Here is a 288,358-nt window from a genome sequence, read left to right as displayed (position 1 = left end):
CTCATAGGAAGGTTCCTCAAAGAAAGACCAATAAAGCAGATTAAGTTTTGGGTTATCATTAAGTCTTTCCATTTGACATGGCTATATTTACCCTTTGGCGCAATTCTGCCATCCTTGAATGTCAACGGCTGCCCTACTTTACGCATGATGACTGGAACAGGAGGATGTAAACGGAGACTTTCTTTGATACAAAGAGTCAGGAAAGGTAGTCTAGTCAGGTCATCCCTGTAATGAACAAGTTTTTAGAAAGAATAAGAATTTCGTGCTTGGGCCGTGCGGCATGTGTACACTTTGCGTCAATTTCACCGCACTTTATGTGCCCTATTACCTTGTTTTACATGTTTTAAGCGTAGTATGTTTACAGCGTTGCATATCCAAAACCAGAATGGTACAGGTGGTACGACCATACAGGGAAAATGAGAGAAGAAAACATAATAAGCCCGAGATTTCAAGTTCAAATTTACATTATTTTGGGGGTGTTTTATCCTTTATTACAATGAAGCGCTTAGAAAAACTGTGGTACAAGAGAACTATTTGAAAAACAAAATATAAGACAGACAAAAAAAAAAAAAAATGCTTTTTGTCATTCGAATCATATTATGCTGAACGTTGTATTTGTTGTTGTTTATTAACGCTCTTAAACAATAATACATATTTACCAATTTATCACTTCATCTTCTTTGCTTCTGAATAACCCATCTATTTCTTCACGACACTTTTGTTGGTACTCAGGGTGTCTGGCCATATTGTAGAGCATGAATGATACGGCGCTGGATGTCGTGTCGTAGCCCTCGAACATAAATGTGTCGACCTCGTCTTGAATTTCAGAATCAGAAAGACCCTTACCGTCTTCGTCCTATAAGGCCAGTGAAAGAAATGAAAAGACAGACCATCACGATTTGTTAATCAAGGTTAGGGTTACTAACCCCAACCCTAACCTTAAACTAATTAACAAAACCGAAGCCCCCGATCCTAATTAACATATCGTGATTGTCTGTCGTAAATGAGACATAGTTAGTTCGGTTTATATAAAGCGGAAATTATTCGGCTTTTGTTACTACGCGCGTCAATAAAGTAAATTCACATCAGTTTGCGCTAGTCACGCATTACGCAACGCAGACCTAGCGTAAGCATTGCGCCCAACAGCGTGCACGCCATTCTATATCAATACACAGTGTTATGAGTCTTACTTTTTTCCGCCTTTTATAAGCCGAACAAACTTTACCTAATTTAGTTCCCATAACCCTACATGCACTAGTTCCCAAGACCATACTTTTGGAACGCAGGGTCTTGGCGCAACTTCAACGCAGCTCCTGACCGCATTTAGGTTGTAATTGTAAATCTGGATAGGGTAAACTGAGCCTTGTCCAAGTGCACAACATGATTGCGCTGCAGGGGTTCGAACCTATGATCTTGAGCTACCTCGCGATTATGAATGGACACCGTATGTTACTGCCGCCGCCACCATTGCCTTCTATGAGTACATAGGTGTAAACTAAATAAAACCTGACCTTCGCACTAAGTAGAATATCCACAAAATCCATGTATTTTCTCTCTTTTTCTTTCTTTTGGTATTCTCCAGTGCTGAGCGCTTGTCTCCTTTGTTTGATAACACTGGTAGAATAGTTATGCACCACACGACAATTGCGTCTCCATCTCCATCCGCTGGGTGTTAGGTGATATATAAGATCTATGTGATAGGGCAAAGTGGTCACTCTCTCAAATACAAGGCTGGTTAGGTTTTGTACGCCTTTGATATACGGGTGTTCAGACCTAAAATGATATTTAAACATGTATTATTAGCCATGTATAAGCATTAGTTTAACGATATTATAATTTTTAATACAATTAGCATTAGGCAATAGAAACAAATATTGCCATTACAAGAAAATTTGATTTGTTGTCAGGTAAAACCCAGGTTTTGTTTCCAATACACTAACTGAAAATGCAATACACTAATTAGCGGCGATTGCTGTTTGCTGTGGATATATTTTACTGCATTTTATCCATAACGATTTTTAAATCGTTCATCAAAATTGTGATTTTTTTTTTTGAGAATTACACTTATATAAAGGAACACGTGTAGGTGCTGTATATGACTATAATGCAATTTACACTATGCCACTTTCTTTATCTGCGTCAATAATAGAATATTGATTTCAATCGAATTGAATACGTCTCTCCATTTTGAGTTTGTACTTTACCACTGAGCGATCTAGCGATCGATTTCTAGCCAATCAGATAGGACTCCTTTTCTTGCGTTCGGTGAAATACCAATCGCCCGTCGCTCACCAACGGAGTATTAAGTTTATATTTATAATACAGGGTGTCGACACTGTGAAACGTTCACGTTTGACGGCAAGCCAATGATATTCAATCCAAAACGTAAGGCCCGCCACTTTGCTGCTGATCAAAGTACAATGAAGACACAACTATACGACCTTTTGTCCACGATGTTGTTGATATCAAACTTTGTACTCACGTTTTTGTTTGGCACTCGCTGTCAATACTGAATATACATTTCAAGAGGCTGTCAAGAGTAAATAACGAGACTTGTTGACAAACTTCAATTGATGTTTCTTCACCACCACAAAGTTCTTGCCATTTTTTCTGTTTTTTAGAAAGATAAATGGAGAATGTTTGCAAAACAAGTATTCAATGCAAAGTTTTTGCAAGATCTAGTAGACATAAAATTATCTGTTCATAACCCTTTGCATAATGCATATTAATTATTATATGTTTATGTGTGTCATCATGCAATATGTCACGTTGTACATGATTCCTAAGCTTTTATAGCTTTCCGTTGACAACAATAATTTGTTTGTAAAACATCTGCATCAAAAGTTATATTCGGTTTGTTTTTACAACCCGTGTACTTTGAGATTGTGTTTATAGTTTGGTATTACCCAGAATCTACTTGTAGCTACAATGGTCCTCCCATATTACGGGCGGAACCACGAGACAAAGTGTCCGTTTATTTTAGCTGATGTAAATTACATTAACAGGCTTAAATAAACTTAACCATGGCTATGGTAATGTAAAACTATTTTTGCTTGTATCCCATAATAACCCCATGAGCACTACCTGCCGATCTAACATTGCCACTGATTGGTCAATTACATTATATCTTCACTTTAATCCCCTTTAATCACCAATCAGAATGGAGCTTTGCAAATAATTCACCCCAATTTTTTTTTGTGGTGAAATTATTCTAACAATGTTGCTGATTGGTCCAATTGATAATGAAAACTTCTTTTTGGCCAATCGGCAGGTAGTTCTCATGGAGTTAAAAGAAGCCACAAAAACGTACCACTAAAATGAGAGAAGAGTTGTTAAAAACATGGTTATACGGTCTGAGTGTCTCAAAGTGAAATGCTGGTGTAAGAAGCCTTCTGTTTCGAGACCACTTCTTTCCTGCACTCAGTAGTAAACCATCACCAATCCACGGACGTATGATGTTGTAACTGTAGTCATCCTTTGGCTCTGTCGGGTAATAGCAGCGTTACAAAACATTTAATAATATTGGTTCGTTTTAATCTTACGAGCATAGAGCAGACGACGTCCAGAAAACGTCCTTTTTTGTCCCTCATTGTCTGCAAGCCACTTATGAGCAGTCCGAGCAAATTAAGGTTTGAATGTCAAAAAATCTGGTGACACATTACCTAATCAGGACAGAGGTACTTGTGCATATATTGAATTTGGCAGACTTTTTTCTTTGATGGACGCTTTATTTTATTTTTGAAAATTTATCATGTTTTGGATATTTGTTTATCGTGTAATATCACGCGAATCTGCAGTGAGTTTTTATCACTTGCTGTGAGGTTTGTATGAATTGATTAGGTTTCTTTTTTCAAATTTAATAAATAAATATCATGATTCATTGTTTTTACTGCGAAGTTACTTAGATAATTTCTGAAAAAAAAACTAACTGAACATTACTATATATTCAACCGTTAATTGTATGCCAAATTTGGAATATGCAGTCGAAGCAGAATTTATTGCCTATTTCTGGGCATTATGACACCTCATTTGTTGCAATGGTCCCACTATTGAAGTCACAGCGTACATTTAAATGAAAGTCTCTCAAGATTTGAAAGTTGCAGCAAAGTCCTATTGCCTTGAATTCAGTGTCCATGGAAGGAAATGTTTTCCGCGCTCATTGGATTAATTTTCTTGTTTCGGGAATTTGGAGGGGTCAAAACATGTAATGATGTAATAATCAATAGGAAAATGTCATTATTCATATCAATGGTTATTGTTTACTTATACCATATTAAAACATTACAAGTTCAATCTTTTTTGTGACCAAGAAGGTCACAAGAAGTGGAAGACCGAGGGTTACATCTGATGTGAACACCTCCCAATCAGTATAATTATTTTGAATTTAACTTTACCACCGAAAGGACAACTTGCAATTGTAGGCCATTAAGGACCTTGTCAGTTCACTGATGTGAATAATGACAATTGTTATCAATTGTCACATGTTTTGATCTCCTCCAAATGCATGAAACAAAAAGAATAATCCATTGATAGCTGATAAGATTTCCTTCAATGGATACTGAATAAACATGATAAAAGGCAACAGGATTTTGCTGCAACTTTAAAATCTTACGCTGCGGCATCAATATTGGGATCATTGGAACAAATGAGGTTTCATAAATGCGCAGAAATAAATTCTGCTTCGACTGCATATTCCAAATTTGGCATACAATTAACGGCATATAATTAATGTTTAGATCGATACCCAGCAAACTAATCAGAAAACGTTTAAAAGTCGCGTTTTATAAAGGGTATAAACCGTTTATATAAAGGGCATAAACCGTTTTAATAACATTTAGAAAGCATTTTTGAAAACGTTATGCAAAACATTCTGTTTTTCTGTACACAACGTTATTAGGTGTCGACTGTCGACGCAATATTTTGCCAAAATGTTTGCCAAAAAACATTTTGTAATAAAGTTCTGGCAACATTTAATTTAAGATGTTGTATTGTTTTTTCATATAAATCTTTAAAAAAATGTTTTCATGACCTTTATATAACCTGACATTTAAATGTGAGTAAAACGTCTTTACCAAAACCAAAACATGCTTATAAGCCCTTTAGCTCAGAGTGTTAAATTAAACATACCAGCCGTTGACATGATTATTCTAGCCGTTTCAGCATTTCCAACACCAAGGTAACACAAGAATGGTCCCATCCAAAATTGCCCAGCATCGTTGATCTCGGTGATGTACTTCTGAATATTTTCAATTAGTATCACAGGATCACTAGCCTTAAATAAAACAAGTTCAAAACAAAAGTAAACAGTTACAGTTCCGTAGGCTGTGGTTTTGAATCGACATAAGGAATAGCCTAAGCAATAGGACAATATACAGGCTGTATCAAAATGATTGGTACCTATCAGTGGCGTAACTCCGGGGGGAGGGGGCAAGGGCAACGTGCCCCGGGCGCCACCCCTAGGGGCGCCAAATTGACCAATTCAGCATCGATCCTTCGCCCCTCCAAGCGATGAAAGTCATATTTCAGCACGAAATCAATTGAAAGAACATTTTAAGACCGATATTAAACTTCTGGTAACCAAAATTACTTAGTGGTAGGCCCTATTTGTCCAAAATTCCGCGCGCAATTGTTTGCAAGAATTGGGGGAGGGAATTATGTATGCGCCACTGCCCGCGTCTAAGATATTCTCGGGTGGGGGTGGAGGTAGGGCGCCAATTTTGTTTCTTACCCCGGGCGCTACCAACCCTAGTTACGCCACTGGTACCCATAAATGTTTATTAAAAGCCTGCCTCTTCCAAATTGAAATGTTCAGAATGTATAATTTATGACCTGTTATACAATTAATCTACAAATTATTTGGATCTTGTGTTTCAGACTCATCCATTATCAATGAAAACTTGATGGGTACTGTCATTCTGATACAGCTTGTATAGTGGGCTGAGGCTTGTGGGTTTATCATCGTTTATGCCTGTAGGTAGGGCACTATAGACCACTTGACATGTGACGTCATTGCCTGGCAGTATGCGCGCAAATTATGGTAATTTCCATTGTTCTTTCTTTGCCCTGCGTACGCATTGTAGTTTGCTCTGGGCACGTGTATTTTGAATCGCCCACCACATTTCATATAGTACAAGAAAGCCATTGAACAGTGCACCGGTTTGTTCAAGCATATCGACAGACCATTCCCTCGCCTTTGTTGACTAAACAATGATGTCAAGTGGTCTTTTTTACAATTTTTAGTGACTTGGTAATATTAAGCAGGCACTGATGTGATCCAATATGGTCCCATCTACAATGGTTAAGTTTTATAATCTCTATTCTTATAACTCAATTGTAGCATATCGTGAGTGCACTAGGAAAGAACTGCGTCCTGATAGACAGTGTTTACAATATCAAGTTTATATACCTGGATGACTGAGAATATACACAAATATAGTGTTTACAATCATATACTGCGCCCAAAAAAGTATCCGAACACTTGGAATAAAATCCTAATTTTAAAACTATACCATATTTGGGTAAATTTGTTTTTTAGTAGATGCACTATCTAATCCTACACATTATGACACCCCATTAAATCCAACGTGCAAGAAGTAAAGTTACAAGCATTTGATTAGACGAATTTTAAAAATGACAGAAAATAAAATAATTCCAAACAAATACAACAATAATATTTTGGAAAATATTATATGGTTCTGCCAAATGAAATACAGCTAAATTTTATTAAAAGACTATTAAACTGATATAATCGTCATTTGACCTCAGCTGCCAATATTTTCAAATGGATATGTTTTCCGGTTTATTTTATAAGTAACCATGGTAACTATTGACCAGATCTCCAAATCAATATTTGACCTGAATGTATTCATTAGATAATATTATTGACTAGATCTCCGCTTCATATTATTTGATTAGAATGTCCTTGTCATTTCAAACTAGTCAAAATATTCGACTCATTTTAAAGAAAAATATGTCATGTCCCGCTCTGTTTTCCTAGTCAAATTTTACCAAGTTTCTATTCAAAATAGACTAGATAATTTTAAGAGTGCCTACCCTTAAATAATAGAAAGGGCCTCATCGTGTTCCTTGAAGATGCTGAAAACTGCTAGCAATGTTAGTTTTTATGCGGAAACTGCTGTCAATTTTGCAAAAACAAACAAAAACACCTCCTTTCTTTTTATACTCACTTTTCCAAACACGTGGGGACGTGAAACGAATTTTTAAATTTTATGTGGCCTTATACTTTATAATATACTTGCCAAATACAAATGTCCTAGAAGCCAGTGCCGTTTCTCTGCTAGTACGAATGGAGCCAGGTCGCGCTGATATTTCCATCTCATACTGAATAGTTTTCCTGTTACTATAAATAATGCCATGGATATTATTCCAATGCACATGACAATAATATTGACGCCATTAAAAACAGACGACGCCGGAAGAGAAGGAATATGCGCCATTTTATATCAAACAAAATTGCTATAGTATACAGCAGCTTTGGTAAACGACGCGACGGATTGTAAAGACTTCTATTCCAATATATGTCACCACTATAGCTCACTATAATAAACATATAATAACACGAACTTGCAACAGATTGATGAACCCAGAAAGTTCGAAAACCTTTCTATATTGAACTAAACGCATATAATTGTGTACAGTACGTGAACTATTCCATATCAAATAATAACGTGTCAATATTTTGACTGAATATAAAATTTCAGGTCAGCGCACTTAAAAATGGTAAAAAATTATGGTCGAGTCGACGTCGACTTAGGGTTGCAGCTAATATGTGACCATTAAGCGCATTTGCCTATTAAATTTGCAAAAAATAAATGAAAGAGCTAGGCAACTTAATATTTCTTATTCTGAATTGGCCACTCTTCATGATGAATAAAACGGGCATTATTGAATTTATTCTATGTTTGTTGGGTATTTATAATGCAAAACTGACGTCATCACAAATTACCTACAGATGAAGGTAATGGGACCATGTACTTTTATACGAAAAAAGCTCAAATTGGTGGGGGAAAATATATTTTTATTTTCCTAATTTACACTTTGTGGAATTAAGCCATAAAACGTGAATAAAAATACATTTACATTATCAATACACATAAATAATTTGACTTGTCCCATTTAACTTCTGCGAGTTCCATTCAGTGAACAATAACATATCGTCACTTATCTGTTAAAGCCATAATGTACGATCTTATAATATGAAATTGGTTAATTTTTTTCAAACCTGATTTCTGCATATTTGTAATGTTTACACATGTCCCAACTTGCACCTAAATGGAATTGGCCACATTTGTTGTTTTTATAGGTCAACAGAGCAAAATTCGACATAAATGATAAAGTCATAATTCTTTTATTATGACTTTATGTCCTCCCATAGAACTGCATGTTAAATGGCCAAAATAACCAGTTGGATTTCTTTTACTTTACCTTGTTATTTCAGCTTAAAACGGACTGTAACCCTTCCCGACAGTTATTGTTAATATTATTTCAACATTTTGCATAAAGAATAACAAAATTAAAATTTGACGGAAATTGTACATTATGGTTTTAAGGGGTCAGTGACCCACATTTGAATAGTATTTTTGTGGGACCTGAGAGCACATCATATCACATCATAAAACAATTTCTGGCATGAAAAAAAAACCATTTTCAAGCCTCCTCCACCAAGTGAATCGCATTACAGTTTTATTTTATGAGCCTTTTTACTACGACACCCACTTTCATTTTTTGTCCACGATGCACCTGCATTCTGAATGAGAGAACACAATGCGCAACAAACACCTCAGATCACGAAGTGACTACGTAACGTAATTCAAACTTGATTTTAGTGCCTTCTTTCACACCATGCTTATATTCAATAAAGTCTCTCACCATTCTTAAGGTTGCAACTATTTTATACTGTTGCGATTTGGTAGTTCAAAGCATCTTGCGAATGGTAGTGAGATGTGGCAAAATTGGATTGATCATTTCATTGCGAGTGTGTAAAAGAATTAAACTATCAGAAATATACTTTTGTAGGTCCTGTGGTTCTTGAATTATGTTGTAAAGAGGGCTGTTGTAAACCGTACAAAACTCATTAACATCAATAAATCAATCAAGTTTTTAAAGTATAATTATGATATGTAGAATGAACTTTTGCAAAACATCAAAGTGTTAAAAATAATATATTGATTTAGATAATGAAAGTCGATTGTTTTTTGGCTGCTTGGACCAACAATACCTAGTCTACCCTTATGTCGTAAATTGTCGTTAATATTCCTCAGCAGTCCAACTTCAGGTTCTCTATGCCCAAGCCAACTTACTAAATATTTCTTAATGAACATGATGAACTCCACTTGAATTTGCACGCATTTAGTTTTGACATTATTTTGAAGACCACGTCCACCAGCCTCTATGCATTTCTATATCCTGTTGTTGAAAGTTAATAAACAATAAACAAAGGGAAGTGTGAACATGAAAATAAAAATTTATTTTAAACAATGTTTATTTCAAGACAAGGGTCATTAAGTATCAGTGTCAATCAATTAAAGGGCAGGTCTGTTGCAAAAACAAGTTTATCTCTATTCGAAGATAATAATTATTACATTACAAGTTGACACTCGTTTTTTATGCGTATTTCTCCTGAAAAAAGAGTAAAAGTGGGTAAAGTTCAGGCTCGTACGTGTTCTTCCACCGTTTGAAGCGAAATTGATTTTCAAGGCAGCGGGCTGATGACGTAAGTAAGTGAAACGGACACTATATCATGCTCTCATTTACTTGTGTGATACAATCACAATCACTTTGACAAGTTTGACATTAGCAACAATGAGTTGTACTATTATTTACCATAACAATGCTGCATAACAATATGCAGACCATTGTTCTCATTTGTGAAACAAAGCCTCACACAGTATTGTTACTATGCGTTTGCTTTGTAATATTTCATCCAACTGAAACTATAATATCGCACAGGGAAACCAGATACATGAGTTTGTGGACTTATCATGGTTTATATGCTAGTCTCAAATTGATCACGCTGAAATTCTAAGCTCAAATTATTTTGTTATTTTTTAGTCCAAATATTTCTCATGATATTGATATACTTATGAATTGTAATATCACAATTTACTAAAAAGAAGTGGCTGATTTGATCCATATGTTTAAAAACCATTAAATTTGTAATACTTAATTCAGAGTTTTTTTCTGTGAACAACAGCAGTATATGTTCTGTGCATTGAGAATGTTTATAGTCCCTTCTCGCAAAGCAGGCACATCTCATTTCATGACGTCAACTTTTTTCTAGGTCGAATCTGTCTCGTTCGAAGGAACTCATCGCTTAAGCTGGTTTTTGCGGAATGTCAATTTTAAACGTGTTATTTTCTCCAAAAAAAAGAGTCATTTTCATTGTCCTCATAATTAGCTTGCCAATGATATGATGTTGTCCGAGCAATATATATGCCCTTTAAAGAAAACGGATTTTTTCCAACTACATTAGGTAGAGTATTTTTCATTAAAAACACGGTGAATCGTGGTGCCCTGTTAGTTTGGCTTGGGCCCCCCGGGGCTTGGGCATAGAAAAGTTGTAATTTTATGGGTATAGAGGATGTTAGAAATATGAGAAGCTTTATTTGAACAACAAAAAGGATGCGAAAAAATGAAAATTTTCAAGTTTGAATTAGGTTAAGGCCCTTCACAATTAATTCTTAGTTTCCTGTTTCATGGTTGAAAACCAGGGATGAGGCGACTTTTAATTATTAATTATTAATTATCTTTTATTTTCTTTATTTTAAAATAAGTGGTCGCAACCTACATCAAGCCATTTGACAAGGAGCATGCATTTAATTATTTTACTACTATGTTTGATTTTATACATAAGTAATGGTACAATTAGGTTCTATGTTTATTCATCATTACAGATGATATGATCAAAGTCAGAAAGTAGCAAATGGTACTCATTAAAAGTTATTTTTAAAGAGAAAATCCAAAATATAAATAAAATAATTAAATATTTTGCAATTCTCTACTTTGGACGCGGGCGGGAAACAGGAAACTAAGAATCAATTGTAATTGGCCTAAAGGCAGTATTCTAGTATTGGTGCGCACTGCGCACTGTGTGTTCCAATTCAGAATACAAGCACCTTGTGTACAAAAATTGAAAGTTGGTGTTGCAGTAAAAAATACTCAAAAATAAAACGGTACAATGGATTTACTTTATTTTTTCACACCAGCTACCATTGAGTATAGAATTATATAGAAACTGAAAAATTCAACTTGAATTTGTTATTCTTTGCCGTATTGAACGTTTTGACTGTATTTTTTCTGCGTGGTGGGTGGGAGTGTGTTTGGTTCATACGCCACTTAAACTCATTACATTACTGACTGTGTGTTGACATTATTGGTTTCAGGTTCAGTGCTGAGACACCCAACGTTCTTTATGATGACGATGCACATTGTTAAATTGGTTAAAACTACGCTGTGCACTGTGCACCCGGCTGTAGATCGCTGAGCAGAAATTGTCTCGACTGTAAAAAACAAATCTCGTGAAAATGGCTAGAGTAATCGTTGTATTCGGTGCTACGGGAATGCAGGGCGGTGGAGTTGTGACAGCTCCAGGGGCGGATTTAGGGGGGGGCGCAGCCGGCGCGCGCCCCCTCTATTTTTTGACTAGCAAAGGGCGCCGTACTTAAAAATACAAAAATTGTAAGAAATTTAAAAAAAAGGAACAAATTCGGCCATGAACAGCAAACAATGGGCCAAAACCGTTGAGTTTTCGAGGGGGTAACCCCCTTTAACACATTTTTTCGTCGTCGACCAAAAGGCGCCCCCTTTATCAAAAATTCCTGGATCCGACCCTGAGCTCTATTGAAGAATAGCAAGCATTTTAAGGTTCGAGCTGTTACGAGAAATGCAAAGAGTGATAAGGCAAAGGCGCTTGTCAATCAGGGTAAGTGAATGTCGGGACATGATGACTACATCAGCACGTAACTACCCTTTCCCAGCGTCCCGTGTACTAACACTATCACTTAACATAATGGACTCGTTCAGCATGTCTATTTTGTATGCGAATACGATGACTTTTTACGGTGTCTTCCTTTCTTTAGACTATGCCACAGTCGATTAATAAATAAAAATATGTTAGGCCTATTAATCATGATGAACGCATTCAGTTGAACGAAATTATACTGATGTTTATCACAATTAATGTAGACCTATTCAATAAATGGCCATAAAAATATATAAAAAATAGGTTATATGATTACTGACAGTATTAAGATAAGCAAAAGTATGATATTAATGCAACATATCTTGGCATAATTACAATGGCTCACTTACAGCTACTTACTGAACAATTCTGATTTTTGGATTTACCAGTTGATCGAGAAACTTCCTTACTTACTTATCGCCTTTCACCCCTTCCGGGGTATAGGCCGCCAACAAGTGTCCTCCAGATCTGTCTGTCTTGGGCTTTGACTTCAATCTCACTCCAGCTGTATCTCATCCCTTCGCCAGCTGTTTCTTGGTCGGCATATACTCCACTTTCCCAGGTTGTTGTGTTACTTCTTGGTTTCCTAAGCGTATGTCCTATCCAACTCCATCTCCTTCTGCCTATATCTTTCAATGGGTCTTGATGGTATTTGTTCCACAAGGCAGAATTGCTGATCTTGTCTGGCCAATGTATCTTGAGAATTCGTCTGAAGCAGCTATTTATAAATGTCTGTACTTTGTGTATATTGCTCTTCGTCATTCTCCATGTCTCAGCACCAGACAACAGTACTGTCTTTGACTATTGCATGGAAAAGCCTGAGGTTTGTGCGTTGTGACAGTAGTTTTGAGTTCCAGATATTTTTAAGCTACATGAATGATGTTCTGGTCTTTCCAATCGTAGCCTTAACATCGGCATCTGAGCCTCCTTTCTTATCAATGATGGTGCCAAGGTAAATGACTCTACCCTTCCAGAGCAGCACCCTCCAATGTAACTGGTTCAGTACTACTTGCATTTACTTTCATTACTTTTGTTTTTCCTTTTGTATATTGAGTCCTGTTGAAAGTGAGATGGCTGCAAGTGTGGTGGTCTTATCTTGCATCATTCTAATGTCTAGTATGCGACAGTAATGCCAGGTCGTCAGCGAAATCTAGGTCATCTAATTGTTCCCACAATGTTCACTGAACTCAATTTCTTGTCTGTCTTATAGTTGTCTTCATTATCCAGTCGATTAAACAGGAAAGGAGAGAGCAGACATCCTTGCCTGACACAAGTTTTCACTTCAAATTGTCTGGTGAACTGCCCTTCGTGTAAGACCCTGCAGCGAATACCATCATAGCTATTTTAACTAGATTGACTAGTTTGGTGGGTATGCCATAGTGTCGTAGAAGTTGCCAAAGAGTCCCCTCTGTTCACACTGTCAAATGCTTTCTCGTAATCAACAAAGTTTACATAATTACGGTATACTGATGAATTCCATTCTTAGGATTGCTCTATTATGATACGAAGAGTTGCAATCTGGTCTACACAAGATCGGTTCTTGCGAAACCCTGTTTGTTGATCTCTAAGTTGTGGATCTACTGCATCTTTAATTCTTTCGAGGATGACTCTGTTGAAAACTTTTCCAGGCACTGACAGGAGGGTAATCCCTCTGTAGTTGGCACAATTACTGAGATCTCCTTTCTTTGGGAGTTTGATGAGGTAGCCTGCCTTCCAGTATAATTGAACTTTGTTTTCATCCCAGATTTTTCCAAACATTGTGTGCATTAGCTCAGTTGTGGTGTCAATATCTGCCTTGAGTGCTTCAGCAGGGATGTCATCAGGTCCTGTTGCTTTACCATTTTTCAGATGAAGGATTGCCTTTCTGATTTCAAATTTACTTGGTCTTTCACAGTTGATGTTGAGATCTGAATCTGCTGGTTCAGTGTCTGGTGGGTTGGGTGGTGTTGGAGAGAAAGCCTGAGTAAAAATATCACTTGGGATGGCGAACCCCGGGTAACAAACCAGGGATGTGAGAGTAGGACTCTCACATCTCTGAACAAACTGAGGGAGTACGGCGACTGTAAAAATCAAATGTGGAAATCTATCACTTGTACACAAATTAGCCAGGGTATGCCCAATGCGCAAGTAGACTACGGAGGGAGAAGTGTATTGTTTCCTTAATATTGTTTGTCTGGGGTTCTTTCTTTCTTTCCCGACGTTTTCTACACATTTTAGGGCGTACTTTTGAATGAAACGGTGTCCAAACTATCTGCCCCCTCCTTTTTAGCCTGCCCTTATAATGCACCACCCTGGTGTACACCAGTCCTTTTTGTTTGAGCCGCCACTGTAGGTCACAAGGATTCAGAATGTATATATATAGTTTGACTTACCTACAATTAATCAGCCTGGAGTCGGTTATCATGGTTATTCGCGAAAAGGTTAAAGGTTGGAATTTGGCCACAGGGGTTAAACACAGGAAAATTATCCAAAAATGCCGTAACATTTTCATGGAGGAATTTGAAATTAAGGCCTTGTCTTTTACCCCAACCCTCACGGTTCTGGGATCGTTATGTTGATGATGACAAGTACTGGTCGTCATCAAGAAGAGTGCTATAGAGAGTTTCACTCATCACTTAAACACCTGCCATCCATTCATAAAGTTCACCATGGAACGCGAATCCAATGAACAACTTCCCGTGCTTGACGTCATGGTCAAACGCGAAGAGAACAGCTCATAATGGCAGGTCCGTTCTGAGTGATTCGACCACTCGCCTAGCACCACCATGCTAGACGAGTGAGTGACCACTCGTCTTTAAAATCTAGCCGCAAAGGCCAGGTACGTATTAAAGTACGAGTCAATTCTATCTATTTCTCAGGTGCTGAAGTAGTTGAAGGCAACTTGGGTGATTCCAAGTCTTTGTCTAATATACTATCTGGTTGTCATGGTGTATTTGGAGTGACAAACTACTGGGAACTATTTGACGCAAACAAAGAAATCCAGCAGGTAAGATTTAAAGGGTTAGGATTAGGGTTATAGTTAGCATTAGGGTATAGGGCCAGTAACCCCTGTACCTAATTAACATATTGTGATGGTCTGTTTTAAATGAGATATCAATTTTGTGATGCATGGTGGGCTTCTTTCGTGTGAACATTTGGCAATTTGACAATAAATCGTACTCATCATCATTATTATTATTATATCATCATCATCATTATTATTAGGAAGCAATTTTAGACTTCTACGCTACTCAATTTTAGTACACTCACCGGAGCGCTTTCACCGGGTCAACCGGCGTCTTCAGCGGATGTTATTGCTCTGAAGATTTGTTGTTGCTAGTTATGTTGTTGGAACACCTCCGATGACGTCATAGATGTAGATGACGTCAAGCTTGAAGATGTGGTGGCGCCCCCTTGGTTCCGGGGGTCAGGAGGTTGTCCCAAACAGGGTCGATGTCTAACCCTTTGTCACGGTTCAGTCTGGGTCTTTTGGTTCTGATATGGATGGCTTCCAAGACCCTACGAGGGAAGTCCAACAACATAACTAGCAACAACAAATCTTCAGAGCAATAACATCCGCTGAAGACGCCGGTTGACCCGGTGAAAGCGCTCCGGTGAGTGTACTAAAATTGAGTAGCGTAGAAGTCTAAAATTGCTTCCTATTTACGTTTACCGCTACGTATGAATATACATCATTATATCATTATTATTATTATTATTATTTAAGGGGAGAAACTTGGTTGATTCGTGCAAAGGCGCCGGAGTAAACCACCTGATTTTCAGCGGCTTAGATGACGTGAAAGGATCAATCGGGAAAGGTTGCCCTCATTTTGACACTAAGGCTGAGATTGAGAAGTACATGTTTGCATCAGGAGTACCTAGTACAAGCGTACGATATTCTGCCTATATAGAAAACATGTTGGCCGATTTCAAGGGCATGGTGAAAAAGGATGACGAAGGCACATTTATAGTTGGTAAGAATTTGGTCAAAATTTGATGTTATGGCTTTGTAAAGGTTCTGATCACGAGTGTTGTTTGTGGTACCCGGGTCCACACAGTGGCGTAACTAGGGTTGGTAGGCAAATGGTAGCGCCCGGGACAAGAAACAAAATTGGCACCCCTACGCCTACTCCCCCTCCGAGAATATCTTAGACGCGGGTAATTCTTGAAACAATTGTGCGCGGAGGGCACGAAATTTTGGACAAATAAGGCATACCACTAATTAATTTTGGTTACTAGAAACTGAATATCGGTCTTAAAATGTTCTTTTAATTGATGTTGTGCTGAAATGCGCGCAAAGCGCGCGAAAATTTTGACTTTCATCGCTTGGAGGGCGCAGAATCGAGTACTGAATTGAGCAACAACCTGGTCCCTCTAATATTCAGTCTTTATCGCACTGAACCCACATCGATATTCAGTCTGTATCGCACTATTTATACGGCATAAAAAGCGCCCTCTGTTAATACGTTCCCGCACCAAACCTGAACTATGGGGTTCAGATGTTGGTCAATTATTAAGGTTACTCTTACTTTCTTGCCCTGCGGGGCCTTTATAATGGAGTCCCACTTGGAGTGTGTCGTATGGGCCGTTGGCGGCCACGGGCCTGCCGACCTGCGGCCTTGATGTTATTTTTAGCTATGATGCGTGAACCACTTTATGTATCAACAGAGGGTGCTATTCAGGCTGTATATTCAGTGCAATATAGACTGAATATCGGCTGTGGGTTTAGTGCGATATAGACTGAATATAAAAGATACCAGGTTGATTCAAAACCAAGTAATCAAAACCAGTGCTGAATGGAGAAAGAAGGGGCCTTTAGGTGATGGGGTTTATCAAAATATTTTTGAGTCTTTGAGTAACATCGATGTTGAAATAGGGGTCGATAATATGTCACTTTTCTAATGTTTATGTCACTTTTCTATATAATGTTTATAGGGCTACCTATGGAAGGCAAACCTATGGATTTTCTCTCTGCGGCTGGAGCTGGCAACGCAGTGGCTTCCATTTTTGCCTCGCCAGAGGCATACATTGGTAAAACGATCGGATTTTCTGGCGATAAGAAAACTATTCAAGAATATGCTGATATTCTCAGCAAACATTTAGCTCCAAAAACTTTCAAAGCCGGTGAGGTAAGTTTTTTCGCAGATATGTAATTGATCATTTTGGTAATCCTTAAAGTCTTTGGGATAGAAAACCGAGATTATGTCACAGGAGGCACTGCTGGGCAAGGGTCAATGTTTTTAATTTTTTACATATTATTAAAACAGAAATAATTCCTTTTTCAACACTTCTTTTTTCTCGGATATATTCCTATAATCTAAGTTATAAAATCCAAAGTCGAAAGGTCTAAAACTTCAAAATTGAGATCTTCATAATTATATACCGGTAGTTCAATATGGGAAAAGGGATCAAAGTTTACATTAAAGTATAAAAAAATGCAAATTGCAGAGGGAATTTCAGTCTGAAACTTTCACGCAACATTTTTGAGGTTATTTGCATAAAAATCACACCTGGCTGGATTATTGGCAGTTTCTCCGTTCAGTGTGGTACCAGAAGTGCCTCCATTTGACATACCGCATTACATTTATAAAACGTCACATTTATATAACGTCAGATTGTACAGACTGATTTGATATGACTTTGTTTTTTACAGGTAACCGCAGAGCAATTTTCCAAATTCGGATTTCCAGGAGCAGAAGATTTGGGCGCCATGTTCGAGTTCTATCAACGCGGCAACCCGGAACGTGATTTAGCGCTTACTAAACAACTTGATCCATCAACTCAGAGCTTTGAAGACTGGGTAAAGGTTAACCGAGATGCCCTCAACGCCACGTATCAATAGGTTTATAAGATCATAGCATGAGAGACTACGACATTTGTTTTGAAGTTTAGGTTCTTGTGGGATGAATAAATGACCAAACATTAACATCAAAGTAATTATTTTAATTTGACACCACACCTACCTCAAATGTCTTTTTCAGGTGTGTGTGAGTTGAAGAATTGAATGGTTGCTGGTGACGAAAACTCGCCCCCATGCAAGACATATCATCCTGGGTGTGTTGTAATAACTTAGTGTGGTGAAAAAGCCCATTGAAGAAGTGAAGTTGAATATAAGATCGTCACGTCACCAGTCCTGAAATTTCTTATATGGACTGATATTTAAATGGCAATACATGGTGTATCAAAATGATTGGTACCCATCAGCTTTGTTGTCTAATGAAACACATGCTTTTTTCCACATCAGATCTTCTTGAAATGACTACAAAGTACAGTTTTATGACCTTTATCATATCATATATCATATATCTACAAATGAATTGGATATGGAAGGGTACCAATCATTTGGATGCACCCTTTCCTTGTAAATAATTAGTTGTCACACATAGTTAAACACAAGGAATATAAAATAAAATAAATACACACCATTAAAAGGGTAAAAATGCCACAATATTAGCAAATATTACCAGATTTAAAAAGTCAAAATATGCAAAACAGTTCAGGACACTCAGTTATTCAATAAGTTAATAAAGTATGGAATTATACTGTTTTTAAAACGATCGGTTCTTGCATAAACTTGAGAGATTTGATTTGCATTGCGAAGGACCCTTCCACGACTCTCCAGTCTGGTAGGAGGGATGATATCTTTTGTTCGAATAGAAGCAGAGAGCCCTTCGGCAAACTTACGAGAATGGTCCTCCCTCCTATCAGCTAGAGAGTCAAGCTGGCAAAGATTAAGAGCGTCGTCATAACTATCATACAATTTGCCCAGAACTATTTTGCAAGCTCTTTTTTGCAGCTGCTCCAAAGTGTGATCTTGAGTTGTGGTGAGGGAGGAATGCTAAACTACATCCGCGTACTCTAGTAATGGACGAACATATCCGTTCGTAAACTGAACCATACAACCGACGATTGGTTTTGGACACAATTTCAGCAATGTTTCTATCCCATGTACGTGAGGTTGTTCTGTATCCAAATACCTAGGAGACATTGTTGCCTAGGAGACAAAGTTGAGAGGAATATCATTGCGTTTGATAACATCGTTGGGTGGATTTCTCTTAAAGCAGTTCTGTAGGGCTTGACATTTTAAAGCATTAAGTTTGAGATTGTTATTGGCAGACCATTCACCGAATTCATCCAACACATCTTGAATTTGGCTAGACTTGGGATGGATAGTTCTCAACAATTGTCAAATCATCGACATATTTCCAACATTTTGTGTTGGGCCCACTACATTTGAACTTGATACAGCATCATTAATTATAATCTGATTTTGTACCTTGTGGGAAACCACCATTTATAGTTTTGTAATCAGAAATAACCTGTTTATAACAGACACACTGTTGTCTACTGCTGAAAAGGTCAGACAACCATGGCACAATAGACTCACGGAATTCCATATGGATAAATTTCTCCATGGTCGATCGAGTCAAATGCTTTTAAAAAATCCGTGAGTACCACCATGCCAACGTTGCTGGCCTTGTCAGCGCCTTGATGTAGAAAGTGAAGCAGTTAAATAATATGAGATGGACGCACCTTTAACATTACAAAATTGTTTGTGGTCGATTTTATATCTTCCAAAACCCATTTAGATATAAAAATCCTTCGAGATTTTTGCAATGCCATCAGTAAGCGACACAGGACATAACCTCTCAGTGCTTGGTGGGTTTGTTTTTGGCATTGGCACTACAATGGCTTTCCTCCACTGAAAAGGGACTATTCCCTCAATGAGGAGGTGCTTTTACACGTCTGTTAAGAGAACACTCAGCTCGTAGGCAAATTCTTTATCCAACCTTGCGGGAATGCCATCAGGCCCACATGCTTTACCCTAACCCTTTCTGATCTCACCATTCACATCCCAAGGATATAAGTGAGTGATTTGGGAGAAGGTAAATAAGATGGAAGCTTTGTGTTATCCAGAGGATTGATGTTGGAAGACACATTCACAAACAAATCGTTGATGCTGTTAGCAATACTGACATGTCAGATCAGAATTCTGAATACCAGGGACATGTATGTTGTGCTCAGATTTTGTGTCATTAGTCAAGACCTTAATTTGTTGGTGCCATTTACGTGGGTCCCAATGTTGTAAATGCCGGGCAGATCGAGCTAGCATGATATTTAGCTTGAGTTATATTACCTTGAACTTTATTTCGAATTTGACGCTTCGGAGTTTTTCTTCACTGAGCCACAAAGGCTGCTTGGTGTTCCCATATCAATCTTTTAATGGGGGGGGTCCACATTTTATCATATGGTTCTTTACTGTGACCTGTGGGAAGCAAGACTCCATTGCACTGTTAAGATGTTCATAAAAAGCATCCACACCTTTTCCTGAGTATTGCTGGCGTCAAACTCATTGATTCAAACCGGTGTTGACGAAGACGATGTTGATTAGGGGAGTCGGTGGTGATGTACACCCATAGCAAAATATAGCAGGTAAGCCGGAGACCTCCAGAAAGGTCTCCGGGAGGTCTCCAACATGTTTCACAGGCAAATTAGGTATCCCAAAACCATATGTTCTGGGATACGTAGTAAGCATTTCTGGGAGGTCTCCTGGAGATCTCCCAGAAGCCGCTTTCTGGGATACTTCTTGGCACTAGCTCCCAAAAGTCTCCCATAACCGCCTAGGTTCTGGGAACTCTGGGAGACTTCTCGGCACTAGCTCCGAAAGTCTCACAGAGTTCTGGGATACCTATGGAAGTTCTGTATTCGCGACTGAATGGAAATATTAGACCAAGTTTATTCCCGATCTCTTCAATATTAGCTAATATTAGCGCACCAATTAGATAATAACACACAAGGATGAGCAATTCATGTGGAATGAACCACAGGAGCCTGCAATGCCTTCTATAGGATCAAGGAGCTAGTGGTGAGGGGGTGAACTCTCCAGTTCTATGCTATTGTGATCCAACCGTGCCTTTGGAAGCCCAAGGTGATGCTTCGGGAAAGGGCCTTGGCTTCGTACCTCGGCAGGCCAGTTTCTTTCACAAGCCGCTGTATTTGCTGAAACACGATACAGCCAAATAGTTGGTCAATTGGTTAATCATCTCAACAATCAACACAAGTGCTTCATCACCATGGAGATTGAGAAGGCGGGTCGCATACCTTTCCTTGATGTCAAAGTACAAAGATCTGACACTAGCTTGAGTTTTTCCGCCTACCGAAAACCCACTCACTCACATACCTTCACTTCACCAGTCTACTCACCATATGTCTGCCAAGAATAGTGTTGTCGACGTGTTATGAAGAACATCGAAAAGATGAACTCAAACACATAATATATAGATATGCATATTAATTTCCTTTTACACACAGCTTATACTTGACTTCAAATATTCTTTCTTTTAACTCTTCTTCAGGACAAAGTACATGAGACAATGAGACATGTAACACTTCATGGAACACTTTAAAACCAAAGCACCGTTTGGATACGTATCATAATTTTGAAACCCGTTGCTTGGTTCACATTTGTTGATGACACCTTCGTCGTCTGGCGAGATGGCAAATTCCTCAATCATTGGTCAAATTGGTCAATTCCTTAATCATCTCAACAATCAACACAAGTGCTTCATCACCATGGAGATTGAGAAGGCGGGTCGCATACCTTTCCTTGATGTCAAAGTACAAAGATCTGACACTAGCTTGAGTTTTTCCGCCTACCGAAAACCCACTCACTCACATACCTTCACTTCACCAGTCTACTCACCATATGTCTGCCAAGAATAGTGTTGTCGACGTGTTATATAGAACATCGAAAAGATGAACTCAAACACAGGAAAAGCGTTGAACAACGAAGGCGGTCAAGTAACAGACAGGAGAACAATCAGTAGATGTGGTGGACGTCTGGACGATGAACACAAAGGCGTTACCTTCATGCCATATAAAAGGTGTATCAGACAAGATCTGCCGGTTTCTAAATCGTTCAGGGGTTAAAACATACTCGGCCAAATTAAAAGACATCCTAAAGCCACCCAAAAGATTATCTGCCCAATGATCGTGCACCATGTGTGTACTCGATAGCTCTCTACCTAAGTTACAGTGTCGAGCAAGGTCAAACTAACGACCATTAAATGTCAGAATATCTGAACACCCAAGAGCTACAAAACAAAAGCAGGAAGAGGGCTCGGCATTGGCTGAACATGCTTGGAAAGAAAGTCATGAGCCTCTGTAGGATGAAACCACCAAACTATAGCACAAGTCCCTCACTTTGGGGATGAGTTTGACCTGTGAAGCGTAAGAAATCAAGAGTTAATGAAACGTCTATAGAAATGACGGCAAAGACATCAGTCGTGTGTGGCGTTCTCTATTTTCAAACAACCAATCACACAGCCGCTAATCTCTTACCACGTTCGCAATGAAGTAATATACGCTCATCGCGCATCCACTCGTTCTCAAATGATCATCTGACGTCAGTCGATGATCACCGACCTCATAGGCAAGGGATCCCTATTTATTTAATAATCACACAAAGAGGTACGGACCAATCTACTTTGTTGCATCAGCAGATAGGTGAGGTCTGCTTGTTTTCTGTTGACAAGGGGTAGTCTTCAGTGAACGGCTCTTTTCAGAAGTTTAAATTAGCAGATAGGCGAGGTCTGCTTGTTCCCTGCTGACAAAGGCCAGTCTTCAGTGAACGGCTCTTTTCAGAGCCACCAAACCTTTTACATCAGCAGATAGGCGAGATCTGCTTGTTCTCTGTTGCACAAGAGAGAGACCGTCTTCAATGAACAGCTCTTTTCAGAGCTATCAGTAGGCAAGGGGTGGCATATGTCTCATTTTAGGTACTTTGTCCTGTAGAAGTCAGTGCTACTCCTGACGAACCCGCAACATACTGCAGTTACTGTCCGTTTTCCTGCGTATGTTAGAAGTATGGGGATTTGCCTAGTTAACGTCGCTGTGTGAAAAATAACCGGCCAATATTAAAAGTACTCTTCTAAAATATAGTTTTGTAACATGTCCTAAATTTTTTAGCTAATTTAGATGTTTGGAAATATTCGCACTTTGGTGTTTTAGGAAGGATATGTAAACGACAGATAACACCAAAAAATATGAAGAAATTATTTCCAAACCGTGTTACGGCCCACAGCCATTATGTTTCTCATTTTCAAGAATGTGGTTAACAATATGCACAGTATTGTCTCATTTCGTGAACAAAGGCCACACAGTAATTGTTACCTTGCGTTTGCTTTATAATCGTTCACCCAACTGAAACTATAATACCAGCTCATTGCTCATTACAGACACATGTGTGTGTGGATTTAACCAGAGAAGATCTGATGTAACATAGTTGAGCTGTTTTCAATGAGTGTTATCTTGGTTTAATAGCTTTTAATGGGGTTTAAGTCCTGCAAAGGTCGTGGTGAATTCTACTGTAGACATGACTGCATCATGAAAAACTTACCAATAATTATTGATAAAATATTCAGGTTTACAATCAAAACTTTGCTATTATTGTCTTTATGTACCATGACCTAAATGGCCATCTATATTTGCTTGCCTCTCAAGTGTTTCCCTGTTGGCCTTCCATACAATTTGTCACACCTATTGTTCAGGCATATTGTTAACCTGATGTGTTATTCAGATTTCTTTAAAAAAAAAAAATTAAAATTTTTAATAATTAAAATTATTGTTCTTCTAAGCTCTTCTAGCGACTACACTATATAGCTGGTTCCCGTGGCTGGTTCCTTGATATAAAATGTTGTATAAAATTTTAATAATCAAAATTATTGTTCTTCTAGCGGCTACACTATACATAGAGCTGGTTCCTTGATGATGTTGTATCACACTCCGGGATCACACTGTTGGTCTACTGTTTTAAGGGCTGGGGTATGAACGTTTGGACAGTATTTATTTTGGGACATCAGAGCACATCAGACGTATCGAATTGCATTCTGAATACGAAGAATGTCTTTCTGATATCAAATAATTTTCTTTTTTGAAATTCGCAATTTAATACACATTTTATGGCAAATCATTAAAATTGATATTTTTGATATTTAACAGTACTTGAAGTAAACTTTATAAATCTGATGATTTATACTTAAAGTGTATGTAGGTGGGATGAAAAGCCGACGATCAATTAAAAATTTTGACCTTTCGTATTGAAGATATGGATTTTTTTTCCCAAAAAACCAAAAAAAATAGGTCTTTTTGGGAAAAAAATCCATATCTTCAATATGAAAGGTCAAAATTTTCAATTGACTGTCGGCTTTTCCTCCCTGCTACATACACTTTAAGAATATATCATTAGATTTATATAATTTACTTCGAGGACTGTTATATATCAAAAATTTGAAAAATATCAAATTTTTATAATTTGTCATAAAATTTGTATTATATTGTGATTTTCAAAAATGAAAATTATTTGATATCAGAAATACATGCTTCGTATTCAGAATGCAATTCGATAGGTCTGAGGCGCTCTCGTGTCCTACAAAAAATACTGTCGAAACGCAATAAACGCTCATTTTAGAAACAATTTAATTTCAATCGCACTTTATTTAGTGGTGCGCGCCCATACGGTTTGTATGAGTATTCGCAGCTGGCAATAACAGCTGGCTGGTGACAGGCTTCAACAAAGAACTACTTCCGGATCGAAAAAAAATGCATTCATCACGAAAAGCCCATCGTTTTGGCTGATTTAAAGGTAATATTATAATTTTTACCAGGATTAAATTGACTAATTGTACACATAACGAAGAGGGTGTTATAAATCCGTACAGAAATAAGATCAGTTTCGCAGCTCAAACCGTTCTTCTCTTTTTTTCCTGGTCTGGTGTGTTACCGTAAAACGGGGTGAATCGGGACAGTTTGGGCATGGCTTTAATTGTATTTTTTTCTTTGTAAAATTGTAGCTTCAATTGCCACAGTCATTGGTGCATTTTATGTCCACACATGAGATCTATATACTGGTAATGTTAGATTGAGTGGATTTCAAGTGCTTTACCTCTTTTTTTTTTAGTGACTGTCCCGGTTCACCCGAGTTTGGGGTGAATCGGGACAGCAGAGTAAATAGTATTTGATGAAGGTTTGAATTAGTTTTTGCCCGGGGGGGGCACTCACATTTGCCAGCTATACGGGTATGTGCCGCGGCGACGACCCCCTTTTTCAGAGCCCTGGCCGTTCCCTAGACCCCTGAATTCATTGATTGCCGCTCTGATGACTCAATTTTTTTTTTTAGCCGTTCGCTAGACTCACAGAATTCATTATCTCCTCTCTTATTGACAATAGATTGGCATGTTTTTCGCGCTTCGTTTACAAGCCCAAAATCTCGCCCAAAGCTACTTTTGCAAGCCCAAAAACTTCCTTCAATGGGGATTTTCCATCATTTTCTTCCCCATTTAACACATTGTAAGGAATAAGGTGAATTTTGGGCTCCTTTTTAGGCAACACTGGGCCAGTTTTGTGATTGTTTTCAAAATGTAAACATCCATCACTCGAAACTTGAGTGTGCGAGCTGTGCTGTGTGTGTGGCCATGACATTGAAAATCATCGGACTTTTCGGCTGATGGTGACATGAACATTTTGATGAATTGAGACCATCATTGGGAATAAAACTGGAAGTAAATATTATGACTATAGTACCTCAAATATGTACACTTCATTGGCTGGCCCGAATAGTGAATTTAGAAGTGATTTTCGATCTATCAGCCTGGTGGAAAGACTGCCGAATTCTGCACACTTGACATTTATGGCTCGATCCATTCACTATTAATTATAATGTTTTTCTTTGCGGCAATCTCAGGTTTGCTTGTAGTACTGCTGCTATAATTATTCAGTAGGTGAGAAAGTAGGCCAGTACAGGGAATTTAGGCTATTTGTCATTTTCTTATGATCTGGAATGATGTTATAGTAGTTAGTACAAGTTAGTCCGAATAATCAGACCCAGAACAAAATATTAATTTCTGACATGATCGTGTTCTGGTAAGTACAAGTCATACCTAGAATATTTTCTCAATTTGAATTTTATCCTTTCTAGATGATTCACCCAAAAATAAAAATCATCGTATAGAATAGATCCCTGTAGGCTCCCTACTAAGGGAGCGATCGTTATTTATGGCAGGGGGGTAATGGGAAAATTTATAGGGGAACACAATTTTATTTTAGTCTTGAGAGGGGGAACCTGGAATTTTTAGTTGAACCAGGAGGGGGATTGTGAAGTTTTAAATGGAGAAATTGGGAAAACAAGGAGGAATGCGGAAATTTTGAGCGGACGCGAGGGGGGAACGCGAAAATTTTTGTTGATATTTTTTTCCAAAACGCCCATCCCCCACCTTGCGGTAAATAACGATCGGTCAAGTGTGATGCAGACATTCTGCTTGGAATGATCCAGGTCCAGATGTTGAGATACATTTAATTTATTTTTCATCCCGATATACTTAATTCGATGCACAATTTTTGACAAGAATCGAAATCGATTTTTTCGAAAATCTGTGGCAAAAATGCAACAAAAAAAATTGAAAATTACCCTGGATCAGTTCTTGAGACCCCCATTGGCGGCTGATCAGTTCCCAAGACCCCCCTTTTTGACCGGCCAATCAGTTCCCTAGACCCTCCCTATTTGACGTGCGATCAGTTCCCTAGACCTCGAGTTCGAAACTGGCGGTGGCACACCCCTACCCAAAAAAAATGTGAGTGCCCCCCCCGGGAGTTTTTGTACCCTTTATCCCCACAAATGAGGTGAATTGGGACATTAAACAAGTATTTAAATACTTCTCTAATAATTTAGAACAATTTAATAACAATTGATGTCATGTTTACTGCCATAACTTGAATGTTCTTTGGTACCCCCTCAACTGGACTGTACTTGGTACGGTAAAAAAGTAATAAAACTTTTGACCTTCACATTTCATGTTAAAACTTAAGTTTTCATTGTTCTTTTCTTATCACTACTTACATAAGGTAATACTACAGTGTTTCTTACCAAATAAATACTGCATTTCTCCCTAAACATTAAAAAAAAAAAATACCGATATAAATCATGTGTCATTTTTAAAGGAAAAAAATAACGAGCGAGCTGTGACTTTCAGACAAAATGGACAACTCGCACATACTGCAGACAACTGTTAAATGTTCTTGCTACTTGCATGTGATTTTCCATCAATAACAATTATCATGTACATACAGCCTAAAGCAAAACAACCTTTGGCCAAACACATTATGGGCAATTTAGCAATACCATACTGGTACCAACTTGCAACCAGTGCCATTAAAAACAACTCACGAATGATTTCTATCAGTCCAACAAATTGAACATTGGCAAACATTTTCCAACTCTAACAGCAATATTCAAAGCATAATTAACTCAATAATTACTGGAACTTCAGGATAAGACTAACAACATTATAGTTCAAATGGTTGTCCTCCAAAACTTTTTTGGGTTAAGGGTGGGTGGCTTTCAAATTTGTTTTTCTAATTTTCTAATTCTAAGTCAAATTATAGAGCTACCCAATGACCTGTGCCCAATGAAGGTGCAAATAGGTCTGTTTTACCAATACATATCTTAATACAAGTTATACCATTAAAGATACAAACAAATTAATAACAATATTTTAAAAACAAAGTATGTATTTATTTAAAACCTGAAAATCCTTTCAAAAAATTATTTCTGGAATTCTGAAAATTAGGTGTGGTAAAATTTTGTACCGGGACAGTAAAAACTCACTTCCTGTTTTTAAAATTAGTGGTGGGTGGTACCGGGTAGAGGACAACTAACTATTACAGGCTTAAGGTGATGCCACATAGAGAATAATCCAAACTTAATACCATTAAAGCTACAGTACATGTACATTGTGTCCCAATTCACCCCATTCTCAAAAGTTCAAATCTGAAAAGTACAAAAATCAACAAAATTAAAAATTTCTTTGGACTAACCAAATTTTCACTTTTACAGCACATGTATGACACTTTTTGTGAGGTCCCTGTGCATTTCCAGCTCATTTCCTCCAATGGTTCCACTGGGAGGGATAAAGTTCTGACCACATCATTTTTTGGAGCAATTGGAGGAAATTTTCATTTTAGTGTCCTGGGCTCCATATTTCCTGTATCACATGTGCAAAGCCACCATTCTGATACTGACAGTCCATTTTTTTAACATGGGAAGAGAAACACACAAAACAATCAATTAGGTTTGAAAAATTTGGTGTCAAAAAACTTTTTGTGTTTTGTCCCGATTCACCCCGGTGTCCCGATTCACCTCGTTTTACGGTACTGTGACTGTTAATGCAATCATAATAATTCATATGATCATGATTGACAATCACTGATTGAATCAGCAATCGACCATGCAATACAATACATACGTACATCGAATGTATGGAGCTGGTATTAGTCAGAATAATCAGTCCCCGATCATAATATTCATGATTGAACTGTTCATTCTGGACCTGAACTGTTTCTATTTGAAATCTTGATGGCAAACTGGAAGACGCACATACTGACGTACGTACATGTACATGTATGGTCGAATCCAACGAAAAGTGTACACGGCATGTTCAGGGCCATAACTTAAAAGTATTAATCAATTGGCCTTCGTTTTTGTATTGTGTTTCTTCGCCGTGCTCATACGCTTCGCGCCATACATGATACGACCCCCTTCTGTGAAAAACTTAGACACAGAGACCCCAAAACATGCTATTTTTACCCATTTTTTCAAAATATTTCTTAAAGTATTTTTAAAAACATCTAAATCAGTTATGAAAAGAAGTCATTGGATTGAATCTAAATTGATTTCCTGAAAGGTGTGTATTCAAAGATTGCCTGTTCAATTTTTCACATTTTTGTACATAATTATGAATTTTTTGTGATAATTTTTTGAGTGGTATTTTTTTACATTACCTACGAATACAATTTTTCATAGCACTAGATATATCTTTAAAAAATGGAAATCACTAATAAATGCGCAATTGATACAAGCTTTGATATGTCCAATACTGAAATGCATTGCATTCGGACATCTTTATTATTGTGTTTAGCTACCAGAAATTCTAAATGGCACAAAGGTAGGTTTGGTAAAAAATATGCATTACCTCCAATACATGTTAAAAGCTGTGTCATTTCCACAAACTGAAGGAATAGTAAACAATAGTTAAGCAATAGGTGCAGGGTAATACACTCTTTATTTCTACCAAGTTTCATTAGCCTGCGTTTAAATATTTCTGAGATGTCAACAATAAAAGCAAGTATTCGTAGGTAAATTTCGGTAACCGAATGTTACCTACGAATACAATTTGACATCATGACAGTATTGTGAAACTCCGCCATTCATGCCAATGCCCATATTGGTACATAACAAGGTCTGTATGTTTGCTATCAAATCATATGTCAATGAAAGTTGCGAATTCACATACATGCCCACCATGCAAAACTGAACACGGCTTAATTGTTGAAAAATATGTACTGAAATAGACGACGGTCTGCTCATTTGAAAGAAAAATCAGATTCAAGAAGATTAGAAGGGATAAATACTTGGATTTGTCAGCTGTCATGTGTGTTTCATTTTAAACGTTTACCGACCTTCTGGTTTCTGAGTAATTTGTGTCCAAATTGTTTTATTCGAAGGTAACTTGTGACGCTAAGTTTACCTACGAATACCATGGACAAAAACGACTTTTCTCATTGTCTCATGATCTAGACAACACAGTGGTGGACCCTAGTATAAAGCTAATTATAGTTGCCCTCAAACGAAAGGCCACAAGACGTAACTGACTCCAAGATGGACTTCACAAGTCTGCAATAACGGTTTTAAGCGATTTGTGTGCAATTAAGCAAATTAAAGTCACTTTAGTGCCTTTGTTTCTTACTTCAATCCTCTTTCAACCACTGTGAACCGACATTAAATACATGATAGGGTCTCAGGTATCAATAAACGCATTACATAAAAAAATGATACATTCAAAGTGCTTTATAAAATGAAGATTTGATTATATATCCACCAAAAGTCTAATTCTTACCTACAAATACTGAAATGTTACTTACGAATACAGCATAATACATGACATGTGTAATGAAGTGAGGCTACCAATGGAAATTAATTGTCAAAACTTTAAGCGGTACCCCGGACAATATTATTACCCATACGGATTCATTCAACAATTATTTATTATGTAAATTTGCTGTTTAACTACTTGTATATCAAAATGAAGTGTTCAAAATCTTGCTAAAAGCATCAAAAAAATGTTGATCTTAGGTAAAAGCACTTATTCATTTGGACGTACCATCTGAAAGAGATCTAAAACTACCATTTTATTCATTCATTATCATAATAGCAAAATTTGAACCTCTAAACTCAATATAGAAATTGTTAAATCGCTCATGTTACCTACTTAATACCGGGTTTCTTCACCTATCATTTTATAAAGCATTAGGTGTATGCGTATAATTCCTAATATTCCTGAAAACAGATATCCCACTCGTTCTTATACAATATGTAAATTTATTCATACTCATTTGATAAATAAAATACAGAAACTGACCTAAACTTCATTTTCAAAAATAAACTAGCATAAATTGACTAAGATCATATTGATCGCGTTATAAAAATAAAAAAACAAATATTTTCTGGTTGAGCTAGCATTTTCCTGACACCCGTGGTCTACATTACACGAAAAAAGTGTTAATGGGAATATTCCATTTGTTTTAGGGTGATTAGTATTGCGATAGTGAAAGCATCCTAGTGGTATTCGTAGGTAACATTGGGTTTTGATGTCACATTTACTATCACACGTCCTGGATTTATTTTTCAAGATTAGTGATGGCACTTTTGGTTCCTATAAGGCCAACATGGCATCAATCAATGGGCAAAAGGAAAAAATTGTGGAGACATTTTTATTTTGGACTTTTATTTTTGGCCCGTGGACACTTTTGGTTGGATTCAACCGTATGTAGGTCGTAGCTTTTATTCATGCTGCTTGAATCGTATAAATTTACTGTATTATTAAAATACTCGCCAAGTAAAATAAATAACATGTATACATGTATGTACTACTTACTAGTACATGTAACACGAGGGGATGAAATGTCCAGGGGATGAAGTGTCCAGGGGATGAAGTGTCCAGGGGATGAAGTGTCCAGGGGATGAAGTGTCCAGGGGATGAAGTGTCCAGGGGATGAAGTGTCCAGGGGATGAAGTGTCCAGTATTCGGGGTATGGCTTTGAGGAAAAGATGTTGACAAAGCCTTTGCAAAATTTGCAATCTTACACAGAAATGATTTGTCAATTTATAACAAAATAACAAATCATACATTTTTTGTAAAAGGGCCTCCCTCACCAAATTTTGAGAAAGTTCACAACTTCGGACGATATATTAAAGGGGCATTTTGTGATACACAGCCTGAATCAGCCTCATCCCCCCACTTTTCCCAAAAAAAGTTGAGATTTTTACACCACTGGATACCTCTGGCAACATAATGTTTATGTACCAAATATTTCTTGCAGATTAATTCGTTTAGCAAAAATATCGCCAAATTTGAATTTCGTTCTGGTGCACCAGAACGAAATTACAACTGAAATTTTGGAAATAAGCTTTTTTCGTGGATATCTACTGAAAAATGTCATAAAAAGAGGATGCTAGGATCACGAAATCCTCCTTTAATATATATACATTACCCCTACCTAACCCCTGTCCTGAAGAAAGTGTTTGCAATGTGTTTATAAATGATAACCAAGAACTTCTGTACATGTTTTTGTTCCACAACATCTACTGAAACAAAGTAAGGCCAGGGAGCAAATAAAAACATTTTTTTGTCTTGTGGGGAAAAATGAATGTCTTCAATACCAGTACGAAAGGTAACAATTTTCAAATGATGGGCGGTTTTTCCTCCCAGCAAACACTTAAAAGTACATTTCATTTATTAAAATAAATTTATATAGTTTACTTTGAGGACTGTTAAGGGGCTGTGCAATAATTATGAGCCATGGTGGGAGGGTAAAATTGGGGCGGGCAAGAAATTTTTGGCAACCTGAGAGGGATGATTCCTGCATTTTATTCAAAATCGTGAATTTTGTCAAAACTGCAGCACCTACATGTATGTAAAATCTTGATTTTTGCAGGGCATGTTTAATGAAGTATATTACAATCGTGTAAAAAAACAGAATTTTGAAAAATATTTTGGGCGTCCTCAGCAAATGTTATAATATGGCTTTAAAGTTTGCAAATTGGGATCCAAAAAATTTGGTATGTGCAAAGGGGGGGTCAAAGATTTTTTGGCAGGCCGAGAAGTGGGGGGCAACCAATTTTGGCGAGCCGCATGGAAATTTTACCTCACAGGGGCCTCATTAGACTATGCCATAGTCGATTTTTGATAAATAAAAATGTTATTAATCATGATGAACGCATTCAGTTAAACTCGAAATTATACTGACATTTATTACATCAAAATACTAGTATAAAATGGTTATGAAAAAGTTTATATAATTATATTTGTGACAGTAAAAGTAAAGTATAGGCCCTACGAGGCTTATATTATTGAATGCAACATATCATAATGGCATAATTATAATGACACTTCAATACTGAACAATTCTAATTTTAGAATCTGCCAGTTTATTATCCGAAAAACCGACTATGGACTTTCACTTTTAAGCAGAACTTTACCCCCTGTTTACCCCGGGACTTCGTTCTCTAAAACACACTGTCAATCATACTTGTTTATCAATAAAATCTAATCACAAGACTAAGCATGGTGGTACAATGCGTACGTTCATCCGCCAGCACAAAAGCGCCGCATTCCCTAGATAGTTGTGTACCATGTATAGTTAATGGTACCAGTACGTGTCGGAGGATTTAAACAATAATGTGATCTGGGCGACCAATCACAAGCCAGATTCATTTAAAGATGCATTACATCATGACCAATTTTAGTTAGGCCAGAAATTGGCCTAACTCTCCATAGAGTCCCATGTTAAAAATGTTAACTGCAATCCAAAGTCAGTAGTCCACTTGGGAAGCTAACAAACAGAGGGCGTCGGTGACTGAAAAGATCAGTTGTGAAAATCTATCAATTGTGCACACATTAATTAAATCAGAGTTTTAAGCTTAAATGTAATAGCCAGAGTATGCACAATTGGCAAGTGGACTACGGAGAAGTCTAGGGCCTCATAATTATTGCACAGCCCCTAAACATCATAAATATTGTATTATATAAATTTTTTAATTTTTTAATAATTTGCCATAAAATTTGTATCATATCGTGAATTTCAATAAATCAAAATTATTTGGTGTCCAAAGGGCATTCCTCGTATTCAGAATGCAATTTAATATGTCTGATGTGCTCTTATGTCCCACAGAAAATACTGTGCAAACATTGCTATCCCTTACATTGCACTTCAGCTCAATTTTAGACTTGCAAAATAGGCAACCTTAGCTCTAAAAGATACAGGTCATCAAATTAACTATCAAAGTATCATCCAAACTAGGCAACCTTTGCTCTAAAAAGGATTCTGTTGTGTTTTAAAGTAATAAATTCTGTCAGTTGCTACCGTAACCACTCGGGTATAAGCCCCCCCCCCCCAGATGGCAGATTTCACTTAAAAAATGGGGGTGGGCTTATAACCGGGGAAGGGCTAGTGCTTGAATTTAAAAATAAGAACAATCACCCCCCCCCCCATTTGTGTATGCCCAATGTACCAGTAATTTCTATCATCTATGTCAATTTCTTAAAATTATAAGTGTGGAATGTTATATCAACAGATATTTTTTTTTTTTGTTCTTAAATATGAGAGCAAAGCATTGATTTGATTTAAGAACTTGGCCAAAATTTAGTACTGGGCTTATACCTGAGTGCACCCTTGTTCCCAGAATGTTTTGAAAAATAGGGGGTGGGCTTATAGCCGAAGGTGGGCTTATACCCGGGTGGTTACGGTATATATGATATGTTTTCAGCATTATTGATTTACGAGGGGGTATCAAAAAGTTTTAGAAATCGCCTAGAAGTGAAAGAGCTATATCAATGAAATTTTGTCAGTGCAATCATTGGTCCTTATATACAATATGGTGCAAAAATAGTCCCATAAGTATGTTTACTTTTTTTTACAGGAGCTAGATATCACTACCTGCCTATGTAACCGCATAACCAGCAAAATGGAGAAAATTGAGGCATGCAGCATGATTAAGTTCCATTTTAAGGGTTACAGTGCCCAGAAAATCTGTGATGAAATAAAAATTCCTTTTCCAAAAAGCGACAGTGACATATCACAATCACCACCGAAGATAACTTTCATTGCATCATCAATTTTCTAGGCACTGCAACCCTTCAAAAGCAGGATCTTAATAATGCTGCTTGCCTCAATTTTCTCAATCTTGCAGTTTATGCGCAGTAACTGGGGCAGCGGGTTATTGGCATCTAGTGCCACCTGTAAAAAAGTAAACATACCTATGAGACCATTTTTGGACCATAATGTATAAGGACCAGCGATTGCACTGACAAAATTTCATTGATATAGCTCTTTCACTTCTGGGCGATTTCTAAAACTTTTTGATACCCCCTCGTATTTATTTTTATATTTTATCACAGGAATTGGACATTCTTTTGGCAGAAAGCTTCCAGACTGTAAACAACAACATTGGACACCACAAGAAACAATTGGCAAATTCCTTTTTAAAGTAAAAGATACAATACCACATTAATATGAAATTAGTGATTGTATCTCACCACCAGAGAACAACGAATGATGATGTTAGCAAACTTTGAGGACTTCTCCATACACGCTGTGTATTCAGAACATGCGGTGTATTCATGACAGCCAGTGTGCTTGTTAACATGTTGCCATGGAAACTGTGACTCTGATGTCATGACACCATTTAGATCCAAGACAAGATAACGGATCTTAATTTATTATTAGATTGCGACTTTGAAACCGTCAATGATATCAAAATGTCTGTATCACGAATCGATAAATTTCACATTTTTATCCTAATCCTATTTTTATCAGCTATCTTTCTCATCAACAATCTGATGAATTCTGAGATGTATCAGTGTATTGGGCTCACCCCAAGTCAAGCTCAAATATCATCCGGTACATCCATGGACAAACCAGCCGATGCACACAATTCAAGATCAACACACGACTCTTCAGGACCAATGTGTTGAATCGTGATATCAAATTTAACATCAGCTCTAACGACGTTATTGTGTTTCTTCATATTCAGAAGACAGGGGGTACAATATTTGGTCGCCATTTAGTGCAACACCTTGAACATCAATGTAACTGTAGCAACACAAGTGCCAAACGCTGCGACTGTTTCCGTCCGAGTGATGACCGGGGCATTTGGTTGTTCAGCAAGTTTTCCACTGGGTGGACATGTGGTGTGCATGCTGATTGGACAGCTCTTAATAGCTGTGTCCAGCAGGTGTTGAATAGGAGAGAGAAAGCAGCCAAGAAGCGAAGGTGGGTTTTATAGACTTCAAAAATCTAAAATACAAGGTTTGTTGGGCGGGTACTAGGTACAAATGACCATACGGGGACGCGCCGCAAACATGGGTAGCACTTTCGACCTTTTCGTACATCAATGATCCTTTTTCTAGGTCAATTTGGGTATACATTTTGTACGGATGGGTCCTTTTGTCCAAATTTTCTCCTTTTTTTTTTTTTGAAAATAGCCCAATTTTGCTTCAATTTAAGTTAATTTTTTTGAAATTTCCCCAAAATTTTGTGAAAAATTTGTGAAATCTATTAAGTCAATTTGGGTTCATTTTGGCAGAAAATTTTGACTTTTGGTATATCGATGGGTCCAAATTAAAATTTAATGGAAATCATACATTATGGCTTTAAATGCATTTGGCTGCCTCTTTTTTGTGATTTATACAAAATATATAAAATCAGTTTTGATAATTGCCAGAGATTTACAAATTTCTCTCACAGTATATGGTACATCATTCTTGAATAACAGCTGTTTAAATTGGACATAGACCACTAACTATCCCGGGCACCCTTGTCAATGAGAAGTGCCCCCCCCAGTGCAAACTGTTTGACCTACATTGTACTAATACACCCATAAATCTTAACATAGAATATTAACAGCTTTGCTTTTATATTCTCCTACTGCACTCTAATAGGTACTTGTACATCACTCAGTTACGAGACCCCACCACAAGATATCTAAGTGAATGGAGACACGTCAAGAGAGGAGCCACATGGCCATCAAAACACATGTGCGATGGCCGCCTACCAACATCACAGGAAGTTCCTCTTTGTTATAAAGGTGAGAATTGGATTGGTGTCGTGCTGGACCAATTTCTAGATTGCAAATGGAATATGGCTAACAACAGACAGACAAGAATGCTAGCGGATTTAACTTTAGTGGGCTGCTATAATCTTACTAAGATGCCAATCGAGGATAGGAACTGGCTGATGCTAGAAAGTGCCAGACGAAATCTCAGACGACTCGCTTATTTTGGTCTTACCGAATACCAAGCGGAGAGCCAGTATCTATTCGAGCAGACATTTGGTATGAAATTTACAACTACTTTTGAACAGCTGGAAGAGACTCATGCAAGTCGGTCGGCAGTGACGCCTGAGCAGGTAGACCGGATTACAAAGCTTAATTTTCTTGATGTGGAATTATATGAATATGCAAAGACGTTATTCTTACAACGGTTAGAATTTATGCGTCATAAGTCATCCACTAACAATGTGAACCAAACAGTGTAGGTGTACATTGTATGGGAATTTGTGTGTTTACAGTATGAAATCCATTCCAGTTGAAATCCACAAACCCTCTATAGAAGACATGAACTTAATCTCCCACACAGGGAGTGTGAATTTCAAATGGGGTTACCTGAATGAGTGACTCCATTTGAAATCTTTACTCACCTGTGTGGGAGATTAAAGGTCATGTTTTCTATAGGGGGTGTATGATTTCAACTGGAATGCCCATTATGATGGTACTGTCACAGTTTAAGGCACACCATTCAGTTTGGTCTTATAGCACTATGGGTGCCCCAGAGCACAAATACATGCGCAGTGTAGACAACCAATGGATTTAAGGCACCATTAGTGCTATAGGACCATAATAAACATTGTTTCTTATCAGTACCATACGTAATTGACTCTTCCATATTCTTGTTCAGGGTAGCAGGGTTACCATCAAATTTCAACCTAAAGTCGAATCTTCAAAATGTTCTTTTATGTGGTCACCTTGGGATAAGAAGTGATCAAATTTGGCAAAAAATCATCTGTAATTAGATAAGATAATAAATACTACATAAGTTGCTGCTTTATTTGGTAATCGTTGTTTTGTAGAGCTCGCAAAAATTTGCAATATTATTGCTTAAATGTGTCACAATTCTTGTGGTTCACAATACGATGCGCTGTCAGCGGTTGCTCTTGCCAGTCCCAATTTTTTACTTCCAAGATTGCCATCTTTGTTCTAGCCACCATTGGATTGTCATGCGAGTGTAATAATAATAAATGTTGATAACAGTTTCTTGAAACATTCCATGTGATCTACTGTAATTGTAAATGGTTGTTTTTCTGTGCAATCTTGTGTAATTAACATTATTTACATTTTAAACACACAATTAAATTTTTTCCTGTGTTGTATAAATTCATTAAAAGCAGCCTTTGGATATTGACTGTTTCCCATGATGTGCTGCATATATTTGCTTCTCCTACCGCTGGAGGCGCATCGTATTGTGAATCGTCTGAATTCTGTTGTTTTGTTTACATTATAATGTCATTCCAGATTTAGTAATGCCTAAGTAAGTGTTTTTCTAGCAAATTGAACAGTGACTTATGTTACACACTGGTTATATGTATATGTTATTATTTTGTGCAAAAAGTGTTACAACTCAGTCTGCCCTCCCATGTAAAAATACAATATCTGAAAATATATGTAACATTTCCATGAAATATAGATGTTTATTTTTTGCCACATAATGTTAGTTTTTGCTGTCAGATATCCCCCCTTCTGAGCCAGAAACAGCACCAATATCGCCAATACTTTTATCACTATCAGTCCATCGGTAGTGAATGAGGTTGATCCTGTTGATGTGTTATGAACATCCCACATGCCATGTCATGTAGAGTGTTATGAACATTGTGTATGCAAGTTCTACTAATATTTTGATTGTATGAATTAAATTACACATATTTTGTCATTTTGTTAAAAATCTCAAATTTTGTAACAAATACAGCATATAAACTAAAGTATTGATTTTGGTAGGGTTATGTTAGCTCATGAAAGTATATTTACAAATTTACAATCATGTAAAATCAGAATTTTGATGAAAGAAATTGTGGGTGTCCTCAAATATTACAATATTTATACTTTAAGACACAAAGACACCAATGTTTTTGAATCAACCTGCTGCCAAAATTAATGCAATATGTACAGGTAAATTTGTGTGGATTTGGAGGCAGACATACTAATTTTTTCAATCAGCCTGCTCCCAAGGTGAAATGCTCTTCCACATTTGATAGGCTACAATATACACTACCAAATTCCTATTGCTGCTAACCCCAGAGGTAACCTGCTGCCCAGCTATAGTGGCTACTAGAGTACCCGTTCAATTCCAATCCAGTACCAGTGTGTGTACTGAATAGTTTAGGTGATTCTGATGTGTGTACTCTTAAGTACCCACACAGGTACTCTGCCAATTAATAAGCTGGGCAGCAGTGTATCTCGGGGGTGGGCAGCAGCAATAACAATCTGGTAATGATATGCTAAGAAATGATAAATAATCCCATAAAAAAACAGGAATTACAGTTCCAGATATTTTGAGATTATGTAAGCAATATGATAGAATTTGACCCTTTATTTTACATCAATCTATTGCATTACATGTTGTTGATTTGTCTGAAGTCAATATAAAGTGTCAACAAATGTGGACCAGTGTAACATTCAGATTTTACCATTTGAATTTTGGCCACTGAAAATTGACATGGGGTCATGGATATCAAACCTAAGGGCTGGAATGGCCATTGAAAGATACTGGCTTATTTTGAACGTTGGAAATACTCCAGTATGGTGCTTTATCGAGAATGAAAAGAGACATGCATGAAGTTTGGACAGTTTATCACCAGCGTACGAAATAGGGCCGGCCATTGCCCTGTAATTTTTTGGCCTGGCCGGTAACTTTTCTGACTGGCATCTAGTTGCCGCCCCGGCTGGCCGGTAAAAGGTCAAGCTTGGCTGGCCTGTAACTTTTTGAGGCATATTTCGAACACTGTTTATCACCTTCCTACTAAGAAGTAGAATAACTAGAATTATATCAAGTTACTTGAATCATGGAGGCAGAAATCTATAATTCTATGCGTATTTTTTTTTCTATTAAAAATAAAGTTTCCTCATCCTTGAATTTTCATCTCAAAAGATAATTGCTCAATTTGCACATAATAAGCAATTGAGGCTCACTGAAATATGATATAATGTGCCATTTATGATGTTTTATTGTGAGACTAGTATACTAATCTCAGATTTTATTTGAATCACTTAGGGACGCACCATTAGATTCTCAGGGTGGGGGTAGGAAGTTTATCAACAAAAAAAACTTCACCAACTACATGAGCAAAAAAAAAAAACTTTCCCCACCAACACTAAAAAAAAATTTAAAAAACTTCCCCACCTAACTGTGCATAAATGCATGAAATAAAAAAAAAAACCATGCCGCCTTTGGCGGCCAAAAAAATGACTTTCCCTGACCCCAACTTCCTACCCCCCCTGAGTATCAAATGGTGCGTCCCTTATTGGGGTGGACCGTAGGTCAGGTTACAGTACCTGGTCTATTCTTTGGCTACAATGTAGAAATGTGCAGTATGAATTTGATAAGCAGTTGAGTTGCATGTAATTGTAATAAGAGAGTTCACAGTAAACTGCAAACCATTATGTTATTTTCATTTTTGTGTGTAAAACACACTGTACATGTACGATGTTGTTATCCTTTAGTTGATAAGATTTCTGCTAACTCATTGGTCAAATACCACTTGGATAAAAATCAGTATTACCTGCGTACTCCTCATCAAAATACAGGCAGGTAATATTTCCCGTATTACCTGCGTAGTCCTAACATGCGCACGTCTGCGTAACATGACTCGCGCGATATCCTAAGACTTCACACCTAAATACTTCACACGCGGCATGGCTGCACTGTTAAAAAACAAGGAAGAACTGGCCTACTTTTTAGAAAGATTATCAAACTAAATTCCTTAAGCAAAGTTTACAAACCAGTAGGAAGGTAATAAAATTCATGTTCACTAAAGGATAAAATCGTTAGCCCCTGCTTGTTCTCACTAAATACCGGAAAATATCTACAGTCTGGTGCCATACCAGACCGTAGATATTTTCCTGTATTTCGTAAACAAACAAGGGGTAACTACATGTAATAATACCTGTATGACCAAATGTTATAAATATACCCTATTCGACCTAATAAGTGCCCTCCCCTAATAAGCGATACCTGTTGACTTTTCTTACTTGCTGCTATTTAAGCTTTTTAATGTACTTTTTTACAAAGTATACCAGTTGTTTTGTATGTAATGTCCAGTTTACCTTTTTTGTGTGAATTATTAAGCACCCTTCAGATGATTTATGTGGGTATTACTGGCGGAATTATCCGCCTCTAAGGACTCTTTTGATTGGTTACAAATTAAGAGGGCTATAATCATGTATTGAACCAATCAGAGATATAGTAAGAATAGTCAGTTGTGTTGATGGAGATTAAAAGGGCATTAAATGATTTTTTCATGAAATTTTCATGATCCACAGTATCATCCCCACTTTTCTAAAAAAAAAAAAAAAAAAATTGAGATTTTTATATCACTGGAAACCTCTGACTACATAATGTTTATGTACGAAATATTACTTGCAGATTAATTCATTTAGTAGAAATATTGTGAAATTTGAATTACATTCTGGTACAGAACAAAATTACAACACATTGTCTACGGAGCAGTGTAATATGCTTAAATCATGCATAAATCGCAAATGCAAAATTGGAATCAGCTAAAATTTTGGGAATAAGTTTTTTTCATTATCTACTGAAAAATGTTATAAAAAGAGAAAGCTTGGATCACGAAATACTCCTTTAAGCTTAAAATTGCTTAGAGATCTTATTACTCAAATAGCTTCAAATGATTGTATCATGTAATGAACCAATCAGAAGCACTGTTAAAAAGGCAGTATCGCGATGGTGTTAAGCGCCTGGGTGCTAGTTAGGTTGAATATGGTACATGTAAATTAAGAATCTGGCTGTGAAACAGCCTATATACCTCTTGACTGTAATTGGTTATACCTGAACATGTAATGTCACAAATATATAACTTTTTTATATTGCTAAATGTCATAGCTTAGATGTAATTGTCAGTTGCCGCCCGCAGACACTGAATCTGTCTGTGTTTTTAGACTTCGGTCTTAAAAATAATGATGTAAATATTAGTACACCTTTATATATTTTCCATTTCACAACTCTGCTGCAATATTTTATAAATTAAGCTGTAAGTTTTATGGTAATATTCTAGTACTACTTGTAGAATGCAAACTCCTGTACATGAAATACCATTTTGACACCATGAAACTTATTAGTATATATATAATATTTACTTTTATTGATTGATAACAAAAAAGAAAAACAGTTTTGCCCAATTTGGACAATTTTTTGCATACTTCATATAAATAGGTGCCCCTTTGCGTCTTGGCGTTGAGGGCAGTATAATGAAGTGTACAATAAGGCTTACACAATAATGTGTGTGTCACAGTGTTTAGTAATAATTGCTCAATGTCTTATATGTTGCGTCTAAATTTGTTGATGTTGCTACTTTATACAGTACATTTGTATTAGTTGATTTTGATTCCATCGTATCATAAAAAGTATTATTTTTTGATTCCACCGTATCATAAGAAAGTATTATTTTTGTTATATATTCTTATTTAATTATTTAATTTACCCAACTATACTTTGTTCAGCTAATAATTGGAAAAAATTATTTGGTTTTGGTTACTGCACGCTCAATAGACTTACAATTTATGCTTGTGTAAATTCACATAAGCGCACACCAGTCACACATTACGCAAAGGTGCAACTAGGGCATTTGCTGCACCCAACTGCGTACACGCCACTCTAATGATTGCATATCAATCCACAATGTTATGAGTCTTCACCAAGTATAACCCGAACAAAATGAAAGAGTATCCAAAAACATAAATTCCGTCCCAAGTTTCAACCTATTTTATGCGGAGGCACTTTTGCACCCTCCCTATGATCACGAAATGGATCATGAACTGTAATTATAATATTTATGAACTATAAGATTACTGCGAAAAGCAGAACTGGGGGTGCCTTGAGCCCCAATAATTTTGGTGTGGGTGGGTGAAGTTCCCCTTGAAATATGGCTTCTCAATAATTCTGCCTGCCTCATGTGGATGGGTAACACTAATATTTAAAATCTTCTGGAACCTATGCCCTGTTAATCAAGTTGGGAACCTAACAATAATAAGAGTTGCAAATATGTTACAAAAACTACAATTGTTACAGTCCAGCCTCAAAAGCACATAATATGTTTACAGGCCCACCAGGACTTTCTCATTATTGTTTTAATAAGTTGATATTTTAAGGGCATTTGGCCTGCACCCCACCTTATTGCAAAACCTGCAAATAGGACAGATTTATACCGAGCCAGTGTATTTATTTATAAATGGTATTTATTTATGTACTTAATGCCACAAGTGGTTGAAATAGCCACTTGATTGCAGTACTTTCCCCATTTTTTATTCTTGAAAAAGCATATTATATATTTTGATAACATAATGCTTTAATTTGATTTAGCATTTTAAAGTCTGCATTGTTTTCATTTATAGTGTATTATTCATAGACTTATCCTGACCTTGTAACATGTCTTTTGAATAAATAAAAAAAAGTATAGATAACTTCCACATTTTGTAATCAAGTGTGTTCTTTATAGGCTATAAAGCCAGTCTGGCTTGTTCATTTTGCATAAAGACTTTTAAAAAAAATATATAACACAGCCATTACAAACACTTTTATAGCTTTAGAACCATATATCATATTTTTTTAAACTTAATTTTCATTTGTCATTTTCGAGTGTTCAAAAGTATTAACAACATAAAATTGTAGTTGATTTATACAAATATCAATTGTTATACCTAAACAATGCTAGTATTGAATCAAGTAATCAAGAAATGAATTTGCCGTTTCCAGCAAAAAACTAAGCAAAAAGGAAAATAAGAAATGAATTTGCCGTTTCTGCTGACATGGATGCGTTAAGAAAAACAAATGCGCCCGGCTGCTTTGACACATAACAAAAAAATTTTGAGTCTTATTAATCGCGAAAGCCCAAGTAAAAAATCTTGGGAAGCTAAGGGGCTGTGCAATAATTATGAGCCCTTGGGGAGGGTAAAATTGGGGGATGGGGCAAGAAATTTTTGGCAAGCCAAAAGGGGGGGGGGGGGAAGCAATTTTGGGCAAGCCGAGAGGGGGCAAGCAATTTTGGGCACACATTCATGGGGCGCCTTTTAAATAAAATGATCTAAAAAAGCTTAGGAAAATAGTACAGAAACGCTTAAATATGCTAATTTTCTGCCTCGCTGCGCTCGCAACATGTATATAGACCATTAATTAAGGTTTGTAAATTGGGATCCCAAAAATTTGGCATGCGCAAGGGGGGGCAAAAGAATTTTGGTGGCCCAAGAGGTGGGGGCAAGCGATTTTTGGCAAGCTGTTTGGAAATTTTACTCCCCCGAGGGGCTCATAATTATTAGCTATTATTGCACAGCCCCATAGGGGGCTGGCATTTTCTTTGGAAGGGGGGTCCCAAAATACTGGGGGGTCATAGAATTTTCAGACCAAAAATAGGGGGTTATAATTTTTAACACCCAAAATAGAGGGTTATAGAATTATTAAGGGCTGGTGACTCAAAATTCTTCCATTTTGGCCCCGGTCCCCGCACTCGTGCATCCATGGGTATTCATGCTTGTCGGTGAACTTTATAAAACACCGAAAAAAAAATGCCAGCCCCCTTACAAACAGAGGGAATATCGCTAATTCTACAAAATCGGGTGCCAATCCACTGTAAAAATTGAAAAAATAAAAGTTGTTCAAAAAGACCTGCTTTTTGTGTTTTTTAAGAGTAAATGTATCACTACTTTCATATGTAAAAGATTGCCAACACCACTTCCATAATTTTCTTTCAGGAGGTCATGATGTTTTTTAACACTGCAACTCAATGTAATGTGAGCTACGTTACCGGCTACAAACATTACGTGCAGGTACTAGATAAATTGCACACTTAATACTTAGAAAACAAACGAGAAGTATCCCTGTGCTACACAGGGTAACTTTCTCAGAGGTGAATACAATGGGTTGTCAATAGCTGGAGGCTTCTATTGTGGATGTGCGTTTAACTGTTTAATGTTAGTTTTGTTGAGATAACTCTATTCAGCCCTTATAAGTACATTATTTGCCACTCAAGCATTAAAATACAATAGTGATACAAATTACATGATGAGGTTGAATAGGTTTACTCTTTTATATTTATAGCTGGTTGTTAATATCATAATAGCTTGCTATGCAATTTAGTTCTTCCCAGACCATTGCAGATTCTGGTTTCTAAATGTTGGTTTATTTGAGCAGAGAAGATGATTTGAGATTCCCTTCTGATCATGAGCTGCATAAACATGTTTGTAAAATATGACTTTTTTTATCCTTTTGTGTGGTGGAGAGAATGGATAGATTGATTGAGTGTTTTTTGCTGGAAGGAAATTGCCATATATTACAAACATACATCAGTAGCTCGATAAATATTTATTGAACTGTTGAATAGCAAGTATTATCATGATCAACTAGAATGTTCTGTTTTAGATAAGTAGATAAGTTAAGTTTCACATTCCTGTTATTAATAAAAGATCCACTCAGTAGTCAAGCAATAAGCCCAGGGTGGGGGTGTACCAATTAGAAATGGGCGATGGGATTGTGCGACCACATTTACCAGAGAAGATGCATTTACCCTAATTTTCACTCTCCTTTTTGTGTTTCGGTCACCCAATGCCGGGACCCAATGGCCCGATTGGAAATAGGTTTCAACAGATTTTAGATAAGCTCTTGCCATATAAACCCCTTTTTCTATATAAATAGAATTTTGCCCTGTCAGTCTCTTTTTCAAAAATTATACTCAATTTAGGCCCAGACTCAGTTTTTTTTTGTATTTAGCTCCACAGGTCTCACTGTAAGTAGGAGTGAATTGGGAGTATTAAGCACCCAAAATTAGATGTATTTATCTTAGATGTATTATTGTCCTTAAGTTTAAGCAGTCATGCATAGTGAAGCACCGGTAAAACAGAATAGTGTTGCCACTTAATACACACAAGGAGCATTGTTCCACCCAGAAAGTATTAAGAGTAGCCCAAGGTCTTTCTATTGTAAGTGATTCAGAAGTTAGAAATCTCCTTTTGTGACACGATAATTGTATCAAAACATTGGCTGGCTATTTTGAAAAGAGGTTTTTCTAGTCAAATAAGAGATTTGCATTTTATCCTACCATGACTAGTATATGCATTCTAATACACAGATACATTTTGTGCTCTATAATATTAGGTTATTTTAAGGAAGTGAAGATAAATTTATAACCAAAGAAATATTATTTAAAAAAAATTAATGCACATGAAGAAACAAAATGTAAACCCGTCCTTCCTAATTTAAAGATTCATAATTAATGTATACAAACGGCCTAATTATTCTTAAACATTACATTTAGTTATTAGATTTGTTTAACAGGAAAGTAAGCCAAGTGAATAATTATGATAACGAAATATTAACAAAAGAAAGTTATCTATTAATTAAAACATTGACTTAATTGGCAACAAATCATGATTAGTATGTTTAAGCTAAAGTCAGATGCTAATGCTGTATATATTGATTGCTGTATACCTATATATATTATTATTAACACATATTACTAACAATACTTAGTAAACAGATACAATATATACTAAGTAATTGGCCGCTGAGACACAATGAGAGAGTTATCATGGGAATTTAAGTTGAGATTGCCCGAGTACCGACTGTGAACTCAGGTAGTACAGTGGTAAAGCTCTGGACCGGTAATCCAGGTTCAATCCCGGCTGAGTCCTGATTTTTTCTCTCTCAATATTTTTATATGCCAGTTTGCTCGAGCCCCAATCACGCCATTTAAATAGATACTTGTTAGTTTTAGATAAGTTAATAAATCACTCTACTGAATGGCATCACTGATTACATTTCGTCCTTGCATTACAGATTCATCTTTTGCATGCCACCCCAACATTTTAAACCTGGTATACATACAGGGTGACTGATTAACCATTGAGAATGTTGATCATAACAACAAACAGATGAATGTAAAATGCAATGCCAGAAATCACATTTATATACAGTGTATAGATCTGTAGATTTTATGAAATACCTTACCCACAAAAACTACAGTTATATTATGGCTTTCAGCATGTTCAGTGGTATGATTACCTAAAACAGACCTATGTATGAGGAGTGATAACATGATGATATCCATCTGTGGATGGATGTTTAACCTGAAAAGCTCTGAAACTTCACTGCAAAAGACTTCTATTAGGCCTATGCAAAAATAAACAATTGCTTGCATCATGCAAGTTCATAATAAATAAATAGTGTATACTAATTTTCAGTCTATATATATAGTGCATAAAAATTTCAATCATGGCTTGTAGTAGACCAGTCACTCATGATCATGCCTATTTTATTATAATCATCTTTTAGGCCTTGTACTGCAAAGTCACAACTACAAAGTTGTACATGGAGAGTAAAACATGTATTATACCAGTGAGAGTTGGTGTGTGGCATGCCCGGGGTGGCATGGAACATAATAGTTTTATAGCATGTAGAAGTAACTATTTCAATTTGTCCTTGTAAAAGTTAAATAATGAGCATTGGTTTGGGAACCCTTTATTTACTTAGTCATTGCCCAAAATTACTACAATACACCAGGAAAAACATAATTTCTTTAATCTGACAAGCTATTATTGCATGGGTGATTGGTCAACAAAAGATCCCATCTTTCCCATATGTCCTGTGTTAAAGGATTTTTGTTAGCTGTCCGGTGACTAAGTATTAAGTGTGCAATTTAACTAGTACCTGCACGTAATGAATGGGCTGGTTTTACTCAATCCAAGGTCATAAAAAGCAAACTAAAGATCACTTGAGTGAAATGTAAACCCGAATTCACCATTTCATACAAGTTTTAAAGATGCGTAAATGAGTGTGTAACGTAGCTCACAGTAACGTAGTTCACGGGTTTTAATGTTTTTGATGTGATTTAGCGTTAGAACGTTATGTCGGTTAATTCTAATATAAATGGGGTTCGACCACTGGTAGCTTTCACATATTATTAGGAAGTACATGTAATACAAATGCATACTATCGAATCCTGGTAACGTCGGTCCAAATTTCAATGTTGACAACATTTCTATGCCAAAAATGCTACAGCATCACGATTTTTACTGTGATTTTTAAAAACCTATGAGTGTTTCCTTTCAAAAACCGCAAATTACATTGATACCTCTGTTTTACTTCTTTCCAATAATGTGTGTTAAAAAGGGGTAACGTAGCTCACAGCGTTTTGGTGGAAAGTGCAATTTATTTTAGAATTACACAAAGACGTTTTAATCACTAAAAAATAATGTTGATAAACAATATAATGGTGCGTTATCTAATTAAAAAACAACAAATATGTAAAGAAATTGCATTTATTCAAAGAAAATATTCAGGGTTAGATGTGACACTTGAGCAGTGGAAATGCATTTTTAACGATTTTTGAGCCTTTGCAAGGGTTAATCAGGCTGAAGAAAGCATTTAAAGTATGGAAAACTATATATGTCCGTGTAGATCTCGTTGAGTTCTACCAGAAAAACAACATATTTGATGCCTTAAATGCTTGACAAAGTGTTTGTGGACCAAAGAACGGAAAAAAGGCTATTCATTACAACAAGTTTACACGGGCATGATGACAAACTAAAATTAGCCAATATACCAATGCTTAATTTACATACAGCCAAAAGGGTCCAATCAAAACGCGCTGCTGTTTCAGAAGTAATGAATAAACAACAGTTGGACTTTGAGCTATCACGCATTGACCTGATGTGACCCCATGAAAGCAATCAATTTCGTATGTAAATGAGATAGAGAGGATCGCACAGCGCATGCTCATCTATCGGAGTGGACAAACAAATGAGTTACGACCGAGGAGAAACTGCAATCATTATTCGGGGAGGGGTGACGTGATTCGTGATGCCTCGTCCAGGCCCGGACGAAGGCATCTTATAAGTTGCAAAAATGCAAATAAATGGAATATTTTTCTTCTTTAATATCTGTTCGTAAATTGTAAAGGCCTACGGAAAAGAAAACCAATAAACAGAATTTCCAAAATACAAAAACTAGGGCTACCCATCAAGCCCGGCTATGAACATTGCATCGTGTATTAGAGTATTAAAATGAATATTTTATTTAGTTTATATTCACAGATTTTATTTCAACGTAATATCTCCCAAATTCTAAAACTTAATTTTGGAATACTGATAATAATTCATTATTAAGTCACGATGCACGGAAAAAGGTAATAAAAACCAGGAACAAATTGCTTTAAACTATCAATGAATATTATAGTACCATAAAAATTACACGAAAACCGATATAAACCCCCTAATTGAAAATGCGTGCTCCCAGATCGTCATTACCGTTATGTGTGTATAATGACGTCATGCCATTCATAAAATGAGATGATCACGCGCTGCGGGGTGGGTCATTAGCATGTTATTTGATGGAATGTTTGAGATCGAAAGATGCCTATGAATATTGGACAGGTACCTATGGTAAAAATATGTCGAATGCCTTGATATTTGGCTCGAATGTGCTTTAGGGTCGACAGAAACTAATGGGCGTGTTACTATTGCTATGGAGTGGATGAGTGACACATTAATCGACTCCGGCCGTAGAGGTTTTGCTTCATCGGTGGGTAATTCCCAGAGCATGTGTTTTCAATGGAACTTGACCGGAACAGAGGGTGGCGAGTTGTAAAACTTATAGGTTTCGAAGCAATGGGTACATGCATATTTTTTTCACAAAAGAATACATGTTTGGTATTGATGGTTAGAGGAAATATTGAATTTACATAGGAAACAGTTACTTTATCAAAAATTTGTTTCTGTTGGGAACAGGAGATTCTCAAAAATGGGGTACATGCATTTAGCCCATACCAAGCTATGCATGAAAATACGGCGTGTTATTGGCCATGTGTCATGCATTGAAGGATGTCCATTTACTTGTTGTAATGTGGCACCGGATTTTGTAGTATGAGCGATATAATGACTGAAAAGATCCATTTAAAGTGAAAATCTATCAATTGTACACAAATTGATACAAATCAGAATCTTATTTCAGAGTTTTATGATGTAATAGCCAGAGTATACCCATTAGGAGATGCAGATGCCCGGAGCTGATGGGCAAGTGGACAATGGAGAAGTCTAGTGCAAAGATAAAGATTTAGTGGTGTGCGCCCACAAGTTTCATCAACGGCACGGTTTTCCATGATTATTGATACTTCCGGTCTGAGATTTTTCTTCCTGGAAAAAATAGACACGTAACGAAATGTGACGAGTGTTTTGATGTTTTTGTGACAAGTGATAACAAATCACGTGAACATTTGATGCGTACTCCATTCTGAATGGTAAGAAGTATCATATTATTGAGTTCAAATGCACTGAACGTATGTAAATCGGGACGTAAATGAGCCCGTTTTATGATCAATTCAATTGCCAATCATTCATGCCAGTGCAGTGCAAATAGGTAAGCTTAAACATGAAATTCCTGCTCGTATTCAACTCTACCAGTACGCCTTCTTCCCTAGAACAATCACCTGGTGGAATGCCCTCCCCGCTTCAATCCTGACTTCTCCGTCAGTAGTCAGTATAGGCCTTGCGGGGAGCTGTCTCAAGTGCCATGTAAAGGCATGTTCACTTCACAATCAAACTTTCACCCATTGGCATTGTTCGAAAATTCTAACTTTTAATACTAGTATGATGAACAACCGATAGCTTGTGATAGTTAGAATAGAAGGTGCAAGTACCAAGTATTTGTTCTCATGTCACGTACCTTGTTTAGCACATGTACACAGTTGCCATGCAGGGCACAATTTCATGTATATGAATAAAAACTTCTTCCTCAAGTTAATAATTATATCAAAAATATGAGGATATTGTTCTTGACATATTTAGTGACACATGCGCTATAGGCCCATTCCATGTCAACTCCAGGGATGTGCACCGCAGCACCTCTTCAATTTTTTTCTTTTTCTGTGTGGTGGTAGATATTGACAGGGTTCGTAGCGGTCATTAAATTCCTTAAAAGTCAGTGAATTTGAAGCAAGGTCATTAAAGTCATTAAAAGTCATTAAATTTTGTAGAAAAGTAAAAAAAGTCATTAAAAGTCCTTGAAATATATTTGTATGAAGGAAAAAATAAAAATACGATGTATTTTAATAATTATTTAATTTAATTTATGATTACATACCTGCCAACCGTTCCGCTTTTGGCGGAACTGTTACACTTTTTAAACCTCAAAGTCGGTAAAAAGCGGAACGCGTTGGCTTTTCCGAGAAAAAAAGAAATATTAATGATGATTCTTTCTGGACACATATATTTCCAATTTTAAAATGAAAATTCCTTAGAACCCTGACTGGATGACTAGGCTAGATAATGGTACTCATTTAACATGCATGTGGTCACCTTTTCATGCCCAAAAGACTCCCAAAATTGATGCATTTTGGTCGATTATCGGACCTGCATGTTATCAGGTTTTATGTTCAAAAACTCATCTCTTTTTCCTCAATGAATATTACCTTAGTAAGAAGTATGTAATGTGTATTAATGAACGATGACGTTTGAGATGATGCTGGACTGATGTCGTGTAGGCCTATATGTATAGGCCTACTCTAATATCAAGTCATGTTTAAGTCTAAATTAAATTGAAGCAAACTTGGGTCAAAGGTTTGATATGAACCTTTTAGCTGTATCCTTTGGCTTTGTGTGGCCGTCAGTCGGGGTGGACTTGGGGTGGGGGTGGGGTAGGTTGGGTGGGGGTGGGTAAGTGTGTGTATGTATTTCCCTTGGGATAGGCCTACTATTTTAGTCCCAATTTGTAGTGACATCACTGTATGTTTAACATACTGAATTTTACAAATTACTTTTATCATACAATGTATTCTTCATGCACATTAGTACCCCCACCATGTGGGCCCCTCCCACATACCCGAAGGTGTGTGGGGGCGAGGTCAAAATTTGATGAATCATTGTTTTTATATTATGCATTATTTATATCAATTTCAGTCATGTAGGCCATGTTATTAGGCAAAAAAAAAACTTTGAAGAATGTTTCTCATGTACAAAAGTATAGAAAACTTTAAAGCATGTTTTCTGGAAGAAGGAAGCACTTTTTATTAAAAGTGTAAAACAAGCCAGGAGCTTTGAAATACACATTAGTACCCCCTCCCCATGTGGGCCCCCTCCCACATACCTGAAGGAGGGGGTGGGGCAAAATTTAATGAATCATCGTTTTTATATTATGCATTATATATATCAATTTCGGTCATGTAGGCCATGTTATACAGGCAAAAAAAAACTTTGAAGAATGTCTCTCATGTACAATAGTATAGGAAACTGAAAATTTAAAACCCCTTTTTTAGGATGAAGGAAGCATTTTTTCAAAAAAGTCTAAAACAGGTCAAAAATGGTGTAAAAACCCTCTGGCTTCGGGGGGCTTCATCCACTCGACCCCCACCGGGGCTTTGCCCCTGAACCCCCGCTGTTATATGCTCGGTCGCACAAGTGCTCCCGCGCAATATGTGTTCCACTTTTGGGGTTTCTGGGGTTGGCAGGTATGTGATTATTATGTATTACTTTATACTTACCCGTTAGATAAATTAGAACAGTAGATTTAGTTGAGTAACCCTTCCGAATTCAGCAGCTGAACCTGCAGGCTGTAGTATCAATGTATATTTGTATAGGGTAAAACTAACTGGTACTTATATTAAGAGGTACAAACATAACTGGTACTTATATTAAGATGTACAAACAATCCTGTTCAACACATCCGAGGTATGAGATTTAATAAAAAGTCATTGAAAAGTGTATTTGAAAGTCATTAAAAGTCATTGATTTCACTGTGGTCTTGACACTATGAACCCTGATTGATGAGAAAGTAAAATTCCGAAAATTTGAGCTTCGTACTCCATTTTGTTTTCCGTGGCATCAATTTGAAATTTAGAGGGTCAGCGTAAAAATGTGTCGCAAGCGAAAAGACGATGTTTGGAGGTCCATGAATGTATAAAGGAACCATTTACAACTTTGAAAAGTATGTATCCTGGGATACTTATTTGTGTAGAATTCAAATCTGGCATCAGAAAACTTGTAACTCCTTTACTTTAAAAGATATAGGGCCCTCAAAATGCAACTTTGTCCATCCGGGACCAACTTTGGGGGTCAAAACTCCAAAAGTAAAAATAATTTTATTGTCCATTTTTTTGCTAGTCAGAGCCCTTTGGTAGGACATTACTCTTAAACATGAAATTCCTGCTCGTATTCAACTCTACCAGTACGCCTTCTTCCCTAGAACAATCACCTGGTGGAATGCCCTCCCGCTTCAATCCTGACTTCTCCGTCAGTAGTCAGTATAGGCCTTATGGGAGCTGTCTCAAGTGCCATGTAAAGGCATGTTCACTTCACAATCAAACTTTCACCCATTGGCATTGTTCAAAATTCTAACTTTTAATACTAGTATGATGAACAACCGATAGCTTGTGATAGTTAGAATAGAAGGTGCAAGTACCAAGTATTTGTTCTCATGTCACGTACCTTGTTTAGCACATGTACACAGTTGCCATGCAGGGCACAATTTCATGTATATGAATAAAACTTCTTCCTCAAGTTAATAATTGTATCAAAAATATGAGGATATTGTTCTTGACATATTTAGTGACACATGCGCTATAGGCCCATTCCATGTCAACTCCAGGGATGTGCACCGCAGCACCTCTTCAATTTTTTCTTTTTCTGTGTGGTGGTAGATATTGATGAGAAAGTAAAATCCCGAAAATTTGAGCTTCATACTCCATTTCGTTTTCCCGTGGCATCAATTTGAAATTTAGAGGGGTCAGCGTAAAAATGTGTCATAGCAAAAAAACGATGTTTGGAGGTCCATGAATGTATAAAGGGAACCATTTACAACTTTGAAAAGTATGTATCCTGGGGTACTTATTTGTGTAGAATTCAAATCTGGCATCAGAAAACTTGTAACTCCTTTACTTTAAAAGATATAGGGCCCTCAAAATGCAACTTTGTCCATCCGGGACCAACTTTGGGGGTCAAAACTCCAAAAGTAAAAATAATTTTATTGTCCATTTTTTTGCTAGTCAGAGCCCTTTGGTAGGACATTACTCTTAACCCATATTGAGCCTATTAGAATATTTTTAGCTGAGATATTACCCATGCAAAACCCCAATTGTACATTTTTTGTACATTTTAACCCCCCTGAAAACCAATGTCAGGCATTTTGATCCACCATCAACTTCAGGTATGTTGAAAATATGTCCTTGGACAACATTTCTGAGAGATATTGGCTTTGGGACTCGATGGCTTCAACACATCAGTAAGGTTTGCATTCTCCATAGAGTTGTACATAAGTCATTATACATGCGAAATCAAAATGTGTACAACTCTATGGAGAATGCAAACCTTACTGATGTGTTGAAGCCATCGAGATTTCGAATGGAAACAGTTCAGGCTAATGAAAGTTGATTCCTAGTTTCCCGTTACCCTACTCCACTCAAAACAATTTGTTGGCCAAATATTTCATTATTTTGAATAAAATGTTGATTTCTAACAAACATTAACATTAAATAATTTTGTAGTTATAAATATATATATCATAAATCTCTTTCTGTTGATTTTGACTAGGGATTTTCTTTGCAGTAGGAGCATGGTATATGGTTAATAATGAATTTATAATGAATACCTACTCAATTTTCTGTCCCGCACTTTTTGATTTGCTCTTACCTCGTCCCGTAAAAAATGTTGTGAAACTTTTGATACTAGTTGTACAATCACCTTCATGTGGTTGTAAACTACATCTGTAAACTACAAACTGTGATTGATCACATGTATACATGGGTAGTTATTGGTTTACACCTGTAACAGATGCAATAATGAAATGGTATAAAATAATGAATAATGAAATGGTCACCTACACAGTCATGAAAAATTATGTAACGGGAAAAACTAGGAATTGACTTTCATTTATAGGTGATCAACACGTGAAAATTCAATAGCAGCTAGAACAGCGATGTTGACTCTGGAGTCGAAAATTTGACTGCCAAAAGTAACCGCTGGCGCATCGTGTTAATGAAACGCGAGAATTGAAAATTGATGTCATTTTAATATTTTATTTTGTAGAAATATCACCATAGCCAATATGGCCAACAAATACCAGTTTGTCCAGCCTCAAGTCATTGAAAGAGGTAAGTAACAAGCAGGGGGAGCAGACTACCCTAGTTATATAATTATGACCTTATTTGCATATTCTTTGCACATGTATTTAGACGCCTTTGTTGTGAGGGCTGCCTTAAATTACGAATCATGTAATTCTAGTTTTAGCATACATTGTGAGGCAGCTTTTTTGTAATTTACAGATAATTGTTGGCTTTCTTCATTGTTTAGATCCTTTTTTATGCCTCCACCGCGAGGCATACTGTTTTTGCAATGTCCGTCCTTCCGTCCATCCGTCCTTCCGTGCTTCCGTCCTTCCGTCCGGATGCCATATCTCTGGCATGGATGGGCAGATTGACTTCAGATTTTCAGGATAGGTGGGTCATGGTCAAAAACTCTGGCTACTTTTTTTTTTGGGTGAGGTTCAAGGTCATATACTGAGGTAAAAGGTCATTTGAGGTCAAGGGCTCATTTTCCTTATTTACCTCTTTTCTCAGAGACTAGGGGTTGCATGTTCCTCAAACTTGGTGGGTGGGTGCATCTTGACCCCAGGCAGAACAAGTTTGTATTGGTTAGTGGGTCAAGGTCACCTGAGGTCATGCAGGGGTCATTTGAGGTCAAATGAGCAAAAACTGTCATATGGCCATGAAACTTGGTACATTGTAGGTATAGTCCACATTTAGAGCCGAATTTTCGGAAGGTCATTTTGGGGTCATTTGGGGTCACCCAGGGGTCATCTGAGGTCAGGTTAGTAAAAACTGTTGTATGGGAATGAAACTTGGTGGGTACAGTCAACATTTAGAGCCAAATTTTTGGACGGTCATTTTGGGGTCACCAGGGGTCATCTGAGGTCAAATTAGTAAAAACTATCTAATGGGCATGAAACTTGGTGGGTACAGTCAACATTTAGAGCCAAATTTTTGGGAGGTCATTTTGGGGTCACCAGAGGTCATTTGAGGTCAAATTAAATAAAACTGTCATATGGGCATGAAACTTAGTGAGTACAGTCAACATTTAGAGCCAAATTTTTGGGACATCATTTTGGGGTCACCCAGGGGTCATCTGAGGTCAAATTAGTAAAAACTATTGGATGGGCATAAAACGTATTGGGTACAGTCAACATTTAGAGCCACATTTTTGGAAGGTCATTTTGGGGTCACCAGGGGTCATCTGAGGTCAAATTAGTTTGAACTATCATATGGGCATGAAACTTGGTGAGTACAGTCACATTTAGAGACAAATTCTTGGGAGATCATTTTGGGGTCACCCAGGGGTCATCTGAGGTCAAATTAGTAAAAACTGTCATATATGGGCATGAAACTTGGTGAGTACAGTCACATTTAGAGCCAAATATTTGGAAGGTCATTTTGGGGTCATCCGGGGTCACCCAGCTTTGTATCAACTTGTGAGTCGTGCCACATCACTCCCTTTGGTGGAGGCATCACGGTCGACGCTTAAGCGTCGAGAACATGACATCCGAGAACCGCGGTCCATCTAGTTTTCAAATCTTTTTCCAAATTTTTTTCTCTTTATCATCTTGGTTTTTTTTTTTTTTTGGGTGGGGATTTTATTACCGTATTCGTCCGAGTATAGTCCCACGTTCGAGTATAGTCCCACCCCCCCATTTTTTTTTTTTTTTCAGAAATTGTAAAAAAAAAAAAAAAATTCAAGATGTTTTGTATTTTTAATATGAAAATTGATATTTTGTATTCATGTCATACTCTAAAGGATATCAAAATTCATTCAAATTCAATGCATTTTGATATCATTAATAGAGTATGACATGAATACAAATTATTATTATTTTTTTTTTTTGAAATTGAGTATAATCCCACCCCCAACTGTGAAAAATTTCCACCTAAAAAGCGGGTGGGACTATACTCGGACCAATCTGGTATTTGTGAGTGAATTTGTAGGGAATGATGGATACTAAAATGATATCCAAATATTGTGTGCTCCTCACGGCCCTGCACTTCTTAGATTGCCTTGATAAGAGTTCGAAGCCTTGTTGTCAACAGAGGGCAGTAAACTCGAGGTAAAGAATATCCCATATCGCGAATGAGCTGGGCAGTAACTGTAGAAAAAGCTTGTTTTCGTTCGAAAATTGACAAGTAACTTGCACAAATTTCTAGATACAGTTACTATAAGGTCGATGCGATGTATTCAAACCATTTGTTAACCATTTCTTTTTTAGGAGCAATAATTATTTATCATGAATATTACTGTCATGTTGATGACATCATAGTTACTCACATTTTGTTCATTTTTAAATTTTGAAACATTTATCGCTTAAAAGTCAAAATCAATCACATATATGTTTCTTTATTTCACCAGAGTGTCCTTGCCAAGATTCTAGCATCAGACCATGCGCTTTCTCAAGATACAGCCTTCATAAGTGTTAGGTCACTTCTGTACAATTCTTATAATTTGTTTCATGTATACAAATAGCGATGCACGTTTTTGTTGTGTTTTTGATAGGTTTTCATGTCCGATTTTTACAATAAAACATTATTCCCTATAGAAAAACAATATGGCATTAAAACAGGGTTCGAATTCAGTAAATTTTTTTGCATAGCTGTTTGTGCGATGCAAAACACATGTTTGTATAGCAGTTTCCAAATTTTGCATAGCAGTTATTTTGCTATGCAAAAAAGAAAAATCGTAGCATTTTGCGATGCAATATTTATATTTATGCGAATCTACAACTTCTGTCATTGTTATCAAATCTAAGCTATAAAGCCCCAGGCGATCACATGTCACGCTCGGGGCAGAGTTTGAGGGCAATTAGTAAATATAATTATATGCACGAAGCAGGATCATAGTATTTGAAAAAAAGGGTAGGCCTATACTTTTACCGCGAGGAATGAGCATTGAAAAATAATGTTGCAATTTTGCAAACCTGGTAAAGTCGCTCCACGACCATAAAGAACAGCAAAAATACCACAGATGAAAAAAACCCTTCAAAAACGATAAAACCAGATTATGTCTTCAGTAAACTTTTCACCTAATTTTTGTTCAACATTATCTCGACATTATCTCATCCCCGTAAAAATATTGCAAGCTTCCGAAGGTCGCTGATCTTATGGTTTTGGTAACTCCCTTCACCAGGAACACATGTTGTGATTTTGTGTATAGTATTGTGCGTGCAATGGCGACATTCTCTCCCATAATTGGGGGAGAGTAACGCTAGTAAACATAAGCATGACATAAGCAATCAACCACGACAGATTCCGCAATATGGTACCCAACATGAGTGTCTTATTTTTGCAACGGAATACAGCATATCTGAGATGTAACGAGAATGAGCAAATACCGACTGTGTGATGTTTTTTGATTTCGGGAATTCCAGATCATCCAGATGTGTTTTGAGGTAAATGCGACGTGTCGCGGAATTTGGTTCGCAAATAGCGATGCATTGGGGCACACCGTCATCATCCCTATATCTTCGTGTTAAAAATTGCCGTGATAGTACGATGAATCCTCACGTTTTTCAACAACTACGCATGGTGATTTTATTCGAGATAGGCCGTGCAACTCAGGCTAAGCATACAATTTGAGATTTTGGGCGCCTGTCACACTGTTTCTATTCTATGTTTTACGATATTCGCATGATCAATATATGGCTGGCCGTAACCGCCACAACGTGGAGCTGCTACGCGTAGCTTACTTTTCGCTTCGCGGAGCTAAATTGACCAATCATGTTAGATCTTTTCATTACGCGGAGCCAGTGGATGCATCCTCGTTCCAGAGAGAGAAAACTCTTGCCAAAATTAATGTTTACTATGGGGATTTTAAATGAATCGATTGTAAATAAACCACGACCAGTTGTACAGGATCAATACCATTGTTTGATTAGTGTATAGTCAATGTTACCTTGCATGCATGTGTCATGTGTGTGGCGTGTTTGTTTCTTTGTTTGTCTACTGTGTCAGGCCAGGATCACTGACACCCACGGTACTGATACTCTCATACTATCACGGTGATCATATTGTTGAATGTTGTTGACTTTAAAATAATCATGATGCAGTCATGTCTACAGTAGAACTCACCATGACCTTTGAAGGACTTAAACCCTATTAAAAGCTATTAAACCAAGATAACACTCAATGAAAACGGCTCAACTATGTTACATCAGATCTTCTCTGGTTAAATACACACTGCACTTGTGTCTGTTTTACCTGTGCAATGAGCAATGAGCTGGTATTATAGTTTCAGTTGGGTGAACGATTATAAAGCTTAACGCAAGGTAACAATACTGTGGGCTTTTGTTTACTTAAATGAGACAATAGTCTGCTTATTGTTAACCAGCGTTCTTGAAAATGAGAAGCTTAATGACTTAACACGGTTTAGAAATAATTTCTTCATATTTTTTGGTACAAAAGTACCAATATTTCCAAACACCTAAATTAGCTAAAAATTTAGGACATGTTACAGAGAATACTTTAAATATTGGCCGGTTATTTTTTACACAGTAGTGACGTCAACTAGGCAATGGCCTATACTTCTAACATACACTATTTGTAGAGGTCACGCATCAATGGTGAGCGCACTGAGTATTGTGTATAGGAAAACGGACAGTAACTACAGTATGTATGGCCTACTACTCGTATATAAAGTAAATCCGAACTGGTTTGCAGTTTGCTGAAGGTCGAATTCCGCAGGGACACCGTGCAAGTTATACAAATTAGCTCCCGGCGATACACTGCAGATCGCAGAACTGTGTGCATAGTTTACCACCACTCTGCCTAGCTATATAGTTATGTACAATACTGTATGAGTTTCTTATGAGTGCATGTCCATCTTAATAATAAGTCAGTTCGTACTTTTCATAAACTACTTTTTGAATCATAACTTTCGTGACCGAGGATATCTTGCAACTATGTGACGCTCGTCTGGCAAATTCTTAATGAATAAATTCGCTTCACGTAATGAGTAAGTCGTGCTTAATTAGTCAGTTTTACCTCCGAGTAATGAAAAACTCTAACATGATCATGATTGGTCAATTTGGCTCCACGGAGCAAAAAGTCAGCTACGCGTAGCAGCTCCACGTTGTGGCGGTTGCGGCCTACCATATCAGTATCCCATATGATATTTCTATTGCAAGAAAATTTTATTTGTTGTCAGGTTTTATCTTAAATACACTAACTGGAAATTAAATACACTAATTAGTGAGGACCGGTATTTTGCTGTGGATATGTTTAACTGCAATTTGCGGGTAAAAAATTTGAAATCCTGAGTAAAAATTTTGATCATATTCCACTCTTTGAGAAAAAATTTATATAAAAGAATGCATGCCCCCTCCCACATACCTGAAGGAGGGGGTGGGGGCAAAAATTTAATGAATCATCGTTTTTATATTGCGCATTATATATATCAATTTCGGTCATGTAGGCCATGTTATACAGGCAAAAAAAAACTTTGAAGAATGTCTCTCATGTACAATAGTATAGGAAACTGAAAATTTAAAACCCCTTTTTAGGATGAAGGAAGCATTTTTTCAAAAAAGTCTAAAACAGGTCAAAAATGGTGTAAAAACCCTCTGGCTTCGGGGGGCTTCATCCACTCGACCCCCACCGGGGCTTTGCCCCTGAACCCCCGCTGTTATATGCTCGGTCGCACAAGTGCTCCCGCGCAATATGTGTTCCACTTTTGGGGTTTCTGGGGTTGGCAGGTATGTGATTATTATGTATTACTTTATACTTACCCGTTAGATAAATTAGAACAGTAGATTTAGTTGAGTAACCCTTCCGAATTCAGCAGCTGAACCTGCAGGCTGTAGTATCAATGTATATTTGTATCTAGGTAAAACTAACTGGTACTTATATTAAGAGGTACAAACATAACTGGTACTTATATTAAGATGTACAAACAATACTGTTCAACACATCCGAGGTATGAGATTTAATAAAAAGTCATTGAAAAGTGTATTTGAAAGTCATTAAAAGTCATTGATTTCACTGTGGTCTTGACACTATGAACCCTGATTGATGAGAAAGTAAAATTCCGAAAATTTGAGCTTCGTACTCCATTTTGTTTTCCCGTGGCATCAATTTGAAATTTAGAGGGGTCAGCGTAAAAAATGTGTCGCAACGCGAAAGACGATGTTTGGAGGTCCATGAATGTATAAAGGGAACCATTTACAACTTTGAAAAGTATGTATCCTGGGGTACTTATTTGTGTAGAATTCAAATCTGGCATCAGAAAACTTGTAACTCCTTTACTTTAAAAGATATAGGGCCCTCAAAATGCAACTTTGTCCATCCGGGACCAACTTTGGGGGTCAAAACTCCAAAAGTAAAAATAATTTTATTGTCCATTTTTTTGCTAGTCAGAGCCCTTTGGTAGGACATTACTCTTAAACATGAAATTCCTGCTCGTATTCAACTCTACCAGTACGCCTTCTTCCCTAGAACAATCACCTGGTGGAATGCCCTCCCCGCTTCAATCCTGACTTCTCCGTCAGTAGTCAGTATAGGCCTTGCGGGGAGCTGTCTCAAGTGCCATGTAAAGGCATGTTCACTTCACAATCAAACTTTCACCCATTGGCATTGTTCGAAAATTCTAACTTTTAATACTAGTATGATGAACAACCGATAGCTTGTGATAGTTAGAATAGAAGGTGCAAGTACCAAGTATTTGTTCTCATGTCACGTACCTTGTTTAGCACATGTACACAGTTGCCATGCAGGGCACAATTTCATGTATATGAATAAAAACTTCTTCCTCAAGTTAATAATTGTATCAAAAATATGAGGATATTGTTCTTGACATATTTAGTGACACATGCGCTATAGGCCCATTCCATGTCAACTCCAGGGATGTGCACCGCAGCACCTCTTCAATTTTTTTCTTTTTCTGTGTGGTGGTAGATATTGATGAGAAAGTAAAATCCCGAAAATTTGAGCTTCATACTCCATTTCGTTTTCCCGTGGCATCAATTTGAAATTTAGAGGGTCAGCTAGCGTAAAAATGTGTCGCAACGCTAAAAAACGATGTTTGGAGGTCCATGAATGTATAAAGGAACCATTTACAACTTTGAAAAGTATGTATCCTGGGGTACTTATTTGTGTAGAATTCAAATCTGGCATCAGAAAACTTGTAACTCCTTTACTTTAAAAGATATAGGGCCCTCAAAATGCAACTTTGTCCATCCGGGACCAACTTTGGGGGTCAAAACTCCAAAAGTAAAAATAATTTTATTGTCCATTTTTTGCTAGTCAGAGCCCTTTGGTAGGACATTACTCTTAACCCATATTGAGCCTATTAGAATATTTTTAGCTGAGATATTACCCATGCAAAACCCCAATTGTACATTTTTTGTACATTTTGACCCCCCTGAAAACCAATGTCAGGCATTTTGATCCACCATCAACTTCAGGTATGTTGAAAATATGTCCTTGGACAACATTTCTGAGAGATATTGGCTTTGGGACTCGATGGCTTCAACACATCAGTAAGGTTTGCATTCTCCATAGAGTTGTACATAAGTCATTATACATGCGAAATCAAAATGTGTACAACTCTATGGAGAATGCAAACCTTACTGATGTGTTGAAGCTCGAGATTTCGAATGGAAACAGTTCAGGCTAATGAAAGTTGATTCCTAGTTTCCCGTTACCCTACTCCACTCAAAACAATTTGTTGGCCAAATATTTCATTATTTTGAATAAAATGTTGATTTCTAACAAACATTAACATTAAATAATTTTGTAGTTATAAATATATATATCATAAATCTCTTTCTGTTGATTTTGACTAGGATTTTCTTTGCAGTAGGAGCATGGTATATGGTTAATAGTGAATTTATAATGAATACCTACTCAATTTTCTGTCCCGCACTTTTTGATTTGCTCTTACCTCGTCCCGTAAAAAATGTTGTGAAACTTTTGATACTAGTTGTACAATCACCTTCATGTGGTTGTAAACTACATCTGTAAACTACAAACTGTGATTGATCACATGTATACATGGGTAGTTATTGGTTTACACCTGTAACAGATGCAATAATGAAATGGTATAAAATAATGAATAATGAAATGGTCACCTACACAGTCATGAAAAATTATGTAACGGGAAAACTAGGAATTGACTTTCATTTATAGGTGATCAACACGTGAAAATTCAATAGCAGCTAGAACAGCGATGTTGACTCTGGAGTCGAAAATTTGACTGCCAAAAGTAACCGCTGGCGGCGCATCGTATTGTGAAACGCGAGAATTGAAAATTGATGTCATTTTAATATTTTATTTTGTAGAAATATCACCATAGCCAATATGGCCAACAAATACCAGTTTGTCCAGCCTCAAGTCATTGAAAGAGGTAACCCTTACCGAAATGAAAGCCTTCATTAGGCAGTTATTAGGCAGTCTGTTAAGCAGTTAATACAGGCAGTCACTTGAAGCTGTTGATATATGAAGCTCTATATAGACCTGAAAGCACATAGGCAGTACCTAGACCTGTAAAATGGGCAAAATGAAGCACTATAGGCAGTTCTTAGACCTTCACCTTCAGCTCTAATTTAGGCAGTTCACCTCAAATGAAGCTCTAATTTAGGCAGTCGTCGACCTCAAAAGAAGCACTAATTTAGGCAGTTGACTGCCTAAAATGAAGCTCTAATTTAGGCAGTCAACAGTCTCTAATGAAGTTCTAATTGAGGCAGTCAAATGAAGCTCTAAATTAGTCAGTTGACTGCCTCAGATGAAGCTCTAATCCAAGCAGTTGCAGGGACATGCCTTTTGAGGAGAGTGAGAGCAATCACTCTAGCTGCTCTCCTTAAATCCGATATAGGAGAGTGATTTTTAGCTCTCCTTAGTTGACCATTTTCTCCTTACATTCTATTGCAAATGCACTATAAAACAGCTCTCCTTGAAGGCTCCATCGGACCTAAAACGTTCTCCTGCAATTCCAAAAGACACTCCTTGCAGTCGTCAACAGCCTCAAATAAAACGGAAGCTTGTGATTTTACAGGAAGATCGCTGGATCTCCCGATTTGCTGTGGAAACTTGTTTTCATGAATCGAAGTACTTTCCATTTTGGTTATTAATTATTGGGGAATGTTTGATTGTAGCATGCGCTCAGCTGACAATCAATCGACATACCACAATTTCTTTCAATGAAGCCTCAAATCTCAGCAGGCAGCCAACAATTAAAGCAATTTGCAGTCTTTTTCTGGTCAACATGACATCTTCACCATATTTTTGTTCATTTTGACCCATTATTTGAGCCATGGTGTTCGAGAATCTGAAAAGCGGGGTGGGTTAGGGGTAGGAGCAACAAATCATTTTGATGATGCGTGAGATTTTACTCATTTTCCAGCGTTTTTGCGTGAGATTTACTACCTAGGAGTGAGATTATACTACCCTGGCGTGAGACCGTGAGAAAGTGACCCAATGCGTGAGACTCACGGCCAATGCGTGTGTGCACCGCGTGCGAAACCAGGAGTTGAGTGTTTACAAACACAGGAATTTGAGGAGGTTAGACCCAAAAAGCAGTAATTTGAGGAGCTTCTCAAAGTGGAGAACTCCAGGGTTAGGGCGTCTTTTCCGGCATTTCCTTCATTTCGAGGAGATCCATAATTGTATTTGTGCTAAGTTATCCTCACACACCTCCTCACATTCCTGTGAAAACTCCTCGTTTTGTATGTAAAGTGTGCACAGTTTAATACACTTCACACACTATGCTTTTCTGTCTCCTCGTTTAGACTGCGCTACGAGTATAGGTGTGAGAGTTGACAGCCTGATAAAAACACTAAATGATTTTGAGTTCATAAATTGTACACCATATAATGACATGATAACACAAAGTAAAATGCAAAACTAAAATCCAAGGCCCGGACAATTTTTAACAATTAAGTTTCAGTATAGGTGCCAACCCGGGCCCATCAGTACACCACATGCTATACTTTGCGGCATATTGTACCCCGGGATTGTACCACTATACCTCCGATCCCCAACCTTTAAGACGTATCAGTTATTGCCAATGATATGAATCCAATTTGCAGTTGCTAGAAAGCAAGCTAGTTATCACAGAAAACTAATTTTGGATACATGCAAGTGCATACTGCAAAATTCAGCAGCCTGTGCACACATTATCTGTACATGCAGTTGATAAGCTTACAACATTTATACTGCTTGCAATGCAACCCTGCAAACCTTTAATTTACCTGTGCATCAACAGGTGTATAATCATCTGTAGTATAAAATTCCCCATAAAGAATGAATGATTTGTGTGAAGAGACCATTAAAACACCACCATCTAAAGAACAGCTTGTTGAATCCAACAGCAAATTTGAAATGGCAGTTGGTGATCATGTGACCGGGTCATGACTTATGCAAATTAGCTTCTGACTGTCTATTAGGTCTGACTGCCTATTAGAGCTTCATTTAGAGCTTCATTTTGATGATGAAAAAATCATAAGTATTAGAGCTTCATTTTGATTATATTAGATAAAAAATCTAAGTATTAGAGCTTCATATAGTGACTGCCTATTATAGACCTTCATATCTGTCAAGCTCTTTTGACTGCCTAAGTCACAGGCCTTCAACTGCCTAATTTTCCAGCAACTTCTTGTTGATAGTTTGATTAGGCAGTCATTTGTCTTCAACTGCCTATGAACTGCCTATTAACTGTCTATTAGGCAGTTGTGTTTGGTAAGGGAAGTAACAAGCAGGGGGAGCAGACTACCCTAGTTATATAATTATGACCGTATTTGCATATTCTTTGCACATGTATTTAGACGCCTTTGTTGTGAGGGCTGCCTTAAATTACGAATCATGTAATTCTAGTTTTAGCATACATTGTGAGGCAGCTTTTTTGTAATTTACAGATAATTGTTGGCTTTCTTCATTGTTTAGATCCTTTTTTATGCCTCCACCGCGAGGCATACTGTTTTTGCAATGTCCGTCCTTCCGTCCATCCGTCCTTCCGTGCTTCCGTCCTTCCGTCCGGATGCCATATCTCTGGCATGGATGGGCAGATTGACTTCAGATTTTCAGGATAGGTGGGTCATGGTCAAAAACTCTGGCTACTTTTTTTTGGGTGAGGTTCAAGGTCATATACTGAGGTAAAAGGTCATTTGAGGTCAAGGGGGCTCATTTTCCTTATTTACCTCTTTTCTCAGAGACTAGGGGTTGCATGTTCCTCAAACTTGGTGGGTGGGTGCATCTTGACCCCAGGCAGAACAAGTTTGTATTGGTTAGTGGGTCAAGGTCACCTGAGGTCATGCAGGGGTCATTTGAGGTCAAATGAGCAAAAACTGTCATATGGCCATGAAACTTGGTACATTGTAGGTATAGTCCACATTTAGAGCCGAATTTTCGGAAGGTCATTTTGGGGTCATTTGGGGTCACCCAGGGGTCATCTGAGGTCAGGTTAGTAAAAACTGTTGTATGGGAATGAAACTTGGTGGGTACAGTCAACATTTAGAGCCAAATTTTTGGACGGTCATTTTGGGGTCACCAGGGGTCATCTGAGGTCAAATTAGTAAAAACTATCTAATGGGCATGAAACTTGGTGGGTACAGTCAACATTTAGAGCCAAATTTTTGGGAGGTCATTTTGGGGTCACCAGAGGTCATTTGAGGTCAAATTAAATAAAACTGTCATATGGGCATGAAACTTAGTGAGTACAGTCAACATTTAGAGCCAAATTTTTGGGACATCATTTTGGGGTCACCCAGGGGTCATCTGAGGTCAAATTAGTAAAAACTATTGGATGGGCATAAAACGTATTGGGTACAGTCAACATTTAGAGCCACATTTTTGGAAGGTCATTTTGGGGTCACCAGGGGTCATCTGAGGTCAAATTAGTTTGAACTATCATATGGGCATGAAACTTGGTGAGTACAGTCACATTTAGAGACAAATTTTTGGGAGATCATTTTGGGGTCACCCAGGGTCATCTGAGGTCAAATTAGTAAAACTGTCATATATGGGCATGAAACTTGGTGAGTACAGTCACATTTAGAGCCAAATATTTGGAAGGTCATTTTGGGGTCATCCGGGGTCACCCAGCTTTGTATCAACTTGTGAGTACGTGCCACATCACTCCCTTTGGTGGAGGCATCACGGTCGACGCTTTGCGTCGAGAACCGCGACATCCGAGAACCGCGGTCCATCTAGTTTTCAAATCTTTTTCCAAATTTTTTCTCTTTATCATCTTGGTTTTTTTTTTTTTTGGGTGGGGGATTTTATTACCGTATTCGTCCGAGTATAGTCCCACGTTCGAGTATAGTCCCACCCCCCATTTTTCGAAAAATTCCAGAAATTGTAAAAAAAAAAAATTCAAGATGTTTTGTATTTTTAATATGAAAATTGATATTTTGTATTCATGTCATACTCTAAAGGATATCAAAATGCATTCAAATTCAATGCATTTTGATATCATTAATAGAGTATGACATGAATACAAATTATTATTATTTTTTTTTTGAAATTCGAGTATAATCCCACCCCCCAACTGTGAAAAATTTCCACCTAAAAAACGGGTGGGACTATACTCGGACCAATACGGTATTTGTGAGTGAATTTGTAGGGGAATGATGGATACTAAAATGATATCCAAATATTGTGTGCTCCTCACGGCCCTGCACTTCTTAGATTGCCTTGATAAGAGTTCGAAGCCTTGTTGTCAACAGAGGGCAGTAAACTCGAGGTAAAGAATATCCCATATCGCGAATGAGCTGGGCAGTAACTGTAGAAAAAGCTTGTTTTCGTTCGAAAATTGACAAGTAACTTGCACAAATTTCTAGATACAGTTACTATAAGGTCGTGCGATGTATTCAAACCATTTGTTAACCATTTCTTTTTTAGGGAGCAATAATTATTTATCATGAATATTACTGTCATGTTGATGACATCATAGTTACTCACATTTTGTTCATTTTTAAATTTTGAAACATTTATCGCTTAAAAGTCAAAATCAATCACATATATGTTTCTTTATTTCACCAGAGTGTCCTTGCCAAGATTCTAGCATCAGACCATGCGCTTTCTCAAGATACAGCCTTCATAAGTGTTAGGTCACTTCTGTACAATTCTTATAATTTGTTTCATGTATACAAATAGCGATGCACGTTTTTGTTGTGTTTTTGATAGGTTTTCATGTCCGATTTTTACAATAAAACATTATTCCCTATAGAAAAATATGGCATTAAAACAGGGTTCGAATTCAGTAAATTTTTTTGCATAGCTGTTTGTGCGATGCAAAACACATGTTTGTATAGCAGTTTCCAAATTTTGCATAGCAGTTATTTTGCTATGCAAAAAAAGAAAAATGCGTAGCATTTTGCGATGCAATATTTATATTTGCGTAGCGAATCTACAACTTCTGTCATTGTTATCAAATCTCGGCTATAAAGCCCCCAGACGATCACATGTCACGCTCGGGGCAGAGTTTGAGGGCAATTAGTAAATATAATTATATGCACGAAGCAGGATCATAGTATTTGAAAAAAAGGGTAGGCCTATACTTTTACCGCGAGGAATGAGCATTGAAAAATAATGTTGCAATTTTGCAAACCTGGTAAAGTCGCTCCACGACCATAAAGAACAGCAAAAATACCACAGATGAAAAAACCCTTCAAAAACGATAAAACCAGATTATGTCTTCAGTAAACTTTTCACCTAATTTTTGTTCAACATTATCTCGACATTATCTCATCCCCGTAAAAATATTGCAAGCTTCCGAAGGTCGCTGATCTTATGGTTTTGGTAACTCCCTTCACCAGGAACACATGTTGTGATTTTGTGTATAGTATTGTGCGTGCAATGGCGACATTCTCTCCCATAATTGGGGGAGAGTAACGCTAGTAAACATAAGCATGACATAAGCAATCAACCACGACAGATTCCGCAATATGGTACCCAACATGAGTGTCTTATTTTTGCAACGGAATACAGCATATCTGAGATGTAACGAGAATGAGCAAATACCGACTGTGATGTTTTTGATTTCCGGGGAATTCCAGATCATCCAGATGTGTTTTGAGGTAAATGCGACGTGTCGCGGAATTTGGTTCGCAAATAGCGATGCATTGGGGCACACCGTCATCATCCCTATATCTTCGTGTTAAAATTGCCGTGATAGTACGATGAATCCTCACGTTTTTCAACAACTACGCATGGTGATTTTATTCGAGATAGGCCGTGCAACTCAGGCTAAGCATACAATTTGAGATTTTGGGCGCCTGTCACACTGTTTCTATTCTATGTTTTACGATATTCGCATGATCAATATATGGCTGGCCGTAACCGCCACAACGTGGAGCTGCTACGCGTAGCTTACTTTTCGCTTCGCGGAGCTAAATTGACCAATCATGTTAGATCTTTTCATTACGCGGAGCCAGTGGATGCATCCTCGTTCCAGAGAGAAAAACTCTTGCCAAAATTAATGTTTACTATGGGGATTTTAAATGAATCGATTGTAAATAAACCACGACCAGTTGTACAGGATCAATACCATTGTTTGATTAGTGTATAGTCAATGTTACCTTGCATGCATGTGTCATGTGTGTGGCGTGTTTGTTTCTTTGTTTGTCTACTGTGTCAGGCCAGGATCACTGACACCCACGGTACTGATACTCTCATACTATCACGGTGATCATATTGTTGAATGTTGTTGACTTAAAAATAATCATGATGCAGTCATGTCTACAGTAGAACTCACCATGACCTTTGAAGGACTTAAACCCTATTAAAAGCTATTAAACCAAGATAACACTCAATGAAAACGGCTCAACTATGTTACATCAGATCTTCTCTGGTTAAATACACACTGCACTTGTGTCTGTTTTACCTGTGCAATGAGCAATGAGCTGGTATTATAGTTTCAGTTGGGTGAACGATTATAAAGCGAACGCAAGGTAACAATACTGTGGGCTTTTGTTTACGAAATGAGACAATAGTCTGCTTATTGTTAACCAGCGTTCTTGAAAATGAGAAGCTTAATGACTTAACACGGTTTAGAAATAATTTCTTCATATTTTTGGTACAAAAGTACCAATATTTCCAAACACCTAAATTAGCTAAAAATTTAGGACATGTTACAGAGAATACTTTAAATATTGGCCGGTTATTTTTTACACAGTAGTGACGTCAACTAGGCAATGGCCTATACTTCTAACATACACTATTTGTAGAGGTCACGCATCAATGGTGAGCGCACTGAGTATTGTGTATAGGAAAACGGACAGTAACTACAGTATGTATGGCCTACTACTCGTATATAAAGTAAATCCGAACTGGTTTGCAGTTTGCTGAAGGTCGAATTCCGCAGGGACACCGTGCAAGTTATACAAATTAGCTCCCGGCGATACACTGCAGATCGCAGAACTGTGTGCATAGTTTACCACCACTCTGCCTAGCTATATAGTTATGTACAATACTGTATGAGTTTCTTATGAGTGCATGTCCATCTTAATAATAAGTCAGTTCGTACTTTTCATAAACTACTTTTTGAATCATAACTTTCGTGACCGAGGATATCTTGCAACTATGTGGCGCTTTCGTCTGGCAAATTCTTAATGAATAAATTCGCTTCACGTAATGAGTAAGTCGTACTTAATTAGTCAGTTTTACCTCCGAGTAATGAAAAACTCTAACATGATCATGATTGGTCAATTTGGCTCCACGGAGCAAAAAGTCAGCTACGCGTAGCAGCTCCACATTGTGGCGGTTGCGGCCTACCATATCAGTATCCCATATGATATTTCTATTGCAAGAAAATTTTATTTGTTGTCAGGTTTTATCTTAAATACACTAACTGGAAATTAAATACACTAATTAGTGAGGACCGGTATTTTGCTGTGGATATGTTTAACTGCAATTTGCGGGTAAAAATTTGAAATCCTGAGTAAAAATTTTGATCATATTCCACTCTTTGAGAAAAAATTTATATAAAAGAATGCATGTAAAATCCAGCTGCAATACAATGTACATTATTGACACACTATCACTCTCTTTATCTACGGCAATATAATAGAATATCGATTTCAATCGAATTGAATACGATGCTCAGTTTTGAGTTTGTAGTTGACTACTAAGCGACCTAAGCGATCGATTGTTAGCCAATCAGATAGAACTCCTTTTCTTGCGTTCGGTGAAATACCAGTCGCCCGTCGCTCACCAACAGAGTATTAAATTTATATTTATCGAATAGGAAGTCGACACTGTGTGGGGGGACTTTTGAGGCAAATGCGACGTGAAATTGAGCTCAAATTTATGTATAGCAATTTTAGCGATGGATTTTGGAAAAGTGCATAGCAGTTGATGGAAATTGCATCGCAAAATGCGATGCGATACCATCAAATTCGACCGCTGTGGCAAAACATACAACAGTTTATAACATTCTCCACGAACTTAACCATCTATGTTTGGATTGTAATGTAATTAACGTGTGTAGTGAGATTTTCTCTTTCTGAATCTGACTTGTAGAATATTATTTTTCATCACAATTTTTCATCAAATTCATACATTTCTGGGTCAAAAGTCAGGTAAAACACTTTGTGGTTTTGAAATTTGGTTTAGAAATAACGCTAATAAAATCATTTTGGTTGATCAAGCAGTTGCTTATTATGATTTTCAAGGCAATATGCATAAATGATGAATCTGCATGTACATAATTTTTCACTTCAGTAAGCTCGTCTTTTGACCAACGTTCATTATTGATCATGGGTTATTGTATGCGATTGACATCAAAGAACCACATGTGTATGAGCTTGTGCATTGAATTGAATTACACAATGGTTATTCAGGTTATTGATCGCTAGATGGAAGCGAACATGATACATATTACGTGGATTCCATGCCTGTGCGGGATTTGAACCCTAGCGACCAGAACTATAGCTAACTATGAACACTTTGAAGTGTTAGCACCTTGCAGGGCCGTGTCCTAGAGTCTGGAAACACTTGTGTATTCTTATATCTACATTTTCTGTAGATCCCTGTCCATTGAACACCCTCCTTCCCCCACCTAGCCAGGATTTTTTTGGGGGGGTGAGGGAGGGTCAAGATTTGACAAAAATGGGCAAAACATGCCTTAAATATGTAAACCCAATGGCAGCCAGGATCCAGGGGCAAACTACCAACTTGCCCTCCCCCCTATATGTGACTGAGCTTGATAATGATTTGTCAGATCTTTGGACATGTTCAATAGTTTACATCATTACAGCTTAGAAACAAAACTAAAGAAATGGAGATTATTCAGCCAATTCTCGCTAATCGCAATAAGGGCACCGCCAGCGGTTTCGATGTAATAAATGATGTATCATGGGAAAATCGTGATGTATCATGGGAAAAGGTCGACATCAAGTCCGCGCTATCTGAATATTACCATGCTATTACATAGGAACATGTGACAATATTTTTTAGTTTGTCAATATAACGGTATTACACGCAAATAGAAAGAGAAAAAATTAATTGTGCACATTTCAAATCACATTATTAAGTATTATTGAGTATCGATTCGCGTGTAACACCTTTATTTTGACAAACTAAAAAATATTGTCACATGTTCCTATGTAATAGCATGGTAATATTCAGATTATGCGCGGACTTGGATGTCGACCTTTTCCATGATACATCACGATTACATCGCAAATCCGCTGGCGGCGCCCTTATTGCGAATAGCGAGAATTACAAAGTATCCCTTTACAGTTTTTCCATCTGGCTTGGCTAACATAAATATGATTATTGATTTGCAATAATATTGGACCTTGATATGTGATGATAATCAATGAATCACAAATATTTTGTTAGTCATTTACAACACCTGTTTCAGGATGCATAAAATGGATTTTAATCTTAGGGCTTTTAAATTGACACCAGAAAATGTTCAGCGTACATAAAATAGATTTTGAAGATTACATGTAATTAATCTATTAAAAAGGGCTATGCATTTTTAGGTCAATATTTAGATTAGTTTTTAAATCACCTTGTTTCGTAGAACATTAATTTAGCATTGTTGAAACATTGTCCCAAAATTGGAATGCCAAAGGGTTGGTAATTTTTAGGATCTGAACATGTTTATTTTATTACTCGTATGCATGTATTATCTTTATGGAAAATTTGTTCACACTGTTCGAAAAAAACTGCAGGAAACCATTTTTTTGCAAACTTAAATCAGGATCACTTCAAAATGTGAAATCATTAGAAAATGAATGATTTGTGATTCTGAAGAATTTGTAAAATGCACAAAATGGTTCCTCGTATTATCTGTATCTTGTGACTGATAAAATACCCTAATTACATATAGCTTGCATACATTTGTGACGCGATCAAGCAAAATCAGTCGGAACTTGGAAATATTTATTTTGAGATATAGCCAAACAAAGGAAATATTTCATTTTGTTTCCTTTTGTTTTGGAAACTCTTTAATTGCTCATATCTTTGGAACTGGTTGTTCAATTTCAATGGGGTTTCTGCAAAATGCAGCTTTGTAAATGTTTTTACTATCCTATAAGAAACTGAAAATTTAATATTTGGTCGCATGTCATAAGTTGGGTATGCTAAAAGGGTGGAGGGATTACACTTTTCTGAAAATTGCGATACAAATTTGATTGGCTTTCCGTAACCCCATATCCTACAGCAGTGGTTGATACCTCATTTTAAGCCTAATATTATACTCTTTCAGTCTACTGAAGCATATAATTATAAATTATTCAGTAAAAAAATCACATCAGTTGAAATAAAAAATGCCAGGGGTGGAGGAGCAGGCGGATGTGGAGCAGGCGGATGTGGGAGTGTGCAATAGGGCATATGTGAAAATTCACATGTCAGCATGTCAAAACTACTGGTTACTTTTTCAAATCTAGGGAGGGTATGATGTATTGACATCTTTGAATGTTGAATTTGTACAACTAAAACAATTACTGACTATATACTTAAGGTGGCACCACACCCTCTGATAAATTTTGTGACAAATTTTGCATTTTTCTCAAAAAGTAACTACACACTGGTAACAAAAGTTATATGTATATTATAGGGGCAAGGAATCCAATTACTTCACTGAAATTTCAGTGATTCAAGACAAGGGATTCATTATATATGTTAAGAAGTGAGGTACATTCTAGCGGTACCTCTTTTCTTATCATAAATAACATACAGCTTGGATTGAGTCACTGAAATTCCAGTGTAGTAACTGATTCCTTACCCCTATAATATACATGACTTTTGTTACCAGTGTGATATTATTTTTTGAGAAAAATGCAAAAATAGTCACAAATTTATCAAGGTGTGTAGTACCACCTTAAAGGGTTATATGTTCCATTTTTTCATTTTTAATGAAATCCTAGTTGAATTTCAGTATTTTTAGCAATATGATAATGTACAATTCTCTTCTTGATATTCATTTCCTCAATAATAGAATAACCATCTCGCTAATTACTCATAAAAAGGTCATTGACCTTTACAATGTAATTAACATACATACAATTATTTTAAATAGTTCATTTGAAGCATTAATGTTTTGAGAACATATCCTCCAAATCTGATGACATTCTTGCATAAAATATAAATTTTACAGTCATTTTTGTAATTGAGGTCCGATTTGAGAAAAATTTGAAAATTGAGATTTACATAGACGCCTGTGTATTAATTAATTAGTAATTAAGCATTATCTCAAAAATTAAGCAGGTGTTAAGGTTAAAAATGGTGTTAATTATTAGAGATTGTCAATATATACAACATACCATCAAAGAATACATTTTTTGTCATTTTTTACCATGTAATGGAAATTGTGCCCAATTGCAACTTATGACATGCGACCATTTACGAGTTCTGACTGACTTTGCTTGATCGCGTCACATAATTATACTTAACTGGAATTTGAGTATTAAAAATGAGACCTATTCCAATGCAAGTTGTACCTTGTTCTGAGACAAGTTTCCTTCTCAACAAACAATACTTTATAATTATTTTTGGATGAATTTTCATGCAAAATGAACGTTTGACTGATTACAAAATAAAAATAAGTGTGTTTTCTAATCATTTTGCATTATAATTCACCAAAAAATGACCTCACAGCAGTGACAGCACCTCTGGAAGATGCTCATTTTACAGATTGCACAGTGATCTCCATCCCCAATGTTAAACAGGAATCTAAATTAAGTCACTGTACATTACCTTAGCATATTATCAATTGTTAGGAAAGGACAGAAACACTGCTGTTTAAGATCAGCTGTTGCCTCACACATTTTTAACACCTGAGTTTCCCAGTCTACTCTGATTGAACATAACGCCATGCCGATCATCAGTATCTGTCAACCAGAAATATTGTAGCAGTTAATCAATATTAGACCTTCACCAAAGTTGTATTGAATAGTACCAGTTCATCAATACCAGAACTTTACCAATATTATTAAAAACCTATGCAAAATAATTTGACAGAAAACTATCCACAGTGGTATAATCTGAACATCATAGATTTGAGGGTACATAGTTACCTAATTTTTGTTTTTATCATGTATTTGAAACAATGATAGTTGAGAACAAGATAAAAGAAAATGGGGAATCAAATTAGAAGGTCTTGGTTTAAGCCTAGTATTTCACCTTACCTGGTGTACCTGTTATCACAGACATGTTGCAATAAATTGAAGCAGAGAAGTTTGCAAATTGTTATGTGATTTGCCTTGTGAATATATTCATATAATGAAAGTTGTGTGAAGGCTGAGTCATACAATAATGGGTATGTTAAATGTTACTTCACTATTAACAACTTGATGTTATCAAGAGGTGGGTCATGTCCCTATACATTGATGTTATCAATTCCAAGGCACTTGTAGTGGGAACTGTGAGTTTCTCTCACCATGTGGTTTACAAAAAGAACCAGATAGACCTCTGATGCCAGCAACTCTTGTGGGAGTTCATGTACATTTGATCAGATCACCCAATTTTGCTGCGAAAATCTCACGATATGCCAAGTCATAATCTTGTATGACATACTTGTGCTTTGAGACCATGCATTTACTTATTTATTTTCTGTTTATTCAGGTAATGTATCACCAGTTTTAGTGCCAAGACTAGCAGGAGATGGAGAAGAAACTAACACCACATCCTCCACACCGGTGGAAACATCCCAATCATCTCACCTATCAAACCATAGAGTTTCTCGACCGGTATTTATGGACGGTCAGAATCGCAACTCCACTGACATTGCTCTCCGAGAGCGACAAAGACAGAAAGATGTGACATTGTCTGCCGGAAGCAAACTCCTTCCAAACGGAGAAATTGTTATGTCAGGGTACACCCCAGCCAATGCTCTGTTTGTACCAGAATTAAGCAAGTTGCAAGAATGGAAGGATACAGTTGCTAGGCAAGAGAAGGAATTGGAGAAGTTACAGAAGATGATGGGTCAGATTGAGAAAGAGAGATCCAGATTACAAGATGATAAGTTGCAACTACAGTCCGAATTAGGATTGCAAACAACTGTAAGATTATATTCTTTATATTACAGAAGATTCAAACCATTAGAGAGCATACCCATACATGTCTGGAAGTAATAGCCTTTCTGAGGACTATATTGGTGTAAATAATGTATGTGTGTATGTTATACATGTATGCTCCTTCAAGAGCAGAGTGCATAAGCATCTTATTTCATGTGCCTGATGCTTTAATGTACCCCTTCACTCTTGTTGTTCCTAAGCTGCTGTGAAATACTGATTGGCCTTTGTGGTTTCTTTAATAGTACCTAGGTGCCTATATATTTGACTTGTATCACTCCTCATGGGCTATTGTTCATGCTAGTATTTTATATAAAAAGTGTATATTACACAGTGCTGTACATGTGCCATATTCATTCCAATGCCCATGGCCCAATAAGCGCCCACCCAGGGTATTTTCAATTTGATAAAGGGTACCATCAATGTTGGAAGTGACGGATAGACGTTGATACAGTGAAATAGCTGGAGGACTAGAAGTCCTGTGTAAACTTCCAATACATTTTCTACATCAGAACGTCTCAGGAGCCAGGCATTTATAACATACATAAATTTGTCTCTAATAAACGCCCCTAACAAAACAATTAGGTAAACCAGGTAAAAAATAAGCGCCCTGGGCGCTTATTAGAATGAATACGGTAGATGCATGAATTGGGTACATTCTAATACATTGTGTCTTATTTTATCTACAGGTGAATAAAGATCTTAAGAAATTATTAGTTGCCTCTATGGGAGCAGACTTACATGAGCAGCTAGAATCAGCATCAAGTGAGCGTGCTCAGTTAGCACAAGATCTTGAAAACACCGTAGCAACATTAGTACAGGAGAGAGAAACATTGGAAAGAGTGAAAATCCAGTGTGATGTTTGGAGGAGTAAATTTCTTGGCAGCAGGTTGGTACAATTATCACTATTTTTCTGAATATAAAAAGTTTACATGATTGTATCTTTACCTCACTTGAAAGGAAGAAACTATGTAATTACTTTTCGGTTCTAGTTCTAGTTCTACTGGATTTCTTGGTAGACAACTTGTACATGTATGTTGTATCGCTCCTCATGATTGTCCTTGGGAATGAACCTACATGTAGAGGGTGGAGTACAGGTATCAGAACCGTTAATGGTCCCCCTTCTCTTTTTGAATAGCTCTGACACTTTTAAAGTGCACAGGGGTGACTCTTCCTGTACATGGGACCAACGGCATAACCTGTCTTCCGAACCACGAGATGTCGCACATACACTGCCTATACCTGCACATACTAAACAGTGTATGGGGGTGAAAAGAAATTCTACAATTACATTCTGTGGTGCAACTGAATTGTTGCAGGGCTAGTTTGTGACATTTTGGTTAAAGCTTTGGAAAAATGGACACTTTCAAATAGTTTCAAGTCCTATTATGATATAAAATTGGATAGATTGAGCCCATATTTATTGGTCGAGCTATGAGTTTTAAAATATTGGTCGAGACGTAGTCGAGTCCAATATTTTAAAACTCAGAGCGAGACCAATAAATATTGGGCGTAAAGCATCCAATTTTATAATTATTATATTTTGGATCCAATATGTTCACACACTTGGATTCATCAAAATATATAATGATCTAAATCGGGTGATGTCTATGTAGGCTAATGCTAGAAAACTTAGGACTTGGAATGCCTCATTTGGATCCACTTTATATCAATTTTGTTTAAAATCTTGTTACTGTCTACTTAACAGGTTACAAGTAGATGAGGTAGTAAGTTCAAGGACACGTCTTGATATGCTGGTGCAAGAAACCTTCTATGCTATGCAAAAATTACTGGAGGAAAGATCTGAAATGAGGAATCACATGATGAAAACTTACAGGTGAGCTATCTTTAACACGGCACCAGTATCCAGGCTTTGCCATTTGCAATTTGCCGGAGAGCATTTCTACTGTACTGTATTTAATGTGGTTATTATATAGTTTGTTACACCAAAGGTAGGTGAGCAATAAAAAGCTCTCCTCAGCTTTATTTGAGGGGAGTGATGGGGAGGAATCACTCTACATGTAGCTCTCCTCAAATGGCAAAATCTGAGTATCAATCACAGGTGTCAATCACAATCTTTTATGGAAAATTTAATTCTAAAGTACAATCTTCAATGATGCAGGCTTCAAAAGACACAGTTTTCATTTTTTTCAGTATGTAAAATGGATGAAAGCGATGGGTCCATTATCCATGGTGCATGATGATATTTTTTTTTGTTTTTTCCTGAGACAAAATAATCCTTATTTTTTAGCCAAATTGAAAGAATGCATACTTGCTTCAAATGAATTTAATAATGGTACTTGCAGAACAATCAAAATTTCATATTTCAGTTGAAGAAAGATTACTGAAAAGAAAATTGTTTGAATTGAAGCCAGCATAAAGAAACAAATCTGAAAATTCATTATGAATTACATGTAGGTACCAATATAATAAGTCTACCCTCATTTTGTGGTGGAAAACTACGATATATTATCAAGAAGTTGTCAGTCACAGAAGGCCAATTCCATGCCAAAAGTGCCTTTTGCAACGTCCATAACAAAATTTTGGAACATTATTGCTCAAAACAGGAGCATTTATTTCAAACTTGCTAATCATGCCTCCATAGATTGATGTCAGACCTATTTCAAGATAGTAAAGAAAAAAAATCTGAGGAAGCACCTTGACAGTTTTTTTTCATTATGTAAAACGTTACGGACGTTAACACTAAATCAACAGTGTAGGATGATACAGGAGTATTAATTTCAAACTTGCTTTTCATGTTTACATAGAATGGAGTCAGGGCTTGCTCAATATAGTTAACAGAAAAAAATAAAACAGAGAACTGAATGGAGGCAGACACTTTCGCATAATGTCCGTAATGCTCATTTCTAATTTCTGTAGCTAATTAACTAATAACTAAGAAAGCCAAAACAAAATTGCTTCATTATATTGAACATTAGAGTGTGTACTAGCAGCATACTAAGAAATAAAGTGTTATCCTAACAGCAAACAGGTATGCTATTCACTTAAAAGTTGCAAGTTGCATGTATCTGTAACGTCCGTAACAGTGGAATTGGCCAGAACTGAATGTTTTTGTAACCACCCTTACATACAGTGTGATATCTCTATAATTTCAGCAAATTACATTATCTGTCCAATGCTCTTCAGCGATCACATAGTTTGAATGAAGACAACAAGCCACCCAGCAACGTCATCACTCTAGGCTTGCTTAATGAGCAGCTGTCATCTACCATATCACATCAACTATTGGGTAATGTAGACAAGGATGTAAGCAAACCTATGAGTGTGTTTGAATTTATAGATTGGACGCAAGGGGAAATGCTGGCTAAAGATGTAAGTAGGCTCAAACTTGTTTGCTTAGGTACCACATCCAATTTGGTCCTATAGAACTATCGGTCCCGGATTAGGTACCGATAACTCTTAACATCATGCTCAATAGTGTTATTGTTTTTCATTTAAATAAAAAACAAATTGACCATGCAAATGCTCAGGGTACGATAAAAAGTGTCATCGGTACCGCGCTATAGGACCAAAAAGATGTTGTGCCTTAGGTCGACTCTTGCAATCGGACTCCCATAATGGCTCTCCAAACTGCTATATCCAGCATACAATTTTTGATGTACGGTCCTGTTAGTCCTGTACCTGTATCCTCTGACAACATCTTGATGTACATGTATTTTCAGATTTTATAAACTAAAATTTATTGTACATAATACATGTAATAGTGCAAAAATGGTCCAACAAATGGCTTCAAGTGGGCCTTCAGTTTGCAAAAGTTTCTCAGGGGTACACCCCCTGTGTATGCATAAACAAGTCACCATTTTCAATTCTGCTTTGGACACCCGATACTTAATGTTCAAAGCAATAATTTGTACAATTAATAAGAGTGAGAACTTATCCATGAGTGGCTTTAATTCAGCCTTCATTTCACCAGTCTTTGGCTTTTAAACTAAAATTGTACACAATAACAGTACCAAAATAGTTTAATAATTTTTATTTCTTAATCAAAATAACACTACAATTTCAATTATATGTAGAACAAAAATGTACTGATTTGGATTGTTACTGTGTGTTAATTTTCTTTTCACAGCTTCTTCTGAACAAGCAACCATCATATAAAGTTGAGCAGTTACACAAACCACAGGCAGCTCCCACAGTACAGCAGGAACATGTAGTACATCGTTACCATCCTACAACGAAATATGAGAATTTGACTATTAACTGTTGTAACTACTGTACAGGTGATCTATTGGTGGTATGATCCTTGCTTATGCCGTGGTAGTACAGTGTACACAGAACTGCAGGAACACATAGTACATGTACATCATTACCATATATCTAAATATGAGAATTTGACTGATGTTTCTTCTGTACAGGTGATCTGTTGGTCGTATGATCCTTGCCCGTACAGCACAGCAGGAACATGTAGTACATCGTTAGCATCTTACAACGAAATATGTGAATTTTCATTAGGTATCACTACCTGAAGAGAATTGATCAAAAATTGAATTCCCTCCTGAGGTTGGTATCTGTCAATGAGTTGATCAGATCACTAGGCTGTCATTATAGCTAGAGGCCGTATATGGCACAAATGGGTCAATGATACAAAAAATGACCTTGTGTGGTATCTGTCGATTTGGTTGAAAAGGAAGGTGAGACATGATCAATTCTGTTCAGGCAGTGAAATCTAATGTACTATTAACTGTTGTAACTACTACAAAGGTGATACATATATGCCGGTGGTACGATTGGAGGGCATACCTTCACTTATCCCATCTTGACCACCACTGTACAACTAAGAATGAAAACTGCTATGTATGAGAGAACCGTCAGTTTAACAGCATTCTATTGTTTTGAACAATAGACACCAGGCAAAGTCGCCGGTTCTGCCAGGCTGGTGGTGGTTCGGTTTTGAAGCCATCTATGCAAAAGGTGTACATGAATCACATTGTACAGCAGTTGCAGGTTGTGTTTGCATCTTTTTGCAGCATTCATATCATATAGCAGTGTAAAGTTTTATTCAGATTTCCTTTGACAGCTTAACCATCGCGTATACGTGCGTATATTTGCGACGTCAAGCGTGTGCATTGGACCTTGTGCAAATAATACGCGCTGGACGGCTAGCAGTACGCTTAATTTGTAAAAGGAAATCTGAATAAAACTTTACTATATCTAACCTTCTAAACTTAAGTCTCTGATTGGTGCAATGAAAACATGCCACTGCTTGTTGGATGTTTAAGTCTCTAAGCTCACTCCAGCTGCTGCTGCTTTGGAGCAATTGAAAAAATAATTGGCCAAAATGTTCCTTAAAAAGTTTGGTTCTTTTTGTACCCTAGTTGGCAATAAAATGCAGTCCACAAAAGAATCAAAAGTGAAATCAATTTGGTCCCGCCCGAGTAATTCAAAAACGTTTTTTTCTCAAATTAAGTCAATTTGTGATTGTCTACATGTATGTAGCTAAGGGTCCTTTCTTTTCCACTGACCTGTCTACATGTAAATATCACATGTAACTAAATGGACCAAAGAGATTACATTTTAAGAGTATCGACCAAAGAGTATCGATGCAGAATTGCAGCAAACGGAACACTGTGGTAAATTAGAGAATAAACGATTGGTGCGCCAGCATTCACTACTCAAAATATTAGACCTGTCTATCATCTTTCACAAGGTAAAGGGTAGTAAAAACAAAAATTCATATTGTTTACTTGATTTCTTAGTCAGGTAAATATTATTTTAATAGCCATGAAGTATTTTATTGAGCAAAAATTAAGTTACCGTCATAAGCATTCAATTTAAATTAAAGTTTGCTGATGGTGAAATAATCCACTATTTTGCTCACAATGAGCGACACACAAACATGGCTGAGTTGGGATTCTTTGGGCCTAATCTCTATGATCTTGACTGGTAATTTCTAAGATAAGTCTGTGCTGGAGTCTAGTTGGAATTTTTTGCTGAATTTCATAAACTGCACACAGAATAAAATGCAGGCGATACATTTGTGATGCGATCAAGCAAAATCAGTCGGAACTCGGGACTATTGATTTTGAGATATAACCAAACAAAGGTAATATTTGCTTTTGTTTCCTGTTGTTTTGCTCATATCTTTGGTACTGGTTGTTCAATTTCAATGGGGTTTTCTGCAAAATGTAGCTTTGTAAAAAAATGGTACTATCTTATAAGAAACTCAAAATTTAATATTTTTGAGTTCCGACTGATTTTGCTTGATCGCGTCACATTTGTGAAGAGTACATTTAAATTAATTTGTATGCAACAGCAACACTTTACATTACCTGTTTGAAATATGGGTGCTACAATACTCAAGTATGAGTCAAGTATGTTTAATGTTTTGTTTTTATATAATTTGTACACAATATCAGTTTGACTCAATGTTAGAGTGTGTAGTATAGTGTGTTTTGTGCCAAGTATCACATTAAATGTGTTCAGGATACTCAGTATAAATTTGTTTTTATCATTTCTGGCAATATTTGTCAGAAACATGTATTGAATTTTAAGTGTGGAAGACCAATTTCAAGATTTATCAGAATGGTGCATTTCACTTCCATTTGCGACACCCGGAAATCCTTTTAAAGCCTATCATAAAATATATAAATCCTATGGAAGAGTTTGAAGGGATTTAGCATGTAATATAAAATGTATTGTTTGTCATCTACTGAGTCTGTATTTAATATTATAATCTATGAACTGTTACATACTCCATAGGTTGTTGAACTTGGGTCTATGATTCTAGAATAAGATGACTTTCTCAGATATAGCAAACTATACCTTTTTGTATTAATATATAAGGACAAATAATTTATTTTGTGACCCATGTACATTGTTATTGATACACTTTGACATATTTTGATCTATACCTCATTAATTTGGCATCATAAGCTATTTATTCCTTGAGAACATAGGAACTTGTGATATTTTATAACTTGATTTTAACATTTAAAAACTGTAATCCATTGTGAAGTTTAAATTGCTCAAAAGGTGCCCCCATGGATCTGAAACTTATTATAATCTCCTCTACTTCTTGAAGCAAAAAAATGCATTAGTACCCAAGTTCCCGGTCGTTCAATGATCTATATCTTTGACTACATGATCATATCATAAGCTGTTCCCTCAAGCATACAGATAGACCAGTTGCTAATTAACCTTTATTTATATTAACATTGGGCTATTCCATTTAAAAACACTACCTCTGTGGAACATTTTGGAAGTCTCTTCTGTAGGGAGAGTATGAATTTCAAATGGAATGTACATACACTGTATTAACAGCTCCTTTTGAAAACCCCTCTCTCAATGGAAGGTTCAGGTTGAATCTTTCTCAGAGGGTGTATGCAATTCAAATGGAGCTACCTAATGTGTTCTATTTGAAATTCATACTCCCCCTGTGGAAGATATTTCCAAAATCTTCCACAGGGGGTAGTGTGGATTTTAAATGGAATAGCCCATTGCTGTCACATATTAATGTAATGGCAGACTCATTCCCAATTTGCCCCATCAATCAATCCTTAATCCTGGCAACAACTCCCACAAAATTTCATATACACATACACACAGAAATAATCCGATTTTGACACATTTTGCTCTCAACAAAAAAGATTTATACAACATGATAAAATACAGAAGTTACAGACATAATCCACACAATAAAGAAGTGGCATTGGGCTGGCCATCTTGCAAAATCAACAAAATAATTGATGGATAATAAAGAATGTCACAGAATGGAGTCCTTTGGCTGGGCTCAAGACACCAAGGCAGACAGAAAGTCATATGGAGTTAAGGATGAGTTACCAAGTTTCATAGGGATCAGGTGGATGGCAAACAAATGACAGGAATCTTTGGTACCAACTTGGTGAGGCTTTCGCCCTGCAGTGGGCTGAATACAGATGATGATGATAAAAAACATCCTGTTAATAAAATTAAATGATCTGGTGTTGGAAATAGCAGATACATGTAAACTGTTCTTATTTAACCTGTGAAGTGTCATAAAGACATAGTTTTGCACTGCCCAAAATCCAATAACAACATCCTATGTTTAGTTTAATACAACCACAGATAGTACTACTCCCCATTCCAGAAAAATACAGAACTAATTAGGATTTAGCTATATTTCATTTGGAAATACAGGATAAGTTTTTTTAATCCAAAACAATTAGTTCTGTATTTTTCTGGAATGGGGAGTAAGAAATAAATCCCACACAAACAGACAAAGTTTAGCATCATGAGGGCCAATCGTTCCATGAAGTGAGAGACACAATTTTTATGCCTATACATATATATTTCAAACTGCATCTTGATATCTTTCGCATAAACGCAAAGGCATCCAATGTCTTGCATGCTTTGTTAGACACAGGCATTGGATCAAGCAGCCGTCATCAATATGCCACACCTCTTTCCATGCAGTGAGATATATTTATATATAATCATGGTGGTGTATCTGGAGCTCATCACTGAAAAAAAAATCTGTGAATTGCACCACTTCAATAGAGGGATGAGAATGAAATTGTCTTGGTAAATCTGAAAATTGCCAGAAACCTAAACTACTTTGAAAGTTATGGCTTAATTTTAAACCTGAAAATTCTTATGCCCGTTAATAGAAGAGGTTCCACCATGCACACACGATTTCCTCCAGGTCTGAGGCTCAATTGCATCCTTGTTCCACAACATAATGCATTAATACAAATCTGTTTTACATGTATGTCATCTCGTGATAGATGAAAATGGCTGACAACATGGATAACTTTAATGGGCTATTCCATTTAAAATCCACACTACCCCTGTGGAAGATTTTGGAAATATCTTCCACAGGGAGAGTATGAATTTCAAATGGAATTAGCACACTAGTTAGTTAGCTCCATTTAAATTTCATACACCCTCTGATAAAGATTCAACCTGAATCTTCCACCCAGAGGGAGGGCCAGGGGCGAAGCAAGCAGGTGGACCCTGAGCAAATGTGAAAATGAAATAAGGGGGGAAAGATCTGATAAAGAAGATGTTTTAAGTGCCCCACACTGTTCCTTGTCCATGGGCCCCTGAGGCTCTTGCTACGCCCCTGGGGAGGGCGAGTTAAATCAGTTTCAATGGAGCTGCCTAATGTGTTCATTCCATTTAAAATTCATACTCCTCCTGCAGAACAGGATTGTGTGGATTTTAAATAGAATAGTCCAATGGAACAAACAAAAAGAGAAAGGAAAACACCAATTATCACCATTTTTGCAATTTGCATACTGACTGGACAATATGCTTCTGAATGAAAGGGTATACCAGATGTGCACGCTGCATAAACAGTTCTCTCTTGTCTCACTCAACCATTATTTTATTTTAAAGAAGTGCAAAAATTGTGCATGAATTTTCCCAAACATTAGATACATACCCAGGCTTAAAGCCAGAACTGGTTATATCCATTATTATCCAGATTATTTGTGTTCATCATCTGGATATAGTTTCTGTGACAGCTACAGGGGGAGTATGAATTTTCAACAGAATGACACTTGAGCAGCTCCATTCGAAACTCACCCTCCAAAATTTTGACAAAAGTTTTATTAATATGAAAATGCTGCATGATGACTCAAATTATCTGCATAATAAATACTCATCTAATTTTTAAGACCTCTCTGAAGTCACAGTACAGGGTGCACTTTTGAGACAAATGCAGGCTATGACTTCTCAGGGAATAAAACCAACAGACTGATGATATCCTATAAATGTAACTAGTTTCATTTCATAGCTGTGCCTGTTCCTCCCCCCCCCCACCTGTAACGAAACAGAAGAGGGTCAAATCAGCATTTTGTATCCCCTCTCTTCATAACGAAACAAAATTTGTATTCATAGTACCTCATCTATCTTTTGGTTTGTTTCCTTACGCAAGCTAATAAAAGCTCTCCTTATCTTTCTCAGGAGAGCACTCAGTGAGCACTCTGGGCAAAACAAATTGGCGTCAACAATTAAAAATTTCTGTTTGAGGCGCCGCTATTTTGTATCTTTTGCTCTGGGCGCCACAACCTCTACCTACACCACTGAGAGCACTGTGTAGCTCATCTGTATTTATTAAGACTCTGTGATGTTCAATTTAACTCACTCCAATGACAGTTCTCCTTCATATACTCAGGACAGCAACATGTACCCTGAAACAGTGGGACTTACACTAGCCAGGGACAATTGCAGATTACTGCCCATGGATCTTTAGAAGCCTTAAAATTCATGACATTTTAATAGGGGGAATAAAGTTTCATGACACACAATGACACAACTTTAAAGCATACCCATATGCTCTTATTATCCAAGATATCTTTGTCACAGTGTCCAAACTCCTCCTCATATTTAATAAGGTCCACTGATGCAAATTTGATCAAGTTAGTAAATAGTAGGAGTAGCATTCCCTTGCAAATTCATACATGTTGCAGTATATAGTCATTGCATTGCATTAGTGCCTGATCTCAGAGTCTGCTTATATCTACATATAAAATGCACCAAACTTGTTTTTCTAAATCTTTTCACGATGAAAAGAATTCGGTCTGCAGTACAATTGTCCACACAAAATAGTCCACACATTGATGCCAATCAGTGTATATACTTGTCCATGAACTTTTTATGGAATTCTGATCTAAGTGTGTCATTGATAAATCTCTTCTCCTTTTTGTCATCCTCCCCACGGGCACAGTTCTTAAAGACAACATCATCATCCCATCTAGAAAGTAAAACATGAGTGAGAAATGATTGTTAGATATATTGCAAGTTTCTACTAAAGTCAACTTAAATTCAGAGCATCAACTGAATTCTAAAACTGTTTTAAACCAAGGATATGAGCAAAAACAATGAGAAAGAGCATTAGAGGAAATGACCTTACAGCTTGTGGGGGTACAAATGTACCAAAGTTTTATAACGAAGCGTAAAAAATGGAGGCTTCAACAACATGAATTCGTTTTTAGACAGATTTCGTAACATTAATTAATTACCGTATTGTTTGTAACAAACGCCCCGAAAAGGGGGGCATTTATTGAAGGTAAAAAAATTTAAAATCTGGTTAAATTTCCCTGTAGAAAGGAGGGATTTACGGCTGTCTGACGAAAATATCATTTTCATGGTAATTACATCAAAATTACACCCGTGGGCCGTAAGTGCATCATCAAGCAAGAATCTGGTGAAATTCTAAAATAATTAGGCAATGGAATGGATGGAAGTGTGATAATAGGTTTTGTCCATGCAATTTAGCGATTGTCACTGACAAGATTGACACGACTGATGCAAGTTTTTATCCAAATAAATTTGGGAACTGGCATCTGTGTTATAAACTCACCTCCTTTTGACTTTGAATTCATTCTTCTGTGATGCAATTAATGGATTTCCACTTAAAATGTTTTCTGTTCGTATCCTTTCCTCTTCAATCTTCTTCTCTTGTTCCTGGGGGGAAAATAATCATTATAAGAGCATCTGAATAATGATTGAGGTTATGCTTCAAGCCTGCCTTCTTGCAACTTCATTTCTTTCTCAATTTGAAGATTTTTCTAGAAACTGACTACAAATCCATCTCAAGAAACTGACTGAACAGTAAGTAGTTATCTAACATATTTGATTAGCATTTAGGTTTTTTAAGGTTTCTGACTGCAAGGTTGTTTCCTCCCAATCCCCAGAACTACAAATGCAGATAGGGGCACGGTGGCACAAGTTCTGCCTTGCAATCGGTGGGTTGCGAGTTCGAGCCCCAGTGCTGCCATCGTGTTGTACTCTTGGGCAAGGCGCTTTACCTTACATGCCTCCCTCTACCCAGGGTGAAATGAGGAGCTGTTATGAATATTGTCCATTGAGCGCCGCCCAAGGTGTGAGCATGCCTTGGGCATTGTATAGCAGCTGACATATTCTTACGACAGCGGAATAGATGTAAAGCGCTTTGATACCAAGAAAGGCGCTGTATAAATACCAACATTTTTTTTAAATGTTTTAATTAGCATTTGAGTTGGTACATGTACTAGGATTTATGTCAGGGTAAGAACCACTATTCTAGACTGCCTCCAAATGGTCAAAAGTCGCTTAATCAAAGAAACTTTGATTAATAGTTATGGAGCACAAAAAGAAAGTTTTTTACAGAATTTGAAGTTACTTTTTACATAACAATTATTAATTTCATGACATGTTCAGAGCTGACACTACTTACCTTTCTTGCTTCTTCCTGTGCCCTCTCTTTCTTGATTTTATTCAGTTCTGCTAAAAGATCTGCTGTATCATCATCATCACTCTCGTCAGAATCATCCTTAGAATAGAAAACAAACAAAAAAGCAAGAAATTTAAACAATTTCTTAATCATCCTTAAACGCAATTGTTGAAACTGGATCACAGATAACATATGGGCTGACTTTGCCATTGTAGATAGATTTGACTGTTCAATCTGGGTGCAATTATTGATGGTGCAGTACACTCGCACATGGTGGACATTTGTTGCCAAAAGCACGCATTCAGCACAGCTAAGTATACTGCGCCAATAAAGTATCCTTACAGTTGGAAAAATAATCACAATTTCAAAACTGAACAATATTTGGGTAAATTTGTTTTTTTAATAGATGCACTATTTAATCCTGCACATTATGACACCACATTGAATCCAATGTGACTTCAAGAAGCAAAGTTACAAGCATTTGATTAGACGAAGGTCCAGTTTTAAAAGTGACAAACTGGCCTATTCAAAACTCCACAGACTAGACATCTGGTTTGAGAGTGGTGAATGGCTAATTTATGCGTTTGGCTTTAATTTAAAAACAAATGGAATAAAAGAAAACTGAAACAAAAGAACTGACAAATAAAATGAAAGTTATGAAAAATATAGAGAAGTAAAAACTGAAATAAAAACTGTTTTAAATAACGCTTCATTGAAGAAACTGTGTTGTCTCTTTGTTTCGCTTGTTGGGAATCTTTTATGCCTTTGTATAGGCCAGTTTGTCACTTTTAAAACTGGACCTTCGTCTATTCAATTGCTTGTAACTTTACTTCTTGAGGTCACATTGGATTCAATGTGGTGTCATAATGTGCAGGATTAGATAGTGCATCTATTAAAAAAACAAATTTACCCTAAAATTGTTCAGTTTTGAAATTGTGATTATTTTTCCAAGTGTAAGGATACTTTATTGGCGCAGTATATGTTATACTTCTGCATAATCTTTGTACAATAGATAGTTGAAAATGCACATTCAGCTTACACTCGCCCATTTTTCAATTAGGAGACTATGATGTAGAAATGGTGATGAGATGTTTTCCAAATACTCATTACAATAGGGGAGCAGGGAAGGATATTGGTCAATTTTACGCTTTAGTGTGGTAACATTTTATCAGTTTATGCCAGGATTGTAGATACCCAACAACCATTCAACCAGACTTGGCAAAGCTTGGTACTGTACTAAGTAGTTTATGGAGGAGGCTAAACTTGATCCACGACCCAGAATTAGAATTAGGGGCGAATGGTTTCACTGCTGCATACAAACATCATAACTTGGAAGTCATAAACTCATCGTAAGTCCCAAAATCACACTTCATATGATTTCTATTTTACTTTTTAGCACCCCATATTGTATTGTAAGCCAAGCAGCAAGTGCAGATACATAATCTTCGATAAACTTACATCATCATCATCATCATCGTCAATTGGATCATCAGCATCCAGGTTAGCAGCTGGGATTTGCTCTATACGGGGTCTCTTACTTGAACTTGATGAACTGGATTCTTTGGAGAAAAAGCAAAATTTAAACATAAGTATGAGGGCTGGTCAATAAGTTCCCGCAACTATGGTGTATCTCCGCTCATGCATGACTTGGATGGCTGTTACTTATGATAAATTCAAGTTTGTACTTTTGTCTTTCAAAACAAATATGTATTAGCGATCCTGAATGCTTGATTACGTAATGACATTAGCATAAACACAATAGCGTATGGGCACTGCCTGATTTATGGTGAAAAGTAGTCAAGAAAATCTCGCGCCAAATTGAGGTATTGTTACATAATTCCAACTATCTCGAGAATAAAAGTATAGAATCTGGCACAGTTTTTGCAGCTTTATAGACCGATAACATAGGCATGATGCTGGACTCTTTTTAGACATAAACCATTTTTATTAAAGAAAAGAATTTGTGTTGAATATCTCCAATTTTGAGTAGGCTTTATCACCCATTGTTCTTTACATAATAAGAGATAGAAAGATTAATCGATGGCAAAATTTAACCAATGGTACCTGGTTTGATTGGGTATCTACTGATTATAAAAAAGGGAGGTCCCAGTGGTGAAACCATAAACATTTCTTTCTTAATGAACCCTTAATTTCAAAAGGTCTTGTTTTTTTAATTAAAGTAGCACACCATAGAGAGGCTCTGGATTGAATAAGAAATTTGAATTTCGAAAGGTGTGTCTAATTTTAGCATAAGACTTGGTATAGCAATTCACTCACACAGCTCCTGTTCCACAAACCTGGTATTAGTCATATTTTTAGCGCGCTTTTGATGAATTTTTACTTTTTTCTTACATTTTTGGTACTTTCAATCATGCATACCATCAACGCATGCGCATATTTCTATTTTTGTTGCAACAAATTCTATTGGCCTGACTATGATCTCTAATACCATACCAATAACCATATTTGGTTTTGTTTTATTTTGGAGATAATTTGGATTCTTTCTTCTGCCGTGTGGGCTCTTTTTCGCGATTTTCACACCATTTTTGCTTGTTGTTATAGGCCTATTTTTGGTGAAGTTCAAAGACGGTCCCTTTCCTCATCTGTTGACGGATACATTTCTTCTTTCACAATTATCAATTGAATATACTCAGATTACCTCATACCAAAAATAAGGCTTGTAAACTGCTTTGGTCTTTACTTTGCTTCTTTTTATTACACGTTCCTCAAAGCCAATTCAAATTTCTCGCCAATGTTGACAATTGTCAGTGTACATATAGCAATGACTTTATGCAAATGAGATTACGTAATTAAAGGTACTCTGATACTAATTGTTGTGCGTTTTGAAAGACAAAGGTACAAACTTTATTGATCGTAAGTAACAGTCATCTAAGTCATGCATGAGCGGAGATAAATAATGGTTGCGGGATATTATTGACCAACCCTCGTACTTAAAATATGTACCCAAAATTTCAAATTGACAATTTCTTGAAATTGTTTCAATATTATAAACAATTGTATCAATGTTATAAACAATTGTTTCAAACTGGTGAGTTTCAAAAGGACCCTTTATGGAATTCTAAAACCCCAAAAACATGTTAGTGTAAAAGCTACTATTTTCAAGTGCAAAATTGTTTGCAATTTTTTTTGAGGAAGCTGCAGAATTTTGCTTCATATTCAAAATTTTGAGTGCACATACAGAATTTGACATGAGAACTTGGACTCCTCTAAGTTTAGGTGTTGCCCATGGAGGGAGAGAGGAAAACATATAATTTTGTACCTCATTAGACTATTTTTTATAGCAGTCAAGTTAGCTCAATCGATAAGGCATTCGACTATGGTGCAAAAATTTGTGGGTTCGAACCCTGTACACTCTTGTGGAATAATTGAGTTAGCTTGAAATTCCCCTGGACAAGGAACTAACTGCTAATTTGTCTCCTTGTAACCCATACAAAACTCGGGGAGCTGATCCTGGTTGCGAAGGTTATGTGTGGAATGTCTAGGGTGTGCGCTCTTGTTGAAGCAGCAAAGTCCCTGAATTGTTGCTTAGTGGTTTATGGAATGATGTGGGGCTGTAGTGGTCAGTGACATCCTGTAAAGTGTGCTTAGGGTTGTGGATTAACGTCTAGGCGTTGTGCCTGTGCGTAGCGCACTATAAATCACTGTGCTTTTCTTTGTTTTTCTTTTTTTTGTAGCAAGTAATTTATGGAGTTGGAGTAATTTTCAGTCAAATACTATGAATGTATACCCTGATGATCACTTTATCTAATAAGAAATGGGCCAAAACCAATAATTGCTCACTAATTGATAATCACCCCTCCTGGTCAGATTCAAAGCTTGAGTAATCTCTGGTACATTTTTATGATAAATCAAAATGTTCTGCACAGTTAACTAGTGCCTTGTATGTCAACTGTTGATTGGTATTAGTGCCTGGTTGGGGATTTGTGGTTGGGCATTCACAACAGGATTCTTACCTCTAGGCTCTATTGATACATGTAAGGCAAAGATAAAAGTCTGTTTAGCTAGCCTGATCATACTGTAACTCAAGATATTTTATCAAATAATTTTGTGCATCTTTAGTTTTTTGCTTTTGGAAAGTCTAATTAGGAGAATTATAAAGACATTTAAGTTTGAAGTTACATGAAAAAGTACCTTTATTGCCTCTGTCTCCCCTCTTTTCCCTGGCAACAGCTCTTTCACGCTCTTCAAGTTCTTTACGCAGATCACGACGGCTGACTTCATCAATAGTATCCTGGCCTGTTTGTCTGCATTATGAAAGTGATAATAAACCTTTCAGTTATATATTGTTTAAAATATAAATCAATTGAGGTTCATTAAATCTTCACACAATGCACACACATACATTATGTGTGTGCATTGTCATCAATCCAAAATTTATTTATAATTTATTATTATATCACAATTTCAAAATGTAATTTACCCGAAGCTGGAAGTATATGTGACATGATCAAGGGAAATGAGTCGGATGTCGCTAATATTGATTTTGAGATATTGGCAAAGAAAGTGTTAAAATTCTTTTTGTTTTGTATTGTTTTCAGTAATTGATAAACTTCACAAAGAAAAGTTATATCAACATGGGGTTTTCAGTTTCTGAAAGCTCTAAATGTCTTCTTTAGAAACATATGTAATTGTAAAACTCGCTCCCCTTGATCATGTCACATATGATCTTTAGGTTTCCCATTTGACTAGCTGTGATTCTTGGTATTACCACTCAAGAGTTATTTTAGCCTTGGGTTTCCGATTCCTAATCATGATTACAATTACAATCACACATTGATGATCATCATGTAACCCTCATTATAAAATCAAATTTTTCCTGTTATTTACCTGTATTTAAGTTTGGTGTGTGCTGGTAAATCTCTGCTAGAATACTGCTTAGATAGTGCACTCAAGTCTCCTTCACCCTTACCACGACCACCTCGAGCTGGATCCCATGTAGGCCGTGCTGCTGTTGTCATCTTGACTGCTACCTACACCTGCACTTTGGTATCCAAGATTTCAATCAACTTCTTGGCGTATTAGAACTTAAAAAGATAAAATAATATATAAATTATAAATAAAAATAATAATATTTTAAGCAGACTTAAAAGCTCTTCAATAGATATCTATACAAGGAATTCTGCAGTTTGAGATTAAATTTGGAGGAAATTGTGAAAGAAATCTCACTGATATTCAAAAGTATCTCATTTTGAAAAATGGATCTCATATTTGTAATCAGTGTTATAGTCGAGTCCTCGTCATTCGAGTCCGAGTCCTTGGTGTCCGAGTCCAAGTCCGAGTCCGAGTCCCTGCCAATTTCTGATGTCCGAGTCCGAGTCCTCAATGTTCGAGTCCGAGTCCTTATGTATCAAATTCAAGCCCAGGGGTTTTCACCAATACCTAATCAACGTAGGTCTATACTTAACCAGAATTTTAGTTCTATATTAATTTCTTGTAAATACATAATTTGCTAGTCCCACTGAGCATGCCTAGTATGGTTTTGGGGCTGTGCAATAATTATCTGGAGCCCGGTGAAATTGCAAAAATGCTTATCCCTCTCGGCCTGCCAAAATCGCTCCACCCCTGCCGGCCTGCCAAAAATCTTTGCACCCCCTTTGCACATGCCATTTTTTGAGGATCCCAATTGACAAACTTTAAATGGTTTAGATATATGTTGCGGCGCAGCTGAGCAGGAAATTTGCATTATGTAAGCGTTTCCGTACTGTTTTCTAAGCCTTTTAGAGCGTTTTATTTGAAAACTGCCCCATATGTGCCAAAAATTGCTTGTTCCCCCTCTCGGCTTGCCAAAAAATTGCTTCCACCCAAAAAATTACCCCAATTTTACCTTCCCCCCAATGCTCATAATTTTTGCTCAGCCCCTTAGGTACCCGGGGGTGCCAGTTGAACCGTCAATGAAGTCATCACCGACCAAAATTTCGCGGTAAAAGGGTATCTTTTTAAGCATAGGCTACGCCAGCGGGACGCGAAAAAGGGTCTCAATTTTGGTGTTTTCTGGAAAAAAGGTACCTTTTTACAATAGATATGTCGGCGTTTTGGGTTCATGAAAAATCAAAGTCCAGCATTTGACGTCAGCCGCTGTTTTCGTTCCTGATTGTAAAAAACTTCTTACTTCCGGGTCTGTAAGTGTAATATATTAGTCTTGTGCCCGGTCTTGTACCATGATTAAAACTTCGGTGATGTTTGTGCATGCTGCCGAAGCGGGCTGCGTGAGAGACGGCGAGAGACTACGAATTTTGTACAAGGTACAGATACTGTGTAATCGGAATGGATTACGACATACGTTTGACTGCTGAACCAGATATGACAGGAACCATGCCTTTTAGAAATCGTGAAGTGACATTTGCCATCGCTGTTTGTCACCCGCGCAAACTTTTCCACTACAAATAACCTGTTGGTGTATGATCTTCCCAGGATGTACTTGTACTAATTGGATACCAATGAAATGATTGCAGCTTGTTTGTTGTGTATGACCACAATTTTGTGTTAAGGATGATATTCCAGGCTATTTCATATTATAACAGAAATTGTATGTAAAGGGATTGGAAATACACTAGGTAAATATTGCTTTCTACCTTCGTCAGTGAAAAGGGTCATTGGGACATGTAAGGTCAGTGATATGGGTACCTTTGTTTGCACCATGGCTGTGGTCAGTGATTTGGGTATCCTTTTTTTTAGCAGGTCAGTGGTAAGGGTTACCTTTCAGCCCTTGGGCATGTCAGTGTTTTGGGTGAAAAATAAAAGTGTCTGGTCAGTGATGACAACATGCAATGGTATATGAGTGGCACCCCCGGGCTTAGGTAGCATACCTTGGAAACAGAGTATAATCACAGACTCACAGTAACTTATTAGGCTTGTGTTTTAGAGAGGCAAAAGATGCAATATTACAATCAAAATATGACGTCACTACCAAAAAACCCCAGGTGACAAACGAAGAGGTGTTGGATCTGGCTGTAGGCCTATGCAGTATTATTCCGGAGGTGGGGGTAGCTGGGGTCACTCACATGTAAAGGTGGTACGGGTATGTGCAGCGGTCAAGGGTCCCTTTTTCAGGCTCTCCGGCAGTTCCTTAACACATAATTTGCATCATGCTCCAGTTCATTGAGCCTAACACTCTGAAAATTGTAGCTGGAGTGTTTAGCTCAAATTTGGAAACATTTTGAATTTGTTAGCTCCAAAGCCTATAATTTGGCCCAATTTTAGTTCACAGACCTCCACAAAAATGTTAAAATTTCAGTTCATCAAGCCCCTATTTTGCCACCAAATCAGTTCTTATATTTCCCAAAGTTCGGCGCCACACACCCTTACCAAAATTTAACTTGAGTGCCCAGAGTATTATAATTATTCATGTATATTCTACACAAAGCAGTCATGTCAATGATTAAAATCGATTTAACCAAGTAAATATATAACTGAAAGGAATCTTGCTTTTTGGTTGTACTTTTATTTACAAACTGAATTTATTTGCAATCAAAATTACTTAAATTAATCATGTGATGTGATCATTGATCAAGCATAAGAAGTTAACAATGAACGAAAATAAAATTAAAAGACCGAAAAAAGTCCTATTATGCGGACTCGAGGAGGACTCGAAGCCGAGTCCCCGAGTCCTTGGGGAGTCCAAGTCCAAGTCCTTAGCTTCCGAGTCCAAGTCCGAGTCCGAGTCCTTGAAAAAAGGACTCGAGTCCGAGTCCGAGTCCCGAGTCCTCCAACACTGTTTGTAATTGTCTCAAATTGAATAGATTTGAGAAGCAATTTGAGATCCAATTTGAGTGACAAATTGAGATATAATCCACCCAATTAGGTTTTATTGGGTGCTAAGTTGCTAACTATTATAGTTGATGAAGTATATGGTACTGTATGGAACCAGTGTCTAGACTTCTCATGGTCAAGTATGGGTTTAATTGCTGTTCATGGTCTTTTGAGTATACACAAGGTGGATAAGGTAAATTGATCTTAAAATGTTTTTCTTGTTCCTTTCCAAAGCAAAAAAAATCAAGAGAATGTTTTTCAAATTATTTAAAACATCAGAATATCTCACAAACTTAAAATCTGAATACTCATAAAATCGCTCGGAAAATCGCAAACTCAATCATAAACAAAGGACTTATAAATTCCAGGAGGATAGTACATACAGGCTGAGTCAAAAAGAAGTAAACTCATGTTTGAGAGGCTGTAACTCGAGATCTACAAGGAATCTACTAAAAATGAAAATACCACTGGAAAGAGCGAATTTTACACGTCTAAATAAATAAAAGAATTGTTGCAATTGCTCACAGCAAACTAAAGTTATACTCATTTGAATACAACCACCCATTTTTGTAGCTGCACACGGCTGATTGATTTTCATCCATTTCAATTTCGACGAATCAGCAAAGTGTTAACAGGATTTATTGTTTAAAAGACAACTCTTGCTTTTAATTAATATTCAACAAAGTCCATGACGGTAATATAGTTTGTAGGGGTACCAATTCAAGTATTTACGAACGATCCGGCAGAAGCTTGATTGGGGAATGTTGGGTAAAGGATTGAGCTGATCTTTGGTCTTGCTGTAACGCATGTCTAACTCTAGCAATGTTCACTTGTGATCTAGCAGTTCGTGGTCTGTCTGAAGCTTCCGGCAGTCTGTTCCTTAGTGTCTCATACACATTGAGCTTGTTCACATTCGTATATAACTGCTCATTTACATGAAACCCGGTTAGCTATAGGAAATTGGACACGAAAAAGACGCTGAACTTCAGTGGGACTCTTAGTTTCATGATACTTCGTCGACAGAAACGCGTGCGCTCCCGTGCGGTAAATTGTGGTGCCATGTTGTCATTTGGCCCGTTTTATTATAAGGTAGTGCAATGAGGTAAAATTCATATTGAAAAGAGCCCTTTAATATGTAGGAATTATTGATCGAAACCACACCTGCCACAGAACTTTATTTGCATTTGAATATCGCCCCTTACCAATACATAGGCCTATAATAGGTAAGCCCCTACTTGGGAAGTGAAACCGTGTGCAGCTACAAAAATGGGTGGTTGTATTCAAATGAGTATAACTTGAGTTTGCTGTGAGCAATTGCAACAATTCTTTTTTGTATTTAGGCGTGTAGCATTTGCTCGTTCCAGTGGTATTTTCATTTCTAGCAGATTCCTTACAGATCTCGAGTTACAGCCCCTCAAACATGAGTTTACTTCTTTTTGACTCAGCCTGTACATCGAATGTATGGAGCCGGTATATAAACCATAAGGATTGTGAAAAGCCGTAACTCACACATACGATGGGTGTAGGAGGATAGTTGGTTTCAGGTTGTTTGCTACAAAAAATGAAAAGAACAACAGCATTGCATAAGTAATTTGGAAATAATTCATGCAGTGAATACTGAAGCAAAACCCTGATATTTAAAGTGGGATACATAAATTTGAAGTATGTATCAAAAGATGTTTCATAGTATAATTGACCTTGTCTTCTTGGCAGAGAAACCTGATCTGCAAGCCCAAAATTCCCAATATTCAGTACTTCAACTACTAAATTGGAGTAATTAGAGGCCTTGCTCTGTCAAAAATACAATTTTGGTGATCCCCAAATTCTTTGACCATGAAATGACAAACATTTGGTAGCACCGATGTATTAAGCACCAATTAGGTGATTTATAGGATCTCATATTGGTACTCAAATTCATTCTCAAATTGGGTCTCAATTCTATCCAATTTGAGATGATTTTAAAAATGAGATCCATTTTCCAAAATGAGATAGTTCTGCACAACAGTGTCTTATTTTGAAATGCGCAACGTCGTCTGAAATCATTCACTTCATCGGCTTTGGGAGGATTTCTTAAGTAACCATCTGAAAATAAGTCCAGTCAATATTGGGTGCACCTTGCCATGTCCATCCCTAGCATGAACGTTCTATGTATGATAATGATATCATTGATATGGACTAAAAGTACATGTTTGCTTTGCATCTTCGCATTCTGCAAAGTGTTTTATTGTGAACTTCATGATTGAACATTGTTTATATGGACCCTTCAACATATCTTCTTTCAGCGAGTGGGAAAGATAAAAAAAAATCTTCTTTCAGCGAAGGGGTGTGCCTGAAATAAGAGGTGGGAAATCCTACCTACAACTACTAGTATAGCTCATCTTTCGGACGCACAAGGGGCTGTGCAATAATTATGTGTACCCCCGGAGTGGTGAATTTGGAATTTGGCTTGCCCCCCCTTTGGCCATGCCAAAAATCTTTACCCCCCTTTGACGTGCCAAAAACCTTTGCCCCCCCTTTGACATGCCAAAATTCTTTTGCCCCCCACCCACCCTTTACGTAAGATTTTGGGGAACCCAAATTTAAAACCTTAAATAGTCTTATACAATGCGAGCGCTGCGAGCAGGAAATTTTGCATATTTGAATGTGTTTCGAACGTTTTCCTACACCTTGTTAGGGCGTAATATAGAAATCGTGCCCAAAATATCTGTGCCAAAAATAGCTTCCCCCACCTTTCGACCTGCCAAAAAATGCTTGCCCCCCCCCCCTTTTGGCCTGCCAAAACGTTTTGCCCCCACCATAATTCACCAGACCGGGGGTACACATAATTGCACCACCCCTAAAAAACAGCACCAATTTGAATGAATGAACATTGTAAGATCATGAATTCTGAAAGAAATTGCCCAACAAGATCATTGAAGATGCACATGCTGCAAATGAATTTAGAATGTGAAGCATAAAGCGGTCAGCCCTTATTAATAACAAATAATGAGGGCCTCCCTCAACCAATTTTGAGAAAGTTCGGACGATAAAATCATACCAACTTAATGAACTTTGCCTGCCTCTTGGTCTTGCTTTTCTTGCCCTGAGATCAAAATGGTTAGTGCCGTACTATTACGCTGACTTTCGTATTCGGCGAGGAGGACGATTTCGACCTCCTCGTTTGTTTACAAACAGAGAGGTAGACAAAGGAGACTGTCAAACCTGTTCCGCTTGTCCAAATACTCAAGTATCAAAAGGATGGTCCACAATATAGACTAAATCAGTGATTCACGCAACATGAATAGGGGATTAAAAAGCTGTGAAGTAGCACCATGTGCTTCTATTGTCCAATTTGCCATCAAGATTTGAATGAAAACAGTTCAGACCCAGTACACGATAATGTCAGAAATTAATCATTTGTTCTGGGTCTGATTATTCGGACTACAAAATGGTATGGGTTCTTCAAATTCTGTGTATTCACAGATGCGGTATCTGCCCGGGGGTATCTAGTCCAGGCCCTAGCTAGGACCCGGCCTACACCGGATAGGGCAGAGATTTTGACACTTGATTTGGGTTATTGGACCTTTGAGGTTAACGAATCACAGAGGTGCTTTTATGCGGCGGCTGCTTTCGAGAAATCCAAGATGGCCGCCGGTGGCCATTTTGAAAATTTTAAATTTTAGTTTTCACTCAATATTCATGTGTAATACATCATTCTATAGGTTTTTGCATACAAGGAATCAATTTCTGACATTATTTTTATGATTGAAGGTCAGTATAACATGTTTACATTCAAGATGGCCGCCAAATGGTTGCCAAAAGATGGGGTTTTCATTAAAATGTATTTAGAATTCAATATTTTAACTTATTTGATGTTAAAATAACCATGGGTTGCTGATATTATGGTCAGTTGTCTATGTCATTTCTATCATCTCCTGGATATGTTTAAAAATTAAAATGGCTGCCAAAATGGCCGCCAAAATCGTCTTTTTTCTTTAAAATGTGTTACAGGAGTATTATGAAGTACCAGATTTACAATGAAATGGTGCCAAACATTGTGTTCTTTTGTATTCAAAGTATCTCTCTGGTAAAGGGGTAACAATATGACATCAGCATCAATTAATATGATCTCATGGGCATGTAAACATTCAAAATGGCCGCCAAAATGGCTGCAAAAACATGATTTTTTCATTAAAATGATATTTAAAACAGCATTTTAATAGATGTTGTGTTAAATATTTTCATTGAACGCTGATATAATGTTAAAGGAGTATTTCTATCCAAATTTCTTCCTGCTCATGTGTTTTTACATTCATGAAAGAAACCTAAACCCAAATTTTCATGCAAATCGGACATTCAGTTGGCGAATTATGGGCTATAACATATATTTCAATGGTCCATAGGATTGTGTGTGATACTTTCATTTTCGACAGAATGAAATTCAAAATCGAACATTTCGGCCCGTTTCTCTAGATATAAATTATAAATTTATAAGATAAATTTGCAAGATTCCTTTTGCACATGATCATTATGCACCTAGTAAGGGAGACCGCGGCAGGTTGGCCCCCTTTTCCCCACTTATCTGGAGAGCTCAGTTTGTGGGTTAGGAGGCTCTCAATTTGATACTTGAGAGCTGTTTACTCTAGGTAAATGCTAACAAATTTATATGGCTCTGTGACTTATAAAGTTAAAAAGTTATAGTAGTTGCAGGAGAGAGCGAAAAGAAAATTAACCAGGCCGGGGCAGGTTGGCCCACCAAACGGGGCAGGTTGGCCCTCTATGCACAACCGTGTGTTATTGCCATATTTCTTTCCAATAAAACATTCTAAAGTTACAACTGCGGTAAGATATCACCTATCATAGTTCCAAGATAATCAAAAATAAAATTCATTTTAGCCATCATGGGTCATTCTTGAGGAAATAGCTAAAATCAAGGAAATAACGTTAACCAATCATCTTATAAAACCCATAACGAAAAACTGAAAGGCTGTGGATAACAATTGTAATTGACTTTTTTGTTCATTATTAACTATTCTGAGTGATGAATTACTTTTTATGTACAAATTCCCAATTATAAAGAAATATGATATTGAAATATTGCTATTTCCAGTCAAAAAGTGCTCAAATAGGACAACAATATAGATTTTTTTGTACTATACTCCGCCTTTGAACAATTTTATCCATGGAACTGACTAGTGTTGGTGTGTAAATTGTATTTTGCTTCATTTGACACAAAATGGGTGAAAATGGAGAAAGTATGCATAACTCTTGCCCATAAACACAATGGGAGCAACCTGCCCCAGCACAAGTGGGCCAACCTGCCCCATAGTCTATTTTTTGTTTTCCATCAAATTCCGCAAAACAGAAACAGGATGGAAAGCTTTCAACTATATGGCATTTTAAGCAAGACCCATACCTTCCAGCAACTTACAATTTACATAATGTATTATGTGCAACAATAGTGCTTTCTTTCCTTTCCTTTTTTCTCCAAAATGACCATGCAAGTAGTTTTTAAATTGATAATATTATGTCTCAACAACATGTAATTTATCTGATTTTTTAAGGAAATGGTGCCACATGAGTGCTTAAATCAAGAAAAAAAAATATCTTTGTGGCAGAAGGGTAACGTAAAATATGTCATTCAAAATTATCCCATGGGTAAGTTCAAAGAAATAAAAGTGACTCCCAAAATGGCCACCAAAATATTATTTTTTCATCAAAATCTGTTACAGCGACACTAGGTATCTGGTTTTCAAGGGATGGTGCCATAAAAGGAGAGTATTTTCCCACATAATCATTATAGCATAGCAGTAATAGGAAAACAGCATGGACTTATGGGTAATTGGGCATGTTTAAAATTCAACTTGGCCACCAAAATAATATTTTGGATGTTGAGTGTAACAGTCATTTAAAAGAGTATATTATATTCTTTTAAATGACTGTTACACCAACTTTCAAGATACCAGTTTTTACAGGAGATGTCATTTTTCAGCTTCATGGCATATGGTTAACATTCTGTCGTAAAATGATTCTGCCGGCATGCTCATACCAACGGGACCCCTTATATACTAGGTGCATAATGATCATGTGCAAGAGGAATCTTGCAAATATATTCCCTTTCCAGAGAAACCGCCAACATGTTCGATTTTGAATTTTATTCTGTCGCCAACGAAAGTATAACACACAATCCTATGGACCATTGAAATATACGGTATGTTATAGTCCATAATTCGACAACGGAATGTCCGATTTGCATGAAATTTAGGATTTAAGATTCTTTTATGAATGTAAAAACACATGAGCAGGAAGAAATTGGGATAGAAATATCCCTTTAACATTATATCAGCGTTCCATGGAAATATTTAACACAACATCTATTAAAATGCTGTTTTAAATACCATTTTAATGAAAAAATCATGTTTTGCAGCCATTTTGAATGTTTACATGCCCATATGAGATAATATTAATTGATGCCGATGTCATATTGTTACCCCTTTACCAGAGGTAGTCAGGCTCATATCACACATTATAGGTGGCGCTATTCGTCCATAGGGAAGTGGAATGTGCCTGTACGGTCCAAAAATGGCTTTACTGTGGGGCTCAATGGAAAAAATTACTAAAAATTAATTTTGACCACCAAAACCTAAGTGATGTTGACTTATGTTGGTACTGGCATAATAATGGATTCATAAGCTATCACATAGTGCAATCTATACATCCACCAAGTGGACACTCGTTAAAGCGCAAAAGCAATTTGTGTGTAAATCAAGACCATCCAAAACAGCTTTCTTACAGTAAAGAATAGGAGGTCATCTGGGGTCACATACAGTAGTGTACATTGTACATGTGCCTGCTGTCACAATTTCACACACAAAATTTTGGACAATTTGGTGACACTATTTTTGTCTGTAACTTCAAAAGTATATGCACTAGAAACATGATTGACCCCTTATTGTTTAGGTAATTTGATTCTCTTTCAAATGAAAGAACTTTCAGCTAAAAATATTGAACTTCAAAATTTTATGAACATACCTACCAGAGGGATACTTTGAATACAAAAGAACACAATGTTTGGCACCATTTCATTGTAAATCTGGTACTTTATAATACTCCTGTAACACATTTTAATGAAAAAAGACTATTTTGGCGGCCATTTTGGCAGCCATTTTGATTTTTAAACATATCCAGGATATGATAGAAATGACATAGACGACTTATGCTTTGTTGTCACCATAATATCAGCATCCCATGGTTATTTTTAACATCAAATAAGTTAAAATATTGAATTCTAAATGCATTTTAATGAAAACCCCATCTTTTGTCACCCATTCCGCGGCCATTTTGCATGTAAAAACGTTATACTGACCTTCAATCATAAAAATAATGTCAGAAATTGATTCCTTGTATGCAAAAACCTATAGAATGATGTATTACACATGAATATTGAGTGAAAACTAAAATTTAAAATTTTCAAAATGGCCGGCGGCTCATCTTGATTTCTCGAATTCATGGCAGCTTTTTCGCAAAAAGCACCTCCGTGATTCATCAACCTCAGAGGTCCAATAACCCAAATCAAGTGTCAAAATCTCTGCCCTATCCGGTGTAGGCCGGGTCCTAGCTAGGGCCAGGACTAATCTGTGAATTCACAGATATCTGTGTATTCACACATCTGTGAATTCACCAATCGGTCCGTACTGTACACATGTACATGTTTTTAAACAAAACATGAATGAAAAATGAAAAAAAAGAAAAAAAAAAGACAGTATTAAAAATAGCACAAGTCAAATGAACAGATATTGTGTATTTCATTTTCCATCACTCAAGCGTAATAAATTATACATTTTATCCTTTACCTTTTGTGTACGTAATTACGACAATCCCGTAACAAATGAGTCAATTTTGAAGGAAATTACTGTTTTAAAAAAACGTCTCCGATATCTAAAATGTCTTTACTGTTGCGTGAATATACCTCTACAGGCTGACATCCTTACTAACTTACGCTTGCATAGCATGATGTTAAATGTCAGCCCTGTAAGCTTTATTAGTGATTTTACGCCGTATAGTTGCAGGTATTTACATTAAATAAAACTCCGTCAAATAACTACCAAATTGTAATTATTTTACAATTATTGTACTTATTTGTGAATATTCTAAATAAAAAATTATAAAAACATATTATGTTTGATCAAAATGGTTTTTATAAAGTAAATTTGTAAATAATATGACAATTATTATCTTCCTTAAATAAGATTATATTCTGCAACTGTACTCTCTTTTTTGTAGTTAAAAGTAAACAGTGATCGACAGTCGGGTGCAAGCGGTGGATTTGATTTGGGTAAGGTTTGTCATTTTTATTTTAAATAAAAGAATGATAGGAGTCAGTTCTCAGTCATAATATACATGTTGCAGAGGCGTACCTGTGCTGTTGTCATGTTGAGCTGGGGGTGCAAAATGTCCAAATCGTCCTACTGACCCACTACAAATTATAAAGCTGAATTATAGTAGGTCATGTGTCTTATGGTGGGGCACATTTGCGTTACAAGCACTGATTTTGATCATTTGTCCTCCTTTTCACTAAAATTGATACATGACTAAAACTATACATCTCACACCAGCAAAACTATACATTTTGGAAAGCTTATGTTCCAAGGAATCCAAATATGCAAATTTGAAGTTGGTATACAGGGTGCGTAAGAAAATATATCTGGGTGATATGGTCGCATGTCACAAATAGGTCACCCAAAAATGGAGCAGCCGTAACATGAAAACGCTTTCTTCACACTTCAAGTTAGGTTTATTCTAAAAGTATAATACCTATTGTAGAAAGTTTGGTGTCATTTTGTAGATAATTATGTTATTTTTCAAATACAAAAAACCCCAAGTCAATTGGACAAGTACTTTGAGATTTATTCCTCAATATGTAAGATGTGTCAATGGAGCAGCCGGTTTGGGAGAGCCGGTTCGGGAGAGCCCCATAGGGTTATACACAAAATTGTGAAAATATGGCAAACTTCAAACCTCTGTATCTTGAAAAGTACAACTAGCATGGACCTCAAATTGCACATATATCATCCTGGATTGTAGATCTACCTGATAGTATATCAACTGTAACAAAAGATGTAACCAATTAATTGCCTAATTAAATGCTAATTAAGACAGTTTTCCCTATATGTTACTGTACAAAGTGTGCATACTATGCTCCGACATTTCTAAATGGACTATCTCTTGCCCGAGTCACCCAGCTTATTCAAAAGAACACATATTTTTAAGGAAATTTGCTGAGGAATTCAATTATGCTATTAGTTTTAGTGCCAGAAATGGAGGAAAAAAGTTTTGATTGAAAAATGTCATAAAAATTATGAAATTATTTTACAATTTTTGACCACCCTGTATGTTTAACGCAAGGGATACTATAGCCAAAATATTAAATTCTCGATCATGAGAGCCAACTTGGGTACGCACAGTTATTTGCGCCGAGCGTACATTACGCAAATACCGGCGCTTACGGCGCAAACACAGCTTTTGAGAATTGACCAATCACACGATCGTTGCTAGGCAAGGTCAAGATTCGGTCATGCAGGTCGCGCGATCGTGTTATTCTATGAAAAGTACGCTGACACAGAAGGTACATCCTCTCATGATCGAGAAATTGTTATTTTGGCTATAAACTCTTTTTTCCTAATTTGTTTGAAGGACCCATGCAATGTCTTTCTGAATTCATATTTATTTTGAACTACATAGCTTTCAGAAAAGGAAAAAATATGGGGTTCACCATGACAAGAAAGATGCTAATTTTGTTGTTGTTCCACCCTGTATATTTCTCACCCACCCTGTATTATGATGTTATGCTTTGTTGATTTGGCATCCTTGTAATATAAGCTTTCCAGAAATATATACTTATAATGGTCTAAAATGTATTCATTAAAAGTTGTGTTGAATTGAATCAAAATTGGTGATATTTTTCTCATTTTACATCATGTTACACAAAAGATGACCAATTCATGACATGCGACCATATCATGAAAAAATTTAATTTTAGTAGTAAATTGATTATTTACTGCATTTGCTACTGATATGGAATACCTCAAATGAAATCTAATTTTGTGACAGGCCACACTATGAGCTTTAATAAAATGTATACTTTTGCTATGTTATGATTGACCAAAGTGGTGATACAGGGTGCGAAAATATACGTAACTTCATGCACAAAATGTTGATTACATTTTTGAAAATATTTTCTTTAGAGTGTATCCTACATTTATTTTAACTGCATATTTAGATTCCTGGGATAAAAAGCTTTCCAAAAATGTATAATTTTCCTATCTTAGGGTGTATAATTCTCAAGATACAACAATTGAAAGCCAAAACGCATGTTGTGACTGAAAATTTTGGCATTTGTGTGTAAGTGAATAGTAAAAATTGTGGTTCTTGTGACTTGCAGTTCTCAGTGAATACTTGTAAACACGATTAGATGAAATTAATAGCTGAATATGAATAATGAATAAACAAGCTTTCATTTGAGGTATGATTTGCATGTATAGCACACAATTTGACAATGATATAATTAAAATTCAAAAAGATATCATGTCTTCAAAGCATTTGCCATAGAGATTGTACATGCTCCTCTACCACTTATCCTCTACCACTTATCCACCAGGTTTATCTTCGTTAACATTTTAATATTTTTCACTGATTAAACAAATTCAAATTCCAAATTGTGAAACATATTTGAAAATTAGAATAATCAAGCTGTATAATGAGCCCAAACTTGATGCAATTGGACCAAGAATAACTTTGTGACAACAAGTTGAATCAGAAAGGGGAGAGAAAAATGTAACACCACCAGGTATTTTGTGGTCCCACCATAAGACACATGACCAGTAGCGAGGACAACACTTTTTAGGTTTATTCTAGGAACATCTACAAATTTGGTATCACTGTAAAGAGCATTAAGAAACTTAGACAATGGTACCAAAAACAGCTCTATAGCTCAAAGTATGGGGGAGTTATACCTATTTGAAGTTGTGAAGGGTAGCGGAATTTGTCTGTCATTTTTTGTTTATGGTACCCTGGATTTATTTGTCTAGCACTTGAATATTTTTACAAGTAACACTTACAAATCTGGTATCAATCCCGGGGGAGGCACTCCCTATCTGAAATGGCAGGGATGTGCCTCGGCCATGTTAAAAGTAGGGGGCATTCAGGTCAAATGTACAATTACAAAACATTACAAACTGCGACTTATAACTTCTTTCCAACACTGCTTATAGGGATCACAAGGTCAAACGCAATCTCTGTGTGTAGTTCAATGCAGTCTCAGATTACCATCTTTAACCTTTGTGAAACCTCAACATACGAACCGGCTCACTGCACGGACTGTGTACAGAATGCGGCAAAGACCAGTATACCTAGTTCAAGCAGAGGTGATTTGGGGTTTTTGCTCGTACCAATTTTTTTCAGATTTTTCGCTGTACGCGATCCGGCGAGTGAGATACTTGACAAATCAGATTCTTTCTTAGATGATAAGCTTGGAAACATCCCAAGCTTCAATTGGATACCTCGACCAGGTATACAATGCTTCCATGTCATTATAACACTTTGAGATCAATGGTCAAAATACGTAGAAAATCATAGAAAAGTTGAAAAACATGGATTTCAGGCAGAAAACGAAACATTTTTAATACAAAGGTGGAGGTGAATACAAATTATTGGCGAGTAAACAATATCATCTACATTATTTTCGATGCGATCATAAATTGCAGGACATTCTCATGTTTGTTTTGGTATATCGACTGTGATATATGACTAATAATTTCAAAGTTGTGATTTTAGTAATACAAATGTTTTGAGAAAATGTTTGATTTTGTTGATGTCAGTGGACGACGCAGCGGTTGTTAATGGAATGAAATAAGAAAATGAGTAATGATGCTTAGGGTACCCTAACGTTTTGATATGATATGGGGTCATTCAGTACACAACCTGAATAAAAATGGGGTCATTCGGTATGAAACTTTGAAAAAAGGGTGGTCATTGGGGTAACAAAAAGTAAAATGGGAGTCATTGAGTACAGGATTGCCAAAAGAGTATCATTAAGTACACATAAATAAGTGCCAAACTGCGTAAAAACAACTTGGCCACCTTGGAAATGTGAAAAATCTCATTATTTCTGGAGGAGAACACAAATACCACCTAAATTTGGGAATTAAAAGGGGGTCATTGGGTTTAGCAGGAAATAGAAAAAGGGGTGTCATTAAGTACATGAATTTTTCTAAATGGGGGTCATTGGGTAATAGGTAGGACCATAACACAAAAAAGGGGGTCATTGGGTACAAGCTGGTTTGAAAAAGGGGGTCTATCCCGAGGCACATGATGCATATCTGTCATGGAAGTGCCCCCCCCCCCCCCGGGTATCAATGTACATGTAAAGGGCATTAAAAAAGAAAAAAAAAGAACGACAATGGTGCCAGAATCAGCTCTATAACTTAAAATATATGGGGAGGTTATGCCTATTTTAAGTCATGTGAAGTTTACTGGGTTTTTTGTGAGTCAATTTTTTGCGTACAATAAATACAGCATTGGGCAATTCCATGTTAAAATGACATTTTTTCAAAAATATGAACTTTGCAATTGGCAATGATTGATGATATATTTTGATTATACACCCTTTAAAGTTAACAAAAAAGAAATTTTCAAATGAATATCAGCTGCAATATTTTTTTTCATTGATTTGAAGGATTTAATGTATTTTCCTACATTTTGTTAATAGCAGATAGTCAAAAGTAATTAATTTTTTTCTCATTAATATATGGAACAAAAACAATTCTTTTTGTGATAGTGTTGTTTGATACATAATTTGTCAAAATAAAAAATGAAAAATTAGGAAGCCGTGTTGGTAATGGTCAGGATGGCACAGCAAGTTGTATAATGTTAAGCATGTAACGCGAGTCACAAAAAGAACAACTTTTTAATGCAGTAAAAAATCTAAAGGGTTATAAATGTTCCCTTTCATTTTCCTCCTGGTTTGGGTCATAACTCATAATTATTTCCTAAGGTTTTTGGTTTGCTACAATTGTACCACCAGAGACAGACTATTCAAAATGGTAACGCGAGTCACAATGTAACGCGAGTCACTATATTGTAACGCTGAGTCACACATATTATACAGCTCTCTATACAGTAGGGCTAGAAAATAATCCATAAATAATCACTAAAACTTCTCCCTCCCACTTTTACCCTCCCCAGGACTCATAATTATTGTACATTTGTACATCACTTAACAAATTGCAGGACTGGAAATCGTTTTTGTCCCCATCTGTGAATTCAAATTTACAATTTGACTTTCCATTATAAACACCCATTATAAACACCCACTGCCACCATTCCACCCCAGTTTCTCCACCTAACCCCAGAACAGAAGGTCATGTTTAAAGTTGAATTCCACAATATTAATTAAATAGAGCATGTTTAGAGCTTTCAAATTGAGCTGTGTTATCAAATAGTGAGTGTAACAGTCACGTAACGTAACGCGAGTCACGCACTAAGTTGGCCATTTTAAAAATACCAAACTTAAATGTACTTAATGTTTGCTTCTGTAGTATAGCTGTAGTAAAAGGTAATTACCTAGTGGTATCAACTTTTTAGTAACAAAAGTCACAACCACATTTTTGCCAATAAATGTTACATCGTTACATAGAGTTATTCACAAATTACAAGTTTACGTGATTTGATACATGTAAAGAGAAGATGAATAAATCAAGTCTGAGGAATGTGTTCCACATTGATCAGCGACAGCCTTTTATATTTTGCTACTAGGGGCTCTAACAATACAGACCTCCCCTCTCAGCCTGCCATAAATTGCTTGATCCTCTTCTCAGCCTGCCAAAAAATCCATACCCCTCTTTGCACATATGCAAAATTTTTAGGAACCCATTTTGCAAACCTTAAATGGTCTATATCAGTTTTGCATATACACCAGGCACAAAAAGAAACTTGTCCGTTATAGTCACCCTTGCTGTTCAACAACTTGATAATTTTGCATTATTCTGAAATATGCATTTTGTTAGTTGGATTTTGCTTTCTCGTTTGACATCCTGTTCATGAAAATCGAGCAAGAATTGACCAAGATATGTACCTCCAAACCCCAAAATAGAAAGTTGCAATTTTAACGATTCAATTGTGCCTGTTACACTGTGTGCTTTATTGATCGGCCCGTGGTGCTTGTGTACAACACAACGATGCATCCCATTGAAAATCGTTGAAATTGCGCAACTTTTAATTTGGGGTTTGGAGGCGCATGTCGTAGTCAATTCTTGTTCAATTTTTACGCACATGGTGTCAAGTGACAAAGCAAAGTCCAATTAACAAAATGTATATTTCAGAATAATCCAAAATGATCAGGTTGTTGAACAGCAAGGAAGACTATAACTGACAAGTATCTTTTTGTGCCTGGTGTATATGAATGTTTCCATACAGTTTTTCAATGCATTTTATGTAATAGATGTATATGAAAATTGTATTCTTATTCAAATTGCCAGTTTTTTTAATTTCCATCATTAGCCCCCATTACCACCACCCCACCACCCCACCCCAGAGGAGAGGGTCCTTTTTTAATGTTGAATTACAGTATTTTTATAGTGCTAAAGTAAAACTGACCACAATGGAAATGAAATTGAGCGTGTTTAAAGCTTTCAAAGTGGGACCATGTAATCAAAATAGTGAGCGTAACGCCGAGTCACGTAACGCTGAGTCACGCACCAATTTAACGAAAGTTGGCCATTTTAAAATACCAATCTCAAATATACTTGGTGTTTGTTTCTGTAATACAGCTGAGATATAAGGTAATTACTTAGTGGTATAAACTTTTGTCTGCAGCTGTTTGTTTGAGGAGAAATATTGAACAAGTAAAAGCCTAATTTTGAAGGTGTAATTTTTCGTAACGCGAGTCACAATCACATTTTTTGCTATAAATGTTTCATCTAGTTATTTACCAAATTAAATTTTATGTGATTTGAAACATTGGGTCAGTAAGTACATGTGGAGAGAAGATGAATAAACCAACTCCTTGTTCAATTGTATTTATATGACATTGAATGTGCTGATTTTATCAAAAATGTAACGCGAGTAACATGGAATTGAATTATTTTAGCGATGATGATATTGCCTCCAAGAAATAAATAAATAAATATTGTAAGTAAATAAACAAGTAAATTTAGGAATGAATGAATAAAGGAATAAATTTAAAAAAATAAACAAATGAATATGTAATCATAATCTAATATGACCCATGCAACACATGAACATGTTCTGCCAGTGCCATTAGTTTACTTGTCAACCTCATCTGACACTGCACTACTCAACTTTAGTATTGAAAAAAAAATACAAAGGAAGTGAAAAAAATTGAAAAAAATTATACAAATTCTTAAAGTATCATAGAGTTGATTAAAAGTAGTAACAAAAATAATATCACTTGAATTAAGTGTGCATTTTGCATTTTACCACATACGACATGACCCGATATGCGCTACATCTCCCACCCCAGCGTCAGCCCGATCAGGAACAACACGTGCACCGCCACCTCACCACTTCCCCCGTATTGTCGTATTTTCACGGCCAATTGCAAATACGGGTCTTCCCAGTAATTCCTTTTGCCCATCTATGCGCGATGGATTTCTGCAGAAGAATGACCACAAACATCTTTAAAATACTCTAAAATTTCATATTATATGGGTGTAATATAGGTGTAATGACCTCCTTCTGCTCCATTTCAACAACTTTTTACGCCAAAAACCATGAAAATCTTACCTAAAAAATAGACCTCAAAAAACTGAAAAATTAGGGGCTTTCCCCAAAACAAACCCTGTCGTGTTTGGTATGAGTGCAAAGGTCACAAAATTCCCTATAAAATGATGACATCATCGAGGTAAGTCTCGTGGAGTCTCGTGGATAAATCCAAATCGAGATTTGGTGAATTTCAAGCAGACGAAAAAATGGAGTCCCGTCGATCGAGTCGCTACGGTCGTAACTCCTGAACTTCAACAAGTTCATGACATTAAAAAACATGCTTAATGTTCTTTTTTTGTGGAAAACTTTACATAATCGGAAAATTCCATCTTTAAACTCTGTAAAAATAATTTCCTATTGTATTTGGAGTTTTGAAAGGATGAGAAATGCCGGGGAGAAATGGCGAGTTGTTTTCACTAAGTTTCACACACAAACAGATACAAATGCGTAAATCATCGTATGCGCTGATCTCGCTAATTATAGTCAGGACTAAGTTGTAGTAACTACAAATTTCGAACGTTTGACATGTTTGAGGACTCTGTTCTCTAGCTGTAGCAGGTTTCACACGGTACTGTGAAATTTTAATTTTAGTCATTATTTTATGTCGCCAAATATTGATATTGACAATAATTATTGGAACTTTTTGACTTATCCCTATTCATACATTGCTTACCTATGTTTTTATATCATATTTTGTGGTGAACAATCATTACAAATGTGTAATTTTTGATCATTTGTATGCACAAATTTCTCCGTCCGCAGCTAAGTACAGATAGCGGTGATCGATGAAATGAATTGTGGGATTGTTTTGGTTCCACTGGTTTCCGGCTGTTTAAAAAAAAACTAACAAAAAAAAAGTTTCTAAAATGTACCGGTAGTCTTAAAAGAGGATGCTAGGGTCACAAAATCCTCCTTTAAGATTAAGAAAAAACCAAAACAAACATTTTTTGAAAGAGTTTTGTTTTGTTTAAATGATACCAAAGAATCACTTTTTGGTGATTCTTTCTATTGTTGCTTTTACACCAAATCTGTATTTGATATAAAAGATTCCTCAAGTTGATGTCTTGCCTTTAAAAAAATTGTTGTATACTTTTATGTCTTGTGTCTGAGAGTGCACACAGCTTCCTTAAAGGAGTATTTTGTGATCCTAGCATCATCTTTTTATGACATTTTTCAGTAGATACACAAAAAAAGCTTATTCCCCAAATTTCAGTTGATTTTGCATTAGCGAGTTATCCCTGATTATGTGTATTACACTGCTCCATACGCCACTGTTGTAATTTCGTTCTGGTGTACCAGAATGTAATTCAAATTTGGCAATATTTTTGTTAAACAAATTAATCTGAAAGATATTTTTGTACATTAGCATAATTATGTACCGTACCCAGTGGTATAAAAATCTCACCTTTTTTTGAGAAAAGTGGATCACGAAATGCCCTTTTAATTACTTCGTTTTCAGCTTTGGGACTTGGCGTAATAGGAGAGAACAATATTTAAAATATATGTGACATGATCAAGGGGAATGAGTCGGATGTCGCTAATATTGTTTTTGAGATATTGGTAAAAACAATGTTCAAATTCTTTTGTTTTCTATTGTTTTCAGCCATTGATAAGTTGCTCATAACTCAGTAACCAGATGTCCGATTTTGATGAGGTTTGCATCAAAACGTAGCATTTGTAAACTGCCAGAAAATGATGTAAAACACTTCTAATTGAAAATTGCCGACATGTGACTCATCCCCCTTGATCGTGTCACATATCTATACCAAAAATTGCAAACATGACCAAAATCATGACACATCACTTTGTGATTAACACAACAAAATTATGTTTGATACCTATTTCAGAATCCAGAAAGCATTGCAGTGTACATTTATTCTCCGATGATAGGTCCATTGAGTATTTTAGGATTCAATGATGTCTTACCAAACCATGGCCTTGTTTTCTAATGATGCCACTGAAGTCAGGTAAGGATTCAGGGTTTATAGATTTTATTGCAGGCATATCCTAATTGGTCCCTTTTCCTAATGAGTTCACGAACACAAACATTTCTCAGTATGAACATACTTGTGCTGTACCTCAATGTGTACTTGTGGAGAATTAACATACAGACTTAGGATTGATGGTAGATATCAGAACCAGGGGTAGTCCCCTTCTTTTGTATGTACATCCCTGTGTCACAATTGTCATTTTCAAACCATGTCTTGCCTGAAAAATAATGCACATTATAAAAGCATCTATCAAAAGCCGTTCCTGTCCCGGTACATCCCTTTTTAAAGGGTGTTTTATTTGGAATACATGTAGCTTGGATACTTTAAGGTTAGCAACTATTTTAAACTGTTGTGATTTGGTAGTTCACAGCATCTTGCAAATGGTAAGTGAGCTTTGGCAAATATTATTTCATAGCGATTGTGTGGAAGAATACTTTTGTAGGTCCTGTGGTTCTTGAGTAAAGTGATAAAGAGGGCTGAAACAAGAACACTTTTGTAAAATGTACATAACTCAAAAACAACAATAAATCAAGCAAATTTTCAAAGTATATGATTTGTAGAATGAACTTTTGCAAAACTTCAAAGTGTTATTTTTCAATAATTTATTGATTTAGATAATAAAAATCGATTACTTGGCTGCTTGGACCAACAATACCTCGTCTACCCTTAACATGCACAGGGTTCAAATTTTCCTGTAGATCAACAGCTTCATATGACTTCCGAACCATGAAACACTGCACATACACTACCTATACCTGCACTTGCTAAGCAGTGTATGGTGGTGAGAGGAAATTTTAAAAATATACTCTTGCAAGTAACTGAACATAATTGCAGGATTCTAAATTACCCTTTCAATACAAAATGTACAAGTTTTTCCTAGGGTGGGGGGCACTCAACTTTGGAAGTGATGGGAATATGCGGACAGCAGTTCAAAACTAGGGGTCTAGCCACTGAAAAGGGGGTCTTTCAGTGATAGGCCCGAAAAAGGGGGTCTTTACGTGAGACTGGGGGAAAATCTTACCAAAAAAGGGATATTTCCTTGAGACTGGGAACAATTTTGGGTCAAATATAAAAGTTGATACAAAATTTTCAAAAAGTCATCAAAATTTGAAGGAAAGTAATGGAAAACAGGGTCATTTTAATATGAGAGGTTGTTAATGGTGGTTAATGTGGCCGCACATCCCTATCACCAAGAGGCTACAAAATAGTCAGTGTTCATATCAAGACATTATAAATACAAGACAAAATATTTACAATTTTGATTACAATATATGAAGCAAAATATAGCACTAGGTGATTTAGAATGTTCACCTTGGTAAAATTATGACACTACTTTTAAATCAGTTTAAAACAAACATAGAGTCAAGTCCCCCCCCCTATTAAAAACCAAGATACATTGTATTTTTCATACAAAGCATTTTGCATTTGATCTGACTTGCCAATCCTAAAATACTTAGCAATGCTAATAACAATACAATTGATGACATTACATTATAACCTTAATGCTCTGCATGCTCTCCATCTAGCTATTTATAGGCTTCAACATAATTCCAAGTTTTAAGATATTTTCTCAAAATATCAAGAGCTATCTAAAGAACCACTGAACCAATACTAGGCTTGTTTGTACTCATTTTCATGCAATTTGCATACTGATTCCAAATATGGTCTTGAAAATTTACATCTCTGAAATTTTAATTTTATAAAAACAATTGAAACTTGTCGTCTGTAGTTGACACCAGTGTGAAAAAAGTTAATTGCAATCATTCATTTTACACCTGTAGGTATACTGATGGGAGTAGGCTACAGTTGTCTCCATGTGGAGCCAGTTTCACATTCTGGAATTCACCATCAAGCAACCATAATAACCAAGCACCTAGGTTGCTAAGCAACAAGAGTATACAACAGAGGACTAGATATGCTGTTTCGGACTATAAGATGAGGGTTTTGCAAGCACTAGAATTCAGAAACCAGTTTGCTGTTCATCCATATCTCTGCACTGACATAATTGATAAGCAGTGCTTAGTGGTAAGTTGATTCTCCAAAATTATTGTCTCAACATTATAAGGAGGTAAAACGAGAGCATGGTGGCTGAGCATAACAGGCTGTGACTCATAATTGGAAGGTTGTGGGTTTGAGCCCTGGCAACGCCATCGTGCTGTGACCGTGAAATGCAATTTATCTTGATTATTCCTCTCCACCGGAGTGTATAAATGGTACCGGCATTCTTAAGTTAACAAACTCGCTGTGGAGGAGGTGTATTTTCCCACCCACAGCAACATTTCACAGTGGAGTCTGGCCTAATCGTTAACAAAAGTTTTAGTTTATTCTTTCTTTATTGAGGGTAACAACTTCAGTGACCAGCACTGCTTTCCAAGCAGGCCCTCAGTCAATACAAAACATAATATAATAATAGTACACAAAAGTGATACAATATAAGATATATAAAAAAATGCAATCACAATTATGAATTCATAGAATATACACATTTTAACATGAAATGAGAACATTTGTTTTGAATTGTCTCAAAGACATATTTTCCATATCAGTTCGAATCATTGGTGATATACTGTTCCAAATATGAGCAGCTCTGACGTGAAATGTACGTAATCCAGAATTAGTGTTGTATTTTGGAACAATCAATGTATTAGACGAATGATTTCTGGTTACATGAGAATGAGTATTATGAACAAATTCAAACTGAGATGATAAATATGAAGGACTAAGATTTCTTAAACATTTAAATGTAAGAATAAGCATATGATTTTTCCATCTGTCACTTAGTTTGATCCACCCTAGTGAGTTTAACATGTCTATTACTGGTGTCCTAATATCAGCAAATAGAATCGTTCTAGCTAAACTATTTTGTAAAACCTGAAGCCTTCTTTGATATTCAAGAGAAAAGTTACACCACAAAAGAGAGATGGGTAATCCGTCCTGTAAAAAATATAGTTTCGATTCCTTTACTGGGCACATAAAATTTAAGAATAAAAGGTAAAATAATGTTAGTTTTGATTTCATAAAGAGCAGAACATCTATGGAAGTAGACACTAGCTCATATTTGGAAGAACAGTTGGGGACTTGCACTGAAGAGCCCGACACAAGTGCCTGTTGGGGGGGATAATGGTTTCATTTTGGTGCCACAAGCAGACATGCCAACTAGTACGGTTTCACCATATTTTGTACGGTAAAACATGAAAAATACGGTAGTATGGTCACAAAAAAATATGGAATTCCAGAATTTTGACCAAAATAATAAAATGTTGTCTTAAAAAGATAAACAGCTGCAAGATTAGACTACCGACTGAATTACTGGTATCATTTGACCACTTTCTTGGTCTGTTAAAGTGGTTGCCTATATCGTTTTTCTCTCGACTTTCGATGATGCACACTGAAAACAAAAGCTTGTTTTTCGTTGTGTTCTACTAATTTAAATTAGTAAAATAAACTGCTTGAGCGCATTCTACCAATTTTTACGATGTCTTACGATATATGTAACTAAGCGGACGTATGCAAGACTCGTAAATGAAGGAATAATAGTTGTTGAGTGGGTCCTACCAATTGGATTTGGAAGTTCTACGACAATGCAACATTTAGTACAGCATCGATAATTCGTAAACCCTGTCATCGCAGCATTTACGAACTCGTTGTACCATTTGGTTTTACAAAGCTCTGGTGGTTTTACGATGTTTTAAACATTCCCGCTGTTTCGATCATGTGTTCTGCACTCGACCACGCTTGCAGACGACTGACCGAGTAGCGGTTGTGCAGCGACAAACTTGAAGGTGAAAAACTATGCTAACAGGTAATATTTCAAGGTATTTCTTTCAAAATGAGCACTAGATATTGTATTGATGGTGTAAGCTTCTTTTCTGTATGATCAGAAATGCTGTGCCACATGTACATTGTGGTCGTAAAGACTAAAAGTCACGATGCTGTGTCACATCGCATGTAAGCTTAAAGCTACATGTATAAGCTTACATGCGATGTGACGCAGTTATGACTTTTAGTCTCTACGACCACAATGTACATGTGCACAGCATTTCTGATCATACAGAAAAGAAGCTTACACCATCAATACAATATCTAGTGCTCATTTTGAGAGAAATAACTTGAAATATTACCTGTATGCATACTTTTCCACCTTCACAACCATCGTACATCACATTTGTACAACTGATTCGTTCCGCCAGTCAAACGAGTTCTAATCTTTGTTGAGCCTGTCCAACTAACCAATATTAGTTAGTTGAGCCTGTCCAACTAACCAATATTAGTAGGATGAGACATCGCTTTTTACGATCCTATAGGTTAGTAATGCGGCAGGTTTGAAATTCAGTAAAACCCATGCCGTACTAATCATTTCGTTGGTAAGGCACGTTAGTTAAGCATGCCTAACCAATATATAGCATCGCTTGTCATGCCGTACAAATCATTGATTAGTAGAACGAGACATCGTTTTTACTAACTTTTACTTAGTAGAACTTACGACATTATGTTTTCAGTGCATGCACATTAAAAAATTATTACTTAATAGGCCTACAAGATGCTTTCCGAAATAATTTTCTTCTGTCTTGCAGATTTTTCATGCACATTAATATTTTTTTATTAACCACCTATATGATATGTCTTTTGAAGGTATTTAGTTAACTATTTAACTCTTTTGGTGCAAAAGAATAAGCATACAAGAAGGTTTCCGACCTCCTTTTACTTCCGACTTTCGCACCATGCATGCACATTAAAGAAATATTTAATCGGCCTACAAGATGGTTTCCAAAATAATTTTCTTCTGATTTGCAGATTTTTCATGCACATTAATATTTTTTATTAACCACCTAATGATATGTCTTTTGAAGGTATTTAGTTAACTATTTAGCTCTTTTGGTGCAAAAGAATAAGCATACAAGAAGGTTTCCGACCTCCTTTTACTTCCGACTTTCGCACCATGCATGCACATTAAAGAAATATTTAATCGGCCTACAAGATGGTTCGAAATAATTTTCTTCTGATTTGCAGATTTTTCATGCACATTAATATTTTTTATAAAGCATCTTCATCTAACTGCTACACATGCTATGTCTTCTGGAGGTATTTATTTAACTATTTAGGTCTGCAAAAGAATAAGCCTGCAAGATGCTTTCCGACTTTGTTTTCTCAATGGTGTACCAGTGGCACATTAATATTTTTAATATTTTTCTTTAACCATGCATAGACAACTGCTATACCCAGTACAGTCTTCTAATTGACATTGGCATTAAACTGTTTAATTTTTTTTTGAAAACATGAACAAAATCCGATGTTAGGCCTACCGACTGATACTATGATGATGATGATGATGATGATGATGATGATGATGATGATGATGATGATGATGATGATGATGATGATGATGATGATGATGATGATGATGATGATGATGATGATGATGATGATGATGATGATGATGATGGCATCTTTCTGTATTGATAGTATTACTTTGATGGAATGGTTCTTTGGTATTGCCAAATTTGATTGCAAATTGTAAGGTGGGCCCCTGGACCCGGCAGTTCGTGCTTCGGTCTCTCAAGTGCTCCCTCGCAATTATGTGTTCTACTTTTGGGGTTTCTGGGGTTGACAGGTATGCAAAAAGGTACATATTTAAAAAATACGGTTTTAGGGTGCAAAATACGGATTTTTGTTCTTGTGAGTACGGAAATCTGGATTTCAAAGTTGGCATGTCTGCACAAGTCCATTAGCAAGATTTACTGAATTGATTTTTTTTAAAATTTTAGCAAAAAGGATATATGCTTGCAATTCTTTTTATTTGTGTCTAAATGCCAACAGTACAATGTTAATGTTAAAGACAGAATATATATCATTGATAACAATCTTGTATCTCTTTTCTCTTTGCACCCAGCATATATACAGTGATATTCAAGAAGTCAGTTGGCCTGCTTCACACACGAATGCTGATATTAAGAAGCTGCCAGATGGCAATATCCAGATTTCATCAATAGATCAGTGTGCATCACTCAAACTGTCTAACACAAGGCAGCAATTCAGTGTTGAATTCTTATGCAAGGTACCCAGGGAAGGTAATAAAAAGACCCACAATATCAAGGGAGAAACACATGATAAAGATGTGCAACAAAAATGTCAATCCCAGAATGCATTGCCACAGACGACACAATGTGAGAAGAAATATGAAGCAAATCACTCTGCATCCCATGGGAAAGTATCTGATCATGCTGAAGCTGATTTGAGGAAAAGTGCAATGGAGTCTGGGATGTCATTGCAAAACAAACCTGTAGATAATGGAAATGCAAAGAGTGAACAGACATTGAAAGACCTATCCCACAACACCCCTGCAGGAGGATGTGTATATGTGTGGGTTGTACAACATTACTCAGTTGATGGTTGTCCTCTATATTGGAGACATCCATTACAGCTAGCAATGAGAATTCCTCAAATGTCTCAGGAAACACAACTTGAAGAAGATTCATCTGCACCTCAGCAGAGAAATGAAGTACATGGAAAGAGTTGGGTTAGTCATTTTAAAACTCACCTTTGCAAAATGCTTATGCCATATCGTAAAAACTCGATAGTGCTTATACAATGTATGTGCTTACTATCGCACACTTTTGAAGACATGAAATTGTACCAAAGTACGGTGCTTTACCAACTGACCTAATGGAGTTGAGACACACATTTGCAGGTTTACTTGTTCGTATATAATTATGTGTATCGATGATTTGCTCAAAACCCTTTACACTTTTGTGGATGGGGCTCTTCATGTTTGCATGTTTTAAAAGCACTCGATAGTAAGCACATATTATATGCTAACTATCTAGTTTTTATGGTATTAATACAAGACATACATTCTGACAGAACTACTTTAAAATAACTGATCTCAAATTTAATGCTATGCCAACCCTGCTGCAACATTTCCCTCTAGTATACCAACATTTCCCATGAATTCTTGTGTATTCTTTCCATTGGGAAGCAAACTTTCCCTCTAAATCCCAAAATGTCTTCCAAATCCTGCAATGTCTGTGGAATGAGCTTCATGGCTTTTCCATCTGTTCTTGCCTGTGCTGTGCTTTCCATTTATATCCGCTCTCATTGGGCTATTCCATTTAAAATCCACACTCTCCCTGTGGAAGATTTTGGAAATATCTTCTACAGGGGGAGTATGAATATCAAATGGAATTAACACATTAGGCAGCTCTATTTAAATATCGTACACTGAGAAATATGCAATATGAATCTTCCACAGAGGGAGGGTAAGTTTCAAATTGAGCTGCCTATTAAATGCGTTCATTCCATTTGAAATTCATACTCCCTCTGCTAAAGATATTTTCAAAATCTTCCACAGGGGGAGTGTGGATTCTATATGGAATAGGCTAATAGCCCATTGTGATGAAAATTCTTGTTTGTTGAAAACATTAAAATGGCTGAATCTTTGTCTTGCTTTCCATCACACCAGGTGCAACCTGCCAACATAAAGAGGAAGGATGTCAATCTAGTGCACACACAGCTACCATCAGCCTTACCTATCAATTGTCCATCAAGTCACATGCATTCATGGAAGGACACCAAGATCTCCCTGCAGGATGCTTTACAGGATACCTATGCATTGGAAATGGAATATGCCAGCAATGGAGGCATTCAAGTACTTATGGTCAATGGGGTTATATACAGGTAAGAACTGGCATTTAAGAGGATGGAATGATGGACAAGTGGTTACTGAGATATTATTGTATTTCTTTGATCTGTTTCAGATTACTGTCTGGGGATAGCCCTTGTATAGCGATATATCCATCAAAATGTCTGTTCCAGATAAATACTCCCCATTGTATTTCTTTGAACTGTTCCATCAAAATCAAGGTTACTATATCTGGATATCAAAAATGTCTGTTTGAGATAAACACTCTCTATTTTATTTCTTTGAACTGTTTCAGATTACTGTCTGGAGGTAGGCCTTGTATAGAGATATGTCCATCAAATTGTCTGTTCCAGATAAGCACTCTCTATAGTATTTCTTTGAAATGTTTCAGATTACTGATTGGAGATTATCCTTGTATTAAGGTTTATCCATCAAAATAGTCAGGTAACTGTCTGGAGATATATCCATCAAAATGTCTGTTCCAGATAAGCACTCCCTATCATATTTCTTTGAACTGTTTCAGATTACTCTTTAGAGGTAGTTCTTGTATTGAGATATTTCCATACCTTTAAAATGTATGTTCTGGATAAACACTCTCCATATTGTATTTCTTTGAACTGTTTCAGTTTACTGTCTAGAGATACATAGTTTCCTTGTATTCAGATAATAATTATATCCATGCCATTAAAATGTCTGCTCAAGACAAACACTCACCATTGTATTTTTATTACATGTTCAGGTTACTATCTGGGGGTAGTCCTCGTATAGAGATATATCCTGGAGATAATTCTGTCATCAAGTCTTCTCATCTACCAGGTGGTATCACCCATGGCACCTTCTTCATTCACCATATAGCAACTCCTGATGGTAGTATGGAAGAGAAGATGTACAGCACAAGTAACTTGCCACCTGATAGGCCTGCATGTAGCTACTCATTGGCTAGTGTATTAGCTAGAGCATCAAGGTTAGCCAGATTATTAATAGTTTCTCCATGTTTATTTACAAAAATGAAATAAGAAATCTATGGATGGTCAAGTCACTATATTCTGTACAGCCAAAGGCATATTATTGCATAATTGCATAATTTATATCATGGTCATCTTTTCAAGTCTTTATGCGCATTGAGTTTCCTTGTGGTAAAAAATGTGTTTCTTTAAATAAGACGTAATATTATTATTAGCCGATATGACTACCATTGATTAAGGCACCAGAACCTAATTTGTTTGATCTTGGGATGGACCGTTGATGCTGCTCCGATGCTTGTTATTAATGGACTTTCAAGTAATTAATCAGAATTGAGGTTATCCTTACATGCACAATTACCACAATTAACAATAGACTATCTAATTGATTTCATAAAGGATCGACCAAGCATCGATGGTCACACTAATTTGGTTCTATTGCCTAACAGCTCCCCATTATACACCTTGGTGGAGTACATGTAGAACAATCCAGATAAACTGTCTTGCCCAAGGACACAATATGTTGTCCCTGACGGGGTACAACCCCCATCCACAGCCTTGCGATCATATGAGTCAAACTCCCTAACCAGTAGGCCACTTATTAAAACAGCTTATAATTCCAGTAAACCTTCATATTTTCCTCCAGGCTGTTACAGATGCACCTTTGTCATTCAGATGTAGCCTCTTCACTGCCATGTTGGAAGGTATGTTGAAATAACAAGCATAGCCACATGAATGCCACTAGCTAGGGTATGCAGCTGGAAATCTTTTTGTATGTTTACAACCTTACACTCGGCTTCAGAGAAGAACGGCAGTCCCTTGCTCAGATTGACGCGAGCGCCCTGTTAATGAGAGACATACGCGGAACTTTGTTTGCGCCGACCAACATTATGGTGTGTAATCGGCCAATCAGATTACCGTGGCTGTTGTTATGATTGTCAGACAATTGAATCAGCCAATCATAACCCCACTTCTGTGTTTACACTGTGCACTCTCTCAAAATGTAAACAAGTGCTGTTCTTCTTTGACAGAAACTGTAGGCACTTCTTATGTAGTGAGTTTAATTTTGCTGCATGTTCTTCATTGCATATTGATACAATGAAATAACTAGGGTATATTTGAGTATTTTAGGACACCAAGTGAAACCCCCCTAAAAGGTATACCAATCCCTCATAGTAAGATGAGGGTGAAAGCAGACTCAAATAGTTCTGACTGTGCACAATAAAAGGTTATTCAAAATTAAGTTAATGAGCTGTGCTTCTGTCCCTAGCAAGACCTACATGTATTGCCTTTGATAAAGATCCTGTTGTGCAATTTTCCTTACAGATTAGTCATCAGCAAGGCACCAATCTACCACAGAGTCAAATCCCATCAGTGTTACTAGAGGAGAAACACATCCTTGATGTTGGCAGATTTTCTGCCTACTCAGATGGCTACATCAGGATCGCATTCCCTGATAGAACTGTGTTGGACTGGAGATGTGATTTGAGTCCATGCATTGATAGATATTGGCTTAGAAACAAAGGAGGGACTCAAAAGGTATGTATAGATCTCCTGTGTGGTGTTGGGGTTGAGGGGTGAGTGGGCAGATTTTCTGCCTACTCAGATGGCTACATCAGGATCGCATTCCCTGATAGAACTGTGTTGGACTGGAGATGTGATTTGAGTCCATGCATTGATAGATATAGGGGTCAGGAACAAAGAAGGGACTCAAAAGGTATGTATAGATTCCCTGTGTGGTGCCAAGTTGTGCCAGCTTGATGTAGACTGGGGATTGGGAAATTGCGAGATGTATGACTCTCTCCTATATGGCTGGTTGTTGAGTGCCTACAGGAAGACCATTTGAAACAAACAACAAATGGGTTATATAGTGCAGGGTCTGACCTGTTTTCTACTGCCCTCCAGGCCAGTGAGGTTGAAAATCCACTGACCCAGCAATGAATATACTGGTCCAGCTTTCTCGATATTTTCTACTGCACTCACTGACTACCACATAAGTTCCATTTCCCATTTCATGTTGTTCTTCACTGTTCTTCTTATTTTTAGCCAATAGGATTGAGGGCCTGCATAATTAACAATTGCAAATCCTGTCTTTTCCAGTCGGCACTCTATATGGGGAATATACATGGGTGTCCAGATTACACATAAAAGAACTGGAAGTACAAATTGCTGTATACAATTCACAACTTGCGCCGCAAGAATAAGAAAAGATCGACAAGAAAAAAACTGATATAAAAAAATATGTATAAATTACACAGAACTGTCACACTTATTTTAACTGTAGTCTTGTTTCATATCATCTCAAAAATCTACTGGCCTGCCAGGCCAGCATTGTTGAATACTGGCCGTTGCACAATCTACCGGCACAAGCCACAGCTTAAATTTGACCCTGATTGGTGTGGCTTGGGACATGTGGTTATTGCTTTATTTTCAATGGTAATGATCTTAATTTCGCTATATGAATCTTTTTTTTAAAACTATTTTTGCACTACCACTGTAGAGTACCAGTTGTTCAATATACAAATATTGATAGTTTATGAGTTCAATGGTACATGTAAGTATATTTCCATGAGGTGAAATATGGACTTCCATTCAATGAGGCTTTACCGAGTTGAATGGAACAGTTCAAATTTCACCGAATAGAACAAATAAAAACATTCAATATTTGTTTTATATAACTCATAAATAAGTTCCCTTTCGTCCAATTAATTTATAAATCAACAAGGAAACAAACTAAATCTAAACTATCTAAATGTGTATTTATTTTAGAAGCAACACCAGCACCTATAATTGGCGAGTCCAGGTGGAAACCTCGCCCTATACGCTCACACGCCTGTCAGCATTGCTATGGTAACTCTGAGTCAGTGCAATGGAAAATTACTATTGCACGGGCGCGGAGTGCAATAGTTCTAAAAATAGCAGAAATATAATCAATCGTAATTGGCCAATCAGATGACAAAAATCTTTGTATGAGTTTATAATATATAATATGCAAATATAGGATTGAATTGTGTGTAAAGTAAGCAAAACACAAATCAACTGTTGTCCTGCAACTACTGGTTTGTAAGTAGAAGCAACATACTGCCCTCTGGGGCAAGTTAGAACAGACATGCTGTGCTTCATGCAGAATGTTCACTACTTAATAAGGTGCATTACAAAGATTCTTTCTACATGTAGATAGCTAAATAGCATAGCACAGGGTTGTTCAAAACTGCAGTGGTGGGCCCAGTAGTTTAGATTTGGAAGCTTTGGCCTCCCCACTTCCATAGTTATCGGGTAAATTATGCAAAATCATCATATTTAGGGTATATTAAAGCCAGTAAACCTATAACCATTGATAACCCAGGGACTGAACAAGGAGCCTTGCCATTTGAATGCGAAAAAAGTCTTAAATGCATAGTAATCAAAGCATTTACAATTGCAGTCAAGTCTTTATATTTGATACTATTGTAGGCTGGTCCCAGAGGGGTACTCAAGTTTGGTTTGGGTAGATGTGTGCAGCTGCTTGAATTTGAAATTGGACCCATCAATGTACAAATTTGTCCAGAAATTCATTTTTTAAGAACCTATCAATATAATGATCAAAAGTCAACAATATAATTAAGCCAAATTTAACACAAACAGTCTTAGTTTTTACTGCTTTTCCCCAAATTTTGGGGAAATTTCACAAATTTTGGCTAAAGTGTGGTAAAATTGGGATATTTTCTGAAACAGTAAATGAGAAAATTTAAAAAAAAATGACCCACCCAATCCATATACCAAAATAAGCCTAGAAAAAGGGGTAATTGATATTCCAAAAGGCAGAAAATGCTACCCATGTTTGCAGCATGTCCCCGTATCGTACTGAGAATGGAGCTAAAAACAGGTGAAAGCCTGAACCTTGTTTGTTAATGTTCTGCAATCCCTCCATACAATCTTTGACATTTTGCCCCTTGTTTATATAAACGATGAGCATATCCCTTGTGTTTCCTTAATATTTGCTTGGTATTGGTTTAGGAACGGTGAAAATGGATTGCATTCCATGACAAAAGAAGTGTATCACATAATCATTTTCTGTATTGATGCAAGTGCCCACACTATTGCAATCTATTATTGTGTATTTGTAACATTTGAAGATATGTTATTCTGCATATCTCCTGCAACAACAGATGAGTGTTTGTTGAGTTCTATTCTTGTTTTCTGTTGATCTAGTACATTTATTACTCCAATATACTGAAAATCTCATTCAGACTTGCCGTTCTCATCCATGTTACATGCTATGTGTAAAGAGTTTTCTTCAAGCGTATAAATGCATGTTTTTACATACCGGGGTACTGAGATGCAGACTGTACCCTTTAAAGTCGGTAGTTAAGTGTCAACGCCTATAACATAGTGAAAAATGAATGCGCATGGAGGCTCAGGGCCCACTTCCTTCTGAAATATAGTTTCTCTAACAATGCAAAATTAATATGGAAATCAGCAAAAACTTGTGTAAGTCGAGTTAAACTGGGGGGAAGAAAAATATGGGGGAATGCCCTTTGCCCCTTGTAGTGCCACTACTGGAGTCATGTGACATAAATAACATCATCTTCATATTTAAAGAGAAAGCATGCATTTCCCCAAAAATTACAACAATTTCCACTTTTTGCAGCAATTTTGTGCAAAATTTGTTGATTCTACAACCCCCCCTATCAGCCTATCAGTGATGTCATTGTGTCATTTGGGTGCAAAATTAAATGAGTTTTTTGAAGAATACTTCCAGAATATTTATTAGATTTAAAAAGTCATTGGTTGAATTGAAAGTTTTAAATCTTTTTAGGAATTGTAAATTTAACAAAAATGAGCTGTTGGAAAAGAATTCACAAGAATAATCAGTGCGGTAAAATTTTAAAGTTAATTTGTGGCTTGAGCAATATAGAAAAATGTGATGTTATTATCCGCTATATCTGATTTATATAACTTTTGAAATATTTCTTACAATATCAAATCCTTCAATTGTAGACTTCGTAACTTTTCCCACCTGCCGATATTGACTCAACCTCAATGACAAGAATATTGAAGATATAATATGTAGATCATGCTGGTCTCTTTGCCCACATTATAACCTTAAGAAACTGACTCCTTCTTACATAGGTTTATGATATGGAATAGTTCAATATTATATTGAGAGCTCCTTTTAAGGAGACTTTTTAAAAAGATCTTGCATCCTTCAATAGATTGTTATGATTATTGTGACATGAATGTTATCTCATTTTAAAACTCTATACTTTATCTTACTGCCTTTTGTTCCTTTGCTCTTTTAAATTTCACATCTTTTTTGTCATTTGATATTATTTTCTGTTGTTTGATCTGTTTTTGGTTTCATGATGTGTATGATTTTTTTTTTTTTTTTTTAGACAACACAAAGGCTGATTTTCTGTGTTAAAGTAAAATGAAATTAAATCTTCTCTACATTTTATTGTTGATCATGACTTGCTGAATGCAGCATGCATAACCCTAATCTTAACCCTTACCATAGCCCATACCTGCCAACATTAAGACAGAGCTCTCTGACATTAGGCACAATTTGGTTAAGAGTCAGTAGTGATTCACTGGGAGCAGTCTTGTAAAAACTTTAGAATGAGCATTTTCATGCCACCAAAAGTATGTTTAATGTTATTAGATTAAAATAACACAACTTTAAGAAATATCAAGTAAGCTGGCTAGAGCATTGAGAAATTGTTTGTGGTATGATAAAAAGAAATGTTAGAAACTTTGTTTGAACTTAAAAAGGGAAGTAAAATAAGGACAAAATGAAGCTTTTAAGTTAAGTTTCATCTGTAGTCTCTATTGCACACACTGTGTGCAGTCTGTGCACTTATTCAAAATATTGGTGCATCATGGACAAAAATTGAAATTGGGCATCACATTTAAAAGCCTCATAAAAGTAAAACAGATGTGATTCACTTCATTTTTTCCCACAAGGTGACTATTGAGTTTAGCAATAACAGAAAGTTTCAACAACTGAAAATTTTACAAATCAAGTTAGCACCTTTTTTACTTAGCCTGTCTATAAAAAATACTTTGCATACGCTTGGAATTAACACTAATTAGCATGTGTAGTTAAATAGCTTAATAATCAGCTGTAAGCAAGGGCAGTGATAAAGGCGAATAAAATATCAAAAACACATGTCCATTGTTTAAAAAAAAAAAAAAAAATATATTGCACTAAAATATAAATGAATTATTAAAAACTATTGATAGAAAATAACATAAGGAAGCTAACAGCATATATCACATTTTGGATCTGAATCGTTATAACTGTTGAAGGAAGCAACAGAGCAGTCACCTTCACCTTATAAGTTACATAAAAACTTATCAGAATAAAACTTGCCCACAGCAGAAGTTTTCTATACTTCACCTCCACTTCAAAAGCAACATTAGTGCTTTTACGTTACAATCGCAAGCATGCCAACACACCGCCATATACTCTGCTGGATTAGGTTTGCATGTATGATTCACTACTGCAACCAGCAAAATATGCACCTGCATCACTACCGAACTTGAGGTGATATTAAGTATACTACTCAGTAGCTATTAGCAAGTCAATACTATTTTAGAGCTATTTACCTACCAGAGGGGATTTCCCATCTAGATGGATTTTCCCCCTAGATCTCAAAATTGATTCTAAGTATAGCTCTTTATATTCCTGTAGGGTGTATGAGTAAGAAGTTCTTGACCTTGAATATGGGCAAGTTATATCTACAAATTTGAGTTAGGTTTTGTTAAACAGATATTGGGCTATTCCAGTTGAATTCCACACACCCCGCGTATGGAAAGTACTACAGGGTGTATCAAAATAATTCGCACTCCATCAATTTTGATGTTTATTGTCAATGCCTGTCTCTTCCAAATACAACATTGGATAGTCTTGAAATGTCCAGAATGTATTGTTTATGACTTGTGTAATATAATTAATCTACAAATTATTTGGATTTATGTTGAATTTTGATGTGTCAGGCTCATCCATTATCAATGAAATCTGATGGTAGCCCAATTGGGCAACTTTTGAAGATTTTTTCCCGCGACTTTTGACAATTTACTGTCACATAGAAACCATGGTTAAGAAAAAAATTGGGCGACTTTTCAACATTGGCTCCCGCGACTTCCGATAGTTTCATGTCCCATAGAAACCAATGGTAAGAGAAAAATTGGGTGACTTTTTTGATTATTTGACCCATGATTTGGGCTGAAATCTTTTGGCAACCCTGCCCAATCATTTTGATACAGCTAAAGTATGGTAGACATGACCTCAATCTTCCACACAAGGTTGTAGATTTCAAAGGGAGTCACACATTCAAGAAACCCCATTTGAAATGCACACCTTTGTGGGAGATTTAGTCATGTCTTCCATAGAGGGTACATGTATTGATTTCAACTGGAATATTCCATTTGGAGTATAATTTTGATACTTTGGCTTGATATTCTCAATACGTTTTCCTATATGCATGTGATCTGCTTAGCTGAAGAAGGCCATTTTATGATCTTTTTAAATAATTAGAAACTGAGTTCATAATGTGATACTTAGTTCTGTTTTATTGAACATTTGAATGCTCCTTATAATTACATGTGCATGTGATCACTTAAGTGGGATAGGGCTATTTTATGAAAGATTCATGCATTTGCCAGTAGATTAGGTCACATTGTTGATTAACCAAATTGGTATCATTATATTATTAAGTTTATTAGTTGACTAGGGGATATTGATATCTTTAGTATTGGCTAGACAAGTTTTCTACTGAAGAAAGAAAAGGAAAGAAAGAAAAAAAACCAATGCTGTATTTTTTCTGAAATAAGTAGCATAAGTCACTACAGGTCATAGGTTTTTAGAACTTAACAGTATCAGTGGTCGATCACAAGCTGTCAAAATGTATAAAGAGCAAGCAAACTGGCCAAACTAGATTGTCAGATACTGCCAGAACTATCACATGGCTAAAATAAAATATGTTGTTTCTTTTGTTCATTTGTTGTCATTCCTGGATTGTCATTATTCAAACAAGACAAAAAACATGCATAGGTCTCAGAAATGGATGCACTCAACTCATTTTGAATGATTGCATCACATATATGGCAGTGACATTTGACATTAAAAGGTTGATCACTGTCTTGAGTGCACCTGTATAGATTAATAATCTATAATCTATGATGAGCTGAAATCAACTCAACAGCCTTCACTCAAAGAACTTTTACTGTGATGTTATCTGTCTGACTGTGATGGCTAAATCCAAAACAGGTGGTACTACAGTGCTTGTGTAAAAGTAAGACTGTTTTCAACTATATTTCTATGCTATTTGACATTCTAAAATTTTGCTTTATTTGGTGTGAAGTTTGAACCTTTAACTACTACAACCCTTCTTCGCTAATCTATGTTGGGTGTCTTCAGGAGGGTTGCAACATTCAGAACAGGGGAAATGTGGGCAGATTTGAAGTACCAATGTCAAAGTGTTCCAACAATATTTTCCGGGATTGTAGTGTTCTATTTTGGTACATAACTCTGTTTTGAGGCACCCAGATGACAATTTATGACTAATACCCAGGAGCACTTTGGGTGCAGGTGGGGTATGAGTTACATAGAAAGACTCTGCACAGTCCAATTTAAATGGGTAGTGTTCTGTATTTGGAACAGATTTTATGAATATTGCTCACAGAGTCATGGTCAGATGGATGTCATCAGGAATGGACAAAATAAAACTAAGTATTTAGACCCATTATCATTTTATGAGTGGTTGATGACCCAGGCGGACAATGACTTACCATATATAGGGTGACTTTGCACAGTCTAGTTTGAAAGGTTAAGGGGGGGGGTCAATAGTATACAAATATTAACTGTCTATGAGTGTGATGGTCGAAATATAATCATGAGGTGAAAGATGGATTGTTCCATTCTATGGCGAGTGGAATGGAACAATACATCTTTCACCAAGTGATTATATTTCGACCATTACACAAATTTAAGACAGTTAATATTTGTTTTATATCACTCATACATAAATTCTATTACTAAAATACTATTTAAGGTAGGAAATACATTTTTTCATCAACATAACACCATGTTTTGCCGTGATATACTTCACATTTTGGGGTCCACCCCATAACTAAATCGGCGAGTCTAATAGTCAGCCCACAGTTTGGGCGAGGCGCACTGCAGAGAGGCTGATGGTAAAAATGATAAATGGTAATCAACCAATGAACTGTCTAGAATTTATGTATGAGTGATATAATAACTAATATTCAATTATCGATATTATATAAGACCAACATCCGAGGTCAGCTATTTAATACAGCACATTTATTTTTGTATACATGACTATTGTCATTTGCCGATAATCATATGATTTTGCCGACAACTGTCACTTTATGCCGACAATATTATGAATGGAGGGTGTACTCCCAACCCCCTCCCCCCCCTAGCCACAGCCCTGTTGATGGTGTCCAGAATTGGAACAAATGAAAGTTGAAGTAACTGCAGGTCATGAAGTATAAAGAACTTGACCCAGTATATAGCTGTTGTCAATATGGGAGTGACATTTTACTGATGGCTGATGACAATCTTGAGTACAACTTAATAGATTCTAATCTATGATAAGGTGATATTTGCCATCAGCTTTCACTCAAAGAACTCTTTGTGATATTATCTGTCTGTGATAGTAAACCCAGCGGAAGTTTACTTATTTTCCATTTTGAGTTCTCAATATTTAAACTAAATCAAGCATGAGGACAATGCTAGTGAATTTCAAATAAACGACCCATCACTTCAAAACAGATGACCATCGTCTCCAAAACTGATCTTCCAGATTTCTTAATCAAGTTGTAGACCTAGTCCATACTAGTATTTTTTGTCATAATTTCCTGATACTCATAGCGACACAATTATCGAGTTCACACGATCAGCACCTCGTCCTCGTGTCGTATTCACTTCTGGTTTATACACACGCCACAGCTTTTATGAATTAAGTCCATGAAGTAAACATGATACGACGACAAAATGCATTCACACTGTTAATTTTCATCGGCAATTACAACATGATCATGCTACAAATCCAATGACAGGATTGTATATAGTATGTCAACAACACATGTTTTGTAACTAGATTATGACAAGATCGCGATTAACAGGCAAAAACACACTTGTGTGGACGGGGTCTTAGAGTTGCTTTTATGCTTCAAAGTCACCCTCACTTGTTGTTGTTGGATGGAAAATGGTGGTCATAATTCTTATATGACTAATATTTTATAATTTTCTCTACTTTTGTTTTTGGGTGGGGGGCAAGTATCTGCAAGGCTTCTGATAACCATTGCATTTTAATGTGATAGATCACAAATTGTTACATAATTGAGCTATTCCATCTAAAATCCACACTGCCCCTGTGGAAGATTTTGGAAATATCTGCCACAGGGCGAGTATTATTTTCAAATGGAATGAACACATTAGGCAGCTCTATTTGAATCATCTAAAGACCTAAAGAGAGAGGGTGAGTTTCAAATAGAGCTGCCTGGTGTGCTCATTCCATTTGAAATTCCACAGAGGTAGTGTGAATTTCAAATGGAATAGCCCAGTTTGTGATAACTTTTTAGCAGCTGCCATTTGAATACATGTACAATGTAGTATAAGGCAGTATATTTGTGATAATCCAGTCTCCTATTTTGGGCAACAGATAATATCAATACTACGCTAACCTTTCCAACAAAGTTTATATATGCTCAATTGCACAATTTTATAAAAACGCAGTGCCATTTTCACTGACAGTACAACTCTTAACTTGTTCCTTTCTTATTTCAGGTCACAATCCTATTTTTGTTTTTTATCTGAGTTTATATCGCTTTCCTTTTTAATCTTATCGCAAGCTATCATTCATGGACAATTTGTCCACTGCATGGGACACTATCTCTTTTCACCCTCACAGTTAACTCCTTAGAGATTGTTTACGGACAAATTTAAATGCATTTGTCCTTGGTGTGAAATCAGCCGGGGGAGTACAAATGACCATACGGCGATGTGCCACAAAAATGGGTAGCATTTTTGGCCTTTTGGTATATTAATGACCCCTTTTTCCAATTTTGGTATACGGATGTGTCCTTTTTTCAAAATTTTCTCAAATATTTTTGTAAAATATCCCAATTTTTTCTCATTTCAGCCAAATTTTGTGAAATTTCCACAAAATATGGGGGGAAAGTTGTCAAAACTGAGAAAAGTTGTGTTAAATTTGGACAAACATTTTGACTTTTGCCAAGCTTTGGTATATCGATGGGTCCAAATTTCTTGAAAAATGGTATATTGATGGGTCCATGCAGTTTCAAATTCTCAGAGGCACACCTGTACCCAAAGCAAATTTGAGTACCCCCTGACTTTGGTCAGATTTAATTAGATCATGTCATACATGCCCTTGACATGCTTGATACAAAATCAGTCAATTTGGCATTCTTGGAAGTTGTTTTGTTGTCTTTTGTTTTTATCTAAGCTGACATCTACACAACAAGATATTTGATGCCCAGAACACCAGAACAATGATGATGTAAGACTTTCCTTGAATGATATAGAAATGTAAACAAAGTGATAGAAAAACTTTCTGAAAATGCTCCAGATCTCATATGTAGATAGACCCCAGTGTTTGGATAAACACATAAACAAGATACTTGGTGGTCAGATTGTACACTCCTACATGTATTTCCTTTAATTTCTGGATATGTACAACGGTATATCTATTCGCCGCTGTAGTGAATACATCATACCTTGGTTATTGGTGCATGCATGATTTGCACACCTATTAGCAACCCATTGTCTTTCTGTTGTGATCATTTTGATTGTGGTTCCAAACACAGAATGTGTGAACCGGTTGACCTGGCAACAATCAATTTTGACGTCAGGCGAACAACACTGCCTTAAATAGTATTTCTAAACTTTCCATGGTATGTGTAAACAGGTTAAGGGCACTACTCATCATTAAGTCAAGTAACTTATAGGCTTTAATACTTCCCAGGGCTTACTTAGAAACCTGAAGGCCTCACTTACAGAGATAGTGGACACATGCATGCATCTTTACAACTCTTGATACCTTCAGGTAATCTTACACATACTAAATGTCACTTCGTCTATGCTGGGATGGCCTGCAATAGAAAAGTAGGCTTAGCAAATAAGCAAACCTGCAACTGAAAGCCTGGGCTATTCCAGTTGAAAGCCACACAACCCCTGTGGAAGATTTTGGAAATATCTTCCACAGGGGAGTATGTTTTCAAATGTAAGTGGTCAAAGTTTTATCATTTTGAAACCTGTACTCTCCCTGTATTATGGCTTTACCTCTATCTTCCACAACTGGAGTGAGTATTTCAAATGGAAGTTACCCAAATGTCTATTTTATTTGAAACTCCTACACCCTCTGTGGAAGATTTTAGCTAAATCATCCACAGGGATAGTATGGATTTTAAATGGAATAGCCCATTGGATGCTTTAGTAGAGTTCTAATGTAAGTTTATGGCCATTTTCTGCCCCATTATTAGTAGTTAAAAAGATAATAATTTTGGTGTCTTTTCAAGTTGTCACCATTAAAGTTGGACATTACTTGTAATTGACATGTGTATATAGGCAAAGTTGAGACAAACATGTGACAATTTGGTGATTTAGGCTGTATTCTTTTCAGTCAACATTAATAGGTAAATTTTCACGGGAAAATTTTCTGGACACGTGACCAATGCGTATCAATGTGAGTGTAACCTCGAGCCTGATCTCTGACCCCGGGCGGTAACCTCGCTATTCAAGTCTTAGTAATTTTGAATTGGAATAATATTTTTGACCGCAATTTTGATAGAAATTTGTGCATTGCAAATTTATTGAATATTATGTTATTTTAATTTTTTCACAATATCATCAAAACGTAATTTCAAAAATATCTATCTACGGAAAAATATATTTATCTACGGAAACTCTTACCATAACATTATTAACTTGCGACAAGTAACTTATTTTGCCTCAAAGGAAGAATTCTTCCTATTCAAATACATTGGAAGAACACCCGCTGTGCTCGGGGTCACATTCCATAATGCTAATATGTCTGCGCCCATGGGTGTCACGTGTCCAGAAAATTTTCCCGTGACAATTTACCTATTAATTCTGACTGCTTTTGGAAACCCTGCTTTGACGTCATTACAACTACTTCTGACACCATACATTGTACATCTGCCAAATGCCCGAAGTGTGCAAACTTAGTAAGGCTATTCATAGGAGTAAGTTTGACGTTAAAAGCAAATAATTAACATAGGTGTGCTATCATCTACAGCTGGGGGAATGACAGAAATTCCCTTCACTGGTCCGTGTAAACCGCACTGACCCAATAAAAACAAATTGGTCTCATTGGGGTGAAAATTGCAACATCTATTATTTAATTACACTGATATTTTAAAGGTGTTGCTAAATATGCTAAATGGTGACTCGGTTTTTAAAAATTTTGAGGATTAGTTTCGTTTTCTCAAAACGCTCATTAGCAGCATGAAAAGTAATACATGTTCACATTGAAGAATGCAGACGATCTTAGAAATTGAACAAATTATCTTTTTAAAAACTTTTGGGATATGTTTCTTTAGATATATTTTTCATATATTTCACATAGAGATTAAGGCACATGAAGAAGTCAAAACAAAATGAAGGTATGGCCAAAAAAAAAAAAGATGTTTGCTTACCCTCAACCGACCGACCCTAATTTTGGAAATCAGAAAAAGGTGTTTTTTTTCTATTTACTGTAGAAAAGAATACCGACCCTATTTTTGGAAATTCCTGAAAAAGTTTTTTTTTTTTCAAATTTTTGCATTCTGAAGATGTTAAAAAGATGTATTTTAGAGCTTGTGTTCAACATTTTATTTGTTCTGTAATGTTAGTTGATTCATTTTGATACCAATGTTGTCTGATTCTTCATATTTTGAGCCTTATTTAATACAAACGATAACGTTTGCTAGTAATTTAAAAAAAAAAGAAATCCCGACTGACCGACCGACCCAATTGAATTCATTTGAGGGCAAGCAAACAATTTTTTTTTCTTGGCCTATTCTTGACACAGGGTCATATGTCCGCCTATGCCGGGGTGTGTTTATGTTCGATAGGTACAAGTTTTATTTTTGTGAGGCAATCCTGAGACAGGAAAGTTAACATTGCTGTTACACTTGCTTTACACACATATCAAATGGGCTGTGACATATGATCCAGGAAGCTGTTACATGTCAGTGCATTTTGCTGTTGTATCAGTTGGGCAACTGTTTGGTTACTGACATGTGTTTAGAGTATTGAAGTAATCCTGTGTATAATTTTGGATCATTTTGATTCACAGGCTACTGGTTTTAATATATGAGCTTGTGAAAAATTAAGTTTCTTTTTGAGTCCAGTTTTAATACATCTACTTTTCTCTTGAAACACTCTAATTATGAGCGCGGCGAGTGAGTTGATCTGTCATGCTATAATGAGCCTAATTAGTTGGTAGGAATCACCTGAAGGAGGAAATAGCCCAAATTTGTCACTTTCAAAATGCCCTCTTTTTCCATTCAAATCGGTATAACTCAGGGATATAAAGTTTCATTGTGCCAAATGAGGTATCAAAATATGCATAACAAAATTATCTATTTAATGATTACTTTATATGGTACTTTAGATAAAGTATCTTTAAAGTAATGCTTCTGTTTTAAGTGTTTGGATACTTTTTGTGTGCCGTATATAACAAAAACAATGAAGGTAATGCATTGAGGCGGGCATTTGTCTTTCGTGTTGGTGTTGTGTTTTTACACGCACATGTGCATGCCAGCACTTTGAGCGAATAGTCGCGATTTAAAACTATACGTCTGGTGAAATTCACACTGACCTCACAGACTGCACTTTGCTAAAAGCAGTATAGTATTATGTTATGTTTTGGTATTATTATAGATGATATAGTACAATATCATTTATGCTATATAGTACAAACTGCTCAGGCTGTAGTATTATGTGTCATGGCCCAGTCTGGCACATTATACATAGATATCGGTATGTTTTATGGAGTATGTATTGTATGAATAATCAATGTGTGTCTGCTGTGATTTTTGTTATTAAATATCACATACATATTTCACAGGTAACATGAACTTTGCTATATGCACACAGTTCAACTGCTCAGTGCCAGAAGTGGGTAAGTGCAGTAGCTGCCATGTGTAGCTGCCATATCCATATGTAGATATGTACAATGTGTAAATTGTCAAATCAGCTGAAATGTTCACATGGCAGCTATTGCACTTACCCACTTCTGGCACTGAGCAGTCAAGTTATGTACATGCATACCACCTGACTTTAAATCATATGTGAGGATTATAAAAAAAAATTGAAGTGAAGTAGTTTCCAGACATGATAAATTTGTGCTTGGCAAGTTGTAATATGAGTTTTGCGTTCAACTTACTCAGTCATCAACAGTATGTCAAGCATTGCCAAAAAACTTAATGCTATTCTCAGTATTGTGCAACTTCTTTTATTAATAAAGGTGTATGGAGCAAACAATTTTGAACAGACTCATGAATGTTTCTTGTCAAATGCAACAAAAAAAAGAAGCAAATTGCTTCATAACACAGACATTTGACGTGCTCTAGCATTTACACATAATAGTGAAAAAATACTTTTTAATGATCAATTCTATCATGGAAGTAAGAGAGACACCTTCCAATTGACCCTGATAAATGTAATATAGAATACTGGTTTTGTATCTAATAATGAGGTTAAGAGTTATGTAGAAATCAATTAAGTTCTCCTTAACATGTGTCAGTGAAGAAAATTTGATTAAACTAGTGGTCCCTCTAGGCTTTCTAAATAGTACCAATTGTTTCCATTGTTGATTCTAATGACATGAAAAGGTGCCATGTAATAAAAATTGTACAATTTGTTTGGGGACAAAATTTGAGAATAATTGATGCAACAAATTCATCATATAGTGTTACCACATTGTGCTTCAATCATGTTAACAGCACAATTTGGGCTGGTTTAAAAAATCATGACATGATGCAGACACACTGACTGCACTATATGCCAAAATTATACCCCTTTCGTTGAATTGATCTGAGTCTGACATTCAACACATTTGCAGGCATTTTTCCATTGCAACACTGGGGTTTGAGGTCTCTGCTGTGGTTTTTGTTTCTTTGCTGCAATTTGTCTCAAATGATACGCTTTTTGATAATCGCTAGTGAGAAACGTCCCACCATCACATCCTTTATCATATTCTGTCGGTCCGTGCCACGTCACTTCCGGTTGATGATGCGACTCACGGTCGAAGTCCCTCATTCGATTTTTGTTGATGATTTCTGTCATTGGTGTTATGTAAATTTCTTCAAAAGTCTTCAGAGTGGAAGAAACTTACTTGATTTACCATTTATATACTGACAAACTTAAAATTAAATTCCATGGTCGAGTGTCGTTTTTTCCGAAATTGAATGTCACTCCAGCAACATCGCTATGTAGCCTCCTTCACAGCCGGTTTCTGTTGTTCATAACAAACCGTGAGCCACATGCAGTTTGGGCCCGAGAATAGAGATAGCCGGATGTTGGACCGACAGAATGGGTATCAATCGTGTACGATGGGAACTATTGTGTACACTTTACAATTAGCAAGTGCCAGCCACACAAATCCAATGGACCGCCCGAACGAAATACACAAGCAGTGCACCGTATCAGGTTGGCTGACACAAGTTGACAAAACTAAGTTGGATGTGGACAACTAATAATTTATCGCTGTGGCAGAATTGATGCTACATAGAAGATTTGTATTCACTGAAGTATTTGCTTATAATGATTTAATGAGTCTTAGATTCAGTAGAAGCACCCAAATATTATGATTTTGTGTAACCTCGGAAATTGTGGTATTGGAATGCCACCCTTAATGCAGTACATGCTTGCCGCATCTTTGGGGTAAAATCTGGCAACCCTGTCAGTTCTCATTGTTATTAGTATTGTCTTCATGATGTGTTGTATGCCATAGGGCAAGGCAATACAATGATTATATACATAACCTTATTTTCTACAAGCACCTTGTGTGAACCAATCATAATTCAATTAAGGTTCATTAATAGTATTCAGGTATGAGCATTGTTTACATACTTATTGAACTGCTGTCTCCTCAAATACATACAATTTCCGCATATATTCTTGACATTTCAAACCACGTTCCCAGATGACATTTTTAGTATGTCAATCAATTTCACTCCCAGCAAACTTAGGTTACGGCGGGCCTACAATATGTTGACACAGGAGCATGGTTCCCGTTTTTGTGCGTCATTGTATCCAGACGCATATTTTACAAATTTGGATGCGCCCCAATCTTACTGCAGTGCATGTGTATCTTGCATCCGTGTGGACGCAACAACGTTTCACACTCAGAAGTGGTTGACTTGACTTGGAATAGCGCGAATGAGCGTGCTTCCAATTTGATGGTCGGCTCACTTGTCGCCATGGGGTTGATTGATCAACCGGGGATCAGCAACAAGGCATGCCTTAGCCTGCCTAATCTTACACGAACGCACAAATTTCCGATTTAAATGCATGTTTTAGCCATCCTGTGAACGCAAGTTTTTCACATCGTAACGGGAACCCTTACAAGGAGCAACTACCCCAACCATAATCCCAATGCTGACCCTGATCTCATATTCCTATTCAGTTGGTGTGTCTTGTCAATCAGGAATCCACATAATTTGATTGGTTTTCAGCTATACAGTATATAAAACAGTGTGCTCTCCCACTCCCACACAACAGTGACACTCTTGTTGATCCTCAATGATCGCGCGATAATGCATTCACATAAATACATAATGTGCAAACTAAGAACTCCGGTTAGATGTTCGTGACAGTTTGGTTCATTGAAAACAACGGGCGTTGTTGTCACATGCACTGACATCCACTACTCAAAATTTAACCCTAATCCTAAAACTTCACCTGAATCTCTTGGTGTGCTGACAGTAAGTCTTACTATTAAAAAACCTTATCAGAATTGGATGTACACCATTGCCAACAATGGAAAATTCATAATGGTCCTGAAAATAATATAATGCAAAGGAAACTTGACACTTTGATATATTGCATCAAAATAAATCTTACCAAGATATCCACATTAATGGGTATATTTTCATGGGAAAATTGTCTGGACACATGACCAATGGGTATCAATGTAAGTGTGACCCTGAGCCTGATCTCTGACCCGCGGCGGTGACCTCGCTATTCAAGTCTTAGTAATTTTGAATTGGAATAGTATTCTTGGCTGCAATTTCGATAGAAATTTGTGTCTAGCAAATTTATTAGATATCACGCAACTTTAATTTCTTCACAATATCATCGAAACGTAATTTCAAAAATATCTACCTACGGAAAAAAATATTTATCTACGGAAACTCTTACCATAATATTATTAACTTGCGACAAGTTACTTATTTTGCATCAAAGGAGGAATTCTTCCTATTCAAATACATTGGTAGACCACTAAGGACCGTCGATGTTAGGATTTTTAAAATCGATATATTGGTCACTCATTATCGATAATAATCGATAAATCGATTTTCCTCCCAATTTTAGTGACCTGAAAATTCAAGTCACTAAGCTTCAAATATTTTGTGAAAAGATGTTTAAGTATGGGCTTAAAATCATCAACATCACTCGGTCTCATTGATTCTAGAAGTTTTTACATTTCAAAATATGTCTGTATTGACATAATTGTGTCGGTTAACACTCTGCTTACGCCCAATTTTTGGATTTTTTTTTCATTATCGGCAACTCCGATATATCAATTTTCTTCCGAAAGTGATATCGGCGATATTGATATTATTGGATAGCCGATTTTTTGATTATTATCGATTCATCGACGATCCTTATAGACCACCCGCTGTGCTCGGGGTCACATTCCACAATGCTAATATGTCTGCGCCCATGGATGTCACGTGTCCAGAATATTTTCCCGTGAAAATTTACCTATTAATTCTGACTGATTGTAAAAGTTGCATAATTTATATTACAATTATATAGCTTTACATTTTTGCTCCCTCTGTTATAAGCTTTTGTACTGTACAGAGCTTGCACAATGTAAACATGGAAGTGGGGATCTGATTGGCTGATTCTATCATCTGACAATCATATTCAACAAACCGATAATCTGATTGGCCGATTACACGTCAAAGCGGCGCTCTTTAAGGGAATAAAGCTATGCGTATGTCGCTCATTAAAAGGGCGCTCTCATCAATCAGAGCAAAAAACTGTTGTACTTCTCTGGAAGCTAGGTAAAATAGAATTTTTTTATTGTTTCGAAGATACATTTGTATTGTGACAGTGGCATTTTAGGAAGTGACATACATTTTAAGATGCAGCTGTGTATATTGGATCAAAATTGCTCACATCTAGATTTTCTGATGTAGGTCTTGGTTTAATATAAGCAAGTTATTTGTACATGCTTGTACTGTTTGGTAACAACACACCAAATAAATAATGCATTTTTGAGGGAAGGAATTCTATTTCTGTAAGGTTGCATGACTTCTGGTTTTTCAGTACTCGGTACTAAACTAAAACGACACCAGATAGAAAGATTCGAGCCAGGTATACCAACTTGGTGTGGGGAACAAAGACAAAGACAAGATAAAAACTAATGCAGTATGTAAACCAGAATGGTGTACATGCACTGTTACGCCTGCATTAGAAAAATCCAAAACCACAGGGATGGTAGACAAAGTTAACAAAAAATACAACTGACGTTTAGAGCAGATAAACTGCTCTTCTTCAGGGACAGACAACAAAATATAAAAGCAAACAACAAAAACTACATACTGTAACTGTAGTTAAAAAACAATTTTGTAAAAATAAAATACGAGTCAAAAACTGAAGGCAAGTTCAAATAGAACTCAGTAGCAAACAAAGCTCAGAGCAAAATAAGCACGTCTTACCTCTGTGAAAGACGGTTCAATACCTATGGTAGGACGGACTGAGTTCTGAGCTTTCAGGAGACCACAATTTTGCTCTGAGCTTTGTTTGCTACTGAGTTCTATAGACTCCCAGACTGCTCTATGTGCAGTTAGTTGTTTTCCAGTCCAACCGTGCTACACGTTTTTCCCAGTTTCTCTGATCATCCTCAATCTGGACTTTCTTCCCTGAGTATATTGTTCCGATTTGTCGCCCTATTGATTATGACAATTTAAGGTAGTGAATAATGGCACAAATGATCTGAGTAACTAGATTATGAATATTTTGAGTCATCCAGTAGTAGAAAATAGACAAAATGTGAATCAAATTCTGGACTCATCAACGATTTTTTTCTGGGTAACGTTGCACCCTTTTTGTCCGGTCTTCATCTGACTGTGCAGAGAATTGACTGATGGTTTGGTCACGTAATGGTAATCTCAACAAGAAGGGAGGTCTCCGTTTCCTGCTGTCACATGCCTGGGACCCCACAGTGAAACAACTTCCTCGCCGATTACCATCACATGACCAAACCATCAGTCAATTCTGATGAAGACCCGGCAAACGGATCGGAACGTTACTGAGAAAAAAATTGTTGGTGAGTCCAGAATTTGATTCATATCTTGTTACTGTTTAGCTTATTACGGTTTAGCTATTTGGATGAAACATGAGGCCTGTATTGTGGTTAAAGCATCATTCTCTCCCAGACGGAATATATAAATAACAAATAATTCAACAATAAATTTACCACATGAAACAGAATGCATAAATCCATACAGAAAATATATACTTGAAATAAATAAAAGTGTTCATTCAGTACATGCCATATTTGCAAATGTGTGAAAGAACTGTGATAAATGGTGTAGAGTGCAAGAAAAATGAAGATGTACATGTTGTAATACTGCACAAAAGGGCTATTCCAGTTGAAATCCATACACCCCCTATTGAAGACATAAACTTAATCTCCCACAGAGGGGTTGTGAATTTCAAATGGGTGACTCCATTTGAAATCTACAATCTATAGGGCGATGTATGGATTTTAATTGGAATAGTCCAATGGAAACAGAAACACTTGTTCCAGTCAGCGTTTGAAATAATCGCTTCTCCGCTTGTCTAAAAATCACAGCGGACAAGCGTATGCACTTATCCTAATTCGGACAACCACAAAAGGAAAATTAAATCAAATTAATGTGATTTGAAAAGTTGGAACTTAATATGCAAATATATACAAAAACTTGCACAGCCTGAAATGTTTCACTCGTAAATGCTATATGTCATTGTAAAACACAGCGCTGACCTCAGTTTTCAATTTGCATGGTTGATACCCATTTAAGCATTTTTTTACACAGTATTAAATATATGTTGCAACCTTTCAAATCATGCCGGCAGAAAAATAGTTCAAAATCAGAAATCCTCAATTTAAGAGCTCATTTTGAACATTTCTGTAATTTTTCAAGTTTATTCAAGTGACATTGGCAACTGGAATTCCAGTCGTTTTTAGAAAGCAGACTTGGAAATCCAGACATTTCTTTGATTGAAAATTTACTCCTCTATAGAGGGTGTGCACTTATTTTCTGAAATAGCCCAATGTTTATGTCCAAAACCCTTTGCGGCAATTTGGTTCAGTTTTGGGGACACTTTGAATGTTTTGTTATTGGACCTTTGACTAATATGTAAATACGTAAATTTTTGCTTCTAATTTTAGGATTGCAACCCAGCAAACCAGCAAAGTAGGGTTCCTCCTAGTGACACCTGTCAACTGCTCTTACCCAATGGTCAGTATGTATTGGTTGATGTCCAACAACCTGCAGTTGAATATCACAGGTAAGCATGGTAATACGGTATTTATTCTTTGTACGGTCATCAAGTTTGAGGGTAGAACCTTGAATGGCAGAATACATGAATGGGAAATATGAACCAGTCATAAAACATTGGATTAAGTTATGTTATTCTTCCTTTTGTGTCTGTTGCCAGTTCAAGGTTCTACCCAATATTTCAGAATTAACGATGCAAGGGCTGAATTTAGAGAGGTTCATTGCAGACACACTTTGCTTTCCAATACATGAAAAAACACATTGAATTGGGAATTATAACAGTCAATTTATGCAATTCATGTGCAAGAAGAGAGCTTAAATATTATTGACCTATTCTACAGAAGTCTAAGATACCCTTTACGGAATCATTCAAACTTGAAAAGTATTGGCTATAAAACTGATTTTAGTATCTTTTAAAGCATATTTTCTGATGTTTTGTTCCCCAAACCCAAAACAACAAGCAAAATTTTGACTTGTATCCTGTTTTGTGAGAGCTGGTCAGGGTTACTACACCTGCAATTTTCTGTTGCAACTTTTGACCATTTTGTGTCTCATAGAAACTAATGGTTAAGAAAATCACCTGTTGTATCTATAGTTGCCTTTTGGCAATACATATCATTTCCTATTTTATTATTATGTCCTAATGGTAGTACTGCTATAAAATGAAACAAGGACACAGAGATTTTTGTAAAATATTGCCTCCCTGATGACATGAATAGGGCAGTCACAAAAGTTATTTAAAAACTGTTCAAGCACTTTTTATACTTTCTGACTGCGTATTTAAATGTCTTATAGCCATCAATTTTGACTCGGAGCAGCCATTGGAGAAAAAACAATTGAATCGTGAGGTAGGAAGATCCTATCAGACAAATCACACAATCAGATGATCAAACACGTCTTGTTGCATGCCATCATGAGTACAGCCAAGTGTCAGGTGCTTTAAAGATACGAGTCTTGTTTCCGACACTTGAATTCCCTGTAGCATCACTAGGATATTTATGGATGATTCTAATCATGTGATATATTTAGACCTGTTGATTGCCTGTCATTATATTAGGTAGACTGACAATATTATTTATACGTCCTACCCAGTCTCGTTAAGGCTTTCAGCGGGATCCCGCAAAGTGGGGCGTACCTCGTCCCATTTTTTCACATGTCTGATAGTGGCAATTAGCACCTCGTAGGTGTTCGATAAAATCAATGGTCAATAATAGTAGTGGCACCAGTCGCGATGCGCTGCAGTCTGACGGACCTCTGCACTGGCGTACATTGAATAAACAATTGGCAGTGTTTACTCTGGCTTAAATCATGGGTCAATATAACTGATAAAATATTCTAGGGAGATGTGAATGTGTGATAAATGGATGAATATAACTGTTTACTGTTACAGTAACCAGCTATTGTTGAAGGTATCTAGCGATTTTTGCTTTAGCACTTTCCAGATGATCGCGTCGGCGTGGTATCAGTGGAGCCCTGTTTCGTGGTTTATAGGATGGGTCCGAATATTGTGTTTCATTCTTATATTTACCGATTGTATTAATACTATTATACCGCTGCACGTCGGTTTTTTTACGGGTAGGACATACAGATACAATCAGGAGAGTGAGAGTTCAATATGATTGTTATCATGGTTATAATTTACAGTTGCACTGCACAACAATTAATATCATGAAGTTTGTACCTAGGCCTATGTCTATATCTTTTTTTTTTCGTCTCAGGTTTTGCTACCCCAAAATGCACAATTATATCACGTTTTCGTCCCTACAAGCAGGCATGAAATTTTACACCCGTCCGGTCGCCAGTGCAGTAGTGGTGAGTAAATTTGCGGCCGGTCGATTAAAGTTTTTTTTTTTTTAAATCACCAGACTGATGAACATTTCACGGCGGCGCGGCCTTACGGGTAGGCCTACATGCATGATGCTCCCAGGCGCATATTACATTCTGACTTGTTTATTCCTTGATTTTACTGGAGGCTTCCAAAAGTTGGTTGTTCAAACAAAATTATTCGTCTGAACTTTAATTTAAAAAAATAATTATCATAATATGTTGACGGCAGGCCTCAAATTAATCGACGGCATCAATTGTTGCCGAGATGCCCCAAAATTAAGTTAACTCGACGGTACAGGTTGCCGTGCCCCTCTGACCGCGTTGTCGTCGTGCCCTTTTGAATCAAAAATTATCGTTCAATATTGCAAGTAAAATCCAAATCAATTATTAACGATTTACGCGGCTACAAACGCTTTTTGCGTGAATTTCTTATACCTCTGATTGAGCTATAAAAATACCATGACATTGGAATTCCCCCATTAAGCGCGCACCATGACTTGATCGAATTAACCCCGCCCCTTCCATGCAAAAGACGACCCTTGCATTTGCATATTTGCATATAAAAACATTATATTTGCATATAAAAACATTTCCGGTATTTGCATATAAAAACATTTCCGGGAACTTTAATATGCTCAAGCAGAGAAGATGAGAATAAATCTATTCTCATATTTTCTGGCTCAAGTCATAAATACCGGGATAAATACCCGAGTGAAAATACCTGGAGAAATACATGTGACCATGGTCCCCGAAGTCAAGTTAATGATCATCCACCGTAAACATCTATAAAGTGATATCCATTTGCTCAAACTTCGACGATCAGGAAAACAAAAATGTCTTTTCCACAGTACTGGGCCAAACAGTTCTTATTTTCAATATTGCGTACACCAAAATTCCAGAACTTTGTTTGCTTTTAATTTTCCTTCGTGAGGCCTACACAGTACCACTTGAATTCGTTGTTGAATCTGATGAGACAAATAATTAAGCAATGATTGCTCCATCATCAATCGGAAGGTCATGTATAGTCCCCCATTTGTAGAAATCATGAGTCGCTGTGATTGTTTACAACTTTACCGTGAGAAAATGCCACTGTATACCAAGAGAGGTACAAAATGGCATAGCATAATTTATGCACAGGCCCATGCATGTACTAGACGTTATACACTATGGGAAGCACCACTATATTTCCCGGGGGGAGGGGCTGGACTATATTTGAAGAAAAAACAAAATGTCGCCCACTAAGGGCACGCGCAAAATCGCTTGCCCCCCCTCTCGGTTTGCCAAAATCACCTGCCTCCTTCCCCCTCGGCCCGCCAAAAATCTTTTGCCCCGCCCCTTGCACATGCCAAAATTGTTTGCCCCCCCTCGGCTGGCCAAATATTGCTTGCACCCCCCCCCCCCTTTGGCTTGAGAAGTATTGCCCCTTTAGATCCTGTGCACGTGGGATGCTGGTGAATTGATATTCCATTTTTGTCGAATCCCCCCATTGAAAGTTGCAATGCCCCCCCTGAATAAGTCCTGGTTTAATAGGCTGGTCAAGTGTTTTGTTTTGTTTTATCTTTTTTTGCTGCGTGTGTGAGTGTGTGTGAGTTGGTGGTTTGTTTATATAGGCCTAGGCCGTAATTTTATCCTTCAAAACTTCAAGCCTGTAACCCCGGCAAGTCAACTGGGGTGTCCCCTAACTGCAGATACAAAAAACAAACAAAAACATGAATATTCAAAAAGAAAAAAAATACATTAGCCAGGCACTACTCCCTCCCCCCCTGCCCGTCTTAATGGTGCATCCCTAAAACCAATTACCATGGTAACAGTTGATGGGACGGTGTCAACATAGCATTGTATTCATCGGAGTTTGTAAACAAAGTGGTTGAAACACGTGGCGGTGAACCTTTGTGCAGTACTGCTGCCGTAAGCTACAACCAATCACAACGTAGGAAAGACTTATCTAATTATCGTTTTATGAATGAAGCTGTCGTCAACATGTTCATACTGTGATCTAATTGGTTGGATTATTATGGAGTCAGGTTTATAGGGGTACTTTCCACCAACATTGCATGTTTTGAAACTCCCCAAACAGGTGTTCATTATAATTAGTTGAATGAATCTTGGTGGTATTTCTTTTTTTTGCTGAACCATGAAATGGTATCAGCCTATATTAGTACAAATAAAAAAATAAATAAAAAAAGCACTTTGGTATTAATATAGCCCCGGGAAATATAGCCCGAGGTACTTGCATCTCCACTCCAAGGAGGCCAAATATTGAGAAGGCTTGAGAAGGCCGCGAAAAAAAAAAACTTTCGAAGAGACTCAAAATATTATCCATTTCATATGTCATGATCCGATAGATGTTGTAGCCTATTCTTGTAAATGCACATCGGGACTCTGGACACCCAAAAGTTGACAGCCCTGATTGAATTACAATTTGCTTATCAAATGTATTCACTATATTGTACTTTAATACTTCCTTACATAAACTATGGTATCTTAGCATGGGGAAATACTTGTCAAAAATATTTGGAAAAGACTTTCAAACTTCAAAAAAAAGCCCTTAGAATGATATCGAATAGTCACTTTTTAAGTCACTCAGCCCCTATTTTCAAGAATTACAATTTGCTTAATGTTTATGATAGTTATGATCTCGAACTAAGCACTTTTATGTACAAGTATAATACCAATCAGTTACCAACGGCCTTCAATAGTTATTTTGTTGAGCAGAGGAATCACCTCAGGTATCACACAAGAAATGCTGAAGATTACAAGATCTGTCTTACAAAAACAGAGTTTGCTAACAAAACAATAAGAACCGCCGGGCCAAGAAAATGGCATTCGATTGACAGATGCGCCAAAACGGCTACATCAGTAAAACTCTTTAGATCCCAAATTAAAACAAACCTTATAGAAATGTACACTTAATACCTCTTAGTTTGGATTTACTTATTTTTATTTTTCTCCTTTTAAAACAAAAATCGATTAAAATTAACTGATCTCTTAGCATTTATACTATATTCACAAAATGTCAGCTTTCTTGTGCGATATACGTCGTGAGCAAATGTTATGAAATACTAATTTATATTCTGCATGTTCTTTATTCATCATTTTTTCCTGCTTAGTTCGTTCTACATGAATGTATGAAAGAGGGTGGGGGGGTGTTTGTATGTATGAAATTGTATTTTATTAGACAAATTAAGAAACTTAGGCTAAGGTTAAGGGGTGCTTGTTCAGGCCTTTTTGGCCTTCTGAGCATCTCCTCATTCAAATGTGTTGTTTTGCTGTTATTGTATTGTTGTATTTTGAATGAAATAAAGATTGATTGATTTGATTTTGATTTTTGATTTGATTTGAATCGCCGCGGTATATTAACATCTATTAACTTATGGGCTAATCGTTTAATTCTGTTTACCACTGGCAAAGTGTGTGAATTGAACTCGGTTGATCGGAACTGTGTCTAGGCCTACTCTACCCTAAATTGCCCACTTAGATTTCCACTTCACACATTGCTTTTGCCAGGTAAAATCAATAAGATTATAATAATCTGCATTGGGTTTGCCACGTCAATTACATCAGATTTGTCACTTCACACATTACTTTTGCCAGGTAAAATCAATAAGATTATAATAATCTGCATTGGGTTTGCCATGTCAATTACATATAATCAGATTTGTCACTTCACACATTACTTTTGCCAAGATTATAATAATCTGCATTGGGTTTGCCACGTCAATTACCTCAGATAATCTGCAGTTAGTTCACACATTAGATTTGGCAGTTAAATATGTTAAAGTTAAGGTTAAAAGAGAGAGAGAGAGAGGGAGGGAGGGGGAGATATTGGTATATAAACTTGCAGAGGAAAGTTGTCCTCAGCACCACCAACCTCCCCCCGCACTTGTTAGATTCTCGAGCAGTGGCGTAGCGTCATGGGGGGGGGGGGGTGCGTTCCCCAATCGATCTGAAATTGTAAAAATTCCCATAGGGAAATGGCGAAAAATGGCTTTGCCCCCCCCACCCTCCCCATATGATGACCCACGCTACGCCACTGTACTTGAGCGCTCTGGAACAAAAATCGGGGTCAACAATTCACAACTTCCGTCAGCCAAAAACTCTAAGTTTGTGACCCCCCCCCCCCGGGGGCAACCCGAATGTGGCCCGTACACCATCCGCGATAATGAAAACGCGTAAAAAGGGTCGTTTTTCGTGGGAAGGCACGATACGCGCGTAACGCGTTTAGGGTGTCAAAAACATGAAATATTGGAAAAAAGGGTAGTAAAATTGCAATTGCTAATACGCGGAAATAAAATTTAGGGTATGAAATTGGATGCAAGGAATAAAATCCCTGTTTAGGGTATCGTTTTAGCCCAGGGTTAAATCCTTGTTTAGGGTGCTTTTCAAAAGTTGATTATCGCGGATGGTGTACAGGCCGCAATGGGAGTGACCCCCCCCACCCCCCCTGGCCCGAAAACCTTGCTACGCCACTGTGTAGTAGACAAATGAACTAGACATTATTATTACATATTATTAGCCAGCAATATTGTTGAGAAACTGTGACAACATGACTGCCTCACCCACCCCACCCCCGCCATTAATATCAGATACCCCAATAACAATCTGTGCAATAATCTTGAGCCGGGGAGGGGGGTAAAAGTTTTCAAATGGGGTGCCAAAACTCCCACCCCGAGCCTGCCAACAAATATTTGCCTTCTCCTCCTCTAAACATGCCAAAATTGTTGGGATCCTAATTTGCAAAAAAAACCAACTTTTTTTAGAGCATTATAAATGTGTGCCAACTTCCCCCCCCAGCTTGCCAAAAATTGCCCCCCCCCCCCCACCGGTTTCCCCTCCTTCCGGCTGGCCAAAAGGTTCTTCCCCCCCCCCCCCCCCGGGCTCATAATTACTGCACAGCCCCTGATGTGAACTCGCTTCCCACACGGTTGTCCCGGACGGCTGTACACATTGACCACAAAGACCGCCGCCCGGCGTTTACCATGGTTACAACTCGATGCATAGTACCTGCCAATGATGGGACTTTCCTTTTTCGAACCGTTAACCGGTTCCTTCAAGAACGTTTGGGGAATAAAATTAAAAAACTTTTTTCGGTACAAAATGAAAGATGTGAAGTAACAATATCGATATTCAAAAATGAAAACGTAACAGTACGGACCCGGGGGGGGGGGGCACTTCAATTTGAAATGGATAGGCAGGCGTATTTTTTTTGGGGGGGCTTTGGCGCCCAGCCCCGGGTAAAAGCAGGGGCGCAAAATGAAGGGCGGCGGAAGAAGAAGGCGGCAAAAACAGGGCGGCAAAAACGAAGAAGGCGGCAAAAAGGAATTAGTAAATAAAAAGGGCGGAAAAATTTGATAAAGCATAAAATAATTTGGGTATACATGAAAATGTGCTGCTTTTTTTTTTGCTCTTCACTTTTCAAACGACCGAGAAAAAATTGGGTCAACCTTTTCGGGCTGTTGAGGAAGGGGCGGCAAAATTGAACCGTTAGCCCCCCGGGGTTGGGGCAGCCAAGGTACGCCACTGATAGGGCTGGCACTTTCGCACTAAGGAGCATTCGGTGAGAGCAAAATGTAAAAAATATGGGGTCATTGGGTGAGAGCATGATTTTTGGCATTCGGTGAGAGCAAAATGTAAAAAATATGGGGTCATTGGGTGAGAACATGACTTTTTTTTAAATGGAATCTTTGGGTGAGAACTGAAACAGCTCCACAGAAACCTCGAAAATCGAATTTCTAGTTTTTCTTTGTTTTTTCAAAATAAGTAACAAAATCAGTGATAAATGAAAGTTGCTGTTCAAATTGAACTTGTATTAAAGGGTCTTTGGGTGACAGATTAAATGTAAAAATAGGGGGTCGTCGGGTGACAGGGCATGTGTTCGTAAAAAATATGGGGTCTTTGGGTGACAGCGATGTTGAAAAAGGGGGTCTTAACAGCCCTACATACGCGTCACCTCCAAAGTTGGAGTGCCCCCCCCCCCGGAGTACGGACGACTCCTATCTCCCAATGCGTGTTTACAAACATAATTTTGATATTGACTTTTAAAATTCAATATCAAAATGTTTTATCCGCAGTGACGGTTGGGAATTATGGGAGGGGGAACGGCGAGAGGGAGGGGAAACAGATATTGGTATATAAGAGGGCTGGCATTTTCTTCGGAAGGGGGTCATAAATATTTGGAAAGGAAAATAAGGGGGTCATTTATAATATATTTTTGATGACCAAAATGTAGGGAGTCACAAAATGACCACATATTGTGTGTTTTAAGCCTGTTTAGGGGATAAGGTGTATCGGTGGTGGGGGGGGGGGTCATAAAATATTTGTTGTCGATAGGGGGTCGCAATTTTATTGGCGCCGACTTTTTGTAAATTTGGAACCTCCGCCCTCTTCCGAAGAAAATGCCAGCCCCCTAAACGTGCGGTGAAAATTTGATGGAAAAGTTTCCTCTGCACCCTAATCTCCCTCCCTTTTTTTGTTAGATTCTTGAGCTCTGGGCACCCCAAAATCGGGGTCAACAGTTTACAACTGCCGTTCCATTGACAAAAAATATAGCAAGTTTGTGGCCATCCCATCCCCCATCCGTTCCGAAAAACTGGCTATATACAGGCCACTGTGTACTCCCCAAAATAATACAGAACTAATTTTTTTGAATAAAAAAATATTATCCTGTTTTGCCAAATGAAACATAGTTAAATCCTAATCCTAAAGTCATAACTAGCAATGAAAGTCAAATTTTAATATTTAGCCCCGGGATCTACGCCTATGGTGGAATAGATTGCTAATGGGATTGGAAAAATTATTTTCTTGGAAGTAAAGTGAATCCGAAACATTCTCCGCCCCCGGCTCATAACTATTTGCACAGCCCATGCCCAGGTCTGGCACAGCCCCTGATAATACATGTAGTGATATGAACTCGTTTCCCACACTGTGATTGGTTGTACGTCCCGGGTTGTGTACCATATACTCTGCCATATACCCATGATATACCAGACATCGACCACAAAGACCACCGCCCGGCGTTACCATGGTTACAACTCGATGCATGGTACATAGTACATGTACCAATGGTACTATGGGCTTGCTCGCACTATTCCAGCTGTTGCCATGGTACTAAATTGTACATGTATTGCAAGCATGTCAAGTGAGGCCTGCTGTACTGGTTCCCGGGGTACATTTCAAAGGGGAGCCTACATTTCAACATTTCAAGCCATTTTTGCGATGGATGTTAATATCCGATGATGTACCTGAATGATAGTGAATTGGGATTCCCTGGCGGGCAAACCGCGCTGAGCGCTGGCGGGATCTATCATTCTATGTCAAGGCTGTGTTCATTTAATTGAATTTTCTAGTGTAGTCAGCCTGAATATTAGAGAGCCGAACTTTTTGGAAATATTATATCAGCACAAAGGCGAAACAACGCTGCCTCCTTCACCCTGATTTTCACTGATATATCCGATAGGCTTCGTGTGAGGTTAGCAACAAGATGGATGATGTTTCGGCTCATAGTAGGCATCGGGCAGGCGAGTAGCAGTGCAGGGCAATATCCATGGATCGCGCAAGGGATACCATCACTGATCCTTGAGCGTCCATGCATGGTCCATCATACTCATAGACTCTATCCATATGTGACGCTTTTTTGGACATAGGATATACCAAAGATAAAACGATGACTACGTTTTAAAATGGAAATACAATGCAACATTCACTCTAGGGTCTATGGAAAAAATAAATTAATGACCCTATACCATCGGTGTGCATGTGTTGTCATGATGAGATGGAGAACAAGCATGACAAGTATCTGACAAGAAAAAATGCTGTCATCGGACGACTAAAAAATGTAGTTGGGACATGTGGCAAAAATACTGAAAAACACTGCTGAAACGCATACAAAATTATGTCTTGAAATGAAAAAAGCAATACAAGCAATATAATTGCAGGTAAGAAATGTGCAAGATAGGCCTATAGGCCTAAATTATCACAAGTTTTGTGATAATTTAGACCTATATCTTGCACATGAAGACGATGTCTATAATACCAAAATAAATTTACCTTCAACTTGATCCCTTGATGTTTCAAGTTGAACTTCTTGTTGATTTTTAAAGCGGGTAGACCTACACGATGCGATACGTCGATCGAATTCAAATTATTGTTCAACCTTCAAGGATCGAATCATCAATAGGACCTTTTAAGAAACTGCTTTCATTTTTATTTAATTTTAGCATTACTAGAGTGTAGCGAGTGGAGATTCAACACGGCGAAAATATATCACGACTGAAGAGTTTGGCTACCTGGCCCGTTAGCATCAGGCCGCTCTCTAGGCTCGCTACGCTATGTACAGCTCATCAGCTGGCCGGGGTTGCGCGACCTCCATCTGTATCACTGGACTGTGCTGTCGATGCTTCCACGAGTCCCTGGTCGCGATGCCGGGGTACACGCAAACTTTAATATTGAACCACATAACAACAAACTGTAAATTAGAGCCAAGAATTTTTTTCCCCAAGAGGCGAGGTCCAAAGAAAATAACTAATAATTATAGGCCTATCATGATTTTTTAATTATTTTGATCGCTATGTGTGTTTTGAATTGATGTTGTTCAGTTTTCCCTTTTGTTTCAGAAGAAATCGCTGGGATGTCATAAAATTAATATTCAATTCAATTAAAGTTTATCGCAAATATATCATAAATTGCATAGTTTCACCAAAATAGATGGTAATATCCACAACCATAGGATGGTGATAGCAATAACTAAATATTTATCACGACATGCCATGAGTTCACTTTTTACTTGGCTATTATGATTAATATAATATAAGTATAAAACCTCGAACACCGATACCCGTGCCGAGCTACCCGGACACTGAGCACAGTACACCTTGTGATCGCTAGCATACTAAACATAAATACAATTATATGTTAATTATCAACTCCACAACATCATACAGTTATATGTAAATTATCAACTTCACAATATAATCATGATTTAAGATATTAAGTGGACATGAGTTTTAAATCAGTGATAACACAAGTGACAATGTTTGTTCTTCCTTGCTGCCAACTAGGTATGTAAATAGATTTGTGCTTGCAGCTTACTGCGGAAGGCTTCGTATCGAGTTGATGCGCTGGTGTTTATTGATCAGTCTCACACTCTCGTGATCAAACAGATTAGCTGATAACAACTAATGGGGCCGGCGACCTGCGGAATAAAAAAACAATGGATTCGCGATATGCGGCGGGTCCGTTCTACTGCAGGAAACCTTATAAATAATATTGTCAGTCTACCTTAGCATGTATTGTCTATGTTTGTATATGAATGGTCATTACCTCATTGAACAGTCTTTGCTTTATCATGTTTGTGGGCAGGGTGAGCCTAAAATAAATGTACTCTCTAAAAATAGGTTTTTATATTAAAGTAAGATGGCCCTCCTGCCGAGAGAGAACATCCGGTGCTTACTAAATTAAGTTAACCTTTGATTGACCTACGTTGATTTAACCAAAATGTAATACCGCATTTCCTCGATTAGTCGCCCCTTCCATTAAACGCCCCTCCCCCACCATCTAATCATGTGATATATTTAGACCTGTTCATTGCCTGTCATTTAATTAGCATGTATTGTCTATGTTTGTATGCGAATGTTAATTACGTCATTGAACGGTCTTTGTTTTATCATGTGTATGGGAAGGACGAGTCTAAAATAAATGTACTCTCCAAAAATAGGTTTTTATAAAGTAAGATGGCTCTCCTACCGAGAGAACATCCGGTGCTTACTAAATTAAGTTGACCTTTGTATTCGCGAACTACATTGATTTAACCAAAAATTTAATACTCAATCCCTTCATGGATCTACTTTTTGTAGTGTCCAACTACAAAAATATTTTCCCATGTTTTTTAAGTGGATGAAAAATAATTATATCGTAATGTACACACAGTGTACCTCTTTATGCCAAATTGTGAAACTTACCTTTTTGAGATTCTTAGGCCTAGATAAATTATTTGAAACTAGCATTCTTTGAAGTGAAATTAGAGCACTTTTATTTGGGTGTTATCTATTTTGAAATCCACATAATTAGAGATTATAGAAAACACCAAAATATACTGTGCCTATAGTATGTCTTGTCTCAAGTTGGATTTCGCATTAGCAAATTTAAATCATGCATGATAACCTGATATTTAATTAATTAGCATATTAAAATAAACATCTTGTAAACACAGAATAAAAAGCATGTAATTAAAAAGAGCCCAATTGGTGGTTTGAAACAGTTTCTAATCCAAAGGCTCATCATTTTATTATCCAAATTATAGAAACAACATTCATCAGAAAAAAATGGATCAATCTAAACCTGTCATTACTAATTTTAGTGATTTCTTGTCAATACAAATAGTTAAGAAAAAATGTGATTGACTTTTAGTGATTTACCAGTTGAATCCATGCAGCTGAAATAGTTGGGCTGGCAACCCTGGAATAGATCTCAACAGATCTTATTGTCTGATTTGAGATTAACTTTGATAGCAAAAGATCAAGTGCATCTGCAGTTACACATTTATTCATATCTAGGGCCTTGTTTAGTTTCATCAATCTCAAACAGACTAAATATTATTAAATCATATTCCCTAATTCCCTAGCTTCGTGAAATCCTAAATAATTATATTTGTTTTAGACTTTCTTGTTTTCATAAAAATACTGAAATTCCGTCAAATCGTGTAGTATAAGCAGTTTATTTAATATAGGCTTATCAGACTGACATTTTTTGAATAATTTGCACATTTCTTCTCTATAAATTACAAAAGAAGCTTATCAAATGACGTCTGTTGCAGGAATGTTAAATAAACAAGATGCTACTGCAAATGTTTGCCGTGGAAACTTGACTTACCATTTGCTGGTGTCAGTCTAGTTACCAGATAAGATTAAAATAAGAATAACTGATTTGAAGGCAAGTTGCAATCGAAAAATTGTATGTAGAAATGAATACTTTGCATGATAAGTATTTTAAGATCTAAAAACATGTTTTCTGGAAGAAGGAAGCACTTTTTATTAAAAGTGTAGAACAAGCCAGGAGCTTTGAAATGTTCTTTTTACCCTCTGAAATGGCCTTTCCTGTGGTGCTAAATGTGCAGAAACCATCTGGCTTCAAGGGGCTTTGACCCTGGACCCCCGGACTTCACCCCTGGACCCCACCGGGAGCCCTTAAGCAGGGCCCTGGACCCCACAGCCGTGCTGGGCGAGAGCTCCGCTCGCTACGCTTTGCAAGTTCAGGATTTTGTTTGGTCAGCCTGTGACATCTCTAGTAGTTTATAAATGCTCACATCTATTGCTGATACCAGGTACTTGATCAGTACCCACATCTTTTGCTGACATCAGATAGTTTATCAATGATCACATCTACTGCTGACACCAGGTAGTTTATATCAATGTGTACATCTACTGCTGATATATCAGGTAGTTTATCAGTGCCCACATCTATTGCTGATATCAGGTAGTTGTATCAATGCTCACATCTACTGCTGATATTGGGTGTTTATCAATGCTCACATCTACCACTGATATCAGATAGTTTATCAATGCTTACATCTACTGCTGATACCAGGTAGTTTGTTAATGCGTACATCTACTGCTGATACCAGGTAGTTTATCAATGCGTACATCTACTGCTGATAGCAGGTAGTTTATAAATGCTCACATCTATTGCTGATACCAGCTACTTGATCCGTGCCCACATCTTTCGCTGAAATCAGGTAGTTTATCAATGACCACATCTACTGCTGATACCAGGTAGTTTATCACTATGTACATATACTGCTGATATCAGGTAGTTTATCAGTGCTCACATCTATTGCTGATATCAGGTACTTTAACCATGCCTACATCTACTGTTGATACCAGGTAGTTTATCAATGCATAAATCTACTGCTGATACCAGGTAGTTTATCAATGATCAAATCTACTGCTGATACCAGGTAGTTTATCACTGTGTATATCTACTGCTGATATTAGGTAGTTTTTCAGTGCACCCATCTATTGCTGATATCAGGTAGTTGTATCAATGCTCACATCTACTGTTGATACCAGGTAGTTTATCAATTCGTACATCTACTGCTGATATCAGGTAGTTTATAAATGCTCACATCTATTGCTGATACCAGGTAGTTTATCAGTACCCATATCTACTGCTGATATCAGGTAGTTTATCAATGCTCATGTCTACTGCTGATACCAGGTAGTTTATCAGTGCGCACATCTACTGCTGATATCAGGTAGTTTATCAGTGCCCACATCTATTGCTGATTATCAGGTAGTTGTATCAATGGTAACATCTACTGCTGATATTGGGTAGTTTATCAATGCTTACATCTACTGCTGGTACCAGGTAGTTTATCAATGTGTACATCTATTGCTGATATCAGGTAGTTTATCAATTGCTCACATCTACTGCTGATACCAGGTAGTTTATCAATGTGTACATCTATTGCTGATATCAGGTAGTTTATCAATTGCTCACATCTACTGCTGATACCAGGTAGTATATCAATGCGTACATTTACTGCTGATATCAGGTAATTTATAAATGCTCACATCTATTGATGGTACCCATATCTACTTCTAATATCAGGTAGTTTATCAATGCTCACATCTACAGCTGATATCAGATAGCTTATCAATGCTCCCATCTACTGCTGATATCAGAAAAACACTTCAAAATAAATCTTCGGCTTTCTATCTGAACTGATCAGGTAGTTTATCAATGACCACATCTACTGCTGATACCAGGTAGTTTATCACTATGTACATATACTGCTGATATCAGGTAGTTTATCAGTGCTCACATCTATTGCTGATATCAGGTACTTTAACCATGCCTACATCTACTGTTGATACCAGGTAGTTTATCAATGCATAAATCTACTGCTGATACCAGGTAGTTTATCAATGATCAAATCTACTGCTGATACCAGGTAGTTTATCACTGTGTATATCTACTGCTGATATTAGGTAGTTTTTCAGTGCACCCATCTATTGCTGATATCAGGTAGTTGTATCAATGCTCACATCTACTGTTGATACCAGGTAGTTTATCAATTCGCACATCTACTGCTGATATCAGGTAGTTTATAAATGCTCACATCTATTGCTGATACCAGGTAGTTTATCAGTACCCATATCTACTGCTGATATCAGGTAGTTTATCAATGCTCATGTCTACTGCTGATACCAGGTAGTTTATCAGTGCGTACATCTATTGCTGATATCAGGTAGTTTATCAGTGCCCACATCTATTGCTGATTATCAGGTAGTTGTATCAATGGTAACATCTACTGCTGATATTGGGTAGTTTATCAATGCTTACATCTACTGCTGGTACCAGGTAGTTTATCAATGTGTACATCTATTGCTGATATCAGGTAGTTTATCAATTGCTCACATCTACTGCTGATACCAGGTAGTTTATCAATGTGTACATCTATTGCTGATATCAGGTAGTTTATCAATTGCTCACATCTACTGCTGATACCAGGTAGTATATCAATGCGTACATTTACTGCTGATATCAGGTAATTTATAAATGCTCACATCTATTGATGGTACCCATATCTACTTCTAATATCAGGTAGTTTATCAATGCTCACATCTACAGCTGATATCAGATAGCTTATCAATGCTCCCATCTACTGCTGATATCAGAAAAACACTTCAAAATAAATCTTCGGCTTTCTATCTGAACTGATGTCTGCAAAACTAATAATTCAATTGAAATGGGTCTTCCCATATATCATCAAGTAGATGTAACACTGACCGAGAACTTTAACCCCAAAGGTGCTTTCATGCATGAGTGAGCATAATTATATTGGATGATGGAAGGCCCATTTTAAAAGTTGCTAAATAGTGGAATACATTATGTATTGAGCTTAATAGGGTATGTTCTCAGGCAGTGGGGAGGCTTCAGCCCCCAGAAATCATGGCGCATTGGTACACCACAGGACATTGGTAATTTGATGGTCCAAGGGCTCTGTGTGCAGACACAGTCTATATAACAAACGTGGCTCAAATCTGTGACGTGCTTCTTCCTGTGTCATTTTGACCTCTTTAAGCATTGAGATAGCAAATTTTCATGCACCTTTGTACAGGTAGACCCTATACTGCAAAGTCATTATGAAATTTTAGCCAGTACGCCACTGAAAGGGAGAGCAGAATGTCATTGAACTTGGTGAAATCATGTTTTTTCGGTACATTCACAAGTTTGTATCCCTTACCACATGAAGAGGTATGACAAGACTTCAGCAATGTGGAGACTTATTGCAGTGACCATATTTACCTCTGCTTGGTTGACCTGCATTTATAGTTAAACTATCTCTTCATGGATTATTTATAAGTGTTTTTTTTACTTCAAATTCCGTCTCCTAAACATCAGTTTAAAAGAAATCAGGCCTATTTACACATAAATAAGGTTCAAAATGCAGCACATCGGTTATACGCAAGTCTCAATATGGGCTGCTGAAATGTCATGATACTTGTATTACGCACCTTTTTACATACTTTTTACATACATGCAGCATGTAGAATCTTGAACTTTCATTTAGTTTTTTATGATGTCAAATATTCCAGACCTTAATGCAGTTTTATCACTTTTGCCGTCGAGCAATGATTAAAGGAGAAAATAGGAAAAATGATCCTGCCCGGGAATTGAACCCAGGACCTCTGGTTTACGAGACCAGCACCTTAACCACTTGGCCACAGGAGCTTCATGATTAGGCAGACTGGGAATTCAATCTATAAGCGGTCACTTGACTCTACCTCCTTCGTGCACAGAAAATAGAGCCGTCCTCATTGTAGAGGAATGTAACATGAAAAACAGTTTCAAAGCACAAAGGCTTTTCTGTCAATTAGGTTGTTTTTTTACTCATGATCACAGAGTTGTGGGGTTGACTCCATCAGGCCAACATCTTATGTCCTTGCAAAGACACTTGCTCTTATTTGTCCCACTCTAATCAGGTGAACACTGTACAATGTTGAGCTATTAGTGGGTAGGCAGGCTCTGTTAATAAATGTGCAGTGCTTTGATCATGTTAAAAATTGCTATATTTTTCATTTTTCTTAAATATTTACCCGCAATTTCCAGCCAGCTACAGTAGACATTGATAGACATGTTTATATTAGGTATGAGCATGTTGTACACCATTTGTACTCCAGAGGTTTACCATAAGCATAATAAGAGATGATGTAGGATATGTCTAAGTGGTAACAGGTTGTTTCTACAGAGGCTTACTGAAAACACTCATCCACAGGTCACACTGGCCATGCAATTTGACCTCAATGTCTTGTGCATGCAAATCAACCCAGTTTTGAAGTTGACTGAAAAGAGGCTTCCAAGAATCTTGTTATTTTATTTATGGCATCTTTATAGAGGTTAGCCCAGATCAGTGAACGAAGTACTACTTTCCACCAGTGTTCTCTTTGAAAAATTTATTCCCAGATTATTAAAATTGGTTGCAAGAAACATACATTTCAATAATATATCATGACATTGTTTTGAAAATGATGGCTGTGCATTTGCCCATAAGTGGAAAGTTCTAACAGTTTGAAACTCGATAACAACAAACGCCTCCAAAATTTCATGGACATGAATTAAAAACATGACCCTTTGGCTAATACACAATTGTGTGTATGACCGCTGATATATTTTAAAGATAGGACCACACAAAACATAAGCAATGTGACTTAAAAAGTGCTAGCTTTTACAAAAGTAGGCAAAGCACTAAAAGTGAGAAGACAAGAAAGGAAAAGAGCTATACAGTGAGAAAGAGGTGGGTTTTAAGAAGATTCTTGAAGGTGGTAATATTTTCTTGGGCAACTCATTCCAAAGGTGAAGCCCTGCTGTTGAAAAGGCACGATTGCCAGGTTGTTTCTTGGAACAAAGCACTTCAAATGTGACAGCAGGGTCAGATTGAAGCGCATAAGAAGTTTTGTGGGTCTGACGTTGAAAATAAGAAGAGATGTGTAACAAGGTGAATGAGTATGAAAGGCTTTGAATGTCTGCAGAAGATTATGAATAAACATAAAACATCTTGATTTTTCAGCTACTGAACATGCCATTTGTAATGTTAAGTGCTATCAGGTTAACACTTAAATATCTGTTTATTATTATAATATGCACATAGCAGGGACTGTCTTTTGGAATTTGCAGGAGAGCATTAAATGGCTCTTCTGGAGCCTTCAAGGAAAGCTGTTTAGAGCATTTACAATAGAGGAGGAATGTAAGGAGAGAATGGTCAACTAAGGAGAGCTACAAATCACTCTCCTGTATCAGATTTAAGGAGAGCAATAGAGCGATTGCTCTCGCTCTCCACAAAAGGAAGTCCCTGACCTAGTGGTCCCCAAACTACCAAAATATCTATTTCTTCTAACCAATTTGATATTCGGAAAAGTTAAAATACATTTTCTCGGAAGGCACTTTTTAGCCAGTTTTAAAATTCAGGTGATTGCATCGACAATTCAAGAACATAGTGCAGTTATGCATGACCTGAGGGCTGACTGTAAAGGAACTTTTCAGATTTTATTTGTAGTGGACATCAACCTACACATAAATTGTTGTGTAAATGGACGCCAGTAATTAAATCACAGCATTCAATCTACTGATTACAATCACAACACTAGCTTGACTAGCTGCCTACCTAGCTTTCTGCTGAATAGGTATTGTGATAGCAGGCTACCTGGCTGCCAATGGAGATATGAGGGGTATCCCAGAATGCAATGGGTGTTTCGTATATCACTGTTCAGTGGACCTTAATCAGATGAATTACCCTTTGTTCTGGTTTGCCATTATTTGTTACACGCATATCTATTGTGTAAAATAGGCAAGCGCCTGGGCTTTGAATTTGAACGTGAGCAATGATTATAGTGGAAATTTCAATTGAATGAACACAGCCTAACATTCGCCTTTGAAGTGATGATATAACAGGATTAACTACCATAGCAATAGATGAATACAATTTTTGAATAGATCGCCCTGCATTACATTTACCAGTGCAGCAATGTGTCTCTAATTCTGTTTAGATTTCAGAGTGAACTATTAGACACATGTGTTGACCAAGGTAGTGTATTGTGGGATGGGTAAATTTCCTCTCCAGCTAGCCGGAGAGATCTATGCAATGACATTTGCCAATGCTGTTTCAGATGGTAGCAGCGATACTGTCGGCTACTTTACATCAGAAGAGGAGAAAATGTCAAAGCAAAATAATCATGATAAACAGGTCTTTCACGCTTTAACAATAGCCAAATGTCACAAGTAAGAAAGGTTGGTTTGGTGTTTTACCCAGTGAGCTGTCTCATTGGCAAGTAGGTGGACACCTCTTTCTATTAAGTTTTGCAAGTTTTTTTTTTCTTTTTAGCCATGTCATCATTTTGACCCAATTATGCAAAAACCAAGACGATGTCAGCTAAGGTGTTTTGAGTTACACTGTCAGAGCAAGATTGTATGGTTTGGTTTGGTTTGGTTTTTACTATCGGAAGGCAGAGAAGGAACAAAAAAGGAGAGAAGATGAATAAAGATTTCACTTGGCACCCCTGGGAATTGACCCTGGGACCGAACAACAACTACCGACCTCATATCACAGGGGTTTCTGCATATGACTAAGGGTGATAGCACAATGGCATCCGCATCACATGGCATGCATGCATGCACAATAGATTTCCTTGTAAGATGTTATAAGAATTTAATTTCTAGCGTTATAGGGTTAAAAGTTTTTACTGTCGAGTGTGGCTCTGGCTCTAGGTAAATATCAGAGCTTATCGGGCAGGTAACATTTCTGTCAGGCTAGTAACTTTAATGAGTTACCTGCCTAACTGCCAAGTAGACAAAAATTTAGACTACACTCCTGATAGTACACGCATCTGTATTAAATAACTATTTGCTCAATTAGTATAATAGATAATGTGAATTTTAAAGTTGTTGATTTGAGAAATCATCTTCAATTTTTTTCTGAGACTGAAACATATTTTTTGGGAACTAGGATAGAAGATAATGTGGGTTTCATAACCTTTGATTTATCATAGTCAAGCTTTTAAACTTAAAAGTAGCGTCTGTTGCAGGCTGTTAGATTATCATAAATTTCTGTTTCTGAAGTGACATCCATTGCTTGTATTTTACTTATTTCATCCCACCTGTAGGGGTGGAGGCTGGAGGCCATATTGAGCATGTTCTAGGATTTCTTATTGTTTTCAGAGATGCCACTTCAGGAAATTAACTGATTTCAGGAAATTTTATGAAAAATTTTCCAATTTCAGGAAATTTTTGCTCTACCTTTCCTGTGCAAAAGAATAGAGAAAAGTGCATTTTGAGGATTTTCCCAGATGATGGTGGCCGATGTCATTTTAATACGGCAACAGCCAATATCGTAAGCAAAACAAACAATATGACGGCTACACTGCCTGGACATTGGACGCAATTATGTTTCCCCGAGCCGAGGTGTGTTTTTAGCTCTATTGGCCACGTTAAAGCAAAAAAGTGCACAAAATCTATTTCCTAGTGCAATATATACATTTTCACATGAAAATAAATGATTTTGGATTCAAAATAAATGTCCAGAAAAAAATCACCTGCGCTGGGGCTGGGGATTGAACTCAGACCGTGTGGGTAGCAGGAAAGCCTGCAGACCACTACACCACATAACTTCTGTGTACATGTGCAAATTTTTTAAGTATTGTATCATGTTCACTGACGCACCTCAACGGATTTAAACTGATAGAATATTGCTTGATAACATACATACACTTTTGGAATTATTTGAGACATTGTCGTGTTTACGTGTAAAACCAATGACGACGCTAAAATTCATTAGGTCTTGGCCGGGCAGGCCGCCCCGGGATTTTCCCATCTTTTTCAGGAAATTTTGACACCACCAAGTGGCATCTCTGGTTTTAAAAGCATCATTTCCGCGGCATCTCTGGTTTTAAAAGCATCATTTCCAGCTTATTCCTTACAGAGATGAGAAACTATTGTAACATTATAAACATACAAAACCAAGTGTAGAAAAAAAGTCCCAAGCAACATTGTATCTCTGTCCCTTTAAGATGCTGACAAAGTCATTGAGTTCAGTAGCCAAGTTGAGTATGGTTATCTCCCACACTCGGCCGGCCATTCATACGGCGGTTTAGTTGACGTACTCCCAAGGAGGAGAGATGCGTAGTTAAGATGGTGTGAGTGAGGAGAATGAATGGCAAGAAATGGTGATAGCGATCAGTCTAATCCTCCATGGCATATGTTATCTCCCCTTGTCTTGTCGAGTAACTGCTATATAATGCCAATCAACTTTTGCTACTGTCAGATCTATAGCAAGGGTGCTACAAGATTTTTTTCCTTTTGGAGCGATTTTTCTCAAAAAGAAAACAAATTTATAATGTTGGGTGAAAACAAATAATTAATCATCATCAGGCAACAAAAGGTTTCTATCAGAGAAAGTGGAAAAACTATAAAATACTAAATGCGAAATGCGTTTATTTTATTAGGATTGAGTTGACCCACTTTTTCCTGAAAACAAACAAAACCCGGTGTGCTAAAATTGTTAAAAGTTACAAACATGGATTTTGCAAACCAACATTTTTTTTTGTGGGGCATCTTATCATCATACCTATAATCATATATGTGACACGATCTGGTCCATGGGGGCCAAAGGAGGCATTTTTGGAAATTGAGTTACTGTAATTATTACATTATGCATACAATAGGCTATCATTTACTGAAAACACCAAAGGCCTAGCATACTTGGTTCTAAAGTTATGAAGTTTTTTGATGTCTATTTTCTTTTGTATTTTATTGTTTTCTTACTCCATATTTTTGCCTTTATCTTGATTTCAAATTTGCCGCCTTTGGCCCCCATGGACCAGATTGTGTTACATATAGCATTAGATAGGACAATTTGATCATAATAGTTATGTTTTGTTTTGGTTTTCTTTTCTTTTCTTTTTCCTGCATTAAATTATAACAGCTGTTTCTACAGTATTTTGCAAAGATTCACTGCCCGATTTGGCGCTGTTTACAACATAAACAGAAAGCGGGTTCTGCATATCAATTACACCGCATGAAAACAAATAAAAACTGTGACCGGCACAGACGAAAACATGGAAATATGAATAATATTAATGTTTTGCCGCTTTTTAAATTAGAATGTTTAAAAATGTATACTACATGTGCTGCTCGAATATAATACTGCCATCAAAATGTCGTATTGTAAGAGTATGTATCGAAGACACATACATGTACTTTGCATCTTTGTCACTGATGAAACAATCTACTGCCCTCTGCATGGTGGCATTTAATAGTGCACCACACCACATCTACAAAACCTTTTTATTTAATATTTTTGTTTTTATTTGTTCTGATATTTTTATTTTTTATTTTCCTTGCTTTTCACTTTTTTTCCTTCTATTTTTGACATTTCACAGACCTTGAAGTAAACTTTATAAATCTAATGATGTGTACTTAACAAGTGTATGTAGCTGATGGGAGGAAAAGCTGTCCATCTTTTGAAAATTTTGACCTTTCATATTGACGATATACATTTTTTCCCCAAAAGACCTATAGATTTTAGGTTGGCAAAATTGTCATTATTTTGAATAACATACTCCTTTTTCTTTTAAATAATTTTGGAGCACCTGTATCAAACTCAGCAGGAATACCTCTTGACATTGTTCTTCTGATGATTTTAACACAGTTTCAAGTTAAGCAGGGTAATGTAAACCCTTGTCATATTTTTTTTATTCATTTTCAAAAGTATGATAATTCTCGTAAAGACTTGATAAAATAATTCTACATGATTTCTTACTGCATGTTTTTTATAAAGCTAACACTTTCGACTGGGTGCGATATGAAGTTTTACCTCATATTGAATTATGAAAAGTGACCTCGTCCTTATTTTTAGGGGTCCAATTGGAAAGAAACGATCCATTTCCATTAGCCTTTTAAGGATGGGGATAATTTTATAGAGACTATATCAGCACAGACATGATACACTATCACCCATAAGTCTAGACTAGTTTTTCATACATGCCTTTAGGAAACAATCTTTAACACTTGCACATCTTTATGCATTTTCATTGGGATCTAAAACATGCTCATCTGTGGGACAAAGTTATTTAACCCCAATATGTTTGTACATTCAGAGAATGACCTTTGTATATTAAAGTTGGGTACATCAACTCAAATTGTGAGATATGATTTAAATAAAATGGGTGGGGAAAATACTTTTCTTTGTTATGATTGAAGATTTAAATGAACTTGCTTCCTTTGAATCTTTGTTTTGATGATTCCTTGATGTTTTCAAAAGACTTTAAAAACTCATCTGTTTATTAACCCTAACCGTAGCAAACATCAAAAAACCTCAATTCAGACAGCGTAGGCACAAGCAGGTATCCCACGTGATGCTATTTCGTCATCATGCGAACAGTCATATGGCGACGGAAAGCTTGGCCGGGCAAGCTACTCCCCTGTGGCAAGGTAGGCCAGTGCACGGCGTGGCACCAAGGGTCGGGGTTCAAAACCGCACCCGAGAAAAAAGTTTTCTTCTTCTTTCTTTCTTTCCTTCCCCTCGCCAAAAAGCAACCATGACGCTTTTATTTTTATTTTTATTATCATTATCATTATCATTATCATTATCATTATCATTATCATTATCATTATGAATACACCCCATTGATTTGACACAGGAGCCGAGTCAGCTGTCCTTGTGATTTTTTAGTTGGGCAAAAAAAAAAAACCTGTTTTACAGGCTGACAGACTTTTCAATTTGGTCAAAATGTTTTAAAAACAAAGATATCACCCAAGCTTAAATAATCAGGAGGCTAAAATAACCCTAAAATATTTCTGAAAACTTGATAAATCTGGCAAGAAATTAATGATTTCTTGCAAATATAATTATTTTGATAATGTTACTGATTTTTTCCCAAATTTCAGTCATAATCAATAACTTTTTGCCAAAAAAACGGCTGATTTTACATTATTTTAGCAAAGATTAAAAAAAATGTTTTTCCCAAAATATGCAAACTCTGAGTCAGTCAGGCCCGTAAAACAGTGTTTTTCCTCGCCTTACTGCATTTTTTATAATAGTTATCACAGCATTTTCATTTTTTTTATTTGATTGCTATAATTTGCTTATTTTTAGTTGAAATTGTATCAGGTGCATGGTGGTAATTGTTTTAATTGATAATATTTGTATAAACACCTAGTTGTGTTTCTCAATAGCCCTTAAGAAAAATACAATGCAATGAGTTAGGGTTGTAGGTATAATTACCAGAAACACAGCTGATGTTTAGAATAAATTATAAAATGCAGTCTACATCTTTTATCAACTACATCCATGTCATGAATTTTGATGGGTTAGAGGAAGAAGGCCCTATCTGCAATGCTAGGTGTCATTATGTACAATATAGAATGCTCGAATGTAAGTTCATACGTGCTGGTGATAAACAATTTCTAAAAGTTTAAATTGACTTTCAGCACAAAAATCCAACTAACCTTGAATTTTCGATGTGTGACACACATCTTCATCAGAAGATATCCTAGGGTGTTATGTTGTGCAGAGCATAAAACCGGATCTCGCCACAATATTTACTGGGAATCCACTAAGGTTTTAGTTAAGGATGATCGTGAGTACCCCGCTTAGTGCGGAGGACCTCCAGATCAAGAAGAAAATGCCAGAACTAAATCGTGATCAAGGACTGGAATTGCCAACCTCTATAACACCCTCATTTGTCCGAAAGTCGCCAATGGTCAACAAAAGGGCAAGTCCATCACAACATCCTAGGACTTCTTCTGATGAAGATGTGTGTTACACATCGAAAATTCAAGGTTATTTGGTTTTTTGTGCTAAAAGTCAGTTTAAACTTTTAGAAATATAGAATGCAGAAATTTGTCAAATATCTATAGGGCAACTATTGCAGATGAGCCTTCTAATAATAATAATAATAATAATAATTGACATTCAGTCAAAAAAATGATGGTCTTGATGCATTGACACACCGTGTGCAAAAGAAACAAAATGAAATGCATTTTCACCTTCCGTATGCACAAAACAAGTTAGACCAGGTCTAACTATGGAGATTAGTCCTATGGAGAAGGAAATTTTTGGTATTTACATACCTTATTCCAAGGTATTTACATACCTTATTACATACCTTACATACCTTATTACATACCTTATAGCTGAAGATCGCCTTTGCGTGAAACACTGTGTAGTGAAATGTTATAAAATCTGTGTTTATATTTTACATATCTTATTCTATATTAAAATATTAGATGGCTGCAGTTTAATTTTGGACTGTGCTAGGAGTTAAAGAAAAGATCAAATGGATCTCTCCCTAGGTCTAACCTCCATAGTTAGACCATGTCTAAGTTAGACTTGGTCTAACTTGTTTTGTGTATACAGACCAAAGGGTACAACTAGTACAAACATTATTATGTTTTGATGAATCCAAGTGTTTGAAAAAATAGTTCCTAAACATATGTGATGCTGACTGATGCACTCCATAATAACCAACCAACACATCATTTTGACAATTAAACAAGTTTAACTCTACAAAAATCAGCTGTCCCTGTGTTTTGACATTTTAGATTTTCTTCTATCCGACCTTTTGGTGTTTTGAACTACATGTTTTCACATTTCAAAAATAATTGTAAGACATCGATCAAAGAAAGTGCCTTTAATACGACTTTATTTTTAACAATTTGACTTTGGTCATCAGCTTGTCCAACATAACAAATACACCTGCAACTTGCAAATGTCAAAGAGCCCATTTCAGGTCACCCAATTTCTTGTGTTTCTATTGATTTTGCCATCTGACTTTGTTGTGTATCTCATTTCATCATTGGAGACATAGACTGATTGGATAGAGTGGATCACATGTAGAAATGACAAGAAATATGAGGACCATGCTGTTATGGCAGTGTTTACTGCATTACTATTTGTGACCGAGTGAGATGTACAAATGTAGGCTTTTGTGCTTTCAGTTTATTTTTTCATAACAAAAATGAAAGTACAACATTAAAGAGATCAATCAAATGCAAGGATGGCCATAACGGAGCAAAGCGAAAAAGACCACTCTGACCACCTTAAACATAAACGGTTATTCATAAGCTCATGAATATAGGCGATGTGTTTAATAATAAATTTTATGCAGATGCAAATGCAGGTTACTTAATAAGTATAATGATCGTGTCTCTTGACGTAGCTAAAAGTACAATGTATGTGTTACAATGACTGCATTGCGTGACGTGTTATGCATTTAAACAATATACACTGACGCTAGCCGCGTATTTGGACTCGTATCTGGATTGCATGATTCCGCGCTAGTATGATTGGTGGTGATGGGGAGGCATACTATTTTTGTAATGTCTGTCCCTCCATACGTACCTCTGATGACATTGAGCCAATTTGCATTTTTTTTTTTCAAATAATTTATTTTCAAAAACAAAATTTTCAAATATTTGTTTTCAAAAATATTTTCTTGCATCAAGGTGGAGGCATTGTGGTGGACGCGGCATCGAGAAACATGAAATTTCTACTTTCTTGATAAAACTGGCCAAAGAGTGTGTGTCAGTGAATTATGCACAATCACTTTTGAAAATTTTCCAGTTTGCACCAAAATGCAAGTTTGACCTTTTGTCTGGCAAAAAAGTGATTTGGTGCACAAACCATAATAAGTATACTTATTGTAAATTTTTGCATCAAATCTGTTGTAGGTTCGCATATCACTCATGTCCATGTCAAACCTAACCAAGCTAACATTCCCATTGTTTTGATCTCTTTGAACTAAAAGGGTGGCGGGAAGGGTGGTCTAGTGTCGAATTGTGTAACCCTAACGTAACCCTAATCATAACCCATTGGTTTACATGTTATATGATTCGACACTTGCCTGTGCCAAACATATTTTACAAAAAAGAGTTGCTCCTACTTGAAAAGGAGCCATTTCCAATCGAAGAATGAGTCTTAATTTTGGACAGTTCAAGGAACTATTCCCAAGCTGGAAACTATTGGAGTGCTCATAATAATAAAAGGGTGAAATAAGGCTCAAGGTGACAGCGCTGGTGTTCTACCAATGAATAACTTCTCTTCTCTTCTAATGAAAAACCCATTAAGAAAGTGATGAATAACACAAGTGTTTAAAGTAATAATTGATAATTAGTGATAATGCAATGCTAACTTGATGTATGCAACAACATGTGCAATATTACACAAGTTCTTATTATAAATGTAATTATTATATACATTTATAAACAAATTAGGTATGACGCAGATTATGAAAGATACATGTGAAATGTCACTGATTGGTTTGATGAAGATTATGAAAGATATGTGAGAAACATGATTGGTGATGGTAACATGCTAATTAACAGTGTGTAGGTGTAAGACCACTGAAATTTAGGTCACTAGGATCTGCAGGTGCTATTATGACACTTAGGTTTGATGAATATTATGGGAAACATGATTGGTGATGGTAACATGCTAATTAGCAGTGTGTAGGTGTAAGTCCAGGGACATCAAAAGGGCAAGGATCTGCAGGTGCTATTATATATCACTGGATGGTTTGAAGAATATTATGAAAGATACTGGGAAACATGGGTGGTGCATAGTAACACACTAACATTGTGTTGGTTTAAAGGCCACTGAAATTAGGGTTAGGATCTGCAGGTGTCATTATAGCACTGGTAGGTTTGACGCACATTATGAAAGATATGTGGGAAACATGGTTGATGATATTATTAACACACTAAACAGTGTGTAGGTGTGAGGCCACTAAAAGTTAGTGGGTTTGGTTTGGATTAGGGTGTGGGCAAAAGTACCGTATTTCGTCAAATAGGCGTTACCTTTTCTCCAAGGGGGGGGCGTTTATTCAAGGTTAATTTTAGAACGATAATTCCCGTTAAAATCATTAGGTAAACTTAAAACTCACGCTAAAATGACGAACTATGAACTAGAAACACTGACTTATGGTTCACTTCCGGGTCTCCAATCCAGATTGTCGCCAATTATTGACGCTATTATCGACCATGTGGGCAACTGGTAAGCTTACTACACAAGATAGCATGGAAATATCAGCATTTTTGAAACATCTTGGTTGAAAAAAGTGGTGGGGGCGTTTATTTGAGGGGGCGACTATTTGATAAAATACGGTATATGGAGTTTCTTAAAGAAATCCCAGATACTTCTTGTTTTGAAATCTTGCAATGTTAAAAAACACAAAGCCAGGGTTATTAACTATGACTGTAGACATGCTCCCACTTTTTATTAAAAGTAATAGCACATTATGTTTCAATTTCTGAGAACATTGCTATCGCAGAATGACTCAAGTCACCTTACTTTACTGAGTGTTACACATTGTTATAAAGTCAAAAGGAATTGTGTTATTGCAGTTGTTAATTATGACAGGACTGCAGCATTTTCCATCTTGTTAGCATGGTTAGTACATTGGCTGCTAGATGTTAGTCATAAGACCAGTAAATTAGTGCAATGTTTCCCCATTGCAATAGCCTTATTTTCTTTCAGGTACGTACCCTCCCAAACTATTTCTTTATAGCCCTAACCAAACGCATGTTGTTATTTTTGCTATTGGAAAGGAATGAACATGAACAAATGAAAAAGGAGAGAAGATGAACAAAGAAGTTACTTGGTTCCCCAGGGTTCTACCTCGGACCTCTCACATGCCACGCTTGAAGAACACCGACCTGTAGCCACAGGGTTTCGCTGGCCCTGTCAGTAATTCCCTGGGTATATATGACTTAGGCTGATTGGGTTATCGCATCACATGGAATTCATGCATGCGCAGTGTTTTTCACAGTGAGTTTCAGTTTTTAGCTTTTAAAACTGGTTAACAACATCCACTTTTTGAACCTAATATTTCAGAGAAACAAATCTATGTCATCAGTGGTGTTATGCTGTTGGTAGACTGACTGATGATTCTTTAGTATTTGTAGATCTTGACAATGTTGTTTTTGTCCTTTATGATGGTGTTTCTAGAAGAGAATCATATATTATGGAAAGTTTTCAACACCCTTTGATCATAATCATTCAACAGGCATGAGATTTTCAGCTTATCAGCTGAATTCAGCTTTTTTTATTATTCAAATCTACACATTTTTAATTATTTTCAGTCCAATTTTGGGTCTTTTTTGGCCAATTTCACCTAGTTTTTCAGCTTTTTTGTTATACTTCAGGGTTTTTTTTTCAAGTAAAGCCACTCGCATGTCTGCATTCAAATAATTACATTTGATTCTCAAGTGTTTCTAGATGTTGACAATGTTGTTTTTGTCCTTTATGATGGTGTTTCTAGAAGAGAATCATATATTCTGGAAAGTTCTCGAACCCCCTTTATCATAAATTTAATTATTCAAAATGTTATCAAACACACAAGGCAACCTTTGTAGATATGACTAAGTTGAAGTTACACAAACAGCCCTGGTTGAAGCAGGTGGATGTCATTGATTAACACTGTTTATTGGTAAGACAATAATTGATACCCTTGGTGAGAAGGTCATAATTTATATGTCAATGAGGCATTGAACTTTTATGTATCCCTTTATAGCTACTGTTTATAGGGTAATGAATGGGTTTGATTTTGCTGCAGTTTAATGTCAATATCAGTGTACCTGCCATTATATTTTTTAAAGAAACATGCATGACCCTGAAAAAACATGCAAGAGCATTGATATTTGCAATTTTAATGACAAAATCAAATCCCGTCATTTAATAACTTCATCTTCGAATGTTATAAGGTAGTTTTAAATGCATTTGAAGAAGAAAAACAATTTAAAAATGAAGGGTCAAAAATCACTCATTATATAATGACAAAAAACACCTGCATTTAAAGTAGAGTTATACACAGTGATTTGCTCAACCAGGACACTCAATAATATACATACAAAATTTGGCTTTTGGCTTTTTGGATTGGAACAAGCATTATGTATATTATGCTTTGAATTATGTAAAGTGGCATATTTAATCAAAACAAACCTGACTGTTTAAGATGAGACAGAAAAAGTATAAACATATAAATCACAATCTTTCACTTTGAGTCATGGAAAAGGTTTCAAATTTACTCTACATCTTGCAGAAATCCTTGTGAAAATTATGGAAAGGGTATTGACATTTCTTGCTGAAGAAGTCCTGGAAAGGTTATGAAATGTGTTCTAAATTATCACCTTGAAGTGCCTGCAAAGGGGTTAATATTTTCACTATTTTAGTCCTGTTTAGGGTCTTTGGCATCCTTTGTATGAATATGGGCAGACCCATCTTTGTGAGAGCCTTGTAGTATGGACTACAAATGAGTGGTTTTCTTTATAAATTTTATAACCTGAACCTAACTTAAGGGATCTAAAATGAGCGTTTATTATGTTTCGACAGTATTTTTTATGCGACATGAGAGCACCTCGGACCTATCGAATTGCATTCTGAATACGAAGCATGTCTTTCTGATATCAAATAATTTTCATTTTTGAAAATCACAATATAATACAAATTTTATGACAAATTATAAAAATTTGATATTTTTCAAATTTTTGATATATAACAGTCCTCAAAGTGAATTATATAAATCTAATGATATATTCTTAAAGTGTATGTAGCAGGGAGGAAAAGCCGATGGTCAATTGAAAATTTTGACCTTTCATATTGAAGATATGGATTTTTTTCCCAAAAAGACCTAATTTTTTTTTGGTGTTTTGGGAAAAAAAATCCATATCTTCAATACGAAAGGTCAAAATTTTCAATTGACCGTCGGCTTTTCATCCCACCTACATACACTTTAAGTATAAATCATCAGATTTATAAAGTTCACTTCAAGTACTGTTAAATATAAAAAATATCAATTTTTAATGATTTGCCATAAAATGTGTATTAAATTGCGAATTTGAAAAAATCAAAATTATTTGATATCAGAATGACATTCTTCGTATTCAGAATGCAATTCGATATGTCTGATGTGCTCTAATGTCCCACAATAAATACTGTCCAAACGTTCATACCCCAGCCCTTAACAGATGTATACAAATGCCAAGGATACTATGACATAGAATCATTATTAAATCTGGGTTGCCAGATCCTTGATTTGGTAGCCCAGTTAGTCTGAGTTTAAATTGGCCACTGCGTATTCACAACTTTGGAGTTTTAAGTGGAAAAATGTAGAGTTTGCCCTTTTTGATGAATTTTGCCACCAAAAAGATAATTTGTGATGAAATCAGAAAAAAAATGCCCCAAAGGTGTCCCCTTAATTTGATATCTAACAAGTTCAATTTTTATGCAAGTGTTTTTTAAACAGTTGCATAAAAGTGTTGCACCTGCAAACTGCACTGAAAATATTGGCAACCCTTTTGACACCCATCGTAACATGGTCATCACTCGATCACACCGACCTCCTGGAAGCTTATGAACCTGCTTGAATCAGTACATTGAGCAAAAGTCAATATTCAATCCATCTTCTTAATTTGTGTAAAAACCACAAAAAAAATTTCATAGTTACATAATCTTATTTATGGGCGTGTCTATTTGTAAACATATCATTACCATCATTTCCTGGTCTTCCCCATATTCATATGGCGGAGGCGCCGTATTTAGCATAAGCTTCGGATATTTTAATATTTTATTGTCCATCCTGCTTACCCGGGTAAAAAATCAATAAAATAATTATATGTCCAAAACTAACATTAAATATGGCACCCTCTGCCTAATGGTTTACATATAGAACTACAATCCCCGAAAAATGTGCTTGAAACGCTTTAGGCATCTTGAATGAAATCATCAGTGTATTTTTAATGTGGATAAAAATGTTCAATATTTGGAATTAGAAGAAAGCTGGGCCATCAATTAACACTTTTCCCTTCCCCACCCCCATCATTCAATGTTGCGATACTTTGGAGACACGCTGAACACATTCGCACGTTTCAACATTGCACGGGGAGTGGGGGACTTATTTTCCCTAAAGACGCTTTAATGTTTCAAGACATATTTCGGGGATTGTCTGAGGCAATCGCTAAAATTAACATCTGATTTTAATCTTTTGGCTATAACTTTAAAACTACTTTATAGAATCACTCCAAATTTTCAATGAATATTAGTTAGTGCATAAGCTATGATGTGGGTATAAAATAAAACAACTAATTGTATCAATTTTGACTATATCGCCCTGCACTACAAGCAGGTTGCACCCATCACCTGTGTAGGTCTACAATCATAGATTGAATACAATAGCGCTCTTTTCAAACATACTAATCTTACAGATGTGAGTGATCAGCATGATATAGTTCAATGCATAGGTATCGCGTGAACGCTGCAGTGCAGGGCAATATAGTAAAAAAAACGACCTTTTCACCTTTTTCAGACCAACGCCCTCCCCCCAAAGCAAAAAACAAAACAAAACGAACCAATAAAAAAATCGCATTAGTACGCTTATGAAGTAGGCCTACTCATGCAGAGATATCTTTAAAATTTATCATTTTATTTGTGTGAAATGGTAAAGTGCGATTGTAAATCGTCCCATTGAATCACATAGTGATTTGACGGTTTACCATAGTCTAATACTGAATATTAATACAAGGAGTTTCTTTAATTTAGAAATGGTAAACCGTTGACAAAATTCATAATTTAGCCGATTTGGTGTCAACTTTTATTTGTAAAGTGTTTTGTTTGAAAGCTTGTTAAAAACTACATCTAATTTTACTATTTTACGTTTTGTTAGCTCTAACATTATTTACATTTTACTGATTTTAGCAAATGTAAATCGTCTGTCGAGATTTACCATTTTCATAATCACGAGAATACAATGCGCACCCATATATCACGGAATCCCGTAATTATTTCAACATGACAGCGTGGTGTAATGGACAGTACTTCAGACGGTGAAACGAAAGGCTAGTGGTTCGAGCCCCAACAGTTTCACTTTTTTTTTTTTTTTTTTTTTTTGTGTGTGACTTATTCAAACCAGTAAACTATTCTTCTGTATTCATGACAATTGACATTGTGAAACACGAAAATAAGTTTTAAAACCCTAATTTATCTATGGCATGATAATTGATTTTTTTAAATTGTAATAAAGACACAAATAGATCCGGACATCTTTAAAGGTTATGAATATGGGCACTATAGTAATTGTAAGATAAACTATTCTTCTGTATTCATGACAAATGACATTGTGAAACACGAAAATAAGTTTTAAAACCCTAATTTATCTATGGCATGATAATTGATTGTTTTTGTTTTAAATTGTAATAAAGACAAACATAGATCCGGACATTTTTAAAGGTCAAGAATATGGGCACTATAGCAATTGTAAGATAACCCCCCCACACACACACACACCCCCCCCACCCACGTTCAATTTTCATACGTTTCGTAAGTATTTACTTATAGAGTGCTTGCACATAAGGTCATTAGTTCAAATCATCTCCTCTATAGGCACGCTCCAGAAGATATGCAAATGGATGGAGTACAAAAGAATTATTTGACCACTACCTAAATAAAAGATGAGTTGTTTTATTTTGTGCCCATATCATAGCCTATCTATTAATAAATAGTCATGGAAAATATTTCACGCGGTACCTATGCATTGAACTATATCATGCTGATCACTCGCATCTGTAAGATTAGTATGTTTGAAAAGAGCGCTATTGTATTCAATCTATGATTGTAGACATACACAGGTGATGGGTGCAATTGTAGTGCAGGGCGATATAGTCAAAATTGATACAATTAGTTGTTTTATTTTATACCCACATCATAGCTTATGCGCTAACTAATATTCATTGAAAATTTGGAGTGATTCTATCAAGTAGTTTTAAAGTTATAGCCAAAAGATTAAAATCAGATGTTAATTTTTCCGATCTTTCTTAGTCAAACCTGACTCATGTGCTTGAAACGCTTTAGGCATCTTGAATGAAATCATCAGTGTATTTTTAATGTGGATAAAAATGTTCAATATTTGGAATTAGAAGAAAGCTGGGCCATCAATTAACACTTTTTCCTTCCCCACCCCCAGCATTCAATGTTGCGACACTTTGGAGACACGCTGAACACATTCTCACGTTTCAACATGGCACGGGGGAGTGGGGGGTCTTATTTTCCCCTAAAGACGCTTTAATGTTTCAAGACATATTTCGGGGATTGTAGTTACATAATCTTATTTTAAATGTGAGCTGTTTTGTGGAGTGTCAATTTACATATCATTGCCACCATTTCCTGGATTTCCCATATTACATAATTTTACTTTAAATGTAAGGTGTCAATTTATCTATCATTACCATAATTTGCTGGTCTTCCTGTATTGTTTTGCTTTCATCAGTTCATTTTGTGCTAATGCTGGACCACCTTGGTATTCCTGGATGTCCCATCTACACCGTGAGTCTGTGATGGCATTATATGTACGGGTGTCAAGTTGTGCTATAGTGTATCTTGTTTCAAGTTGAGAGTAAGGCCATGTTGGATTCTCCCTACTGCCAGGCAATAACACCAGAAGTCAACTCATAACAGTGGTCCATATCCTTTTTCAAAATTTCCCTTTGTATTTTCTATTTTGTTTATCTTTTGACCAGAATGGCTCATAGGCTTGTGTTTACCCTTTTGACAATTTGGCTTCTCACATAATTGATTTCCCTCTCTTGAATGTTTTTAGTGTTCTAAATAATTTCTTTTTATTATCTTCTTTGCTACTCATTTTTGTTGTCTTCTTCATTTGCTAATTTAAGTTGCCAGTGACAAGATCTTTTTTGATCTTGTAAAAGGTATGTTTTAGGATTCTGAATCGTTTTGTCTTGTTAAAGGGTGGTCTTAACCCTGGAATTAAGGAAACTTTTGGGCCTCATAACTGCTAAATTGTTGATCTAAAGTATATAAAGGTGTACATTTTTAGAATGGCAAAGAATTCATCTGTGAGGGCAAAAATGCTTGAGTAAAAATTAATATTAATCTTAAAAACTAAATATTTAGGACCTGTTTTTTTTAAATATTTATTTGAATTTTGATTAACTTCCCGAAAAATATTTGAAATTTGGGCAAAAATCATGCTTTTTTATGATTTTTTTAAAAATATTGAGCATTCTTCAACCATCTTTGGTGCAAATTTCTCAAAGTTGGTCAATATTCAAAAAAAAAAATTTTAAACACCCTTTAACCCAGAGTTTGGATGATTATTGTACAGTTTTCATTTTTTTTAAATGTAATAAAACAGCCTTTCCCTCTTGACCTTTCTGTGGTTTTAGGCCCTTCAATAGATTACTTATGTGGCCTTGTGTTAGTGTAGAATTGGCAAGTCAATACTATTTGACATGTTATATGTGAACTTGTGAAGATCGTGTAACATTTCATTCAATATCTGTTGAATAGAGAGCACTTATTGAGGGGCACACACACTGGAAATTAGGACAAGTAGACAAGGGGGACAAATTATGCATGCTTCTCCTTAAAACTTGTTTTGGAGTAAGGTTGGTCAGGAAGTCTGAAAAAATATTCTAAATGGAAATCCTTCATAATAGCCTACATGTTATAGTACTTTATTTATGTTTGAAAGTAGTTTAATTAAAGCCAGTGGCGGCACCAGGAAAGTTTTGGGGGGCATTGGGGAGAAAAGTGAATTTCAGGGGGAATCAACAAATTTTGCTCAAAATTGCCCCAAAAGGGGAAAATTTTCTAATATTGGGTTTTTACTGGGGGCAAGAGTTCTGACTGGGGGAATCCCCCCCTCCCCCGGCACTGCCACTGATTAAAGCATTTTTTCATCCATAAACTCTAACATTAGAAAAAGCAAACAAGAAAAGACCATTTCTTAAAGTATTCAGAATTGAGATCTGTATTTCTTTTTATGTCATGAAAAGATTTCTTCCAATTTGAAAAATGCTGGTTTATCAGTTAAGGACCAGAACTTGGAAGGGTTATCAAAGTCTGACAGTAACACCTGTTGTGAACATATCCCATGATGATTTGGGCCATGAAGTAGTTTAGATCTTCAGAAGCATGGCTTCATGGGAAAATGTTCCTGATTTCTGTTGTTTTAACAAACTTTCTGTTGTACAGGTAGTCAAAGAATTACACAAGGAATAAGGACCTGGCATACTCATCTTAAACTGCAATGAGAGTCTCACCTTATTGAATTCTCACCCATGTGGTCCAAAATAGGTTTTGATTACACAACAGTGACAACACCAAATTCCTGCTACACAAATTGAAGTTGAAAATTTGTCATCAGGAGAACTAAAGGTTAAGCGTAAAATAGAAAACTGCCCAAAATTACACATTACAAACTACTTGACATGATATGTGTGTTAATTGATTTGAAAGCAGCTTTGTCAGATGGCATATTGTACGTCATTTTGATTTTCATGGAATTGCTGCATCTATACAGTGATCTATAACCCATGTGTTTGGAAAATAAATGAGGTTATTGAATATTCTGTAATTAAGAGAATTCTGCTGATAAATTAGGACACTTATGGAACTGAATTTCCTAGATATATGCAAATGCTAAAATTGGCCAAACACCTGCATAGGGCGTAAGTGTGAATGGCAAGGTAGCTTTCTCTAGTTAACCACAATGTAACTAAAGGTGTATAATTGTTTTTATGAGTAACACATTTAAGCGGAAAGGCCAGTGATTCTCTAAATTGGAAAATGTGACAAATCATCAATAAATTACGGGGAACTGGTGGAGGGAGAAAAGACATAGATAATGAGCCACCAGTTCCCAACGCTCGTATGAACAATTACATATAATCAAAACTTTTTTAAGCAACAGGTACAAAGAGGGTCAAAAGAGACAAAGATGATGGACAAAGACATCGCTCACTCTCACTCATATACAAAACATACAAAAAGACAAACAAGAAAAACTACTCATTTACTCACACAATCAAATAATCTAGCCATATTATATACATAATATAAAAGTTACTTGAAAAAAAACCACAGCAATCAAATTTTACCAATGTCGAAAGAAAATTTAAAGTGCTTACCAAGATTGCCATTTTTCTCAGCAATTTTGTACTCAATGTTGAATTTAAGCTTAACAAAATTGCAGAAGTTCCTAAGAGAAGGAGCCGCCTGTTGAAATTTGCAACTATGGATATAAAATTTAAGAAAGAAAAATAAAAAGTTAATGCACATAATATGAGGAGAAATGTCCTTTAAAAAGGTCACATTTTAGTTGTAAGAGTTTTCTAAATCCTAAATTCAGTTGTAAGCATGTATTCCAATGCTATCTTCAGTAGATAGCATGTTGCACCTAAATTCAGTTGTAAGCATGGACTCCAATTCTATCTTCAGTAGATAGCATGCTGCTCCTAATTTCAGTTGTAAGAATGTACTCCAATGCTATCATCAGTAGAAAGCATGTTGCTCCTAAATTCAGTTGTAAGCATTATGTACTCCAATGCTATCTTCAGTAGAAAGCATGTTGCTCCTAAATTCAGTTCTCCAATGTTATCTGCAGTAGATAGCATATTTATCCTAAATTCAGTTGTAAGCATGTAGGCCTACTCCAATGTTATCTTCAGTAGATAACATGTTGCTCCTAAATTCAGTTGTAAGCATTATGTACTCCAATGCTATCTTCAGTAGAAAGCATGTTGCTCCTAAATTCAGTTGTACGCATTGTGTATTCTAGCATGTTGCACCTAAATTCAGTTGTAAGCATGGACTCCAATTCTATCTTTAGTAGATTGCATGCTGCTCTTAAATTCAGTTGTAAGCATGTACTCCAATGCTATCTTCAGTAGAAAGCATGTTGCTCCTAAATTCAGTTGTAAGCATTATGTACTCTAATGCTATCTTCAGTAGAAAGCATGTTGCTCCTAAATTCAGTTGTAAGCATTGTGTATTCTAGCATGTTGCACCTAAATTCAGTTGTAAGCATGTACTCCAATACTATTTTCGGTAGATAACATGTTGCTCCTAAATTCAGTTGTAAGCATTATGTATTCCAAATGCTATCTTCAGTAGATAGCATGTTCCACATAAATTCAGTTGTAAGCATTATGTACTCCAATACTATTTTCGGTAGATAACATGTTGCTCCTAAATTCAGTTGTAAGCATTATGTATTCCAAATGCTATCTTCAGTAGATAGCATGTTCCACATAAATTCAGTTGTAAGCATTATGTACTCCAATACTATCTTCGGTAGATAGCATGTTGCTCCTAAATTCAGTTCTCCAATGTTATCTGCAATAGATAGCATATTGATCCTAAATTCAGTTGTAAGCATGTAGGGCTACTCCAAGTAAATAATGCACAGAATCCAGCTAGCATAATAGATCCCTGCAAATAATAGCAGTTTTTGAGAAAATCACAAAATTTGATTTTACTTTACTGACTCAAGGAAGACATGGCATAATTAATAGCTTGATGGCCAAACTCCTAAACAAGCATTTTATTACTCCAATGCTATCTTCAGTAGATAGTATGTTGCTCCTATATATTCAGTTGTTAGTCTTTTGTACTCCAATGCTATCTTTATTAGATAGCATGTTGCTATTAAGTTCAGTTGTAATCATTATGTACTCCAATGCTGCTATCTTCAGTAGATACTAGATAGTATTTTAAATGTACTTCAATTCCATTAAAAATAAGAGTATCAGATTTTAACTTGCAATAAGTGGTCCTTGTCAGACACATGTTGATTAAAACCCCTTATATTGCCTCTTGGACATTTTGTTGGTCCATCCCTTCCTCAATTAAAAAAAATCAAATTGACAATATTGAATTGAGTCACTATTGATACAGACTGTGTCTGTATTTTTTGTTACACTAATCAATTGGTCTGATAAGTCAAAACATTATATTATAAAACCATGCATCCGGTCAGATCAAAATATGCAAGAGTTAATTGAGCAGTTGAAACTCACATATTAACTTACTGAGTATGTTAGTTCATACTGCCGTGTGACTCGGTTAAGTAACTTGAATAAAGTCAGATTTTTTACAAAAGATAATTGGAAAATCTAATGGTCAGTAGTTGCTGACGTCAATATAACCAAATCACTTCAGTATGTAACTGTTAGTAACTTGAGATGGTTACACAATACTTATGTAATACGATCAAGCAAATAAGACATTCGACCACCAAAATCATTTTCCATTTTTCGATATAATATCATTATCCACTAAAATGTGCACAACGTGATGTTAATCCCATCAATATTGATCTTATGGTTATAAAGATATGATCATATTTATGTTGTGTAAAAACAATAATATATAAAAGAATTTGAACATTACTTTTGTCTGTATCTCCAAATCAGTTTTGTGCACCAAATGACTCATTTGTCTTTATCGCGTCACGCATCTAGATTGAGGGCTATTGCAATATGTAAGAATGGTGTCAAACAAGTAACTTAGTAGCTAGAGGTGTAATTGATAAAATGTAAGAATGGGTTCTGTATGGACTACAATTACACCTCCTGCAGGTGAATGGATGAGGTCATTTTAGTACAAGAAAGTTGTAATCATAATAGCTGCCATGTAGACTCTTTTTACCCTCAGTGGAAGAGGTCTGCGATTGTGGAGATGCTTCTTGAAGCAACTCAGGCTTACACGATCTTAAAGGCAACCAACTCATGAGTAAGCATCACTGTTTAAGACATCAAGTCTTGGGATAGTGGTTCTCAACCACCTTAACAAATAATCTCAAAGGCCACTGACTTGTGAGTAAAGAGCATCATTGTTTGGGATGTCAAATCTTGGGTGTAGTCATTCTTTAGATGCTTTATGAAGGATTTTACCTCAGTACAAATACTGTCAAAGGCCTTTGACAACATCACAACTGCCAATGCCGATGAAACCATATTTGTGTGCTCCATGAAACAAGCTGTGTGTTTGTAAACACAAGCTAAACATTTTAGGGTAAATAAGGACTGCAAGCAGAACATTGGAATTACACTTAGTAATATCAATGCCACACATTGCTAGACAAACCAAACTTTTAACAAGTGTAGTACCCAGATGTCCACCTGTCCATACTGCTCAACGCCATACAGGTTAGAGCCAAATGAGTAGGGATCTCTTGTGTGCTCCAGACAAATTGGGACAATCTGGTTTTCACCATTTTCTTTCCAAAACTGTTTCAAATCAGATATTATGGACACTTGTCTTTTGATAAAGCTTCTTTCTGCAGAATTTAGGAATAATTTACCTTTTACCTTGTAAATGCACTGAGCATTAACCAATTGAAAATGATCATCTCTCTCTCATTTTTTTTGGCTATAAAAGCTGTTTGCAGTTTATTTGCATTGTCATTTTTTTGGTTTTATATTTGTACAAATGTGTCGCTCTTTGATGTGCTCAAACATATGTATATATGTTTGTCCAGTATTTGTCTTTGTTTACAGCACTAAGGGACTTGTGTAGTATAGCATCATTGTGTGTATAAATACATACCGCAGCCATTGTAGGTAGGATTTTCTTGTACTAGTATAGTGATACACTGAGATTGAGTTAAACACAAAGTGCTTGGACTTATTGCATTAACAGTACAATAGGAAAGCTTAACCAATGATATGCCATTATAGTCGTTGCACTTCAAAGTAAGAATTTGTTAGATTAAAAATTCCAGGTCCTGTGAATATATCATCATATGTTAGATAGGCTTGTCAACTAATGTGTTTGGTAGGATATGTAATTATCATACAATAGTACTATTTGTTGGCGGGTATAGTAGATTTGGTGAATGTGAGGTAATGGGGCAGGTGAGACATATTTGAGCAGATGCAAATTGATGATGGAGGCCAAAATATTCATAACAGGTGTAGAAGATTGCGTTGTCTTGATATCTTCTCTTTCGAACATTTTTGTTTGTGATGAAACAGATTATAACATTTTAATTGACTTTGCTAATATATCAACCTTTATACGTTTTGATTCAGGTGCACATTATCAAGTCTATACACATAACTTTTTTACGTGAAAGAGAAATGTTCCTCTTCTTTAGATATTGTGACTTGTATATTTATCGGTACCTATCATGTTTTGAATTGAGCTATAACAGGAACAATAAACAATTGATAGCTTTACCTACTTATTTCTCCATTTTGGCCTGTTATTCAAAGTGTCAGAATATTGTGTATTTTTACCTACCATAATTTTGTATTACAAGAACTACATCATTGCTTCCATTTTGTTCAATGTGTCATGTGGATATTGGCTGTGATACCAAACACTTTAGGCTGTTCCATTTAAAATCCCCACTACCCCTGTGGAAGATTTTGGAAATATTTTCCACAGAGGGAGTATGAATTTCAAATGGAATGAACACATTTGCAGCTCCATTCGAAACTCGCCCTCTCTCAGTGGGAAATTCAGGTTGAATCTTTCTCAGATTGTGGAATTCAAATGGAACTGCCTAATATTTTGAAATTCATTGAAATTCATACTCTCCCTGTTTAAGATATTCCCAAAATCTTCCACAGGCGTAGTGTAGATTTTAAATGGAATGAGCACATTCGTAGCTCCATTTGAAACTCACCCTCCCTCAGTGGAAGTTGCATCTTTCTCAGAGGTTGTATTGAATTCAAATGGAACTGCCTAATATGTTAATTCCATTTGAAATTCATACTCCCCCATGGAAGATATTTCCAATATCTTCCACATTGGTAGTGTGGATTTTAAATGGAACAGCCCATTTGATGTCTAATTTTCCAACATCGCCCTTATTTCTTGAATTGGCTCGTAAATATGTACAAAGATTGTCTGTTGATGTGCATAGGATTAATAGAACAGGTTTGGTTTCCCTCCAGGGAATCTAGCCACTGTTAAAGGACGTAGTGTTGTATTTATAGCAATGTTATGAAATGGACACTTTGGGGCTGTGCAGTGCAATTTGGTCACCTTTGATTTGTTGTAACAAGAGGTTAAATATTCTGTGGTCATGAGGGGACTGCACACTCAATGTATGTCAGTGTGTGTGATTTCTAAAATCACAGGGGGAGTGGTGATTTTAAATGGAATCACAGGGGGATGGTGATTTTAAATGAAATAGCCCATTTGATGTCTAATTTTCCAACATCGCCCTTATTTCTTGAATTGGCTCGTAAATATGTACAAAGATTGTCTGTTGATGTGCATAGGATTAATAGAACAGGTTTGGTTTCCCTCCAGGGAATCTAGCCACTGTTAAAGGATGTAGTGTTGTATTTATAGCAATGTTATGAAATGGACACTTTGGGGCTGTGCAGTGCAATTTGGCCACCATTGATTTGTAACAACAGGTTAAATATTCTGTGGTCATGAGGGGACTGCGCACTCAATGCATGTCAGTGTATGATTTCTAAAATCTTCCACAGGGGGAGTGGGGATTTTAAATGGCATAGCCCAATTGATGTCTAATCTTCCAACATCGCCCTTATTTCTTGAATTGGCTCATAATTATGGGCAAAGATTTTTCTGTTGATGTGCATAAGGTTAATAGAACAGGTTTGGTTTCCCTCAAGAGAATCTAGCCACTGTAAAAGGACGTAGTGTTACATTTATAGCAATGTTATGAAATGGACACTTTGGGGTTATGCAGTGCAATTTGGCCACACAGGTTAAATATTCTGTGGTCATGAGGGGACTGCGCACTCAATGCATGTCAGTGCGTGTGTGTGATTTCTAAAATCTTCCACATTGGTAGTGTGGATTTTAAATGGAATAGCCCATTTGATGTCTAATCTTCCAACATCGGCCTTATTTCTTGAATTGGCTCGTAAATATTTACAAAGATTGTCTGTTGATGTGCATAGGATTAATAGAACAGGTTTGGTTTCCCTTCAGGGAATCTAGCCACTGTAAAAGTATGTAGTGTTGTATTTATAGCAATGTTATGAAATGGACACTTTGGGGCTGTACAGTGCAATTTGGTCACCATTGATTTGTAACAAGAGGTTATGTGATTAAATTTAACAGATAAAAATACTATATAAAATAAATAAATAATATATAAAAATAAAAAGATACTTCAAGAAGACAAGAAACCGTCAGTGATTTGTTCAATCAGAAAATCTATAAAAAAAAAGGATTTTTGCATATTTGTTAAGAGTGAAGGTGTGCTAACAAGTGACATACTATATACCAGTGATAAGATCAAAAGCACCACAGTGTCCATATGCACAAAACAAGTTAGACCCAGTCTAACTTTAGACCTGGTTTAACTATGGAGATAAGTCTTACAGAGAAGGAACTTTTTGAAATTTACATACCTTACACTATATTATTGTAGATCCTGTTATTAAAGGGCAAATACACATAACTTAATATTAGATGGCTACAGTTTAATCCATAGTTAGACCAGGTCTAATATAAAGTTAGACTTGGTCTAATATGTTTTGTGCATATGGACCTAAGGGTACAATTTGACATTTTGGTCAGTTTTAGAGGAGTGTGTGATGTCCTAACGGACACACATTTGAATGGGGCTTCACGTTTTGTTTAGTACTGCTGTTTTCTTCCTTCTTACCATTTTATCATATGTGATGCGATCAAACAGAATCAGTTGGAACTCGGACATACTAAATTTTCAGTTTCTTATAGGATAGTAAAAAGCATTTACAAAGCTGCATTTTGCAGAAAATCCCATTTAAATTGAGCAACCAGTTACAAAGATATGAGCGATCAAAGAGTTTCCAAAACAGCAGGAAACAAAGGAAATATTTCCTTTGTTTGGCTATATCTCAATATCAATATTTCCGAGTTCCAACTGATTTTGCTTGATCGCATCACATATGAAAAGTACACATAATGGAATTTTCTTTGACTTTATCCTTCATCACTTTGAAGCTATTCCTAAAAAATGTAGTTTTGTTCATATTTTAGCCAAGGTCACTGCTATATTATATTGCCTATTAAAAATTATTCTCCTTCTCATCTTACTGAGTTGAAAGCATTATGTACATCAATAGTATCTTCAGTGGATAAGATTTTGTACTTTGCTATCATTTGAAAGCAATATCTATGCCAATGTTATCTTCAGTAGATAACATTATATTCTTAGAAATCATCAGTAGATGATATTTCATAATTCAATATTCCCATTAGACATCATCCTTCCTTATAATATTGATCAATAAAACTTGAGTCATCCAAGGTAACCACAAAAGCAGGTGAGACTTAAGAACTGACATTTCGTCAATTAAATCCATATTGTAACATTTGCTGAAGATCGAGGATGCCTTCAAAATTCTGCGTGATTATAATGTACTTTAATGAACTAAGATACCCTTTCAAAAATCAAGGCTTTGGGTGATGTATTTGTGACAAAATCAGATGTTTTAAATTAAGCGACATGTCCTGTCGTTTTATTCATACGATCGAAATATTAGTTGAACGCATACGCAATGTTGATAACACTCTATGTAGATGGCTTACAGGATGGTTATAACACATCAGCAGGACTGACCTCTGTCAGGACCGACAGAGTGACATGCATTGGTGACATAGGCGCTGGAATTAAATTGCAATTTTCTTTGCTTTACCTCAGTTCGGCTCAAAATTAAAAGGGGACATATATGTGGTAATGAAAACTAACATAATACAAATCTATTTTTATCCAGAAATGTTACAATATGGCTTTAATAGTATTTTGGTTTTTTTGTTGTTTTTTTGCTATCTTCAGTAGATAGCATTGTCTTCAATAGATACAGTACCTTATGTTTCTTCTCCCTTGCTATTGAAACCACTTACTATAGACAGAAATGTAATGCTTGTATGTTTCAACTATGATGGATAAATTACCACCTCCAGTTAATTTTAATCTGGAAACAAGATAGAGTAAACAGTCTACAGGGTTCCCCTGAGCACATGATCATTTTTTTGACAGATTGACATGCATTGGGCGACATTGGCACTGGAATTAAATTCCCATTTTCTTTGCTTTACCTCATATCTGACAGTAAAAACTAACACTTCATGGAAAAGAAATACAAATCAATTTTTATGGAAATGGTACAATATGGTTTTAATAGTAGTTTGTTCTTTGCTATCTCCAGTAGATAGCATTGTCTTCAGTCTATTGAAACCACTTACTATAGACAGAAATGTAATGCTTGCATGTTGCAATCACAATGGACACATTACCACCTGAAGATAATTTTAACCTGGAAACAAGAGAGTAAACAGTCTACAGGGCTCCCCTGAGAACATGATCAGTGAATCTATAATAGAATAATGCAGAATTAAAAAGCAAAAGGCACTTAAGACAGTACAGATTTGAAGGCATGCTAACAGGTGCACATTACTTAATGAAGTATATAATAGCTAAGCATAGCCACAGTGTGGCAGCTAATCTGGTGCAGTTCATGCTTTACAGGGGGTGACTTTATATCATTTGGAGGCACTTCTAAAATTGTATCTATCATTTTTAGCTCATTTGCTCGCAAATGTAGCTATAGGTGTAGTCCATATTTCTGTATGTTTTTTACTTTCTCTTGCTACATCGTTTGACCAATGGAGCTGCTATTTTGATGTAGCAATCTTTGCATGATCGTTCATGATTGTTACTTAATTAGCTAGGAAAATTCGGACGGAAAGTGTGATTTTTGGAGCATTTTCTTACGAAAATTTATACCAGATTTCCCAGAATAGTCTCCTTTACAGACTGTTTGTGGTGCTGATCATATTACAAACACTGTTCTAACTCCTTGATCTGGCGATTTTGTAAAAGAGATGTTGAATTTTAATTGCTTCAGTGCGGCTTCAATGTTTGCTTTTCAGTGTTGCTTGCCATACATTTTGCAAGTCCATAGATATTGCACCAAGGCTAACTAATAACTCAATGGTGCTGCTATGTGCTAATAATGTGTAATTTTTCCAATTGGGAGGTTTTTGGGGGACCAGTAAACAACTATAAAGGCTTAGTAGTCACAAAATACTGAGCAAATAAACTGAGAGCTAATTAAATACACTTAATTAGATCAGGCAAACATGTTGTGAAAGTAATTATATCGAGAAGGTCGTATCTGCAATAGCTACCGTATACATAATCTTAAAAATAAAGCACTTGACAGCTATTGCATAAACCCTACCTAGATGTGTTTTTACAATTTTGTATATAAGAGATAAAGTACATTAGGGGTTTAGGGCAAGAAAACCCTATCTGCAATAGCTGCCAGGTGTAAAATGTGTACAATATAGAATGCAGAAATTACCCAAATGTCTATGGAGCAGCTATCACTGCAAACCCAGAACGTCTAAATTCAGCAAAACTTCTAGTATTGGAGATTAGATATGAATCTAGAGTATTAGCCTTTGTTAAACTGATACTGGACAAAATTACTTATGGAAACAATTATTATAGACACATTCATGGTCTGCTAGCTCCCTCCCAATTGAAATCCATGCTTATTGTTTGCTAGCAATTCACTGAACTGGAAATTGCTCCTTTGCAATGATTAAATAAGAGCCCATAATGTTACCCATGTTTGCTTCTTATTCCAGAACCACCCATGTGTAAAATGCACCCTATGCTGTTTTGGGCTTATAGGGCGAATTTCTCGACGGGTGGCTTAGCAATTGGCTTGTCTAGCCTCAAGGCTTAAGAGGTCGTAAGACCAGGCTTAACTGAAAACGTATTTCCCGAAGCACGGCTACCATAGCCTCGAGGCTTCGTTAGCCCGTCTGGGCCAGGCTTTGTAGGATTAGCCGCAGGCTTTAGTAAAATTTGCATTTCTCGAAATCAGTCTTCTGTAGCCGTAGTCTTCGCAAGCCTGTTAGACCAGGCTTACAGCGGCTTTTCTTGGCCCTGCCTCAGAGCAGGTCTTAGGTCGTAAGCCTTGGTCTATTTCAATTTACAAATTATTTAAACTAGCGGGATACCCGCGCTTCGCGCGGGTCCCCGCTAGATGGGAGCGTTCACCATAACAGGAATAATTACTGAACAGGTAGAATCATTGAAAAGGTACATTTTATTTTTCTAAATCTGTTCTTTCTTACATTTCCCTTGAGCTTCTTTGTTTATTTGCTGCTTGTGATTTCCCGTTTCCATGTTTATTATTTATCTCTGTTCTCATTAATATTTTAGCTTCTTTTTTCTTACATTTCCTGATTAGTTTCTTTCCTTCTTTGTTTCGTTCCCGTTTCATTTAGTTACTTTAACCCGTTGGCCTATTATTCGTACTTTTTTGTCCTCATTTTAATTTTATCTTTATAGTACCGCTTCATGTTGTTTATACAACAAACATCTTTTTCCCGAATTTATTACGTCCTCTCATATAGCGTGTCTGCGGACGTGTTCACCCGTTATCATAATCCCGTGACCCGTCCATATGTACCTTTTTGTCCTTTATTTTTCCTTCTTTCCGTATTATCATGTCCACTGGTCTCTGGCTCGCAGTCGCGAGGCTCTGCGCCGTTTACGCTCCCATTGGCGTAGTTTGCGTTACGCACGAGGCGCCGACGCTGCTGCCGGCCAGCTGCAGTGACGCGTGGCCGACAACCGATTTTCATAACAAAAACCCGTTTTTACCCATATTTTCACTGTTTTTGAAGCCAATTCTTGACCGTTTTCAACCAAATAAAATTTAAACACATTCCCGTATATTCATCGATCTCCCGTATGAATTTGGCGACATTTGGATCGAAACTGTCGGAGCCTTTATAGGCATACATAGATAGATAGATAGATACATAGATAGATACATACAACATTCCCCTATTTATAGTAAGATTGTAACGCAAAGTGTATCTTTCATATTTTGACGGTCTTTCAATTAACATGAGTAAGCAGTCGGCAGAACTAGGGGGTGGAGCGGGGAGCTCTTGGTAAATTAGGCTTATACTTCTGAGAGTTATAAAACCTCATATTTGGTCATTTTAACCTTAAAAACTCAATTTTTAAGGTTAAATAAATTACATTTATCCCACTTTTGTACCATTGGCCTATATGTCACCAGCTTTGATAGCTTAAATATGGCATTTGTACCATTTTTTTCAATCCCACCTCCCCCCCACCCACGCCAATGTTCCGGGGACACTTTCCAAGCAGATCCCATAACTCCTCAGACCCACTCCACCCCTTACAAACCCAAACAGCATGAACGATGCCTGCCCCTCATTTATTATGTTTGCCCCGCTTTCCCCACCCCACCCCCAAATGAATGATGATTTTTTAACAACGAATATAATTTTAAAGAAAATCTTTCATCATCATCATGATCATCATGATCATCATCATCATAATCATCATCATCATCATCATCATCATCATCATCATCATCATCATCATCATCATCATCATTATGAAGACCTATATGATATCACCTGTCCCTATCCAAGCCTTAATAGTTTGATACTCGTACTTTTCATAAGTAGGCCTATTACAATATTATTTTGGAGTGCCTATATTATACCAGGTTGGACATCAATTTAATACAATAGAAGAACGACAAAATTGGTAAAAATATAGTAAATATTTGACACGAATTAATAATGCATGCAGTATTAAAACTGAATATACGGATAAGATGCAATATATAATATTGCTATATCTTCTACTTAAATAATTACAAATATTGTACCAACAGTAACTTCATGTGAGATCTGAGAAGACTACTGATACCAGCAGTAGATAGCACGTTGATTGCTTTCCTTTTTAGGGGAATCACAGATTCCTTTCCATTTATAGGCTTAACAGTTTTACCCTTTTTGGGATGCAAAGAAAAAACCACGAGTATAAAGCATAGACGTAGGCCTATCATTCATACAAGTTGGACTCATAAAAGGTCAAGTGGAAATAAAATAATACATAAAAGACACAAAAACAGACACAATATTCTTGCATCAAGTTGTGTACGGTATAAGCCCAAGCACAAGACCGTGGGTCCAGGCTAGTCTTTGCGCCGGGAACATTGCGATAATGAGGCGGCAACCTTGTTAGTACGGTAAACCGTGAGGACCACAGCTTATGTACATCTATACCTCCAACAGCCTATACAATTAAGTCGCTGGTTGAAAGGGACGAGGTTGTCATGCGTTAAGCCTGCCAGGCCACTAAGACTAGGTTGAATTTGCGTTGAAGAAATCCGGCTAGAGTTAAGACTCGGGCTTCGAGAGCGGGCTAGGCTTAGTAGCCTCAAGGCCACCTTAAGACTACGGCTTAATAAGACTCCTGTCGGGGAACTCGCCCATAGTGTCTAATTTTGAGTCTCTTTTTATCAGACTACATTTGAGGTCTGATCTTCTGGATTGTATACTCCCCAAATAGTGGTCTAAATTTGTGCCTATATTTAGTAATTAATCCCTTATTTAGCGTGTTTCTATTGAGTCCCCTGCATTTTACCGGTAAAACTGTTCGCCGTCAAATAGCGGCGAAAGGCGGATAATGGTCAGTTTCCATTGCACGTTGTTTACCGGTAAACACTCGATGAACAGCGCCAATTGACACACCTGAAAAGTTTGCGGCGAAAGGTCGTGTCCGGGGTACTCAAGTTTGGTTTTGGTAGGGACGTGCCACTGAGAATTTGAAAGTGGACCCATAAATATACCAATTTTTCAAGAAATTTGGACCCATTGATATACCAAAAGTCAAAATTTTCGGCCAATTTAACCCAAATTGTCTTAGTTTTTACAATTTTGGCTAGATTAAGGAAAAATCGGGCCATTTTCCGAAAAAATTGAGAAAATTTTGAAAAAAGGACCCATTCATATACCAAAATAGGCTTTGAAAAAGGGGTCATTGATATACCAAGAGGCTGAAAATGCTACCCATATTTGCGGCACGTCCCCGTATGGTCATTTGTACTGAGTACCCCCCCCCCCTGGGGGTCCTGCACTGGGTCAATCCCGGGTCAATCGCATAAAGCATTGTGGATTTTAATATTGTAGTATTTTTTAATTGTTTGGCTAAAAATGAGGTAGCAAACAGGAGAAAAGAAGACTGAAGAATTATGTTTTTTATTAGCGTTTTCATTCGTTCTCGTACATCAAATTACGCCATTGGGAAATCCCCCTCAGTGATATCGACGTGAGTACTCAGTATTGTTGCGCGCAAAAAAAATAGGTCTTAGAATTTAATCTTTCACAGTTAATTTCAGTTAATATTCTTTTTAGCGAATAGTAATTTAACATCAACAACATAATATTAAATTCATGAAATCTGTCTAATTTTCTGAAGCACACACCACCGCGGATCCGAGTTGATTTCTATTTATTTCGCATGCACAGCTGGATTCATCCGCTGATGTTGTTGTTGTTGTTTTATTTCTCATAAATTTACTCATAAATCATAACTCACTTAAATATTTAGCATAATATGTATAATGCAGGGATAATGCATTATGAATATTTCTTCCATTTACTTTATTTAAGCCTATAGCAAGTGAGTCAAATATTTGTATGTGATTAGGCCTAAGAATTTTTGCGAACGAAATGGTATAATCATGATAATCATGGTATAATACATAAACAAGCTAGCTCATTGATGATGCAGAGGTCAATTTCGCGACTCAACTTCCGTTTTCTTCCCTGTATGCGCATTCAATCGGAACGGAGTGAGTTTCTATTGACGTTTACGGTAAGCGTCCCGCTATTTTCCTTCCTCAAGAAGGAAAACGTTACCGTAAAAAACTCGCCTCTGTTTACCGGTAAATAGCGGGAAGGTCAGTTTATATTGAGCAGAATTAATCCCTTTACCGTCTTTTTACCGATAAATGGTCCCAATAGCAACACACTAATTGTTACTGCCAAACCAATTTTAGAGGTTCTTCTCACCCAGTTGTTTGTCTCCAAGATAAGTACTTAGTGGTCCAATTAACATTATTGTTATCTTATTGACTATGCAGCTCGTAAAAATTTGGCCCTGCTTTATATTAAGGTGAGACAGGTGTAATCAGTTTTTGTGTGAAGATCATAGAAATTTAAAACTTGGTACAAAGTAATTGATATAAACAAAAAATACTCAAATGTTAAGCATATTAATTAACTAATTTGCATATTTAATTAGGGAAAATGAGCTACAGCACCATTGGTGCTCTTGTTTATTGTTGCATTCTGTTATTTCTCTTTTCCTCTCTTGTTTACTGATATTTATATATTTTATTACCAAATGTATCAAGTTTGGTTCCAGACAAAGAATTGACAGATGCATATCTTAGAGGCAGGACCTTAACAGGGATGACATTAATCATTCCCAATCCATTAAAAAAGTCTACTTTCCTATGAAAATGTAAAAAAAAAATTCAAAATTATATATGCAACTTTGACTAAAGGTCATCTTCTTATTGTTGTTTTTTCGTATACACCAAGAGGCCAAGTTTGTACATGCAAATAAATTGGTGACTTACTTACCCAGCAACATCAGGATTTTATTTATGGGGAATTGGGAGCAAAGTGAAATCTGGGGTGAAAAAAAATGCCCAAAAGTTCGCATTTTCCCCAAAATAGTTGATTTTCAGTGATTTTTTTGGCTGACTGATAGTCGGGGGAATCGGGGTGGCAAAAGTTGTGGGGGGACTGCGAGTGCATTCATCTGACACCGGAAAATTCTGGGCTGCGGATCTCAATCACTATAATTAAGCGGACAAAATAGCATCCTTCACTGGTACCATAACATGATTATGAAGAGTACCCCCTGACTCATGTGATATGTTGTAAATATTGCAGAGAGTAGATTTGAATATGATGCTCACTATTGCTATCAGCCAAGAGTTTCATTGTCTTCTGAAACTAGAGCAGTTCAAGTGCATTGTTTCTTAGAATGTAACAGGTTAGATTCTTGGGGTTAGTGAGCTCTAGATCTATCATGGCTTTGAATGCTGTTCACCTCCAGGATAGCCACCCCTGGGGTTGCAAAACCCACGATTTGTTAGTGCAGTTAGGGGAATTTCCTACCGTTTTTGACAAAAATGGACTGTTGACTGTTGAAAATTGATTTGTTACAATAAAAACTTCAATGACTTGTGCAACTATGACTTTTCAAGATGGGCTAAAAATGATGACAATCCTTGCCATGCCCAGTGTTTTTTGCATTTTTTGATGAATTCCTGTGCTTGTACGTGAAAAAAATATGGCTCTTGTTCTAACTGAAATAGGAAGCACCAGGTATCAAAACCACAATTGTTTCACTTGAAACATCAGCTCTTGTTGCAGAATAATCTGAACTAGTTTGAGACATTAGTCAATGTGGTTATCTATTTAAAGAACTGTTCACAATCAAATTGACATTTTGAAAACACAAGAGAAAAACATTCAAACATACACTTGTCATATTCTAAAATCAATAATGGTTTCTTTAAATTAGTATCTTCAATCCGAATGACCAATTCTCATATCCAAAACAGACAGTACATAAACATAAAGAAAAAACTTGACATCTGTATGAATTAACGATACCTATTCTTTATCTTTTATAACCTAATAAGAATCTATTTCATGTAAATACTGTACATTAAAACATGTATTTGAAGCAAACATACATTACATGCAGACTATAAGACTAGCACATTTGAATTGACAAAACAGAAATAAGGAAGAAACATACTGTATAAAATATAAATGAAAACAAAAATCAGATTTACCATGTAACAAATGTTATGAAAAATTATCTCAAATTTTGTTAAAGTTTATTAATTGTGGATTCATATCGAAGTTTAAACATGTTAAATGATAAGTTGTCATTATTTCACAAGGGAGACCTTAGACCTTACATATATATGGTACTATGCAAAACCCAAATAAAGGCATATGGGCCATTGCAAAGTCTTGGGGGCAATGGTAGGTAACACCAATAACCAAAAAACTAGCAAGTCATCGGAATTCTATTATCATATATCAAAGATAAGACGCTAAATGTAAACCTTGATATGATATCATTATGAAATACTGTGTGACTTGCTTCATTTACAAAAGAGAGGACACAGTGTTGGTTACTCATGTTACATAGCTTTGTCCAAAAAAGTGGAATGGTCCATCTGCACACTTTATAGCAAAGGTCATAAAACATTCAGATCTGGTGGCTTATTTAGCATTTAACCACATTTAATTTTATATTTGCAGGTATATTGCTATGGCAGAAGAATGGAGGACTTGGGTAAACTTGGAACCAAATGAGAGGACAGAATTCTACCAACAACAATTCATTAATGATCCAAACAGGTAAATAGTAAATAACAATATGCACAAAATCAGATGGCAAAACTATTTATCTGGCAGAATGGGGAAAAGAAAGCAATGGCCTATATCAGAACAAGGAAAGAAATTATTGAATAGTTTGGGTGGGGTAGATCTACCCAATGTCTTTTGAAATATATTTCTTGAATTTGATGTTGTTAGAGCACATAGATTTGTGTTTTGATTTATTTGGGAAGAGAAATTTCCTATGTCAGAAGGAGACGTGCAGTATATTAAGTGGGACAATATTTCAAGATTTTTGATATATCTAATCAATCCAAATATATCCCCTTTAATTGTATATTTCTTAACTTTTCTTTCTTTGCAGAGTTGTACATGATGAGTTGCAGAAGATACAAAACTTTACATGTATCCTTTGTATTTTGCTTCACTGTTCATCACAAATTCAACAAAAAGTGGGCAATAAGGGTCTTGGATGTGTGAGGTAGCAGAGGTTTCTTGTCTCATCACAAAAAAGACACAAAAATCCCTTTTCACTCATCCTTTATTCATGCATGTGTATTGCACATTTCTCAACAAATCAAGCAGCTGTTTTGCACACATTTATGGAAGTCGTGTTCACATTTTGAGTTACACCCGGCGTAAACTCACGCTAACATTGATCAAAATTCCACAAATATTTTCCCTACTCCTACCGTGTGTCCACACCTAGCCTACTCCTAGCAGTACGCCGACTAGTTCCACCAATCATTCACTTCTGGTCGGCGTAAACATTGGCTACCACTTCCGGTGTTTCTGTGACCTTTATCAACCACGCAATATGTAATTTCTTAGTTCTGACCAACAAAAGGTCAATCTTACTCCGGGTGCCAGGCGTAATCTGCGTTTACATTGCAATTTACGCCGGAGGTTACACCCAGCTCGCTATCGTCGGACGTACGCCTGGTGGAACTTACGCTGACCATCGTTCACACTGCACCTACTCCTGGCAGCGCCTACCGCTACTCCTAGCAACTTGCGCCGACCAAGTTCCGCCGGGCGTACGTCCGACAATGTGAACACGACTATAGTCTTTGAATATGTGCATGCGAATACCGGTGCTTTATGTAAACATTTGTGCTTTGAAGCTACACGCAATGATATTCCCACAGATGCTATTGACTGCACTTGGCAAAAAGTAATAGTAGCCCAAACAGGTTGACCAAACTTAAAAGTTTTAAGTATGAAATAAATAAATGTTGGCATTTATACAGCGCCTTTCACATAATATTATATCAAAGCGCTTTACATTTATTCTGCTGTCGTTAGAATATGTCAGCTACCATACAATGCCCACGGCATGCTCATACCTTTGGGCGGTGCTTCATGGACAATATTCCTAACAGCTCCACAAATCACCCCTGGTTAGAGGGAGGCAAGTGAGGTCTTGTCCATGTGCACAACATAATGGCACCACCGGGCTCAAACTCACAACCCTCTGTTTGCGAGGTAGAGCCTGTACAGCTCGCCACCTCAAAAACCAACTAAAAGTTAAGTGAATTAGTTGAAAAGATGTATTTGACTTACTAATTATCATTAACCTGTTGTGTACTGAGTACTAAATGGGCTCTTTGACAGAGAACTCATACACAAACATTGGAGTGCAACAAGATACCATTCAATGATTTGTGCATTTATGTTGAGCAGAGGAGAGGGCAAAGTATTTTCTCTGAATAGTCCTCATCAAATTGTGATAGGTTTACATAAGATGTACTGAAACAGCTAGAGTGGGTTTAGATTGGATATGATGAGTTGCTTTTAGGTGCCTAGTTACTGTCATCAATGGAGTAAAATGGACAAGTGTCTTTTTATATGATGTTTCCCTCCTTGTATGTTTAAGATTGGATAGGAGTATCATATTCTGAATATGACATTCTACTATAGTAGCATGTGACCTGTAAATGTCAGTAAAAATGTGTTCGTCAGTGTAAATATGTGAAATCTTAACAGGGATGTAAGGTTCTGGGGTCACTTGCTGATGTGGTTTGTTTCTACATGGCTTGAAAAAATGTTAGCAAGCTAAATTTCCCACAATTTATAGCATGTTTTTATACAAAAAAAAGACACAATTTCCCTCCAAATACCAGAATTGCCCTCCAAACACCAACATTTCCTGGGAAGGAGCTTCCCAAATGCACCACTTTTTCGTGCCATGTTTTTTCAATATCAAACCCCCGACTCAAGTATATTTATAAATAAATATTTATAAATACGCACATCGACTACCTCTGCACTGCCATAACAGCTTGTAGAAAGAAATTCTTTGGGCCAGTGGGTAGTCTTCCTGTACATTTGAATGCAAACGCGGTAGGAGACACAAGATTGTGCAGTAAAATTGGCGCTTTTTTTAAATTTTGTGATATTATTTTAAAGCGTTTCCATTAATAATTTTTCGCAAGGGAAATGGTTTCAAAATTGTGATTCTGATAACATATCATAAATTCAGAATCCCCAATGTTGTAATAATTTTGCTATTAAAATTCTTACTAACTTAGATGATATTTGTATAAAAAGACTATCCTATTCTGTAAAGTGGTCAATCGCATGACTTATGTTCTTGGTATGGCGGCCCCCAAGCATCCCTTGCGTCGTTATAAATATACTCAAAGCTAGCTGTTTGCATTAATTCTAAGATAACAGAACTATTTTGCCCAGTGTAATTACTTATTATGTAGCCAGGGGAGGTGCTCTCAACTTTGGTTTGGGTGGGCATAATTTGCGGCTGGGACTCAGAAAAAACAGACCAGAAATTATACCAATTTTTGGAAAATTTATGTAAATTTTGCCGTAAAAAAATATGTAAATTTTGCACTTTTTTAAACCAAATGTTCATGAAATTAAGGGCCATCATTAAACCAAAATGACTGAAAATGCACCATGAGTCCAAACAAAATGGCGACAAATGCACACTGAATCTGCCGCAAATCCCTGTACCTTCATTTCCACAAAGATACCCCCGTATGTAGCATCAGTTACAGAAAAACTACCAGCCAAAGTGAGATGTATGTTGCAGTGATGCTGAACAAACTATTCAACTTTTCATATCTTATTAGGACATCTATTTATTGTATCTAGCAAACAGTGATATTATTCATATGACTTTAACTTGACCCCCTCCATCTAAATCTCGGCCATGAACTTAAGTTTGTAAAGGTATTAGAAGTGCTTTGCATAATCAATGATAATAGCAATCTTGTTATTTTGCAAATCACAACTTGTTACGGAAAAGGGAAACTAATTGGCTACGTGCCATGAAGAAATCCCTATGATTGTATCAAAATTGCAGTGAAAATCCTGAAAAGTATATAAAAATACAAATTTCATTCAGGTTAAGGTGGTACTAAACACACTGATAAAAGTTGTGACTAATTTTGCATTTTTCTCAAAAAAGAACTACACACTGGTAACAAAAGTTATGTATATTATGGGGCAAGGAATCCAATTACTTCATGAGTGGTTCATTATAATGAGGTACATTGTAGCGGCATCTCTTTTCTTATCATAAATTACGTACCACTTGTCTTGAGTCACTGAAATTCCAGTGAAGTAATTGGATTCCTTGCCCATATATACATAACTTTTGTTACCAGTGTGTAGTTATTTTTTGAGAAAAATGCAAAATTAGTCACAAAATTTATCAGGGGTGTAGTACCACCTTAAGTATCAAATTTGGTGTAAATCTTGAGAAAGCCATCAGTATCAGAATATCAGGAAAAAGTTTGTAAAGAATTGAAAAAAAAATCAATATTTCTTGGAATGGTTTGGAAATCACAGGTCATTTACTCCTTTTGTGAACCTGTATGAATCACTTTTAGAACTATGGTTTTGAAAAGGACATCACTTTTACCATCTTTGAATCCAGTGAAAGGTTCATTACCTCTTTTTGTGAACCTGTTAGGAGTCGCTATATAGAACTCAATGGTTGAGCATATAGGACCTAAATCCAGGGCCTGGTTAATCTGTTGTTTATACCTCATCCATCAGACCGATATGGTATCTGTGCTATGAAATATGTCCTATGTCGTTATCCGATAATCCAATTTGGATGGGCGGTAAGTAAACCGTCTTAGATTTCAAAAATTGGCCACCTTTCTGCTTACAGTCTTACTCTAACTCTTAGCTTTGTCATATCATATTGAGTAATAATCCAAATTGCAACCATCCATTATTTACTGGATAGCAGAACATATTTGTAAGCTTTTATTTTCACATTTTTTGTGATTGAAAGGATTAGTGCAATAATAAAAACATGTGAAGATATTTTTCGGCTGTTATAGCAGTGGTGTAAGTTGGATGAGCATGTAAAATTTAAACTCTACAAAAAATTATGTAATCATAAAGTAATGAAAAAATATCACTTTGAAATATCTTACTTTATAGTGGTTTGGAGCGCATTCTCAGTTTACTCGATTTCTCAAAATGGCTGTCAATCTGATATTTATTCATCACATGGACACACATATTGTATTTCTTACTCTTAACTTACGATTGTTGAGGAAAATGTCTCGATTTGTGCCAAAACAATTGAAGGTCATTTATAATTAATGAAAATATGAGACAATTATTTGCTTAAATTTCTGAAGAATATCAGGTGTTCTTCATAGTAAAATAGTCAGCCTTAGATGCTACTCATAGAGTCTAAGAAAGAAAGCCTCTATTTCCCAGCAACTCTGAAAGGAATAAGCAGCAGCTAAAAATATAAGTACAAGTAAGGTACCGTAAAAACTTGATTTGAGCAAATCATCGATTCTCATAGTTATATACGAACAAGTAAACCTGCAAATGTGTGTCTCAACCCCATTAGCTTAGTTGGAAAAGTGCCAGACTTTGGTACAATTTCATGTTTTCAAAAGCGCTCAATAGTAAGCACATATGCTAACTATCGAGTTTTTACGGTAATTCATGAAGTATTATGCATGCTACATTGTGGCAAAGTTACTTACATACACTTTCAGCATAAAATTGAATAATGCAATTATAACATTGAATGAAATATGTAAAACGATTTGAAAGTGTTATCAGCAGAAGTTTAGGGCCAGTTTCTTGACAGGCAGCCTCATAAAATTGAATAAGGCAATTATAACATTGAATGAAATATGTAAAAAGCGATTTGAAAGTGTTATCAGCAGAAGTTTAAGGCCAGTTTCTTGACAGGCAGCCTCATAAAATTGAATAATGCAATTATAACATTGAATGAAATGTGTAAAACGGTTTGAGAGTCTTGGCCACAGAAGTTTAGGGCCAGTTTCTTGACAGGCAGCCTCATAAAATTGAATAATGCAATTATAACATTGAATGAAATATGTAAAACGATTTGAAAGTGTTGGCAATAGAAGTTTAGGGCCAGTTTCTTGACAGGCAGCCTCATAAAATTGAATAATGCAATTATAACATTGAATGAAATATGTAAAACGATTTGAAAGTGTTATCAGCAGAAGTTTAGGGCCAGTTTCTTGACAGGCAGCCTCATAAAATTGAATAAGGCAATTATAACATTGAATGAAATATGTAAAACGATTTGAAAGTGTTATCAGCAGAAGTTTAGGGCCAGTTTCTTGACAGGCAGCCTCATAAAATTGAATAATGCAATTATAACATTGAATGAAATATGTAAAACAATTTGAAAGTGTTATCAGCAGAAGTTTAGGGCCAGTTTCTTGACAGGCAGCCTCATAAAATTGAATAATGCAATTATAACATTGAATGAAATATGTAAAACGATTTGAAAGTGTTATCAGCAGAAGTTTAGGGCCAGTTTCTTGACAGGCAGCCTCATAAAATTGAATAAGGCAATTATAACATTGAATGAAATATGTAAAACGATTTGAAAGTGTTATCAGCAGAAGTTTAGGGCCAGTTTCTTGACAGGCAGCCTCATAAAATTGAATAAGGCAATTATAACATTGAATGAAATATGTAAAACGATTTGAAAGTGTTATCAGCAGAAGTTTAGGGCCAGTTTCTTGACAGGCAGCCTCATAAAATTGAATAATGCAATTATAACATTGAATGAAATATGTAAAACGATTTGAAAGTGTTATCAGCAGAAGTTTAGGGCCAGTTTCTTGACAGGCAGCCTCATAAAATTGAATAATGCAATTATAACATTGAATGAAATATGTAAAACGATTTGAAAGTGTTATCAGCAGAAGTTTAGGGCCAGTTTCTTGACAGGCAGCCTCATAAAATTGAATAATGCAATTATAACATTGAATGAAATATGTAAAACGATTTGAAAGTGTTATCAGCAGAAGTTTAGGGCCAGTTTCTTGACAGGCAGCCTCATAAAATTGAATAATGCAATTATAACATTGAATGAAATATGTAAAACGATTTGAAAGTGTTGGCAATAGAAGTTTAGGGCCAGTTTCTTGACAGGCAGCCTCATAAAATTGAATAATGCAATTATAACATTGAATGAAATATGTAAAACGATTTGAAAGTGTTATCAGCAGAAGTTTAGGGCCAGTTTCTTGACAGGCAGCCTCATAAAATTGAATAATGCAATTATAACATTGAATGAAATATGTAAAACGATTTGAAAGTGTTATCAGCAGAAGTTTAGGGCCAGTTTCTTGACAGGCAGCCTCATAAAATTGAATAATGCAATTATAACATTGAATGAAATATGTAAAACGATTTGAAAGTGTTATCAGCAGACGTTTAGGGCCAGTTTCTTGACAGGCAGCCTCATAAAATTGAATAATGCAATTATAACATTGAATGAAATATGTAAAAAGCGATTTGAAAGTGTTATCAGCAGAAGTTTAGGGCCAGTTTCTTGACAGGCAGCCTCATAAAATTGAATAAGGCAATTATAACATTGAATGAAATATGTAAAACGATTTGAAAGTGTTGGCAATAGAAGTTTAGGGCCAGTTTCTTGACAGGCAGCCTCATAAGCCTCAGGCTTGCAGCAACTTGGAGGCTACTAAGCCTATCACACTCTAGACCCGTGAGCCGGATTTCTCAAACATTGATTCAACCAAATCTTAGAATCATGGTTTAGTTTAGCTGCTTATACTGTTACAGTGCTTTTTTGTATTGTTTATTTGATTCTTGTCGGTCCCTGTTGTTTTTACAGGATTTATACTTCTGTGGGGTTTGAAATTGATCATCTTTGACAATCAAACTTTACCTACTTCTGTGCCTTCATTTGTTTTTCTTGTCCCCCTCTTTATGCTGTCTATGTTTTACTTTCCCCCACATCAAGTTGGTATATCTTACTCTTTCTTTTCATAAGTAAAATAGTTCAAATATGTGTGATATAATGCTTTCTTATGATTACTTTTATCATAGCATTTGTCCAAGATCAGTTTACATGTTATAATTAATAGCAAACTCTGGATTACCATTTACGTGATAAATAATAGGTGAAATATGACACGTTATCCAATCTTTGTCACAAGCAGGTGGGAAAAAAGCCCAATGTTTGTACAAGAAAATCACAAGCTGCCTTGTGAGAGTTCTTTGTTTTAACTTTGTGAAAATGTTAAATCATTTGAAAAGTAGAAAGATTTGAGCCAGGTATGCCAACTTTGGACCATACCAGGGGTCCTATGGCGGACCCCTGGACCCCGCCCGTTTAACGCTTAGCGGCAAGCCGCTCCCAGTGAGAGCTATCGCTAGCGCATAAATACTACAACTTTTGATCAGAAATTGGAAAATGTTTAAATCTTGCCCCTCCTGCCCCCCCGGAAGGTCAGGACTGGTTATGCCACTGACACAATATTTTGTCCTTCCTCAAGGACAAACAAATGTATTTACAGCAAATAATTGAAGATAGGAAATAAGCACCAATATATTACTGCAAATAATTGCAGTCTGGGAATTAAAGCTACAAAATGTGAGTAGCAAGTACAATGTACAAGTTAAATATTGTAATTTAGGCTAAAAACCCAAGTTTGTTTTCATAAGTAGCCTGAAAATCAAAGTGTAAAATGCAATGTTTACTTTTAGAATCAAGATTGGTGGTTAACAAGTACCTCAAATTGTAAATGGCAAATCGGTGCAGAGGAGGGTTAGATATGAAAATTATAAGTTTCAGGAAAATTATAGAGTTATTTTCATAGGATTTATTCATTTCAAATTTCATAGTGCTTTTGAAAAATGTTTTCATTCATTATATAATTTTTTCTGGGTTTCTCAAATAAAAAACAAAAAAAGTTTCTCCAAGAAACTAAATGTGCACAGCCTAAGTAGAGTAAAGAGAACTAACTTGTGTGTGATCCATTTTCAGCAATTTTGGTATAGCAGTACCCCCTCACATGCCAGGTTTTGGTGGGTGATACAAAAGTTCCCGACATAGACAAATTTGGGTCTTTTCTGTGAAAAGTAAAAAAGGGTCATAAGGGTGATGAACAGAGCAAGTTTTTTGAAAGCACGCTTGAATTGTGTGGGGAATGGTTTAAGTAGCAACTTGGTTATCCAATGAACACTCAAAAGACACTGCATCCTGAAATTAACAATGAACAATTTAAAAAATGAAATGTAACTTGTTTCATCGCAAAGAACCTCCAGCTAAACAAACTTATCGTTGATTTAGAATGTAAGTTATGGCTACAACAAAATAATGGGAACCAAAACCTTGGAACAGGAATATGGGGAAAGGTCTGGTCTTGCATGCAGTAAAACAAGTACTCTGAGGAAAAGCCTGTAATTAGGCAACCATGTTTACTTATGGCTCTGAGAGATTCAAACCTATGGCATTAACACATGGAGTTAAGTGTAATGACCAAATTCTATCTATCTAGGTTATGTCAATCCACTGATGGATGTAGCCCTCCTCATGATCACTCCATACCTTTCTATCTACTGCTACTCTCACCCATGTTATACCAATATATGATGTTATATCATCTCTCCACCTCCTCTTCTGTCTACCTCTTCTTTTATTCTTGGTTGCCATTCTAACAATCTCTTTGTCCATCTGTTATCATTTCTTCTGGCAACATGTCCAGCCCATCTCCATTTTGATTGTTTGATTTTCTCAAAATGTCTGCAACACCGGTCAGCTGTCTGATGGTTGAGCACCTTACTTTTTCTCGCAATGAGATGTTTAACCTCAGAACTTGGCCCAGATATTTATACTCCTCAACTCTTTCAATTTTCTGGTCTTCAATGATGATCTTTTTATCTGTTGCCAAATTTGATATATTTTGTTTTTCCTTTGTGCATTTTCAATCCCACCTTCTTGTTTTCTTTATTTGGTCTTATGACCAAATTCACACACCAACAAATGTGCCTCATCTTATTTGGGAAAAAAACCCGGAATAATATACTACAATGTAGTCAGGCAGCCATTCTACTTTATAGCTGTATTGTAGTAACACAGTTAAGTCATTTTTGAGTGATGAGAAGAAATCTTTCAATGTCGTACATTGTCTCCCCTTACTCCCATTTATTTCTCTAAGTTATCGGTGTATTGGGCCCATCATTTGCACAGAAATATGATAAATTGCACAAATGTGAAAGGAGACACTCCAATGTCACATATTGTCTTTCAGACATCCAAACATTCTCTCATTTTTCCGGGTTGCGCAGCTCATATTTTAGTCTTATTTCAATTTTTTTCATAGAAGAAATGCATTTAAGTGAAGATTTTATTTCTCCAAAATCCACACGCAAATTGGTGTTGGGTAGTTGAATGTTATACATTTACATATTATTTCATTATTTCAGGTATATTTGTTAAAACACTCAAATGGCAGCCAAAAAGGCTGAATTACATGGTGAATTACAATCAAATTAATAAAGATAGCCAAAAAAATGTAAATATTGCACATAAATGTTTCAATTCAACGGAGCAAAATCAAAATTGCATCAGGCTGCCTTGAACAGCACCCCCATTTTTGCTTACATTATACCCCTCTAATAAATTTAGTATTATATACTCTTTGGAAGAGAATAAGTGTCCAATGTACCCTTTACTAAACATTTACATTAAATTTATCATCATTGTTATGCAATATTATAACCTTTTTTTTTTTTTTGGGCGAACTTATCAGGGCGGACCTGTGTAAAGCTTTACACTTTGAAGTGTAAAAGCTATAGCCTTCTAATATGCGAATTGCCCTCTCTAGGGGAGATTGAAAGGGCGGTCTCCCCTACCTCTGATTAAATATTTTGATGGTGCTTCGGCACAAAAAATTATGTATACTGTTATGCATTATGAAAATCAATATTGCTGAAAAAATGAAATCTCTATATCTTGATCACATCTCATAGAATGGGTCATTCCATTTGAAAACCACACTCCCCCTGTAAAAGATTTTGGAAACATCTGCCACAGGGCGAGTATGAATTTCAAATGGAATGAACACATTAGGCAGCTCCATTTGAATTTCATACACCCTCTGAGAAAGATTCAACCCGAATCTTCCATTGAGGGAGGACGAGTTTTAAATGGAGCTGCTAACATGTTCATTCTATTTGACATTCATACTCCCCCTACAGAAGATATTCCCAAATCTCACACAGGGGGATTGTAACTGGAATAGCCCAAGTCCTTAGTTCTTGCATCATTGTCTAACTCCCATAGATGACCTAATTGTAAAGTCTGATCATTTCCTGCTTCATGTCATTCATTTATTTATTTATTTAAGTAATGGAAATCTAATTCAACAGGCTACCCACCTATTTGCTTTCATAAGATGATAATGGAACTTACTATGGCTAGAATGCACAAAAAGACACCCGCATTCTGAGACTAATATATCAGGAATGTTAGTCTCAGCCGATTTATTTAGCACAAAAAGCATAGATTTATGTAGAACAATTACATAAAACCATTGCACTTTAAAGAAGTTGCTTACCAAATTGTTCCAAGATACAGTATATAAACCATTTACCATCAATCAAAAATTCTGCATAGGCGCAGTGCCCTAATCAGCTTATGCTTAGATGTTAATAAATGTGATGTGATCAAGCAAAATCAGTCGGAAGTCGGAAATGTTGAGTTTGAGATATAGCCAAATAAAGGATATATTTCCTTTTGTGTCCTATTGTTTTGGAAACTTATCTTTTGAACTGGTTGTCCAATTTCATCAATGGGGTTTTCTCCAAAATGTAAATGTGTAAATGCTTGTGACAATCCAAGAAGAAACTTAATTGAATATGACCAACTTCAGACTGATTTTGCTTGATCTCGCCACAAATGTAAACACGTTTACATTTAAAATGTACATTGCAAAATTTGTAGTACTTAAGGGTACCACACCCTGTGGTAAATTTGTGACTATTTTGCATTTTTATCAAAAATAATAACACACTGGTAACAAAAGTTATGTATATTATTGGGGCAAGGAATCCAATTACCTCACTGAAATTTCAGTGATTCAAGACAAGCGGTTCAGTAAATATGATAGGATATGAGGTACATCCTTGCTGTACCTCTTTTCTTGTTAAAAATAACGAACCGCTTGTCTTGGGTCACTGAAATTCCAGTGTAGTAATTGGATTCCTTGCCCCTATAATACAAATAACTTCTGTTACCACTGAGAAAAATGCAAAAATAGACAAAAATTTATGGAGGGTGTAGTACCCCTTAACTCAGGAAAAAACACTTATTTTTTTCAACAGGCAAACTTTTTTGCAAATTTTCAAATCATTCTAAATGTTAATATTTCCAACAATGTTGTCAATGAAGCATAATAATCCTATAATATTCCTCAGATTTTTAAAACCATAAAATATTCAATCGTAGATGTTGACCTCCTTCTACATATGTCCTACATTCCAGTAAGCCTACGTCTTTTCTAAAATGTAATTTAAAAGCTAGTTTATACCTATACAGATGTAATTGGGGTTAAGTGCAAAGATAGGAAACTTGATTAAATGTAAATCATCTTACTAAATGAAACTAAAACTTAATAGATTATAATATATTAGCCTCATTGTGTCACGCTTAATCCGATTAGTACATTTAGCGAAGCATGAATTGATTGATCAGTAGAGCTTAGGGTATGTATTCTGAGAGTTTGAGTGCACTTAATTTACCGTAACTATGTCAATTGTTGTCACATGAAAAAGTGGGTTGTTGCAGGTGTTTGTGCCTAAAACAATAGGCCATTTTCATCAAGAATAAACTTTGGAAATAATAAATAACAAAGAACCTGTCTTTGGATTACTCATTGTTTTGAATGAGGATAATTACCTAATTTTATTTTATTTTTGTAGCTGGTAGTGTTATTTTTGCCTTTTTATACCATTAGCTATATAATGTCGATCTCTTAATAACCACTTGTCTCTCTAATTAATTCAGATTTACTATAATACTCTTGACGAGAGTCCGAAGTTTACCGTTTTCTAAAATCCATTTTCCGTGTTCTAATCCCTGTTGTAAAATTTGTAAATCCGTGTCATGAATAAAGCTTAAAATGTATAAACAATGATATTAATGTCACAATAAAGTGTTCAATATTGCGATCAATATGCTCTGATTGGAATATTCTCATGATAATAGGCCGACTATTACGATTATGAATACAAGTAATGTCCTTCTGATATCAAATAATTTTGATTTTCTGTTCTGTAATCATTTGTTTCCCCTAAAAAGGGTCTTTTAGGGGAAAATGTGCATCTTCTATACAAAATGTCAACATTTTCAGATGATGGATAGCTTTTCCATATCATCCAATTTTTTTTTTAAGTTTATTTCGAGGACTGTTAAATATCAAAAATTTAAAAAATATCAACTTTTAGTAATTTGCCATAAAACTTTTATCACGAATTTCAAAAAAACAAAATTATTTGATATTATCAGGACATTCTTCGTATTCAAAATGCAATTTGATATGTCTCATGTTCCACAAAAAATACTGTGCAAACGTTGCAATCCGATCCCTTAAGAGTGCAAGATATGTTGAAGGTTTAGAGCAATTTTAAGTTGTCAGTGGTTGAAGGAGTTAATAGTAGAATGTCCCACAAAAAATACTTTGCAAACGTTGCGATCTGATCCCTTAAGAGTGCAAGATATGTTGAAGTATACAGGGGAAAGAAGAATTACACATCGCACACTAGCACATTTAAACATGAATTAACAAATGGAAACATAACATGCATAGGCAGATATACCAGAGAAAAAACTCCGGACATAGCTGCCTGTGCGGGGACTTGAACCCCAGACCTCTACGCTTGTCGGGCAAAGGTTTAGAGCAATTTTAAGTTGTCAGAGTTAAAAGTAGAATGTTTGATGAACCCTCTTATTAGATGCCTGAAATCAGCTTAGTAACTCATGCATATAGTAGAGTGATTATTAGAATATAAAATTTGTTAAAATTACTGTTTCCATTAGTAATATAAAAGACTACATTTACAAGATTTTTGTGAGTTATAAAATATTGTGATATAAAATTGGATCAATTGAGCCCATATTTATTGGTCGAGCTATGAGTTTAAAAATATTGGACGAGATGTAGTCGAGTCTAATATTTTTAAACTCATAGCGAGACCAATAAATATTGGGTGTAAAGCATCCAATTTTATCATTATTATGTGTTGGATCCAATATTTTCACACACTTGGATTCATCAAAACATAATAATGGTGAATATTGGTGAACAATTTGTTTGTTGGGTAATATAATTTGTTTTGGGGATTTGACTCACAGATCTTAGTAAGTTATATTCATTTGTTAAAAAATGGCAACACCAATTAATTTGTCCATGAAACACATTCAAATTTCAAAATAAAAACTGGAGTGAATATTTTCTAGTTTTGTCCTTAAATTAACAACTGAATGAATATTATCTACATGTAGTTTTGTCCTTATATTAATAATAATATCTAATTAACATAATATATACCTTACAAGAATGCAGGTAACCTGTTATTGTGGTTCAAAAATTAGCCAATATCCCATGTTTTGTTGATTTCTACCAAAAAATGGATGATTTTCCAAATTCTGGTGAGTTGGTTCCTCGCTTCTTTCTTGTACATCCCAAAGATGTATACTCTATGTAATTGTGTCTTTGTTGATTTGCAAAATAAGTTGAAAATATAGACACTTGTAAATAAAATCTTGCCAGACATCGATTGATGTCACTTTATGACTTCAACATGTTACTCTTATGAACCAGAATGTGAAACTAAGTATGCCTTTATTAAATTACATTAATTTATCAAATGTCATCCTGGTTACTCGAACAAATTATTAAATTAATTTTGATAATTTTTTAATGAAGAAGGAGGCGGCCTATATGCTTCACCCTTGCAGGGTGTAAGACAATGCGAGACACATATAATTTTTTCTGAAATGTTAAATTTTCCCTATTTTCCTGAACAAGAAATTCTAAACAGACCATCATTAATTTCTTCTTGGAAATAAAAATAAAATAAATATTATTCAGACAAGTGGTGGTCAGTACAAGTAGTAGTAAGAGTATTTGGGCACAATACTGTAAACCTGGGCTCCTTTGTAAATTCTATGTACAAATAGAGAGCTTCCTCCTCAAAAAACCCGATCAAGAATTAAGGGTATGTGCCCTTATTTGCTGGTGGGATTTTTATCGGAGGGCACTTTTAGTTTGTGTCTAACATTCCAGTTATGTCAAGGGAGGCCATAGCGCCATTAGGCGAACGTTTACGGTATGATCCATTCTTAAACACTTGAGAAAGTTCCTGCAATCTTATTGGTTCTTAGTCATGTTATATGACACGATATAGCACGGTTCAGCATGTGCGCATCGACGTAATACGCGTACTCGCTATATGAACCAATCAGAGGCGTACAGCAATAACGGGACTGATCGACTCTAAGCCATATGTAATTCCTTTTAAAATTATTTAATTTGATCAAATTTTGGTATACTTTATGGTTAATATTTTTATTCAAATTGAAGTTTTTAAGAAAGAGAATAAAGGTATTGTTTTCAGCTGCTGTCGTGCATCTATCGTCTCATATAAAATGGGCAAAGTTAGTATTTTTTGGCGTAAAACAACTCGGCTTCACCTCATTGTTTTAATTAAGATAATGAAAATAATTCCTTTATTCTCTAAATCAAGTAAAAGGAAAGACAGCTAGTGGGCTATTCCTGTTGAAATCCACAAACCATGTATAGCCATAATCTCCCTGTGTGGAAGATTCAGGTCATGTCTTCAACAGGTGGTGCATGTAACTGGCATAGCCCATTGTGAAACTGAGATACAGACACAGATGGGAAGCACACTACAATGACATATAAGCAAAATATCATTGTAAAGCTCATAACAACCAATTTCATAGCTCCCCCATCTATAAGGAAACCAGAAGTAAGTCCCAAATAACATTGTTGTATTTTTCGAGCAACATCTTATTAACCCTTCACTGCTAATGAAACTAGTAGTATTGTATTTTATAGGATGTTATCAATATGGGTTGTTTCCTTAACAAGAAAGTATGCTAGGGATGTCTGGATTTCAGCACTTGGATACTGTGCAAGTTGATGACAATGATAATAACTAAACTGGGCTAAACAAGAAACTTATAATTTTCACAAGGTCATATCTTAAAATCCTGTCCGTAAAATGAACCAAAATTACACACAGGATTACTTCAATACTCTACTCTAAACACATGTCAGTAACCAAGCAGTTGTCCACAACAGCAAATTGCACTGACACGGAACAGCTTCCGGAACCACATTCACGGGTGAATAATTGGCACCCAGCAAAAGAAATCTGCAAATGCGTACAAGATCCTTACACAGGTGGTTATATCCAAAGAGTAGGTAGAATAGTATGGAACGGGACTGCTTCTGCTTTTCACACACTTTCTTCAAGACTCAGGTCTTGTTCCACACTGTTCCACTTACTCACAGATTTCTTTTGTTGGGTGCCAATTTTTGGGCTGTGAACGTGGTCCAGGAAGCTGTTCCATGTCAGTGCCTTTTGCTGTTGTGTCAGTTGGACAACTGTTTGGTTACTGACCAGTGTTTAGTGTAGAGTATTGAAGTAATCCTGTGTGTAATTTTGGTTCATTATTTTGGACAGGATTTTAAGATATGACCCTGTGAAAAATGATAAGTTTCTTTTTGGGTGGGTGCGGCGTGCCGCACCCACCCTGTATTCTCTGACTATTGACCTACTTTTTCACATGCCGCAGTGTTGAGAAAATATTTGTGCCGGTTATATCCCAAACACCCACAGAGGTGATAGTTTACGGCGAGTTTTGTAATTATTACTTGATTTTGATATGTAAGTAATACGATAAAGTCGTCATAGGCAGTAATGTGTTTGTATTAAAAGAAATAACAAAATAATTATTTAAGTAATAGAAATACTATTTGGAAATTGCAGCAAGATTTGCAGATGTTTTTATTTGAACAGTACCAGTTCACCAGTTTTGCTAGTTTTCCTAATCTTTGGGCTAAATTAATAGCATCGTGAAGGTCATATATATCATTTTATACTGACAGCTTCAGCATGTACTTTTACAGCTTGTATGTGCATTGTGTTCAGTGTGTACATAGGCTATTTACTTTTCAAATCTTACTGATGCTTGTATAAGGTATTATAGACAAATTATTAGAATGCATGTGCACCAGTAGAAATGGCCCAGGTTGAATAAAATAAATAAACATATGAATGAATATTTTATTCCCTGGATTATTTTTGTTGGGACAAAATGATGATATAGTTTGACGCTTTGAAATACAGTTATGTTAATCATGATAAAGTTACAAAGTTAAACAATAATATCGAAATATTGTAAAATCAAACATTTCCCCTCATAAGTTGCAATACAACATATTGAGGAAATTGATATGACAGATTTTTAAACTTTGATATGGAAAGATACCCCCAGCCCTGTTGTCTCACCAGAGAAGATGAAAACAGGGAAAATCTGTTCCAACTGACCAGCAGAGAACAAAGGATAAGCAATAGATCAGATTAAAATCAGGGAAAATATGACACAACCTCCAATGGGGGAATAACAAAAAACGTATGCCAAGTAAAATAAAAAACATGTTTCACGTCCGGGTTTTTGAAAAAAAGGAGGAAGAGGGGGCTTTTTATTTTTTATCGCAAAATCGGTGTAAATACCCATAATTAGAGCTGTTTTAGCATATACAATAATGCCTGGAAAAAGGAGGAGGCCTCTTTTTATTTGTTGTTCTGAGAGATAGGCCCCCTCTAACTATCACAAAACCGTATAAAAGTGTTTCTTGCATATTAGCAAGGCTATAGAAAGCATCTCTACTTCCTAAACATATTTTTTGAAAAGTTATAACTAAATTTCAAAAAATAAAAATAAAATTGAAGAAACCTCAAAAAAGGAAGCGGGAGGGGACGTGAAACATGTTTTATTTCTTATTTGGCCTAAACGTATAAAGTTAAAAACTCTTTTAACTTTGTTTATACGTTTTGTGTTATTCCCCTATTGGAAATCGATGTTGTGTCATATTTTCCCTGTTTTTAATTGTGAACTTGACTTACTCATTCTTTCATTTCTCTTGACAATTTTTCATTTGCCCACCCTATTCCTTTTAAAGGAATTTTTATTGAGCCCAGTTTACATTTTCTAATTCCGTGCATTGGCTTTGGCCTGTTATATCAGATTGTGTTACAGTTACAGTCACATGCTTGTTATCATTACATTATGGGTTATTCCAGTTGAAATCTATACACCCTCTAAGGAAGACATGACCTAGATTTCAAGTAGAGTCATCCATTCAGGTAAACCCATTTGAAATTCACACCCTTGTGTGGAAGACTAAAAAGTCAGGGTGTATGGATTTCAACTGGAATTGCAAAAACACTTGCCTGGGAACTTTTGACGGTTAGTTAATATTTTCTTGCAGCTCTGTACTCAACATATCACCATGAAGAAGATTACTCAATAACCCAAAACAAAAATGAAATTTGACTTACACTTCCTGGAATTATTAAATGTGTGCTATTTTTGGCAATGTAACCACTTCCTTTGCAAGATTAATAATGTGATTGCGAGTAAAACAACTAGTTTTGTTCCAAATTTTAAAAAAAATCTGCACAGTTCTAACAGCAATATCAAACAGTGCCTTATTTGTATATAAAAATCTAAGAGTATGGCAGTAAAAGAATTTGTTTAATTAGTTAGTTTTTTCAGTTTATCCATGAGACTGTAATGTACCTTAGGGTAATCTGGTTAATGTATGTGAGCATGCATGGTATTAGTTCTGCTTCGTTGCAAGTTATTCAAAGACAATAGGCACGTTGTTCATATCTACAATGCTTTTGTCGACTACAATGTTTGGTAAATGTCGTAGAACACTTTTACACTTGTACAAATTTATGTAGTTACACTTTCAATCAATTGTACAAGTTTTTATCAGATTGACAACCAGCTTGATGTTGAGCTAAATAAAAATGTAATTCGCTAGTCCAGGAAGGTTTTGTGTATTTTAATATATTCTTGCTCATTGGCGCTTTTAAAAAATAGTGTATTTTCATATAATTATACAATGTAGCAAATCATGAAAAAAAAAATCATGATGAATAAAACTTAAACATTACGTCTTGTTACCTGGAGAGATTTGATCATGTCTCACCTCATTTTTCAACCAAATCGACAGTAATAACTCTTGTAGTGAGGGATCAACATTTAACCACAAATTGCCTGAGGCAAAACTCACTACCTGGGAACCAAATACCACACAAGGTCATTCTTATGTAACTCATTGACCCATTTGTGTTATATATTGCCTCTAGCTATAATGACATCCTTGTGATCTGGTCACCTCATTGACAGATATGAACCTCGGGAGGGAATTCAATTTTGATCAATGCTCTCCAGGTAGTGAAACATAATGAATTTGTGAGTAATTTCCATATATTGAACAAAAAAAATGTGAATGTGGGCTAAGTTATTATACTTAGTTCTCTGAGTTGATTTTAATCTTTCCCCCCAGAACAGCCAGCGCACATAAACATTGAAAAAAAAACAGTGCATCTGGCCGGATTCTAACTGACGACCTTCGTTATACTAGCATGACGCTCTAGCCAACTGAGTCACAGAGGCATGCTGAAGAGCGGAAGATATAAATCTATAGGTATTGGATTGGAATGGTGTTTGTCACATTCCTATCGGAAGGCATCAGAACAATAATGACATCCATTTAGGAAAATGGAATCAAACTCATGATTTTCCAAAAAGGAAGAAAGAGAAATGGATATGATTTCATTCTACTGGTAACAAGCACCTCTCGAAATCAAAGACATCTCTTCAAATAATTAATGGTATTAAATTGGAATAGATTTGTGATGATGGAGCAAATTGACTCCCAAAAGATCAATATTGTTTTGTTTTTTATGTTAGGGTATAACATTATCATGCATCACATGACATTTATAGCAGTATAACTCACTGGAGAGCTGACAGTAATAAGCAAAGAGCTTTTAATAGAAATAGAGTCGCAATAGATTATATAATCTTTTGTTCGTTTGATGCCGATTAGAAGTTGCGACAGGCTATTCATAAAAGTGGTACCATTGTTTCGAATAAAGGGGTTCCACCATTAAATTGGTCACTGATCAGGCATCATATTAACGCTCTACACAACAGGCGAGTATCAATAAGTGACCACACTACAGTCATGTGTAAGGGCAGTCATGTGTAAAGTGGTACCATTGTACTCAATGTATCCCAAATGTGTGCTTGTGTGGGTCTGAAGACTATAAGGAGGCTTTAGTTGTCATGCAATCATCTTTACCACCCACCTGACGATAGGTGTTTCATTTAAATAAATTGAATGCTCTTGGTGATCGATTACACATTAGAATGTATGAAGGCTGCCATTTCCAGTCCATATATCTATATTACACTATAATGGTAATCGCTATACGTATAATGTAAGTATAAGTATAGGCCTATAAAGGTTGTTTTTAAGAAATGTCCATTTAATTTTATTTTAAGAAGGAGATTGGTATAGATGGCGTGCCCAAAGAGGGGAGGGGTTGGGGAGGGACAGATTCACCTCTGTGAGAAGTCTTGGGAGGGGAGGAGGGAGGAAGAGGGGAGGAGGGGATATGGAGAATGAGAGAGGGCTGGAGGAAGGGATAATAAAGACGAGTAGATAAATAGAAATATAAGGAAAATGATGGGAATGAGAGAGGGAGGGTGAGAGGGGACAATGAGAGCGAGGGAGTGATAAAATGTAGGCCTAGGAAAGAATAAGTACAGAGAAGGGAAAAGAAAGGAATGATGAATACATTTAATAATAATTATTAGGCCTATATAATAACTAAACACATAACAGCACTGGGCAGCCATTCGACGATGTCAATGCCTTTATTAGTTACGTAATTAAAACGCCCAGTCAGATGTATTTCACACCTACCAAACACAACTCACCCAATTTCGCAAACTGGACGTTGAATGTACACTCTCATGAATATTGATTGGCAACATTTTCCAATATGTCAGCGCTCTAATCGGAAACAATAGAACAATAGACCCTGCAGAGCGTTGGTAATAAGTGTCCTGATCAATCAAAATAAGGACAATGTTGTCAAAAGCAATTTTAGATATTTTGGTATCATTATAAAGTAAGAACTTTTAATCGGCTTTCTTTTGATGAAAATGCTATCAAAATGTGACATAGGAAGACCATCTTATGGTTGAAAATATTGGGTATTTAACCCCCTGAACAGTACTGGTCATATAACAGCATTTCTGATTGGTTGATAACTTGAAATGCTCATTTCAATTGCCAATTACAACTAGGCTTAACTATTTGTAGTCAAACTTTCATTTGCATATTATGATCTTATTAATACCTTCCTTGATTGGTTCAAAATTTAACACAATATTCATTTTAGCCAATCGGCAGGTAGTTCTCATTGGGTTAAACAATAAGGAACATACTGAATTGAATGTTAAATCACCTCATAACTCAAAACGGCAAAATATAGGAGGGCATGCCGGGTGACCCCCCCATCTGCCCCTGGGGTTACATGAAGTGATGACTTATTCATTCATTCATTCATTCAGTTTTCACTCATCATATAACAACAATAGAATACATAATATTAAATCATATTATCAATATATGCAGGCATGATAATTTTCAGTTTTAAAACTGAATTCATTGTTTTAGTCAAAATTTCCACCTGTTTTTTGGTACTTTTTTCCCAATTCACACGCGGTTTCAGGTGTTTTTTTAAAGAAAATGCATTCTTATGCCTGTATACATGTATGAGAGTGTAGTTAGGGAATCACAGTAAAGGCCAATAGGAGGCCTGAAAGTCTATGATCCCTTGCTTTTTAATTCATTTGAAATCGACACCCCCTGTGTGGAAGATTAAGGTCATGTCTTCCGGTAGGGTGTGTATTGATTTCAACTGGAATAACCCATTGAAAAATTGTCAATGCATCCAACAAATTTGTCAGTGACTACTTTTTTAAATAATTTTGATCTTAATAGCAATTTGCATGACCAATGGGCCCATTTCACAAAGACATATGATCAATCTTACACTTGATTTAATAGGGTTTTACGGGTAATAAATCAAACATCAAAGTGTTTCTGAAATTGTACCATGAATACCCCAGAATTCATCACAATTAAATGTTGACATTTACAAGTATACATGGTAACCCTGAGAGAGCAAGCACTACCTGGCAAATTATTGACATCTAAGAACTATATTGGTTACATACAGAGGTTTATCATGTATTGACCCAATCAGATGGTCAGAATAGTCAATAGGATTGAAGGGATTAACATTAAAATACTGAGAGATCTAAAAGTAAACACTGTTGGTAACCCACGCTTTAGAAAGGGTGGGTTTGAAGGGTCCACAAAATGCTTAAAAGGGTGGGTTTGAAAAATGTCTGGTTAAAATGTGTGTCCAAATATAAAGCGTGGTCACTGATACAAAGGGTGGGTTTAGAAGTCAACAATTGCAATCTCAAAGCTTACTGTAATTTCCAACTAAATGACACTAAATGAAACACACAAAAATATTGAAATCCCATTCTGTTAGGTCATCTAAAACTTATGTAATTCTCTTTGGATGCAAATCTGCACCTCCTGGACCACCATAATCACTTATCTATGATCAGTAACCACGCTTAGAAAGGGTGGGTTTCGGAGTTTTGGTATAAAGGGTATAAAATAAAAAGGGTGGGTTTGAAATAAAAAGGGTGGATTTGTATCACCACTGCCAACTATGGTAAAAGCTCCATTTGGACTGGTTACTCAGATAATTATATCTAGTTGCAGGCTGTGGCCCTCACAGAAACAATTGTGAGGTGACTTTGCCGATGTAACCTCTCTGGATAGTATTCTAAAACAACAGAACCCAAAAGTAGTGGTAACTATGACATTCTGAAATTGCAGAAGCTTCCTGGGCTCTGCTCCTGGATATCTTGCAATGGTGTTGACCTACCAGAAACCTTGTACCTAAAGCAGCTCTTCCTTGGTCCCATTTTGTCAGTTGGTACACTCTGGCATGGCATGCATATAATGACAGACAATTACACAGTATAATTGGCAATCTTTTTCAAAAGGCTGCCAAAACCCCTGCTAATGCTGCTATAGATGATTGTCCTTGCACTTACCAAATATGATTGACATTGAAATGTACCCCTAATATGTACTTAAAATGCTGAAGTCTTTTGTTTGGTTATATTAACAGTGTGCATTTGTTACCTTGCCAAATCAAAAGAGATATGGAATATAGATCCAATTTATAAACGAAGCTCTTGTTCCATGTGAAATTAAATTTCTTGTGATACAAATGTTTCATGATCAAATAACGTCTTTGTAAAGTGAACATCGCATACACTGAAAATATTGTTAGTTCCAAGGGCTGCTGGGCATGAGAAGTAAATTTCAAAAGATTTTTACCAATACAGTTTACTTGAAAAGAATCAAATTATCTATTGAAAGATATTGATAGTGGTGTTAAGCATGTAAGTGTGTAGTTGCTTCTGTAAGTTGAGTCCCTTGCATGAACAAGTCTCTGCTCTGGATGCACCGAGCTATCCTATTAGATATCTACATGCCCACTGTGAAAAACACAATTTTTACATTATAGGAATATAACTTCGGTAAAATCCAAACATATGGATTTCAAATAGAATAGCATATAGACAGGGTAATACAAGTAGTATTTTTAAAAGACATTCAAGTATTGTCATCGATACATAGGTGTATTTAATACTCATACAATGATACAATTACGTACCATTATTTTGTAGTGCTTACTTAATAAACATCCATTGATGTTCATGTCCTGCTGCATACTATGACAACTTTATGTAACTATTTGCTTTAAAAGCAATGTTATAGAACAGAAATAGCAGAGAAGACTAGCAGATGTTTTTTGAGTGATTGAGTGTCGTCATTTATACATGTATAGGAAATATTATTCTACTGATATGGATGTGTGTTTAATCTTTAGGGGAAAGTCCAAGGAGGATGTTAAGTTTACTATTGAAATTATTATCCATTCTGATAGGATCTATCAATACTAGATGGATGGGTTCATCGACAAGATATTTATACGTAGTTAGAGATTAAGACTCAATTAACGATTCAAGAAGAATACAGGACTAATACTGTTTGGATTTCAAAGACTTATCCTGTTTTACCAACTCTTGGTATACCGCGCGCATCACAGCATAGTGCAACAGACCGAAAGTAGGCAAAAACATAGACATCTCCTTTGGCTATTCAACCTATTGATACTTACCGTACTTATTTATTTATTATATTTGACTTACGTGTTCAGGCCTCTTTTGTGTGATTATGTGCCATATTTTGCATCAGCCAATATCCAGCTGTTCTGATAATGCTACTCTTTTCATTATAATTATTTATTTATTTATTAAAATCTTATTTATATTTATCAATATCCCAGCCCACCCCCATTCCCTCACATTTTTGGTCTAAGTGAGCTCGACTCATTTGTCCCACTTCCTATTCATTTTGTGTTATATAATTATATAGTTAATAACGCTGTGTTACGGCGTTATATTTGTAATTTAAGCTCTGCTTTATTAAGTACCCTGGTAAATACCCTGGTACTTTTTGCCATATAGTTCTCTGTAAATTCTTTTCTTCTGCACCTTCTTCCCCTTTAGCACCCCTATGCCCGATTTATCTAGTCTTTTATCAGGACATCAATTTAACCCATCTAATTATGATAGCGTACTTAACTCACACTCTAATTCAGCTGATAGAACATGTAATATTGACCAACATTTAAACTGTAATTGTAGATATTATGATACTAATTCCATTCTCGACGAGGGCGCATTACACGATAGTGATTTTTCCTTATTCCATCATAACACTAGAAGTTTGAGCGGAAAAGCTACCAATATCATTGATTATATATCTATTATGAATCATACCTTTGATATAATTGGGTTTACTGAAACTTGGTTTAGCAACACTGATGAATCAAACCTAATTGATTTAGATAATTATGATAAACTTGATTGTCTCCGTCATAATAGAAGAGGTGGTGGTGCGAGCCTCTTTATAAATTCCAAGCATAATTTTAGTCAAAGACCCGATTTAAAATTAAATACGACCGACTGTGATTCTATATTTATCGAAATTCCTGACAAAAAAAATAATTGTAGGCCTTATTTATAAACCTGATTATGTTGATTATGACCATTATATATCCCAACTCGAAAAATCCTTGTCCACCATTACTAAAGAAAAAAAAACTGGTTTTATTCTGGGTGACTTTAATATTGATCTTTTAAAATACCACCATAATCAACAAGTAAACACCTTTGTCAACCTAATGTATTCATATTCATTCTGCCCTTGTATCGACCGTCCAACTCGTATTTGCTCAACCGTAAGGGGCACAACCATTTCGCTTATTGATAACATTTTCACTAATGATACGGACCATATTATAAAATCAGGCAACCTAATTACAGATCTTTCGGACCATTTCCCCAATTTTGTCTCGGTTAAAGGCCACCGTTTTCAAAATGCCCCTAAATCAATTCACAAAGAAACTAGGCAATTCAAACCCAATAATATTAAAGGCTTTAAAAATCACCTTGCTTCTGTTAATTGGGATTTTGTTATCAATGATGATAACCCAGAGACTTCGCATTCTAAATTTATTAACAAAACCACTGAATTACTGAATATCCACTGTCCTCTAAAATCAATTAAAGTTTCTAATCGTAAATTCGCACGTAAACCATGGATAACAATAGGTCTTCTAAAATCTATCAGAACTAAAGATAAACTTTATAAAAAATTCATAACTAAACCCATAGATGAAAATAAACTAAAATATACTAAATATAGAAACATATTGAATAGCCTTATACGTGCAGCCAAAAAGGCACATATTACTGCAGAAATTGATTCTAATAAATTTAACATGAAAGAAACTTGGAAAACTCTAAATAATCTCCTCGGCAGAAATAAAAAATCTAAATTACCCGACTTTTTCAAGGATACAGATGGTAACAAAATTACTGATTCTAATGCGATAGCAAATAATTTCAATGATTTTTTCACTAACATTGGTACTAAATTAGCAGATAAAATAACTCCTCCTCAGGTAAACTACGTCTCACCACAAAAATCTAATAATCATCAAAATAGCATTTTTCTAAACCCAACCAACCCAGATGAAATAATAAAAATAACTAATAAACTTAAACCTAGTAACAGTAGCGGAATTGACAATATCAGTACTAAATTGCTTAAATCAATAATCAATGAAATTGCCGCGGCACTTTCTCACATATTCAATAGGTCTTTACTCACGGTATTGTTCCATCACAACTAAAAATTGCTAAAGTAAATCCTATCTTTAAATCGAATGATAATCAAATTTTTAGCAACTATAGGCCTATTTCAATTTTACCTTCCATTTCAAAAATCCTTGAAAAAATCACGTATGATAGGGTATATTGCTGATCCATTAATTATCCTTTTCTGGTGCATTGTGGGATAGAAAAGGGAGCAAATTGGCGATCGATTTGCCCCCTTTTCAATCCCACAATGCACCAGAAAAGGATAATCAATGGATCAGCAATATACCCTATCGGCTTCTTGACTTTATAACAAAAAATGACATTTTAAGCCCTCATCAATATGGTTTTAGGCCACAAAGATCCACCTACATGGCTATCAACGATCTTTACTGCAGAATTACCAGCGATCTGGACGATAAACAACACTGCCTTGGCATTTTCCTTGACCTAAGTAAGGCCTTTGATACCCTAAACCACGACATCCTTTTAGATAAACTCAATGATTACGGTATCAGGGGCCTTGCCAACTCCTGGATCAAAAATTATCTTTTGGGTAGAAAACAATATGTTGTCTACAACAACACCACTTCGATTGTAGTGATATCGTCTGTGGAGTCCCACAAGGATCAATTCTTGGGCCACTTTTATTTCTCCTTTATATTAATGACCTCCCCCTCTCTTCCCCCTCCTCATTTTATTATTTTTTCGGACGACACAAATATTCTTTTTTCCCATAAAGATCCCTTGGAACTAGAAAAACTAATTAATAATGAACTAAATAAAATATCTAATTGGTTTAAACTAAATAAACTTTCTTTGAATATTGATAAAACCAACTTTATGATCTTTAAAAACAAACATAATAATAAGCAAACTCCCGATTTTAAAATTGAAATTGATAACAAAAACATTGAAAAGGTTAATACAACTAAGTTCTTAGGAATCCTTATTGATAGCAATCTCACCTGGAAGGCCCACACATCCCATATAACAAAATTTGTCTCTAAATATAATGGTATTATTAGAAAAGTCCGCCCATTTCTAAATCAAGATTCTCTCCATACATTTTATAATACACTGGTATTACCTTACTTATCATATTGTACGATTATATGGGGAGATAAAAATAATTCTAATTTAGATTCTCTTTTCATCACCCAAAAGAAAATTATTAGAACCTGCACTAATTCACTCTGGTTAGAACACACGACCCCATTATTTCTCTCTTTAAACGAATTAAAAATCTGTGATATTTATTCTCATCAACTTGCAGTGCATATATACCGATACCATCATGACCAATTACCACCTGGACTCCCAAATATTAATTTCACTGTCCGATCCGACATTCATAACTATAATACTAGACAGGCCCTTGATCTTCATATCGATCCTACTGATTCTAAACTTGCTAAAAACACAATCAAAACCCAAGGCCCAATGACTTGGAACTCATTAAATAAAACCATTAAAAATTGCCGCTCCCTTGCTTCATTCAAAAAATCCCTTAAGAAACATATTCTTGCTCAATACAACTCTAGTGAGACCATCAACAAGTACGCTCCATTAATTTAGGTCATTATTATTGTTATATTCTTATGTTCTGCCTCCCCCTCCGCACCCTAATTTTTCTTTGTACAATCTCGCTCTTAAATCATATTCTTTTATATATTTAATATTATACACACGGGTACTTAGTTTTTCTGTATCAAATTGTATCTTATTGCTATTATGCTCTCTGTACAAAACATCATCCATGGTATAAATGTTTAGTGATTGTATATACCCTTGTTTTTCTTTTCTGTTTTTGTTTTTCCTTTAAATTTAATGGACTTTAGTATTATGTATTTATATAGCCTACCTATTCCGTTTTTGTGTTTTTCTTTTTTTCGTAATTATATTTATATTAGGCCCTATATGATATTTTTTTTAGTAAACCATGGGTGCCACCTAATTCACGCTATGCGTTCAGGACTGGCATCCCGTCTCTTTCATATGATATTTCACCTTTTATTATTATCATTATTAATATTATTATTATCACTTCAATATTACAATTATTATTATTATCATTATTATTATTATGTATATTTGTGAATTTCTATGTTTGAGATGAAACCAAATAAATGAATCTGAATCTGAATCTGAACTAAAATGGCCCAATCCTAATCTTTTAGTTGGAACTGACTGGCAATAAAAGTCAGATCTTTCCCATTTGACTATTTGATCTTTCTGCACTGTTATTGTGACATTATTGCATCATTGCAGCCAATGCAGTCTTTTAGGACCATGGTTCTCATGTCATTACATAATAATAATAATAATAATATCTTTATTTATACACGGTAAAACATGTTCAATATAAAAGTCATTGTTCTTCCACATGTCTGTGGCATATACACATTAAAGTAACAGAATTATTAATTAGTACGTACAATTATTAAAACATTATTAAAACAATAGTCAGTATATTACAAAATTATGAAAGCATAAGAACATATAATTTTTTTTTTTAAATTTAAAACCCAGTAAAACTCATTTCAGTATGACATCAAACTCTAAGAGAACAGGCAAGAAGATAAATATAATCACCAGAATAAAATAAAAGTTCTACACCTTATATTGCAGCATATATATCTGACTACCACTTATACATTCACCAAGTTCACCCCGCACTACAAACGCCTATATACACCCCAAGTACACCCCAACTCCAGCACACCCATAAATACCATGCACACACCCACATAACCACACACTCCACACACCCCTTGCACCCACATCTTACTCCCATAGCGCACCTTCATCCTAAATCCACAAGCATGCATCCACAGCTCTTTTCCCTAACAATTTTCTATAACACAATGACACGTTTTTTAAAATTTAAAATAGGTTATAAGCTATATTATAATGTACAACACTATTAATTAAAAGAAAAGCACCAGCAATATAGGAAAATTAAAGCACATTGACAGAAGTCTACATCAAATCCAGAATTAAGGCGATTTTACAAATTGCACAAAACTAATACACATTTAAGGAACATCATATTGTACAGGAGCAAGAAGTCAAGATTAAATTTCTATGACACATAAATGAATCATTCATATAATACTATCAACATGGTTAAAGCAGTATTTAAAATGTTTAACATTATGAGCAGCTTTTAGATGGTCATCTAGAGCATTCCAAGACACAGCACCCCGGTAACTTAGACTTCTCTTCTTAAAATTTGTGTTAGGTTTAGGAATGCTTAGCGCCCGATAGCCATGAAGGTTATATCTCTCATTATTTCTTATATTAAAACGAACACTTAGATAGGGTGCCGTGTCGTTATTCATAATTTTGAACATTGTAACAACGTCATGATAATCACACCTTTGCTTAATACAATCCCAACCTAGAACTGACAGTGCATTTGAACTAGAATCAGACCATTTAGCGCCAGTGATAATTTTGGCAGCTCTGTTCTGGAGTTTTTGAACCATATTCATGTCATTAACATTACAAGTAGACCATATTACATCACAGTAGTCTGTGGGGTGCAATAACACTTTTAAAAATGAGAGACATTGTTTCTGATGGTAATACATTCTTACATTTTCTAAGCATGTATAGACCTGAAAGAACTTTCTTCCTGATGTTGTTAACCTGATCGTGCCAGGTCATACTATCATCTACAATGACACCAAGATGTTTACAGTTGTGTACCTGACGAAGTTTAACACCATTTATGTTGACATTGATGTCATGGTCTTTGACTACAGCAAGACGTTGTCTTGACCCCATTAACATGAATTCTGTTTTAGACACATTCAAACTTAGTTTATTACATGCAAGCCAATCACTGACATTTACCAGATCTTTATTAATAATGTCAACTAAGTCATCAATATTGTTACTAACAGCATACAATGCAGTGTCGTCGGCGTACATACTAACATTAACATGTGAAGTACAAAGAGGTAGATCATTGATATACATAATGAACAACATTGGTCCCAGAATGGAACCTTGAGGTATGCCACAAACACTATTTGCTGGCTTAGACATATTACCATTAATTAGAGTGTTATGACTTCTTCCAGTCAGATAACTATTGAACCAATTTATGCTTGTCTCGTAAACATTAAAAGCTTTCAACTTCTGAAGTAATATTCCATGATTCACCGTATCGAAAGCCTTTTTTAAATCAATCATGACAAGGCCAACATATTTACCTTTGTCAATGGCTTCATACCAGTCCTCAGTAATATTGATTAAGGCAGATAGAGTGGAGTGCTGGGGTCTAAAACCAGACTGCTTATCATAAATCATGCCATTAGTATTAAGGAAAGGGTATATTTGATCAAACACCGCTCTCTCAATAACCTTGGAAATTACAGGCAAAATGGAGATGGGTCTGTAATTACCTGGATCCGTAGCATCACCACCTTTGTAAATAGGACAAATCCGGGCATTTTTCCAGGCATCAGGAAAAATCCTGCTTTCCAAAGTTAAATTTATCAAATAGGCAATGGGTTCAACGATTGATGCAGCCGCCATTTTGATGAGTTTGGAAGGAAGATCATCTGTGCCCATAGCTTTTCCCTCCGGCAACGATCGTAACTTGCTGAGGACATAATGATGACTAACAGGCTGAAACATAAAACTCTCACTTGAGTGGGGCATCCTTTCATTGACCAGTTGCCCATCTGCACAGGCGTTTGGAATCTTAGCAGCAAGATCAGGACCTATATTGGCAAAGAATGTATTCATAATATTTGTAATATCTTTTGGTTCTGTTTCATTACCATTTTCTCCTTTAATACAAGTAATATTGGTACCCTTACTTTTACTAAGTAATTTATCTGTCTAATTGTATTCCACACTTGCTTAGTGTTGTTACTATTTGTTTGAATACTATTAGCAACATATGATTTCTTACTATGCTTGATTTCATAGTTAACCCTATTTTTCATTGATCTGAAGTCAGACCAATCTTTACTTAGTCCAGTCTTAATACATGTAGCTTTCTTTTTCAGACAATCGCACTCACGCATTAGCTTAATGATATCATCGGTGAGCCATGGTGCTTTCTTGTCTCTTACACGTTTCTTCGTAATAGGTGCATGATGGTTACAAACATTTGCAAAAATTGATTGGAAATTATCAACAGCAACATTAATATCTTTACAATGTATACTGCGCCAATAAAGTATCCTTACATTTGGAAAAATAATCACAATTTCCAAACTGAACATTATTGGGGCAAATTTGTTTTCTTAATAGATGCACTATCTGATCCTGCACATTATGACACCATGTTGAATCCAATGTGACTTCAAGAAGTAAAGTTACAAGCATTTGATTAGACGAAGGTCCAGTTTTAAAAGTGACAAACTGGCCTATTCAAAACTCCACAGACTAGACATTTGGTTTGAGAGTGGTGAATGGCTAATTTATGCGTTTGGCTTTAATTTAAAACAAAAGGAACAAAAAGAAAACGGAAACAAAAGAACTGACAAATAAAATGAAAGTTATGAAAAGTACAGAGAAGTAAAAACTGAAATAAAAACTGCTTTAAGAAATGCTTCATTGAAGAAACTGTGTTGTCTCTTTGTTGCGCTTGTTGGAATCTTTTTGCGCCTTGGATAGGCCAGTTTGTCACTTTTAAAACTGGACCTTCGACTATTCAATTGCTTTTAACTTTACTTCTTGAGGTCACATTGAATTCATTGTGGTGTCATAATGTGCAGGATTAGATAGTGCATCTATTAAAAAACAAGTGTAAGGATACTTTATTGGCGCAGTATATTACTGGTGTCCAGTCAACATTATTCAAATCAGTAACATCAAGATGCTTATAGTTACGATTTGTTTGATACTTGTGTACATTGTTACTAACCTTAGTGTTCTTCCCTATATTTACAAACACCAAAGAGTGATCACTAATACCAGTGTGGATTACTCCACTATCAACAACCTTGTTTACATCAGGTACGTACATAGATGTGATCAATTAAAGTAGATGACTTTTCAGTAACACGAGTGGGCTCTGTAATTACTTGATGGAGATGATAGCTGGTTTTGACGTAACGTAATCTGTTGGTGTAACAACTTGGGATTGGGGCAATTACATCGCAATTCATATCACCAATCATTACAATTTCTTTACCTTCAAGTTCACAACTTTGAATTACTCTTTCAATATGATCAAATAACTCCATTTTGGTATCTGGAGGCCTGTACCACACAATGACAAGAAACGGTTTAGTGCTAGTTTGTTTTATTTCTAACACTATAATTTCGAGCTCCTTTGGCATAAGATCATTACGAATTATGTGTGTGTAATTTGGAGTCTGCTTAACAAATGCCGCAACACCACCGCCACCACGGTAGCGATCATTATACGATAAAGGGTATAATTAGGGATACCTACATCATGATCTGGGATATAATAATCCAGCCTTGTTTCAGCAAGTCCCATAATATCATATGAGTTACCATACATAATTGACTGAAACTCATCAAAGTGTCCTGGAAGGGTGGATATGTTAAGATGAGCAATACACATACCCTTTTTCTTAGACATATTTGTATTTTTCACATTATTGTTAGGAATATTCATGTTACTATCACCTGAAACATAGTTCACATTAACATTATCTTCATCTTTTTCATTTGGAAGGTGAAGAGAATTTACATTAACATTGATATTATCATCATAATCATTTTAAATAATTTAGACTTTGCAGATACCTAAGACTATGACAATTTAATAAGACTACTAGTTCATTCACTCCTACTGCATGTTTGGTAATGTAATCTGTACACAATAAAAACACCCAAATAATATGGTATTTATTTTCTATTCTTTTAATTATAATATAATATTTATTACCCATAGCTTTGCTATTGATACTGTGAGAATAAAATGTGTCATATATCATCTGATAATCTGCTGCTCATAGTTCCTTATGTTAACAGTACATTAATGTAACATGTTATTATTTGAAGAATTTGTTTTCTTTATCCTTGAGCAATGTTTACAAAAGTTCTGCAAATATGATACTATTATTACTAACTAAATTAATCATATTTAACAGTAGACTTGCAATGCATTTACAGTAAATTTAACAGACATAATAAATGAAAGTAAAGTTGCTGATATAGTCCATTTGATCGTTTCAAAATGTTGTAATCTAGTTTAACTAAAGGTCAAGAATAGCTTTTTGGACAAATAGGAGCAAGATGAACCCATTTTCGCACATATTTGGAAAGTTTTAGATCAAGACAATACTTTATCATTTCTGTTTGAAACTTACAAATATAAATAGATGCTTGTAGGAGCACATCTGACCTATATTTGTCTTCTCGTAAATGTCGCTTTTAGTTAATGTTAAATTTCATTGATGACAGATAATTATGCATGCAATTTTATTGTCTCTTGAGCTGTAACAGAAGTGAGAAACACCATGGTTTGAAGAACCATTCACATGTATAATTAAATTTCCTCAAACAGACTTGCTTTCAGTCAAGTGAGAAAATGATGATGCCATTTAATCTTTCAACAGTATCAATAGAAGTCTGCCACAACATTCAATATATCGCGGCAACTACGTCTGAACACTTGGCTATCTGTTACGATTCTAGGCTAGTGCAATCGGTGTATCACCCTCACTGATATCACTTGGGAATGAATATTGACATTGATCTTTTTTTTTGGGCTCCTGACTGACTTGCCGTTTTATATTTGTTACCAATCTACAGGTGTAGCCATTTATCTATAAGGACATGAAACATTAATTTCTTACTTAGTTAAAGGGTTGTAGCTTACATAATGTAATATGTTTCTTAAAAATTGTATTTTAAAACTGAAATGATTTGTGGAACAATTGGGGAACATATTCTCTATAGTTAACTAATTATTAAATTGTGGGATAGGCTAATTATTTCTGCCCATAGAACAGGGTCCTATCAGCACAAATTATTATTTCTTCTCTAATGTCATGATCTTTTAGTCAAGGTTGGCGATGTTGCCTCTACAAGAGGAGATTCTGCTGACGACGACAGATACAGATACAGAATGTTTTCTTTAATTATTTGTACCTCGTTAGTTTGGAGCCTGATGTAATGACAATTTTTAACATGCATTTTTTTTATAAATTTGTGTCAATAAATCATCAAAACTAGTTGAGCCACAATTTTATAGTGGGATCATACATAGATCTTTAGAGTAATTTCTTCTTCAGTAATTGTTCCCTGTTTCCAGGCATAACAATAATATAATATAAACAGGTCAATACAGCCACAAGAGTACTTTACATATTGCTGATGACGAGGTCTATATTTTGTTAACCTGGAAAATTGTTTTGAATCTTGGGTAATTTCTTTATCAATTGTCAAAATTATATTGTGCAAGTCCAAAAATTGGCTCACATTGCGCATTTAATCTTCTGTGTGGATGACTTCAATACAGCCCCTAGAGTACTTTACATTGTTCATGATGTGGCCTATATTTTATTAGCCTGGAAAGTCTTGTTGGATCTTTAGTCATTTCTTCTTCAGTATGTTGTCTACTAATTACAGGGGTTTATAATAAACAGGCATGGGAATGTATGAATATAAACAGGTCAATGTAGCCACTAAAGTACTTTACATTGTTCATGATGTGGCCTATATTATATTAGGCTGTTGGACCTTTAGTCATTTCCTCTTTACTATTTTGCCTTCCATTTACAGGGCTGGAGTTATAGCTATGCATGGAAATATATGAATACAAACATGTCAATACAGCATCAATCCCCCCTGGCAAAATGAACCGTTTTTGTTCTTTTCAGTGACTTTTGACAATTTAGCTCAATTGTTCTCCCCCTACACACACATTTCAAGACGGAATGACAGTAATGCAGCCACTCAGTACTTTACATTGTAAATGATAAGGCCTTATTTGGTTTTATATTGTTATTAAAAAATGTGCATTAGAAATTACTAAGAAATGTGCTTCTGTCTTTATTGCCGTATTTTTGAATGTTTATTAATACAAGATTGATTGATTTCCGCCATTAAAACTGTATGTTTGATATGATATTTATACATTGCTTAAAGCAACTGAGATGCAATGTAAATATTGTAAACAGTTATTTATTTGGGACAAAAATAATACAATTTTATTTGTTGCCTATAATACTGACATCTCGGTAACTAATGATTCAGTTTGACAAATTTAACAGTCAAATTAGAGTTTAAAGTATTTTTAAACTAATTATGCAAGAAAATCTTAATATTGTTGAAATATGACTCAGTTTGCTCAAATGACCATTTTTTAAATGCTTTACTCTACACATATCAACACGTTTTTCTTAACAGCGTGTTGTAGATATTACAGAAACGATTCCCACATATCAGCCACAACAATTTGATATCAAGGACACATCAGGCGGTAATAAAGAACAGCAACAGCGTTCCACCAGCGAGTATCACCAGGAAGGAGCTGGCATTTACAGTGCTACCAGCCACCAACAGGATATCGCTATCGACTCTAAAATATCATTGGAAATGATAAAAGAAGCTCTTTCTAAAACATCACAGGCAATTTCATCTATTGAAACTTTGTTGGAACATTGAATGATCAAACATGTGATCAAACATGTTGAAAGGTTGATGCCTGTTGTATGCGCATGTACTTGGAAATAAAATACACAATTGTTGACTTTTATAGTAGAAATCACTTTACCTCATAAATATTTTCCTTGAAATTGTATTTGTCTCAGCCAGCTAAAGGCCCCATATATTATTTAAATGTAATGTTATTTATAATTAAATAAATCAGCTTGGATGATAATTTATGGTGTGTGTCTGTATGCACTTTTTGTGACTCTAAATAATTAATATACTAATGTTTGTGATGTTGTAGTCCTTTCATATTTCAGTAGCACAGCAATTTTGTTACCTCTTGCTTGATGGATAACTGTTACGGGTTGTGAGGAAGGTGTTACATAAGGCAATGTTAAAATTTTGTCTGCAAATGCGTTTTAGCAGTACCTCTCTGAAATGGAAGACAAAGTAGCTGGAAAAAACTTATTTGAGCAATGCTTTGATTTTTGAGATATCTGTTTGATTTGCTTTGCATTTTACTCGATCACATATGTATCTTTTTGATCAGTGTGCTCTTTGTAGGGCATTTTCCTAATCTTCTGTATATAATTAAACCTCTTTAAATTATTATTTGCTTCCTAATGCCTTTTTGTATTTTATTGCATTGAACTCTATTGCATTGAACTGTAAGGCATCTTATGTCATTTAGGAATACTTTCCCTGTATATGTAGCTGAGTTATGACCTTGAATGGCATCTAATAGAAACCTTAACATACTTAAGGCAACTAAACCATACACCATTAATAAAAAGTATACTGTCTATTGATGTATACTGGTCCAATCTTGTCTGTTAATTCTGGCATGCATGAAGCATTATTATTGTACATTATAATTGGCACTCTGTTTGAAAAGGCTGTCAACTCTCCTTGCGCATATCTCTGCTATCAGGCCAGCTTCAGGAGGTTAATCACTATCTAGGCGCAAAACCTTCGGCTCTCTCTACAAGATGCCAGTTTTATACTGTTAATGCCTCAATATGCTCTGCCATTGTAGCGGTTTGTAATTCTCCTTGCACTTACTAAATCCGAGTAACATTGATATGTGCCCCCAAATATGTTCGTAATATGCTGAAGTTATATTAACAATGTTCATTTTGTTACCTTGCCAAATCAAGAGAGGTATGGATCCTATTTATAAAACAAGCTCTTGTCCCATGTGAAACTAAATTTCTTGTGATACAAATGTTTCATGATCAAATAACGTCTTTGTAAAGTGAACATCGTATACACTGAAAATATTGTTAGTTCCAAGGGCTGCTGGGCATGGGAAGTAAATTTTAAAAGATTTTTACCAATCCAGTTTACTTGAAAAGAATCAAATTATCTATTGATAAGACATTGATAGTGGTGTTAAGCATATAAGTGTGTAGTTACTTCTGTAAGTTGAGTCCCTTGCATGAACAAGTCTCTGCTTTTGATTCACAGAGCTATCCTATTAGATATCTACATGCCCACTGTGAAAAACACAATTTTTACATTATAGGAATATAACTTCGGTAAAATCCAAACATATGGATTTCAAATAGAATAGCATATAGACAGGGTAATACAAGTAGTATTTTTAAAAGACATTCAAGTATTGTCATCGATACATAGGTGTATCTAATACTCATACAATGATACAATTACATGCCATTATTCTGTATTGCTTACTTAATAAACATCCATCGATGTTCATGTCCTGCTGTGTGCTATGGCAACTTTATGTAACTATTTGCTTTAAAAGCAATGTTATAGAACAGAAATAGCAGAGAAGACTGACTAGCAGATGTTTTTTGAGTGATTGAGTGTCGTCATTTATACATGTATAGGAATATTATTCTACTGATATGGATGTGTGTTTAATCTTTAGGGGAAAGTCCAAGGAGGATGTTAAGTTTACTATTGAAATTATTATCCATTCTGATAGGATCTATCAATACTAGATGGATGGGTTCATTGACAAGATATTTATATGCAGTTTGAGATTAAGATGCAATTAACGATTCAAGAAGAATATAATACTAATATTGTTTGGATTTCAAAGACTTATCCTGTTTTACCAACTAAAATGGCCCAATCCTAATCTTTTAGTTGGAACTGACTGGCAATAAAAGTCAGATCTTTCCCATTTGACTATTTGATCTTTCTGCACTGTTATTGTGACATTATTGCATCATTGCAGCCAATGCAGTCTTTTAGGACCATGGTTCTTATGTCATTACATAATAATAATAATAATAATATCTTTATTTATACACGGTAAAACATGTTCAACATAAAAGTCATTGTTCTTCCACATGTCCGTGGCATATACACATTAAAGTAACAGAATTATAAATTAGTACGTACAATTATTAAAACATTATTAAAACAATAGTCAGTATATTACAAAATTATGAAAGCATAAGAACATATAATATTTTTTTTTAAATTTAGAACCCAGTTCAGTATGACATCAAAATCTAAGAAAACAGGCAAGAAGATAAATATAATCACCAGAATAAAATAAAAGTTCTACACCTTATATTGCAGCATATATATCTGACTACCACTTATACATTCACCAAGTTCACCCCCGCACTACAAACGCCTATACACACCCCAAGTACACCCCAACTCCAGCACACCCATAAATACCATGCACACACCCACATAACCACACACTCCACACACCCCTTGCACCCACATCTTACTCCCATAGCGCACCTTCATCCTAAATCCACAAGCATGCATCCACAGCTCTTTTCCCTAACAATTTTCTATAACACAATGACACGGTTTTTAAAATTTAAAATAGGTTATAAGCTATATTATAATGTACAACACTATTATTAATTAAAAGAAAAGCACCAGCAATATAGGAAAATTAAAGCACATTGACAGAAGTCTACATCAAATCCAGAATTAAGGCGATTTTACAAATTGCACAAAACTAATACACATTTAAGAAACATCATATTGTACAGGAGCAAGAAGTCAAGATTAAATTTCTATGACACATAAATGAATCATTCATATAATACTATCAACATGGTTAAAGCAGTATTTAAAATGTTTAACATTACGGGCAGCTTTTAGATGGTCATCTAGAGCATTCCAAGACACAGCACCCCGGTAACTTAGACTTCTCTTCTTAAAATTTGTGTTAGGTTTAGGAATGCTTAGCGCCCGATAGCCATGAAGGATATATCTCTCATTATTTCTTATATTAAAACGAACACTTAGATAGGGTGCCGTGTCGTTATTCATAATTTTGAACACTGTTCTGGAGTTTTTGAACCATATCCATGTCATTAACATTACAAGTAGACCATATTACATCACAGTAGTCAATGTGGGGTGCAATAACACTTTTAAAAAATGAGAGACATTGTTTCTGATGGTAATACATTCTTACATTTTCTAAGCATGTATCGTGCCAGGTCATACTATCATCTACAATGACACCAAGATGTTTACAGTTGTGTACCTGACAAAGTTTAACACCATTTATGTTCACATTGATGTCATGGTCTTTGACTACAGCAAGACGTTGTCTTGACCCCATTAACATGAATTCTGTTTTAGACACATTCAAACTTAGTTTATTACATGCAAGCCAATCACTGACATTTACCAGGTCTTTATTAATAATGTCAACTAAGTCATCAATATTGTTACTAACAGCATACAATGCAGTGTCGTCAGCGTACATACTAACATTAACATGTGAAGTACAAAGAGGTAGATCATTGATATACATAATGAACAACATTGGTCCCAGAATGGAACCTTGAGGTATGCCACAAACACTATTTGCTGGCTTAGACATATTACCATTAATTACAGTGTTATGACTTCTTCCAGTCAGATAACTATTGAACCAATTTATGCTTTTCTCGTAAACATTAAAAGCTTTCAACTTCTGAAGTAATATTCCATGATTCACCGTATCGAAAGCCTTTTTTAAATCAATCATGACAAGGCCAACATATTTACCTTTGTCAATGGCTTCATACCAGTCCTCAGTAATATTGATTAAGGCAGATAGAGTGGAGTGCTGGGGTCTAAAACCAGACTGCTTATCATAAATCATTCCATTAGTATTAAGGAAAGGGTATATTTGATCAAACACCGCTCTCTCAATAACCTTGGAAATTACAGGCAAAATGGAGATGGGTCTGTAATTACCTGGATCCGTAGCGTCACCACCTTTGTAAATAGGACAAATCCGGGCATTTTTCCAGGCATCAGGAAAAATCCTGCTTTCCAAAGTTAAATTTATCAAATAGGCAATGGGTTCAACGATTGATGCAGCCGCCATTTTGATGAGTTTGGAAGGAAGATCATCTGTGCCTGTAGCTTTTCCCTCCGGCAACGATCGTAACTTGCTGAGGACATAATGATGACTAACAGGCTGAAACATAAAACTCTCACTTGAGTGGGGCATCCTTTCATTGACCAGTTGCCCATCTGCACAGGCGTTTGGAATCTTAGCAGCAAGATCAGGACCTATATTGGCAAAGAATGTATTCATAATATTTGTAATATCTTTTGGTTCTGTTTCATTACCATTTTCTCCTTTAATACAAGTAATATTGGTACCCTTACTTTTACCAGTAATTATCTGTCCAATTGTATTCCACACTTGCTTAGTGTTGTTACTATTTGTTTGAATACTATTAGCAACATATGATTTCTTACTATGCTTGATTTCATAGTTAACCCTATTTTTCATTGATCTGAAGTCAGACCAATCTTTACTTAGTCCAGTCTTAATACATGTAGCTTTCTTTTTCAGACAATCGCACTAACGCATTAGCTTAATGATATCATCGGTGAGCCATGGTGCTTTCTTGTCTCTTACACGTTTCTTCGTAATAGGTGCATGATGGTTACAAACATTTGCAAAAATTGATTGGAAATTATCAACAGCAACATTAATATCTTTACAATGTATACTGTGCCAATAAAGTATCCTTACATTTGGAAAAATAATCATAATTCCCAAACTGAACATTATTAGGGCAAATTTGTTTTCTTAATAGATGCACTATCTGATCCTGCACATTATGACACCACGTTGAATCCAATGTGACTTCAAGAAGTAAAGTTACAAGCATTTGATTAGACGAAGGTCCAGTTTTAAAAGTGACAAACTGGCCTATTCAAAACTCCACAGACTAGATGAGTGGTGAATGGCTGATTTATGCATTTGGCTTTAATTTAAAACAAAAGGAACAAAAGAAAACAGAAACAAAAGAACTGACAAATAAAATGAAAGTTATGAAAAGTACAGAGAAGTAAAAACTGAAATAAAAACTGCTTTAAGAAACGCTTCATTGAAGAAACTGTGTTGTCTCTTTGTTGCGCTTGTTGGAATCTTTTTGCGCCTTGTATAGGCCAGTTTGTCACTTTCGACCTTGGACCTTCGACTATTCAATTGCTTGTAACTTTACTTCTTGAGGTCACATTGGATTCATTGTGGTGTCATAATGTGCAGGATTAGATAGTGCATCTATTAAAAAAACAAGTGTAAGGATACTTTATTGGCGCAGTATATTACTGGTGTCCAGTCAACATTATTCAAATCTGTGACAAAATCAGTAACATCAAGATGCTTATAGTTACGATTTGTTTGATACTTGTGTACATTGTTACTAACCTTAGTGTTCTTCCCTATATTTACAAACACCAAAGAGTGATCACTAATACCAGTGTGGATTACTCCACTATCAACAACCTTGTTTACATCAGGTACGTACATAGATGTGATCAATTAAAGTAGATGACTTTTCAGTAACACGAGTGGGCTCTGTAATTACTTGATGGAGATGATAGCTGGTTTTGACGTAACGTAATCTGTTGGTGTAACAACTTGGGATTGGGGCAATTACATCGCAATTCATATCACCAATCATTACAATTTCTTTACCTTTAAGTTCACAACTTTGAATTACTCTTTCAATATGATCAAATAACTCCATTTTGGTATCTGGAGGCCTGTACCACACAATGACAAGAAACGGTTTAGTGCTAGTTTGTTTTATTTCTAACACTATAATTTCGAGCTCCTTTGGCATAAGATCATTACGAATTATGTGTGTGTAATTTGGAGTCTGCTTACCAAATGCCGCAACACCACCGCCACCACGTTAGCGATCATTACGATAAAGGGTATAATTAGGGATACCTACATCATGATCTGGGATATAATAATCCAGCCTTGTTTCAGCAAGTCCCATAATATCGTATGAGTTACCATACATAATTGACTGTAACTCATCAAAGTGTCCTGGAAGGGTGGATATGTTAAGATGAGCAATACACATACCCTTTTTCTTAGACATATTTGTATTTTTCACATTATTGTTAGGAATATTCATGTTACTATTACCTGAAACATAGTTCACATTAACATTATCTTCATCTTTTTCATTTGGAAGGTGAAGAGAATTTACATTAACATTGATATTATCATCATAATCATTTTAAATAATTTAGACTTAGCAGATACCTAAGACTATGACAATTTAATAAGACTACTAGTTCATTCACTCCTACTGCATGTTTGGTAATGTAATCTGTACACAATAAAAACACCCAAATAATATGGTATTTATTTTCTATTCTTTTAATTATAATATAATATTTATTACCCATAGCTTTGCTATTGATACTGTGAGAATAAAATGTGTCATATATCATCTGATAATCTGCTGCTCATACTTCCTTATGTTAACAGTACATTAATGTGACATGTTATTATTTGAAGAATTTGTTTTCTTTATCCTTGAGCAATGTTTACAAAAGTTCTGCAAATATGATACTATTATTACTAACTAAATTAATCATATTTAACAGTAGACTTGCAATGCATTTACAGTAAATTTAACAGACATAATAAATGAAAGTAAAGTTGCTGATATAGTCCATTTGATCGTTTCAAAATGTTGTAATCTAGTTTAACTAAAGGTCAAGAATAGCTTTTTGGACAAATAGGAGCAAGATGAACCCATTTTTGCACATATTTGGAAAGTTTTAGAGCAAGACAATACTTTATCATTTCTGTTTGAAACTTACAAATATAAATAGATGCTTGTAGGAGCACATCTGACCTATATTTGTCTTCTCGTAAATGTCGCTTTTAGTTAATGTTAAATTTCATTGATGACAGATAATTATGCATGCAATTTTATTGTTTTATTGTCTCTTGAGCTGTAACAGAAGTGAGAAACACCATGGTTTGAAGAACCATTCACATGTATAATTAAATTTCCTCAAACAGACTTGCTTTCAGTCAAGTGAGAAAATGATGATGCCATTTAATCTTTCAACAGTATCAATAGAAGTCTGCCACAACATTCAATATATCGCGGCAACTACGTCTGAACACTTGGCTATCTGTTACGATTCTAGGCTAGTGCAATCGGTGTATCACCCTCACTGATATCACTTGGGAATGAATATTGACATTGATCTTTTTGCTTTGGGCTCCTGACTGACTTGCCGTTTTATATTTGTTACCAATCTACAGGTGTAGCCATTTATCTATAAGGACATGAAACATTAATTTCTTACTTAGTTAAAGGGTTGTAGCTTACATAATGTAATATGTTTCTTAAAAATTGTATTTTAAAACTGAAATGATTTGTGGAACAATTGGGGAACATATTCTCTATAGTTAACTAATTATTAAATTGTGGGATAGGCTAATTATTTCTGCCCATAGAACAGGGTCCTATCAGCACAAATTATTATTTCTTCTCTAATGTCATGCTCTTTTAGTCAAGGTTGGCGATGTTGCCTCTACAAGAGGAGATTCTGCTGACGACGACAGATACAGATACATAATGTTTTCTTTAATTATTTGTACCTCGTTAGTTTGGAGCCTGATGTAATGACAATTTTTTAACATGCATTTTTTTATAAATTTGTGTCAATAAATCATCAAAACTAGTTGAGCCACAATTTTATAGTGGGATCATACATAGATCTTTAGAGTAATTTCTTCTTCAGTAATTGTTCCGTTTCCAGGCATGACAATAATATAATATAAACAGGTCAATACAGCCACAAGAGTACTTTACATATTGCTGATGACGAGGTCTATATTTTGTTAACCTGGAAAATTGTTTTGAATCTTGGGTAATTTCTTTATCAATTGTCAAAATTATATTGTGCAAGTCCAAAATTGGCTCACATTGCGCATTTAATCTTCTGTGTGGATGACTTCAATACAGCCCCTAGAGTACTTTACATTGTTCATGATGTGGCCTATATTTTATTAGCCTGGAAAGTCTTGTTGGATCTTTAGTCATTTCTTCTTCAGTATGTTGTCTACTAATTACAGGGGTTTATAATATACAGGCATGGGAATGTATGAATATAAACAGGTCAATGTAGCCACTAAAGTACTTTACATTGTTCATGATGTGGCCTATATTATATTAGGCTGTTGGACCTTTAGTCATTTCCTCTTTACTATTTTGCCTTCCATTTACAGGGCTGGAGTTATAGCTATGCATGGAAATATATGAATATAAACATGTCAATACAGCATCAATCCCCCCTGGCAAAATGAACCGTTTTTGTTCTTTTCAGTGACTTTTGACAATTTAGCTCAATTGTTCTCCCCCTACACACACATTTCAAGACGGAATGACAGTAATGCAGCCACTCGAGTACTTTACATTGTAAATGATAAGGCCTTATTTGGTTTTATATTGTTATTAAAAAATGTGCATTAGAAATTACTAAGAAATGTGCTTCTGTCTTTATTGCCGTATTTTTGAATGTTTATTAATACAAGATTGATTGATTTCCGCCATTAAAACTGTATGTTTGATATGATATTTATACATTGCTTAAAGCAACTGAGATGCAATGTAAATATTGTAAACAGTTATTTATTTGGGACAAAAATAATACAATTTTATTTGTTGCCTATAATACTGACATCTCGGTAACTAATGATTCAGTTTGACAAATTTTACAGTCAAATTAGAGTTTAAAGTATTTTTAAACTAATTATGCAAGAAAATCTTAATATTGTTGAAATATGACTCAGTTTGCTCAAATGACCATTTTTTAAATGCTTTACTCTACACATATCAACACGTTTTTCTTAACAGCGTGTTGTAGATATTACAGAAACGATTCCCACATATCAGCCACAACAATTTGATATCAAGGACACATCAGGCGGTAATAAAGAACAGCAACAGCGTTCCACCAGCGAGTATCACCAGGAAGGAGCTGGCATTTACAGTGCTACCAGCCACCAACAGGATATCGCTACCGACTCTAAAATATCATTGGAAATGATAAAAGAAGCTCTTTCTAAAACATCACAGGCAATTTCATCTATTGAAACTTTGTTGGAACATTGAATGATCAAACATGTGATCAAACATGTTGAAAGGTTGATGCCTGTTGTATGCGCATGTACTTGGAAATAAAATACACAATTGTTGACTTTTATAGTAGAAATCACTTTACCTCATAAATGTTTTCCTTGAAATTGTATTTGTCTCAGCCAGCTAAAGGCCCCATATATTATTTAAATGTAATGTTATTTATAATTAAATAAATCAGCTTAGATGATAATTTATGGTGTGTGTCTGTATGCACTTTTTGTGACTCTAAATAATTAATATACTAATGTTTGTGATGTTGTAGTCCTTTCATATTTCAGTAGCACAGCAATTTTGTTACCTCTTGCTTGATGGATAACTGTTACGGGTTGTGAGGAAGGTGTTACATAAGGCAATGTTAAAATTTTGTCTGCAAATGCGTTTTAGCAGTACCTCTCTGAAATGGAAGACAAAGTAGCTGGAAAAACTTATTTGAGCAATGCTTTGATTTTTGAGATATCTGTTTGATTTGATTTGCATTTTACTCGATCACATATGTATCTTTTTGATCAGTGTGCTCTTTGTAGGGCATTTTCCTAATCTTCTGTATATAATTAAACCTCTTTAAATTATTATTTGCTTCCTAATGCCTTTTTGTATTTTATTGCATTGAACTCTATTGCATTGAACTGTAAGGCATCTTATGTCATTTAGGAATACTTTCCCTGTATATGTAGCTGAGTTATGACCTTGAATGGCATCTAATAGAAACCTTAACATACTTAAGGCAACTAAACCATACACCATTAATAAAAAGTATACTGTCTAGTGATGTATACTGGTCCAATCTTGTCTGTTAATTCTGGCATGCATGAAGCATTATTATTGTACATTATAATTGGCACTCTATTTGAAAAGGCTGTCAACTCTCCTTGTGCATATCTCTGCTATCAGACTTTAGGCCAGCTTCAGGAGGTTAATCACTATCTAGGCGCAAACCCTTCGGCTCTCTCTACAAGATGCCAGTTTTATACTGTTAATGCCTCAATATGCTCTGCCATTGTAGCGGTTTGTAATTCTCCTTGCACTTACTAAATCCGAGTAACATTGATATGTGCCCCCAAATATGTTCGTAATATGCTGAAGTTATATTAACAATGTTCATTTTGTTACCTTGCGAAATCAAGAGAGTTATGGATCCTATTTATAAAACAAGCTCTTGTCCCATGTGAAACTAAATTTCTTGTGATACAAATGTTTCATGATCAAATAACGTCTTTGTAAAGTGAACATTGTATACACTGAAAATATTGTTAGTTCCAAGGGCTGCTGGGCATGGGAAGTCAATTTCAAAAGATTTTTACCAATACAGTTTACTTGAAAAGAATCAAATTATCTATTGATAAGACATTGATAGTGGTGTTAAGCATGTAAGTGTGTAGTTACTTCTGTAAGTTGAATCCCTTGCATGAACAAGTCTCTGCTTTTGATTCACAGAGCTATCCTATTAGATATCTTCACGCCCACTGTGAAAAACACAGTTTTTACATTATATGAATAACTTCGGTGAAATCCAAACGTATGGATTTCAAATAGAATAGCATATAGACAGGGTAATACAAGTATTGTCATCGATAGATAGGTGTATCTAATACTCATACAATGATACAATTACATACCATTATTTTGTAGTGCTTACTTAATAAACATCCATCGATGTTCATGTCCTGCTGCATACTATGGCAACTTTATGTAACTATTTGCTTTAAAAGCAATGTTATAGAACAGAAATAGCAGAGAAGACTAGCAGATGTTTTTTGAGTGATTGAGTGTCGTCATCTATACATAGGAAATTTTATTCTATTGATATGGATGTGTGTTTAATCTTAAGGGGAAAGTCCAAGGAGGATGTTAAGTTTACCATTGAAATTATTATCCATTCTGATAGGATCTATTAATACTATGATAGATGGTTTCATTGACGTAGTTAGAGATTAATATGCAATTAACTATTCAAGAAGAATATAATACTAATATTTTTGGAATTAAAAGAACATTATCATGTTTGCCAAATAAAATAGCCCAATCCTAATCTTTTAGTTGGAACTGACTGGCAATAAAAGTCAGATCTTTCCCCCTTTGATTATTTGATCTTCTGCACTGTTATTGTGACATAATTACATCATTGTGTGATTCGTAGGAGTATCCGTAGGAAATCACATAAGCGATCCGACCAGGTGCATGTTTGTTCGCGCTGAACCGGCCTAACTAGCTGGTTGTATATCCTATAATTTTCCTGGTGTGTTAACTGTGCTTACATCTAGACACCAGTTTATTTATTTTTTGAACGGGACCCTAATTTAATGAGAAAAACGCCGAAAAAAAATAAATTCGGCACTGCACACAATTGCGTACAATTAGCCCAAATCTGGAATTTTCCTGTCCAAATACACCCATTCTGGCGTGATAACTATAGTATATAGTTGGTGCATTACCTGCATACCGCACTTTCATTATAAGGTCACTTAGATCAGTCATGACACGAGTGGCTTTTTACGCATTATTATTTGGTTTTCAAAACACGGCTTCTCAAATCGAAATTGGAAGGGTTTAGGCTATTTTGGGCGCCTGTTTGGGGGAGCTTATATTTATCGTTTTGGGGTTCTGGCAATTTATAGTAAACACAATTAACACTTGATAAAGTCTATAATGTTTGCACTGGGTTAAGGGTGCATGAATGTTAATGGTTGTGTATTACACAAACAAACAGAAAATCTGAAAAGACAACCCGCTATAGAAGTGTCGATTGATGCAACAGTTATGCAGGCCTACCCTTAAAAACATTTTGTCTATTCACAAATCCATGACTCACGCTGTTGTTAATAGCGTCGGTAAATATGATAAGGCCGAGTAAAAAATAAAACATGTTTCTCATCCCCTCCCGCTTCCTTTTTTGAGACCGCTTCAAATGTATTTTTATTTAATACCTACCCCGGGATACCTACCAGAAGAATACAAAAACTGTTTCCTTTTTTGAGGCCGCTTTAAATTTATTCTTATTTTTTTAAACACCTACCAGAAGAATACAATAAAAAAGTCCTTTCGCACCTATTTTTCGATGAAAAACTAAAATCCTCTTTTTTAAATCCAATATGACTCACACCGTTTGTTATTGTAAAAGCATTAGTAGATATGATAAGGCCGAATAAAAAAATAAAACATGTTACTCGTCCCCTTCCGCTTCCTTTTTTGAGGCCACTTCAATTTCAGTTACAACTTTATTTCTATTTATTAAAATTTTGAAAAAAGATGTCGAGGAAGCTGAGATATTTTCTATTAATTAATTTGTATTATTTTTTAATTAAGTCATAACTTTATTAATTTCAATTTTTTAATTATGAAAACATTTCTTGAAGGTTCTGTGATCATTAGAGGGTATACACCTACCAAGTTATATCTACCAGAAGAATAGAATTTAAGAAAAAGCCACCTCCTTCTTTCAGGCATTTTTATACGCTTAATACAGGGTCTAACATGTCTAATAGGGCATATGGGTATTTGCACCTATATTTTGCGATACAACGTTTAAAAAAAAAAATTAAAATACATACGCTAAATACAGGGTCTAATAGGGCATATGGGTATTTGCACCTATATTTTGCGATACAACGTTTTAAAAAAAAATTTAAAAAACGTTATCCTCTTTTCTTTTCTGTTTTTTTTTAACCTGGACCAGAAACATGTTTTTATATTAATAATTGGTCCAAGAGTTGTGTTCTTCAAAAGTTATCAAGTTGTCTTCTTACAGGATTAGGCCTAAGTTGTAAAGGACTGCCGACTCTACGGGGATAAACCTGACTTCAGTTGGTCACTGACCCGGGGGGAGGGGGGTAGGGGTAGGGGTGTGCCACCGCCAGTTTCGAACTTGAGGTCTAAGGAACTAATCGCCCAGGCAAAAAGGGGGGTCTAGGGAGCTGATCGGCCGACCCAAAAAAAAGGGGGGGTCAGCCGCCAAAATCTTAAAATGGGGGTTTCGGCAACTAATAACCATGCAGGGGTCAATTTCGTTGCGTACTTTGCCACAGACTTTTGAAGGAATCGATTTCAGTTTGAATTTTGCATCAAATTATTAAATCAGGAAAACCATCAATGCAAAATGGGTCTGGGGTGGCCTCCCACCAAACACAAAAACGTTTTAAATGAGTTATATTTTGGGTTTTGGTTTAGGTAAAAACGTTTAAATAACATTAAAATGTCGGGTTATATAAAGGTCATGAAATCGTTTTAAAACGTTTTGTATGAAAACACACTACAAAAATATTTTTTAAATGTTTTCGAAATGTCATTGTAAACTATTTTTGCAAACAGTTTTGGCCAAATATTTTGTTAACATTTAAATAACATTATGTTAAAATATTTGCACCCAGCAAACACAGAAATGTTCTTAAAATGTTTTTTACAAAACGTTTTTAAATGTTAATAAAATAACATTTAAATGTCTGGTTATATAAAGGTCATGAAAACATTTTAAAAACATTATTATATTGTAAATATTTTCGGCAAACATTTTTTGCAAAATCTTTTTTCAACCCCAAAATAACATTCTGTTTAGAATGATTTGCACCAAGTTTTCAAAAATGTTTTTGGAATGTTATTAAAACGTTTTTATACCATTTATATAACCCGACATTTGAATGTTTTCTGTAAAACATTTGTATTTGCTGTGCAGTAAATTACCAACAAATGTTTTTTAGTGTTATGAAAACGTTTTATACCATTAATGTACCCTTTATATAACCTGACATTTAAACGTTTTCTGACAACCTTTTATAACCTTTTGCGAATGATGTCGAAAACGTTTTGTGTTTGCTGGGCTATAACGATGGAAACTTCAGCAAAGCAAAACAGCATTTCGGATCAAAATTACTAGACCCTGCAGACCTACCTATAGCCTACTGATAATTATAGCAGCAGCCAGCAGCATTACATAAAAGCCCACCATAAAAACAAGCCCACAAAAATATGTTTTTCAGTGCCGTAAAGAAAAACATTTAGGCTACATTGAGCTGCCATGCCATGCCATACATGAGATGAGTGGGTAAAGTATGCAGAATTTGACAGCCATTCCACTAGACCAGTAGATCGTAAATTACCTTTTATGACCAGCTGCAAGGATGTGTACATAATTATTTGAGGTACTTTTCCTCATATTTGGCAATTTTATTCCCAAAAGAGATCCTAAAATCATTTATTTATAGCAAAATGAGCTGAAGGCGTCGGCACTCGGCAGTGTTTATCACTGTTTATAAACAACCAACCAGTGTTGCCACTACTAAAAGGAACCCAAAAAGTTCACCTTATTCCAATACAATGTGTTTCAATTACACACTAGAAAAGGCAATTACCGAGGTATTGACAGTAGCCTAAGTCGGGATGTCCCTCGGCTCATTATGTGTCTGAAAGGTCGGAACAAAATGGCCATGCGTGGCTGTGGATTCAACCTACCATGGCGATTTCTGCCATGAAGATATCGGGGCGATGACACTGTGCGTTACTGTAATCTTCAAATCAAACTATATGATATTTCTTGCATTAGTTATTTCAATTGCACAGGCAGACAAACATATAGGGCCCATGTATTTAAAACACATCAAATACCACAAAGAAAACAATACACATTCGAATCACACAAGGTTCTGAACAGAAACAACACATACGGGCCAAAACAGCCCAAAGGCATAAACCAATCAATAAAACACACCATCCAGGATCACACAACAAGGTTCCCCTACCCTATACCACAAACCCACCGAGAACCGCGAATGCTGAGAACCGCGAAAGCCGAGAACCGCTCTAGTTCGATATGTAAAAATTTGTTTTGATTATAATTGCAGACAGTTAATCAGCTGTTACCTAAGACTGTGACAGATTAATAGGACTACTACTAGTTCATGCACCGTTAGTGCATGTCTGGAAAAGCATCCAAATAGTTGGGTATTTAGTTTCTATTCTTTTTATTATAATATTTATTACCCATAGCTTTGGTATTGATAACATGAGAACAAAATGTATCATATCATCTGATAATCTGCTGCTCACAGTTCCTTATGTTAACAGAAGATTTTTGTTTTCTTTATCCCTGAGCAATGTTTCTGAAAGGTCTGCCAATATGATACTATTATTACTAACTAAGTTAATCATATACTGCGCCAATAAAGTATCCTTACACTTGGAAAAATAATCACAATTTCCGAACTGAACAATATTGGGGTAAATTTGTTTTTTTAATAGATGCACTAGCTAATCCTGCACATTATGACACCACATTGAATCCAATGTGACTTCAAGAAGCAAAGTTACAAGCATTTGATTAGACGAAGGTCCAGTTTTAAAAGTGACAAACTAGCCTATTCAAAACTCCACAGACTAGACATCTGGGATGACATGTTTGAGAGTGGTAAATGGCTAATTTATGCGTTTGGCTTCAATTTAAAACAAAAGGAACAAAAGAAAATTGAAACAAAAGAACTGACAAATAAAATGAAAGCTTTGAAAAGTACAGAGAAGTAAAACTGAAATAAAAACTGCTTTAAATAACGCTTCATTGAAGAAACTGTGTTGTCTCTTTGTTTCGCTTGTTGGAATCTTTTTGAGCCTTGTATAGGCCAGTTTGTCACTTTTAAAACTGGACCTTCGTCTATCCAAATGCTTGTAACTTTACTTCTTGAGGTCACATTGGATTCAATGTGGTGTCATAATGTGCAGGATTAGATAGTGCATCTATTAAAAAACAAATTTACCCCAATATTGTTCAGTTTTAAAATTGTGATTATTTTTCCAACTGTAAGGATACTTTATTAACGCAGTATATTTAAGTTACATTAGACTTTACAATGCATTTACAATAAATTCAACAGACACAATAAATGAGTAAAGTTGCTGATATAGTCCATATGATCATTTCAAATATTATAAACTGGTTTATCTAAAGCTCAAGAGTATTTTTTGGACAAAGAGGAACAAGATGAGGCCATTTGTGCACCTGATATTTTGAAAGTTCAAGAGCAAGAAAGTACTTTATCATTTCTCTTTGAAACTTGCAAATATCAATAGATGCTTGTAGGAGCACATCTGACCTATATTTGTTACTGTTAAATTTCATTGATGACAGATAATTATGCATGCAATTTTATTGTCTGTTGAGCTGTGAGCAATACCATGGTCTGAAGAGCCATTCACATGTACAATAAAATTTCCTCAAACAGACTTGCTTTCAGTCAAGTGAGAAAATGATGATACCGTTTAATCTTTTAACAGTATCAATAGAAGTCTGCCACAACACTCAATATATCGCAGCAACTATGTCTGAACACTTGGCTATCTGTTATGATTCTGAGCTAGTGCATTCGGTGTATCACCCTCATTGATATCACTTGGGTATAAAAACTTCACTGTGAATGTCGACATTGATCTTTTTTGCTTCTGGCTCCGTGACTGACTTGCCATTTTATATTTGTTATCAATCTACAGGTGTAGCCAGTTTATCTACAAGGACATGAAACATTAATTTCTTACTTAGTTAAAGGGTTGTAGCTTACATAGTATGTTTCTTAAAAATTGTACTTTAAAACTGAAATGATTTGTGGAACAATTGTGGCTACTAATTATTACTGCCCATTTATGAGAGTAGGGGCCCTATTAGCAAATATGAAATTTTTATTTCTACTCCTCTATGCTTTTTATCTTGTTTGGACTTAAAGTCACTTGCTCCTGAAACCTGATGCAATGGCAAATTTTTAACATATATATTTTTGAAGTTTGTTTCTATAAATCATTAAAACTATGTGAGCCACAATTTTGTGGTGGGATTATACATATATCTAAACTCATTTCTTACTTAGTTATTTTCCTGTTTCCAGGCTTGACAATAATATGAATATAAACAGGTCAATACAGCCACTAGAGTACTTTACATATTGCTGATGACGATGTGTATATTTTGTTAGCCTGGAAAATTGTTTTGAATTTTGAGTAATTTCTTTATCAATTGTCTAAATTATATTGTACAAGCTCAAAAAGTACTCCCAATTTACACATTTTATCTTTTGTGTGGATGACTTCAATACAGCCCCTAGAGTACTTTACATTGTTCATAATGTGGCCTATATCTATTAGCCTGGAAAGTCTTGTCCAATCTTTAGTCATTTCTTCTTTAGTTTTTTGTCTACTAATTCCAGGGGTTTATAATAAATGGGTATGGGAATGTATAAATATAAACAGGTCAATGTAACCACTAAATTACTTTACATTGTTCATGATGTGGCCTATATATACTAGCCTCTTGGATCTTTACTCTTTACTATTTTGTCCTCCAAATACAGGGCTGGGGTTATAACTTTAGGGTTTTTTGCTGAACCATGTTTATTGTTATTAAGAAATGTGCTTTAGAAATTATTAAGAAATGTGTTTCTGTCTTTATTGCCATATTTTTGAATATTTATTAATACAAGATTGATAGATTTCCGCCTTTAAAACTGTATGTATGACATGTTCAGTCATATTTATACATCGCTTAAAGCAACTGAGATGCAATGAGATTCAATATAAATATTGATAAAACATATTTATTTGGGACAAAAGTAATACAATTTCTTTTGTTTTCCTATAATACTGACGACATCTTGGGAACTAGTGACTTAGTTTGACAAGAATAGCAGCAAAATTAGTGTTTCGATTATTATTAAGAGTAATTATATACAAAACTAGAGCGGTTCTCGGGTTGCGCGGTTTTCGGCATACGCGGTTGGTGTGTAAGGTTGTTGGGTGATGGTATGGTAGTGGTTGTGTTTAGATGTGAGTTTCTTTTCAGAACCCTGTATGGGCGAAGCCTGGATGGTGGATGGGGAGTGTGGGGTGATTAAAGAAGGAAATAATATGGAAATGTAATAGGCCGCACGGCTGTGTAATGTTTATGTTTTACAAGATGCCCAGAGCACGGGTTGGGATATGGGATATCCCCTCGTGGTGTCGAGTTCACAACAGGTGTTGGTATTGCTTTACCAAAACAACCCGAGCCGTGTGGTGGAAGTTCAGTTTGTATGTATAGACAGTTTCCTAGCAATATTGACTGTACCCACCAAGTTTCATGCCCATACGACAGATGTTAGTCATTTGACCTCAGATGACCCCTAAGTGACCTTGGATTACCCCCAAAATGACCTTCCAAACATTTGACTCTTAATGTTGACTGTACTCACCAAATTTCATGCTGTTATGTCAGTTTTTAGTAATTTGACATCAGATGACCCCTGGGTGACCTCGGATGACACCGAAATGACCTTCCAATAATTTGAATCTAAATGTTGACTATACCCACCAAGTTTCGAGCCCATATAACAGTTTTTAGTAATTTGACCTCAAATGCCCCTGGGTGACCTCGGATGACCCCGAAATCACCTTCCAAAAATTTTACTCTAAGTGTTGACTATACCCACCAAGTTTCGTGCCATTGTGACAGTTTTTTAGTCATTTGACCTCAGATGAACCCTGGGTGACCTTGGATGACCCCGAAATCTATTCAGCTCTACAAATACAACTGACCAAGTTTAGGCGATACACCATGTTGTTAAAACCCCTGTAGACCCTATAAGGGAACAAACCAAAAGATCGATGACGTCCTGTAAACGTAACTAGTTTCATTTCTCAGCCGACCCCCTCCCTCCCTGCCAGAAACGTAATAATGAAATGTTGAAAATTTTGACATAATAATAATAATGACACATTCTTCAGACCGATGGTTTTGTACAAACGTAATCGAGTATTTTTACCCCCTCACCCCTAAACGAATAGGACGTCATTGATCTTTTGGTTTGTTCCCTAATACTCGGCATCATCGCACATGTTGACTGCCAAACTTCATCACAACATAAACTTCGAAAACGATCCATTCATACTGTCCCATTTATTGATACCTTCTGTTTGTATCAATTGCCAGTGAGCAAAATACGTGTGCTCTGTTCACTATACACAGCAAGGTATAGGTAGCTATGTGCACGATATTACAACCTCTACGTTGCTGCATTTGATTTGCAGTTCTGACATCTGGCCTGCGCCGGTTTAACAACCAGGTCAGACCTTTGGAGCGGGGCTAGACAGGGATGACAGAATGCTGTGTCGTCATAAATTAAATAAAATGTATTACTTTTGGTAAACAAGGGTTGTCTGAGAAGAAAAAATGTGGAAAGGTGAAAAGCAAAATGAAAAAAAGAGAAGAAAAACAGAAGGGGAAAATGGGGAGAAACGGGATGGAAATTATGATTTCCTTTCTCCATGCTCAAAATTAAATGTTGAGATTAAAGTTTTCATTTTTCGTTGGAAAGGGTGTAGCCCGAGTGATTGCGTATTAAAACAAACGTTAACAAACAAAAACAAAATTCCCTGAATTGTTATGCCAAAATAAAAAAATTTAATCTTGTAAATTTTTGGCTCTATGTAAAGTTTGGAAGGATTTTTGTTTCTCAAAAAAGAAAAAAAATCTGGGGTGATAATGATTCAAAAGATGTGTTTTATACAGTAAATGAAGTAAAAATTATGATGCACAGTGATTATGCCACGTTATTAAATTTCTAATCTTAATATTTTGTCTTTTTGTCAAAATTCAAAAAGTATTTAGTTTTGTTTAGTTGTGGCGTTAAAATACCCAAACAATTAAGTTTCTGACGAAACAGTTCTTTCAGGGACACCTGTATATAGCATGTTTGTACTACAGTATCAATTTTATTGAAGGTCACTGGTAAATAAACACTTGATAGTCTGTGCCTCGGGCCAGACTGTATGTAACTATCACGATGTTTGTTCGGATCGCCCGACACAAATTGGCTGTGTAGGAGACTAGGTCTGTGTAAACAAATTAACGACTTTATAGCGGGCGCGAGTGTTTCCAAAAAGCAACACAAAAGCAAACAAAAAATACACCCATTGCCCGCTATTTACCGTACGAAATGAACAACTCTAATCATGTACCGCACGAAATGAACGACTCTAATCAGCTGCGGCAATTCCCCAATGGTGGATAGGCCTATACTATACACGTATTCTTATTTGTGCATTTGACGGACTTGGGTGTTTTTGTTTTTGTTGAATATCTCCTCTCCTGAACACATATTATTATAGAAAATCTATCTACTTCTTCATTCGATTACATACTATATACCCTGCAACTTTCAATCTATACAGTGGCTAGATAAACCCTTAAACGTGCGAACAAATATTGCAAAACAAAATTAAAGTATGGCTCTCCGCCTATGGCTTCGCCCATACAAAGAAATCAGAACTTAATATAGAACTTTGACTCAGTTTGCTCAAATGACAATCTTAATGCCTTACTGTATACATATCAATACTTTTCCTTAACAGTGTGTCACAGATATTACAGAAACAATTCCCACATATCAGCCACAACAATTTGACATCAAGGATACGTCAGGCGGTAATAAAGAACAACGTTCCACCAGTGAATATCACCAGGAAGCAGATGACAGCCACCGACAGGAGATCGCTACTAACTCTGAAATATCATTGGAAATGATAAAAGAAGCTCTTTCTAAAACATCACAGGCAATTTCATCTATTGAAACCTTGTTGGAACATTGAATGATAAAAGAAAATGCATGACGAGTGGTTCCTTCTCGAATATGTCGAAAGGTTGATGTTTATTATATGCACATGTACTTGAAAGTAAAATATACAATTCTCGGTCTATTATTGTTGACTATTATAGTAGAATTTATTTTATCTCATAAATATATTTGTTGAAATGATATTTGTCTCAGCCAGCTGAACGTCACCAAACATTACGTTTTATTTATAATTGAATAAATCAACTTGAGTGATAATTTATGGTGTATGTCTGTATGCATTTTTTGTGACTCTCTTGCTTGGTGTATAGTTGTTACGGGTTGTGAGGAAGGTGTTACGTAAGACAATGTTAAAACTTTTGTCTGCAAATGGGTTTTAGCAGTACACCTCCAAAAATGGAAGACACACCATATATCCTATTTATAAAACAAGCCTTCATTCCATGTGAACCAAAATTTCTTTTGATACAAATGTTTTCATGATCCAAGTAACATCATTCTAAAGTCAACATTGTATGCACTGAAAATATTGTTAGATGCTGGGCATCGGAAGTAAATTTCGAAAGACTAATCCAGTTTACTTGAAAAGAATCAAATTGTCTATTGAAAGACATTGATAGTGGTGTTAAGCATATAAGTGTGTAGTTGCTTCTGTAAGTTGAGTCCCTTGCATCAGTAAGTCTCTGCTTTTGATTCATCAAGCTGTCCTATTAGATATCCACACATCCACTGTAAAATGAATTTAGGATTGTAACAAATATTAGTTGGAAGTTTTTGGACCACTTCAGATCCACCAAGTTTTCGTCAAAAAATTGTGAAAATGTGATTTTGAAAAATAACACAATTACCTTCTGGGAACAACCTCGGTGTAATCCAGATGACTTGAAAATTGTGTACATCTTGACATTAAGCAGACAAAAAATCCATCTACTTGAACCCGAGTTGGAAAGACAGCAGGGGGTGTGGATTTCAGAAGGAATACCCCATGATAGGGCAATACATGTATGTAAGACATTCAAGTATTGTCATCGATAGATAGCTGTATCTAATACTCATACAATGATACAATTACATACCATTATTTTGTAGTGCTTACTTAATAAACATCCATCGATGTTCATGTCCTGCTGCATACTATGACAACTTTATGTAACTATTTGCTTTAAAAGCAATGTTAAAGAACAGAAATAGCAGAGAAGACTAGCAGATGTTTTTTGAGTGATTGAGTGTCGTCATCTATACATGGGAAATATTATTCTACTGATATGGATGTGTGTTTAATCTTAAGGGGAAAGTCCAAGGAGGATGTTAAGTTTACCATTGAAATCATTATCCAATGTGATAAGAGGACCTATTAATTCTCTGATGGATGGGTTCATTGACAAGATATTTATGTAGTTACGAGATTAAGACACAATTAACGATTCAAGAAGAATACAGCACTAATATTGTTTGGAATTCAAAGACTTTTATCCTTTTTGCCAAATAAAATGGCTTAATCTTAATTGTTTAGGAACTGCCTGGCAATAATAGTCAGATCTTTCCCCTTTGATTATTTAATTAACATTCAGTTGTTTTCTAAAATCATAATTTATCTGCAGTGATATAGTGTAATTTGTTATTAGATTTCAAATCAAGCCAAAAGGAGAGTTTATAAAGCATGCTGCTCTGTAATAACGAGTATACCCACAAACTACAAGTCGTTTTACATCGATATCTAAAGATTTGTTTTGAGTATGATTGCAGACAGATAATTAGCGGATACCTAAGACTATGACAGATTAATAAGACTACTAGTTCATTCACCGCTACTGCATGTGTGGTAACATAATCCGTACACCAGAAAAGCACCCAAATAATATGGTTTTTATTTATTATTCTTTTATTTATAATATTTATTACCCATAGCTTTGCTATTGCTATTGATACCATGAGAACAAAATGTATCATCTGATAATCTGCTGCTTGCGGTTCCTTATGTTAACAGTACATTAATGTGACATGTTATCATATGAAGATTTTGTTTTCGTTATCCTTGAGCAATGTTTATAAAAGTTCTGCAAATATACTATTATTACTGACAAAATTAATCATATTTATCAATAGACTTACAATACATTTACAATAAATTTAACAGACATAATAAATGAAAGTAAAGTTGTGATGTAGTCCATTGATAGTTTCAAAATGTTGTAATCTGGTTTAACTAAAACTCAAGATTAGTTTTTTAGACAAAAATGAGCAAGATAAAGCCATTTTCGCACATATTTGGAAAGTTTTAGAGCAAGACAATACTTTAGCATTTCTGTTTGAAAAATGCAAATATCAATAGATCCTTGTAGGAGCACATCTGACCTATACATTTCTTCTCGTAAATGTCGCTTTTAGTTAATGTTAAATTTCATTGATGACAGATAATTATGCATCCAATTTTATCGTCTGTTGAGCAGTAACATAAGTGAGCAACACCATGGTTTGAAGAACCATTCACATGAATAGTTCAATTTCCTCAAACAGACTTGCTTTCAGTCAAGTGAGTAAATGATGATGCCATTTAATCTCTTAACAGTATCAATAGAAGTCTGTCTCAACATTCAATATATCGCGGCAACTATGTCTGAACACTTGGCTATCTGTTACGATTCTGAGCTAGTGCAATCGGTGTATCACCCTTATTGATATCACTTGGGTATGTTGACATTGATCTTTTTGCTCTGGGCTCCGTGACTGACTTGCCGTTATATATTTGTTAGCCAGTTTATCTATAAGGACATGAAACATTAATTTCTTACTTAGTTAAAGGGTTGTAGCTTACATAGTGAGTTTCTTAAAAATTGTACTTTAAAACTGAAATGATTTGTTGAACAATTTTGATTATTTTTTAAACTAAATGTGAGTAGGGTCAATACGCCTATTCTCGGTCACACGCCTATTCTCGGTCAGTTTTACCGCTGACGATCGTTGCTTTAATTTTAGCCGTGTCTTCCAAACTTTGCGACTATAAACCATTTAGCCGTACCGGTGCTGCAGGTTTTGATAACTTTCCAAGGTCACGGCAGCACAGTTCACCTCAAATAATAGATTTTTAGATTGTAAGGTGAACTGAAATATCGGCATTAAAAAAATATAATAACGTCATTTAAGAGGTTTAAAATGGTGATATTGTAATATAATCAGTGTTGCGAAATTTTACCATGCATTTTACCATGTTTTAAAGCTGTAATTTTAACAAGTTGATCCACCTGCATCGTAAATAACACCATAGCAAATGATTGGTGTTGTATTTATGTAAATTCCCATAGAAACAGGGGTGTCCGAGAATAGGCATACGAATTCCGTTGGCATTCCTATTCTCGGCCAGCGCGCGCCCGAACCCCCACCTACTCTTTCCTTACCCCCTCCTATCCTGTCGTATTCTCGGTCGGAAAAATTGGGTCAACAATGTCATTATTTTGTCTGCAAAAATGGCTCCTGCCCTGGACCGAAGCAAACATTGATGTTCTGGTTCAAAGATTTATATAATGTGCATGTTTGTTTGCATGTTGGTTTGTGTTGTGTGGGTTTGGGTAGGTGTGTGTGGGTATGTGGGGTAGGTGCATGTGGGGTGTGTATAGGGTTCGGGGTTGGGGTGTTTCACGTGTCTTGATATGTCACTCGGCTGAACTATATAAGTTCTATTAACAAAATTTGTTTGGTAAGTTACCATTCATGTAATATTTTGAATATTTATAAGTGCGGGGTCACATTAACCACTGCTTGTCAGGAAAATAGTCTGAAAATGTACAAAATAGTTACTTTTCCACATGTAGCAGCGTGTGTAACAATATTAAGGGGTAGGGGAAATATTTACCATCACAACTGAACTTCAACTCATGATAATGGATTTATTTTGGAATTAAAATGTAGCTAATTGATTGTTCAAACGTTTTAGTATTATTTTAAAGCAAAGCAAACATTAATTGTCAGGTAGATAGACATAAAATGTAAGAAAAGGTTAATTTTCCATGTATAACCATGTCAAATATGGTATTATTAAGGGTTAGGGGAAATAAAAACCACCATAACTCAACCTTTACTCATAATAATGAATTCATTTTGGTATCAACATGTAGCTAATTTCATATTGTTCTAACTTTCCAGTATTATTTTTAACAGAAAAACCATCAGATAGACATAAAATGTGAGAAAATGTTAATTTTCCAATGTGTAACAGCGTAAAATATGACAATATTAAGGGGTAGGGACGTAAAACCAATATAACTCGACGTTTATTCATTATAATTTATTCATTTTGGCATCAATATATAGCTATTTGGTTGTTGTAATCTTTTGAAGCAAAATAACCATTAGTTCTTTGCTGGATAGACATAAAATATTAAACAATATAAATTTTTCATGTGTAGCAGCGTAAAATATGACAATATTAAGGGGTAGGGGACATTCAAATCACCAAAACTCAAGTTTTATTGATTAAAATTAATTCATTTTGGTAACAATATGTAGCTAATTGATAGTTCTAACTTTCTAGTAATATTTTAAAAGCAATTAAACCGTTAGTTGTCAGGTAGATAGACATAATATGTACGAAAATGGTGATATTCCATGTCTAACAGCGTAAAATATGACAATATTAAGGGGTGTAGGAACATACAAATCACCAAAACTCAAGTTTTACTGAAGAAAATGAATTCATTTTGGTATCAATATGTAGCTAATTGATAGTTCTAACTTTCTGGTATTATTTTAAAAGCAATTAAATAGATAGACATAAAATGTACGAAAATGTTAATATTCATTAACATCGTAAAATGTGACAATATTAAGGGGTAGGGACATACAAATCACCCCTGATCGGGAGTCGCTTGTCTTGAATTAAATATTTCTGGCTTGCCATCCCCCCCTTACCCTCCCACAAGGCTCATAATTATGCACAGCCCCTAAGCAATGTCAACTCTCACGCATCACGCCAAGGTAAAATCATACGGATCGTCCAAAGAATAAAGTGAAAAAATGAATATTAACATGTGGCATTGGACGGCGCGGTATCCGGTATTGCAATAGCAAGTTTTAAAAAGTAGTTTAAGGGGGAGAAAAGATACATTTGGTTAAAAAAATGTTTCTAGGTTATTATAGGCCCACAACCACCTACTTAAACAATTTTTTAGTCAGCCGAGAAGTTGACAGCCCTGCGCGCATGCAGACTTGGGTCACCATTTTGACCATGATTGTGCCTAATAATAAGCGCTGCGAATCGATCACCCGACTACCGCGATACCGCTCTTTGTATAGAAAGGACATTTAGGATCGTCAAATTGAATAATATATCTAGGTTAGTCCTTCAATCTTTTTAAAGCTAGGCCTACATCATATTACCTGGTTCCCCGGACTGGTTCTGTCATTATTCTCTTTCATTAATTTAACCATCATACGCGTCAAGTTAGCCTACAAGTGCGCCGGCCGGCGGTAGCTGCCGACAAGAAAGTCACGACGCGTCGGGCGTGCCACCGCATTCCGCTGTGCGCTCCCACAAAATATAACCGCCTCGGACCACGATCGGATGGTACGAACATTTTTGCCAATAAACCGTTTTGAAAGAATCGGTCCTTGTCAATATATCTGAGAATACTGCACACGTATTTTTATTATGCGTTTAAGTTATCAAAACCGCATCATACCGATCAAGCAGGCTTCCAAAGAGAATGACCGAGAATAGGTATAGAAAAACTATACGGTGACCGAGAATAGGAGTTTAGTGACCGAGAATAGGCGTTGTCGTCAACTTTGACCTTTTGACCTTGTACTTCCAATACAAGTTCAATGGAAGATGTCATGCAGAATATGTTAAACCGGATGTTGTGGGGAATACACGTTCCCATATAGCTAACTTTTATAATTATTTACACAAGAAATAGAGCGGGTTGTTTCTTAAGTGACCGAGAATAGGCGTATTTACCCTATGCAAGAAAATCAAAACTTAATATAATAATTTGAATCAGTTTACTTAAATGACAATTTTAATACTTTACTGTTCACATATCAACACTTTTTCCTTAACAGTGTGTCGCAGATATTACAGAAACGATTCCCACATATCAGCCACAACAATTTGATATCAAGGACTCATCAGGCGGTAATAAAGAACAACGTTCCACCAGTGAATATCACCAGGAAACAGTTGACAGTTATGGTGCTACCAGCCACCGACAGGAGATCGCTACTAACTCTGAAATATCATTGGAAATGATAAAAGAAGCTCTTTCTAAAACATCACAGGCAATTTCATCTATTGAAACCTTGTTGGAACATTGAATGATAAAAGAGAATGCATGACGAACATGATGCCTGTTGCATGCATATGTACTTGAAAGTAAAACACATAATTCTCAGTTTATTGTTGACTTTATAGAAAAGTTTATTTTATCTCATAAACATATTGTTCAATTGATACTTGTCTGAGCCAGCGAAAAACCATTAAACATTTAAATGTAATGTTTTATAATTGAATAAATCAACTTGAATGATAATTTATGGTGTATGTCTGTATGCACTTTTTGTTACTCTAGATGATAAATAGACTAATGTTTGTGATGTTGTGGTTCTTTCACACTCCAGTACGACAGCAATTTTATGACCTCTTTCTTGATGGGTAATTGCTACGGGTTGTGTTACATAAGACAATGTTAAAAATCTGTTGGCAAATGGGTTTTACAGTACATCTCCCAAAATGGAAGACACACCATTTTTTTGAAGACACACAATTTTGTGTCTAATAATTGTCCATGATGAAGGGCAAGATAGCAAACATTTATATAAAACAAACAATAATTCAATAAAGAAGTTTGAACATGCCAAAAGTAGCTGGGGAAAGTAGTTCACTTGTGTGACCAATGCTTTGTTTTCAACTTATTTGTTTGATTTTATTTTGTATTTTCCTCAATCACATTATGTTTCCTTTTGAACAGTGTGTTCCTTGTAGGGCATTTTGCTAATGCCCTTGTATTGTATATGTGTTGAATTGTAATTAGGCATCTTATGTCATTCTGGAATACTTTCCCTGGATATGTAGTTGGGATATGACCTTGAACGGAATCTGCCAGAAACCTTAACATAGACCATAAAAACGTACACTGTTTATTGCTGTATACTGGTCCAATCTTGTCTGTTAATATGCTCTGGTATGCATGAAGCATTATTATTGCACATTACAATCGGCCCTCAGTTTGAAAAGGCTGTCAACTCTCCTAATGCCTATCTCTGCTCTCAGACTTCAAGCCAGCTTCAGGAGGTTAATCACTATCTAGGCACAAACCCATCGGCTCTCTCTCTATAAGATGCTAGTTTTATACTGTTAATGTCTCGATATGCTCTGCCGTTGTAGCAGTTTTAATTCTCCTTGCACTTACCAAGTCTGATTAACATTGATATGTACCCCAAATATGTACTGAGTTATATAAACAATGTACATTTTGTTACCTTGCGAAATCAAGAGAGGGATGGATCCTATTTATAAAACAAGCCCTTATTCCATGTGAACCAAAATTTCTTTTGATACAAATGTTTTCATGATCCATGTAACGTCATACTAAAGTCAACATTGTATGCACTGAAAATATTGTTAGTTCCAATGACTGCTGGGCATGGGAAGTAAATTTCAAAAGATTTTTACTCATCCAGTTAACTTGAAAAGAATCAAATTGTCTATTGAAAGACATTGATAGTGGTGTTAAGCATATAAGTGTGTAGTTACTTCCGTAAGTTGAGTCCCTTGCATCAGTAAGTCTCTGCTTCTGATTCATCGAGCTATCCTATAAGATATCCACTCACCCACTGTGAAATGATTTAGGATTGTAACAAATATAATCAGTTGGGAGTTTTTGGACCACTTCAGATCCACCAAGTTTTCATCAAAAAATTGTGAAAATGTGATTTTTAGAAATAAAAGTAATGCAATTACCTTCTGGGAACAACTTTGGTGCAATCCAACCGGACTTGAAAATTAAGTAAAGCTTGACATTAAGCAGACAAAAAATCCATCTACTTGAACCCGAGTTGGAAAGACAGCAGGGGTGTGGCTTTCAAAAGGAATAGCCCACTGATAGGGCAAAACATGCATGTAAGACATTCAAGTATTGTCATCGATAGATAGCTGTATCTAATACTCATACAATGATACAATTACATACCATTATTTTGTAGTGCTTACTTAATAAACATCCATCGATGTTCATGTCCTGCTCCATACTATGACAACTTTGTGTAACTATTTGCTTTAAAAGCAATGTTATAGAACAGAAATAGCAGAGAAGACTAGCAGATGTTTTTTGAGTGATTGAGTGTCGTCATCTATACATAGGAAATATTATTCTACTGATATGGATGTGTGTTTAATCTTAAGGGGAAAGTCCAAGGAGGATGTTAAGTTTGCCATTGAAATTATTATCCATTCTGATAGGATCTATCAATACTAGATGGATGGGTTCATTGACAAGATATTTATACGTAGTTAGAGATTAAGATGCAATTAATGATTCAAGAAGAATACAGCTGTTTGAAATTTAAAGACTATTATCCTGTTTTGCCAAATAAAATGGCCCAATCCTAATCTTTTAGTTGGAACTGACTGGCAATAAAATTCAGATCTTTTCCCTTTGATCTTTCTGCACTGTTGTGACATTATTACTTCATTGCAACCAATGTATTCTTTTAGGACCATGGTTCTCATGTCATTTCATCATTTCAAACAATGCAGTCTCCCCAAACCCTGGTTCACTTACCATTACATCGTTTTAAACATGTGTTATTTTGACTGAGGGGACAAATCTAAAGTTTGGGGCATCCCTCCAGTCCTGGCATTGCCGTTGTACAGTAGCTATATTTCAAATTCAGTGAAAGACTTGTAAAAGTTAAATAAGCATTGTAATTGTTTTTTTCTAATTTGCAATAATCAACATTCAGTTATCTTCTGCCAACATAAATCGTAATTTATCTGCAGCGATATAGGTGACCCCGGAGGTGACGTCACAAGCCGTTGACCTCCGTTCACAACAAATCCAATTCAGAAGTCAAATTTGTAGTTTTCTGTGGTTTGTCCCTTTTCAAATCGGCCAAAATACTACCATTTCTATAACTTCTCGACATGGAGCCTCCAGCCAACAACAAAAATAAAGACTCTCCTCTACATGTTCATGTGTTCAGCTTCACATAAAATGCCATTTTCGCCAAGTATTTAACCTTTATTTTACCGAAATCGGCCCAGAATTTGTTCGATTCGAGGTCAAAACAAAATGTAAACAGACTGAACAGACTCTGCTACAAGTCTTCAACTAGTCGCACTGCTCCACGGTCTATTGTGGGTTGAAAAGCGTAAGTGTAGGCACTGTAGCGTCATGTAAAATAAGTACCCGGATGGCCGGGGTCACCTAGTTTAATTTGTTATTTGCTATTAGATTTCAAATCAAGCAAAAAGGAAAAGTGATCAACCATGCTGCTCTGTATAACGAGTATACCCACAAACTACAAGTTATTTTACGTAAAGATTTGTTTTGAGTATGATCGCAGACAAATAATTAGTGGATACCTAAGACTATGACAGATTATTAAGACTACTAGTTCATGCACCGCTAGTGCATGTCTGGAAAAGCACCCAATAATAGGGTATTTGGTTTCTGTTATTTTTATTATAATATTTATTACCCATAGCTTTGGTATTGATAACATGAGAACAAAATGTACCCTATATCATCTGATAATCTGCTGTTCGCAGTTCCTCATGTTAACAGTACATTAATGTAACATGTTATTAAGAATTTGTTTTCTTTATCCTTGAGCAATGTTTATAAAAGTTCTGCAAATATGATACTATTATTACTGACTAAATTAATCATATTTAACAGTAGACTTACAATGCATTTACAATAAATTTAACAGACATAATAAATAAAAGTAAATTTGCTGATATAGTCCATTTGATCGTTTCAAAATGGTGTAATCTGGTTCAATCAAAGTATTCTTTGGTTCAACTAAAGCTCAAGAGTAGTTTTTTGGATAAATAGGTTTTCATCACAAAATAGCGAACATAAGATTTATTTTAAATTTTAAAAAATAATATAATTTTTACCTTATGGGAATAACTTCAGTAAAATTCAAACAAATTTGAAAATTATATACAGCTCAACATTAAGCAGACAAAAGCTTACATCTTCATTAACATTTGGTGCAACTTGAATTAGAAAGGAAGCAGGGGTGTGGCTTTCAAAAGGAACAGCCCACTGATAGGGCAATATATGCATGTAAGACATTCAAATATTGTCATCGATAGAGGTGTATCTAATAGGCCTAATCATAAAATGATACAATTACATATCATTTCAGTGAAAGACTTATAAAAGTCAAATAAGCATGTTAATTTATTTCTAATTTGCAATAATTAACATTGAAATTGTACTGTAGTGATATGTTATTTGCTATTAGGTTTCAAATCAAACCAAAAGGAAAGTTTGTAAAGCATGCTGCTCTGTATAATGAGTATACCCACAAACTACAAGTTGGTTTACATCAAGATTGGTTTTGAGTATGATTGCAGACAGATAATTAGCTGATACTTAAGACTATGACAATTTAATAAGACTAGTTCATATACCGCTATTGCATGTTTGGTAATGTAATTCGTACACAAGAAAAGCACCTAAATAATATGGGATTTGTTTTCTATTCTTTTGATTATAATATTTATTACTCATAGCTTTGCTATTGATACCATGAGAACAAAATATATCATCTGATAATCTGCTGCTCGTAGTTCCTTAAATATGATACTATTATTACTAACTAAATTAATCACATTTAACAGACTTGCAATGCATTTACAGTAAATTTAACTGACATAATATTAAAGTAAAGTTGCTGATGTAGTCCATTTGATCGTTTCAAAATGTTGTAATCTGGTTTAACTAAAGCTCATGAGTAGTTAAATAGGAACAAAATGAAGCCATTTTCGCACATATTTAGAAAGTTTTAGAGCAAGACAATACTTTATCATTTCTGTTTGAAACATGCAAATATCAATAGATCCTGGTAGGAGCATATCTGACCTATATATTTCTTCTCGTAAATGTCGCTTTTAGTTCAAGTTAAATTTCATTGATGACAGATAATTATGCATGCAATTTTATCGTCTGTTGAGCAGTAATAGAAGTGAGCAACACCATGGTTTGAAGAACCATTCACATGTATAATTAAATTTCCTCAAACAGACTTGGTTTCACTCAAGTGAGAAAATGATGATGTCATTTAATCTTTCAACAGTATCAATAGAAGTCTGCCACAACATTCAATATATCGCGGCAACTACGTCTGAACACTTGGCTATCTGTTACGATTCTGAGCTAGTGCAATCGGTGTATCACCCTCACTGATATCACTTGGGAATATTGACATTGATCTTTTTGCTTTGGGCTCCTGACTGACTTGCCGTTTTATATTTGTTATAAATCTACAGGTGTAGCCAGTTTATCTATAAGGACATGAAACATTAATTTCTTACTTAGTTAAAGGGTTGTAGCTTACATAGTATGTTTCTTAAAAATTGTATTTTAAAACTGAAATGATTTGTGGAACGGGGTTCATATTCTTTATAGTGTACTAAATATTATTGCCCATCTATTAGAGTAGGGGCCCTATCAGCACATATCAAATTTTTGTTTCTTCTATGTTTTTTATCTTAAAGTCACTTGCTCATGAAACCTGATGCAATGGCAATTTTTTAACATGCATTTTTTTAAGTTTGTTTCTATAAGTCATCAAACCTATGTGAGCCACAATGTTGTGGTGGGGTCATATATATTTCCCCAAATTAGTTAATTTTATTTTTAATCTTCCTTGAATCTTGTTGACTTTCTTCTGTTTTTCCCCTCTGCTTTTTTTTTCTTTTTCAAAATACATATCCCTTTTGGGGGCGATTAATGGAAGAATAGACGCCCCTGCCTACTGTACATATTGCTGATGATGAGGCCTATATTTTATTATCCTGGAAAATCGTTTTGAATCTTGAGTAATTTCTTTATCAATTGTCAAAATTATATTGTACAAGCTCAAAAATTACTCACAAGTTACACATTTTATCTTTTGTCTGGATGACTTCAATACAGCCCCTAGAGTACTTTACATTGTTCATGATGTGGCCTATATTTTATTAGCCTGGAAAGGCTTGTTGGATCTTTAGTCATTTCTTCTTTAGTATTTTGTCTACTAATTGCGGGGCATGGGAATGTTCGAATATAAACAGGTCAATGTAGCCACTGAAGTACTTTACATTGTTCATGATGTGGCCTATTTATACTAGCCTGTTTGACACAGATTACAACCAAATTAGTGTTTTGATTATTTTTTAAACTACATGTGATTATGCAAGAAAATCAAAACTTAATGTAATAATTTGAATCAGTTTACTTAAATGACAATTTTAATACTTTACTGTTCACATATCAACACTTTTTCCTGAACAGTGTGTTGCAGATATTACAGAAACGATTCCCACATATCAGCCACAACAATTTGATATCAAGGATTCATCAGGCGGTAATAAAGAACAACATTCCACCAGTGAATATCACCAGGAAGCAGGTGACAGTTACATTGCTACCAGCCACCGACAGGAGATAGCTACTGACTCCGAAATATCATTGGAAATGATAAAAGAAGCCCTTTCTAAAACATCACAGGCAATTTCATCTATTGAATCCTTGTTGGAACATTGAATGATAAAAGAGAATGCATGACGAACATGTCAAACTTTGATGCCTGTTGCATGCACATGTACTTGAAAGTAAAACACACAATTCTCAGTTTATTGTTGACCTTTAGATCAGAGTTTATTTTATCTCATAAACATTTGTTATATTGATACTTGTCTTAGCCAACTAAACACCATCAAACATTATTTAAACGTAATGTGATTCATAATTGAATAAATCAACTTGAATGATAATTTATGATTTATGATAAACACTTCAGTACAACAGCAATTTTGTGACCTCTTGCTTGATGGATAATTGTTACGGGTTGTGAGGAAGGTGTTACGTAAGACAATGTTAAAAAGTTGTCAAAAGTGCGTTTTAGCAGTACATCTCCCAAAATCGAATACACGCCATTTTGTATATATAATTTATATCCATGATCAGCTGCAAGATATCATTTGTGTGAAGCAAACAATAATTTAATAATGAAGTTTGAATATGCCAAAAGTAGATGGGAAAAGTAGCTCACTTGTGTGACTAAGCTTTGATTTTCGACTTTGTATTTTTCCTTTTGAACATTGTGCTCTATGTAGGGCATTTTGCTAATGCCCCTTGTATTGTATTGTGTTGAATTGTAATTAGGCATCTTATGTCATTCTGGAATACTTTCCATGGATATGTAGTTGGGATATGACCTTGAACGGAACCAGAAACCTTAACATACTTAAAGCAAATAAACCATAGACCATAAAACGTACACTGTCTGTTGCTGTATACTGGTCCAATCTTGTATGTTAATATGCTCTGGCATGCATGAAGCATTATTATTGCACATTACAATCGGCATTCTGTTTGAAAAGGCTGTCAACTCTCCTTGCGCATATATCTGCTCTCAGACTTCAGGCCAGCTTTAGGATATTAATCACTATCTAGGCGCGAACCCGTTGGCTCTCTACAAGATGATAGTTAATGCTGGTAATACCTCGATATGCTCTGCCATTGTAGCAGTTTTTAATTCTCGTTGCACTTTCCAAATCTGATTAACATTGATATGTACCCCCAAATATGTACTGAGTTATATTAACAATGTGCATTTTGTTACCTTGCGAAATCAAGAGAGGTATGGATCCTATTTATAAAACAAGCTCTTGTTCCATGTGAAACTAAATTTCTTTTGATACAAATGTTTTCATGATCCAAGTAACGTCATTCTAAAGTCAACATTGTATGCACTGAAAATATTGTTAGTTCCAATGACTGCTGGGCATGGGAAGTAAATTTCAAAAGATGTTTCCTAATCCAGTTTACTTGAAAAGAATCAAATTATCTATTGATAAGACATTGATAGTGGTGTTAAGCATATAAGTGTGTAGTTACTTCTGTAAGTTGAGTCCCTTGCATCAGTAAGTATCTGCTTTTGATTCATCGAGCTATCGTATTAGATATCCACTCACCCACGGCCACTGTGAAATGATTTTAGGATTGTAAAGTAATAGTTGGGAGTTTTTGGACCTCTTCATATCCACCAATTTTTTAAATCACAAAATGGTGATTATGTGATTTATTTTAAATAAAAAAAGCACAATTTTTATCTTATGGGAATAACATCGGTAAAATCCGAACGGATTTGAAAATTTTGTACAGCTCAACATTAAGCAGACAAACACGTATATCTGGTTTGACAGTAGGAGTGTGAATTTCAAATAGAGCAGCCCATTGACAGGGTAATACAAGTAACATTTTAGTCATAGATAGATTACAGACTATGATACAATTACATACCATTATTTTGTAGTGCTTACTTAATAAACATCCATCGATGTTCATGTCCTGCTGCGTACTTTGTGTAACTATTTGCTTTAAAAGCAATGTTAGAACAGAAATAGCAGAGAAGACTAGCAGATGTTTTTTGAGTGATTGAGTGTCGTCATCTATACATAGGAAATATTATTCTACTGATATGGATGTGTGTTTAATCTTATGGGGAAAGTCCAAGGAGGATGTTAAGTTTGCTATTATTATCCATTCTGATAGGACCTATTAATGCTATGATAGATGGATTCATTGACAAGATATTTATGTGTAGATTAAGATGCAATTAATTATTATTCAAGGAAAATACGGAACTAATTCTTTGACACACTCTGACAAGTTGATAGAAACCAGAAAAGGCAAGGGGCCCAGGACGGACCCCTGCGGGACTCCAGATGTTGCAGATGAGACTTGCCCCTCAGGTAGAACACGCTGGGATCGATTGGATAAGAAGTCATCACTGAAAACAATGTAGTCGTTCCATACACTGGCTCTCATACCATTACATTATTACAAACAATGTGGTCTTTCCCTATACTGGCTCGCATATTATTTCATGATTGCAAGCAACGTAGTCTTTCCAGTCCCTGGTTCTCATATTATTACATTATTGCAAACAATGTAGTCGTTCCCTGTACTGGTTCTCATATCATTATATCAAAAACAATGTAGTTTTTCCAGACCCTGGTTCTCATATCATAACATTATTGCAAACAATGTAATCTTTCCATGCACCTGTAAAGTGTGCTGAGGCTTGTTGATAAACGTCTAAGCGTTGTGCCTGTGCGTAGCGCACTATAAATCACTGCGCTTACCATATCTCATCCTTTACCTCACAAAGCTTCTGAACCATCAGTGATCAATCATCAATGTATGTTTTATCGAAATTTTCTGACTTTTTTCTGATGTGAGGGGGATAAGTTGTGTTGATAAATATGGCTGTGGCATTCTGTTTGAGAGGAAAGGGGAAAGGAGGTGTTTCAGATTGAAGGTAACTGGTGTCAGTGGGATGGGATGAATATGGGTCTTCTTCAGATTATTAAGGGTATGTATGGGATAAGAAAGGGTTGAGTTAGTGACGAAATGGATTTCATGAGACGAGTGTTATTTATATCAATGTGGTTTTTGTGTTTTCAATGTTTTCGCTTAGTTTTACATTTTATATGTTTTATTTTAAATATCTTTACATTTATTGATGTGAGTCTTTTTATAATGTAACATTCATGTTATTCAGTATTTTGCCGCGAACGGTATGAATAAATATTAATATGAATAAGTAAAATACTTCAGCCAGCTTCTTTATATAATTTTTTATCATATTATGATGACAGATAGTTAGGCACGCAATTTTCATGTCTCGAGATCTGTAACAGAATCATCACACTCAACACATTTATAATTACCGAGCAGACTTGCTTTCAGCCAAGTGAGAAAATGATGGTGGCGTTTAATCTCTTAAGAGTATCAATAGAAGTCTGCCACAACATTCAATATATCGCGGCAACTACGTCTGAACACTTGGTTATCTGTTACAATTCTGAGCTAATGCAATCGGTGTATCACCCTCACTGATATCACTTGGGTATCTCCACTCCGCTGTGAATGTCGACATTGATCTCTTTGCTTTGGGCTCCGTGACTGACTTGCCGTTTTATATTTTGTTTGAATCTACAGGTGTAGCCAGTTTATCTAAAATAATATGAAACAATTTCCTGTTTAGTTATTTGTGGAACAATTGGGATACACATTTTCTATATATCAGCAATTATTAGAATTATTTTTTTCTACTTTTTTTTTCAATTTTAATTATCTCTTTAATAGTTTGGACAAAAAAGTTACTTGTTGGTGAAACCTGATGCAATGCCAATGATTTAAGATGCGTTTTCTCAAAGTTTGTTTTGATAAATCATCTAAACCACCTAGAAGATTGCAGTCAATCATGCGGGACTTGCCAAATAGTTGTGGTGGGATCATAGATGGATCTGTAGTAATTTCTTCTTTTATTTTCCGTTCTCCTGGCGTGAGAATATATGAATATAGACAGGTCAATACAGCCACTAGAGTACTATCCATTGCTGAAGACGAGGCTTATATTTTATTAGCCTAGAAAATCTTGTTGGATATGAAGTAATGTCTTTATAAATCGGCAAAATTATGTACAAGTCCACAAATTACTTACAAGTTACACATTTTATCTTTTGTGTAGAAGACTTCAATACAGCCCCTATAGTATTTTACATTGTTCATGATGTGGCCTATATTTTTAAACTTGCTTAAAATGTCTTGTTGGATTTGTAGTCTTTAGTCTTCTTTAGTATTTTGTTTTCTAGTTACATAATATTAACTGGTCAATACGCCGTAGAAGTGACGTAGTTAATCGGATTAACTACCATAGCAATAGATGAATACAATTTTGACTATAGCGCCCTGCACTACACCGTTCACGCGGTACCGATGAATTGTACCATAGATGTCAAAGAATGGCTGATCACTCGCACCTGTAAGATAAGTATCTTTGAAAAGAGCGGTATTGTATTCAATCTATGTTTGCTGACATACACAGGTGATTAGTGCAATCTGCTTGTAGTGCAGGGCGGTCTATTCAAAAATTGTATTCATCTATTGCTATGGTAGCTAACCCGATTATGACGTCACTTCTACGGCGTATACAGCCACTAGAGAACTTAAGTATTCTGTTTTCTAGTTACATAATATTAACAGGTCAATACAGCCACTAGAGAACTTTACATTGTTAATGATATGACCTATATTTTATTAGCCTGGGAAATCTCGTGGTCCAAGGTTTTTGTCTCCCATCTTAAGAACCGCTTAACAGTCTAGACTTGAAATAAAGGAGGAATTCCTTTTTCCATTTCCAAGGGTAGATCAGAATGTCAAATTCATTAATTAATCTTACGTATGTGTTGCTCTTTCATAACTAATTATGTTTAACTATTAATTCTTTTAATGGCAACCAGGAACTTAAAGGTAGGTATCAGATTTTTTTTATTGTGTTTTGTACCTCACATTGAGGTATGTATCAAAATAATCAAATTCGAAGTTTTGAGTTAAATTACATTAGCGGTTGAAAAGCGGTTGAAAGTAAAAACATGTTTCACAACAGTACGGTATGTGTGGTATACCACAATTGGGGGTGAGGATATCACTTTTTCGTTCCTAGCATCTGAACGTAATATATTTCAGGTCTAAAATTTCACCAAGATTATCAGGTTACCTATCTTTAAAGTAAAATTCTTAAAATAGTAGCCAAATAAGAAATGTGATAAACCGTGATTACACTAAACAGCTAACAAACTTCTAATGTTGGAAATCATGACCAACTGGGGAGATATACTGATGATGTACTGATGATGCAATCTTACACAATGGAAGCAGTATAATGTTAATTGATGCCATACCATCAATGAATGCCTACATTCAATAGTGAAGATAAAGTGTAACAGCTGTGCATGACAACTGATTCTTCTTATTTACTAAATAGGTATGGTAATTATTACTTGCCAATGACAATTTCTCCAGATATCAAATAAGACTTCTGTCCGTTGAAATTATTGCTTTGTAATCACGACCCGACTCCACTTAAAGAATACCCCATGTCCAATTTTTGTTTTGTTGTGGCCAATTTTGTAGATGTCCTGAGATAATAGGATCGGCTTCTTTCAACACACAATGACAGACTACTTTCAAAAGGCAAAATTCAATTTGTATTGCATATACCCCGAAAGAAACTATCCATAGAATATGAGAAGCCATTGAATGATTCCTCTTTTTCGGTGGTAACATTCGCATTATCTTTTGAATCAAGGGCTCATTGTCTCACCAAAAGTATCAATTGTAGATTGTTCAGGTGATTACATCGGTACCTCACTGAACAAAGGACACTAACATTTGCTATCGATCATCATAATAGGAAATTTTCAAATACTGTAGCTATAAAGTTCGAATCATTTATCCATGGGTAGCAATATAGATTTTCTAAAAGGTCAAGTGAGATCAATGCCTTTTTCTTTTCCAACAAAGGAAATATCTGATGAAACAAGAAATATCGTACTGGACAGCATCACAAGATACATGGTGGTATTGTATTTTACCTTTTTATATGATTCTGTGTTTTCTTAGTAATAATATGCCAGGTCTGTCAGTTTTATGAAATTTTCTCTTCATGTATGTTTATGGTACCCTTTTCTAAACACGTGAGAGTAAGCCAAATAAAAGGAGTAAAGTTCTACGTCTGTGACATTATAAAGCTTGTAATTTGCTGCATTTTTGTCACCAATGTAAAATGTTTTTAAGGTAAAATGTTTGTAAAGCAGTTTGGTAGAGTATAGTTTGTACATGCCAGTAGAGCAGGCTGCATTGTGTGCAATATGTAATGTCATTGCAATGATTGCTTGCAATGATCTAATGATGTGAGAACCAGGTCTGGAAAGACTACATTGATGAAATGACATGAGAACCAGGGTGTGGAAAGACTACATTGTTTGCAATGATGTAACGAAATGGGAACCAGGGTCTGAAAAGACTATATTGTTTGCATTTGTATAAAGACGTGGTAACTAGGGTCTGGATAGGCTACATGGATTGCAATGTTGAAATGATATAAAAACCAGGGTCTTTAAGGACTACATTGTTTGCAATGATGTAACAAAATGAAACTCAGGGTCTGGAAAGTCTACATTGTTTGCAATGATGTAATGACATGAGAACCAGGGACTAGAAAGGCTATATTGATTGCATTGATATAGTGATGTCAGAACCAGGCACTGGAAAGGTTACATTGTTTGTAATGATGTAATGATATGAGAACCAGGCACTGGAAAGGCTGCATTGTTTGCATTGATGTAGTGATGTGAGAACCAGGCACTGGAAAGATTACATTGTTTGCATTGGTGTAATGATATGAGAACTAGGGACTGGAATGGCTACATTGTTTGTAATGCTGAAGTGATATGAGAACGAGTGTGTGGAAAGGCTACATTGTTTACAATGATGTTACGAAATGAGAACCAGTGTGTGGAAAGACTACACTGTTGCATTAATGTAGTGATATGAGAACCAGGGACTGGAAAGGCTACATTGTTTGCATTGATGTAGTGATGTGAGAACCAGGTTACCAAGGACTACATTGCTTGCAATGATGTAACAAAATGAAACTCAGGGTCTGGAAAGTCTACATTGTTTGCAATGATGTAATGACATGAGAACCAGTGACTAGAAAGGCTACATTGATTGCATTGATGTAATAATGTCAGAACCAGGGACTGGAAAGGCTACATTGTTTGCATTGATATAGTGATGTCAGAACCAGGGACTGGAAAGGCTACATTGTTTGCAATGATGTAATGATATGAGAACGAGTGTGTGCAAAGTCTACATTGTTTGCAATGATGTAACGAAATGAGAACCAGTGTGTGGAAAGACTACAATGTTTGCAATAATGTAATTATATGAGAACCAGGGATTGGAAAGGCTACATTGTTTGCATTGATGTAGTGATGTGAGAACCAGGGACTGGAAAGGCTACATTGTTTGCATTGATGTAGTGATATGAAAACCAGGGACTGGAAAGGCTACATTGTTTGCATTGATGTAGTGATATGAAAACCAGGGACTGGAAAGGCTACATTGTTTGCATTGATGTAGTGATATGAAAACCAGGGACTGGAAAGGCTACATTGTTTGCATTGATGTAGTGATATGAAAACCAGGGACTGGAAAGGCTACATTGTTTGCATTGATGTAGTGATGTGAGAACCAGGGACTGGAAAGGCTACATTGTTTGCATTGATGTAGTGATATGAAAACCAGGGACTGGAAAGGCTACATTGTTTGCATTGATGTAGTGATATGAAAACCAGGGACTGGAAAGGCTACATTGTTTGCATTGATGTAGTGATATGAAAACCAGGGACTGGAAAGGCTACATTGTTTGCATTGATGTAGTGATGTGAGAACCAGGAAATGGAAAGACTACGTTGTTTGCATTGGCATAATGATATGAGAACCAGGGTCTGGATAGACTACATTGATTGTAATGTTGAAATGACATGCAAATCGGGGTCTTGAAAAATGATGTAATGAAATGCGAATCAGGGACTGGAAAGACTACATTGTTTCCAATGATCTAATGACATTTGAACAAACCTAGTGAGTGGAAATACTACATTGTTTTATACAACGTTGCAGTGACATGAAAAACAAGTTCTGGTAAGACAACATTGTTATCAATGTTGTAATGCCGTGAGATACACTACATTGTTTACAATCATAAATTTATTTCAGAAATATGTTTTGCAAGCCTACATTGGCAAAATGGATTAATTTCATGATATCCAGTATCTAGAACGAACATGTTGTACATTAAGAAACAGTTCTTGCTTTATAAAAAGGACAACTTTAGTTACTTTTGAAGTAGCTTCTTACTTATTTTCATATGTACTATAATATTATGATGTGTCTGTGTATCTTCTGTGTCATTGTTAAATAAAACATTGAATATTGACGCCAATATTTATTTATTCCTATTGAACGGGCCTTTTTAGTATAACTATTGTGGAAAAATCTTATAAGTTGAAGTTTCATAAATTCATGACATATATAATAGTTCCCATTTAAATACCAGTGCTGAATTGTGAATACCACGAAAATAATAGGGATGAAAATATGTTTGGAGGAGCTGTAGATTTTTATTCAACACTGCTCAAAAATGCTCAAAATGCTGGCTCTAAATGATCTTATATTAAGGAATATGAGTTGGTTTTGTTTTTTTAAAAAAAAGGTTAATTTAGGTGTCGAAAGAATAAAGAACTGTATACTTACAGATTAACATGTAGAGTTACGAGGAATGCTAATGAGGAGAAGACACCGATTTATTGGTGTTGACACAAAATGGTCGCATTCCCAATAGCAGCCTCACCCTGTGAATTCTGAGTTTTTGTATTTTGTACCCAACATATTGACAAGTTATTCCGTGAGCGTACAAGCATATAGAAGTTAAAGAACTGTGTTGTTACCAGTAGGACTTGTTGTATATCATATTAGTAGGTATGTCACAGTGGCTGCACAATAATTCTGCTACACTGTGCATGCAAGCATAACAGTGAATTGAAAAGGGCGCGCTTCAAATTTGGCCAATTTTAGAAAACATCCATGTCGATAAATGAATTTCTTGATATGCTTCATTTATCCAAATTGTTTAAATTTTTAATATATGGTGTGTGAAGCCTTTCCGAGGCTAACATCGGATCCTTAAATAAAAAAATTGTTTTGTTTAAGAGCTACTGCCTGTTTTTATGGATTTTTGAAGATCGCTCATAAATCAGTAAATATAGGCCTATTGAAGTTAAGGAACTACCACCATTTAGCTGAAATACTAATCTTTCTTAGCATGTAAATTAATTCCGTCGACAACGAATGAAACACTTCCCTAAAACTAGTTGAAGCAAAACATTAATCAATGATATTTTAGGGAGTAATTTTCCAAACCACAATAGCTCTAAGCCATTGTGTGTGTCCAAGGCCATACTATTTTTGTATACGCGGTACAGTAAAATAGCTTTTGCTTTTACCGATTATCCTCCCATGTTAATCCAGATGACAAAATGTTAATTTAAAGTCTCATTGCAACTGAATTTTAATTTTTACTTTTCGGACTTGGCTTTGAGTAATGGTGACACATACCATGTTTACAGTAAAAATGAAAATTATATTCCAGACACCGTCAAAATGTCAAACTTTTTATTTTTTTGTATTGTTTTTAAATAATTAACTGCAGTTCATTTATTCAACCTCATAACAGGACCATACTTAAAAAAATTATGATGAATGAACAGACGTTCATTAAATATTGAAAAAAACCTAAAATTACTCATGCCTAATTTGCATAATAATATCATAAATACATAATTAGCTGTAATTACCTAATTTGCATAATTAATTACTTTTTGTGTATTTTTTGTTATCAATTGAAAGAACTTTGTATACATATGTGTGCAAAAAAAAACCGCACCATTATCATGTACGGTTTTCTATTGGCATCAATTTTGCATATTAATTAGCTGAACTTAGTCATTTTTTGAGATTTAATTTGTCTGCAGATTGGCCGAAATTGCTAAAATAGTATATTTGGTTAATTTATTATAATTATTCAATGATAGATTTTTTAATTTTGTTTTCTGTAACGAAGTCAGGAAAGATATGCATTTAACATGTGATATTTAAAATAACGCTGCTTTTTCAAGCAAGCGTCCAAATATACCTTCAAAATCTTAAAATGTGCCAATTTTGTCATTACAGCCATTTGTGGCAGGATTTCATTCCATCTACGAGCATCTTTAAATTGACACTACGTCACAATGCATTGACCGATTTTAATTCTGTTTTTTTATTTTTGATGCTTTAATAAAGCTCAATAATGTAGGAACATTAAATAACATGTTTCTGCTGCGATTATTTTTGAGGTGATATGCCTAATATTAGTATAAGAATAATGAACATGCGCTGACTTAGAACATCAGCTGCTTTATAAATTGTCGCACACGTCGCAGGCATCATTCCTACTCAAGACGGTCTGAGTGTTATTCCCTGAAACTAAAATCGAAAAATGTTGAAATTGAGATCAGAACTAAAATAGCTTGCGAAGAAAAAATCGAATATTTACATGAAAGGGAAAGCCCAGTATAAAATGTTTATAAACATTTGTGTAAGGGTACATACATTTGAAGTCGCTGAATAAAACATTCCAACGTAACAAAGTAAAGTTATTTTTGTACCGTGGGTACGTGTCATTTAGAAGTGTAAAATGAATGTGTTGCGAATAGTGATATAACGTACGAATAGTGTCTAAAATATGAACTGTCTTGAATACGACAAAAGTAACAGATATCTATGTGGACTACACAGGTTCTATATTGGTCGCGATCACGTCATTCTGATCAGAAATAACATACATCTTTATTGGTCATGATCACTGCATTCTTATAGGGAATAACATACATCTACACTACTCAACAAAATTGGAGGATCAGACACCGACAATCCTGCATTCTTTCTTTCCTGGTCTCATGATGCTCACCAAAGGGTTTGTTTTAGTGTCGTGAGACTTGCGTAGTTGGTAGTGCAAGCGTTCTGGCCATTACTGAATGAATTGACACACATCTTATTTATAATGTTTTTGAAAAATGCGAATAAGATAAATCTGATCCTGTAATGTTATTATTGCGTAGTGTGTAAACCCACTTCAGTACGACAGCAACTTAATGACCTCTTTTACTTGACGGACAATTGAATACATGAATACAAAAGCCACCTAAGTCCATGCGAAGTTATTTTGAGAGAAAAACCTGTGTATCATTTTAATTCCTTCAGTTAGATGGACCTGGTCAATATGGTAAGTTTTACGTGCAAATGAGTGGATTAACCTGTATTAGGTATGACGATTAGCATTTCAGGGACTTCGTGGGGTTCATTTTAAATTTTGGATTCAAAGACAACAATGTTAGAATGAGATTACCACTAGTAAGATAATACAAAATAAAGCACACAGGTATGTATAATGTTGATAAGCATTCTGCCATGTAATATAAACCACACACTTTCCTTTATTAAACCCATTTTTTGTTCAAAAGTCATTCTCTAGCAATGAATGTGTTACAAGTGGACTTTTATACATACTGGATTTCAATCAATGTGTTACAAGACTCAAATCATGGAATTGGGTGATTCTTTCATACATGCTATTTTTCACATGCCCAATAGACACAGAGGATGAATTTGAGTTGTTCTTTCATGCATATGACAGGCCTATGTATAGCAACAATTTCCCATGCTTAACTCAATTTGGCCAAAGTATGGACTTAGGTGGCTTTTGTATTCATATATTCAATTAATACGCATTGGGAGCATGGTATTACGTAAGAAGAGGTTGAAAATAACCCTGTAAATGAGTTTTAGCAAAACAGCTGCAAAAATGAACGACACGTCGTATCCTGGTTAATTTTTGTCCGTGATCAGGGACAGATATCAAACATTTGTATAAAGCAAACAGTAATTTGTAAAGGTTGAATTCTATCTAGAAGTTTGAACATGTCAAAAGTAGCCGACAAAGGTAGCTCACTTATATAACTAATGCATTAAATTTTGTCTTATTTCCATTTGATCAGTGTTCGCCTTGTAGAGCATTTTCTTTTAAGATACCTCCTTGTATTAATTATGTAAAGGCCTTCACTAGGTCTATACCCAACACTATCTATACCCAAACCCGTTGGCAGTCTCTACAAGATTCTAGTTTAATGCTGGTGCCTCGTTATGCTTTGTCATAGCCTCGATACGCTTTGTCATAAAAAAAAAAACACCGATGTAGCAGTTTCTAATTGTCCTTGTACTTACCAAATATGATACTTTTGTTCTTTTGTTTGGTTACATTAACAATTTGCATATGTTACCTCGCTGAATCAAGAGATATATGGATCCTATTTATAAAACAAGCGCTTGTTCCGGGCGCTCGTTCCATGTGAACCAAATTTTCTTTTTATAAGAATGTTTTCATGATCAAGTAACGTCTTTGTAAAATCAACTTCACATACACTGAAAATATTATTAGTTTCAATGCCTGCTAGGCATGGGAAGTAAATTTTAAACAATTTTTACCGATACAGTTTACTTGAAAAGAATGAAATTATCGATTGAATAAGATATTGATAGTTGTGTTTTAAACATATAAGTGTGTAGTTACTTCCGTAAGTTGAGTCCCTTGTATGAGTAAGTTTCCAATACAGATCCACCAAGTTGTCATCATAAAATGGTGAAAATGTGATTTTAAAGATAAATCACACAATTTCCTTCTAGGGACAACTTCGGTGTAATCCAACCGGACTTGAACATTGTGTACAGCTAAACAGTCGGACAAAAAAAACCCATTTACGTTCAAATTTAGTGCAATTTGAATTGGAATGACAGCAATGGTGTGGATTATAAATAGAACAGACGATTGACAGGATGATACAGGTAACATATTTAAAATATATCGAAGTATTGTCATCGATAGAGGTGTATTTTAAGGCGTATTCAGTGATTTGCTCATCCGGAGGAAAATTCAGATTTTGGCACTTTGTTATAATGTCATAGATGTGCTAGCATAGCCTGCTAGTGGTTAAGCCGTATGCCTTTGAAAAAATAAGACATTTTCTATGAATCTGTAATTTCTCTACTTAACATTGTCAATACTGATGGGTTTTTTGGTGTTTTCTTTTTTTTTTTTTTTTTTTTTTCGTTTTTTTTGGTTTTGTTGTTTGTTATTGCTGTTTTTTGCCAAATGTTTCATCTCAAAATGCCTAATGATAATTTTAATGACTTGTCCTGCACTTTTATGAAATGTATACAGAACTTATTTTCTTACACTTTCGCTGGGATCACTGAATAAGCCTTTTTAAAGGCTTATTAAAATACTCATACAATGATACAATTACATACCATTATTTTGTAGTGCTTACTTAATAAACATCCATCGATGTTCATGTCCTGCTGCGTGCTATGGCAACTTTATGTAACTATTTGCTTTAAAAGCAATGTTATAGAACAGAAATAGCAGAGAAGACTAGCAGATGTTTTTTGAGTGATTGAGTGTCGTCATTTATACATGTATAGGAAATATTATTCTACTGATATGGATGTGTGTTTAATCTTTAGGGAAAGTCCAAGGAGGATGTTCAGTTTGCTATTGAAATTATTATCCATTCTGATAGGATCTATTAATACTACGATGGATGGGACATTAACAAGATATTTATGTAGTTAGAGATTAAGACGCAATTAACGATTCAAGAAGAAGACAGCACTTATTCTTTGAGATTAAAAAAGTAACAACCTGTTTTGCCAAATGAAGCATAATCCAATCCTAATCCCTTAGGTAGAAGCAATAAAAGTCAGATCTTTCCTCTTTTGATTCTTATACCTTTATTCACTCTTATTGGAACAATCTTCATTTTACCAATATACTGGATCTCTTCAAAGATTGTCAAAATTGAGATTTTATTAATTATTATATCCCCACCCCATTCCCATCTCGTCATTTCAATTGAATGTTTCATCATTAAATATCTTCAAGTTCAATGTGATATTTTGCGTTTCATTTCATATATACCGCGGTTATCTTCATTGCAAATAATGTATTCTTTCCGGATCCTGGTTTTCATATCATTACATCGTTGAAAATAATGTGGTATTTCCACATCCTGGGTCTCATATCATTACATTATTGCAAACAATGTAGTCTTTCTAGACCCTGATTTTCATATCATTACATGTAGTCATTGCCCACCCGGGTTCTCTTATCATTACATTATTGCAAACAATGTAGTCTTCCCTCACACTGGTTCTCATATCATTACATTGTTGCAAATAATGTAGTCTTTCCACACACTAAAGAAGGTAGTTTTCTAGAGAAAAAAGATGAAGCCATGATTGCATGTTATATCTTGGGAGAAAATACCTAGACATTTCTGTCTGAAACTTGTAAATATCAATAGATCCTTGTAGGAGCACATTCTGACCTATATATTTCTTCTTGTTGCAGTCACTTTTAGTTACTGTTAAATTTTATTGATGACAGATAATTATGCACGCGATTTTCTCGTCTCTTGAGCTGTAACAGAAGTGAGCAACACCGTGATCTAAAGAACTCTCACACTTAACACGTATAATTAAATTTCCTCGAGCAGACTTGCTTTCAGCCAAGTGTGAAACTGATGATGGTATTTAATCTTTCAACAGTATCAATAGAAGTCTGCCACAACATTCAATATATCGCGGCAACTACGTCTGAACACTTGGCTATCTGTTACGATTCTGAGCTAATGCAATCGGTGTATCGCTCTCACTGATATCATTTGGGTATAAAGACCACTGTGAATATCGACATTGATCGTTTTACTTTGGGCTCCGTGACTGAACAGTTGGGATACAGGTTTTTCTATGTTTTACTTATTAATACTGCCCGCTAATGAAAACATATGTTCCTATCAGCACATATCAATTTTTTTCTCCTCTATCTTTCAAAATAATTATTATACCTGATTAGTTTAGACAAAAAGTTACATGTATAACCTGTTCGGTAATTAGAAGGTCAATACTGCCACTTGAGTACCATACATTGCTGGTAACGTGGTCTATATTTATTAGCGTAGACAATATTGCTGGATCTTTGGTAATTTCTTTATAAATTGACAAAATTATGTACAAGTTCAAATAATACTCACAAGTTACACATTTTATCTTTTGTCTGGATGACTTCAATAAAGCCTCTATAGTAATTTACATTGTTCATGATGTGGCCTATATTTACTAGCCTAGAAAATCTTTGGTGGATCTTTAGTAATTTCTTCTTTAGTATTTTGTCTCTCCTAATTAGAATAAATGAACAGGTTAATACAGCCATTAGAGTACTTTTAAACATTGTTTATGATGAGACCTATATTTTATTAGCACAGAAAATCAGTGACCCGAATTTCTATCTCCCATTTTAAGAACCCCTTAACAGTCTAGACCTTTTCAAATTTTCTAAGAGTACATCAGAAAGTCATTATTCATTAATCTATCTTACGTATGTGTTGCTCTTTCATCATTATTATGTTTAATTCTTAATTCTTTTGATGACAACCAGGAACTTAATGTGTCACATAAATGACGTGCTTTACCAAAAGGTCAACATAGTACTTCTTAAAACAGAATTTTGAGTCGCTAAATGAATCGTGATGAAATGCTTGTCACAATAGGTTACTTGTTTTTAAGTTTGTACGGCTTCGGCTTATAATAAACGAAAAAAATAAGACTCAAAGCATCCATGTATTGGTATAGAATGGCATGCACACATTTAGGTGCAGCACTTACGTATTCAAGCTTTGTATTTCATGCCATGTAATCATAACTTTGACAACAGGCCGCTGTTGTCTGATTAGGTTAATACTAACCAGACAATAGTGGCAATAGATGCACCGATGCAATCACCTGAATTATCTACAATTGATACTTTTGGTGAGGAAATGCGTCTTTGATTCAAAAGATAATGCAAATGTTACCGCAGAAAAAGAGGAAGTATTCAATAGCTTCTCTTATTCTCTGGATAGTTTCAGAAGTTAGAAAGACAAAGAGTGCGGCTTTTGGGCTATATTCAATTCAAATTGAATTTTGTCTTTTGAAAGTAGTCTGTCATTATTGACTGAGGATATACAAAATCTTAGTTTCAGAAATTCATGACATAATAGTTCCCATTTGTGCTGAAGCTGAATTGTGACTACCACGAAAGGATACATATCAAAATCTTGTGCTTCAAATCTGCTTAAAATGTACCTTGGAGATGTTCCTACAGATACATGGGACGTTTTTATAAGAGTCGGTGAAAATATGATTGGAGTACCTGTAGATGCCAATTCAACACCTGCGTAACTGATGTACATAGTGGGCTAAGTGCTCACAATTTTGGCTCTAAATTGAACATAATGTTGTGGAATAGTGGAAATTTGGTTTTGTTCTAAAAAGGGTAATATAGGAGTGTAAAGAATAAAGAACCCAATAGTAACCATAAGCTAGCACGGTTGGTTAATGTGATCATTTATTTTTAACAAAACATATAATGTTCAATTCTAGAACTGGACAATACCAACACCTATCACACTATTATGTACATATATTTCCAGCTCTTTTTAACACAGATTTTTGTTTCTTTTTCAACTTATTCATCTTTTTCTGCTTTTTTGTGTTATTTTTATTCTATAAACTGTATATTTGTTTGCAAATTGAGGGCGCTATTTACATATATTTTTAATTTAATTTAGCCAAATAGTATAAGTTATTCCTAACATTTCATGATAAAAAGTTTTTTGAAAGTTTTGTTGCTATTTGTTACTCTTTTTTTTTATGTTTTAATAGCATTATTCCAGTGTCTACCCGTTGTAAAGATGAAAACACGATTTAAGATAAATAGCGCCATCAGTTTTCACCTTTTCTTAAACATTACGTAGTTTTACACGCTATCAAACAACCGAAGTACGAGTTATTGTAGTTTGTACCCAACACATTGACAAGTAGTTTGTACCCAACACATTGACAAGTTATTCCGTAAGCGTACAAGCATAAGTTAAAGAACCGTTACCAGTAAGACTTGTTGTATCATACTAGTATATGAACAATGTACATGCTTTGAACTTAGAATATTAGCAGCTTTACAAAGCTTTACACGTTTCTAAAAAGGTTTAACTGCTGACATGGCGCAGTCATCATTCCTACCCAAGACGGTCTGAGTGTTATTCCCTGAAACTAAAATCGAAAAATGCTGAAATTGAAATCAGAACAAAAATAGCTTGCCAAGACAAAAATCGAATATTTACAGCCCAGTAGTGTTTCATATAAATTGATTTAATGGTATATACATTTGAAGTCACTGAATACAAAGTAAGATGTATATGCACCATGTGTATATAGCATTTAGAAATTGAAACATGAATGTGTTGCGAATAGTAATATAACATCAAATAAGAATGACGTCTAAAAATATCAACTGTGCTGAACATAGAAAAATATGTACTGATATTTGATATATTTGGTTTGTCGTCATGGATTATACTATTTGCTTGCATTTTATACCATTACCTTAAAGGGCATTTCGTGATCCACAGCCTCATCCCCCACTTTTCTCAAAAAAGTTGAGATTTTTATATCACTGGAAACCTCTGGCTACATAATGTTTATGTACAAAATATTTCTTGCAGATTAATTCGTTTAGCAAAGATATCGTGAAATTTGAATTTCGTTCTGGTGCACCAGAACGAAATTACAACGCATTGTCTATGGAGCAGTGTAATACACATAATCATGCATAACTCGCGAACGCAAAATCGGAGTCAACTGAAATTTTGGGAATATGTTTTTTCGTGGATATCTAATGAAAAATGACATAAATAGAGGATGCTAGGATCACGAAATACTCCTTTAATGTAGGTCGTGTTTAATGTTAACTTATAGTTGTTTTAACCAGTCAACTTAAAAGCATACATATGTCTTAACATCCGTCAGTCACCTTTTCTATATTTTTGTTACTTTATGCTAGTCCCAATTATTATTATTATTATTATTATTATTATTATTATTATTATTATTATTATTATTATTATTATTATTATTATATTAATATTATTATTATTATTATTATTATTATTATTATTATTATTACTACTACTACTACTACTATTATTATTTTGAGAATGACAATTTGGGGTGCTGCTTAATGCTCTGCGTGCTGGCTATAGGCTTCAACATAAAAAGCCCAAATTTTGAGATATTTTCTCTAAATATTAAGAGCTATCTCAACCAATCACTGAACCAATACAAGGCTTGTTTGTACTCATTTTAATGCATTTTTGATACTGATTCCAAATATGGTCATGCAAATGTGCAATTCTGAAATTATAGAATGCAAATGAAATTACGCTTTTATTTTAACTCTTAAAACCTACGTTTCCGTTACCTTTTTCCATTTACTTCATTTTATTATCGTATTATAGATAAGTCCAGCAATACCGTATACCTATTAAAAATTAAAATTAAAAAAATTAATTTCGGATTTATATAGCGCCTTTTTCCAGCTAGATCTTGAAGGATTCAAAGCGCTGTAATTTCGCTGCCATGGTGAATCATCACAATCAGATCGCATCATCTAGGCCAGTTGCAGCCGAACCTCAGGCGCAGACCTATCCGCACTTAGATTGTAACATCCACCAATTATCTGTGCAGCTCCCCAAATTCCATTGGGTGACGGCGATATCCCCATCGGTCATGGCTGTATTATGGCCTTGATGCTTCAAAACAATGTAAAAGTTTCGTAATCCTTCTAACTATTATGTCTATCATGTTGTGTATATCATTGTATGATACCTTCGTTCCATGTACAAATTTATCTGGCTACAGGTTAAACATATATTTGTCGATATATCAAATTCAGGCAATTGTCATATTTGCTGGTATTTTTTCTTTAATTAAAAAAAAAATAATACTTAAGCACAATAATCGCAGTTCAGTCAACGTAGGAGCTTTAAGGTACCTGTCAAGCGGTTTGTAGTTATTTGACCATTCTGACCAAACAGCGATTTCAAATATTTTTATTATTTCAACTTCAAGAACAAAATTCAACACCTACTGTTTTAAAACGTAGAATTCCTAGTTCGGGTGATTTTTGTTGTGCATTTGACAGTTGATATTTATTCTTCGTATCAACTGAAGTAAGATTTGGTAATAGCGTTTTGTTGATTGAAATATAAAACATCTAAATATTTTCAATTACGTACTTACTTACTTACTTACTTACTTACTTACTTACTTACTTACTTACTTACTTACTTACTTACTTTAATACTTACTTACTTTACTTACTTACTTACTTACTTACTTACTTACTTACTTACTTACTTACTTACTTACTTACTTACTTACTTACTTACTTACTTACTTTTACTTACTTACTTACCACTTTAACAAAAAGATAGCTATAAAAAGCATCATGTTTAACTGTTGTACACAGGTTGTTTTACGAATTTACAATTGTACGTATCAAATATGTCCATCGCTTGTATTGTATTGGTTCATATTTTATCCATTCCGTCTCTAGAAGGGTCAGAATGTCAAATAAATGTTTTTGGGTTACACCAAGAAAACAGGTTTAACACTCTTGTTCGTTTATCATGTTTCTCTTCGTCAAATAATTTCCGACAAATTTCCGACAGATTTCCGCAGTGCGAGTTATCTTCGCTTATTTGAAGTCAGCACTACAAAGGGAGAAAGAAAGAAAGAAAATTCTTTCAGATTATGCAATGCACAGTTTCCAGTAAATATTATACGTCATTTTTGTTCATTTGACACGTCATAATCGCGTACAAATAATCATCTTCGTCAGTCTAATTGTCTTGTCTTTCTTGATTGCATTAACAATTAATTTCTTTATTCCATTGTAACTAAAACTATTTCAAAGCTTTTCTTCCGTATATTTTTCGTCCGGTTTATCTCCTCCCTCCCCACTAGAAATACCCACGTATGCATTATGTTAATGAAAGTAAGAACAAAGGTCACTTTCAGAATCAACTTTACGTATTTAAGTGTTGTTTTTGATATTCAGCAGAACGGGTTTACTTTCAGGCTCTTTTCATACCTTTAATGAATATTTAATTTGAAGAAATATACATTCCAATCACGTCCACAAACTCGGATATATCAATATCTTGCAAGAAGTGATCAACTGCTACAGGTGAAAAGAATTACCCCAGAAAAGCACAGTGCATTTTGGGGTTTCCATGCTTTTACCTAATTTTTATATTGTTATTCAGAAATGTGCATTTCTTCTGTCTTACCATATGTTCATATAATATTTCATAAAAGATTGATAGATTTCCGGCATTTATACAAGAGTTGCATTCCTTTTCATTTACGTCATTGTTCAAAATGTCTCCCAAATCATCACTTACCAGAAGGTTGACCCAATTTTTTTCTCGGTTGTTTGAAAAAGTGAAGAGCAAAAAAAAAAAAAAAAAAAAAAGGGGGGGGGGGTTCAGGCGCTAGCGCCCTAAAAGCAGCACATTTTTTTTTATTTTTTTATGCTTTAGCAAATTTTCCGCCCTTTTTTATTTACTAATTCTTTTTGCCGCCCTTCGTTTTTATTTTTTGAAATTCGCGATCTAATACAAATTTTAGGGCAAATTATTGAAAATTTAGTAAACTTTATCAATCTAATGATATGTATATGTACTTATGCCTACAGTGTATGTAGCTGGGAGGAAAAGCCGTCGATCATTTGAAAATTTTGACCTTTCGTACCTGACATTCGTATTGAAGGTTTTAAATTTTAAAAAGGGGCAAAACAAAGGGGGGGAAATATCCAGGCATTTTGAGCGAATGCAGGGTTAAGGGGTGGGGACGCGACATTTTTGATGATTTTTTGGTCAAAACTCCCACCATACCTCTGGCGGTTTCTGTGTCACATATTTGGAGGGGAAATACACATAAAACTGCTTGTTCATAATCATGAAATTTTATACATGGCTGACAAATACCATTTAATATCGCATTCTAATTTTGCTAATGTTAAACACCTGTGACAGTGCTGTAATACGTGTACATTGTAATACTAATAGCAGGGAGAATAAAGCAATAAAACAATCACTTGTATTCTATTCTACTGTCAACAAGGGAAACATAAAGGTAGACTTTCCCGTCTCTGGATGCCCTCACAAAACAACTGCATCATCTAAAAGAAAGAAGATATATTATTAGGATATTGGGAATTAGAATGTTAAACTAGCAAATAGATCCTTTCAGTTTAGTCTACTATGACTATCAGTCTCATGAGGATCTGGTACTAGTATCTCATTGGACATTGAAGAAATAAAACTGAACTGAATTTGAATTGAACATAATGTAGTCTATATAATAGGGTAAATCGAACATGTAAAAATAAATGTTTACTTAGGGTAAATAGAATTGCTCAAATACGCGTGCACAATGTGATACTAATAACAGGGAGATAAATAAAACAATCATTTGTATTCTATTTTACTGTCAACAAGGGAAACAAAGGTAGGACATTCCCGACTCTGGATGCCCTCACAAAACAACTGCATCATCTGAAAGAAAGAAACATGATGCAGTCATGCCTACAGTAGAATTCACTTCGACGTTTGCAGGACTTAAACCCCATTAAAAGCTATTAAACCAATATAACACTCATTGAAAACAGCTCAACTGATTAAATCAGATCTTCTCTGGTTGTGCACATGTGTCTGTTTTACCTGTGCGGTATCGCAATGAGCTGGTATTATAGTTTCAGTTGGGTAACGCAAGGTAACAATGGTATGTGGGCCTTTGTTCATGAAATGAGACAATGGTCTGCTTATTGTTAACCAGCATTCTTGAAAATGAGCAACATAATGATTGTTGACTTAACACGGTTTGGAAATAATTTCTTCATATTTTTTGGTGTTATCTGTCGTTTACATATCCTTCCTAAAACACAAAAGTGCGAATACTTCCAAACACCTAAATTAGCTAAAAATTTAGGGCATGTTACAAAACTATATTTTCTAGAATTTCATAGAATACTTTAAATGTAGCTTGTACCGTTATTTTGTGGCATCCTTCAGAAGTGAGCGACCCGTTACAAATATTTTCGGTCAAATCTCCATTCAATTAACACGGGGAGTTGGCTAGCTATATGAGCTAGCTATGCCTTGCCCTCACTCATATTTTACCAAAGTGCGGCTATTTCTGAACATCTAACCTAGCTGTAATTTTAGGTCATGTTAGAGAAATACATTTGCTAGAAGTTTGGAGAATACTTTAAATATTGGCCGGTTATTTTTCACACAGTGATGTTAACTAGGCAAATGCCTATACTTCTAAACATACACTATTTGTAAAGGTCGCGCGTCAATGGTGAGAGTACTGTGTATTGTGTACAGGAAAACGGACAGTAACTGCAGTATGAGAAGATATATTATTAGAATATTGGGAATTAGAATGTTAAACTAGCAAATAGATCCTTTCAATTTAGTCCACTTTGACTATCACTCTCATGAGGACCTGTATTAGTATCTCATTGAATATTGAACAAATGAAACTGAACTGAACATAATATG

At 35.8% G+C, this 288,358-nt stretch overlaps 6 protein-coding genes across 7 annotated transcripts in view; 4 read left to right on the top strand and 2 right to left on the bottom strand.

The window, feature by feature from the left end:
* LOC140154515 (uncharacterized) overlaps positions 1-7,652 on the bottom strand; it is a 26,177-nt gene extending 18,525 nt beyond the window's left edge. Inside the window, exons 1-7 of the mRNA XM_072177085.1 lie at positions 7,260-7,652; positions 5,128-5,272; positions 3,311-3,483; positions 2,483-2,610; positions 1,512-1,773; positions 660-856; positions 92-225 (exon numbers count right to left, since the gene is read on the bottom strand). Coding sequence (XP_072033186.1) covers positions 92-225; positions 660-856; positions 1,512-1,773; positions 2,483-2,610; positions 3,311-3,483; positions 5,128-5,272; positions 7,260-7,457 — 1,237 coding nt within the window. The 5' untranslated portion in view covers positions 7,458-7,652. The remainder of the gene's footprint in view (positions 1-91; positions 226-659; positions 857-1,511; positions 1,774-2,482; positions 2,611-3,310; positions 3,484-5,127; positions 5,273-7,259) is intronic.
* A 3,757-nt stretch (positions 7,653-11,409) lies between these two features.
* LOC140155395 (nmrA-like family domain-containing protein 1) lies at positions 11,410-19,511 on the top strand. The gene is made up of 6 exons (XM_072178226.1): positions 11,410-11,607; positions 11,858-11,941; positions 14,839-14,966; positions 15,687-15,933; positions 16,895-17,088; positions 17,613-19,511. The coding sequence occupies exons 1-6, from the start codon at positions 11,544-11,546 to the stop codon at positions 17,799-17,801; spliced, it is 906 nt and encodes a 301-aa protein (XP_072034327.1). The 5' UTR covers positions 11,410-11,543; the 3' UTR covers positions 17,802-19,511.
* A 2,204-nt stretch (positions 19,512-21,715) lies between these two features.
* Positions 21,716-40,679, top strand: LOC140154514 (heparan-sulfate 6-O-sulfotransferase 2-like). The gene is made up of 3 exons (XM_072177084.1): positions 21,716-21,845; positions 34,921-35,341; positions 36,010-40,679. Exons 1-3 carry the CDS (start codon positions 21,716-21,718, stop codon positions 36,602-36,604), a joined length of 1,146 nt encoding a protein of 381 aa, XP_072033185.1. The 3' UTR covers positions 36,605-40,679.
* A 22,033-nt stretch (positions 40,680-62,712) lies between these two features.
* LOC140155394 (golgin-45-like) lies at positions 62,713-80,932 on the top strand. The gene is made up of 6 exons (XM_072178225.1): positions 62,713-62,765; positions 75,431-75,867; positions 76,569-76,768; positions 77,588-77,716; positions 78,996-79,212; positions 79,970-80,932. Exons 1-6 carry the CDS (start codon positions 62,720-62,722, stop codon positions 80,138-80,140), a joined length of 1,200 nt encoding a protein of 399 aa, XP_072034326.1. The 5' UTR covers positions 62,713-62,719; the 3' UTR covers positions 80,141-80,932.
* Positions 80,933-83,466: 2,534 nt separating this feature from the next.
* Positions 83,467-103,779, bottom strand: LOC140155393 (spliceosome-associated protein CWC15 homolog). The gene is made up of 7 exons (XM_072178224.1): positions 103,639-103,779; positions 92,885-93,081; positions 92,189-92,301; positions 89,495-89,595; positions 88,040-88,135; positions 87,185-87,288; positions 83,467-86,575 (listed from the first exon to the last, which is right to left on the bottom strand). The coding sequence occupies exons 2-7, from the start codon at positions 93,013-93,015 to the stop codon at positions 86,449-86,451; spliced, it is 672 nt and encodes a 223-aa protein (XP_072034325.1). The 5' UTR covers positions 93,016-93,081; positions 103,639-103,779; the 3' UTR covers positions 83,467-86,448.
* Positions 103,780-104,076: 297 nt separating this feature from the next.
* Positions 104,077-253,569, top strand: LOC140155392 (uncharacterized protein C5orf34 homolog). Of its 2 annotated transcripts, none has more exons than XM_072178223.1 (12): positions 104,077-104,120; positions 113,413-113,532; positions 115,338-115,581; positions 119,447-120,073; positions 121,016-121,230; positions 121,935-122,159; positions 122,804-122,861; positions 123,484-123,696; positions 143,805-143,923; positions 196,709-196,807; positions 197,151-197,191; positions 252,912-253,569. In XM_072178223.1, the coding sequence occupies exons 2-12, from the start codon at positions 113,480-113,482 to the stop codon at positions 253,136-253,138; spliced, it is 2,121 nt and encodes a 706-aa protein (XP_072034324.1). In that variant the 5' UTR covers positions 104,077-104,120; positions 113,413-113,479; the 3' UTR covers positions 253,139-253,569. The 2 variants fall into 2 exon arrangements, with proteins under 2 accessions (XP_072034324.1, XP_072034323.1); XM_072178222.1 differs by lacking the exon at positions 252,912-253,569 and adding an exon at positions 231,892-232,248.
* The last annotated feature ends 34,789 nt before the right edge of the window (positions 253,570-288,358 follow it).

The sequence above is a fragment of the Amphiura filiformis genome, chromosome 6 (genome assembly GCF_039555335.1).
Source record: "Amphiura filiformis chromosome 6, Afil_fr2py, whole genome shotgun sequence".
NCBI lineage: Eukaryota > Metazoa > Echinodermata > Ophiuroidea > Amphilepidida > Amphiuridae > Amphiura > Amphiura filiformis.
The sequence above is the reverse complement of the archived record's forward strand: the minus strand, read 5'-3'. Positions and strand labels throughout refer to the sequence as shown.

Excerpts from the sequence above, each read along its gene's own strand:
- LOC140155395 (XM_072178226.1), top strand. The coding sequence starts at position 11,544 with ATGGCTAGAGTAATCGTTGTATTCGGTGCTACGGGAATGCAGGGCGGT. Across the intron at positions 11,942-14,838 it reads AAAGGCGCTTGTCAATCAGG|GTGCTGAAGTAGTTGAAGGC; the intron begins GTAAGTGAATGT and ends TCTATTTCTCAG. Across the intron at positions 17,089-17,612 it reads AAACTTTCAAAGCCGGTGAG|GTAACCGCAGAGCAATTTTC; the intron begins GTAAGTTTTTTC and ends TGTTTTTTACAG.
- LOC140154514 (XM_072177084.1), top strand. The coding sequence starts at position 21,716 with ATGAACTCAAACACAGGAAAAGCGTTGAACAACGAAGGCGGTCAAGTA. Across the intron at positions 21,846-34,920 it reads CTTCATGCCATATAAAAGGT|ATGTATCAGTGTATTGGGCT; the intron begins GTATCAGACAAG and ends ATGAATTCTGAG. Across the intron at positions 35,342-36,009 it reads AAAGCAGCCAAGAAGCGAAG|GTACTTGTACATCACTCAGT; the intron begins GTGGGTTTTATA and ends GCACTCTAATAG.
- LOC140155394 (XM_072178225.1), top strand. The coding sequence starts at position 62,720 with ATGGCCAACAAATACCAGTTTGTCCAGCCTCAAGTCATTGAAAGAG. Across the intron at positions 76,769-77,587 it reads AGTAAATTTCTTGGCAGCAG|GTTACAAGTAGATGAGGTAG; the intron begins GTTGGTACAATT and ends TCTACTTAACAG. Across the intron at positions 77,717-78,995 it reads CACATGATGAAAACTTACAG|CAAATTACATTATCTGTCCA; the intron begins GTGAGCTATCTT and ends CTATAATTTCAG.
- LOC140155393 (XM_072178224.1), bottom strand. The coding sequence starts at position 93,015 with ATGACAACAGCAGCACGGCCTACATGGGATCCAGCTCGAGGTGGTCGT. Across the intron at positions 87,289-88,039 it reads CACAGGAAGAAGCAAGAAAG|GAACAAGAGAAGAAGATTGA; the intron begins GTAAGTAGTGTC and ends TTTTCCCCCCAG. Across the intron at positions 86,576-87,184 it reads GAATTCAAAGTCAAAAGGAG|ATGGGATGATGATGTTGTCT; the intron begins GTGAGTTTATAA and ends TTTACTTTCTAG.
- LOC140155392 (XM_072178222.1), top strand. The coding sequence starts at position 113,480 with ATGATGTCTTACCAAACCATGGCCTTGTTTTCTAATGATGCCACTGAA. Across the intron at positions 115,582-119,446 it reads TTGATAAGCAGTGCTTAGTG|CATATATACAGTGATATTCA; the intron begins GTAAGTTGATTC and ends CTTTGCACCCAG. Across the intron at positions 120,074-121,015 it reads AAGTACATGGAAAGAGTTGG|GTGCAACCTGCCAACATAAA; the intron begins GTTAGTCATTTT and ends CCATCACACCAG.